At 44.1% G+C, this 235,056-nt stretch overlaps 9 protein-coding genes across 28 annotated transcripts; 4 read left to right on the top strand and 5 right to left on the bottom strand.

Annotated features, from left to right (window-relative positions):
• Positions 1 to 7,059: 7,059 nt before the first annotated feature.
• Positions 7,060 to 9,669, bottom strand: fbp1b (fructose-1,6-bisphosphatase 1b). Its single transcript, XM_076758297.1, has 7 exons — positions 9,500 to 9,669; positions 8,906 to 9,068; positions 8,731 to 8,823; positions 7,931 to 8,071; positions 7,650 to 7,787; positions 7,376 to 7,495; positions 7,060 to 7,248 (listed from the first exon to the last, which is right to left on the bottom strand). Exons 1-7 carry the CDS (start codon positions 9,667 to 9,669, stop codon positions 7,060 to 7,062), a joined length of 1,014 nt encoding a protein of 337 aa, XP_076614412.1.
• Positions 9,670 to 14,817: 5,148 nt separating this feature from the next.
• On the top strand, positions 14,818 to 25,458 carry LOC143338120 (KN motif and ankyrin repeat domains 1-like). The gene is made up of 11 exons (XM_076758291.1): positions 14,818 to 14,854; positions 15,725 to 18,307; positions 18,842 to 18,994; positions 19,432 to 19,570; positions 19,669 to 19,848; positions 19,975 to 20,062; positions 20,922 to 21,141; positions 22,322 to 22,464; positions 23,757 to 23,957; positions 24,118 to 24,216; positions 24,304 to 25,458. The coding sequence occupies exons 1-11, from the start codon at positions 14,818 to 14,820 to the stop codon at positions 24,364 to 24,366; spliced, it is 3,906 nt and encodes a 1,301-aa protein (XP_076614406.1). The 3' UTR covers positions 24,367 to 25,458.
• A 4,296-nt stretch (positions 25,459 to 29,754) lies between these two features.
• Positions 29,755 to 36,663, top strand: LOC143337600 (SWI/SNF-related matrix-associated actin-dependent regulator of chromatin subfamily A member 2). Its single transcript, XM_076757230.1, has 6 exons — positions 29,755 to 30,226; positions 32,083 to 32,312; positions 33,691 to 33,796; positions 35,126 to 35,227; positions 35,411 to 35,555; positions 35,715 to 36,663. Exons 1-6 carry the CDS (start codon positions 30,131 to 30,133, stop codon positions 35,846 to 35,848), a joined length of 813 nt encoding a protein of 270 aa, XP_076613345.1. The 5' UTR covers positions 29,755 to 30,130; the 3' UTR covers positions 35,849 to 36,663.
• An 11,026-nt stretch (positions 36,664 to 47,689) lies between these two features.
• LOC143338140 (neuropeptide FF receptor 2-like) lies at positions 47,690 to 49,247 on the bottom strand. Its single transcript, XM_076758322.1, has 3 exons — positions 48,920 to 49,247; positions 48,681 to 48,780; positions 47,690 to 48,572 (listed from the first exon to the last, which is right to left on the bottom strand). Exons 1-3 carry the CDS (start codon positions 49,245 to 49,247, stop codon positions 47,690 to 47,692), a joined length of 1,311 nt encoding a protein of 436 aa, XP_076614437.1.
• Positions 49,248 to 56,148: 6,901 nt separating this feature from the next.
• On the bottom strand, positions 56,149 to 84,482 carry LOC143337854 (electrogenic sodium bicarbonate cotransporter 1-like). 4 transcript variants are annotated; one of them, XM_076757783.1, is made up of 27 exons: positions 84,183 to 84,482; positions 80,165 to 80,238; positions 79,062 to 79,238; positions 73,745 to 73,877; positions 71,719 to 71,879; positions 71,457 to 71,636; positions 71,144 to 71,239; positions 70,622 to 70,698; positions 69,580 to 69,737; positions 69,369 to 69,456; positions 67,812 to 67,966; positions 67,053 to 67,169; positions 66,527 to 66,701; positions 65,032 to 65,165; positions 63,806 to 64,068; positions 63,297 to 63,349; positions 62,975 to 63,160; positions 62,623 to 62,736; positions 61,852 to 62,013; positions 61,318 to 61,496; positions 60,744 to 60,816; positions 59,953 to 60,021; positions 59,575 to 59,748; positions 59,324 to 59,488; positions 59,083 to 59,176; positions 58,726 to 58,799; positions 58,504 to 58,614 (listed from the first exon to the last, which is right to left on the bottom strand). In XM_076757783.1, exons 1-26 carry the CDS (start codon positions 84,197 to 84,199, stop codon positions 58,756 to 58,758), a joined length of 3,318 nt encoding a protein of 1,105 aa, XP_076613898.1. In that variant the 5' UTR covers positions 84,200 to 84,482; the 3' UTR covers positions 58,504 to 58,614; positions 58,726 to 58,755. The 4 variants fall into 4 exon arrangements, with proteins under 4 accessions (XP_076613901.1, XP_076613898.1, XP_076613897.1 ...); XM_076757782.1 differs by having other exon boundaries at positions 58,517 to 58,614; positions 58,722 to 58,799; XM_076757786.1 differs by lacking the exon at positions 59,083 to 59,176 and having other exon boundaries at positions 56,149 to 58,614.
• A 691-nt stretch (positions 84,483 to 85,173) lies between these two features.
• On the bottom strand, positions 85,174 to 90,144 carry dck (deoxycytidine kinase). Its single transcript, XM_076758103.1, has 7 exons — positions 89,864 to 90,144; positions 89,409 to 89,524; positions 87,182 to 87,375; positions 86,910 to 87,057; positions 86,654 to 86,769; positions 86,249 to 86,348; positions 85,174 to 85,412 (listed from the first exon to the last, which is right to left on the bottom strand). The coding sequence occupies exons 1-7, from the start codon at positions 89,952 to 89,954 to the stop codon at positions 85,386 to 85,388; spliced, it is 792 nt and encodes a 263-aa protein (XP_076614218.1). The 5' UTR covers positions 89,955 to 90,144; the 3' UTR covers positions 85,174 to 85,385.
• Positions 90,145 to 90,835: 691 nt separating this feature from the next.
• Positions 90,836 to 99,092, bottom strand: LOC143338108 (MOB kinase activator 1B). The gene is made up of 6 exons (XM_076758276.1): positions 98,817 to 99,092; positions 97,463 to 97,629; positions 95,414 to 95,507; positions 94,875 to 95,008; positions 93,066 to 93,229; positions 90,836 to 92,962 (listed from the first exon to the last, which is right to left on the bottom strand). The coding sequence occupies exons 1-6, from the start codon at positions 98,828 to 98,830 to the stop codon at positions 92,885 to 92,887; spliced, it is 651 nt and encodes a 216-aa protein (XP_076614391.1). The 5' UTR covers positions 98,831 to 99,092; the 3' UTR covers positions 90,836 to 92,884.
• A 1,724-nt stretch (positions 99,093 to 100,816) lies between these two features.
• On the top strand, positions 100,817 to 121,179 carry tnpo1 (transportin 1). Of its 2 annotated transcripts, XM_076757787.1 has the most exons (25): positions 100,817 to 100,956; positions 101,078 to 101,191; positions 103,352 to 103,427; positions 104,020 to 104,169; positions 104,692 to 104,798; positions 109,658 to 109,791; positions 110,240 to 110,321; positions 110,827 to 110,949; positions 111,035 to 111,153; positions 111,487 to 111,547; positions 111,785 to 111,956; positions 112,182 to 112,334; positions 112,427 to 112,652; positions 112,851 to 113,022; positions 113,311 to 113,397; positions 113,505 to 113,612; positions 113,904 to 114,062; positions 114,152 to 114,239; positions 114,324 to 114,422; positions 114,540 to 114,635; positions 116,480 to 116,555; positions 117,442 to 117,541; positions 117,634 to 117,708; positions 117,963 to 118,102; positions 118,211 to 121,179. In XM_076757787.1, exons 2-24 carry the CDS (start codon positions 101,087 to 101,089, stop codon positions 118,068 to 118,070), a joined length of 2,676 nt encoding a protein of 891 aa, XP_076613902.1. In that variant the 5' UTR covers positions 100,817 to 100,956; positions 101,078 to 101,086; the 3' UTR covers positions 118,071 to 118,102; positions 118,211 to 121,179. The 2 variants fall into 2 exon arrangements, 1 of the variants encoding a protein (XP_076613902.1); XR_013079208.1 differs by lacking the exon at positions 116,480 to 116,555 and having other exon boundaries at positions 100,835 to 100,956.
• Positions 121,180 to 122,162: 983 nt separating this feature from the next.
• Positions 122,163 to 159,902, top strand: fcho2 (FCH and mu domain containing endocytic adaptor 2). 16 transcript variants are annotated; one of them, XM_076757766.1, is made up of 31 exons: positions 122,268 to 122,407; positions 129,774 to 129,865; positions 132,715 to 132,789; positions 132,879 to 133,020; positions 134,174 to 134,326; positions 134,555 to 134,659; positions 135,803 to 135,901; positions 140,435 to 140,531; positions 143,827 to 143,871; positions 143,976 to 144,045; positions 144,137 to 144,161; positions 144,393 to 144,449; positions 145,334 to 145,393; positions 145,534 to 145,707; positions 147,997 to 148,021; positions 148,476 to 148,520; positions 149,222 to 149,261; positions 149,396 to 149,475; positions 151,202 to 151,285; positions 151,849 to 152,352; positions 152,753 to 152,868; positions 152,968 to 153,097; positions 153,267 to 153,350; positions 153,586 to 153,645; positions 154,161 to 154,272; positions 155,151 to 155,306; positions 156,054 to 156,186; positions 158,220 to 158,419; positions 158,506 to 158,570; positions 158,660 to 158,824; positions 158,923 to 159,902. In XM_076757766.1, exons 1-31 carry the CDS (start codon positions 122,375 to 122,377, stop codon positions 158,943 to 158,945), a joined length of 3,249 nt encoding a protein of 1,082 aa, XP_076613881.1. In that variant the 5' UTR covers positions 122,268 to 122,374; the 3' UTR covers positions 158,946 to 159,902. The 16 variants fall into 16 exon arrangements, 15 of the variants coding, with proteins under 15 accessions (XP_076613890.1, XP_076613892.1, XP_076613891.1 ...); XM_076757767.1 differs by lacking the exon at positions 148,476 to 148,520; XM_076757769.1 differs by lacking the exon at positions 151,202 to 151,285.
• Positions 159,903 to 235,056: the final 75,154 nt, after the last annotated feature.

Raw genomic sequence — 235,056 nt, 5'->3', positions numbered from 1 at the left:
TCAGCATTTTGTTGGCCCGTGCACAGTCATGACATGAATATGCAGCCTAAGGGCCACCTTGAATCAAATCTACAACACTGCAGCAGAACAGGATAGAAGCAACTGGATCAAAGCAGTTTTAGCGACACTTTCAGTATAATATCATTGAAGTACTGGATGGATCGGCATGAAATTTTGCACAGACATTCACGATCCTCAGAGGATCGTTCTTACTTATTTTGAAAATCCGGTGATGTTTGTTCTAGTGCCACCGACGGGTCAAAGTTTTCACCAGTCCAGCGAAATATCTAAAATCTAATTTTTATGCATGAATTCAATCATTTTCCATCTATTCTATGCATTGCCATGAAATTTATCCCCACAGGATAAATTATAATAACTTTATCAGTCCCTTTGTTTTTCATCTACCACCTAACACTTTCATTTCCGTCCAAATGCCAGATTTTAGCATTAGCATTTAGCTCACCACCATCCTTTTCTCTCTCTACGCTGTCTTTCCAGACTCAAGCACGCCTGTATTTTTATCACAACAGAGATGTTTTAAGATGGCACCACATGTTCTGAGACCGAGTGCATCCCTCTGGGGAAGCCACGCACCATGACAGGAAAAGGATCTGACTTTGAACTTGCAGAAGAGAACAGAACCACAAGTTCAAACGAGGGTCAATCTGGCTGTAAAGCAGCCCAAAGTACTCAGAATGAAACAACTGCCAAAGCCAAAAGTTTGGGAAGAAGATGTGAGGATGAGCAGATAGACAAATGTTTTGTTGCATTGGTTTCCCATCAGCATTTCCAGATTGCTTCATGGAGCGGCAGATTAACACCATGACAGGGAGCCGGAGAACGTTACAAAAGGATTCATGTTGTTATTGTTTCACTTAAGGATTTAGCAGGAAAGCAGATGGGGCTGTTAAATAGATTGGAACACAGAGTTAAACTCCAGACAGAGAGGTAGATGCTGGTTTTGCTATCACAAAGGAGGGTAATTGATAATGAGTGCTGTTCTGGATTAATAACATCTGCAGTAAAATCTGTTATACGTAACAATGGAAACCCTCCAGGGTTGCTTAGGATTGCAATGTGGAGATAGTCAGCAGCACTGGTCTGGTAATGATAAGATAACAGAGCCATTTCTGTTCAGTACGAGGAGGGGAAGATAATGAAGCCACACAAAGTTACTCAGAGTAACACCAGTGATGGTATCTGTGTCTAAAAAGGGAAGCATGTAGCTGTAACAGAAGAAAAGGAGACTCTAAGGCGACGGGGGTTTTAGTTCGGTTTGAAACGTGACCTCCACTCTCTTCTCCAAACTCTGATCACGTTTCTCTTCAACAGGAAATAGCTCCTCAGAGACAGATATGCCACCGCAACCTCAACACAGAGACGTCATTGTTCACTAGATCAAGACCTCGACAAGGAAGGAAGAAAATGACTACCCAGCGTCCACTTTGAAGCGCACCTTAAGTGCTGAGTGGCTGACTGTTGGTTACTGAGAGAGAAATCTGCTGATTTAAAGCCTAAACACTGGATAACCTTTAAACCGAGCTACGTAATGTTGATGAGCATCAATAAAGGCACAATAATTATTTCTGTGGCCCGATCAATCTTCATGTGATGGTGTAATGACTACTTACACCAACCACAATGTCTGGTGTTAGGGATTGCTGGGGTTGCTGCCAAGGGAAGTGGATTTGGTTGTCATTAGCGCACAGTCCTCTCAGTATTTTAGCCATTTAGTAGACACCAGAATTTGAATGTAATGTTTTCAAGCAAAAGTTTGACACTTTGGGAAATCATCCGCTTTCTAGCCGAGAGTTAGCTCGATGAGAAGATCATATAAGTTAAATATACGGCAGCTAGCGGCCAGTTAGCAGACTGGAAACAGCTGTCTTATTTGTTTAGCATGTATCAGAACCAAAGTGTAAAAGTGACAATCAGCCATTGTAGCTACAGGTTATCTGCTGCTTTTTTTTATTGGTCAGGAAACCAACAGAGACCAATGGACCCAGCTCACACGAAAAGGCTGGAAGGGATCATTGTGGGATCATTTCTCGGCATGCACATGCACACATAGTACAGAGTTGGAGACGCAGAATACAAGATTGCCAGTTTTTCATTTCCATGGTACATTCTGTAACTCAGTCCGTCTGGCGTCCTGCCAGCGTGGGGCACATTTTGAGCTCGATCTTTAAGGCGTAGCTGCCGTTTTGGGAGACAGAAAATGAGACGTGACCCAGGGCTTCCCTGACATTTGCCTGAGTAATCACAATGTTTGAGCAGCATTGAAGAGACTGTTTGAATAGCCTGGGCCATTGTTCCTAGATGATCTTTCTGGCAGCCTCAGGAGTATTCTTAGAACTTCAGGCTAGACAAGGGAAATGAGTTGTCTGATTTATGACATTTGAATGAGTGTCACCAGTTTATAATGCATAACCCCAGTTGACAAAGATGTGTCTCATAGCGGCCCAAGATAAACACTCACGGTAGAACTGTTTTGCATGGGAAGAAATGACACATCCCTCATGCAAGAATATCCAAAGATAGACAAATGCAAACATATCCCAGAGCATCCTTTCATATACTGTATTTTTGTTCGTGTGGACGGAGAGGGCTGTAGTTTGGCGGTTTTCTTCCATCCACATTACAGTTATTGTTCCTAAACTTTAATAGAATCACATCCTACAAGCCGAAGAAACACTGAAGAGTCTGGCAGTCAGAGCTCAGATGAGGCTGTCTTCAGTGACAGTAACCACACGCATGCTTTTAATCCAAACACACCAGCCTTTGTGAGGCGCAGCAGCAGCGGTGGTCTGGTCCAACTGTCCCCGTCCATGACACCGGAGAATAAATCAAGATGATCTGAGTGGACTTTTACCCGCTTCCATAGACAAACACACTTAGAATGCTATTGTTACTACCGGAGGCTATTTCAAAAATCACACATGAACCAAGAAAGAACAACTTTGGTGCAGAATGCAGGACACAAATGCTGTAACAGTGCCATCATTTTGTCCTGATGCACAGAGATTTATTTTGTACTTGCCAGCTTTTTTGCTGAGATAGACACTTCCCGTAAAGCAGTTGTTACGGTCATAGGTCTCATACGCAGGAGCAGACGGACTTTTAATAAAATCTGCTATCAAAGGTAAACTGGGGAGACGTTTCTGGACCAGCTCAATGCACTGCAAGCATTAATGTTGCCTAGTAACATAACTTTGGACAAAACATTTCACTCCTTTGCCCTCTAAACTGCAGTAATGGAGTCTCCCATCCAACTTGGCTTCAACGGACTTCAGTTTTAGGTGAAGTTTTAGACAAGTTAAGGGGAGGTTTCATACTTAACTCCAGTCACTCAGCCCTCAATTTGAATTTGAAATTTTGGATGTGGAACTATGAAATGTGGTCTTGTGAACCTACCAAGGAAACTTTTAGATGTTTTGACTGGTACCTCCAAAATAAGAGTATTTCATGAGGCAGGGGTTGGATGGGATTGGGGATGCATGAGGTATCAGGTACAAATATTCTCCTTTCTGGACGAATGCTGAGGCACTATTTGGATTAGCCGTTAGCTCCAGTCAGGGTGGTCTGGGATAGAGTTTATGTGTAATTTAAACATAGACTCTTTGAGCCTGCGTACTGTCACTGTGCTGAGAAAAGCCATGCTGATCAGTTAAACAAGAGGTGAGATCGTAGGTCTAATGTGAAGCCTGATGACTGAACTTATAAAACCTTTTTATTGTTCGCAATCCAGTGAGAATCCAGAATCCGGTCTGAAGTGGAAGTTACTGTAGAGTAGATAAATAGATGTAGTTTTCATCAGAACAAAGTACAAAGTACAGCTGGGACCGATCAGGATAATATTAGTGTTTGCAGGATTTTGGTCATATGAGATGATTCCAAAAAAGTTTGGATACTGTGTAGAAAACAAAACAGAACGTGATAATTTGCTAATCCTTTCTGACATATGCTCAACTGAAAACAGCACAAGGACAATATACTTAACGTTTGCCCTCATCAGCTTCGTTGATTTTTTTGTAAATATCTGCTTATTCTGAATTAGATGCAGCAAACAAGTTGGGCCAGGAGCAATTAAAGACTGGGAAAGTTGTGGAATGCTCCAAAAACACCTGTTTGGAACATTCCACAGGTAGACAGGTTCATTGGTAACAGGTGAGAGTATCATGACTGACTTCACTGAAAATGCCAACTTCACGGTGGCATTTAAGGAAAAGTCAGCGGATCGTCAAAGTCAGTAATGATCCAGTGGAGACCAGGAATCCATCCAGTATTTGTTGGGATATTTAAGTCTGGACGAAAGCATGAGGCCGACTGACCGACACAGCCATGCAGCTAGCATAGCTACCGCACAAACCTGCAGGATCTGCTGCCTTCCTCTCCGTCCAGCGCCGGGCTGAGTGAGCTGGGCTGCAGAGACGGGGGGAGGACTGAGTAAGCTGTCAGATGCGCAATCACATCACCACAACACTCTTCATCAGAGTGTAAAGTAAGCAGAGCCTGTCTGGACATGGGCTGGATATCAGTCACACACTGAAGGGCCACAAGAGAGAACAACAGGTACTGACCTGCCAGGAAGACAGGAAGAAAAGAACAACACAGTGACGCATGAGCAAAGACATATTGTTTTATGTTTTGACTGAATACTATGGGTTTAAACAGGGTTTTTAATCTGTGTCGTTTCAAGCCTCTGTTATATAATTTCAGACTGATATCGCTCTGTTTGTTTGTCAGACACTGATGCTGCGAGATGTAACATGTCGCTCCTTTGGGGGGGAAAGGAAATGCCTCTGCTGAAAAGCGTGACAGACGACAGTGCAGCCAAACACGTCCGACAGCAATCCTCAAAGTTTGCCTCTTATTCTGAATACTTATTTCAGTGCTGCTATTCAAACCAAGATATGTCATCTCATCTCGTCCTTTATACGTGTGCGCACACACGTACATGCAGCACACACACACACACACACACACACACACACACACACGCACGCACGCACGCACACCACACAGTAGCAAGGGAAACATAAACAGCCTGGGTTGTGCTTTTCCTGCAAAATCTAAATATTGACTCAGTAACCTATAATCATACAGAGTCTGAACAAAATCGAAATAAACAAGTGTGCCTGTAACGTGTGAGTGTTTGTGTGTCTCATGGGCACTGAGGCTCTCCAATGCTGACACTGACAAACACACATAAAACACAGGAAGTGGTTCAGTTTTGAGCGAATACCAGACAATATGGATTCCATCCAGCGCGCTGGAGCTACATAAATTATTTTGTACTCGCTCTGTATACAAAGAGGTCCTTTCCAAAGCGCTGCGCCTTCCGCTCCGATCAAACATCTGCCATCAATTCACATAATTTAACTTTCAGATGACTCACATACAATATTCTCGCATTAAGAGGTTTTAAATTGCCAAGTAAAAAAGGCAATAAAAATTCCAGCGTGCTCTCAGCGGAGCTTTTGCACCTCGATGCCAAGTTTCCAAGTGACATCAGCCGCCAGTCATCCACACAACTGTGTTATTATTGTGTTGTAATGTTATTAGAAGCTCATTAAGTTTCATATCAAACTTTGAATCTGTTTTTTTTTTCTGTTGCTTGAAGCTGCAGTGCGCACATAGTACCGGGAAAGATACAGACCGAGTGTGCTGACTTGTGTTTGTCTACGGACCATAATGACTGCTTTCCTAAATAAACGCTGATTGATTGAATGAGGCTTTTGTGTGAGCGTACTGTTGGAACTTTTTTGTTTTTCCCAGCGAGTCTTTATGGCTCATTAGTGAAGTGGCAAAGCCGAAACATTTCTGGCCCTACCAAGGCCTGTCAGGGTGCGCTGCTGATGCCAGACATCATCAGACAAGGAGTCGGGTCGCATTTCTGGTTTTAATGATGTTCTACTGTTCTCTGACTCGAACTCTCAGGTTAGCAGAACAGTTCAGCGCTTATTCGCTTTCGTGCTGAGATAACAAGTTCCTTACCACTGTCATATCTGTCAGATGAATAGGAAGCTGACCCAGCAGGTGGTTATCTTAGCTTAGCATAAAGACTGGGAGCAGGGGGAAACAGTATAAAAAACACATTTTGTGCTTTTTTGTGGGTTATGTGCTGGAACTATTTCTTGGCCAGACACAGAGACTTGGGTTCGGATGATTTGGGTTTTGTATGGATTAAAGAAATGAGATATAACGTGTTAATTAGTGAGCTTGTAGGCGGATTTTGCTTCCATCAGACGGAGCCAGGATAGCTGTTACCCCCTTTACGCTAAGATAAGCTAACTAGCTGCTGGCTTCATATTGGCAAGATAGCAAATAAGCCGATTTGCAATTCCTTTAAGGTTAAGGCATTTGAATAATGGCATGAGATGCAAGATTTCACGTCATTAACCGCATGAAAGGGATGACAAAATGTCCAGAAAGCCTCTGAAAATGAAAGAGAAAACAGGGAAAGCTGTTTATATATGTTTTATGGTTAATCAGAACAATGATGTCCTTTCACTTGGTCTGAGATATCCGGGCTTGGATCCCAAAGAGCCATTATGTCCAAACAAAAAGGAGTCGGTCACTGCTTTCTTAGCAGGAATATGAAAGGAAAGCATTGTTAATACGTCTTAGACACGGGAGACTCAGGCTGGTTGGGTTCCCAGACTGGCAGGTCAAGGCTGGTTAAGGAAGGTGAAAGACTGTACTTCACAGCTTCCAGGTGTGAGTGTGTGTAAACTCTTTTGCAACTCACTGAGGAACACAAGCATCTTTTTGTTTGTCTTTATTTAAAAAAGAGTAAGTCTCTACACCAGCACGACGGACTGAGCAGTGTGTGAGGCAGACGTAGACCCAGTGAGGCTCCTGGTTCCTTCATCAGCGCAGCTGCAGGAGAGAGCTGAAAGCACTTAACGGTGAATGTCCTGATTGAGCCTCTTGATTGTGCGGTTAGCCCTCCTTTAGGTTGAAAAGAAAAACACAATCACATATTATCCCACACACAGTGCTAATTGGTGCCAATTTCACGCAGTCCGGTGCACGGTCGATAGAGTTAATACCTCATTTGTTGTGCTTTTTCCAGATGGAAAGATACTCCTGCACGTCATCAGGGGATCCCAGGACCACGGGAACTCGCTGGTGGATGGTGGTGGGCTGGATGTCCAGGACGTTCATGGCTCCTGTGGTGGCCATGCCTCCTGCCTGCTCCATGATGAAGGCCATGGGGTTGCATTCATACAACAGCCTCAGCTGGAAAGCAAGAAGCAGACGTAGGTGTGACTTCATGAGAGAATACGTGTGGATTTGGCTGAATTTGACTGAAATTAATCCATCTTCAAACAGTTTTCGGACCATTTGTATAAACCCTTGTGCTCACCTTCCCCTTCGGACTCTTGACGTTAGCAGGATATAAAAAGATCCCTCCATACACCAAAGTACGATGAACATCAGCTACCATTGAACCAACATATCGACTGCCATATGGAGCAGAGCCATCCTGGAAAAACAAATATGTAAAGATTTATTCTATGAATTTATGAGTCGGTATGTCACTTCAATTATCAGACTCCGTTAATATACACAACATAATTCCACATTAGACCTTTACAATGTAATAATGTTCAAAAACAGTGACTGTACTCTCATTTTACCTCTGGGTACTTCTTCTTTTGTAGGTATTCGGTCACATCTGGATAAAAATGCTGTGCATATCCTTCATTCAAACTGTAGATTTTTCCCTTTTTCTTAATCTTCACATCTTTATCAACCAAGATGAACTCACCGATCGCCTGGAAAAGAAAAGCGAGGAACAGATGAGAAACATATCAGAAAACTGTCTGATAACACATTAAAAAAACTGAAATAATGAGCAAAGAGGACGCTGTACTGTTGGATATATACTGCATGAGTATAGCGTAAGCCTCGGCCTTACGGGGTCAAGCATGAAGCAGTTGACTCCTTGACCGGTGGAGAGGACCATCATGGTGGCACTGCCATACAGAGCATAACCGGCTGCCACGATGTTTCTTCCTGGCTGCAGAGCGTCCTTCTCAGCTGGCCCAGTATCTGTAGTCTACGCAGCATCACATCACAAAAACAGACAGAGACACTGTGAATCCAGTGCGACTGTTCACACTGACGTTAGTCCTTTCTGATGAAGAATCAGTACAGGGGGATATTGTAAATATATGACTTGTTTTTATGGATTCAGGGCCTGAATGTGAATATTGAAAAAGCCAATATCTCATCTTAAATGAAGACATTAACTGATGTCACGTCATTGTGCTGCTTTTCTTTATCTCTCCAGGAGCCCTTTAAAATTTACAAGAATTAAAGTCCCTGTATGGATTGGCAGGATTCAGATCTTTTCCTTGAGTAAAAGTTCCACAATGTTAAATATTATCAGCAAAATATCCAAAGTAAAGGTGGCCCCTGTGAGGGTTATATCATTAGACATTATCATGATGATTACTGTCATCAGCAACTAATAAATAGATAAATGCAAAGTAAAAAGTACAATATCTACTGTACTTCAACATCATACTTCAGTACAGGACCTGAGTAAATGCACTTAGTTACACAGTTCTGGATGCTGATTTATAAAACTCTGGAGAGTTTTTTTTGAAAAAATACAAACTCAGGGAATCGTCTTTATAAAATATAACTGAAAAAACACTTGGATGAGACTAACTTCAGTGTTTCAAATCAGCTTGCTGAATCATCCTTACTAACCTTTTTGTAGATGGCGAAAATTGTTCCAATGGAGACGAGACAGTCGATGTTCGAGGAGCCATCCAGTGGGTCGAAGCACACGATGTATTTTCCCTGTGAGAACAAATCATTTTATCGCTGTCACAATAACACAAGACATAATACATGCATGCACACACTGTGCAGCTGTGCGCACCTGTTTGTCTGCTTCCACGATGATGGCCTTCTCGTCTTCCTCTGACACCAGCACGCAGGAGGAGAAGGAGGACTTGATCATGTTGATGACCAGGTCATTGGACAGGACGTCCAGCTTCTTCACCTGGTCCCCCGTCACGTTGGTGCTGCCAGCAATGCCGTATCTTCCAGGAGAGGAAAGAGGAGCAGACTGAGGAGATCAAGCCTCAATAAAAGCCACATATTCTAATGCAAGTAAAGTGCAATGAGTGCCTCTTTCATTCTTTTCACAATATGTTTGTTATCATTGTTGTTAAACCAGGGAGAACTTTCTGAAAAGCCCATTATCTTCTTGACCTTTGCCCTACAGAGATTGCACAGAGCATGTGCAGAGTTTACCTTTGGCCGGGGACCAAAGTAAGAGCTGCTTACCGATCCTGAAGTCAAGTTGCATGTAGGTAAAACGGACACTAAACCCACAAATCGACTCATATTCCAAACACATTTAAATGAGAGAGATTAAACCCAATGCAGCTGAGAAGACTAGAAATCGAAACTTGCTGCATGCATGTTTCCTCCTTTCACTCCCACCATTTAAAAAAGAAACAGCACTCACAGGTTAGCGATCCCAGCCTTCCTGACAGCGGTCGAGATGGCTTTCACAGCCGTGCAGATGGAGTTGAGCAGGTTTGTCAGCTCACCTGTTCCATGGGCCCTCCTGCCCTCCTCCAGAACAAACCTGGTGAGGGTCAGCACGTTGGTATCGAAGGCGCCTTTGTCAGACATTTTGCTGTCAGGTGTGGGACTGGGACCTAATGCCTTAAGTGAAACAGGTGAGCCGAGCCCCAAAGTTAAAAAGTGAACTCCAGAGCTGAGAAAGGGGAAGGGACGGGGGTGTGCAACTCCTCTAACCAATGGACAGCGTCCTTTCTGGCAGCGAGGGGTTGGTTCGATTGCTTCTGTCACTGAGGGTTTAAAGTGCAGAGATAGTGAACATTTGTTTTGTTTTAAAGTAACAATGCCTGATTCGATCCTGTGTTTTTATCAGCCTGCACTGTAAAGCTGTGAGCAAAGTTTGGATCGGACCAAATCGCTTTAGTAAGTCAAAATTGTGTGATGCAACAGGTGAAACAGCACTATGAGTCGTCATAATTGTTTAATTGTGTTTATGTTGCATCATTATTCCAAAACCACTTAGCCTAATTCCTGTTTCCTGACAGTGCATCAGCAGATGCTCCAAGCTTCCCAGATATTTGGTGGATTATTTCATTTACTCAGTGCTATGAGTGCCAAGAAGTCAATGAGTTTTACCTTTCCTAGTTTTTAACATACCTTCACTTCACATACATTTTCCCTTCAATCACTTCTTCCACTCAGAAAAATGATGCACAGCTTGTTCTCAGTATGCCTGCAAACACTACTGAAACATTCGTTCCCTGCATGATCCTGAAGAAGAGTAAAGTTCAAATCACGGGGCTCACTGTCCTTGCCTACCCGACCTGACTTCACATGACACCTTTGATTTTACATGTGCTGATAAAACAGTATTTGAGGCAGAGGGAGCAGCATGCTGTCTCTGTGTCAGTGTGTCTCTGCATGCATGTAATTACTTTACGGCTGTCTCTGTCTGTGGCACAAACACAGGAAGGTGAAAGGACATCAGTTCAGAGCTGCTCCACTTACAACACAAGCTTATACTAAAAGTTTCACAACAGAAAGCTCAAGTTGAACTTTGAACTTAACAAGATACCAGGCATGATAATAGCCGCCAGCACAAGGCTGGACTACTGCAGGACGGTTAATCACACACCATCCAAAGCTGGTTCAGGTTAATGATACAAATGTAGCTGCAAAGGTCAGTTTTGCAGACCACCAGGTGAGAGCTACACACAGCAGATTCTGGTTTAACGGGTCCCTTTTCACAGACACATACACATTCAAATACTTAAATAAAAACATGTATGGTTTCATATTATCTGTAAAGAAAACGAGTTCTTAAATAAGTTATGAAATGTGCTCTTTTTGCAGTCAAACTGCATAAACAGATTCGTCTTTGCTGGACTTGTGTGCAGTGCAAAATGTATTTCTGCACTGCGTCCACATGATGTCGCTGTGTAGCTTACAAGCCGCTGAATACAAATGAAGCCTGGCCAAAGACTCAACTCTGAGGAGCATGCAATTTCCTGCTGGTGCTGCTCTGATTTACCCAAAATCAACTCGAGTTTTGCGGGTCTGTGCAAACAAAAGCATTCACTTACTTTTTAAACCTTCAGCGCCATTAAAACAGCTCTGCTCGGGCTCTGGATCTTCCTGCAGGATTAAAGTGACCAACTTCTTCATGTCATTAGTCTCTGTAAATAAAACAGTGGACTTGTATAGTTCAACCCATTAACAACATTTAAACAATTAATGCAGTGTAGTTTGGCTTTAGAAAACTCACAGAATCTGTGAAGAAAAGGTGGATTTAGGTCAAATTATTGAAAACATCACACCATTTTTACTGATCTTTGATTAACTTTTAACAGTAGACATTCAGCAGGAGTTCTTTTAAGACATAAAACGTGTTTTAAAGAAATACATAATCGTTGATAATAAGCTATAATTGATCAAAACCTTTCTTTTTTTTTGGAGAGAATCCTGCAGAAAGCTGTGAGGAAGATGCTTCAGAGATAATAGAGTCAAAGAAAATGCAGTCTTCACGCTGTGGAATCGATTCAATAGAAGAAAAGGCATCATCAATATTTTATTAAGGACTATTCAGCACCTGACGGAGCACGGTGACAGCTGTCTGCGCATGCGCATTGACTGTCCTGCTCCTGCGGAGAGAGAACTTATTCCTTCAGATGAGCGACTGAAAGGTGGAGCAGAGGACGAAAAGATAAATTTGGGATGCGTTTCATGTGTAAAAAAAATGCCCTTTCCCTGCTGATGTAGCTGCTGTGTGACATTATTTTCAACTTGCACATCACCGGAACTTGTAGGCGCTCACCTTCTGCTCCCTGCACAGGTGAGTAGCTAGCTGACGGAGGCTAATGCGCAGAGTTTGGTGTGAAACTTTAAAACCGACTCTTTTTTTGTCGTTTTTAGGTTTGCACCTGCACCATATTACAGTTTGTCTCGTATTCTGACCACAAGGTGTCAGACAGACGCAGCATCCAGCCCCGCTGACGTTTCGTCCCTTTTATGAGAGACACTTTGCAATAAGGTGTCATCCTTAGAATGTCTCATCCTTCAGCAACGCTTACCTGTTTCAGCAGCTTCTGTATGTCAGAACTTGAGGGATTCAAGCGAAATGATCAGTAGGACTTCCTAAAACCCCTGCAAAATGGAGAAAAGCATTGGATGGTTATTCTCCCCAGAACATAAACATCCTAGACTCAACCACCGCGGCCTTTCACCCCTTAAAACCAAGCAATGTGTGCTTGACCCCTGGTCAGCAATCCCATATGTTCACAAGTTATGGTCAGAGTTATTGATCAATTCAAAAGAGAAAAAAAAAAAACATATTTTGGTGCAGCTGATGTTTTTTTTTTTTTCTGCTTTCTTTACTGTTAATTATTTTAACCCCTTAGACTTGTCCTGAATCCACCAAGTCAGGAGCTGCAGCCCGACACTGAAAAGAGATTATCTTCATGATGTAACAGTTTGCAGCAGTTCAATTGGAAATTTGGCTGCCTGATAGTATTTCCACATTGTTTATGGCCCAGTCCACTAAAACCCGGCCAGGATGGCATACTGATGGCCATTGGTTGGCAAATAACGGCCAACAAGATGAAGTGTCCTTTTCAGAGTTTGCACTTAAGCCTTAGCTTGACTTCTATAAATCTACTGGAGATAACAATATAAATATAAATCTTAATAAATACAACCTCATGACATCTATGTGCCTCGTTCTGCACAAGGTTATTTAAACAGGTCCTGAAATTGAATTTAATAAACTTGGCAGATGATTACACACATTAATAAAATTCACTCCATTTAGATGAAACCATTCACGGTTTAATTCAGCAGCTGTTTGACCACAGCAGATACCTGTCGTGCAAACAGAAATGGGTGGACATATGGCCAAAATGTCATGCTGGTGATTGGTTGGTTGATTGATTTTTTATTTATTTATATAAATGCAAAGCACTCTACAGCAGCTATTTATCATGTGTTGACAAAAGATGAATTGCATCTTTAGTCAGAAAGAGCAACACCAAGCATATATTTGCATGCATGAGTCATTTTTTTGCAAAATGAATATTAGCATAAGCTCTGCTAACTCTGTTAGCTCTCACTTACTAGTAAAAGAAGAAAGAATAAAGTGACGCCTGCCCTCAGACACAACCAGAACTTTATTCTAAATAAAGATTGAAAACATATGGGAGTTTCCACTGTGGCTGTACAATAAACGATACTGAAAAATGACCCATTGTTGAACCTAATTGCTGATGCCTCTTGTAGACTACTCAACTTTAAGTTACTGCGTACTGATGGCAGTAACTCATGTGTCTGAAACCCTCTCCCTGGGTTGAACTTAAAAAACCGCAGTCACCTTGAATGTCACGAATGGTGACGTCACTGAAGCAAGTCATTTTGGTAAAATTATAAGATACAGACAAATAAGGAAATCGTATTTGGTTATGTGCTAAACTAACATGGGCAAACACACACACACACACACACACACACACACACACACACACACACAGAGCACATCCCAGCAGCCTCTGGGCGTCACTGTGTGTGTATAAGTTACTGAATCAGGATGTGTGAGTTTCTTTGTGAATACGTAAGATGCTCCGTGTTGAAAATATTTAAATAATGTTTTTTTCATATAAGCAGTAAAGTGTTTTTGATGCAGATCGAACTCAAAAAGCGTACATACATTTAAATCTCATGTTTAAATTTCACTCCTGCGTGTCTTTCCTTGTCTCTAACTCGTTCATCTGCTGCTTCCACTTCTTGTTTTTCAATGCAAACTTGACTCATATGCTAAAATGTTCCGTATATCAGTGATCCATGTTTAATTAAATGCACTGATGGAGACTGGCTGTGACAGCTGGAAGTTACTCTTTCACATCCTCCTATCCATACTGATGTTGACGGTGGTAAATGCTCTGTTACCATATTTTCCTCTATATTCCTTGTGTGCATAGATTGAATGTTTTCTGTGTTGAGTCATTCTTTCTGGAACAATCTAACTTCTCCTTACCCAACTCATGCACTCTTATTTTATACATAAATCACTATTCAGCTCATCACTAAACTTGCAAACTGAATGGAGAAAAATACTGTAAAAAGTACGGTGAAAGTGGTCCCTCAGCATCTGATTCTAATCAATATGTTCCTATTGAACAGATGATCAAAGGTTTGCGTCCCCCTTCACAAACAGACAGAAAATTCCTTCCAGTCAGGCTGGAACGGGCCAGTGTCTTCCGATTGACATGGTCGTTTTTATTCTGACTGGGCTATTATTATCATTATTAGTGAAATGTTAGGGCCCGTGTAGATGCAGCTTCTGAGAGAACTCTGTGCATCCCAAGCAAAAAAAAAACCTCCTTAAAACCTGCACATGCTGCGAACAGAAGGTGCTTACTGATGAGAAAGTGATATGGCGTTGCAGTGCGGTGAGTCACTGCTGCGCACTGAGGCTGGGACGTCTTGCTCACTGTACATTTGCAGAATTAACTATAATATGTCACGGCCTGGTGTTGCATTTCCTTTATGTAAGCATTGTAAGGTTAGCTGCTATTGACTGTTGGGCCTGGGCTGGGAGAGAGCGAGAGAAGCTGAACGAGTGATGCAGTGGGTCAACATGTGCAGTAAAAGCTAATTATCAAGATATGAAGAATGGTTCACTTGCTTGCTTTTTTTTTTTTTACAGACTTTTCAGACTTCTGGTTGGATTTAAAGGGACCGCTCCATCATTGATACTTGTGAATCGTATTCATGGCTCAAGGCAGTTACATCTTAAGAAATGTGTCAGGTAATTAGTGCTATTACTTTCCAGATAGCTTAAATGCTGTTTTTTGCTTGTTGTGGATTTGCTTGCTGTGGATTTCTTAACATTTCTCCATGTATAATGCACAAAAAAACAGCCTTTTGTTTGAAGGTGTTATAATGGATTTAAAGACTGCAAAGAAGTGAATATCTACATAAAATAAAACACATTTCTCGCAATTAGAGTGTTCAACATTTGGAATTTAAATGCTGTTATATCTCTTTCATAAATTACATTTTTTACTGTGTCAAGTAAATGAGTAAGATTTTTTTGTGAGCTCACTGGCAGAAATACTTGGAAGATGTCTGTGGCTGAGAAAACCTGCCAAGAGTATGGTTAGGCATTTAGAGGGAAAGTTGCAGAGTAATTATAGAGTAGCTTCAGTCTGTGAAGAGAGACATGCCATTTGCAGAGAAGTGTCTACTGAAAACAGAGTGTCTACACGATTGGTAAATTCTCCTCTGTCCCTCCTCTTCTTGTGAGACTCTGGGGCTCAGAGACTTTATAGTCAAAAACACTTCGAGGTGATAGAAGGAAGGCTCTAGACTCGAATAGGAACCGTCGCTGATGATATTGAGGTAAGGACAGAAAAAAGAAACTGTACGGGCAGACAGTATTTAGCATAAGGCAGTATGAGATTGTATATTTTTTTTGTTATGAAGATCTTTGATTTCAGTTTTCAATATCACTGGGTTGTTGTTGTAAATCTAATGTCTAGTTTTAGAGTTAATTTTAAACTATGTGCATTTTTCATATTTGGAGACTTGTGCGTTTGATTTCCCACTTTCCAGCCCGGCGATTGGACTCTTTTTTTATGCTGCAAGAGTAATAAACTATGGCTATTTGGTCTAACAGGTCAAAGCACAGAAGAGTGCATTCCTAACTACTTGGGGATAAAGAGTTATCAGCCAGACGGGGACAACCTCAAGTGTCTGGATAGTTTTCATCACGGCACCACCATTAAGCGGCTAAGCCTTAAGAGGAGGCCCAGAGTGGCCATAAATAATGTGGAAAAAACACAGAGTGGTATTTCATCCAGCCATTCTGCAGAATCCTTGTCATCGTCTAGCAGTGATGACACAAGACTACTGGGCATGTCTTCTACAACCAGAGGTCGACCTCCTCTTCCTCCACCACACGGTTCCTCATTGGACAGCAAGCCCTCCAGAAATGAGATGCAGGCAACATCTCACATACTTAATGAGTCAAAGCCGCAGCCTGCTGCAAGAACTCTTGCTTTACAAAGACAAAGTCCTGTGGTGGAAAAGACCATTGGGGACACCCACAAACATTTGGATCAAGAGGGGATGAACCAGCCTCCACCTCAGCCCCAACCCCGTCGACGACTGGCCAGCTTTGGAGGTGTAAGCTCCCCTGGGTCACTGTCCCCCTTCACTGGCCTGGGTGCATATAATCAGAACAACAATGGGAACAAGCCTACTGGCACCGGGGGGGATATGCATGCCCACCTTAGCTCATCCCTGGGCAGTAGAGGTAGCACAGGATGCCTTAGGCTTAGCCCACAGACCTCTGGTAGAACCACCCCAGTTACAAGTGTTGGCCCCATGCACCTGCAGCATGTCCGTGACCAGATGGTAGTAGCTCTTCAGAGGCTGAAGGAGCTGGAGGAGCAGGTGAAAATCATCCCTATCCTCCAGGTGAAAATCTCAGTCCTTCAGGAGGAGAAGAGGCAACTGGTCTCTCAGGTCAAGAACCAGAATGACAATGAGGACACAAATGATGTGATCTTGAAGAGATCATGTAGCATTGAAAGGTCTGACATTGGGAACAAGGTGAATACTGAGGAAGGACTTGAGGACATAGTGAGAAGTGACTGCACTGACCTTAGGGAGTTCAAGAAACTGACTGAAGAGATGCAGGCATTGGAAAGAACCATCAAGGGTGGACGTCTGCAAGCACTGCATGGAAAAAGCCATAGCTCTCTGCATGGCAAGGCTGTCAAGTCAGTTGCAGTTGGAACGGATAAAGATATAGATATCACCTTGTTTAAACCCTTGAAAGAAAACAAATATGTATACACTGATCAAGTAGAGATGAGGTCTGTGGCAACAGAAGTGACTGAAGTTAATCTTGGACTTTACACAGAACGAGAAGCAGAGCTTGATGCCCAACAACTAACAATTGGTGCCTTAAAGGAGAGAATTTGTCACTTAGAAGCAGAGTTGAAAGAATCAGCTCTCCAGACAGAGATGAGTCGCCTGAAACTGGAACTTCAGGCTGCAGGTGCTAGGAACCGAGCAGATAAAACCTCCTTAGCTAGGCCATCCACTGTGAGCACAGGCACTGAGGCGAGGCCTCACACCACAACCCAGGGTGTGGGTAATCACACAGAGCTCCGGGATGCCAGCACAGGGGAGGCAACACAGATGAAGACTGTGGGAGTATCCTGTTGTAGGCCTGAGCTGAAGGATGTTTGCACAGGACCAGATGTACCCATGAGCCACTGGGAGGTCAGGGAGCGAGTGGAGACCATGGAAAAGGGTGTGGGGATCCATGTTTTTACTAACACACAAGGAGTTGGAATGGAGGTAAAGTTATGTGATGCAGAAACTAACACAGAGGTGCCAGTTGAGAATCTGGGCTCCAAAAAAAGAAAGATTAAGTATAATTCTGTGGCTTGTGGGGACTGCTCTGTTGATGTGATCATCTATGAGGCAAAGGACGTAGTCTCTCAAGGTATCGCCACAGATCAAGTCAGAGGGGTCGATCTGGGAATCATGGCATCACCCAAGACAGCTTCTCAGCGTACCAACACTGTATCCAGTTCTGTGTCTCGCTTTACCAACACCAGCAATGCCTTCAACACCGATTCCAGCACTAACACTGTCCTAAGTACCAAAGACAAACACACCAACACCACTCAGACTGTCACTAGGACAGTGTCAGTAGGCAACAGGGTCAAAGATATGAAGTGCTCCCCAGAGACCAGAACAATTGGTGTAGGAACTGCATATCTGCCACGAAGTGCCTTAAAACAAACACCAGGGACAGTCGCAAAGGTAACCAGAGACACTGGTGTTGGATTCACAAACATTAATGACAATTTCCTGGTTGGACTGAAAACCCGAAATATGGCCTCTGGACCGTCCCATATACCCGACCCCAGCAAGACAAGAAGCATCGGCGTAGGGGAGGGAAGGATACGGGATCTGTCCGTTTCGTCCAGTAAGCCGGTCCAGATGCCCCAGCAGTCTTCACAGTCCCAGTGGGACCCCGAGCTGAATCATTATATAGAAAAGATGCATAGGCTCTTCAAGGAGAATGGGGACCTCCTCACAGACGACTACACTCACCACAGAGACGGGTTTGTCCAGCAGCACGGTAGCCGAGGTAGTGCCATCTCCAAACTGCCCTCCAATAACAAAGCTGCAGCACAAGACGGAACAGAAGCCCGACCTGTGGATTCTCAGCCACCAGGTAACACTGAAGGGTGTTGTGTAAATGGAAAAGTCAGTTCTTGTCGAGCGCAGTTGAGAGATGCCACTCAAATACCAGAAAACAGAACATTGAGATTGTCAATAGATCTTCAGTGTTTGCAGACAAGAGGCAGTCGCTGCTCAGTTCTTCTCATACTTTTAGATAACACACAAAACTTTTTCTTGGCTCGACACACATTGTGTTCTTCTCTACATCACAACATCTCAAACACCAGACAACTGCACCCATTCCTTAAACTCCTGCGCACATACAGTACATCCTGTTGTTGTGCAGATATACACATTCTCAGACCACACGTACACAGGAAGAGGTTTCAGCCCTCTTCCAGGCTAAACTGACCAGGTTTGGATACATAAGACACATAAGCATTTCTCCATTGTGCCACTAGTGGTCAGAAATGCTTTACACTTTAATGTTGGATTATCATTATTATGTAATGTACAGTATGAATATCTGTAATGTCATGCTAGCACTATTCAAAAATATCACTAACATCCTCTTTCTTTGTCACAGTCAGCAGAGAGTTTCAGCGCCCATCTCAACTTTCAGTTGATTCTTCTAAGTGTGACAAAGCAAACCCAGGAATCTGCCAACAGGGTGGCAGCGATTCAGAGGTCAAAAGAATGATACAGATGTTAGAACAACAGGCATCCTCAGCTCTGCAAGGTAAACATGCATGTGGTGTGAGTGTGTGTGTGTCTTTATCTTAGAAAGTTCATCTTCCTGTGAAGTGTAGTAAACATTAGCTGGGTGAGGATGCTGTCTGTGCAGAGGTAGTCTAGTTTATAAATATTTTATTTCCAGACCACTCCCGAGGCCCAGTTTAAACTTGTGTTAGGTTTAGAGGAAGTGGCTGCCTTTGGCCTGGCCGGTTTTACTTTCTGAGGGATACACTTGCAATGTTTGGAATGATATCTGGTTTTGGAGCCGTCTCGTACCACATACCAGTTTGTGGCTGAGGGTCTAAAATTGAATGGCTTCGTAGGAGGAGCTTGTGTCCAAGAGAGCTTTCTCTTTTCAAATGAAAATGCAAAGCCTCATGACTCTTTCCTCACTGAGTCCTGTACAGATAGTGGGTTTGTATCTGTTTTGTTACACTGCAGATGACACAAATGCTTCATTGTTGTTTCTAGAGAGGTCAACTAATGCCAGTGTGCTGCGGTCTGTAATGAAGAAGCAGAATGGTGACCAAGGCTGTAGCAGCAACAGGAAGAGCATGAAGTTCATGAGGGTGACCGCAGGGTAATCATCTAATTTCTAAACTAATACTTTACAACAAGCCTCTAGGATTTGTTATCATTAATTTTTTTTCAGTATTAACTCTTGTGTTTTGTCCTTAGATTGGACCCCGTGTCATCGTACGAGCTCTCTGCCTTTGAGAAGATGAACTCTGAGGAAGGGGAAAGGAGGGGAAACAAAAAACTAAAGGAAGCTTCTCAGGATGGAACACAAGCAAGAAAGGGCAAAGGTGGCTGCAGCAAGGCAGCGAAAGGTTCTGCAAAATCACACGCGCAGCAGAGGTAACGAGCTGGAGTCCAGACGGTTTTAAAGCCATAGAATCTCAGCTGAAGATTACTGCTATTATACTGTGTGACTCTTACTTTTGAGGTCCGAACCCGTAACCTGTAGCATTTCATTCCTTTCAGGTGTAAGTTAAGCGAAAAGATGTTTTCTGCTTGTCAAGCCTTAAAGATGCAGCTGAGTGATGACACGGCTTTATCCAGCAGGGACTTGGTATGTTTTGTTCTCTGCTGTATATTCAGTGAGCGAGCCGTTGAAGGTCGCTGTGTGTGTGGCTGTGCGTGTGTGTGTGTTTGTGTGCACATTTAATGGTATGTCACTGCATGGGTGTGGAGAGATGCTGGGCCAGGCTGTGTTCGAGTATGTCATTTAAAACGAAACGACTCTGGCATTGGATACAAAAAGCTCAGGAATGTGTCAGCTCTGTAATTTTCTGTCATTGTATTCTTCCTGAACTTGAAAACAGGGATATTTGTGAGTGAAGGGGAGTCTTTACTTTCACAATAATTTGATAAACAGAACTAGAAATATATTGAAAAACAAACTTGAAATACCAAGAAAACTCTCAACAAACTTTCTTGTGGATTAAAGGAAGAGAGAGTCCAAAGCTGAGTTCTTGCTTTGTTGTGCTCTTTGTATTCTTTCATTCACGTCCTTGTAATCAGTGTCGTGCATTAACATGCTTGTCAGTTAAACACATCCATTTGCAACGAATATGACCATCGTTAACTCCCGCTAATGCACTGTGTCCAACGGCATCCAGAGTGCCGGGTGGCCAAGGCATCACCTGCCCCGCCCTCATCCCAACCAATGCCGCTCCTCATGCCTAAAACTGACCAACCCAACCAATGAAGGCAATGAGTACTAGCCAGTCAGAGGGCAGTAGAGCTAGTGTGAACTTGCACAACACTGCCTGTGATTAAAGATACTCCTGACTATTCTGAAGTAGTATTTGACATTGCTCTGCACACTCAGAGGCACTTCCTGTCTGAAGATGACTTTAAAACCATTGTTTTTCTATATATATTCATACACATACCTGTTTTTGTTTGTATTCTTTTGTGCCTTGCAGCATGACTGTCTACAAACGCTCCAGACAGAGTGGTTCTCTGTGTCCAGCCACAAGTCCGCTGCCCCTGACACGGTGGACGACTGCTTGTCTGCTTTTCGGGCGATCTCACCCTCAGTCTTGCAGCATATAGCCAACATGGCCGACGGCAACGGAAACACAGCTCTGCACTACAGCGTGTCTCACTCCAACTTTGGCATTGTGAAGAAACTGCTTGACGCAGGTACAGTAAGACTCACAGGGCAACGAGAGGCCATCACGTGTTCTGCCAGCGTTCTGACGTTGTCGACTCCTCGATGTGAAGAAACACGTCGGTGACTGATTTACGATCAGCCAAAAGAGATGTTTTTTACAGTCAGAGCTGTTCTGATAAGATAATAATTACAGCACACTTAAAAAGTGCGTGTACTCGCTTGTGAAGTGGTCGTTAAAATCAAACTCTATCGATCCTCAGATGTTATGTACTGCTACAGCAGTGCCTATATCTAAAGTGCAGAAGGTATAATTTGTCCAAACAGTCTTTCTTAAGATTACAAATGAAGATGCACTTTAGAAATCCACTTCAAAAATCATAATGAACTGTTCCAACGTTTTTTCCAGCTGTGAGCAGGTTGAGAAGGGATCAAAAATTCAGAAATATGATTCAGAGCCAAGCCATTCAGAGGCTTTAGTGAATATAAATTCAACAGGCAGGAGTGGAGGAGATGAAATACTCTTTCTTGTTTTTATCTAAAGGCCTTGAGCCTTCCAGAAGAAGTTGGACCCACCTCTGTCTGGTCTAAGGCCAGGTGGAATAGAAGCATATTATCAGGGAAAAAGTCAACAATCCCCTGTGTCACATTTATCAGCATCATGTTTCCTGTGTTCCTGGTGGAAAAAGCTTTTTGTAATGTCACTCGAAACGAAGTCAAATATCACCTTGCCCTAAAAGGCGAGATGAACTACGTCTACGACATCCTTGTACGTAGAAAAGAAAAAGAAACCTTTTGAAAAAGAGAGTCAAGGCAGTGTGATGCTTCACGGGATGCACTGAGTGTTTCGGCTGCTCATTCTTACTGTTGAATTTTAGCTGTCACAAAACACACTTGAGCACGTTTGATTGCACAGCGACAATGAAGCCACAGTCATCTGAGGACACTTTGAGGAACACTCAAGTGTGATTGTATCATAGCTGCTGTGCAACAAAAGCATGGCTTTTTTTCCACCTTTCCAAATGTACAAATGAATGAACTTTGGTATTTTGTTTGACATTTTTACTCAGAAAAAGCCTGTTTTGTGCAGGTATTTCTTAAAGATATGAAACCTGCTGCAGTCAGTGCACGAGGAAGAGGTTTGCTCTTTCCTCCTTACACCTTTGTGCTTCCCTCTCCTTTGTTGTTTCTGCTTGAGCACCGTCACCACAGAGGTGTGCAACGTGAATCAGCAGAACAAAGCCGGCTACACGCCCATCATGCTGGCTGCCCTCGCGGCTGTGGACAGTCCAGAGGACATGAGGGTTGTGGAGCAGCTCTTCACAAAAGGAGACGTCAATGCAAAGGCTAGCCAGGTGAGCGTGTTCTCAGGTGGTGGTGGTGGATGCCATGTTCTGCTGTTTCTCTGTATTATCTCCATATGTTGCTGTGGTTACTTTTAAAAACAGCTTGCTGTTAATTCTTGAATAAATAGACTTTTTTTTTTTCTTTTGGGTTATTAGTTCAAAATCTGATGTTTGCCAGACAGGGTTTTGTTTCTCTGTGCATATATGTGATTAAACTGGAGGAAGCAAAAGATTACAAACAAAAGGGGAATATAGATAACAGGCCGCGGGCCTATCGCATCAACTTATTGGGAGCCTGCTAATCAGCAGTAAGTTTAGCATGGTGAAAGATAAGCCGTGCACAAATTGAGTTTTTTGCTCATTTGTGCATTTTTATCACTCCAGCGATAATATCTTTTTTTGCATGCAGGTGTTATCTTTAAGCAAGTTTCCAAATGTGGGTATTACTGCACAGAAATAATTTCACACAGACGTGAAGTTGGATTCTACATGAACCTAAAATCCCAGCAATAAATCTTCAGCTCTTATGGAACTACAGGAAACGGTATATTTACATACTGTATGGGTGTTTTTTTTTTTGGTATAACACTCAATTTTATAGGTCTGTAATTTCCTAATAATGTCCTCTGAAGTTCTCCTGGAAAGAACGGTGTATTTTCCTTCTACTTATAGGAAAAAAGATTTACAGAGGAATTTTTCTTGAATGACCTCCTCTGTTTAAACTTAATATTCACTTTTTATCGTTTATTACTGGAAACTTTGTAGCAGGCAGGAGTAAAAGAAAAAGTTCGGGAAAGCCTGTTCCAACTGTGACAGGGAGGGAAGGTGAAGAGATAAATCAGACACGCCTGCGAGCCAGAGGGCAGGGAATGACTAAGAAAAGCAGCTGGAGGAGAACAGGTAGAGGAGTGAGAGTGACTAAAGGATAACTAATGTAACTAGTCTTCATACATGTGGTTAGTTTGCTTGCTTGTAGAAAAGTACAGTTTTTGTTTGGATGACCTGTGCACGCAATTAATTGGAACTGCCTGCATAAATATCAATAAAATGTATCTATATTTGGCCTATAACTGGTACCAAATTTCCCAGCTTTTCCAGGAGAATTATTGGCTAATTATCAGGAACTTACAGAACCCAAACTGAGACGTCAGTGGGTGGATGTGCTGTGTGTGCACAGATCTTCAGAGTGTGAAGAACGAAGATCCGTCTGATTCCACTGACGAGCTGGAATCCTGTATGTGTGGACATGTGGACTCAGCATCATTAACCCTGTTTCCTGCGTTTGACCCCTCGCCGTCCAGGCCGGTCAGACCGCTCTGATGCTGGCTGTGAGCCACGGCCGGATGGACATGGTGCAGGCGCTGCTGGCGCAGGGGGCGGAAGTCAACCTCCAGGACGACGAGGGCTCCACGGCGCTGATGTGCGCGAGCGAGCACGGCCACGCCGACATCGTGAGGCTCCTGCTGGCACAACCAGAGTGTGATGCCAGCCTGACTGACAGCGTACGTGAGTCACTGCTTCTGCAAGCACCGTGGCTTCAACTTTGTCTCACATGTGGCGTTCCCAAAAGACGAAGAATTTCCATTAAGTCCGTCAGGGAAACAAAGGAGGTAGTAAAACCATAATGTGTGTGTGTGTGTGTGTGTGTGTGTGTGTTTGCAGGATGAAAGCACAGCCCTGTCCATCGCACTGGAGGCGGGACATAATGACATTGCAGTGCTCCTTTACGCACATGCCAACTTCTCCAAAGGACAGACGGGGGTATGTGAGCCACACTTCACACTAACACTCAAAATAAGTATATGTGTGGCTCGTCTGTTTACTGTGTGTGTTTATGTGTCTTAACAGGCGGCTGCTCGTCACGTTGGCAAGTCTCTCTCCTCCTCTGGTGGCAGAAATATCTTGGAATGAGGTGAAGCCTGAATGGATGCTTCTCAAATATTATTTACGAGGTGTTTCAGAATCAAAGCGGCTAAAACAAAGGGCTAAGATTTACACCGAGTCACGCCGGGATCAGACTACATGACTTTTCCTCTCTTTCGTTGCCCCACCTGACAGCAGCATCCTTCCTCCTCCTCCTCCTCCTCCTCCTCCTCGCTCATTTAGCACGTCACACTGCACGAGTACAGACGCCCAGCTGTCGTTCACGACTGGCCGCGACGCTGGTAATTGGTCAACCACGATATGATATATGCATGGCAGAGTATTTTACTATTGTTTGTATCCTGCAGTCATCTGTTATAGACTGTGCTATTATTTTAAACTTTCTTAGATCTTCTATCTTTAATTCTCTTTGTTTGTAAATGATATTTATAGTAGCAATATTTTATAATTACAAAAGAAAAACAAGATATAAAAAAGGAAATGTGTGAATTAATGAACAATAGATGACAATAGCTCAAGGCTTGATTTTGTTAATTATTCTGAGAATAATACTTAAAATCTTAGAACTAGGTGAACTTTGTACAACTATATTTTTATTGTAATGTAATAAAAAAGGATTTATTTGTATTTATAAGTTGACATTTTTGACATCTGTTCTGCTTTACTCGAATCATGAAGCATGACGGATATGTTAAACATTTAAACATAAAAGCTACATGCAATTCCATGCAACTGCAGCACTTCTGTGTCTGAGATGATGTTGTCGGCGACGTGCTGTAAAGGAATATTTCAACATTTTGGGGAAATCCACATCTTTGCTTTCTTTCTTGAGTTGAACCTCACACTGTTCATCAAACATGGAACATCAAACCAATGAGATGTAACGTGTTAATTAGCTTCAGAGGTGGTGGTCAGCGGGTTTCTTTTCACCTTTGGTCAGAGCCCGGCTAACTGTTTCCCACTGTTTCCAGTCTTTATGCTAAGCTAAGCTAATCGGCTGCTGGCTGTAGATCCAATCAAACTCAAAGCAAGAAAGCAAAAAAGCATATTTTGGTTCACAAAATGTCAGACTGCTCCTTTAAGTGGTGTTTTCTGTGAATAAAGAGACGTCTCATCATCACTGCTGTCCTGTCATCATAGGCGTTAACCCTTCGACAGTCACTTTAACAGTTTCAGTTGGATTTGAAACGATCTTTAATATTCAGTCAGACATTTACAGTATTTACAGTTTTTAGTGGATCTAATAAATGTGTTCTGCTCTGCTGTTTGCTACTAATCAAATTAAACAAAAGTGCTTAAACCAGTTGAAGAGTCAGTCAGCTGTGGCCTCACTGGGTCACCAGCATTTCTTTCTCTCATTATCGGTTCAGCTGACACCAGATTGATTCTTTCATTGATGCCCAGCTCTCTGTCCTCACCTCCGTCCACCTCAGCAGGTGTCGTCCTCTGTGTCCATGCTGTCCACACGTTTTACTATCATGTTTTCACTGAGCTTCCACTGACTATTTCAAGGACGGGGCAGCAAGATGCTTTGAATTTTAAGCGTCTTTTCAGCAGACAGACACAAACGACGGGCTGGTTGTTAGCTTGGCTTTTTGACCTGACAATGCAAATCACGGCCTGGATGACTGATCAGAGGGTCCCATCCATGCTTTCGCTGCCGCAAATTAAAACTGTATTTCAGCTTTGTATAAGCTATAATTAATTTATCAGACATTCAAAAATAACCTGCACCCTGGTGCTGCTCAGGCTGTTTTAATGGAGGACGGAGCTGGAGAACAGAGAGACTGTGGGGTGATGTTGGCATTAAATGTGGGATAATAATTCAATTCTGCATCAGCCTGGCAACTGAGGCTATCGTTTAATTTTGCAGAAGAGCACTGATAGACAATGAATATGTGATCGGTTATAAATTAGAAGTCATAAAATAAGACATAGCCCCATTTCTAAAGTGTGGATTGTTAATTTTCTCTGTTTTTTTGCCAAGAAAATGTCAATCATAAAGATATTTTTGACATTAGTGAAACATCTGCAGGGACACAGCGGGGTGTCTCTCTGTCCCTGTGCTCTTGTCCTCTGCATCTAACCAGATGATTCACATTTTGTCTCTTTGCAAAGGTTGTAGAAGACAGGGCAGATGTATAAAACGATGCTGTCATTCCTTACAGCGTGCCACCGTGTCCCATTACTGAGAGCCGTGCGACTGAGAGCGCTCTGAGTCATTTCCCAGCAACAGCAATAAAATACAATGATATACAAGGTCCGCCATCACAATCTGCAGTTGCCATGGCAACAGTCAGCGGTTTTCAGCGAGCGGTTCTTGGGATCATAATACAGAAATGATATCTTTATTTCACCGCAGCGAGTGAGCGAACCCAGTCACTTCCCACTGGCATCCAGTGTGAGCAGGAACTTCGCCGCTCTTTATTACGAATGAGAATAGATTTTCATTTAAGGCGTCTTCAAAATCAAAACAACAACAGCTCCATCCTCTTTCCATTCTTCACAACAATAATAAATGTCATGTGAAACTGGCGTGCAGGGAAAATCAGCAGTGTCATGCAGATTAATCCCCCTGTTCACTGAGGCAAGATATACAACAACTAGTGCAGCTTCAGTGTGCACACGGCTTCTGTTTCAGCGTGTAGCATGTTCTCCACATCTGCTGGCTAATGATTAATTAGCCGGCTAATGATTTATTATTTCAAGGCTGCGAATGATGCAGCCCGTCTTTGTGTGTATGTTCAGGGTTCCTGCAGTAATACAGTTTGTTGAAGTCCTCTGCTCCGAAGCGTGTGCCTCTTTAAAGCTAAATACAAGACACGATGCATCATCCTATCATATCCCATCACACTTTACAGTGCATCTTGCATCTTGAAGTGCACTGATGGCACAATTTTGCAGACTATGGCTAATTAGCCTGTCAGCTGCAGCACCTTAAACAGCACAGAAACTGGCTACAACTGCTAACAACATACTGTCTGCTCGTGGGCTGCAGTGTAAGTTTGTCTACTTTATCTCTGCTGGAGCTCAGCCTGCCAGCTGCTGCTAATCAAGGGAAAAGGAGGATTTCTGATATCTCCCCAGACCCCTTTTTCCTTTTGATAATAAAAACAGTTATTGTATAAACAAACAAAACATTTAAAAGTTTTTCTCGGATGACTAAATGTGATTTCAGTTGGACTTAAAATCACAGGAGACAATAAAATACAGGACTATCTAGTAATAAAATCTGCATCATGGTGACTGTTTTTTTCATAGTATGCCACATCACAGAGCTGAAACTACAATAGACATCACATGTATTTTCTCTTCCAATAAATTCCAGTGTACGGTCACCGTGCTGTCAAACGTGTAGAGTAAGCTACATGTTGATATAGGAATTCATTACAGCACGCGTCTTGTCGTCAAACAAGATGTGGATGAAATCCTGTTGACGTTAAAACTTGATGATTTGCTTGATCTTTGCTCAGTGTTTCGGCTTTTTGAAAGGACACGCCGGCATGACGTGAGAGGGTTATCAGAGAGAGTTTTGGCTAAATGTGGAAGCGTTCAGAGTGAACTCATTCAACTGCAGCCAGTTGTCAAGATAAGATGGATTACCGTCACTTAAAGGCCCCAAAAACACTTTTTTTCATGCAGCTTGTAACTATGAGAGATGGACACGCTGTTCACTGCCAAGGCGTGAACAGCTTTGGCTATTTCCTGAGAGATTTCTGTCTTTATGTTTTTGTCAACGCTGCTCTTACTTGTTTGATGTTGGGGGGGGGGGGGTTCAGTTGGAAAACAGGCAAGTCCCATATTTCCGTGCACCAATCAGGATTTAGCAACAGCTGACTGAAGGCTTGCTCGTGTTGTAAAAGTCTTGATGAATAAGATTGTTCCTCCAAACTTTTACTTTGATTGTTGCTCATTCAGGCCTGAATATTAACAGGCTTAAAATACAAAGTTCAGAGAGTTTAATACAGCCAGGCCCACATTTGAAGTGTTTGCTAAAAGCATTTTATAATAATGAGCATTTTTAAAGCTTTTAGTCTTGCTGCAGTCAGGCAGTGAGAGAAATACAGTGAAGTATGACAAATGGCCTTGGCCAACAGAAGATCGACTCAGCCGCGTGGCATGACAGCACCGCTGTAGGTCAACTCGTGCACAGTGATTCCTCTCTGGTTCCACTGAATTACAGTCCCAGCCGCACAAGTCGGCACCGTACAAAAGGGCAGTGTTCTGTTATTTTGAGTGTGACCTTAGTCGAAGAACATGCAACAGGATCTTCTCCTTCTGCCCTGCTTTCTTGTGAATCCCTCATTTCCTGCGCTGTGAGTTCTGACATGCTGTTTTCCAGCAGTCCTTTGCACATGTTGGGGGGGGGGAACGAATTGATTCACAGAAACCAGATGTGTTTGAGTATCAGCCCCAACTAGAAAAAGTCCACTGTTGTTACTGAAATTGTTGCAGCACAAATTTTTTTTCCCTTTGCTGTCTTGGCACAGAAATGAAGTGTAATCTGATATTAAGGCATTAATCAGCCTGCTGGAATTCTGGGGCTGCACACACAAACGCAAGGGCAAAATCTTGACCGAGTCGGGGTATAAGCTAACAGATATGGGCCTAACAGGTTATTTACAGCTGCTTTACGTTGCAGCAGGAAACATCTATCACCAAGTTAAAATAGCACAAATGGCCAATGTTGCTGATTTGGGAAATGAAGCTGCGCCTGTAGATATGAGCTGTTCTACCAAACCAGAATCAGCAGGATGACAATCTGAGGCAATCTAGAAGTAGACAATTACCTCGCGGGTCAGCCAGGCTCCTCTCTGCATCCAAGCGCACCTGGCACAGTGTGCGCTGGTTTTGAGAAAGCGTCAGTCATCATTGCGTTTCCGTCTAACCGTCAGCTACATGTAGGTAATTAGGACCATGCCTCTGCACGCCTGGCGCACACACGTGTCAGAGAGGCCACCGCTGCGTGCGTTTACGCCAAAAGCTACGACGACAACCTGGTGTGAACACGGTTGGCTGGTTTATATCTGACATGTGTATCAGAGACGGTGCATTCAAGTGTGACTGTGTTTCTGTTGCGTTGACGTGCCGGTGATCAGATTGTGCGTCAGAGACTCGCGCATGGCGCAGGAACCAAAAACTTTGGCAGCTTCCTGAGCCGCACACAGCTGTTGTGTTCACTGCTGCTGGTTGACATGTACACCAACATGAAGCAGGAAGAGTCCAGCAAGCACCGCGAGCAGTGCGTTTACCACTGAACACTGAGGAGAACTAAAAGCTTTCTTTAAGCTTTTGGAGGTTCTGCTGGCGTGTCTGGTCATTACTGGGGAGGGGATGAGGACAGATTTCCATATTTCATATATTTGAGGGGACGTGACCCCCCCGTGGCGAGTACGCGCCTACACGAATGTGCTCACACTTTATAAAGCATGCATGTCGCTGCAGGCTGGACTCATGTTTCTAAGCTCACTGCATTGGTTGACGCAAAATGGCACGCTCCCTCTGAAATGCAATGCCACATTTAAAAAAAAATAATAAAAACAAAAATGGACCCGATAACTTTAACAGCAGGGTAGGAAGAGGGAAAAAAACGTCTGGCAGCAGTCGATATTAAAAACATGCAGAGGGAGACAAGCTCGGGGCCTTCCAGAGTCAGGAAAAAGACTTCGGAGAGCTGCAGACAGGAGATGGGTATGGCATTTCTATTTTCCCCCAGCCCATTGATTTGTATATGAAAACATAGCGCTTTTATTCTCCCCCCTTCTGGGCTCTGCTTCTGAGTGATCAGCTGATGAAGAGACTAGCAGCTCGCCGCTATGCTGGCTTGCTAATTCTCTCCCCCACAGCTGCAGCCGATCCTGATAGCCAGCCTGCAGATTGCAGTCAGGTAAATATCCTCCTCCATGTCTTTTCTTCTCAGGCTCAGGATTCAGCCAGGCTACATCGCATGGGAAGAGAGGAAGAGATGGATAAAATGTGTGTGTGTGCGCGTGTTTGTGTGTGTGTGTGTGTGCGTGCGTGTGTGTGTGTGCGCGCCAGGGAAAGAGAGCGAGTGTCTGTGAGTTTACTCGTGTCTGTCTGTGCAAGTGTGTGCGCGCGCGCGCGAGTGTGTGTGTGTGTGTGTGTGTATGTGTGTGTGAGCGAGAGCAAGGGGAGAGAGGGAGTGTGTAGGTGTGTGTTGTAACAGATGAGAGGGAATCTTTGCCAGATTAGTCAGGGAAGAGGCAGGCTTGTTAGGAGATAGCACAGGCATGGAGCATCACATGCACACGCTGACACCCTTCCGCTCACACATGCACAGTCAATCAGGCGGCTCTCAGCTGCGTTGTACATCTTTGAGGATTACCCTCCATCCCTCCAGTATTCCGCTGGAGCGATTGCAGCCCCTTAGAGAGAGTAGCGGGGCTCTGAGAGCCTACATTTGAGCCGAGCGATGATGAGCAGGAATTCTATTGTCATCTTTCTAGTGTTGTTGTCTCCTCCAGCTCAATGATCTGCCGTGTCTTTTGTGCAGGCATGCGTTTTGGTTTTGTTTAGTTTTTTTCTGTCACTGTATCACCACCAGTCTTTTTTTTTATTTTTTTGGCTTGGAAATTATTTTTCAGTCATAATTGTGCATGGATCCGTTCCTGCTCCTCTCACCACTGTGTGCAAAATGCATGTTTTCAGCATGCCTTCATCTCTGTCCTTGAGAAATACATCTTCACAAGCGCATGCTCTATTATATGATTTGAATGCTTGTGTGTGTACTGCATGAGCCTGTATGATTGATGCATCAATATTCTGTTAGGATTGGACAGCATGCCTTCCCTATTTCCTCTCTCTTCTCTCCAGCCGGGGCTGCTCCTGCTGCTGCTGGAGCTGTTTGCTGCATGCATACTCATGTTTCTGGCCTCTAATTGCCTTTGTGGAAAATACAGTGGTTGCAGCAGATATTCGTGAGGGACCGATGGTTGAAAATAACTCAGGATGATTCATGCGTCCTCGTCGAACGGCATACACCTAAAATCATGTGTCTGCCTCAGTTTTGTGCATGATCCAGGGAAATGTGGGTTAATATTCATTGAATTAATAACACGGCTTCTTCAAATGTATTCCCATTCATTGTGCATTAAAAAAATTCTGCCTCCCCTCGACAATCATCTGACATCAAAGCCTGCAGATAGAATAATCTGCCCTAAATTTGCAGAGACAGCACAGCAGTTGGGTCGCTCCAGTCCATGCAAATTCAGATGCTTTTGTAATAAATAAATAAACCCTCTTTCATTTGAATACAAAACCATACTCTGTAATTCTGAATGCTTAAACTCCAGCCAGTACTGCTAATTAGCTGGAGACTGTGAGTGCCTTAATTTTGGGGTTTTAGACTTAGAGCTTGGTGCCTGAAGTGCTCCAGGTTTCTATCTTTCTGGCAAATGAGTGCTTGTGAACATATGTTGTGTGTAGCAGTTTCTGAGCATCCCAAAATGTCACATGAAAGTCAGAGGAAGAGTTCAAATGAATGGAAAAGATTTTAATTGAAAATCTGTTACAGTTCTGCATCTTTCCTCCCAGTCCCCAGTTTATATTGTCCTTGTGATGCTGAGGCATGAACTGAATGACTAAAGAAGGACATGACAGGCTTTTTGTGGACACTATAAAGTACATGTTGTCTACTACAATGTTCCATTCAGCTTACTCTACCCCCTGTAAGTTTCTTTGAGTTTGTCAGATGTCCCCCACTCAGTGCTCCTCTTCCTGCAGCCTGAGACAGGAGAGAACGGGTCCCTGGAGGAGATGGAGGAGGACATCAGTCTGAAGAAACGTAAGAGCGATCACCATGGGGAGAAAGAACTGCAGGCCGGCCAGGAAACTGGCGAAAAGGTCAAAAGGAAGCGAGGACGCCCACCGGCTGAGAAACTGCCTCCAAATCCACCTGAACTCACCAGAACGCTGAGCACGCTGGTAGACATGGTTATCAACTACAAGGACGGGTGAGGACGCTCAGTTATTCGTGTCATGACACTGTGATGCAACGATATTAACTGTTAGTCACGAACTAGCTGAGGAAAAACATGCCACAGCGAGCCTGGGGTCAAGTTATTAACACGAAATCACAACAACAATCACAGTATCAAACCACTCCGTATGAAGATTAATTCATTTTTACATTATCTCAAAATACTGAAGAAAATCACTGTATTTAATCCCAATTAAACATGTCAATTATACAGTTATCTCAATATGTGCAACATTTATAAACACTTTTTTCCCCAAATACTCTGTGTGGCGAATTATTGCAGCCTAATAAGACTCTGGCTGTGTACTTTACTACTTTAAGCATACATTTTACTTTTAGCACATACTGCAGCTGCAGCAGATCCGTACTGTTGCATGCAGTACGCACACAATTAGGGGTTACTAGTTTGTAATAAGATTGCATCTTAAACTTTGATCCTCTTGCTCATCCATCCATCCCTCCAAGTATGTGATTCGAAGTTGGTGCTAAGACTTGTGGGTCAGAATAGCCGTGCTGGCTAGCATTCTGCAAAATATTACCAGATGCAGTAGGACGTCCTGGTATTTTTGTCATACTGCATTTGACGTACTATGTTTTGGGACATATTAGTTTTCTGGCATACTGAATAGCACAGTAGTAAAGGTATTGAAACACTGTCTGAGAGTCTACATGCTAGCAGCAGCTGTACTCAGGCGCAGTGGTGTTTTGAGCTAAATGCTAACATTAGCATGATAACGTGCTAATGTTAATAAATAACTTTCACCGTCTTAGATTAGCATGTTAGCTAACATTAAATGAACAAAGCATAGCTGATGGTAATTCCAGTAGTTCTGCAGGGTTTTTTTTTTTTTAAATTTTTGTCGTTGTCCCGTCTTTCAAGTTTTGCAGTTGCTGAGTGAAATAAACAGCACACATCAACAGCAACTCTTCCGTCTTTGCTGTTGTTCAAGCATCATTTCACTTACCGCTGGATCGATCGTAAAGTTCAAGCATAACGATTGAATAGTTTTACAAGTATTTTCTTGTGGACTTGTGAGTGTTGTTGGTGTCAATTCTGCCAGGATACGAAACATCAAAGTACCTCCGGTTGGGGTTGTAGCAAGAAGATATTTTAACTGATTTATGTTTAACGATGATTGAATCATTTACTTTGAATAACAGCCTTAAAAGCAAAAAGCTCCTCTGAACTGGATTTAGCTCTCATCTGATAGTGACATAAGTCTTGATCTCAGTGTAAAAGACATTATTACCTTACTTTGACCATTCTGGGCTTCAATAAATGTCACTCATACACTGATCAAACAGTTCCTTGATCAAATGAGATTACGTGACCTATCCCACTGTGCTTCCAGGTTGGGTCGACAGATCAGTAAAGGCTTTGTGCAGCTTCCCTCCAAGAAAGAGGTACCTGAGTACTACGAGCTGATCCGAAAGCCTGTGGACTTCAGAAGGATCAGGGTACGTGTCACTGAATACCCCCAGGACTCAGATGTCATTGCGAAGAACAAACCCTCAGACCCTCTCTTGCACTACTGCTTATTAAAAATCATAGAAATGGACACGAATACCAAGCTATCAAGAGAGCAATGGAATAGTCCCACTTGCTAGCATCTTAACTCTGTAGCTCCTTACCACAGATACACAGGTAAGGCTTCACTTAACAAGCTCGTTAGCTGCAGAAGATGTGAGCTGTGAGGTTGGGATTCAGCTGCACATCAAAGGGCTTAAAAGACAGAGTAGATCAAAAATTGATCAAATCACCTACTCACTCTCATGTTACCCGAAACCAGTAAAATATGCATGTCCATATAACACTGAGCCAGAGTCCTCTTTAAAATGGTGTTCATGAAAATAGTTTTCTTTAAAGCTGCAAACATTAGAGGCAATCTAAACTGTTCTTGCAGCAGACGACAAGTGGCCTTAAATCACATACCAGAGCAGCAGGCCTGTATCCTCGTATGGTTCACATGAATGATGAATGGTGTTCTTCTGTATTCTTAATATTGTCAATGAAGACGAAAACCAACAACGTCTTCGTCCGTCTCTCAGATGCAACGATTTACTGATGGCGAATAGCCAGTCTTCATTAATCATTCCACCGAGCAATGTAGTTCATGTAGTTCATACAGATGCAGCAGCACACACGCATGCAGTGGAAAGCATGTTTAAAGATTCAGGTGATTATTAACGTTTGTGTGGAAATCGGCATTAATTGTGCACTTGTGGAAGTAGTGGACAGTAATGTCAGGACCTGACTGTGCTCCCCCAGGTGTGTTTGACCCTGGACAGGTGTGTTTTAATTGCACCTGTGACGTTCTTTGCAGTTGCATACATCTGACGGACAGCGTGTTTTAGCTCCATTTTGGTCAGACGTTTCTCGACACACCAGGATTAAAAACAGTGAATGTTGACTTTTCCAGTTCTCCAATTTTATCTTCTTTTTTTTTTTTATCATCCTCCTCTATCGTATCTTCCACTTCTTTCCACCACTCATGCACACTTAGTCCGCCCAGCTTGACCCAGTTTTTATGCTAAGCTAACCTAACATGCTGCTTAATATGTAGCACACAGACATGGGAGCACCAAAGCGAATAAGCATATTTCTCTAAAACTTTAAGTATTTCTTAAAAATGGAAGGCTCAGTTTGGGTTTGTATTTCAGTGTTTTGGGAATGCATTTTGTGTTTTTCCTTACAATAAGACCCTCTCTTACACTACTGCTTATTAAATTATTAACGGCTGATTATTTATTGTGTTGAGGTTTTGATACTGATCCTCTGCTTCACAGGAGCGTGTGCGTAATCACAAGTACAGAAGTGTGGGGGATTTGGAAAAGGATATTTTCCTCCTGTGTCACAACGCTCAGACTTATAACCTGGAGGGATCTCAGGTGAACCCCGAGGATTTCTTTCATTTGAAAGCAGCAAAATTGTTTTCCCACACTTTCCATGCTATTACTGTAGTTGTAATTGGGCTTGGATCTTGATGTGATGAAGAACAACCTCTGTTTGTGTGTGTGTGTGTGTGTGTGTGTGTGTGTGTGTGTCGCTGGTGTCTCTGTTCACAACTGCAGATCTACGAGGATTCTATTGTCATTAAGTCTGTTTTCGAGAGCGCCAGACAGAGAATTGTCACAGACGAGGAACAGAAAGAGACGGTTCGCGCCAGTCACAGCGATAATGGCGGCAGAGCTGAAGACCAGTTTGTTCCATCAGCAGGTGAGAGTTAAAACATCAGGAGGCCTGGTGAGCAAAATGACTCCAAACGCGGTTAAAAGTGCTCACGTCCTTACACTGAATTCAGCTTTTGTGTGACTGGAGCTTGTGAAATCCTTTGTTTTTGCATTCGGCTCATCCTGTTTTCTCTTTTGTAACCAGTGAAACCATTACCAGTGCAGCTAAAGAAAGGGAATAAGGAGGAGAGAAGCAGAAACACCATGGCCAAGAGGCTCCACAGTGATTTAGACAGTGATGAGGATCTAGAGGATAACACCACAAAAGATGAAGGTTGAACTGAAGGGCCTGCCATTTTTTTTTTTTTTTTTTTTTTTGTATCCTGGTTCATTCTCTTCCCTTTTCATCGGTTTCTTCATTTTCTAAGCAAAAGAAAGGTGTTTGAAAATTAAAAGGAAAAGACCACTCAAGAGACGTGCTTACGGATCAATGCTTTTTCTTTCAGATGCCACTCAAACAGGTCTTGCTGCACATAGTGCTGTTCTTTTAATTTAGCTAGTCTTTTACAGTAATTTCCGTTTTACCTGCCTTAGTCCCTGTGATTGCTTCTGAAAATACCCTGTAAAACACCAGTTTCACTGACTGTTTTTAGTCCATATATTTGATTGTATGAAATGCCTTCATATGTCTTGGAGCATGATATGTATATCTCTCCTGAAGCTGGCTCCTCCTGAGCAGCACCTGCTGATGACAATGTTGATGTGTTCAGGGCTCGAGTTTTGAAGCACACGGGGAAGGTCATTTTTTAAAGACAACGAGGACAAACGGACACTGTAAGTTTAGAATCTCTGAATGTGATTTTAGAGATGCATCTTTGATAAAAATAAAAAAAACAGCGAACGTATGAAGTCAAAGAGACTGTACTTGATGGAACAGGTTTTGGTCTGATCAAGGGTACTCTAGTTGGACGTTTGTATCCTTGTGCTACAGTACATACACATATTGTACAGTTTGTGTGAAAAGTAAGTAAAAAGTCGAATTTCTTTTCATTTACTCTCCTGGGTGGGGGGGTGGAAGACATCATTGTTAAGACAATCCCTGGAAACATGTATCACTTAAACACTTGCAAAATAAATTTTACCAAAAAGCTCCACTGGTTGGTCATTATTATCAGTGTTAACAGTATTAGGATATAAGATGTGTTTGTGGAGGCGTAGATTTAAGTACAGTAATTATTCAGTCACATACACTAACTTAACCTCAACATTAAGGCAGCTTTATTCCATTTAGAGTATAAATACTGTGGAATATGTGTTTTTGTCAATGTGCCAATAGGTGGTGCAAGAGAACTATATCATTGTGTCTCTGTTAGTGTTTTTTAGCACACACTTATGTAACAGCGTCACCTCTCATTTATGTCGTTTCTCCACTTTATTTTCTCTATTAAATGCAGTAATTGTGTTAAAGGGCACAGACACAGAGAGGAGAGAGGTTTAATGGAAGGGTAAATGGGATGGGAATATGAGCCGGGCAGGCCCGGAGTGGAACCTGGAGAGCTGCTGGACTCAGCTGAGATGCAAGGACGAAGCGAGGGGAGACAGAGGTGGGACAGCAGACAGAAGTGTAAGGAGAGGTGGAATTTAGTCCCTGAGAGCAGACGGTAACTGGATGCAGAATAGCAAAAGTGGTAAATAACTGGCTCGCAGTGTGACAACACTAACTGGTGGCAGAGGCTACGATCTGCCAAGGTGGAAGTGGCAGAGCTGAGTCTTTGTAGGAGGCTTGATTACAGGATGGGATGCAGCTGGTGATGCTCGCGCGGCTCTGCCTTCAGCACACCTGTCTCCACTCAGACAATCACATGGACACAGAGAGGAAGAGAGAGAGACACACAGGGAAGGGGAAAGACCGAACAGCCGAGACACGGCCATCGCACTGACAAACTGATAAGCATGTGTTTTAGACAGCACTTGCAGATGAAAGTTCACAGCAAACACTGGGTCGTAACACAAACTGACAAACAAAAAGCAAAAAAAAAAAAAAAAATACCTGCCAAGAAATACAGTAATTTGTCATTTTTATCACCACTACCACTATGTGGCCATAGCCAGAATGTGTCCTGCTCACACTATCTATGAAGAGCCTCCAGCTAGTTAATAACACTTATTTCAAATGCAGACATAAATTCTTTTCCAGCACATACAGAGGTGGACACGTGAGTAAAAGATGATGATTTCCAGCGTCCACAATATCGCACAAGCCGCCAGCACCCAGATGTTAATTCATGTTTATGATCGTCCCTCTCATGTGCTTCACTCCTATCCTCCATCATTATTACTTCATACGTCATGTGTCACAGGGTCCCATCTGTCGCGATGTCACAGCCAATCTGTGCTCGACTGACCCTTGAAGAATTTCAATTGACCTCATTTAAAGAGGCGAAACCACCAATCAAATCACGTGATGACTGTAGGCCTAAGTGGTATACGGTTAGCATGGACGCCTTCTCCAACCCAACATGCTGCGACGTGCAAGTAACTCAAGTAACTGTGGCAAGTAACTCGTTAAGTAAGCGACATTATTATTACCAGCACCTCAAGAACTCACTGATGAACATGAGGCACCTTCGTAAATGTTGATCTATCCTTTTAAAGCTGCATAAAGTAATTTTTACCGCTAGGGGGCAGAAATGTGAAAAATCAACTGTTCTTTAGCTTTTACCTTTACCTGTCAGCAATAACGCATCCAGGAGACACATGAATGTGTCTCTGGGGTCTCTTGATGACCACCTATTGAATAATTACAACATTTTAGGCCTGGTTTGGTCAGAAAGCTCTTAAGAAAAACATCTGTTTGCTGTGGCTCTTCACTGCTTCACAGAAAACAACGGTCGTTTGCATGTCGGAGAGCAGCTTCACGGATTTATATTAGGGAGAGAGCCTGTGGGATTTTTCCATATTGGCTTAAAAAAAAGGCTGACAGCAACAACAAGCTGCAGCCTGAGCGGATCCTCTGTGGGATTCTTAGGTCATGCACAACTTTCACATGTCTTGGAGTTGTTTGTGTCAGTGTTAATATCAAAACTGTCACTTAAAGGGGCTGCAGACAGCTGTTGTTTCAGTGCAGCCGGGTGGGTAGTTGGAGTAGATGGTGTGGTTGGATTAAGATTCAATGCCATGCCTCCAGTGCATGAGTTCATGTCATTGAAAGGATATGAATGAATGTATTAAACGAAGGCATGGCTGCACACTCAAGCAGGCAGTGACACACACTGCGGTCAGCGTGAGTTTAGTTTTTGTGGATAAAAATACATGCAAAAGTTTGATAAGATAGTAGTTAATTTAGCGTAATGTTAACAAGGTGTGTGGCACAGGTGTTTCACATGCCAGCAGGGATGTAGTAGAAGGGGAAAAGTGGGCCTGACTGTCTGGGAAGGGCCCTCGAAATTCCTGGAATAAAAAGTTTGTTTTTCTTTGCAATTTTTTTATGTCCAAGTACTTAGCATCATAACTGCATTCAAACTGGCTGAAGAAACTGGTTGAGAGACTGAGCTTTGCATCCAAAAGAAATATTTCTGAGGCCCCTCTCACCCCTTAAAAAGTCCCAAAATGGTTTAGTCCACCCCTGCACTGGGATTCCTCATTAAACAGCCAATCAAGCTGAATGACTTGCATCTGAATGTGCATTGTGAGTCATGTCTTTCCCCCAAAAAAACACGGCACTAAAAAAGAAAAGAAATAAAAGGGAAAAGGAAAAGAGAGAAAAAAGGAAAGAGACAGAAAGCAAACTGAAGAAAAGGCATGTGACCACAGTTCAAGAATGATTTAAGATAATATCAGTGTTTCTATTGAAGGCAGTCATCCAGGAGCTTGGAGCATATTTGCATCAGTAGCATAAATTAATCCGGATCACAGCTATAGCATCATGTGACACAGAGAGCGGAGCAGCAGCAGGTCCCTCGTCTTTTACCGACGACTTGTGACAAGTGGAGCTCACGAAGTGGCTGCTGGTGCTCGCAGTAAAGACTTTGGAGGAATGTTTAAGCCTTTTACCAGTGAGAGAGCATGGCAGCTTTGGTATCAACGGATTCATTGCAGCCTCAAGATTCATATGATACCACGTCCTCATTTAGAAAGTGATCCCGTAGCAGCCTTGAAAAGACACGGTGACGATCCACCGTCATTTTCAGGGGCTAAAAAGAAAGCCCAGTACGAAAGAATAACTCCAGTTTTAAGATCATGGTGACAAAGGAGGCAGAGTTTATTCTATTTTTCACTTTCAGATGGTTAAATCATGCAGGGCTCCCAGTGGGCTGCAGTTTGAGTCACTGCACTGTGGGCTTGGATATGAGACAGATCAAATGTTCTGAAATTACACTTAGACACTACAGAGCTGATTCTTTTTGTCATATTGTTTCTGTTAATAAAACATGAGTTGTCTTTTATTGCAGTATGAAGACCATTTCCTCCAAGCACATATCACAGATGATTGTTATCATTAGACGTTTGAATGCTTCATTTTTTAGCACTCTAATAACCTACAGATTCATGTCGTCACAGCTGTTGGCTCAGTTGTTTGTACATTTTCAAAAGCTGCATGAAAGAGGTGGATCAAGAGGAGACGGGGGCCCACAGAGACAGACCCACGGCGGATGTAGAAGGCCCAGAGTTTTGTGCTGCACCCGTGAGTGCCAGCTCCTCCTCACACACCCTCCTCCTCTTCACACAGCCAAGCCTTTGAGCCACGAGCTTTATGATGGGAAAAACATACATTTTTAATGCACTCTCTCTGGCAGCATTTATTAAGTGAGACTGCTGACGGCTGAAGCCACAAACACAGTTTTTACCTGAAATCTCAAAGACAGGCGATAGAAGAGAGAAATGGCAGAAGAAAACTAACGTGATTACAGGTTTGTTTAATTGTATGTGGCAGTAAATTATTCTGCTGTGGCAAAGGCGGGCCATGCCTGCACCACCGTGGGATTCATCATTTAGCTGTCAGTCGTCTGGTTGAAGGTAACCTACCTGTAGTTGTGTTTTTCAGGCGTGTGACTGGCCAATGTGGCTTCAGGGTTGTGGTTATTTCGCTCTTCGTAGCGCTTCCATTGTCATAGCGGTGGAGGTTTTTTTTAAAACAGTACAGACACATACGCTCGTCACCACTCACACAGTCATTGCATACTCACTGACCTCCACAGAGACACGCCCTGTTTATTGTCCTCTTCATTTAAACATTTAGCTTTGTTTGCACACTATGTGTAGACTCCCTCTTTTGTCACTTACTTTCGAGCTCCTATGTGACGCAAAGCAGCTCATTATTGCAGAGCTGCCCTGACAGCCGACTCACAAGTCTGGAGGTCAGAACATCATTAGAGTTGCCACTAGCAACTACATGAGTAGATTTCTGTTGCACAGTCAAGTCAGTGGAATCCAGCAGTGGCCTGAGAGACAGGACCTAACAGACGCTTGGCCATGTTCTGGAGGATGTTTTTGCAGAAGAAAAATGGGAATGAAGTCATAAACAACAGGCTAACACTCACGAGGTGTAAAGCATGTCTTGTTAAACTGCCATTTTTACCAAAACATAACCAAAACAACCATACTGAACTCAAAAATATTTCAGATTATCTTGGTAAGCACGAATACATAGAGAGCCACATCTCACTGGAATAATCTCTCATACATAATATATATAGAATCCAATAAAGGGAGAGTTTATGAAGCAGCTGAAGAGGTTATTCCTGAAGGTGGGCAGACAATAACAAGTAAGAATAGAAAAAATTTCTCTCTAACTTTCTTTCTTCGCAGTGCAGATGTTCCCGTATGAATTGAGATTTACTCTCAGCCACTCTGGGGGCCAAGTCAGTATCATAACGATGGTGATGTGTTGACGTTCCCAGAGGATGAAGTCTACTGACCGGCATGAGGATGACCTTTATCTGAGTGACAAATCTTGATTAGCTATTAGATGAATAACCATGAAATGTGGTCCAGTCTTTCATGTCCCCTCAGGTCAGAATTCCAGTTTGTCCATTGCTTTGATTTATGTGTGAATACCTGCATCAGCTGGGATTCATTTTTAGCGCTGATTAGGAAATGTTAGGTAAACATGGCAAACATCAGCTTGTTACAAATGATGTGTTCAAATGCACGGAAATAAGTAAATGTAGATGATATTTGCAAACATCTTAGCATGCTGACATTAGCATTCAGAGTGTAGCGCAGAGCCCCTGCATGGCACTCTGACACTGTGTCTACACGGGAGGATTAGCGTTAGCAGCACCTAAGCAGAGCAGCAGCTCCGGTGCTCCATCCGTGTCTGCAGAGGATGCTTTCTGGCACAGCGCTCAGAAGCGAATGCACATTCTCTCTAGTTAACGTTATTTAAAGCAAAAATAAGCTTTGGTTCGCGTTTACATGCATAAAGCACAAGTAAAACGAAGCCTGTTGTTGCGTTCCAGGTCCAATTTAAAGTGTCTATCATCTTGTTCAGTCAAATTCCATTTACTGCAGTGTTCCCCAGGTGGAAGGAGATAATGAAAACTAAATAAATCAATTTACAGTAGTGAGATATGCTTCTTAACGTTTAATGAAGTGCAGTGTGGCAGAAGTAAAAAGCTCCTCCCAGATGTTTAGAGATTAACATCGTCCTCAGTGAGGAGCCGCTAAAAGGCGAGGGCTCTTACAGTATATAGCTCTGGGAAACAAAGTGGCACGTACAGTGTGTCTTCTTGATGAAAATCTCACATAAAATGACACATAAACCTAATGGAGGAGCAGGGGTGGAGATACACCTGAAGGTAGACGCACTAATGGCTTTTGGAGATTAGTGGGCCCAGAAGGTGACTTTAATCTGTTGAGAAGACAATCCATTTTCTCTGCCCCCATAGGACACAGATTTAATAGATAGTTAGTCTGGTCCAGATTTCACTAATCAGCTGTAATATCAGTCGATCACATTTGGTCTTTCATTGTCGGTCTTGGAAGGGAAAATGTCAGCACCTACATTTATCTTTGATTTCACGCTTCATTTGCCAGAGTTAAGACATTTTGACTCCCCCATCATTTGTATGACATTTGACATTTATTTTAACTTCCTGCAGATGACTGACAGCTATTTTTAAAAGCCTGCAGAGTTGGTCACTTCTTTGCTCTGACATAGGGAAGCCCAACTATTGAACACCAGGTTTCCGAGTCACAAACTCAGAGAGCGCTGAAAGGTTGGTTTACACAGAACGGGAAAACACATCAGCTGCCTGTGTGATAGAACTGCTCCATCAAGAAAAGAGAGCAACAGTGTCGGATACAGCAGCTTGAGGAATAATAACCTGAATGTAAAAGTCAATAATTCAATGATTGCATTTTCTAGGTCTGTGTTGCTGCTTTCTGCTTCACTGAGAACATACAGCCCACCTAAAAACTTTATGATCTCGGTAACAACTTGACCTCGCATTTTGGCCGTGCTTTGGCATTATACCGCATTTGAATTGACATTTGAGCCATTTTATGTGTGTCATAGTGGAGATAGTCTGAAATATGAGGTGGGAAGTTTCTGATTTAACTATGTTAATAGAGGCAAATGTTTGAGGTGCGCTGCAGGAGCATCGACGTCCAGTGAGCCAACCAACTTCCCTGGTGTTTTCAGTGACACTGATGGCCGGAAAGTCATGATAGAGTTCTTATTTTGAGTTCAACTTTCATAAATATATGTATTTCATGACTGAATGAGATGCCATGAGGTGAGATGATGATGATGATGATGATGGCAGGAGCAAATCTCATCAAATGGCATGAGATAAGAAATCATATAAGATAGGATTGTAACAGGTATTATCCTGTAGCAGTGCCACCTGAAACTGGGAGTACGTGAGTCTCAGATTCAGGGAGGGAAAAGCAAAAAGACGTAGTCAGAGTCACAAAGCTGAGGGGGCGGGGGAACAGGTGAGGTCAAAGGCAGAGAGTCTTACATGAAGACGAAGAACAATCTGGCAATGAGTGAGTGACTGAGAGCTGCTTAAGTATTGTACTGATTAGTGATGAGTTCCAGGTGTGTGTCAGGTGATTGAGCAGATGGGCGTGGCTGACTGGAGCAGGTGAGAGGGAGTGGCAGCAGGTAAGGAGTCGACAGATGTGACAAAGATGCATAGATTTGAATTACAGGTGTGTTCACCATCCTCGGTCTGACTTCAGTTCTGCTCGTCTGAAGCTCCTCATGAGTCGCAGGATGGCAGAGCTGCTGCTGCCGGAGAGTTCTTCACCTCAGAGGAAGCTTCACACGCTCCTTCATTAGACTTCTTCCTGCAGACGAGCCCTCTCTGATCCCTTGTTCCTCCTCTGCCATTCAACTTCAATCAGCCCAGCCACAGGGAGCGTATATCTTTGTACTGTCAGGATCAGATTTGGATGCACTGTGGCTGCAAAATCCTTATAAAGGCCTGTTAAACTAGTCTAGTTTGTAAGTTATTCTTTGTTTTTCTTTCAGTCAGTTACTGTGATCGTCCACAATGTCTTGAAATTCACCAGAAAAGGAGTCAACGTCCTCCTCTACTTGGAAATATAACTGTGTGGCAACACAGGCAGGAAGGAGAAATGAGCCGCTCACTTTTTTCATTCCTAAACCAATAAAATATGCACAGGGGACTATAGATCTTCATTTACCTTTTGCATTTATGGCTTAAGTGACACTGTAGATTGCTGAGCTGTTTCTCCTTTTGAGATTTAATATATTAGTATGGGCGCGTTTGAAAGCGTTGAGGAGAAAAAAGAAGGCAGTGAGTGGTATATTACTCAGTGAGTGAGTAATATACCAGAGGGAGTCAAAGATGTGGTTTCCCAACCCTGTCAGGGGAGGTGTTTCAGCAGCAGGTTTCCAGGAGTGTTAGAAAATGTATCTACCTCGCCGTGCTTCAATAAAAGTTTAATAAAAACCTATAAAACTCACGTCTGGGATAAGTAAACGAGCAGACAAAGAGAAAGTCTCAGATTAAGAGAGACTTTTAGAACTGGATGTCAAAGTCTTTTGATGTGTAAAAGACGATTTGAAGATTACTTTGTCTGTAATTGTGCCTTTATCCCTTTGACCCCTTTGATCCAATCCAAGTGTTTTGTCCACCCAACTGTTTCTGTTCTTTATCTCCGTGAATGATTCTGGGTGAAAAACCTCACATGGCTTCGTGTGTTGACTCTGCCTTCGTTCTACAAAGTCGCTATTGTCTACAATTTGGATCAGAACGCAGCAGTCAGACGTGTGGTAAATCTCCATCAGCTACAAGTTTATTTTATTTGTAGTTTTGGGAGATTGATGGGAGATTTCTGGCACAATAACATCAACTGTAGCAGCTATGATATTGGCATGAATGGGAAAAAGTGCTTAATTTTCTGCATACAGTTATGGTTGAATACACATTTAAAATTGTCAGTAATCATTGTTATGCATCTATTCCATGAACGTGGCACCAGTGTGGTCTGAGAAATAATTAAAGTCCGCATATGAGGCTGTGGGAATGCATACAAATACATAATTTATATATCCTTGTGTAAATCGGGTTATTGGTTTCTAGGCAGCGTCACTTGATAGTGTTAGATGTTCTTTAAAATGAATTTCTCATAATCAGCCTCATTTCCTGCAGAAGCAGGGCTGAGCCTAAAATAACAAGCTGTATACAGTAAGTCCTTCTGTGGGGGTTGTGTGATAGATCTCCCAAGGTTATCATGAACTGAAGTTGCAGCTAAGGCCACATTTATCTTACATTTATTATCATTGAAGGCCAATCAGCCAGCACAGTCCGGGGTGAACGTGTTGCATCCTGTGACGCATAATTCACAGCATGAACATAGATGACTGTTCTTTCTGAACGTCTGAACCTGCGTTTCTCAGATACTGCTGTTACGCTGTAAGTTATGTTCATTGTCTGTGCAGCATTATTGTGTAGATGGTGGAGACAAAGTGCTGCAGGGGAAGCATTTGTGGTGATTTTCTTCTTCCTCCATAAATCAGTTTGAAGCATTTCTTTATAGGCCACAACATCATTACGCAGCCATTATAAGGAGTTAGCTAAAAGATGACAGATACTTGATGACAGATTTGTGAATCACAGCCACATTCAGCTGCTGGTAATGTTTCAGTAATGGGTTAAAAACTGAGAAACTACCAATAACCAACCTGTTTTTAAATTACAGCGGTACAGTGCATCACTGCGCCTGGTTCACTACGTTCTCTTATTTAAAGGATAAGTGTGGCGATATGCTGTACTTTCCCTTTTTGTCAACAAATCCCTTGAAAAGACCAAAACCAAAAATGCATCATTCCTACGAATAATGTTTGTCTGTGTACTTCTGTGCCACAAACGTCCATTGTTGATAACAAACCACTAAAACACATCAAAATGTAAGAATGCAATGACAGTAGATGAACTGAAGAACCTTCACCTGCTGTCGGCAGCCTTACCGCTGCAGTGTAATAATAATCTTTACAGACATGTAGTCACAGCGGTCTGTCGTGGAACTGCTCGTTTTTATTTTTCATCAACAAACCATCAGAAAATTGCTTTTTCCATTTTGCAAACAAACGGCAAATAACATGGGTAGTACAATGTGAAGGTGTTTGAAGTATATATTACATATAACAAATCATATTTATGTGTATGAATAAAGACAGGTTCACACATAAAAAGCTGCCACGAGATTGAATTTTCCATTTTTCCTCACACATTCTTCCCGTGGTGATTGGTAAACAAGCCTGTTCAGTGCAATCTATGTGAAGATTTGTTGAGAAACCATCAAATTAATCAAAAATCAGATTCAATCGAGCACTGAAAACACTGCGTACGCCTCGTGGCTCTGTCAGTGAGGCATTCATCTTTTCCGCCTGTCTTTGAGGCTGATCTGCTCGCTTTCACGTCCATCACACATGTAAAACTTGACATGGTGAATTATCCTCGCATGCACAAATACTCCTGAAGCAGAAACCGTAAGTAACATGATTTGCATGTTCATTAATATAACACACTTTATAACATACAGGTAGTATTCAGCAGCAGGTCTGCTTGTCGAGTGCAGAACCTTCTTCATAAAACCTGCAAAACCGATTTTTTAAATAATCAGGAATTTTTTACATCCATATCTGCTAGCTTGCTCAGCAGCACCGCCACCAACTATCGATCAACAGAACCGTGCGACAACAATGGCGGGAGTGTGTATCACGTCTTGTGCATGCATGTCCTCGTGCATGAAACAAAGAAAAGAGGGACCCACTCTTAAAAACGTTGCTCCACAGCGCTACAAGTGGTCAAAAACTCTACAGAGTACCTTTAAGATTTTGGCACAAACACATCACGTTCTGTAGCTTCCCAAATACTGACCAGAAAAAAAATTAAAGGACAGTTATTTTAGTAATGAAGCACGAATGAACCATGATACAAAATAAGAAATACTGATGCACACAAAATCCTATAACGAGTCCAATTAAATTCACAATGAATATCAAATAAATGGGCTCTTCACTGAGCGTTTACGTTATTCTGCTCCAGCATCAACATCTGCATGGTTCACATGTTGAGGTAGCTGGGGTTCGCAACGTATTCTAGAAACTTTCTTTACATCTCGACAATCACTAAGTCGAATGCTCTGACCAAAAAAAGGAGAAAAAACTGCTGTTGCAGGCCTGTAATTGGTCCAAATGAAATGATTGGTTGGCCTACCAGCCTGTCTACCTACGTACCTCCTACCTGCACACACTCCGCCCATGCAGTCATCGTATTGACCGGAGTCAGATATATTGCTAAAGCTATCATGCTAACATGCTAACTTGACAGCTATGAAACAGAAGATACTTTCAAACATAGCTCACTCCCACCGGTTCCTCCAGCATTACCAGAATTAAGGATTACAGCTTTAATTATTAAACATAAGAGTGTTTCTCCCCAAACTTTGATTCTTGCTTATTTCGTCATGAAATTTACTTAAGATATTAAACCAAGACTTCAGGGCCTTTAAACTCTCCATGTTTGTATGATTCATTTGTATCTACACCATAATAAACATGCACAAGTGATATTCAAAATGATGACAAATGTTGCAGAGCTCGCACCTACATTCATTTGAATCTGTTTTTCATCGTCCTTGAAATCCAGTATTGATTCTTCAGATCCTTTGAAAGTGTCTGTGTCAGTCTCAGTCTGTCTAAATCTGGGAGACCTTTTCCAGGTCCTCCATGATCAGGTCCTGTTCTTTGATATCACCTCTACCAGCCAAGCACCCTCCTTCCTGACACGAGCACTTCCCATTCTCCACTAACCCTGAGCCTGATCTGTTGAGGGCAGCAGGCTGGACTGGGCGCACAGCGTGGCCCCGGATCCGATGGGAGTGGCTCCTATGGCGCTCAATGTCAGCGGTGCACAGCTGGAATTTGAAAGCAGCCTGAAAGCCTCTACGAAAGTTCTCGTTGAAGAACCCGTAGATGATGGGGTTGACGCTGCTGTTGAAGAAGGCCAACCAGTGAGCCAAGGGGTACACGTAGATGTTAATGACACGATACTGGTGCTCCGTCAGGCTGGCGTAGTCGCTCAGCATCATCAGCGTCCACAGAGGAAGCCAGGATAAGATGAATAGCAGGGCCACAACCAGCAGCATCATTATCACCCGAGTCTTCTTCTTTGAATTCGTGTGACGGCCCTCCACGCTCGGTTTATTGTTGCCGACGCCTTCCTCAGACGCACTTCCGCTTCCCCTCATCGGGGGAATGGTGGTCTTTGAGAGGGTGAGGCAGATGCGTGCGTACATGATGACGATAAGGCTGAGTGGAGCGAGGTAGATGTTAGCAAAGAGGACGGTGGTATAGATTTTCCGCATCTCCTGGTTGGGCCAATTTTCCCGGCACCAGTAGAAGGGTCGGGTGTCATTGTTGCGGCCAAGGACTATTCGCACCCTCTGCTCCTTCGTGACCTGGAGCATGACCCCAGAGGGACACATGATGGAAACAGCCAAGACCCATATGATGACGATAATTAGCTTTGAGGTGGTGATGGTCAGTTTCTGCTTGAAAGGGTAGACAATGCAGCGGAACCTGACACAAAGAGGATTGGAGGAAATGCAAAATGAAAAGAAGCCTCTTAGGATAAAACACAATCCCACACAAGCCGATAAGAACCAGTGCTATTATTTCCACCCTCACCTGTCAACAGCTATTGCCACCAGAGTGAACACAGATGCTGACACAGATATGCCTTGAACCATACCGCTTAGCTTACACACCACGCTGCCGAATGGCCAACCTGCAAAGAAGAGGAAAATGTTAAAATCGGGCTAAAAAAATGAAGAAAAGCAGACTGCAAGTCACTCCTAATGGACAGAAAGCATTAGAACAGAAGAGAGAACAAGCTGAGCTCCAAAAAAAACCCTGTATATTCTGACCTGTTATGATGTTGTCCACCAGCGTGGTTGGCATGCAAAAGATGCCAACCAGCAGGTCACTGATGGCGAGGTTGAGAATGAACAGGTTGGTGACCGTGCGCATGTTCTTGCTGCGCAGCACGATGAAACACACCACGCCGTTTCCCACCATGCACACCAGGAAGATGAGCAGGTAGGACACGGTGAAGACCGCAGCCACAGACGGTTTGTGGAGGTAGAAATCAACGTAGGTGATGTTCTGGTGGGTCAGAGGATTTTCCTGTAATTTTGAAGAACTGGAAGTGTTCAAGCCCTCCAAGGTGGTGTTGAGAACTAGATGGTGGGCCATGGTGATAATCTGGATGTGAGAGGAACAGAGAGCAGAGGTATAAAACATGGATAACCTGTCATGTGCTCGGCATGTTAGTGCATGTGTTCTGAGTTAAATATCCAATATCCTCTGTTAACAAAATCAACCAGTTACGAAGCAGAACATTATTACACGCATCGTCCCAGTGGGAATGCAATCCTACCGACTGGAAGACGGAATCAATTGGTAATTACATCAGACAATAGAACCTATCCAGAAATCAATAGTCCAATTCTTGTGTCTCCTGATGATTGTGTTTGGGTTGATTCAGTCAAGTGTATGCTCTCACACACTCTCTAATAACACTCTGACTAAAAAGACCAATATGTTCTGAGAGCACCGGGGCCGATAGCTTGCCGATTGGTTACATCAATCATCTGAATCCAGCTTTCTGGCAAGAAAATAGGTCACAATTGACTCCTAACTGTTTTTGATACTTTTGCGTTTGGTGAATTTTACACATCTTGATGGGTTTTGGATTTTATTACTGAATGTGCTGCAAGGTGAAGCTCATGCCTTCTGCAGAACGATGAAGTTTATTTGCAGCTCAACACCTGTCAAATCAAATTGCAGCCTGTCTTGTGTGAAAATTGCTTTCACTACCAAAGTAGGCCAGGTTTACATAGTGGTGAATGTTTAATTGAAGACACATGATGAATCAATTATTAGTATTTTAATAAGTAATTGCATATGAAATCATGTGGTCTTAATTTCATTTACCCACTTTATTGTCTAGTTTATAAATAAAAAAAAAAATGTAATAACTTCTGATACACTGTAATGGAATTTGACTGAAAAGGAGCTCATTGTTCTCTGAACCTCTTGAATTAATTTTCTAGATAATAACGCTGCTGTGTTTGTGCAACCCTTGTGTTTCTCAGTCAGTGGAAACATAATCCCTGTAAAGAATATTTTTCTCGTGATGCTGTCCCAAACACCAAAGCACTGAATCACATCATCTCATCTCGTAAAAACCTGGAACTCAAACCCTCCGTGGACGAGAGGAGATCAGTTTGTGCTGGTCTTCAGACGAGCTTTGGAAGACATGATGGATTTGTTCTGATGTTCTTGTAACAATTACACGGATGACTGAGAAGAGGCTGGAGTCAATTCCAAAACGCTTAAAAGCATGTGGGACCAAAAATTGATTCTTGGAGACACTTTAACTGAGTTTTAAATATTCCTGTGAGATGCAGAGAAATCATCTTAACACTGAAAGTTATTACTATGCTTTCAAAAGTCCAGCCTGGTGGGTATTTTGTTCATATCTTTACCTTAGTGGAGGACAGACACTTCCATTTAAAAGATAAAGTCTTACGTTTTTCCGACAGTCTTTCTTTTTAATTACTCATCAATAATCGTACAGTTTTGATATTTCTGCTGCTTTACAGACAAAAGTAGATCTTACACCACATGTGTAATTAATTAACCCAGGTGATGGCATGGAAAGGGACAATTTCTTCCAGAGGTAAATTATCCAAGTTAAAAAATTCCCAAATAACTTGAGACACTTGTTTTCTTACCACACAGGAAACAGGTGAGGCTGAGGTGTATTCCTTCCCTCTGTCCTTAGAGATGGTGTATATCCGTTTGACAGAAAATTCCACTCATTCAGGGGAAAAAGCAGCTCTCTCTCATCCCTGTGTGAGACTCTGTGCATCTGCTCAGCCCGCCTGCCAGGCACAGTATGCCTTAGTGCTTATAGATGACAGAGAGGGGATGAGAGTCACTCGGGGGAGAGATGTGCTGGGCGGTGCAGGTGCTGGGAATAATGCATGTCCGGAGGCGTCGTGTGAATTGAATGCCATGTATACGACAGCTCTCACACTGTGCGCTCCCTGCCAGTGACGGGCAACATGTTGGGCGTCTGAAGAGACACCCGTCTTCTTTGGCCTCAGTCGGTCAGATCGGGGCTGTCATGCATCAGAGCTCACCTCTGCACCGATCAGGTCTTGCAAAAAGTCAGGTGTCGCCTTTTGCTTCTCACACCTGCACAATGTAAAGTGTGAGAGGTGCACAGAAGCCTCTGCGGCTGAATCCGGCTTCATTACAGTGCAGCATTTTAATTTTCATTTATACTGCATGTTGGCTAAAGTATTTTAATTACAGCAGGCTGCAGCACATCAGAAAAAAACTATAGGAAAGGAAAACCCAGTATTGCATACAGGATTCTTGATTAATGGCATGTGTGAGAGAAAATTGCCTTGCATGTGAGACGGAGGAAACACGCCGTCAGCGAGTGATTGCATGAATTTTGATAAGTGGGGCACTTTAAAAATAGAGCTTATGATTAGACACATTCCTGCACAAACACACACTCATACACACAGTATAACAAAAAAAAAAGTGATTGATTTCACCTTGATGGAGTAGCATGCTAACATTTTTGCTAATTTGTTAAAAGCACACAAGAACAACAACAAAGTAGGCCTACAGCTGAGGATCATGGGAATGTAATTAGTTTTTTGGTCATAAACTTAATTATTGAACACGTTTTAATTAATTTGACCTGATGATGGCGCTAAATGAAAAGTCAGGGGATCACCAAGGTTATTGCAAAGTTACTCCCGTTCCTGCTGTCCTTCCCCGAGGCTGCTGGCCGATCACGATTTCTAACAGAGCTGTTTTTTTCCTCTCCATGGCTGCCTGCACTCGTCCCTCCAGGCTACACTTGTGTTTCATTTCCTGTAATACCTGTCCCCTCGGTTAAAAAAAAAAAAAAAATGCTGATGTCCCACATGCAACTCATCATCACATTTCACCTGACTGACCTCTGCAGGAGTCCGATCAATGCTGGGCCCCTCTGTTTTTATCAGCTGTGTGACCATCAGAACACTTTTCACGCGTCTTGTGGTTTTTATATAAGCATTTAAAAAGTACAGTTTGATCATGTGATGCAGCGTGAAAAAACAGTTCATTTATTCAGTTTGTCTGTCCTCACATGTAAATCCACAAGAAAGGAGAGGACACGGGGTAAAGAGACTAAATAATGTGTAAAACTGGCAGGAGGATGTGTGGGGATTTTAAAAGACGAGTAATTAACATTCTCTTCTTCTGGTAAACCTTTGGCAGCAGCGTTTGAAAAAGTTTTAGCTGAGCTAATGTCACCCTGCTGCTAATGAAAAAAACATGCATTAGCCTTTCAGTGTCATCCGGAGACAGAAACGAGCAACTTTCTTCTGTACTTCTGAGGGGAAAGATGGCAGTTTTGTTCCACTAATAATGAGCTTTTGAGAATTAACGTCAGAGTCGAAGCCTTAGATACCAACAGTCATTGCCTGCTCGTTTGCAAGAGGACAGAGTCGACTGCAGCCACTTTAATCTGTATTGGAAAATGCTTGGCCTTGTGTCAGCTTTAAAAGCTGTATGGGTGTGCCAGCTAGAACAAAACAGAAAATACAAACAGTATCTGTGATTCAGTGAACAGCAAAAAATACATGCTGTGAATGGATGCATTTGGACATCAGATCTAACTGACAAAGCTGCCTCACGTAGCTCTTTCCAGACATCGCATACATAACACAGCTTAAGCTGTTAAAGACAAAGTAAAGTAAGTAAAAAAATCTTTAATGGAAATGTTCTTTTGACAGAACGTATATTTTGCTGCATCAATAATTAATTTTAAAAGCGTATTTTGCAGCAGAAGCCTTCATTAATGACCACCGTGAGCATGAGTTTCACCCGTATTCACTTTTTTAATGGAGGCCCACTTTGGCCCCACATTAATTTATGCATGATTAGAATAAAAATTAAGTTCCACTGTTCTTCAAAGTCACCCTGCACTAAGCTCCACAAGCTCATTCTCGTCTTCCAATGGCAACCTGACGTGCTCACCTTTAGCCAATCACCTGTAAGCCGTCACACTTTACACACGTTCCCTTTCTCTGCATGTCAGGGCCGTGACATTTTGTGACCCACCTCCAATCGTCCACCACCTCAGCTGTGGATGTCCATTCAAACCCTCCCATCAGAAGTTTCCCCGGTCTCCAGCTTCATTTCCCATCACCACGGCCAGTGTTTAGGCTCCAGTGGAGCACGGCTGGTGATCTACTTCCTGCTGGGGTCAAAGCACCAAAGTTTAATCATTAGGTTCATAATGAATTTAATTTTACTTTAAATTTCTTTAAAAGAGTCTCCTCATTGAACTTCTCATGAAGTTAAAAGTGTGAGATAATAAATCAAAAATATTGACTTATAATGTGAAATTTGTAAATCAAAAGACTTTTGAGGACGTTTTTCACCGTGTCCAGCTGTCTTCCCCTTCCTGGCGGATAGCGTGTGGTTGTGGCTTCTATATAAAAGTGACTCAGATTCTTATTCACATAAAACTGCCATCGCGTTCACGTCAACATCTGAATGTCTCAAAGGGCCGAATGTGTTGACCAGATGATTTACTGGAGACTTGTCCAGATGTTAGTCCACCTCCCCTGCAATGCATGCTGGGATTGGCTCCAGGGTGTAGATAATACTTGGGTACTGTAGCTCCTTCAGATGTGGGGAGTGGGTTCCCTCTGAGGAGGGTCTATCTGCAGTCTCACAGATTACACAACACACATCCTGAGGTCCTTCCTAAACTCAACCAATGGGTTTTGGTACCTAAATCTAACTGTTTCATGTGCCTGTCATGCAGTCGGTGTCTCCTGTAGCTGCTGTGTGTCTGCCATGTTGCACCGCCATGTTTCTACAGTAGCCCAGAAAGGACAAACCAGACACTGGCTTTAAAGAGGTTTCCATGTTTTTAGCAGCCACTGTGTTGGAGAGTGAGGTGTGTTCAGTTGGTTGCAATCTGCACACTCACCACTAGATGTCACCAATTCTACACACTGGGCCTTTAAAGTAACTACAGCTGCAAATGTAGTGGAGTAAAACATACAATATTTACAGCAGAGAAAAGGGTTTTTTGCTCCATTTACCTTTAAATTAAATGGCCTACAAAAGTCCTCATCTTATTAGCTCCCCGTGAGAACTAATTGTGACACGTTCTCACTGTATTGTTTGCTTTATTTGGATTGCACATACGTACGTTTGGCATTGCTTTTGTTTTCTCTCACACACCGTAATGATACTGTACTTACAAACTGTTCTTGCCGTCATCAGACAGCTCAGACCACCGAACCTGAGCTGCACTCCTACGACATGTTCTGCTAATGTTATGTCCCTTGTGTGAAGGTTCGAACTGAGAATTATTAATTAACTTAATTAACACAACATAAAGTACAGCATAAGCAGCAGACAGCAACGAAATTAAATATAAATGCTTCATGATTGACTTGGCAAAGTGAAGGACATTTCATTTAGAAGAAAACCTGACTATGTGCACTTGCTGAACTGCTTATAAAACCCACAGGGAAAACATACTAATGGCTCCTCTGGACTGAGAAATGACACAAAGGCCAGATTCTGGATAGACGATGAACCTTGGAGACCATGTCATGGGAGGATGTGTGAGTGTTAAAGCTACGACTGAGCAGAACATCAGTTTCTAGCTCTGACATAGAAGTTATTAATAATATCCTTTATTTTACAGGTATATGTATATACACCGTGCAGGATTTATGTACATTTTGCAGTAATGGATGAAATGTGTATGTTAAAAACAGTCTGTTTTAAACTACATGTAAATATATAATGTATAATTTGCAGGTGTCCTCACACTGTATGGCTGATGTGACTGTTGACAGAGTGATGGCCTGTGTTGGTGCACTGACCTCAGTGACGCCTTCCAGAGGGGAGCCGCTGGAACAGGTTGCGTGCAGGGTGTGACGGGTCTGCAGTGACGATTCCTGACTTTGGACGTGTGTGAGTTCTGAATGGAGGGCAGGTTGGCACCGCCTGTTCCTGTCCTGTTTAAAGGCCGACCCAGACCAGACAGTGATGGATGTGTGGGGGACAAACTGGATTATTGCGGTGTAGAACTGGATCAGCAGCTCTTGAGGTTGAACTTCTTGAGCTGGTGCAGGAATCCTCTGCTGGGCCTTTTTGATGAGGGATTTGTTGGACCCCCTGTTTAGGTCCTGGGAGACTGTGGATCCCAAAAACCTGAAGGCTCCCACAGCAGACACAGTGCTGCTGAGCACAGTGATGGAGGTTTATGCTGTTTGAGCTTGATATTTAAGTTATTTATCCATTTCTGTTGACAACATTTGGGTTGAATCCTTAACTGGACCAAGATCCTTTCACATGTGACATTCCAAATACATTGGACCTATTATATTTGTTAAACTGTGCAGAGGTTCAGGATGTTTTTAAGGTAATCTCCTCCTGACTGTCACACCGTCACTCACTCACAGCACCTGCAATATCCACATTAACAACTTTAACCCGAGCAAAAAAAAAAACAAAAAAAAAAACCATCAATGTTCTCTCTCACACCAGGAGTTAATTATAACACATTTTTTTCCTCTTGGCAATGACAAGAACACAGTGACTCACAGTAATGAGCCAATTAGTTTCATTACAGCCGATTCAAGTCCTGTGATCATGGAAACTATGCAGCCTTCCTTTCTTATCTTTGCTGTGAGACTGAGCACTTCAGCGGTGTGACGACGCTGCCTGCGGCTTAGCTCTTCAACCCAAGTCATCCCCTTAAAATACACACGTGCACTCCACGTGTCTGCCAAACCAGGTATTTGCTGCAATAGCCCTACTGAAGTGGCACCGGCAGAAGTCTAAAAACACTCCTAACTGACCCATGTGCTTGCATGAAATGTATATTCAGAAGTAAAGCCGGTGTGTGTGCCGCTGATCGTATCATCTGTACATGTCTGACTTCACACAACACGGTTTCAAGCTCTTACAGTCAGTTGAAAACACATCCTCTGGGAGCTGCATGGCTGAAACTCCTATGACAACAACAAAAACCACACACATAACTACGCTCTTAAGAATCATTTGGACTGTTTTATTGCTCTCATTCGAAACACTGCTCCATTAAAAAACAAGCAGACACAAAAAAAAAACCAGCTACGTCTGCCTCCTTCTGAGTAACCTGCGGTCATCGAGTACATGAGATGCTTGTATAAAATCGGTTTCAGAGTTAAAACATGAAAAGTGTGACATTAATTGTGGAATCAGAACCTCCAAGTCAAAAAGTTATACATACAGATCACAGAACAAAGTGGAAGACAATGTGGTTTTTCTGGATTTTTGGTTCAAAATCACTTTAACAGTCTTGTGCTTCACATGTCGACGGCGTGTTGACGTGATTGTGGAAGCGTTGATTAAAGCCCTTCTTTGCACTACAAATCAAACAGCGTTGATTGTCAAAGTCCTTGTTCCTCAAAGAATAGATGTACATTTCAGCTGATTGAGATGAATTACACACAGATATGCGCCGATAGCCTAATTGGACTGAATCAGTTTAAATTACAGCGTATACCTCAATCAGAAATAGAAGCATGATCACGTCATTTGAATAATACAGAGAATTCAAGACAGTACTCATCAAACTGCTTCAGAATGGAGTTTAGACACTGACGCACTGAAGACAGTCGAAGCAAAATGTGAATTTTAAAATGAAGCTGTTGCACAGATGCTTGTTACCCTGTATGCTACAAAGCAGTCGTTCCTCCAGGACTGGAAGACACAACATTGCATCGCCTCACAGTGATTGTTTGTTGATTTGCATTAAAAAAAAAACAAACAACATATTTCATAATTTAAAAAAAACAAAACAAATTTACTCAAAGATCGAACATTTATCACATTAACAAGCTTTTAAATATGATCACATTTTAAAGGAATAATCAACTCAATTAGGCTTTTAGGGTTGAATTCACAGTCGAGTGTGTGAGAACGTTAAACTGCATTCGTATCGACGGGTTCAGACGGGACAGGCCATCACTGCGCCGTGAACTTCAGTACGAGAAACTTTGAGAAAATGATGTTTTATTAATGCTTTTTCATCAGTAAGAATTTTGGTTTGGGGACAAAAAAAAAAGGTGGAATTACCCTTTAAAAACACTGCAAAAAAAAAAAATCATACATAATTATCTCATATTGACAAACAAGAAAAATAAAAATATCTTAAAACATCTTAAGTGTTACAGAGCAAAAAGGAACTCAAAGTGAAGACTCAGAGATCTTATGCAGTGCCAGTTGGAAAAAAAAAATAACAAATCAGTGTTTGATCACAAATAATTGCACAACAGATGATCGTAGTATATAATGCCTGGCACCTACAGAAACATAAGAGGTAGAGCTACATACAGGTTTAACACATCTACGTCTCCCTGAAACAGGGAAAGAGACAGAGTGGGTACGGACCACCGGGAGAATACCTTCGAATTTGCACGAATCGGGACGTCAGATGGTAAAGCCATAGTTAAGATCCACACAGCAAATTATTCTGCCGCCAGTTTAAATAGAATAAATATAGAAAAAAGGAGCAAAAACGAAGATTAGGACCCAAAAAGAGAATTTCCAGTCTGTTTGGCGTTCAACGATTTCCTTCTTGCCAGACTGACACAAACATGAGATTCTTACCTTCTGACGTGTTTTACGATCACGCAGCCCAAGATGGCCGCTTGATATATAAAGAATATGCCCGTAAATACAAAAATGAATGTCCGCTCGTGGCTGTGCACAGATGACCTTTTGGAGCCCTTTTGTTCACTAAAAGCACAGGAGGATTTTTTTTGAGCGTGCTCACCTCCGATAAGTACCTCCACTGCGTTTTAATCTTCAGATTCCAGTAGTTCTGTCTACAAGTAATATTAAAAGAAAAACTACGATATAAAAACAGTTCTATGAGAACAGAGTGTGGTTATGCTTTGTGTTATTTGGAAATAATCTATAATAAAAAACTGTTGGGAACTCCTACTGATATGCACAGAGTGACTTAAAAACAGCTGTGGATGCTGTGAAGCCACCTGTAGTTCACACACCTGTCGATCCTGGACAGCTTTTATGATAAAACGTCTCTAGGTGGACACTTATTATACATGATTAGCGCACACATTCATAAGATATTAATGTCCCATAAAAACTGCATACAGATGATTTGAGTAGCCCTTTGTTTTGTGCACCGACTCGTGCAGATGAAGGCTCGAACGCAGCCCTCGATAAGATTCAGTACCACCAAACTGTTTCAATTTGAAGACAAATACTTCCAGCCCTTGTGATTTAAGTCCGCACATGAGGAATATTAAAAACACCGTGACGAAGCGGTATTATAGTACAAAAGAGGATGGTTATGTTTATTGGGTTGTGCTGGTTCTGCTGTATCTTTGGATAATTGGTTCACAGATCTGTTTCAGAGCCCTTCCTCCAGAAGAAACCGTTCTCCTCAGAGTCCCTGTCTATTCGAATCTGAGGCAAACCTTTTGTGTAAGAACCTCTGTCAAGACTGAAAGAGGAAGAGATACAGAGCAACGTAAATACGGAGTTGTACGAAATCAGAGCGATATCGTGTGAATAACTTTGTATGTGATGCGAAGTCCAGCTGGTACTCACTTACTCGGCCACCGTGGGAGACTCAAAGTAGCGCTCAGCACGGTGAATGCGTGTTAAGGAAAGTCTGGGATTGATCTCCTGAGGGAAAAGAAAAGACAAACTCTTAAAAACACAATTCAAACATCTGGCGTGAGCCAGCAGAAAGAGAAAAGGTGAGCGCCGCAAAGCTGCTTTCAGGTGCAAACCGGCAGGTTGGAGCAGCGTTAAAGAGCAGTCAGAAGAGCATATTGATCTTTTTACATTTGTTAGTGCATGCAAGAAGGCTTGTTTGACAGCAGAAAATGTGAGTGTTAAGCCTTTAGAAGCAAAGTTTGAGCAGCTCTTGAAAGCTATGGCAAAGCAAACCCTGGCCAGTACTCACTATCCAAAGATTTATCCCCCAACATGGGCTCCTGCTCCATCATATCCATAGAGATTTTTATACTGGGGATATTTTCATGGTAGGGGTAGTCAGACTGTGGGGGGATGGAGGGAGAACATTAACACTCATGGACTTTCAGGATCTACAGGAGGCTGTAGACAATCACATGACAACAGTGCATTTGGTCAACCTCATCTACACACACAGGACATTTAAATACTCAGGTCTGAAGAATACTTACAAAGTCGATTTCGCTGTCGATGCTTCCCTTCTTCTTGTTTTTCTTTTTCTTCTCATCCTCTTTCTTCTTCTTGTCTTTCTCTGGGATGACATCATCCAGGTAGCTGAGGTCATGCTGGGAGAACACGTAGTCCATCGCCTTACGAACGGCAACCAACGCCAAGATCTGCACGCGAAGAGATGGTTTGATTAGCCTTCACGAACTCTGCGTGTTTGTGTGCAGCTGCATCAGCGACGGCAGCCATTTCTCACCATGACGGGGAAGATGATGGCAGCCACAGTAGACTTGAGGATCCAGAGGAGGGCCAAGCACAGGCCCTGGATGAAGGTGAAGAGGTGGATGCGTCTCTGGGGTACGTGCCGCAGATAGATCAGGTCCGGCTGGTGCTTGGCTGGCATCAGGAGCAGCTGCAGGCGGTCCATGAACTGACACAAGCAAACACACAGAGAGGTCAAGACAATGGATGGCCAGTGCAAGATGCCGCAGACATCTCTCTCATAGGAGCTCTTTATCTCTTTAGTTTATCGTTGGCGCTCGGCTTTGTTGATGTTCATCTCTGAGCCTTGCATCACATGTCTCAAGTAACTTGCCGAGCACTGGTTAGCAGGTACTGCGCAGGTCAAACTCACCTGGACACCGTTGAGTGACGCCACCCCCATGTAGAGGAACACACCATAGAGCACAGGCATGGGAATGAACTGAGGGACACAGAGCGCAGTGAGAAGAGTTATTACCGCGATATTTGGATGGTTGTATTAATGTCAGTTCACGTTAAAACTGCAAGGGACATTTGAGCTTTTATTTTTAGCATCATTGCTCGGTTTAAAAATAGTCCACAAGCAGCTTTTCTAAGAACGTTTTAGCAGGCACATCAGTGTCACTTGGCCGCCGTCGGCGCAGGTTTGGCAGCTGCTCGCTCAGTATTAGCCTTGGAACTTTAAAGCAGAGGAAGGAAATCCACTACAATCTGGCAAGCTAGTGCAAAAATGTGCAATCTAAATAAGTCGGTTATATTTAAGCTAGAAGGATGCAAAAGCATTTAAAAGAGCAATAAGTCACAATTTACACCTTTCCCAAAGTCACTGCAGAATACTGGAGGACAGGCCAGAGGCACAGTATTCAAAGTGTCCACACGGGGGCGTACCAGCTCCAACAATCTCCTCTCAGTGACTTCACATTTTTGGTTTGGCAGCTTAATGTGGGAATGGAAACTGGAGAAGGCACTCAGCTGCAATAGGAGCTTAAGCCCTGATGAACGTGCTTATTTCACATCGCATTACTTCAACTACGGGGCTTCCTAATCGGATGAATAAAAGATTTGAAATTATTTTAAATTTCAGAGGGGTGACAGGAGTTTGTCCTAAAAGGGGCGGACAGTAATCCATAGTTCCACGGAAGAATTAGGAGGGTTGAGCAGTACCTTGAGGATAGGGGCCATGAAGACAGAGAGTCCCGTGAGGAGGAACACACAGATGCCGGTGACTCTTTGCTCCCTGGATCAGAGGAAGAGGAGGAAGAACACTGATCACAAACATGAAGGCCAGTAGATTTGTTGCATTTTTAACAGCTGTGTGTAAACAAATGGAGCTTTAAAAAGGTGTTTTCATGCTTCGCCCACCAGCTCCCCAACAAACTTGTTTCCTTCTGATGTTTTTCAGTGAAGCCTTTCTCTGTAAAGTACAATCAGTGTGCAGGTATACGTACACATATCTGCATATTTAGAGCCTCATTTCTCTCTTTTCCGTGTTCTCCTGTTTCTCTCCTTCCCGATTGCTTGAATCCTGATTAAGCTGAATTTATCTTTATTCTGTCTTTGTGTCTTTACACCCGGGAATCCTAAATAAATGTAATTAACTAGCTGGTACTGTCAAAAGCCAACAGTACTCTGGGAAAACAGAGAAATGAGGAGAAACTTTTGCTGTGGACCATCATGACAGAAACAGTTTCATTCTTAAACGACGTCAGCGCCGTGCTCAGCAGCTGCTGTTACTCACCTCACACCCAGGAATTTGGGCTGCTCCCCGGGGGCTGACGTCTGGGTCTCCATTTTCAGAGAGTCAATGTGGGCGATGGAGATGACGGTGGCAGCCACGTACCACGGCAGGCCCATGAAAGAGCAGATCATCATCAGGATGGCCACCCAGAACAGGTCCAAGTGATAGCCTGCCCCTTTCTGAGAGGAGACAGGAGGCACACAGTGAACCACAGTTACAGATGAAGAACGCAGCAAGAGGATTTCTCCAGACATCAAAATGAACTTGTGGTCGTACACGATTGTGAACTCGCTGCAAGCAGGGCCACGGTTTGAATGACCTTAATCAGCAGCCATTTACATTCTGCACTATCAACAAATATAATACGGCATTTTGCATTTGTTCACCATTTAAAAGATAACTTAGACAATTGTGCAGGGAGACACAGTTCGCAGATAGATTTGAACATTTACTGCAGCTCTTTATTTCCAGTAGTTTTGTCCTTTACTCACACACTGCAATTAGAATTAAAAAGCCTTAAAGGGCTGCACCGACCTTGAGCTTGTGCTCCTTCCTGTTGACAATCACAGCAGTGATCTGCTGGTCCATAAATATCAGAATGGTGACCAGCAGAGCGGGGAGTGCGGCTGCCAGGTACACCCACCAGGGGTTCCCTCCAAACGGAGGAACAAACCAGCCCCTATTTGGACTCGTGGGCTAGACATAAAACAAGAAGAACGAGGCTGTTAAAGTGCATCGTGTTATTTCTGCGTGGACATGGATAACATGTCAAACCGAACAGGAAAAATTCAGAGTGGTTCCTCCTCACTTTCAGAAAGTCTTAACACTGAACAGAAGGTGAAATTACTGGTGCATCGTTGCACGACAGAAATCTGTGATTTAAGACTCAGTGGTCAAACAAAGCTCACTCTGTACTTGCAACTACAAGATCCTCTGTGTTCTCACATCACCTATAATCAAGTTGTTATTCGATGCAGTTACCCGTTCCTCTACCCCATCATTCCCTTCCTCTATGTCAAGAGGGGGGGGGGGGGGGGGGGGGGTCTTAACGCCAGATGAGGAACATTTGAGCTTTGCAATCTCCAAGACCGACTGCTCCTCAGTTTCAGGTGCTGCTTACTTCACGAACGCACAAAGGAAGCATTATACTGGGATTTTAAAGAATTTCGGCTTTCTGGCAGAAACATGGATCATTATCAGTGTAATCAGAGGAAAGTGCACCTGGCTGCTCATCGCCATTCAGCTGAAAAACAGTGAAATGGAGACTAACTGCGTTACTCCGCGCTCCATCCCTGAGGCACGTACCTTGAATTCACTTGGCACTATGAGCTTGGGAGTGTTCACACCGATGAAGGCGTCCACGCCGCAGAAGAGGAGGATGGTCAAGATGATCGCAAAGTCACTGATGAGCTTCCTCACCTGGGAGGAGGAAACATTCAGCAGGTTTGAGTGTTTTTTCCTGTTCAGTCTGTGTAACGGCTCCAGTGACATTTCTCTACGCGTGTCTGACAAAGAATTACATCCTGTTAAGCTGCACGTTTGGAGATAAGCAAACACTGGCAGATATTACCTCGCCGAGTGCGTGCAACCATAACAGCATATTACACAGCATTTAGAAAAAACTGGTACATGTCCGCCGACGTGCGCCGTCACTCACTGTGGTGGGGAAGAAGCGGCTCGTCTTGAACTGCTTCAGAGCCATGGAGCAGGTGTAGGTCCCAAAGAACAAGATGAAGGACATCAGGGTGATGTCAGGCACGTAGCTACAGCTCTCTCCGACCAGCTGACCTCCGTACTTCACGCACTGCTTCTTGGTCAGGGACGCCCAGGTGGCATTGACTGACTGCAGAGACAAGGACAAAGAGGCCCCCTTTAATCCACCAGCAACACTCGGAGAAAAACAACAAAATGAATTAAACTGCAGCTTTTACATTCTGAAACTGTGCTACTAAAGGCCACAAAAGAAGGACACGACATACCAGATCAGAACTGTTTGTCCAGGCAGAGACATTGAAGACTTCTGATGAGTTGCCTGGTGAAGAGAAACAATGATATCTAATCACCAAAATGAGAATTACTAGCAGTATCACACATGCCTTTCTGGATGTGTGTCAACATCTCTGAACAATCCTGCCAAGTCACAGAAACCGATAGGGCTGTTGAGAAAGTAAACAGTGGTATCTCCAGGCCGACACATGCTACTATCGTTTGTTATCTAAAGTGTAAACACGGCAAAAATATGTTGAATGCTTTGGAACCAATACGACCATTCAGCTTTCACTGTCTGGTATCACTGGTGATACAGAGAATCTGATGGCGCTGAAATGATCAACAGTGAGGAGTTTTTAGGCAAAGGATGGTTCAATGTTTCTGAGTGGTGGTATCAGGTTACGTCTATGTTCCTGAAAGCACATCTATAGTCTCTCTTCTTGCAGCCATTCTGGCAATTTGTCTCAATCTGCTGCAGCCAGAAGCAATGACTACGTACCCGGCGTGCAGCGGCAGTCGTACTGAGTGACGAGGTCGGGGTCGTAATCAGAGTTGATCGGGTTGTGGTGGCTCAGCTTTATCATCTTTTTGAAAGCGTCATAGATGAAGATGAAGCTGATGAGCGCGGAGAAGCCTTCCTCGGTGAAGCGCGTGAAGTACTGCACCAGGAAGCTGGCGTCTGTGGCGACCAGCACCAGACAGAACAGGCCCGACCACAGGCCGATCCACAGCCGGAACTCGAGGTAGTCGAAGCCGTTGTCTCTGCGGAGAAGACGCGGAGGGAGCGTTCATTTAGTGCGAGCATGCATCCATTTTTCATTTCCACACAATTATAATCCCTCCAAGCTTTCAGTCTTGCGCAATTCTGGCAAGTTCAAGCTTCCTTAAAACTGTTTTTAAAGGTTTCTATTATTAGTCAAGCTCTGCAGCCCTTCACAGTAAAGCAACATTGACTTTGAAGCTGTGAAAGCAGAGTTGTCAGCAGGCTTTTCTCTATATGGAAAACATACATATCTAACAGCTGTAGACAGGCTAGCAGCTGCCACTGACTCAGCAACCGCTGACTTTAGGGCATGGAAACATTTGGAGGACACAGACACCACATTCTTCGCTCACAGTGTAAAATTAAATGAGAGTGAATTATTAATAATGGAACATAATCAGCGTGCTGTTTGGTAATGCTAGAAGACTCTCTCTGGGAGAGAAGAGAGTACAGTGGAAGGAGGCGGCATTTAACAACCTTTAATACCTGTCAGGTATTAAAGGTTGTTAAATAAAGGTTGAAATTTCAACCAGAGGCCAAACAGACGGACACATAGAGCTATTACAGGAGGTTTTTCGCTGAATGCACTTGGTTCTACACCAGGATGTGTTGGTTTGTCCCTGAGTCTATCAGGACAGGAAGTTCACAACAAAAATAAATGAACATGCAGCTGGAAACTGTACCTGCCAGGATTTATAATAAGCACAGAAAGTTCCAGAGAGATTCTGTTAAAATAAACTCATTTTAAAGCAAAGCTGCCAGCCTACTGTAAACTATCTCTTCTCATTCCTTTTGTTTTCATTTTATTTATAGGGGACACGAGGATAGCATCTCTGTAAACACACAAATATCCGTCCTTTGGGGATACACAACTATCCACAAATATCTCCCAGGCTTCTGCTTTCGAACTCTACTTCACCCTCACGAACGCCACTGAAGCAGTTTGATCAGTAAGCGCTCACCTGCTGAAGATGAAGAGGAGCCTTTCGAAGACGAGCACCGGGCCCGTGCTGCTGAGGATGGTCAGCGGCTGACCCGCCAGCAGGCAGAACACGACTCCCGTCAGCGCCGTCCCCACGAAGCTTTCCAGCACTCCCTGCAAACACACACAGACTTTACACACAGCCCAGGAGCACGTTCAGCCTGGACAATACAGACGAGAAGAGGCCGCACAGTCATACGCTGAGCGTGGCTACGTGTTAGCATTCGCATTCTTTTGTCATTTTAGAGCATATTTGTTTTCAAGTTTTTCTGCAGTTATTCTGCTTACTCAGCTGGAAGCTTTGTTTTCCCTAAACTCATCACATAGCTGCGAGGCCGGCCCTTCAGGACAGGCCTGTTTAATTTCCAGTCATGTCAGTTGTCCCGTCTGCTCCATAGATAAAGTACACAGATGAGTAATTGACAACTAGGTCATTTCTGAGACCTGTGCTGAGAAAGGGCAGGTGAGGGCAGGGATTCCCTCTGCTGCGCTCAGAGTGGAGGGATTGAGGAGGAGCGCTGGGGGGGGGGGGGGGGTCATTGGAAATGCAGCCATGACGAGGCTACAGTGGCTGAGTAATCTGGATCTGTGGTTATTTACAGCCCGGGCAAATCCCCGAGGCTGGTGCTCTGCAGGTCTGCTGGATGCAGCTCTTTGCCAGGAGGGAGGCAAAAGCAAAGTCCTGGAGTGACGAGACAACCTCATAGGCTCAGCTGTCAGGGGCGCCAGGACGGATGCAGCAGTGTATGCTATTATACCACAAACTGTGCACCCCTTCCATATGCAGTCTGCTCAACAGCAGGTACAGCAGATGGATGCAGTATGAGCCTTTGAGCTCCAAATTAGCATGGCTTATCAGCTGCCTGGACTCTTTTTGCTGTTCATTAGTCGGTGACTTAACACAGAGCTATGATGGATCTTAAAACAGATTCAAGCCATTGCCATCAAACATTACAGCTACGCCGGGACATGTGCGTTAGGGGCAGTTTTCCAACAAGTATCAGCTATTTAATCCAGTTACTGTCGCACAATCACGCCCCTGTAATAAAACACAGGCTTGTTTAGCATTAGAATCGATGTGGAAGTGATGAAACAACACCCTGCAAGCCGCTTCACACTTTGTGCTGTGTTTCACTGTGCATTTATGACTCGAAAAGCAGCACTTTTACTCATGAAGTTCAGTTTACTCGTCATGAGGAACACCTCCTCAGTGAAAACAGTTGGAGAATGTCTTGTGTGGCTCTGGATGGAGATTTGTAAAGTCTGAAAAAGTAGCTGCGATGATTTCATCAGGGTTATCTTGTGTAACGATCTGGGGGTGAGGGGTTTGAAAGAAGTGGGCATTTAGGGGTCAGGAAGGGGTTAATGAAAGACGCTGTCCAGCTGTTTTATCTCCTGCATTCTTTGACAATTTGAGTCAAACAAAAAGCTGTTCTCGAGACATATCCAGTGACAACACCTGGGGGGTTTGTTACCTGCATGCTGTCCGTAGCATCACCAAGTAAGCCTCCAAAGGTGATCGCATTTGTGACTGTGCCCAGATAGATGAACAAGATGGTCGACAGAGACTGGATATGAAGGGCGTCATAGAAGTCACTGGCAAAAAACGGCAGCTTGCGCTTGATGTCCAGGATGAGACCTCCACAAAACCTTCAAGACAGAAGCATTCAAGTTAGCAGCGGCCACATGGTTTCATGGGAATATGACTGGACGCATGATGAGCAGAAGGTCAATATCTGTGTCGTGTTTTCATTCTTCAGTCATGGACGACTTAAGAGGCTAACGCTAAGACATTTTTCCTGTTATGATTTTAGCTTTTCGATGCATATCTTCACTGACAGCCATCACATGGCAGCATGATTACAATCAGAATGGTAATGTCCCCATGAGGGCCACGGTGCCACCTCATGGCATGAAGATCATGGCAATGTGACAACTAAAACTGTTTATTTAGACTCACTTTTAATTTGCAATCACTGAAGAAAATGAAATCTTACTTACTTTCTGGTGCGCTGGAGCTCCTCTCCAACCTGGTGTCCTCCTCCCCCGCCATGTCCCGCATCATGGGGAGTGTTGCCATTCATCTGAGGCGCCTCTAATCCGGCATACAGGTTCTTCCTTTAAAACAGAAGACAAGCACAGTCCAATTGCACAAGCTGTCAATAAATTCAAGCATTCGGACTTTCAGCTCACCCTTAAAAAAACTGAGTTCAAATCATTTTTGCAAATACGTCTTTTTATAAAACCTTTAACAACAAACACTTCACATAGAGGCCATTAAGCCTATATGTGGATGAAAACCATCTGTCTACTCAGGAACTCATTTCCAATTATTGTAGGAAGGCATAACGGATCAATTTTAATGCAATGTGGAGAGTATCGCTGTGCCGTATTTTGTATTATCAGTCGCAGTAGACGTTAGAGAGATTAAAGACAGATTATATAATTTGGGGAGAAGAAATAAAACAATTTTCTTCTTAAATTCATAAGAAATAAAATGCACCTTTGCTCGGTTCAGTACACTCAGGGGTTTTGCTGCTACAGCATTACTTGGTCTAGTATGACCAGTAGCTTATGGTGGCTAATGTTAGCTATTGTTAGCAATTTTATCTAAATAAAGACAAGACAATGAGGCGACGTAGGGATTTTTTTCTTCATGGTGTCAAATATACATTCATGCTACACAGTAGATGGATTTGTAGTAGATTTGCGGACAGTGACTTCATTCATTTGGATTAGATGGTGTGGATTAGCGCAGACCTCTTATCTGAGGAGGGCAGAGACTTGGGTGGCTCTATCCTGATGTCAGGGTCCCACTCTCCGGGGGGCAGGACAATGACCTCATCCAGGAACTCCTCGATACCAGCCAGCAGGTCCTGCCTGTCCTTCGCTTTGTAGGCAATATCATGGAATACCTGCCGTCAAACGCACATGACCAACACATTAGTAATCAGCCAATCAATTATGCAACATGTCCATAAACCATTTTTTCAAGGCTTGAGAGAAAAACCACAAAATGTGCAACTACCACGGCTCACTGAAGAGCGCAGCCTACTCACTTCTGCTTGCCGGGACAGAGAGAGCAGCATATCATTGAAATGCAAATCATGACAATCGACCTCATCGCTATAATACTGACAACCAAGAATGTCCAAAACTCTCTGTACACAAATAATGAGTCATTGCGTGCAGCTCAGGAGAAGAGGGATGAGCAGGTAGAGTACGAAGTATGACTCAGCGTACGCAAACATCTGACGAACCTGGGACACGGCCGTCACTGCAGAGCCGAGAGGTCAAAGTTTAACCTGAGGAAATCCTGGAAAAACACTTCCTATCCTGCCGTGTTGACATACAAGATATATCGGGAAGCTGAGGCCTGTGGGAATTTTCTCTCTGGGTTAAGAACGTCTGCTAGCATTCAGGAGAAGTGAAGAAACACGCCGGAGACATAAAGCAGACTCTTTGCCTTACTGCGTTTATTCTGCTGACCCCAAAACAAATTTGTCTTCGACACACAGCTTAGCAATTAAGCTATAAGTTGGCCACTGCCAACAGGACTGGCCAGGCAAACTGCTGTGATGATTAATACTGCAATATCCAGAGAGCTGAGGGATTTGGCAGGAGGACAAGTGCTGCAGGAGGTGCAGTTAATCAGTGCAACTGGACCTTATAAATGAATGAGGAAAAACGATCAGCATTGATTATCTTGTCATCTTTTAGCAATGCTGGCGGCTGAAGGGTCAGAGTGAAATATTTCAGCAATTATTGGATGGATTGATGTGACGCTCTGCACAGACATTCATGGTCCCCAGAGGACGAATCCTAATGATCCTCCACGTTCCACCTAGCGCCACCATGAGGCTGATGGTTTTAAGTGAAATGTCTTTCAATGTATTTACATTTAGAACAGACATTTATGTCCCCTCAGGCTGATCTGTAACACTTCTGGTGATCCCATAACCCTTCGTCTCAGAGGGAGAGGATAACAATGGTGTCCTTTACCTCTAGTCGAGCAACTACCTTAACAGGGTACGTCACTGTCCGGAGATCTCCCAATGCTGCTATCTCAGGTTCACAACCCATCAGGGATTAATTAGTCCAATTAGAGCTTAAAGAGGATGAGATCTATTGTGCTGGAGCAGTGAGGATTCATTTAGTGTTCTGCATTAGTAATTTAATTTACAGTTCAAAATAAAACTAATTTAACTAAGCTTATTAATCGCTGTGAAACCCGGAGCACAAAATATAAATTTTAGAAACACAGCACAAACAGTGGAAAGAAACTACAAATATCAAATTAGCAGACTAATTAAGTACCTCGTCTGACATCAGGGTGGCAATGGCTCTTCCAATTTCATGATAGGACTTTGCTTTCCCTTTGGGTCCCAGCAGGACAAAGAGAAACCTAAGAAACAACAAGGAAAATGAGAGGTCAAAGGTCAAAGTCAGAACCTGTTTCAATCAAATCTGCCACTTCAGCCTAAGAGCTGGTCACTTTCAGCTAACGGTGCATCCGCTGTGACTCTACCTTGTGGGCACTGGGACCTCGGTTAGAGCCCCCAGCATGACAGCCTGCTGCAGACGGACAAACGCCACAAAGGGAGTTTCCAGGAAGTCAACCTCTCCGACCAGCACGTTTGACGCCTCTGCATCGCGGGGCAATTTTTTCATGAACTTATTCTTCAGCTGTTAGGACAGAGACAGAAGCCAATGAAAACACCAGCCAGCACTGCAACACCCCAGGCATAAGAAGAGGAGTGTGCACAGACAAACTCTTCTCTCCGTCACGTGCAGCGCAATCTGTGAGAGATGTGGCATTTTAAATAAATGTGGTGATTCAATGTGTGAAAATATGGCTGACGTGGCATTTTTACAGCCTCTATAAGGGCGTAAGAGCAAGAAGAAACCACCCTTTCCTCTAATTATGTGGTGAACAGCAGCTTGACTTTATGCCACCTAATAAACACACTTTACTGCCACATATGAAATTGCATCTACAGCTTTGCACTAAGCTAACATGCACATTACACCAAGTTTATTTTGGATTTAGCAAAAGAACACACACACACACTCACAGGCTGTAGATGAGAGAAAAAACTCGCTCACTTGCAGGGAGATGATTAACTAAAAGGTACCGGTGTTATGTCAAAGGCCAGAACATTTTGACAAATCTACATTTTCATTAACTGTTGCTGCAGTGTAATTCCACTTGTTACAGTTTAACCGCCTCTGTGATCTGTTATCTAAGTGCCGAGTATCTGTACACCACACGGCCAAATTACAGCTCGTGAGTCTTGACAGGGAGAGAAACTGCATGTGTAGATGATAGAAACTCAACAAAGACGGCAAACAGTGAGCTTTTGTTGCACAGAGCAGAGAGAGAGAGAGAGAGAGAGAGAGAGCCAGGGGTCTTATCCATCAGTATGTGAGGCTCACAGGCTCATGCATACACACAGCCCAACACATGACCCTGCATAGTGCTGCTTTGTGACTGGAGACTTTAAACGTCCTCTATTAGGTTGCATAATTGCATATCATCATTCTGTACAGAGAGACAAAAACCGCATTACCTGATCCTTCTCCGGTTTGTCCGAGAAGTCGCTCAGGCTGTTGGAGGTGAGGTTTCGATGGGCAGTGGTCGGGCTGCCTGCAGGGAGGTAAGACAGTTAGGATCATAAAGGGCGGCATAAAGACGGCTCATATGAGGCATTTTTGGCCGGGGTGGAAGACGAGTCCCAGAAAGGAAAGGCACCGGGAAAGCACATGAAGAGAGCAGAAAACTCAGGAGCTAGCTAAATGTGGCAGAAGCTTAAGCTTCAGGACTGATGCCAGATGGTCATTCATTCAGACGCTCCAGAGGGAGGAGAGCTGGGATATGCGTTAGGTCTGCTGCTGACAGGCGTCAACAGAAACACACTCAGGCAACTATTGGCAGTTGGGAGTCTGACATATTAGCTTCTACTTTTTTTCTAGCTTTTTACCGCCATGCACTGAAGGCATGCGCAGCTGTATTTCATTATTGTGACTCAGTGCTGCTAGTTTGTCATGGGACTACGCTCCATGCTGCTTTCAGTAGCTGCGACCTCACTTACAGAGGTATCCCATGCTGGAGCTCCTCATGACCTCACATGGTTCCTCTGAGTCTTGTGGGGTTAAACAAGGCACGGGGTGCTCGAGGGTGTTGCGTGCTATAAACATCCCAGATGCCGGATGTCAGAGATGGTAAAGACCCAAAGAGAAGGGAAAAAGAGAAAAAGGTTGGGCAGGAGAAGGAGAGAAAAGACAAGAAGGAAAAGAAGTGAGAGGTTGTGTTAGTAAAAGAGTAAATCGAGAGGTTAGCGTAAGGATTTCACATCAGAAATAAGAAATCAGAAGAACAAGAGGGGAACTGAAAGGAACAATTACCATTCTCTTGGTTGGAGAACAGCCTGCTTGCGCTGGAAACACTCTTTCCAATGTCAGCCAGGGAGCGCAAGTTGGACTTCTTGGTCTGATGGCGATGTTTCCTCAGCAGCGTGTACATGACCTTCTCCTTCAGGTCCGCCTTCAGCTGACCGGCCTCAATCTGGCTGTCGGTGATCATCTCTGTCAGAGGGGGAGAATCGAGTGAATGACCTGCAGGCTCGTCAAAGGCTGCGAGAGTGTGCCGATATTCTGGTCCACTTACCGACAACCTGTGGCAGCGTGGAGGCCTCCAGGTCCAGCATGATGGTGCCCTTCTCGATGCACGTTTTCAGCTCCATCAAGCTGTGTAAGGACAGCGTGGCCACATGAGGCTTGCTCCAGCGCTCGCCACCCTTCTCCACCTTCTCCTCAAACTTGATCCACCTGGACAAAAGACAGGAGGAGGGAGGGCGTTGAGATGCATCCACAGCACTGGACTGCTGTGTCCGACCTTGCCAATAGGCTTTGTGTTCCTGAAAAGGCCCAGAAGCCCGAATGTCTGTGATCTTTTTTTTTTTTCCCCTCTCTGTCAAACAGGTTCCTGAAAGTAAAGGTCACTGCAAAATATGAATAAAAATACACAACAGTGGCTTTATACGTTTACGAACAAATACAGGCTACAAACAAAAGGAGACAAGATGGGTTCTCCTTTCTTTACAAAACAGCCCCACAGTGTTTTGAATTGGCCACAGTTCACAAGACAAGAATAGGGGATGCGGGACAGCGTGGAAATGAAAAATAAATCACTAAATGCTGGGATGGTCTTTAGTGGCTCTGAGAACACACGTGGCCTAACATGAGAGATGTGACTTGTGCTGCTTCCGCGGATGAGTTTAGCCCTGAAGGTAAAACTCGGGACAAGGATTCTTTTTAATAATAATGCCTCACATGTCACCACTACAAAGAGGCATTCTCCTGAGCCTGAGGATGGGGTTTCCTCCGGGGATAGAGTAACCCCCTGGCTGTGGTCCACACGCCTGTGACCGGCCGTCTTACTGGGACAGCAGCCTGACTGGAGACGCTGTGGACCTCAAGGAGCCGGTTTATCTTCCCTTTCATGTAACCCCTGCTTCCCCTTCTCAAGACGGGACAAAGAATTAAAAGTACTGGTGATAAAAACAGCAATGCTCATCACGAGGCTGTAAACTGCTTGTTATGTGTGACTATGTTATTCCAAGAAGGGAAACAAGAGACAACTTTACAAAATACTATGCAGCAGAACAGAGACATCATCTATTTCACTCCAAATATTCTTATTCCTTCGCAAAACCTGGTGCCAACATTACCCACAATGCAACCAGACGGCCGACAGTTCAGCCGGAGACTAAGGTGTGTCATGCTAGTAGCAGCTAATGTAGCCTCGAGCCGCTGAGATGAGGGGCGGGCTGCAGGGCTGGTAGCTTCTTTCTGACAGTTTTATAGTCTTCAGCTGCAACAGACGCTGACTCGAGTGACATCACTTGAGGCAAGTTATCTTCATGCAGCTCCCCTCTGGAGAGACTTTCTACAGCTTTCATTCACACATGCAGCAGAACTGCCCGTACAGACTTTGATGTGCACAACTTCCCCTTGAAGAGATCAAGTTTGTTGATCCCATGCAGGGAAATCAAAAAATAAATCAAGCTGCATTCATCTGTCAGAGAGCAAAAGCTGATATGATGCTTTCATATTGAATTTCTCTCGCCAACATATTGCATGAGTGTGCCTTTGCCCTACTTGCTAACCTATCTGTGGGGATCACTGTGGCATAACTGCATGCCTCAGACCCAGATGAGCCTTTCACTGACAGAACTTTTGACTGCTTCAACTGCAATACTAAAACTCTGATTAGTCGAGATTAAGGCGAACAGTTGACACGTGGACTCCACAGAACAACAGTATGGAAAAAGCCGCATTGGACATTAACAAAGGGAACCATTAAACAATGATATCCACATTTCATGCGCTCCAGAGCAAACTGTCTGGAACACTAAGTCTTGTTCTGACCATGTGGGAGTTTCTGCCTTTTCCTGGTCCCACAGCGCAGGTACTACAGATCTCAATCAGATAAGCGGTAGACTGGGAGTTCACTGGAGAACGGCCTATTTCCCTACACATACAAAACACTCTTATTCATCAGGGACTGTGTTCCGCTGACTGCACCGGGATTGTGAGGCAGGAAGTTTTTTACTACACTGCCCATGGCTCTTTCTGTTAAAAAAAAAAAAAGGAGCGTGACAGATTGAAAGACGTCCGGCTCTGCGGCTCACCTGGCCGTCTCCTTCCACTCCATCTCCTGCCCGTCCACAGACAGTAACTCGTCCAACTCGGTGAAGAGCTGAGGCGGAGGTGGGCCATCGTCTTCCTCGCCCAGGATAAACCTGATCCTCTCAGCTGGAGAAACTGCAGGGAGGAAGATGCATGTTAAGAACCAACAAATCAATCCTGTCTGACTTTGTCTGACACAAGGAAGTTAAAAACAGCCTCTCCGTGCAGCATGACAGACACCTTGACCTGCTTGAACCCATGAAAGAAAACAAAAAAAAAACAACTGGTATTTAAGCTAGAAGGAAAAACTTTGACAGCACACCTGCATGGTGGAGAACTTTCCTTGACATTTCACTTTTACTTCCTTCTGAGAAAAGTGTGACAAGATCTTCATCCGCCTCTTTAGAATTTACAACCTCAAAGAAGTAGCTATGAACTCAGGATTCTCCACGTCTGGCAAGAAGTCCCAGTTATACAACAATTAGGAGAATCCCAGTGTTTTCTATGCTGTGTTTTAATGGGATGTGCATTGGAAGAACGGTTCTAGGAAAGTTGTGCAACTGCAGCGATGAGACAAAGCGAAGGTTAAGTGCTAAGTCACAGGAGGCTATTTATGCAGCTTTCTCTTGATATACTGCATCCATCAGGATTCCACAGGCCGACATCCCGACGACGTAACAGTGCCACTAACCTTTTAATCCTGACACAGCGCTGCCAGGCTTAATTTAGCATGGTTGTTTTTAAAATAGGACTCTTCTGCTGTGGCGAGAAAAGCTAATGTTAAGCTACATGAAGGTCAGCATCAGTGCCTTGGAAACAGCTTCCAGATACGGAACGCTTGGTGTTTCCTCATCTTGTACATCAGCGTGCAGTGCACACACACACAAACCAACGTCATCCACCAACGGCCCACAACAGAAACAAGAGGTCTTTCAGGCGTCCCCATGACCACGGGGGCCTTCCTGTTGTCTTTTTGCTGGTTGGCTAACAGAATCTGACTTTTCACGTATTCACACCGCACGGTGTACACAACACCGCTCACCTCATGAGTCTCACAACTGCTGTTATCAATGAAAACCAGGCCTTTGTTGTGGTTACACACAACATTTAAGTGGACAGCTCCACAGCGTTTGCCAGAATCAACAGGATTACGAGGATTTAGGTGGAGGGCAAAACAGCGGAAAATTCAACAAGTGGAGGGCTCTGTGTGCACGGTCGAGCGGCGAGTGTTTTCAATTGGGGCTTTGGTCGTCTGGCGCATGTCAGCCTGAACGTTACCCACACGTCACGTTTATGTGCCGCTATAGCCCTCGGCATTTTCACGCATGCTGCTTTTAGGGAACTTCAGGATGCACACGTGCCAGTCCTGGTATCATCATGCACTTCACAGAGAGCTAGTGGTGCGAGCAGAAGGGAGGACAGCAGAAGGGTAAAGGCAAGTTAGCGAGAGGCAACGTGCCCTCTTAACAAATAAAGGGCAAGAATCTAATATGAAAATCTTTGCAGGGGGTCGCTGAAGCGGTTTAGTGCTCGACTGGAGAAAAATGTTTATCCTAACAGTGGCTGCAACCTCATCATACAGCTGCTTCCGCCCTCTCGTTCAACCATGCAAGACTGTTTGGAGTTCAGATCTTCTGCAGAGATACAGAGGGATGAGAAAGAAGTGTGTGTGTGTGTGTGTGTGTGTGTGTGTGTGTGTGTGTGTGTGTATGTCTCAAAAGGGGGCATTTAAAGTGAACCAAAGTTCACTTTAAAAACCTGCTTCTGTGTTTACGCTGGTTCCACGTCTGCCCCCTCACGCCTGCTGATTTACAGTCTGATTCTATGGATGAACAACCGGCAGCACTGTTTGCATCTTCACAAATGTTGCCATGTTTGGACCATACACACGTTACATGCTACAGGGGTGAATTAAGGGCATTCATTTAAGACCACAAACACTTGGAAAAGGTCTGTAACATTGAGCACCGCTGGCATTGAGGTCACAATTTATGACGAAACTCACAATTTCCGCCGCTACTGTTCTGAGTTTTACGATGCTGATTATGCTTAATTGAGCAGTGAATGGTTGTAAAGCTGTTATCACATCAACAAATAGTTCACCTAATCACCTTTTATAGACATATCTGCTGCTGCATTGCCTAATGTAACAGAAAAGGCTGTTATTGGTTAAAAACATTACAATATAGCTTCGCTTTTTTGTTTACCTGAAACCAAACTTTGACTCACTAAGCAATCAGGCAGAGCCTTCGACATCTAGAGAGAGATTAACGTGAGCAAAACTCTTATCATACTGTGGCACCTTCAGATGACTAAGCACACAGACTGGTTTACACCTGAGCGTGAGGTGTAACAAAGGAGGATTACAGCGTCAGAGGAGCGAGCAGCGTGAGAGGATTAATCAAGTGTTTGTCTGCTGCGAGGAGTCTGGGAACCAGAGGCCTGACGCGGTGCCGGCATGATGACGGTGGGATGACAAAGGGGGCGTTTTCGGCTTGTTTGGCCTCAGAGTGCTTCAGTTTCTAGATTACTGTTACCTTTACTCTCTGATTCATTCACTATTTCCCATGCTTGACTTTACAGAGCTGCTAAACCAATGACGCTGAGGCATGTGTGTAACTGAGGTCCTGAATAAACGCTGAGTGAACACCAGGCTGCAACAGCTGCTGCATATATATAAAAAAAGACTGTCAGATGAAGAAACAGATGTAAATTCCTCCTGATGCCTGATACTCCCACCCTGATCCTTACCACACAGCGTCAGAGTCCTGCTGTGTCTCATCTGTGATAGCAAAACTCCCAATTTCAATTTAGAAGCATCTAGTTCTCCTCAAGGTTTGATTTGTGCACCTTTTCTCACACAATTACTGCAGCCAAGCAATTACACAAGCAGTTAAGCGGCACAGTGCATCGGCCTGTAGTCTGAAACACTACGGGAGCAGAAAAGAGGGAACCTAGCCATTAGTCGCTGTCAGCAGCAAATCACAGGCCAGTCCAGCAACGGATCTTTTCTTCCAAACTGAGAGCTTCTTCCTCTGTGGCTCCTCGGATGATCCTTGTCCCTGCTTTACGTTCAAACCTATCTGAGCATGTCTTACTGTTTCCTGATGTACCTGCTACTCTACCAGACCACCTTATCTCAGGATCTATGGGTGTTGCTCGAAACTCTGCTCTACTGTATGTCCACAGAAAGTGTTTTGTGCATTCTTGGCTGCACAAACTAACAGAGAAGTTAAACTTTCCTTGGTGTGTGCAATTTTACCTCTTTTTGCAAGCGAACTCCTGCACAAGGAAAACTCCTGCACACTGTCCAGCTTGCAAAAATACACTTATTTGTGAGATTTCGGTGCAAGTGCATGACAGCAAGTTAGACAGTGTGTGGGAGTTTGTTTTGCAACCTCTGATCCTCCCATCCCTCTCCTGTGCACCTGTGTCATGAAATATTCTTGTTCCTTTTCCCATATTTCCCCACAGACTTCACTCCATATGAGATTCAAGCGTCGTCTGAGCTTGAACATGATTTCAAACATCACCGTTTCGCGCTACCGTCACTGTCCCCACATGCCCCGATGAGTTGGAAGGCAAATCCCTGCATTTTCTTCTGTCTTTTCCCATCTCCATCCCATTTTGAGACCTTAATGGTTACCTCCAGCGGCAGTAAAGCAGAGTGTAAACACTCCTCCATTGTGGCAGTTTACAGGATGTGCTATTTTAAAGGTGAATTACAGTATTGTGATAATTGTACGTCTTGCAAATAGCTTTTAACCAGATTGTAATGTTTAGGTGCTTTTTCCCAAAAAAACAAAAACCCACCCAAGAGGTTTGTGTGGTGGTACAGAGCCTGGAGACACAACATGGGAATCCACGTACAATTATCAGGCTAATTTACTGTATACTTGCGCTAAGTCACGATGTTGACTCTGAGGGCTCTTTGTTTGATGCTTTCTCACCTGTGTTAACATGTTAGCACTAAAAAAAAAAGAGGCTCTTATTGTACAACCTTGATTCCAAAAAAGTTGGGACAGTAAAACGGAAATAAAAACAATCATTTGCAAACTATCTGTGTTTACCAACAGTTTTACAAAGTGTTCCTGAGCCCATGCAGTAACGTCCTTTATCCAATCATGTGTTCACAAAGTGCTGAACCTCGCTTCATCCTCGCTCGTGAACGACTTTCATACCCAATCATGACACTATCACCTGTTACCAATGAGCCTGTTTACCTGTGGAATGTTCCAAACAGGTGTTTTTGGAGCGTTCCACATCTTTACAGTCTTTTGTTGCTCCTGTCCAAACTCCTTTGAAACATGTTGCTGCATCAAATTCAGCATATGTTTACAAAGATCAATGAAGCTGATGAGGCAGAACATTACATATTTTGCCTTTGTGCTGTTTGAATTGAGTATATGTCCAGAAGGATTAGCAAATGTTCACATCCTGTTTTATTTACGTTCTCCACTGCGTCCCGGCCTTTGTGGAATCAGGGTCGTACATTCAGGAGACATATGGATTAAAACTGATTTATCCAAAGACTCAAGTTATTGTTCGTCCTGTTCTAGAAAACGATCTTGGGATTAATGGTTGTACTATGCCACTTTCTTAAGCTTCTGCATATAGGAAAGACATCTGGTGTGCTTTCCTCCGGCAGGAAGAAGACTCAGACAGACAATCTCAATGTGCATTTTGCATCTCATTTAGTGCTCTTGGTAGGTCCCGCTCCAGCGCTTCACTTTACCACTGTCTGATGGATTGTTCCACACATCTGACGCTGACTTGTTCTCTCACTGCTCCTCTCAGCACTGGAGTTGGGTCAGGCCCACTTGCTGCAACAATATCCTCCTCTAGCTTGTGAAACATGTTGATATTTTGCGGTTTGTGCTGCCTCCAATGCTTTGTTACTCATTTCTTTGCATCCACCTGGCTTTTAGCTTCTGAGAATCCTTCCCCACAAATCCCACAAAGTCCTGTGTTAATCATCATGACAGATAATACCCCTCTTGTATTTACTTTACACACTTTAAGCCAATCCAGTGTCATTTTCAGATTAGTATTCAACATGTTCCCATCCTCTTGGTCTATTAATTCTGTTTGGTGTAGCTTGTCTTCTTGGCTGCCACCCCACCCAGCCCCCCCTCCTCTACTTGAATAACTACCTCCTTAACTGCAGAAGCACTCGTATCCTGCAGGCTCTGATTTGTTGCTGTACTTCAAACAACAGACTTAACCAACATCTCAAGAGTGCTACAACCATTACTAATGTGACTGCCATGAACTGCGTGCTGCACACTGGATGCTTTCACTGAATTTAACAGAACTCACTGAGAGGTTTGAGGATGTTTGCAGTGGATTCATCAGCGGTCTCCCCGTCTGACTTGTATCCCTCCACGCTGTGCTCGGCTCGTTCCCGCTTCTCCTTGTGGCTCGACTTGCGTCGGTGGCGTCTCCTCCGGTGGTAGCTCTTGGGAACGTGCACACCGATGTACACAGTGTGGTGACCTGCCACAGCGCAACACAATAGAGGGAATGCAGGTCAGATTACACTCACAAAAGGAAATCACATTAATCCTGAATGCTGGTAATCCGTATCACCACTGAAGGGACAAAAGCAACAGGGACTGGTTGATCTAGTGTTTGCTCATCACAAGGCTGCCTTGACACAATGTTCTGTGTTTTTCTTGTGTGGATGTTGAAACTATTGTTGGTCTTTGGCTTGTTACCCAACCAGGAAGAATAGACCCTGTTGTCAATCAGTCAAACTGCAGTATTAAATGAATGCCAACTACTTCCTGCAGAGCAGCTCATACAGGAAATGATGACTTAACGTCTCCAGGAAGTAATTAGAGAGACAGAGGGGGCAGAGAGAAGAATTTTGCAAAGACTGGGCTGAGCAGACCAAGTTGATGCAACCGTGTGTTTTCCCCCATTCGACCATGCATGCCATAAACACGCCTTATAGGTTGTAATGATATCTTTCACACTTCAGTGGTCAGTCGTGCTTCCTTGTAGGAACCAAAGAACACCTGAGGTGCACACCAACGAAGCACTTCCACCACATTCCCACGCAGGGAAGGCAACAGATCTTGCAGCTACTACTGCGTTCCCATAAACAGCTCGACACAAAGCCAGAACCTCTGACGTGCTTCTCTTTGTGTGCACCCTTAAATGTTGGTTTGGGAAACATGTGAACATCTCAGTAAACGCGTTTGGGCGTCTCCATATAAATTCTTTTGTGGCTTTAGCTGACAGCCAGTGCCGGACAGGATAAGAACATCTCCCTGTGCAGAAATGTCAAGCTAAAGTGGAATCGATTCATTCAATGCTGCGCTGCTGTTACAGGGGAAAACACAGTTTTCAGCAGGGCAGATAGAGGGTTAAGTTAAAGCTTATCGCGTGTCAATCAGAAAGATAATGAGCCGTCTTACCTTCCACTTCCTCTTCATCGCAGACATGCTTGACAAAGGATGCTCCTCTGTCCAAGACTGCTTCATCCTCCACTCTGTGAGGCAAAAGAGGACAACGGTTAAATGTGGATCACCACATAGGGCAGCAGAATGTGTTTAAAAACATGATGAATACCGGCACAGCAAGGCTTCAAAATCTGCTAACCTGGAAAGCTTTAATGTGCATGAGCATTTCTGATGCAATCACCCACATATGACCAAAATGTCACCTTCCCATCCACCCACAATGCTGCACACAATAACATTCTGTGTAAAAACTGCTCCTTCTCCTCAGTGGGTGGATGCATGAATCACACTGCACTTTTATCACAGTAAGACGGACTGGCAACATTAGCCGTGTTTGATTGACAGCCATGCCAGCCGCTCTAGCGCACAAAGAAAGCCTTATATTTACTTCCTGGTCCCAGTGACGTCAGAGACATCTTCACGGGCTGCACGACCTGGAGTTTCCCTTTGATCATCGAGCCTCGACCTTGTTGGAAAACTGAAAGGAATGTGGCTCCTCCAGTGCAGCTAAGTGTGGACTAATCCAGGCCATGAAAGGTGGTTTAGGCCACAACATACTCCAAACCTCCATCTCACAATGCACTTTTGGCAAAGAAGAGGAAGCGTGTAAGCATCACATTAAGAATTCATCTGCTGTAGCCAATCTGACCAACTGCTTTATGACAGAAGTTTTGGTTAAATAAAAAGACCAAAAATAAACATTTTTCATATCAAGAATGTCAATAAACACGTCAACGGTTTGCATTCGCCACTGAACCATCCCCGAATGAGGATGACACAATTTGAAAAATGAGGGGATGGGAGCAGTGTACACAAATCGCTAAGTAAACAAAGTCAGGAAGGATACAACTTGTTCCTCCAACTGCACTGCAAGCTCATCTGAATTCCCCCAGAGGATATGGTATCTGGTCCTCGAGAGAGATCGAGGTATAATGCTCATAAACAGACGTGAATGTTGAGGGACCAGCTCCTAGATCAAACAAGTGATGGAGGAGTGGCCGGGCTTGATGCCAAGTTCACAGGCAATGCTAATAGAGTGATTAGCCTCTGTACCCTCCTTTTGTTGCACATTGTTGGTTCCAAAAAAAAAAAAAAGAAAAGGGGAGGGGGTCAAGTTCCCACACCACACCGGGCGGAGAGGGTGGACGCGATCATTTAGCTCCAGAATTCTTTGTGTGTTCAGCTCTGCTCGCACTCCTCCAGAACAGAGCGTACAGAAAATAGCACCAGCTTCAGGGAGTTACTCTCGTGAAGAACATGTACTTAACCAGTTATTCTATTACAGCCTTAAGTGTCCCGGAGCATTCAAACACGCACATTGGAAAACTAAAAAAAGAACAAATGGGTGGCGTCATTTCAATTCAAACATCGCACACACGGGGAAACAACACTTCAGGATCTCTCCAGGAACTCAGCTCAGTCTTGTAGCTTTTACTCCTGCAACAGAAACTAAAGGGTCGTGGATGGTGTGTGTGTGTGTGTGTGTGTGTGTGTGTGTGTGTGTGTGTGTGTGTGTGTGTGCATGGAGGCAGGTCATGTAACACAGTGCAAGGGCCTTCAGGAAGCCGCACAGGAGAGCAAAGGAAGCTCATGTTGCAGCAGGTTTACTGCTGCCTATGGCCAGTCAACGGAGCCATGTTAATCACTCCATGGCGAGGCCTCAGACAGGGGGACCCTCATGATGAGGAACACGCCACAGGTGGCACACAGACATACAGGATGCAAGGGAAGAGAGTTCAGCATTCCTGTTTGAGCAGAGTGCTAAATCAAAAATTCAGACTGGTGCGTAAAATGGGATGAAGGAGGAGGAAGAATGAGGCCACCTGAGTGAGTAATCTACTCAGCATTAACTCTTCATATCAAGTCAAAGTCAGGTAGCATGAGGCACAAAGGAGGCTCAATGCATATCGTGCGTATGAAAACATAAAGCAGATCAGATCCTGCGTCTTCTCATTCATTGCAAAAGCAGGAAATCTTCTTGATCTTCCTTTTTCATTTCCTGCTATGACTTCTTTTGCCTGATTAATAAAAAAAAAAAAAAAAAAAAGCTGGGTGAGGGTCGGAGCAAGCAGCTGCATCCACTGGCGAACTTCTCACTTTGCGTCTGTTCTCGGTGACCTCGTGAGGCTGGATAAACCTGCCGGTGCGTGAGGAGCCGGGATCAGCTGCTCGGGATCAGGGATCATCCCCATCTCTTTACAGAATGACGCACCCAATCCCACCGGCCAGGTTCACCACGGGGGCGGGTGCCCCCAGCGCAGGCAGTGCAGCAAGCCTGCATGGTTATGATTCAGAAGCCTTAACATGATGCTCCAACTAAAAGTGATCATTTTAAATGGCCAAAAAGTCAAAACCCAGGGGCTTGAAAGGGGGCTGTGGACAGCTTTGAGCTCCCCTCTGACAGGGTGAACAGGGGCAGCGATCAGCATGAATTCAGGCAGTTAAAATTCATTTGGATGCCGAGAAGTTTAAGTATTAAAATGCCCAGAGAAGCTACTCAAACCGCTCTTATTACGCAATCCACTTTTGAGAACAGGAAACTTTTTATAGCCACACTTTAAGTCTGGCAGAGGTGAGTGACACTGGAAGGAGAGATCAGAGTGGTTATTTTATGTCTGCAGCTAACAATGATTTCCATTATTATACATGGACTGGTCTATAAAATAAAATAAAAGAAGTTACAGCTCCCCAGGGTCCAAAGTCACATCTTCAGGTGTCTTGTTTTGTCTGACCGACAATGCAAAACAAAAACATGTTTAACTTGCAATGATTTAAAGGAGCAAAACAAGGACGGAGTATGTTTGGAGTCTGTTGTTTTTAAAAAAGAGGAGAATATAAAAAGTTGTGTCAGTAGTTTAAAGGTTTACTCATCAAAGCGTCTGATTTAAAGAACTGTCTAGCTCAGAGAGGTGACAAAGGACACAGGCCATGTGATTCTGCAGCTCTTATGCAATCACTGAATTGTACTCTCTGCTCCTCAGGTCCGCCTTGACTTTTGGAATTTCCTCCGACAACACTTGAATGGATGAGGAAATGGATGGATATCTGTTTGCACAGAACATCACTCAGCGGAGCACAAAAAGATCATTCAAGATGCCAGCTGGCTGCCATGCCATGGATGGCACGAAGAAGAGAGACGTTTCCCCATCCACTGTCCGTACCAAAGACAGAAGAATGAGGAATCAGATGAGGTTTTCACAGTTTCTGCAGCCATTGTAAAAGAGGGGCAGGGCACCTTCTCACATCAGGTCACAGTGGGTTACTGTTGGTTTCACTCACTGCTGCTCTGAGTGGGTGTTTAACAGTGTCCAACCTTTTAAAAACCAGGCTGATACTGTAAACCCTGATATCTATAACACACTCACACTGGCTGCACCAAACAGCTGATGAGCTCCAGGTGCATGTCACAAAAGTGAACGCGTTTCCGTGTTTCACAGCAACCAAAGTCTGACTTTTTGCGGCTTTGGCGCCCGCGTCATTGCGCAACGTGGACGCACTCGCTGAAAGTGGATTTTTTTGGGGGGTTGTCAGCTCATGCACCACATGGTCTGTGAGCCATACGCGCAGCTTTCATCGTGTTGCGCTGGGGACAACTCTCCGTTCGGCCTGCGCTCTCTGCATCTCTCTAATCGAAAGTGACAGGTTCTTGGAAAATAGATTACCGTTCACAGCCGCAGCGGTGCGGCAACGGTGGCTTATCCAACCAAGGGTGAAACTCTAATCAATGAAAAGGTGTATAAACTTAATTAGCGGCCCGATCAATACTCCAGTGAAGTTTTACTGAAAGTTTGGCGCCAGCTGGAAAGTAAATCCAGATTTACGCACAGAAAACCCTCCAATGACACGCTGAATGTGTCTCAATAGGTGCACGATGTTCACCTGATGCCCACACTTTTACACCTGGTCAGCACGGGAAGCCACAGGTGAAGTTCCCAACATTATCAGAGAAGAAGAGAGACGATCGTGAACTTACTTCTTGTCGGAACTCATGGTGACAAACTTTCCGGATGATCAGCTGTCCTCCGGCTCAGCACGAGTCTTTCTTGCAGTCGGTGTTTGAAAATCTTCCCCTTGAGGAGCTTTCGCGCTTTTTCAAGTGTTAAAAAAAGTAGGAAAGAAGTCGAGGAGCCGCGGCTATCTCGCTGGAGTGACTTCTCCGACTCTACAACTCAAGTTTAACATGTAACGCACAATCCTCATATCGCGCTGTGCTGGCTCAGGTCGCGCCTCGGCGTCATGGTGAGGAAAAGGCTGGTTTGGCGTCTCGCTGGCAGCGTGCGGAGCCTCTGTGAGCGCAGCGTGTCTCTTTCCATATTTAAAGTGCCATCCCTCCTCCTGCGTGACGCCACCGGGGGGTGGAGGTCAGAAAGTTACTCTCGGGTGGCGCACCAAGTCCTTCAACTTGACTAATGGTTTCTCTATTGTTCACTTTGCAACTGAAAGAAGCAGATTATCATTTCAACTGGTGCATTAAATAAGTGTACTAATACTAATACTGCTTCCACTACTACTACTACTACAGTAATCAAATCACATTCAAGCCTGACGCGCTTTGTTGTGTTTGGATGCAGTTCAACATCAACGTTCATTCCTTTTATCATTTTCACAGATATCACACCATTAAGTCATTGCTTGTTATGAATAATTGCACAACATGTGATTTTCATTTCGGACTTTTATCACACAGAAACCTTCAGTAGTAAATAAACACCAGTCAGTGCTGATTTGACCGTGCATGAGCACACAAGCCGATCTGTCATTATGAAAGCATTATATGAGAACATTTAAGCACCTATTTCAGGTAACTCTCATCAAATCCTCTTGGAGCTACCAGGTAAAGGCGAGCTCAGCGGTCAAAAATAGCTGAGTGGACTGCTGCAGTGGAGACTGGCGACATCTTCTGGTGAAGCTGGCATTAAGTCCACTTCAGTACTTTGACAATAATACTCAATACACTCAAAATTACTCATGTTTTTCAAGTTTATTAACAGTTTTGAATGGACCGGTGGCCATATATTTATATAAATACACAACAGATGTATAAAAGTTTTAAAAAATGGAACAGACAAGATCATTTTTAATGATTGTACAGAAAAAGGAAAGTCATTATTGATGCATTTCATTGTTTGAAAAGGAAAGACGCATCCACTCCATGTTTTCCACCAGCACGTGGTCTTCATAGCGTGATCAGGAACTCTTTCACCTGAAAAAGAAGCAGAACAGTGGAGCCGTCAGCATCAGCGAAGACAGACGTCGGTGAGAATCACACAGTTCACTGTCTTTGTTTCGCTCCAACACCTGAGCCAGCTGACGAGAAGTGGAAAAACAAGTTGGCTTATGTCATTTGTGCAAAGCATTGTGTGGAAGTGACTCCATTTTCTTGATGACTTTGGAATGGGGGGGGGGGAGTCTCGGCGAAAAAAAGAGCCTGTGTTTTACCATCAACATGAAACTGCTACACCAGCAGCTCCGCAGGCCTCGTTTCCATAGGTGAAACCTGAGTGTGTGAATGTGTGTGTCAGTATCAGACATCACACTCAGCTCAGCGCGAATCACTTCGTCTATTCTGGAGTCCTAAAAGTCTCGTTTTCAAGCAAAATTTGAACATTTCCAACTCAAATCACCTGGTTTTTCTTCAGTTAATCCACAAATAAAAGGTCATTTTCTTGATTCTAGTGCAGCTTCATGTCTTATTGCGTCTTCTTTCAAAATACTGACACACATGTAGTTCTGCAATTCTAGTTTTTTCTGCTTGTTTTAAGAAAACAAGACTTTTAAGGCCCAATAATACACAAAAATTACATCCATTTAACATAGGAGACTACTGCATGGGCTCAGGAAGACTTCGGTAAACACATGATCGCATTCTGCTTTCAGCTTTACACACTGTCCCATCTTTATTAGAATCAGGAGTGCACTCATAAACTATCCCCTCCTTGTGTTTATAGTGGGTAGAAAAGGCCAACAGGATGTTCGACTCCTGTAAAGTTCACCTCAAAGTCCTGTTGGAAGTGTCCGGAAGGCTTAACTCTCACTCACCTTCTCGATCATGTCCGCTCTCTTGATTTCATTCCCCTTAAAGTCTTCATTCACATCAATGGTCAGGACTGGCACATCACTGAGATACTTAAAGTCGGTGCTGTGGGCCAGAGGGGACGCGCGGTTAGTGATGCTTAACTGTTCACATGAAGCGGCAAAGCTTTCATGTTTGTGGGGAAATCTTGTGCACATAATGAACCGGACAAACAAGCCATTTCCAGCCTCGTCCACTCCTTAAACTCAGGCTGTGGCGGATGCAGATCACATGCATCCAAAACGGCTTCAAACCCTTGGTCGCCCTCAGGTTATGGCATCAATGGGGACTTCAGATCAGCCAGATAATTACCACTCTGACGCAAAATGTGCCACAAACGTCTGTGTGTGCGTGCGTGTGCGTGGACTCACGTCAGGGTCTTGTGCTGCAGCCAGCTCTCGTGCTTAAAGTGGAGCTTCTCTAGATACTCTAGAGGGATGTCTTGCTCTTCTTCTCTGCCTCTCAAGCGCAACCGCTCTAAACATCTCTGCACACCAAAAGGAAATGATTGACGTCTTTGTGTGTGCGTTCAAATTCTAGTGCTTGTGGTCAAAAGTCCACAGCAAAATCATTGTATTGAGATGTAAAAGAATAACACAAAGAAGCTGAGGAGACTGGGCAGAGTACCTCCGGTGAAGCTCTGAGGTAGATGATACCGTCCAGCTCGATGCTCTTGCCAAACTGGCTGTGCAGCCAGCCATGCCAGTCCTGGTAGACCGACCATTCTGTGTCATTCAGGCACTCACTCTCATAGAGGTTGGCTGCAAAGATGTACCTGGAACATGAGGGGAATTCACGGACAAGGAGTTTCAACAAAACAGAAGTATATCACTGCTTTTGCATTTGATATAGATATGTGGCACTTTTAATTAAAACGTGTTGAATTTCTCTGTTGATACCTGTCACTGTAGATGGACCTCTCGAAGAACTGCACGGGGTTCTCGGCCTCTCGGAGCTTCCCGTTGGCCGACCGGATCTGAGCTCGCACCCGGCTGATGCAGGCGTAGCTCTGGAAGGTGTAGGCCCACCTCTCCGGTTTCTCATACATCATCTGCAATACGTTCCCTCCGCTCCTCTGAGACGTGGTCAGCTCCTAGGACATAAAACCTGAATACTGAATATCTTCCCACTGGGATCAATAAATCCACTTAACGTGCAGTCCAAGTATTTGTAGAAGTATCACATTGGTAAAATCTGGTCATTTTTAATTTGCAGTGGCTGCTAGGACAGTATATCAGACTCTTAGCTGACACTTTTTATAGTCGTAATTACTCTAAAGCTGCAACTAAAGATTATTTTCACTATAAACTAATCTGCTGCTTATTTCCTCAATTAATCCTTAAATCTAAAAAATGTCAGAAAATAGTGAAAACTTTCTGATGTAATTCCCCACAGTGTTATTTTCTTGAGGCGATTAATTAAGATTACTGCATGTAACGCTGAAAAGCATCAAATCCTCACACTGGAGAAAGCTGCAACTGGATAATATTTTGGCATTTTTGTTGGGAGAAATGACCAATTGATCAGTTCCTTAAAGTGCTGCCAATCAACCAACAGTTGCAGTTCTTAATTCCTTGAATTATATCGATGCTCGTGTTGTTTAATACTCTGTGCGTACACGTCTCCTTCCCACCTACTGTGACAACACGACATCAAAGACCCGTGATCGAGGCAGGCCTTTCTTAAACTCCCTCAGTCCATTTAAAGGGCACACCTCTGATGACGAAAGTGAAAATTAACCCATGAACCATCCCACTTTTCCACATTCACCTCAGTTCTCTGTGATAAGACACACGAGTGAAGCTGTCCAACTGTCCTCACAGCTGTGCAGGACTCAAGTCTGTCTCACGACCAGCAGAGGGCACACGATCAAACCACTGGAGCTGTTCAGACTTGTTCGAAATCCTTGGCAGTTGTATGTACTGATAATCCCCTCATAACATCATGTTACACTGTACTGCACCGTGTGTCCTGCAGTGTTCAGCACTACTTCACACAGTTTACAGTTTGGCTTTGGCTTTACACTGTTATTGTTTAGGCATTTAAGAATGATACCTTTCATGTAGACAACAGCAAAACCAGTTCCTTAAACTGGTCTAATTGGAGTTCTGGAATAAGTTTTATTGTATTAAATCTGTCATGCTAACAGATTTAGTAATATCATAAAAGTACAGTTGACAGCAACAACTGTATGAATCATTTAAAGTCATTCATGAAGCAAAGATGCCAAAAATGATCTGATTCCAGCTTCTCAGATATAGTTATTAGTATTTGCTGCTTTTCTTTTTCCCTGTGACAGTAAACTGAACATCTCTGGGCTTTGGACTGTTGGTCAGACAAAAGAAATAATGTGCATGCTTCTATTTCTGCTCTGAATAACTGTGATTGGCATTTTTCCACTTTCTTCTAATGTTTCACAGACCAGGCAATTAAATCAGGGAGACAACTGTATGAAATAAATCATTAGTTCCAGCCTGCTGCAAAAGCAATTACTCATCCTGAACAATTTGTCCATGCGTGTGCGACATAATCAAATCTGCTCTCACCTCATGATATATACACACATCTCCAAACGACATTCATCCAGTGAACATTCGTAGTCGCAATGAGACAAACTACACTGTCATATGGTGTGATATGCTTCAAAGTACCGGCTCAAATAAATCAAGCAGGCACCTGAATATGCTGCTTGCTCCTTTATATGTGGGTGCGCTGGACCGCTAAAAATGATCTCAAGGGTGAGGCTGGGCCTGCAGCTGTGTGGGACGTTAGAGATGTTTGGCTCGATGATGGCACGTCATCTGCCCAGAGGGAGACCATCTGTTGCTCTGGGTGTGCAGTGATGGTAACCAGTGACCAGCGCAGATATACAGACAGATGGCAGCTGCACTCTAAATACAGATGAAGACTCTCCCAGTTATCTTAATGTGTGCAGTGCATGCTAAATAAGTGTTCAGAGGATTGGAGGATCGTGTTCCTCTGAAGGACCAAAGTGCATAACAAAATGGCGAAGATGCAGTTTATAAACACACCGTTTTGCCTCTTTAAGAAAGCGATTTCTAAGCAGGAGTCAGCGGATAACACCGAATTCGGACCATTATTTCAAAATGCAGTAAACGTCAATACCTCAAATTCACTGCCTTTTGTTTGGACGTTGCACCATCTGGCGATAGGCTCTGGTACCACCTCCCAGTCCCCGCTCTCCAGCTCCAAAAGGCGCACAAAGGTAGATTTGCCCGCCGCTGAACACAAAAGATGCAGAGATTCAAGTAGTCATATGGAATAAATCATGTAGCAACTCATGCTACATAAGCTAACGTGCAGGTATGTTAGCTAACGAGTGCATTAGCTGATAGTTTAGCGAGGTCAGTAACAGTACTCTGGAATATGGCGGCAAGATTTTAATGTCAAGAACATCAGTCAATAAAGGGATATCTATCACTGTCTGCAATCACAGCCAAACGTTTGTTTACGTCGTCCGAGGTACCACCTGCTAACTAAGCTAGCTTGAAGTTCAGATTTTAAGCTAGTTAGCTTGTTATGTGGAACTTCGCTTTCGCCACAACAAGCTCCGCACTCACCGATATTTCCCTCGATCGATATCCGCTTTATCCTTTTCTCCATCGAGTCGTTCATCGGATCCGGGCAGCGTCTCTTTGGAATAATAGACATTTTCAGCAAATAAGTAAGTTTTCAGATCGAGTCGAAGCGGCCGCTGCAGCTGCTGTTGTGCTCCTTGTTCCTTTAAGTTTGGCGGGTACAAACGTCAGGAAGCGGCGGCTCGCGCAGATGTGTTTCCGCACAGGAAGCGGCAGCTGCTCTCCCTCACGTGACCGCTCCCGCTCCGCCGGCTCGTGTTGACGCAACCAGCGCAGGAAGTATTCACATCATTAAAAAGCAGTTATACCAAACGATAAAAATACTGCATTACAAGTACATTTACTCAAGTACAAGTGTATTAGTACAAGCAGCGACGTGTACTTAAAGGCGCCTACCAAAAGTTATTTCATATACTGTTGGGTACTTAAATGCATCATACTTTAGATTCTGATCATGTATTTTGTTTGCAAACTAGTAACTACAGCTGTTTTTTTTTTAAATGCACTGGGGTAAAAAGTACAGTATTTTACTCTGAAATGTAGTTAAGTATAAATATTGTACTCAAGTACCTCAGAATTGTACTTAAGTGCAATGGTTGAAGAACAGGCTACTTATGTAAAAGCACAAAAGTACTGGCAAAACTCAAAAATAAAAGTATTCATTATGCAGAATGCTCCCCATCAACGATATCACTGGATCATTATTACTGATGCATAAACATTTAAGCAGTACTTCAGTATTGTAGTTGGCTGAGGAGGGTCTAATTTCAGCTGCTTTATATATACAACAATGCATTGTATCTTATAAATAAATGAAATAACATGTTTTGTATGTAAAAACCTTAATACAAAAGGAACTACAGCTGTGAAGTAAAAAGTACAATATTTCGAGGACTTCGAACCAGTGCTTTCACAGTGCACTGAGCTCACGCCATGCAGTAAACACACACCTCATTCAAAGAGTCAAGACCACCTTTATTTGCCTTGTAAACAGCATAAATCAATTCAGTAGCATTGAAAACCCCAAGCCATTATTTACAAACATTTCATCAATTATTACAGTCAAGGAGGAAAAACTGTAGGCAATAGGCTATGTTATGTTTTCAGGATTTGACTGGTTTTCTATTACATTTTCAGATATCTGGTGAGCAGTAACATTCATAATAGCTAGCTAGGGAAGTGGAAAAAGATACTCAACGATTAAAACAAACATTATTTTAATATCCAAATAAGGGCGGGGAAGCAGCCTCTAAAAAGACTCGACGCATTCTTTAAACCAAAAGCTACCACTCCATGCTCGCTGAAAAGTACTTTCAAGACAGGTCTAACCCTCAGTATTTACACGTGTGCATTGAAGCATTACACCTCTCTGACAAATTTCAGATAAGAAGAAATATAAAATGTCACTGTTTTTGAAACCAAACCTGAAAGAGAAGCAACTCTATATCTATCATCCACCAGAACTGAAGCACTATAAAGGAAAACCAATAATAGATAAAGTATGAATGAGCCAACTGGTAACCCTTTTAGTGTTTAGTGTCAATTATTGCATAGTATACTACACTTTGAGATCGGGGGGGGGGGGGGGGGGGGCATGCATCTGCTGTCTGAAGCACGGCGACAAACAACTCAGACCATACAAAAGCAGAAGAAATCTCACTTGTGCCTTAAAGCCAATTTCAGCCGAGGTTAAGCGATTCAACATTCATTTGGGGAAACATGAGGGGGGACGCTACGATCGGTCACATGACAGGGCTTCTCACAAAGAGCAGTCTATGCAGAATAAACATTCAGGCGAGAGAGGTCAGGAAACTTGTTCAAAGTGCTTTATGGCTCGTGAGATAACAAGGGACGCGGAGGGATCCGATTCTAAATGCTCGTGTTCTTAAACAGCGGCGGTCGTGGCTTCAGACACTGGTCTCTAGTTCTATTCGGAGCGTTTATGTACAGTTGGAGGTTTTAGATCCCTTGAATGCTTTTCCTAAATATTAGTTTCTACTTCAAGTTTTCTGAGGGAAGAAAATCTAGTACACAGGAACATGTCACAAGAAAAAACGCTAAGAGTTAAGTTCATTTTCAGTCCCTGCTACCACATGACAATATTCTAGCCTCACTTCTACGTCCTTCAACACATTCATGGATCATCGCCTGCACAGAACACTCGCAAAAGAGACTTTCTAACTAAACCAAGGTTGGTGATCACTATGGTTTTACAGAGAAAATACTTTTTGAACCAAGGTACAGTACAAATAGAAAAAGGGGCGCGAGAGGAACTTAAGAACCGGAAACTAAAAGCGAGGTGGGGGAAAATGTAGTTTTTCTCCATCACATTAGTGGTGTATGGCCTTTATCTTCGTACAGTTCTCACTGTTGATATAGGGCAAATATGAGCCATGCTAGGCACTTAGGGTTCTTCTGTACCGACAGATGTGGGCTATTACAGATGTGAACAGCAACCCAGATCCTTCTATGTAGATAAATTAAGAAAATAACTAGCTACTGAAGGTAAATTGGCTTAAAGGCTGTCTTAAATTCTCGCCACAACACTAAAAAAGCCCTCCTATTATCATATAGCAACTTTGCTTATACACTATTCTTCCCTGCGGGTGAGCTGGAAATGGGAATCTAAGAGCATGGAAATGCCTCCTGTGGCCATAAATCCAAGTGAAACAAAAAAAAAAATCTGTGCAGTGTCATAGAAAACTAATGAGCATATGTCTCTATCATCCTAAAGTCAGCCCTGACTGAATACTGGGGATCTTTACATACAGCTAAAAGCATCTTCTCAAATATGTTAATCTGTGGTTTGTTCAATTACGAGTGTAATCCCTGATTGCATTAGTCCTGGTGCCTTAAACCTATCAAGACCCTTCCTTCTTCCTGGCCTTATTAAAAACATTTCCCCAAATGGAAATATAGTATATACTGCATACATACAGCCAGGGTGGGGTGGGTATCTGTGCAAAAACTAGAAGACCAATAAAATAAGGATTACATTGCTGTTTATCTATCCTTGGTTGTCAGTTTTTCGATCAGCTCCTGAAGTGGGACCAGCTCTTTCCTGTCAATGAGGTTGAACTCCTGCAGAGACAAAGGGAGCAAACATCAGCGTGTGCGGCACTCTGCATTGCTAAGACGCAGCGTGACTCGAGTGACAAACACATGACAGGCAGCGATTCTTCACCTGAACGAAAAAGATGAAGTGTTTGAACGACGTGTTGAGGTGGGCCTCCTCCTGCAGCTGCATGACAGAGTCAAAGTGCTGGTGGTAGATGTGGGCGTAGACTCTGAACAGGCGCTTCAGGATGGTCTTCGCCACTGACATGAAGTTTCGCTTAAAGGGGACGCCTTGGGAACGAGACGGAGAAGCGATCAGACGTATCAGATTCCTTCAACGCACAGGTTACTTTACTGTCTCCCACAGCCAGACCAGACCATCCAATAAAAACACATTCATAAGAACACACGCAAACAACCAAGCACACTGGACGCTTCATACAGAGATTACATGCAGAAACACATCTCACTTTACGAGCTAACAAGCACACAAACAGATAACACACTCAGTGGTAAAGGGGACTTTTTAAGGCTTTTAGAGTTTCAAAATACCAAAATATTGTTGATATTTTATAAACTTGGGTTCTTCAGGTGTAGCTTAAATACAAAGAATGCACTGGAGGGCTTGACAGACATATAAAAAGTTCACCCAGTCTTCTTCTTCCTCCCTTTTTACCCCTCAATGTTCCTCTAAATAAGGCACAAAGGCTCAGAGCAATGGGGGCAGACGCAGCCACGGTATGTTCTCTGGATTGCAAAAGCCTTTCGCAGACAGGCCGCAGCACGATTTACGGGAAGTGCAAACAATCATGACTGCAGCTCAGAACCAACTCACGGCGAAGGGTTCATGTGTAGGTGGGAAATTCTGACGCTGTTACAACAGAGCTGCTCTCTGCAGCTCAGATGTGGTGAACAGCTGGAGAGCACAGAGGCCTGGTGGAGAGCTTCTTCCTACAGGGTTACAGTACCTACAGTACAGCTCCACATCAATTATTCAAAGACGAGTGACAGACAGGACAAGACTCGTCTAAATTTTGTTCCTTTGGACATGAAACTTGACTCTTGATTATTCCTTACGAGGTCAGAAACATTAAAAGGCACCACGAGGAACTTTCACCCTGTTTTATCTGAGGTGGGGAAAGGCTCTGCGGTTCCCCGGTACAAAAGGATACCAAATGAAACAAATTCCATCACTCCAGATGAGCACCTTTAATCACTGGCTCCTTCCACTGACAAGTACTGAGGAATAAATGAGACCTTTATTTGTGCTGGCTGCCATCCAACTCTATTAATGCTCCACCCGAGACAGCACAAGCCTCTTCTGGTTGGGAGGCTGAGAGCTGCGTTGGTATGTATGTATTCTGACTGTGCTCATTGTTAACCAGAGAAAATTCTGCGTGTGTCATCTGGAGGACTTGTGAAATATCAGTGGATTTGAAAGGAAGCAAACAGCTGATATTTACATGTGACAACCCAGATGATCTGCCCTCAGGACTTTACCAATAATCCGTCTGCTTATGTAATACATCTTCCCTTCACGGGTTTTCCTTGTCCACATCACGCAGCTTTATCTTTAATTCACCTACTGTTCACTTAGCATTTCAGGCTAAACTACATGCCCGAAATGCGTCCTCTAACTTTCAACAGCTTATCTAATTTAGTTTTAACATCCATTAATTTTGCAATCCAGCTGAATTTCACAGAAAAGACACCGGCCGTTTTGCCTCTTTGTGATAACCCTTTTGTGGGTGGCAGAGCCTTTTTATTCTAACATTAGACAGACGTTGGGTAAAACTGTCAGCACACATCTAATCACTGGACATTCAGCAGGCGTATCAGAGTTGCTCTTCTTCAGAGCCGAGCACTAATGGAAACCAGGGAGGAAAACATCAAACCCACACAAAGAAAAGACGGCTTTGAGGTACACAAAGCATACCGATCTTTGAAGGGAACAGCGTCTCATCATCGAGCTGGTCTTGCACCCAGGTCATGAGGTAATCAATATACTTGGGAGCAGAGCATTTAATGGGCTTCTTGATGTTGGTTCCATCAGCCCAATGGTACTCATACCTACAGGAAACATAAATGACAAACATTACATTTTAAAATATTCGTGGTTTCCTTCCAGCTTAAAGTTAGATAAGACGTCAGTCAGTCGCTTCCAGCAAATCCAGTCTAACAGAAACCTTGTGAGCTCAGACGCTAGCCGGTAAAACATCCACTGAGAATCTGCTGAGCCCGGCAGCAGAAGGCCAGACTACTGACGAAGGCAGGCAGGTGTTTACGTGATCACTACAAGTGTGCTGTATTCTGAATTGAATCGAGTGTTGTCACGTTTCATGCTAATTGATCACAGTTATTTTGTCCCATCCCTAGCCCCACACCCTGCTGAGCCTCGACACGCCAAGATGAAGCACAGCTTGAGGGTTGGTTTTATGAGACTACACACTTAGAGACAGACAATGATCAACTTACTTAGGACCTGCAGACATGACTGGACAACTTTCCTCTGTGCAAAAGTCTGTAATGGTGCCATACAGCATGTTGATCTGGTTGAAGAAATCCACAGCTGAAAAAAAGCAGAAAGAACATATTCAAATCAAGCGTGCGTGAGACCGAGTGCTGCGTGTGCCAGCACAAACAGCTGGCATCGAGTTTCCCCACAGGCCTTCGCCAGCCCCACTTCACTACCCGGTCTAAACTGTGGACCAGGGCACCCTCCAGTTATCTCCTACAAACTGTTATCAGTCATTCCCAAGGGCACACAGCCAACTCTGGCTTTCCATCAGCTGGAGAGATCCATTTTAAGTGTTGGCAGCATTAGTGTTGGTGTTCCACTTGCTAATCTCCCAGAGAAAAATACATATTGAACAGCTGATGTGACATATGTGTTGGGTGAGGTCCTGTTTAATAAGACACCGAGTCCCCGCTTTGCTTGATGGGTTTACTCAGCCTCCAGTAAAGTTGTCTTTGTCCAGAAAGTTTGCATTCATAGCCGGGTCAAGGCTCAATAGAGACTTTAAAAATGACATAAATGCACATTAGACACTTGATTTTAGTGCTTCTGGTCAAAAGCTGACCACCTTCAGTAAAGCTGTTAAATTAGAGCTGATGCTTGCTCGCGACCTTTGAGGAGAGCAGCGTTTGAGGTACTTTCACTAACTCGGACGGATGCATTTCAAGGCGATACACAGCTACTCTTTATGAAGCTTTTTATCGTCCTTCAATGTCATCAAGTAAAATTTCAGATGCTTCCTAAAACGGCATGCAACCGCTGGCTGAGAGAATGGGAAAAACCAATAAATCAGGTGCCCCTCTGCCACGCTGTCAACTGGTCAACACATTGCCGTCACAGGCGCCAAAGTCACGGTCACCATGACGAATTTTCAGAGCGCCTAGACTGACACCGAGGTGTCTGCAAAGAGACAGCAAGCACAGCATCAGAGACGCTCGGGTCATACAGAAAGAATTGCTGTTCAGTCAAAATAAAGTGGAAAACAGTGGCGGCCTGCTGGTGAAGATGCATACCACATAACCTTTCCAGTTTGATTCTGGTCGGGTCTTTGCTGCGTGTCATAACCCTCTCTCCCTCTGCTGCCACTATCCATTACGAGCAAAACGCCAAACAAAGAATCTTAAAAGAAAAAAAAGAAGTGAGCAGAGATCATGAGGAAAGTCGAGTTATTCTAACTTCCCTTTATTGTGCAAGTTAAAACAGCTCACGCAGCACTGACTAACATCCATCCATTTCCACTAAACCGGAGAGCACAAGCACTGCAACGATGACAAAGCCAAGCCGACACGGCGGCGCACAGAAAGCTCGTAGGTGCCTGTACTTGTTGAGTAAATGTCACAGATAATAGTGGATAAATACAGTCACTCTAGTTTTCATGCTCTCCTGCGCTCCAAAGGGATTCCAAAAAGCATGAAAACGTTTGAAGAACTGCGCAGTGCATACCAAACAAATCAGCTGCAATTAACTTAAAGAGAATCAAACGACAGCACGACAGCCAAATCAAAGAAAAACTAATTCAATGATGCATCCGCGACTCTTCTTTGTGATCTGCATTACACCGTCTCCGATCTAAATTCATATCCTAATCACTTCATGTTCTACTGCAGTTAAAGGACTTTAAATATGAACTTAATTCAATTGCTGACATGCTGAGACACTGAACATCCCAAACTCTAACTGCACACTGACGCAAGAGGAAATGAAGCTTCTGCTGGCCAGTCATTTGTCTCAATTTAGAGCAAAGTAAACAAGGCTCTCCGTGAACAGACAATAAAGTCTATTTAACATTCACAGCGGTTTTTCCCAACATGAATGCACGTGGTCTTTAGAGGGAATGCCAAGACCCTGATACTTCACCCTCAACTGATTCTTGATGGAGACTAATTGAGATTTCTGGGGCAGAACGGCTGAGAAGCATGCAAATATAAAGACTAGGAGGGGAATGACAGATAAAAATAGAAGGTGTGTGAAGGTAAAGTGGGTGAACAAAAGGTAAAACTGGTGCTTACTGTTGACTGCGACCCACTCGTTTAAGTCCTCGCCCTCCGGCAGCATGACGGCCATGCGCAGGTTTCCACTTCCCAGCGTAGCCTCTGCATGTTTCAACAGCTCGTACTGATGAGAACCCTCCGGGATGTTCTTCTTGGGCTTGAACGTCTTGGATGCACGGTTTCCACTGTGAGTCACATTTCAAAGAGGAAGACAAGTGATGTGATGAATGAGGTGGCAGTCAGACATGATGACAAACCAGGTGAGGGACTTTTGCTCAGGAGGAGTCAGGATCTTCATAAAAAGCTGGCAAAAAGAGCTGAGCTTGTTGGCTTTGGCAGAATCGGTGTGGGGGACAGAACAGTATGTCTCTCTGTGTGTTTAATGAGGCCATTTGGAGAGGTGCTGCATTCAATCCCTCTCGCTGCCCCATTAAACAAGAATCTTTGAGTCATCACAACATGGTAGATCACACTCTAAAACAGCTTTTCATTTAATCAGAGCATTTACACCCATCTCCACACAAATCCTACTTCATTTTATATTATTCTAGCAAGAGCATGGACCGTTTGTGACAGAGCAGTGGTTGAACCAGATACCCAGAAATCAAATAAGGCCCATCATCTCTCCTTCAGCTGAACTGTGCTTATGATAGCATTAAGTAGTCAGGATCAGATGTAGCTCATCGAATGTGTCTCTGGACCTTCGTGTCACTTTCAAATGCTCAAAACGAAGTGCTTCATGAGCTAAATGGCCCAATTTATAGGTAAAAAGTGACAACCTATTACAACTAGTAAAGGCTTTCTAGGGATTGAGTGTTGGCTTTTTAACTCGACTCCTCTTCTTCCATTTACCTAAACAGACACATCCTCACCACAGGGCGCATTTAATGTCTACCCTCTGATCTAATCCCAAACAGGTTTTTTCGTGTAAATAGTAAAAGCACAAGGTGTCATTTTGATCAAATATTTGGTCAGAGATTGAATGCTGCGTTCTGTCACATCGAGCTGGATTAGCCCGTGGCAACAAACTGTGCGTACCAGCAAATATCCAGGCCAGACTATAAACCCCCCTCACTTGATTTTGCTCTGGGGTCGGTCCTGTGTAGGTTTAACTTTTGAAGTAGAACATAGCAATAGACACTCTTACAATTACAAATTATCTACTATTGATGCCAACATTAACTCTTACAAAAATCCACAGAAAGCGATGCGAATCACACGACACATTCGGAGGTGATTCCGGGAAGTAGTCTGATCCCGTACTGTGCTATGGCTAGCAGGCTAGCTGTGTGGCGTTACCACCGCTGATATTTTTACGAATACAACGCGATACTGGCGAGGCAAAATAACCATTCATGATAAAATCACTCACAAAAAAAAGCTCATGTTTCCTCGGACCGCAGAAAATAACTCTCCTGGCAAACAGCTAGCAAGCAGAGTGGAGGCAGAGCAAACGGTTTGTTAAAAGTCTCCCGCGTCCTCCGGTTCTTCTCGGGCTTCCTTCGGGTCCTTGTGAAAAATCAAAAATCAATATAGATGTAGTAGAAATAACCACCCGTTAGTGCGATAGAAACATTAATTTCATAGACAGACTGGTCCACTGGATGCTGCTCTGTACGCTGAGAGGCAGCAGCGTACTGAATGTTGTGCTAACTTCTTCATCTGACGTTCAGGGCAGATCAGACGCAATTCTGTCGTGTGCTGCCACCCAGCGGACACAAGTGGTCAGCGCTACTGCCCCGCATGTTGAGCTGGAGGGGAGATCAATACAATTAGAGAGAGAAAAAAAAAAAAATCACTTCTGTGTGGCCATGCAGCTGAGAAATCTGCTAAAATCTGTAAACACAATACTTTCTAATTCTCACTTAATTTAACTTAAAAAAAAAAAAAATCAATAATCAAACTGAACTGCCATTTTTGCTCTATGAGTTGAATTTTCCCCGTAATTCATTTCCTCCAGAGGATACATGGACATCATTTCTGTAACCATAATTTAGAGATACGTCTCAAGGCAGAGAATATTTATAGATAAAAGATATTCTAAATATCTTACAATATCAAAAAATTAGGACTTAAATAGTGGATTTCACCCCCTGCAGCATTTTTGATGATAGGCAACCAACACATTATAATTACCTCATTGAATCTATGTAATAAAATGGAGGTGTGAAAACACAAAAATTACAATGGTGTTACATACAATTTATAATATATATATATATCGAGAGAGAATATAGAATATATTTCTGTAATGATTTTGTAAGACTGTAATGTAAAATGTTGCTGTAGTAATATCTATATAATGTATCCATTGTTATTTTTAGATTATTTAGACTTTTATTGCTTACACGAATGAGCTAATGTCGTGTTATTATAAGGAAAAAAAATAGAAAGTAGTGTTGTAAGTCATGAACTTAAACAGGTCATCGCTACGATAAACACTTGAATTAGTCTTATGGAATCACTAACCCTGTGACACTAAAATATCCACTTACCTCCAAGTTATAAATCATATATTTACACTTTAAACATACACACTGTGCATATTTAAATATCACCCACCATCATCAAAGTTGTAGACATCTATACATATACTGTACATATCCACCCACTTCAGTCACTCAGTATTATCCATTCAATATTTATTCCCTTCCACATTTAGACATTGCATTTTCCTGTTTTTACATCTACTTCTATGCACAAAATAGTTCTACGTTTATTTTATTTCTTGTCTTTGTTCAGCTTGTTTGTCCTTGTTTTTAGCTGTCTGTGTTTCTTTCTTTCTTTCTTTCTTTCTTTCTTCTTTTGTATGTATTTCTATCTTCCTGTAAACAGTTCTTGAAACTATTGAGAGCAAATTCCTTGCATGTGTAAACAAACTTGGCCAAATGAAGCCAATTCTTATTTTTCTGATTGCAGTTATGTTCAGAGAATTGGGTTTATTGGATACCTGGTGATGCTTGGATCCGCGTGAGGTTCGGGTAAATCCTGTTTAGTTGCATGTTGAATAAAAATAACACAATCATCCGCTAGATGTCACTGTTTTACGTTTACTCCATTTCTAAAGCAACGGCGACGGCAGTGACCAGGCCTGTGGGCGAGCGGTGCTACCTTCACGTGCCGTCGGAAATATGCCATATTTTTTGGGCTGCGTTCCAATCCACTCCTATCCTTTCATCCTTTCTCCTCTCTCTCACTGCCGCTCTTTCTCTGGCGGTTCCAGCGCATATCAGAACCCATTTGGAGGTGTTGGTGTTTAATAATGAAAACAGTACGCAGGCTTGCGAACATGTCTGGCTAAATCGGTCTAGCACTAGGACCGCTCAGCCGCGTGTCAGCTGATGAGGCAGCCAGATAAATGCGACGCGAGTCTGTATGGCCCGCAGCTTCTTCGGCTTGTTGCGAAAACGGATGTGCCCGCTGTAACAGGCCCATGTCTGAAAACCCAGACAGACGGTCACATTTCAACAGAAAGTCAGCGACACTCGAGCACGTCGGCCAAGTCAAAACAGGTAAAAGCCCTCTTGGTGTGTAAAGTTAGCTTACGCGTCCAGCTAATGTAACGTTTACGTGCTGTAGGGCTGCGCCTCAGTGAGTCCTCTGTGTTAGCCAATGTTATTTCTTTATCCGCAGCAGAGCAAGATGGAGTGTGAGTGGAAGCCAGACGAGCAAGGACTCCAACAAATTTTACAACTGCTGAAAGAGTCTCAGTCGCCAGATACGTCCACGCAGAGATCCGTCCAGCAAGTATCCTTTGCCAAAGCAGACGTGTGTGCTAGCAGACGTTTTCGTGACTTGTTAGCGCTTAATGTCAGACTCAACAGGCTAGCGATAGCTAACACTAGCCGAGGTTACCGTTAGAAGCAGGTACGCAGGTGCTGACCGGCTGGAGCTTTTTGTCTCTTAACAAGCTCAGCATGCTGCTAGCAAAGCAGGCCGTGCCGTGCTAACTCGCTCCTGTGTGACCCTTTATACTGTAAGAAACTGGTGTGTTATAAGCTAGGTTAATGTTACAGTTACATGTAAACTTGATCAGCTAGTTAATCGCCTCCATATGCACTCACCGGCCACTTTATTAAGGGCACCTGTCTAACTGCGCGTTAAAGCAGATATCTCTTCAGCCAATCACGTGGCAGCACCTGCATTAAGGCACGATTACATGAAGTTTAAGCATCAGGGTGCGGAAGAAAGGTGATATAAGTGAGTTTGAACGTGTGATGGTTGGCGGTGGGGGTCATGTCTTTGAAGGCAGAGGTCAAAGGAGACTGGTCAGGCTGGTTTTAGCTGATATGAAGGCAACAGTAACTCAGATAACCACTCTGCACAAGAGCATCTCTGAACGCACAACACATTCAACCTTGAAGTGGGTGGGCTATGCAGAAGACCCCCCAGGAGCCACCAAAGATGTCGTATACGTTACCCAGTGTGAGCTGTGCCAATGGAACTAAATGATATACGCTCTCTGTCTCCTGGATAGATGAGTCTTGATTTCTTCTGCGACGTTCAGATGGTAGGATCAGAATTTGGTGTAACCAGCATGAAAGCAGACGTCCATCCTGCTTTGGATCAGCACTTTTTGTTTTACAGGATGGCGAAGGCGTGACCCGGCCTCTGATTTGGTGCTGATTGTTGCTGTCTTTGGTTGGGTTGGTTAGCTGTAGGCCTGAAGATTGAGCTTGATCAGGGTGAGAATGTCAGAGTCAGAGCCAATCAGAGGCAGAGAAGGGGCGGGGTTATGCCTTCGCCATCCTGGAAAAAAAAAATAAAACCCACAGTTCAGGTGGTGTTGGAGTCTTGGCACACTTTGAGCTCCATACCTCCAGCTGAGCACCCTTTTTAACACCTTGTCCTTCCTAAATATTGCTGCTGACCGTGCCCACGCCTTTATGACATGTGTCCCCATCCTCTCATGGCTACTTCCAGCGGGATAACGCGCCTTGTCACACAGCTCCCATCATCTCTCTCTCTAGTTCTATGGGCTCAAATGGCCGCCACAGTCACCACACCGCAGCCCAGTAGAGCACCTTTGGAACGTGGTTGAACGGCAGATTCATATCACAGATGTGCAGCCAAAAAATCTGCAGCGACCGTGTGATGCTATCACGTCAACATGGATGAGGATCTCTGACAAATGTTCCCAGCACCTTGTTGAATCTATGCCACAAAGAATTAAGGCAGTTCTGAAGGCAAAACGCGGTCCAACCTGGTATTAGCAAGGTGTACTAATGAGTGTTCCCCCTCACGTTGCATCATGCTCCTGCAAAATTAATTAACAGCTGCTTCGTGCAACACTGTCTTGTTGAGTTTGCAATGAGCTTGTAACTAAACATTAAAGATCTGGCTTTACATGTCAAATCTCAGAGGTGACATTTTTTCCAAAGCAAACAAGCTGCAATTGTGGACATGTGGCGTTTAAAGGTACAATGGGGGACAACTCCCATGATCCCACGCTACTTCACGACATCATCAAACTAGGAGGGATCCCAGGCGATCAGCGTCACACGCGCAAACGTGCTACAGTATTTTGTACATACTTTTGCATTAGAGAACAATTATCTGCTGCATCCTGATCCCAAATGGTTCACTTATGTAACACTTAATGTGCACTGCATCGTTAACTCATAGACAAGCTGCTGCCGTAGCCCTAAATACGCCATCTGGCTGGGTATGTACAGTATTTAGTCACATCGTATGACGTATTTACGACCCCCTAAAAACACGCTCTGTTACGCTCTTACACTGAAGCACCACTTGATAACATGAACTTCTGCTATTTCTACATTTCTTCAGATGAAAATCTGATTTTCTCGTTATTAGCATGTAACAGACTGCAGTGCTGATGTGCTCACGACCTTTTAACACGCTTGGTACAGTTAGCACCTTGTCTTCCTCAACCCTCTTTCCCAGAGACTTGAGCAGCTGAACCAGTATCCAGACTTCAACAACTACTTGATATTTGTCTTGACGAAGTTAAAGTCAGAAGGTAAGCTCTCCGTCTGCTTCGCTGCGTTGTTTACTCGTGTCTGTGCCGTGTTCCTGGATCGTCCGATGGGACTGGACGGTGTGTCAGACATGTCGCTTTAATGTAAGCGCTCGCTGACAGGTCTGTTCGGCCATGACTCGGGTGACCCGGTGGCATCTTTGTCACAGATGATGTGGCTCTCAGAATATGGGTCACTCTAATTTTAAACCTAATTCCTGGCACCGCTCAACTCTTGGCTTGGCTGTCTGCACAGTAGATGGCCGAAATGTTAAGTGGTGTTAAGACATTTTAGGATGGTGTCGCTGGATGTGCTTTTACTCTCAGCTGAGATGCAACAAGCCACAGATGTTTAGAATTGAATAGAATAATAAATCCAGATCTTGGGTGAATCATTTGTATTTCATATGAACAGGTCTTGTTGTCCTTTGGACTGTGCTGGATCGAATGAAAACAAATATGACAGCAGTCATGTCCTGAGTTATTACAGAGCAAATCAGCAGCCCTCACAACACAGCAGCCTTTGTCTGGACTCCACTCAGCTAAAATGTTATTTACACTTCAATAATCAGTTTTTCTTTCTCCGCCCGACAAGACGAGCCGACCCGGTCCCTGAGCGGGCTGATCCTGAAGAACAACGTCAAAGCCCACTATCAGAACTTCCCTAATGGCGTGTCTGATTTCATCAAGAGCGAGTGCCTCCAGAACATCGGAGACTCGTCTCCCCTCATCCGGGCCACTGTGGGTGAGTTACGCCACATGAACTGTTCACTCACCACAGCTCCACTCTAGGACTGTTAAGAGCAGCTCTTTGGGACGCGCCGTGCATTATTTGTCCCCTGTAACTCTCTGGTGGTGCAGATTTGCTCATTTGAACATCAGTTTTTTGGGAAATGTCTAAATTTGTCAGTATTTGCAGTAGAGCTAGACAAAACCGGTGTGATTCAGCCCAGCTTGACATCTCAGCTCTGATTCAAATACCACACATTTACAGATAAATGATGGCTGCTGTCTGATACTCTTTAACACGATGACTGCATTCAGTTTTACATGTGATTAACACCAGCAGCCATTCAGCCCAACAATAAGCTTCATGAAATGTGTTTGTTTTCGTGACAGTGCCAGCTGAAGGCACATCCCTACAGATTATCAGTCAATGTAACGTGGCGTTCGACGGTGTGCGTTTGATGGATTTGTTTCGATTGCTCGGAAAGCACCGCCTGTGCCTTCTTGGTATCTAACTAACAGTAAATCTTTCCCACGGCAGGCATCCTCATCACCACCATTGCCTCCAAGGGAGAGCTGCAGAACTGGCCGGAGCTTTTGCCCAAACTCTGCCTGCTGCTGGACTCCGAGGACTACAACACATGCGAGGTGAGGACGAACGCAGAGGGATGTGGGATCAGATTGTCTGCTCATTGGTCGGGGACCTGCTGTGTGTGGTAGTATCCTTTTTTTATGCTTGTCTGTACCACAGAGGACTTTTAAAATCTGTTTGATAAACGCTGCAGCAGCTCAAACTCTACAGTCATAACAGCCTGATGAACATGAGGGAAAACATTCACATGTCTAATCTTGCACAAATGACAGATATTTGGAATAAAATTAACAAGGATATACAATTTAAGAACTGAATGCTGCTGCACATCCCCCCCCCCGATCCAGCTTAATCAGCAAGCATTAGATCCAAACATGAAACTGGGACTGGCAAAACCAGTGTCTGTGTGGCAGTATCTTTAAGGGATTACACTTGGCTTTATTTGGATATGATGATCAAGTCACTTTTGTCATAGCTCTGTGTGTGTGTGTGTGTGTGTGTGTGTGTGTGAGTGAGTGAGGTGTACAGAGAGATTAATCGTATGCACATTGGTGATCATATGTTACAGCACACTTGCGCCATAAGTAAGCGTGTCTCAGCGCTCGGCGCAGCACGTCTGCTCGTTTGTTTATTTATTTATCGTGGAAAGGGAAGAGAGCTGGGTCAGCATTAAAGCAGCATCTGGACAGCATCCTGCTGGCCAGATGAGCTAAAGGCAGCCTCACAGCTGGAGCGGCAGCCACAACTACAGATTATTCAACGTGGAATCAGTTATTCTCTTTCTGCCCTTCTTTTTTTTTTTTACCAGAAAATCATTATGACCCCGTTTCCTGACTTATATCAGGAAAAACAACCCAGTTTTCTGTCTTATAGTTAAGTATTTTTCCTCTGTAGTTCATCATTATACAGTATAGTATTTCTGAATTCTTGATTGCATCAGGTGGACGTGCTTGATGTCATCATTTCTCGCTGATGTCAGCACTTCTACAGTTACAACAGTGAAGCAGTGGACAGACGCTCCACTGCAGTGACCACTGAAATTACAGCACAGCAGCTTGTAGTGGATGTCCGATCTGTGTAATGGTGCCGCACCCATACTTAAGCTCACTTAAACTCCCTGGACGTTAATATGCAGTCTGCTGCCTGTCAGCCACCGTCGGGAAGGTGGACGCGTTACATTAGAGAACATGCAGGAGTTAAGTAGCTTCGTGCTACGTTCAGCTGCGTTGAAGGGCATTTCAGACGTATCCTGGCGGGATTACTCATCGCCCCTCGGAGCAGGGATGTGAATTTCACTGCGCTGTACCGTCTGAAATTTAAGGAAGAGGTGTGACAAGAAAAAAAAAAAGACTCCCCCCTGTAGCACCGCAGCCCGCCTCTCTTATAAAGCTCGTTCAGATGCTGAGATTTAGGTCAGCTATTTACTGCGGAGGATCTTGAAGTGTGTGTGTGCGAGGTTTAATGCCGAACAGCGAGCAAATGTAGCAGCTCCTCATAAGACTCGCTATGATTTTCAAAAGCAGCTTGGAGGCTGGAAAGCTTCTTAGCGTCCGATGTTGAAGATGGTGAAGTTGGTGCCGCGTGAAAAAGTGTCTTCTAATCTTGTGGTAAAAGGTGCAAAATATATTCTTAAAAGCTTTTGCCCTGGTAGATCTTTTCATGCTGTTTCCATTGAGTGTCTCTTATACTTTTATGCCCTTGTCTTGTTTAAATGAATGTGGGGAGCAATGTTAATGGCAATAGAGGACAAGAAGAGGTCAGCAGTTTGTTTTAAAGGTGCGATGGATATGTCACGCTGTTCTTTACCTCTGATCTACTGCAGCTTATCTGCAGGAGTTCACAGTGTCGTCGGTGATTAGATTTCTAAAAAGGTGAATGTAGTTGTTTCCCAGAAACATCCAGACCCAGAGAGAGGAATTCATTAAATGTGTCCTGTGACACCTGAGACCCCAGAGAGGGGAGCACAGCTTGCTTTATGATGCAGAACATGGAGGAAATGTTGGCTATAATCATATCACGTCGGGTCATTTTTTTCATGAGGAAAGCTCCTTTGAAAATTTAGATTGTGTTTCTCAGCTTGTCTGCCGAGTGCTGTCCTCTCTGCAGCAGACCTTACGAGTGTACTAGAGACCGCAAACATCCATGTCGTGCAGAGCTCGTTTTTCAAGGTGTTGACTGTTGCCATAGACGCACCTAAATCACCCACACCATCACTGCCACCTGCACTTTGATATCTGTTTTGGAAATGTATTTGATGGCTGCCAGCGGACAGTTTGGGGCCTTTGTAATCTAAGCAGGGAAAAACGTGAATACACGTTGGCTTCAGGCCATTTGATCAGTCTACAGTAAGCACATCAATGCAAGACGATCCTCATCGCTCTGTTACTGAATTATCCTCAGTATGAGCGCACACCAGTCCAACCAGGAGCTGATGCTGGGCAGAAGGACAGTTAGCTTTTTTTCAACAGTTGTCGATATGTACCACACAGCACATGCATTTCTGTAGTATAGATAATAACATTGACACCAGGAGCTGCAGCTTTAACATCTTGTCTTACTTGTGGTTTAAGAGCAGTAGTTGTAGGAAGATTCCCCTGTGCAGCCGCACCGTACCCGTCTCTGCAAGCTCTATAAAAAGACATGAGCAGGTGTGTCGGATGCCAAGTCTAATGTTGGTGGATGGCTTAATATAGGATTTGCCTGTGAGCAGTTTTACTGTTTTGATAAATGGCAGTTGGAAAGGGGTTGCGATGGCGCTGCGAGGGTCAAGTTGAGGGCAAACGACCACGTATGAAAACGCTTTGTCACCTCAGTGCTCGTTCGAGACGTTCACATTTCCCGAGCGGGAGTCTCAAAGAGCTGTTTAGTTGACTAAATGCATGCCTCTCTTTTCCCTGGCTCGCCGTCATGTGCGTGACGAACGTTCTCGCGTTTAACGACCTCCCGTAGCACCGCTCGAAGGCCGGATTACATTTGAGATGCCTGAGCGTCACTGGAATGCTTGAAGGCCACTCCCATCTCTTTGCCCTTCCCTGTTGACTTACGGGAGGCGCCGCGGTGGGAGCGCTCTCGTGTCCTGCTCAGTACGTCTTTGTCACTTTATGTTACACACAAAACAAAAATTAGATTAATGGATGAATAAATAATAAGTCATAAAAATGAACTCTTGCCTCCGCAGCCTGAGGAAAGAAGCTGCTGTGCAGTCTGGTGTCAATGTTTGGACCTGATTCTGCCAAGAGCTCATACGAGAAAACGACTTTAGTGTCTCTGCTATATATTCCCTGTGGGCTGCGCGACAGCCATCCAGCTGCCTCGTAAGATCATGTGATTTGTGCAGCAGGACTGTTAATCACGATCTCGTGTAACCTGAGGGCGACAGTTGGTGGCGCCTCTGTGTGCATCATTCTGGTTTTGTTGACGTTGAGCAGTAGATTGTTCTCAGTGCACCATCCTGTAAGATTGTTGATCTCCTCCAGAAATGGATCCACATCGTGTTGTGAAACCCTGCTGATGAAGGAGGTGTCGTCTGCACACTTCACAGCAGACTTCTCTCCATGTCGGGGGCTGCAGTCCTGGGTGTACAGCATGAACTGCAGGGGGCTGAGCACAGCCCGGGGGGGGGGGGGTTCCCAGTGTTGAGCACTAAAGCAGAGGAGATGTGGATGTGAACTGTCCAGTATCCAGCGTGGTCAGAGTGTGGGGCTCGAGCGGTTTCAGGGGGAAATTGTGTTGAATGCTGAGCTGAAATCAACAACGTGATGTAGGAGAAGACCGAATGGAGGGCAGTGGAGGTGACACCCTCTGTGGATCTGTTGGTCCTGAATGCAGACGGCTGAATCTGCCATCGTGCGTGTTCATGTGCACGTTAAGTCTTCAGGTCTAAATCTGGTGCTTTGCTCGAAGTCTCAGACGCATTCGATCACTTCAAACGTCTGTCTCAGTGCGTCACGCATAACATTTTTGCGACACCGCTTTTTTTTATCCCAGAGCTCGATAATGAAATCTCCTGCTCTGGCTCTGAAAGTGTGATTTTTCCTCTGCCCTGCGAGGTGAAAGTGAATCACCTGTATACTAATGAGGGAGGCGACTGTCTTCAGCTCGGCTGCACATTGTCTCCTCTGTTTGTGACCTTGGCACGGCCTCACCCTCCTCATCGTTCTGCATCCCTTCGGCTCCTCCATATTTTTATTTTTTTTTGAGACCCCTCTGTATCCGTCATCTCAAAGGAACGCCGACATGGGAGCTGTTTCCATGGAAACGCGTTTCAGACGGCGTCCGTGTCCGTGCTGTGCCGTTCTGTCTGCCTCTCAGGCTGCGTTTGTGCGAGAGACGCTGAAGTCTGCAGCATATTGTGAACATGCATACTAACCATCAGCTGAGCAGCCTGCATTAAGAAAAAGAGGAGTGTGTGTGCGTGCGTGCGTGCGTGCGTGCGTGCGTGCGTGCGTGCGTGCGTGCGTGCGTGCGTGCGTGCGTGCGTGCGTGCGTGTGCGTGCGTGTGTGACTGCTTGCCAACTGTTTGAAGGTTATTAGAGCAGAAGTGGACGAATCCTATTGAAGATGAACACATGTTTTTGAGCACTCGCACTGTGCAAAACCAGGGATGAGATCCTCTGTGTGACCTGTCTGTGCTTTGTAAACCTGTGATTCTACATTTGTTCCCTGCAGAGCCAATAAGATATGAGCATATTTTAATAATATGTTGTGAGTGTATTGTAAAAATGTCATGCCAAAAGAAGCTAAACCTTAATCCATTCCACCTCCACAAGCCCTCGTCTGCAGCTGCAGTCTGACCTGCCTGGAGGATGGGATGGGTGGGGGTTGTGCGTGAAGAGAAATTCCTCTCAGGAATCTGTACCAGCTTGGATTTTCCTCACTCTCTCTGTTGTTTTTTTTCTGGTTTTCTGTCCCTCAGGGAGCGTTTGGAGCCCTGCAGAAGATCTGTGAGGACTCTGCTGAGATCCTGGACAGTGACATGCTGGATCGTCCTCTGAACATCATGATCCCCAAGTTCTTGCAGTTTTTCAAGCACAGCAGTCCTAAGATTAGGTATCAAGTCATCTTCCAGTCGTGCCAACTGGGTTAATTCATTTCCAATGAGTAATCTATGAGTGATTCATCACTGGTTTTGGAAAATGTATGGCATTTGTTGTGCTTTTTGCATACAGATAAGACCTATTAAATCTTCAGTGGGAAAAGTAGGCCATTTATTTTAGCCCCACTTTGCTCTGATAGAGAACAGATGTCTGTTTCACACAACGTAACTCATCTTAACACAGAGTGTGTTTCCAAGGCAGACTAAAGGTCTGTATGATTACACGGCTGAAGCCTCAGCCTGTCCTAATACAACGGGCCTGTTGACAGAGAGTTCCCCATTTGTAGGTTAAATCAGTGGATACAGAGCAAAGAAGAAGAAGACAGGGGCTGCATTCATAGCATGCGACATGTGAGGAAAACATGCCTGTGTGGCTCTTAACTGGTGGTGTTTGTGTTGCAGGTCTCATGCCATCGCCTGCGTCAATCAGTTCATCATCAGCAGGACTCAGGCTCTCATGCTGCACATCGACCCCTTCATTGAGGCAAGCCTGGCTGCTCTTTGTCGCCTTTTTGTGTCTGTGTGTACACACATAAAGACGCCTAACTATGTGCTGTCTGGAAGACAAATTGCCCAATGAGAATGAGCTCCCTGCCTGAGGTCATTGTCTCTCACTTCAGTAAATACTAGCTGCTGCGCTGACAGCTCGGCTCTGGTTTACCTCTCAGCTCGTCTCTGAAATCCCTTCTTAAAATCACATGTTGTTTAAAAGGTTCAAGCTGTGATTGTGTTTTACTTCTGACCTTATGTTGTCCTTTTTAAACTAGTTTTAGGTACCAGTGTATTTATTTTAACCAGAAACCATACTTTGATATCTTACTGTACTGACTTTGTCCCTCCCCATTCAGATTTCTTCTGGAACATTCTTTGTATTTTACTCACTATTCAATTATCATCATTGCTGTGAGTCGTTCAGAGGAGACGTTTGACTCCTGTCTGTCTGTCTGTCTGTCTGTCTGTCTGTCTGTCTGTCTGTCTGTCTTCTGCAGAACCTGTTTGCACTGGCAACAGACGAGGAGCCAGAGGTGAGGAAGAATGTGTGCAGAGCTCTGGTCATGCTGCTGGAAGTCCGCCTGGACCGTCTGCTGCCACACATGCATAACATCATCGAGGTGAGGGAGCTTGTATATACGTGTATGTATTTATCTGTGTTTCTGTACATTTTTACACATTAAATTTCTCTTAATTTCATCTCAGTACATGCTGCAGAGGACTCAGGACCAAGATGAAAATGTAGCCTTGGAGGCCTGTGAGTTCTGGCTCACTCTGGCGGAGCAGCCGGTGTGTAAGGAGGTGCTGTGTGGACACCTCTCCCAGTAAGAATACACACACACACACACAAACGTGCATACAGTACACAGACTGACACTCCAGCCCTAATATTGATGTTGATTCATAGCAACCTTGGGAGTAAGTAAGTGAGGACCTTGCACCGGGATGATATTCTTCATCTTCACCTCGGGACGGCTGATTAAGACGCGTGGCCGTTGACCTCAGCTGTAACATCTGTCACCACGCTGTCACATTAAACTCGACATACAAGCGTTAAACTGAGCCCTCAGCAGGAATCGGATGTGAGTGACTGCCTGTGTGCTTCGACCTATCCTTGCCCTTTGTTCTCATCATTTTTCCTCTGGCTTCGTCTCCAGGCTCACTCCGGTGCTTGTCAACGGGATGAAGTATTCCGAGATTGACATTATCCTGCTCAAGGTCAGTTTATATAGCCCAATATTTGTACCTGTAGGTAAGACAATGAATTGCCCCATGACTCAGGGCGACAGGCGGTTCAGTTAAGCGACACAGCGTCACAGCGCCACTTTTACACATTTTAACACAAACTTTTGTAGATGTTTGTATAACTTTCATAGTGATTTTACTTACTTTTACTGCTGAGTTTGAAATATACAAAATGGATGAGTTTCTTAAATCCTGCGCATTCATCGTCAGGGGGACATCGAGGAAGACGAGGCCATCCCGGACAACGAGCAAGACATCAGGCCGCGCTTCCACCGCTCCCGCACAGTCGCTCAGCAGCACGAGGGCGATGGAATCGAGGAAGAGGAAGATGAGGACGATGAACTGGATGATGATGATGATACTATCTCTGATTGGAACCTGCGTGAGTTCAGTGCCTGTGTGAATGGAGCGGTGTAGATCTCCTTATCATGAGCTGTCCCCTCATCATCTCCCACCGTCTTTACTCAGAGCAGGAACCGTGCGCTGTATTGATTACCTGTCTTGTGTTTGTGTGTGTGTGTGTACTGTACCTGTGATGTCTGTATGATGTTTGTCCGCACACTTCTATGTTTGTATGCACGTCTCTCCACCTCTCACCAAACATTAGGCAAGTGTTCAGCCGCAGCGCTGGACGTGTTGGCCAACGTGTTCAGGGACGATCTGCTGCTGCACATTCTGCCCCTGCTCAAAGAGCTGCTCTTCCATCCCGAGTGGGTCGTCAAAGAGTCTGGCATCCTGGTGCTGGGGGCTATAGCAGAAGGTAAGCAGGGAAGGTAAAAAGAAACGGGGACAGAGGGAGTTTCCAGAGTGTGGACCTGGAGGAAATGACCCTGTTTTCATCCCTGTCTCCAGGCTGCATGCAGGGCATGATCCCATACCTGCCTGAGCTCATCCCCCATCTGGTGCAGTGTTTGTCCGACAAGAAGGCCCTGGTGCGCTCCATCACCTGCTGGACGCTGAGCCGCTATGCCCACTGGGTCGTCAGCCAGCCCCCCGATAATTACCTGAAGCCTCTAATGACGGAGCTGCTCAAACGCATCCTGGACAGCAACAAACGTGTGCAGGAGGCCGCGTGCAGGTGAGCGGGAGGTCATGATAAAGCCACGTCATTTTACAGCACACGAGGAACTGCACTGCATCTGGATCAGTGCGAGCTGCACATTTTTCCTGCAGGTGTTGAGATGCATCCAGATATCTTCATGCTTCAGAGATGATAGCCTCACGTGGCTCACTGTATGTTTTCTCCCCCCTCCTCTTTTTAATCCCTCCCAACCAGTGCCTTTGCCACTCTGGAGGAGGAGGCCTGCACAGAGCTGGTGCCCTACCTGGCATTCATCCTAGACACACTGGTGTTCGCTTTCAGCAAGTACCAGCACAAGAATCTGCTCATCCTTTACGACGCCATAGGAACCCTGGCAGACTCTGTGGGGCACCATCTCAATAAACCGGTATGAGAGCAGACACACAGACTGAGTTTCATTTCCTTGTGAATGTGAGATTAGCACATACTTTTTAAGCGGTCTTCCTCATTTCACTTCTGTAGTAGTAAGTGTATTTTTTGACGTTATCGTTACATTCTCATACCCAGAGAGTGAACAAGCATCAACAAACCCTCCATGCTTCCCAGATTTGTTTGAGTGTATGGGTGGCTGCATTGTTGTCTGCAATTATCACACCCCTTCATTAGCTGCATCATGTTTCTGAGTCAAGACTTAATTTAATCTGTTATTTGTCAGGAATACATCCAGATGTTGATGCCTCCACTGATCCAGAAGTGGAACCAGCTGAAAGATGAGGACAAAGACCTCTTTCCTCTATTAGAGGTGAGTCTGCAGTTTCTGTTCAGTTGACAGTGAGTCAGTCCAAGTTCTGTGATGGTAACATCGTGTGGACAGGCCGCTGACTGTACCCCCCCGCCTGTCCTCCTCAGTGTCTGTCGTCCGTAGCCACTGCCCTGCAGAGCGGCTTCCTGCCCTACTGTGAGCCCGTGTACCAGCGCTGTGTCAACCTGGTCCAGAAGACCCTCGCTCAGGCCATGGTGAGTGTGTCAGACCCTCAGATGTGGACATCTACACACTCTGTGGAGTGTGGTGCTTACAGCTGGTTGCACTGCCCCCAGGTGGCCAAAAACATAAATGCATGCAGGTTTAATGTGCTGGTACCTGCAGTCACTAACAGACTGGAGGGGAAATGCCGTTTCAGGATAGAGAGCTGAACTTTGCATCTTAACTCAGGTTTTATAAGTAATTATAATGTGATTATCTAATAGTGACTCATGTAAATTTCATTCAGCTCTTGTCCTCTTTTCCACCATTCGTCACTCCTCTAGCTCCATCAGTCCCAGCCGGACCAGTATGAGGCCCCTGACAAAGACTTCATGATCGTGGCTTTGGATCTTCTTAGCGGACTGGCTGAGGGTTTGGGAGGCACCATTGAGCAGCTGGTTGCTCGAAGCAACATCCTCACCCTGATGTACCAGTGCATGCAGGTGAAGAGCTGTCAAACACGCTGCTTATCTGATGAACTGCTCACGTCCCTTCGTCGCTCAGCTTTGTTCTTTTCTCTCCAACTGTTCAGGACAAAATGCCAGAGGTGCGTCAGAGTTCTTTTGCTCTGCTGGGGGATCTGACAAAGGCTTGTTTCCAACACGTCAAACCATGCATTGGTATGTAGCATGCAGCTAACTCTGAAACAGTTTGGCCATAAGTTGTTAGTCAGTTGCTAAGTTGACTTGCTCTCCTTCTTCCAGCTGATTTTATGCCCATACTGGGTACTAATTTAAACCCAGAATTAATATCAGTGTGCAACAATGCAACATGGGCAATTGGAGAGATATCTATACAAATGGGTGAGTGCTTCTCTTTCCACAAATACTCACAGTATCTCACCATTTCCACTGTATACTTTATCAGTAAACAGTCAGCAGATTTCTTTGCATTGGTTCTCACTGTTCCTACACCCCCAGGGCCTGAAATGCAGCCGTACATTGCCATGGTGCTGCACCAGCTGGTGGAGATCATTAACAGGCCCAATACCCCAAAGACTCTTCTGGAGAACACAGGTACCACTCGGTGGCAGTGCTGAGCCAGCCAGCCAGCTCGCCACACACAGGGAGGTGCTCACACACTCAGGTCCATGCAGCCAGGATTCACCACACTCATTAGGGTGCCCGTCCCGCCCTTTAATCTCTAGCCAAAAACCCCTCCCAAGCAGTGAGCCTCACGGGTTTCGCTTGTTTCAGCAAAGCATGCGAAACATTCCAGCTATTGATTTGCAACCTGGCGGCGCGGCCTGTAAGTGGAGATGAAAGAAAACGAAACCCTGGGCGCACGCCATTGTTCGAAATTCTCGACACTCTTGAATCAAGCGAGCCGTGCAAGTGCCCAGTCTTGGAATTAACTCACGTGGACTGGCTGAGCACCATCAGGTGAAGCAGAATACTGAAGCAGAAGAAAATGCAGAGCACAGGCAGTGTGTGAGATAGACAGGCGAGCTCACCGCCTCACGTAGTCTGCTCTTAGACTTTTCTCAACACTTACACAAGAACCACTCACAGATGATTGACAGAACACCTAAACTGATTCAATGTAGGGCACCCAGCGTAGAGCATTAAAAGAAAGGTTACACTGTGCTCTTATTTTTTCAACACTGATTGGAAACGAGGATTAGACGAGTCTCGTCAGAAAGATGCATGCGAGGGTGAAGTGTAAGCTGCCCAGACTGAAGAAGACGTAGGGACTCTGTAGATGTGTTCCTGTTTGTTTGCTGTCAGTTTATTTGTTGCTTTTATTTACTGTTCTTTAAATGTGGATGCATATCTGCCAATAGATGTTAAATGTTGTTAAGAATGGCCAATGTTTGATGCAGGATACACGATAATCATAACTGTGTCGTGCCAGCCGACTTTCATGAGAATCTGTCAATGTTTGCGCCTAACCAGTGAAGCTTTTCACCGTTTCGTTGCGTGTTTTCAATGCGTTAATTGAAAACACGGCAGTGAACCAAAGGCTACAAAATTGATTAACAAAGCCAGGTGTTTCGGCCGTGCGTACCCGTCATAGAGATGAACAGAACCAGTTTATCTCTGGGGCTAAATTTAAACGGACAGCCATGTAATTCCACAGTGGTTGAAGGTGGATGTGGCGGTAAATTGGTGGAGAGCGCATGGCAGCACTTCTCAGTTTGCCTCTGATCAGCTTATCCTGCACTGAACTTTATTCTAATGAGCATACCATCTGCTTTCTGCATGTGTCATTGGACTGTTCATAAATGCCTGTTTGTTAATGAGAATGTTGCATAGTTTTGTGTCTCTTAAACTTAGGTCCTCCCTCCTCTCTGCCTCATAAGAACCTGCTGTGCTGGATACTAGTCTCCCTCCATGTAGTTGGCTTGGAGTAATCTGTCATTTCTTTTCAAAAGAACACAAAAACAACACGTTTCTGTTATGTGAAGATTAACATTTGTGAGTTTAAGGGAGAAATCTCTTGTTTAGGCCAGTCGCAGACACACACAAACACACACACTGCACATGCTGCAGCTCAGCTAAAAATCAAGCTAACGAAGCGATCAGCTCCGTAATTGATCTGCGCAGCTGTACGATCAGAGGGTTTCTGAAAGCAGATGCCATTGTTTGCCTTTTTCTATGAATGTCCTGTCAAAGTTGTCGATGTGTTCTCCCTTAAACGTGTTGTATGTTTTTTTTAAGAGTGTCACACTTTACATTCCTCCCCTGACTGCAGGGGCAGCGATAACCAACGCTAGTGAAATCTATTTATTATCATACACGGATTCTGTTGATTTCTGTCTCTGAGTTGTTTGTTTTTTCTTTATTTTTCTCCCCCCCTCCTCATTGCTCATGTCTTGGTTGGCGTTTGGTGGTGTGTAACCGTGATTGCGTTACCTTAGCAATAACAATTGGTCGTCTTGGTTACGTTTGTCCTCAAGAGGTGGCACCCATGCTACAGCAGTTTATAAGACCCTGGTGTGTATTATTCAATCTTTTATTTAATTCATCTCCTCTCTGCTTTCCTCTGATCTTCTCGTCTGTCGCTCCCTCTTCTGCCCTGCTGCTCTCCTCTCCTCGCTCCTCACTTTCCTTCTCAAAAGAAGTTTTTTCAGTTGTTTCCTTTGGTTTTTTATCAGTTCGTAATCATTGCCAACCATGTGACTAACCCTGTCCTCTTTTAGGTCCTACCTGTGGTTTTTGTTTTTTTTGTTTTTGCCTCAGTAGCACCTTCATGTATTATACATTAATTTGTTTAATTTCTAGTTTTTTGTCATTGTTAATTGTTGCTAACCTAAGAGATGCATGGGATCAGATTTTGTCACATGCCTGCTGGTTCAACCACAGAGAAAGGAAGCAATCCTAAATCCCTTTCTCACTGAGTAGTCACCCAGCTGCATGTGCCTGTCCCAAGATGACCCCAAACCTAAAAAGTAATGTTATTTTCAAGGTGCTATAGATGAGGTGTTTGCTGAACACACTGCTCATAGACCAAAGTGAAGTCCTAAGAGCTCCAAGTAGTTTTGTTAAAAGTAAAAAAAAAAGTTTGATTTGTTTTATTTGAATCTGTTTTGTGTGCATGCTTGACTTGTTGGTTATCTCTCAGGTCATGATAGACACACATGGATGTATTCATAGAGACTAATATGTATTTACTGATAAGGAAGACAAGTATTGATGATGATAAGAAAACACCTAAAATTACATTTGTATTAAGGATGAATTAGCCTGTATTTGTTATCTCTCAGAAACATACTGTTAGCGTATTGATTCATGTAGTCGTTCGTAGTGCCAGTTGTTAATGCAAGTTTCTGCTTCTTGTTCTGATGTGTGTGACGTTAAATTTGGTCATCCCTGTTGTCAGGTGCACCTCTCTACGAAATATAAGAGACAATGAGGAGAAAGACTCTGCGTTCAGAGGAATTTGCACTATGATCAGTGTAAATCCGGGAGGTGTAGTGCAGGTGAGGTCCGGCACTACGATGCCAGCGTGGTCATCCTGTTGTCAGTTGCTCTGCAAGTTGAAATGTTGCCTCACCTCTCTTCTCTGGGACAGGATTTTATATTCTTCTGTGACGCAGTGGCCTCCTGGGTAAATCCAAAGGATGACCTCAGAGACATGTTCTGCAAGGTAAAAGCTGAAAATTGCTCAAATGACTGGATTAAAGGGCTAAACTGATTTAGTTAACTTCATGAAATAGACTGATTGTTAAAACTTGCTCAAGATTTAAGATCACGTTCATTCGCTCACCCAGTCACTCTGCCCTCCCCCTAGTGACCAAACGCAGTGTCTACAGTTGGCAGATATAAAATAACCCAGTGATGCACAAGATCTATTTTGAAAGGCGGCACGCCGTCATGACTCCTCCTGGTGTTTCATTTCAGATCCTTCATGGGTTTAAGAACCAGGTGGGCGAGGACAACTGGAGGCGCTTCTCAGATCAGTTCCCCATGCCTCTGAAAGAACGGCTCGCAACCTTTTACGGGGTGTAACTGTTTCCGCGGCAGCGTGCCTCATCACTGGGGTCAGTTTCCTCCTCATATCGTTTGCTCTTGTAGAAAAACATGCATTTGAGTGTTTACTATGTGAGAAATGTTCCCGTTTCTAATGAGGCCTCTCTCTCTCTGCACAGGTCGTTCACTATGGGAGACAATATAGGGAACCTCTTTTACCCAGGGAACATGTTACCCTTTACTAGGGGGGAAGGGTCTGCCTGCTGAGGGGAGGGAAGGGGTGCGGACCCCTCCCCGACCTGATGGACGGGGTGGGAGGGAGGTGGTAGCTGCGGTGCTCACTGCCCCCACGCACAGCCGAGGGGGGAAAGGGGCCGGCAGAACAACCTTATCATGGGAGGAAAATTCATCGAATCACATCTCAATCAGAAATAACGAACGGATCACCTTTTTCTCTCCATTTATTCCCCAAGCATCTTGTTTTCTGAACTACTGAAAAGAAATGTACGATTTCGGTTAGGCGAGGAGGTCGCATGTGATGACAGGTTTGTGCAGGAAGCGTCTTCAGAGCATTTAGAGTCGTGTCAGCCGGGTGAATGACGTGGTAGCTCTCAACAAAACTGAATTCTCCCAGTAGAGTTAGAAGAAGTAAGAGGATTTTCTCCAAATACAAGGATCGCTTCAAACTAAGGAATAGCAGCTGATGCTCAGAATGCATCTCATTGGATCCAAGTGTGGGGAAACATCATGTCATAACCAAGAATAAGTTATCACCTATAGAGTTATCAGATTTTCTCCGTGTTCCTATTCTTTAGCAGGGCAAAGGCTGTTAAATATGTCACTGGAGAGCACAAGATTTACTTTTAAGAGCAGCTTTTCTGGGAATAGGTAGCATGCTTGTATCATTGTGAAAAGCTGTGGAACATTAGTGATGTGTGTTGCGTGTGACAGCTGTCATTGCCCTGTGGTAAGGTTCTTCTTTGACCTTGTAATTTATCTATTTACAGTACTTTACTTTCCTCTACCAGAGAATTACGGCAATCAGCCGTAACGTAGCATGACTGGGTTTACACGCCGAACTAGGGAAATGTGTAAAATGTTGGCTGTGATGTGCCGTCGGAGTGAAATCTCCCAGTCTGGTCTTGTAGTGTGAATGTTGCCGTGGACATTCATCAGCAAGCATAGCGAAGCTTTAGATGCTCACAGTCCTTTCTGTTGTCTGAGCCTCATGGAGGGAAAAATGAAGGAGACGCCGCGACGACACGAATCCCGTCTTAGTGATTTTTGTGACTTTGGCTGTCAACCACGCAGTCCATCGAATGAATGTTAAATGTTTATTTCTCAATGTGCTGAAAGGGTTTCTTTAGTTTCTCTTGGGTGTTTGGCTTCTTGTGCTAAAAGCATGATCTTGAGGGTGACTGTATAATGTTTTGGGTGGTTGTGTTTCGTGGGGTACTTGGATGCTTTCATCTCTTGCATGTTGGTGGCCCCTCACACCCCAACATATAGTGGGAGGGGGATTACGGGAGGGAGGGGAGCTTCAATTAAAGGTTTAAAAAGTACATTTTCACGTTTTCTTGCTGGAGTGTTCTCCCTAAACTTTTACCCCATAGCTGGATGTCTAGTTTTCAAATACTGTGAAACTACAACAATGTTATCGTCTCTGGTTGTTTTGCGCTGTTTTACTTTATAAAGTGTGTAAGTGTTTGAGTTACAGATGGCCTGAATGTATTCCATGATGGGTTGGAGAAATTGGAAGTTTTTTAGTTTTTTTTTTTTTTTATGCCCAGCTCGTTATTTTTCCTCTGCTGGCCAGAGCATTAACTGCAGTATTTTAACCCTTTTGTGATGCACATGACATGCACTTCAAATTTGAAATTAATATGTAGCCAAACCCTTCACTATATGACGTTAGATCATTGAGTATTGCTGCTAAAAAGAAAAAAAAATGTGTTTACCTGATGCAGTAAGTATCTGGATGCAACGGGGTTATAAGATTGCGAAAGTCGTCTGATGATAATGTTTCCCAGTAAGGAACAAGTAACTGGTTTTAGGTGATTGAAATGCATCATGGAATACAGAGGCAAAGACTTGTATGTGCCACGTCATTTTGTGTTTCAAAGTGATTTTTGTCTGTCACATTCCAGCTGTTTGGCATGCAAAAAAATGGAGTAATCACGGCTTGATGGGGTGCGTGCACGCGGTCCTGTGACTCTTTCGTGGAAAGAGTGTAGGTCTGTGACTACCCCCACCATTACTGTGCTGTGTTTCTGACTTGACTGCTGCTATACATCGTAGTTGTGTTTCACTACTTGAATATGTGTTTCCTATGTGTTAACCTCAGGTTGTCTGTGTTCAGTGTTATTTGTTATCATTTCCCCAACGTGTACGCCTTTATGCATCTCCTTCAACCACTTCAGATTCGCAGAACTCTCGCCCTTCACATTAGAAATGGCTAACCGTGGGTGTAATTAATGTTACATGTGCGTAACACTGCTAGCTGTCGAACGTGATTACGATTGCAAGGCAGGGGGGAGGATAAAATGGTAACTCGCACATACTTGATGTGCTTATTGTCAAGTGATTGTTGTCAGACTACGGTAAATATTTAGTGTAACGTGTACACGACGCCTTGAGAGCGAATACTTTGAGGTTTTGTTGGTGTTTTGCGGTAGATATACAGTATCCTGTATCTAAAGAAATAGGTAACACCTAATTTAAAAGCAAAGAAATAGGTTGACAATTTCTAAACATATTGTTACAAACATATAATGTTTGACTTTCTATGAAGCTTTATTGAAAATTTGTATTTTATAAAGCACCCACCAATATTAAGGAATGTCTAGTCAAAGAACTCCTGTATTCTCATTTAGCCTTCAAACTTGATTAGACTATCTGCCTTCATCTTTTTTGCTAGTAAAAGCAAAAACATCATTTTGATAGACATGTTTTTTTTTCTTCTTTTTTTTTTAATAAGCTGCTGAATTTAAAAAAAAGTAATACTTTTGGGGCCACCAAATATTTTGGATCATGCAAAGAATCTATATTGTACTGTAGTAATTTTGTAATATTTGTAAGATGATATAGTGGATGTGACTGGTTACCATTGCTTGAATCTGTACATTGTTCCAATAAATTGTTTACATTATTATGGCCATTTGTCTTGTATTTTCTCAAATTTTGAGCATTTTTCCTGCTGCAGCGGCTCAATGTTCACATGCTCAGATGTCGGGTAGGACGTCTGTCAAGTCTTCCTGGTAACTGCTGTCTCAGAGGCCTCTCCTATCTTTTATCAGCTCAGACAGTGGCTGAGGCTCAGGTCACTTGACCAAAGTCAGATTCCAGCCTCAGCGTTTACTGTTGCACAATGTGGATCCACTGTGATTATAATGAAACACTCAGAATGGGTCTTCAAACGCTTGTAGCAAGATGATGATGTGTCCAACCTCAAAAAACTGTACAAGCACAGTAAAATGACTCACTTTTATTAATGTTAAGACTTAGATCTGAGGCAGTAACATACTGTAACCACTGCAGGAAGAACTTGAGAGCACTCTAGTCCTCCACCACATAAAATACGTTTAAGAAAAGCAGGATAAAGGTAGTCTTATTATCTTAAGATGTATTTCTTTAGATAAATGGTAGCAATCAATTAGGCAAATGACTGATTCATATAGGTTTACTGTGTTGTCATTAAGCAGATCTACATGATATTACATACGAGAGGCCAACAGTCTCTGGGCATTCATTCATGTAATTAGACAAATTAAAATGATACGCACCTGCATTGATGAACCCCGTTTTTTGGGTTGACGAGTGAGGCGAGTTCTTCCAAGTTGTGACCACAACTGAGTTGAAATATAAAATGATTTCATTCAGCATTACGGGCGTTGTGAAGATTGCTCTTCTCTGGCGTGTGTGTGTGTTTGTTTTTTCTGTTCTCAATAAATTTAAATATTAATGTCTCGCCTTGTTTGCAGCTTAACCTCCTCAAGCTGCCGCGGCAACATTTTCAGTCTACATGAGTGCAGGCGTTTACGTGCAGCACGTGAAGGCATCATTTTACCCAGCGACTGCCCGCCGTTTGCTGTGCTCTTACCCGCCACCGGCGGCGCTGTTTCGCCCAGCAAAAGTCTCCATTTGTCGGCGAAGGAGCCAGAGGAGAGACTCCGCACAGCCGAGTGGAGGTGGAGTCTGTAGGTGGGGAGGGAGAAGAAAGGGGAGAGGAGGAAAACGGGGAAAGGCAGATACAACAGAAACGGGGGGAGGACGGTGGATGATTTACGCCTTAAAAGTTGCATTACAACAAACTTCAGAGTTGCGGCGAAGAGGAATAAAACAAGATGATAACGCCGTACTTCCTAGAGAATTTCTGGGTAGGTACTGCTTTTTATTCACGGTGTTTACACCGGTGCTATTCCTTATTATTCTCTTGCTGTGTTCCCTCCCTATCGTGTTCATGTCAGCCAGTACACCAAGTCGTATTCACGTTGCAGAGGTAGTCGTCTGGTTCCCCAGCTCGCTGTCGCTGAAGCGTCGGTGCCCGCGGCCGCCGGACCCACCGGTCAGCAGCCCGGCGGTCAGCGTTAATTTTCCTCGGCGATTATTATTTTGCCACCCCGGGGTTTGGGCCTCTGTGAAGCCATCTAACTTGAAACCTCAAAGAATCCACCCCTGCTCCTGCTAATTGGCCCTCTCAGGCTCGCTTGGAATGTTTATGGTCAGTTCCATGAATGCCATTGGACGCCTGGGCTGTCAGTCATAGCCCTTGGCCGGACGCGTCAATTTCTTCCGTCACGAAGTTTCAGTGAGAGGCCAGATGTTTAGTAAGTTGGAGAAGAGCTTTAAAAACACGAAATTAACCCCACAATATGTTGAATATTTAGCTAATACTTGTATCTGGACAGTACTGTAGTGCGTGTAGTACTGTTACACGGTGTACACCGCTGTCTATTTACTGCCCAAAGGTCATTTCTCTCCCTATTCGACGTGGCTATGTTACAGCAGGCTGAAAAGGAAAAGTCACAGCTGATATTAATGTCATCCTCAGTTCTGCCTTCTCCTACCTGTCACTGCTTTTTCTCTCTTTTATTGCTTTTTAAATTACACCAAAGCCTTAAATACAGTGTTATTAAAGCTAACTTCACCAGCTCTGAGCTAAAGCCACTGCAGCAAATATGGGTCATGTTTTGGATGTTGTGGCTCTGTGTTGACTCATGTTAGAAATGCTGTGGTCTCTTGGGCTGACCACCTTTTTTCCTCTCTGTTTTGGACAGCAGCCATTCATAAGTGGGATGCCTGAACATGGGAGATATACACTCATAACTGTGTTGGCGCTTTTCAGTGATCAGGTGTGCTTACAGATGTAAATGCGATGCTTTAGATTGCACTTCATGTTGCCAAAGCATGCGTCTTTCGCATGCCGTGTGGTGTCAGTGCTGATATGTCCACACATGTCTAGTTTTAGGCTGCTGCGGTGTTGTTGTGTATTCTTAAACCAGTTTCTCAGGTAGAATATTCCTGTTCTCCCTGAAGTGAGGAATACAGCTTTAGTTTTAGCTTCAGGTGACCTCAGGCGGCGAAGCCTGTTGGAAATCCTTGCAAAGCTGTTGTCTTAAACTCAGTTACTGAAAACTGCACCAAGGGTTTGACTTAATGAAGAAAGTACAGTGCTGTCAGGCCCGAAAGCCCTGCAGAGACTTCATCATTGACTAAGTGGAAAAGAGCAGAGCCGAGTCACTCCTGATTCTTCAATCTGCCCTTTGTGCCCCGCGGCGGGCTACAAGAGAATCCAGTGATGGCAAAGATCAGCTGTGTGTTTAACATGCAGGACACACACGCACACACACTTGGCATTAGGAGATGCATCCATTTCCCTTTGACTTGACTACAAATCATCACGGCGAGCGGAGGCACACATGCATTCGGCTGTCAGGTTTCTCATAGGCCAATGTCCACCCTGTGCTCGTGCACTCTGCAGTCTCTGCGAGGACATTTTTGTCCGTTCTTTTCCTTGTATGTAATCTTGGCTTGGATCTCCAATGCAGACAAAACCTCCCCTCAGCTGAATAAACAAGTTCTTTAGGAATTAGGAGCCAGACATGCCACCGCCGTGTTTCTCTGTCGCTGGCCGCAACATTTCCTCTCACTGGATGTGTTTGCTCATCTCCAAAGTCCATTTCCCTTTTTTTCCTGCATGTGCACGAAAGTCAGTTCACTGTGGCTCGTTTCTTGAAATATCTCAGGCACTGGATTACTGTGTCAGGTCAGCAAAGATTGGCCTAATGCTCCAGTTTTAGCCTTCCATCTATGATGAGCTTATGTGTAACGTGGAGTGTGTTAGCCTCCGGCATGTCAAGGGAAAATAAGATGGCAGCGCGATGAGCAAGCAGCGCTGATGCAGCCGGCAGCCCCGGCATGGCCTTCTTCCCCCGCTGTCTGCTTTATGTGTGTGTGTGTGTGTGTGTGTGTGTGTGTGTGTGGTCCAGTAGGTTCTGACACAACTCACTGTGTGCAACTTTCACAGTCACACGAGTTACTGTCAGACGTGTCGCAATAACACAGCAAAGACTGAAGTAACAAGAGGAGATGGACAGCGCTGACGCATTTCCTCTCAGCTGGTGTTTTCTCCAGCTGAGCGTCAAACGCAGGCCGCCGTGTCGCTCTCCATCTTTCGCTGCGGAGGAAGGTCTTGCTGAGTTTTTGCCTTTGAGGTGTGTGAGGTTACAGCAAAGAGAATCACTGAAAGGTGAAAAGGTTTCGGTAAACATTGACTTTTCCTGTCTCATTGTGCTTGCTGTCTTTTTCTCTTACTGCTTGTCGCCCAGGTGTCCTGAACGCCTACAGGGAACCTGGTCTGGAGCTGTTTGAACACATCACACTTGATAAACAAACCTGTTCTGTGCTTTAATCCGGCAGCCATGCACGTGACGTCCCGTCCCTACGCCTATAATGGTCACGCTCATCCACGTTTGTGTTTGCACCCCAAACAAGCCCGACCTGCCTCGTACTACACGGGCTGCATGTGTTGCTGCTGCTCTGCTGCGACAGCTCAGTGTACCGCTCCCAGACCTCTCTGGTCACATGACCGAGGGCAGACGCTCTGATGTCATCCTGCTGTCTGCTGGCTCTGGGGTCTGCAGGCCGCGGTTTACAGTCTGTCTGGAGAGAGCGAGGCTTGTTTAGCGAATCCTGAATTCCTCAGTTGAAGCGTGCGGTCACGCTTCTTTCCGCCGCTTCTACCTGAACAGACACTCGGCACCTGCAGAGGAGTCACGTCAGCCGGGACGCTCTTGATCCTACCTCTTTTTTCTCAGCTGCTAATGGAAATTGGATGACCAAGACTTCCTAAAGCACACTTTAGCTTCATTATGCGATGAATGGGCACAGAGTAAACACGGCGGCAGTGACTTTAACAGCCATCACAGAGCAGCTTTTGTCACTTCTGCTTGCAAGAAGAGAGAAATAGTTTTGTTTGCAGAGGAGCTCCACTTTGCAGCCTGCATACGAATGACACACCTCGTACTCTGTTCAGAAGCATGTGTTACATTATATTTGCCTGCATTTCCTTAACCCCATTTAGCTCAATTAGAGGTAAAATATATGATGCTCGGCAGTCAGTCTTGTTCACTGGAATACTCTGAAATTAATAATCAACTCGTCGATTGACAGAAAAACAATCTGCAACTATTTGCAACAAGTTTCCAAACAGAAATGGTCCACGTGGGAGGACTTGCTGCTTCTCTTTGTCTCATATGGTAATGAACTCCATAGTTTAAGGTTTTGGACTTTTGACCGGACAAAAAAAGCCATTTGAAGAAATTGCAACGGGCATTTTCAGTATGAATAATTGACGAATTGGCAGATTATTGGATAATAGAAATACATGAATTGCACCTCTAGATGCAGACTGCCTTGTGAATGAAACAATATATGAGCAATCTAAAATTAGTGGAAGTTTTGAGAGCTTAATTTATCTTTGTTATTTTTGTTTTTTGTAGAATAAGTAGGCAGTGTAGCGCAGAGAGATGACTGGGCTCTCCATGTCACGGCTGTGTTACTATGAACACTGGATTCTGTTCACACAGGATATTGAAGCTGGTGTTGCTCGTGAGCAGGAGACGGATTCCTGTCCTCCTCTGCCCGGCAGATGTTACATGATTGACCGCAGCACCGTGGTTTGGTTCATCTTTCAGGTGCTGTTTCAGACTGCAGCCATCTGACAGATTTTTAAAAACATTTAGAATAGCTGCAGCGGTGTCGTTGTGTGTGAAAATGCAGCACGGCGTGTATTTTGAAGCAGTCTGCGTTGTGCTCTTTGACCGTGGTTTCCGACTTGAGCGGAGCTATTTGATTAAACCACTTCCTGCATCTCATTCTGAGGTCATCAGAGTATCTTATTGACTGAGGAGTCTCTCTCCTGATAGGAGATCTGGGCAATATACCAATACAGCATATATCTTGATGTGACACAAGATAGAGCGTCCTTTGGAATTGGAGTTGAGAATTGGAAATGTCATTTCCTGCAGCCCACGCTGACGTCTTCAAATTGCCTTTCTTTGCGCTGCCTGAAATCCAAATATATGAGGTTTTTCTATCACATAAGACAAAGAAAAGCTGCAGATCTGTGCATTTGAGAAGCTAGAACAAGGGAATTTTTGCAAAATAGTTGCCGATCATCATCACTGCAGCACAAACTTCAAGTACTAGATGCTTTAGTGTTTGCTTTTTGTGGTTGCAGATGCTTATCTACAGTTAAGCAATATCATTTTCTCAACTTCAGTTTCCTGTAATTCAGCCCAAGTTTGGATCAGATTTTCTGTGAACTCTCAAACCACAATAACGTTGCCAAAACGGACTTATTCCAGATGAAAGGGTTAAATTGTCTTCAGGAAACAGGTGGAAGAATCAGGAGTCAAAGCTATTTCACTAATGTTAAGCTTTTGTTATAATAATAACACGGTAATTATAACTCCAGCTCCAGGACCTGAGCGGTGCAGTGACTCGTTTCTTTTCCCGGGAGCGGAACAGACTGGTTTCAGTCTAAATACCACTTTATAACCTGAAGTTAGACTTTACTGCTGCATATTAAATCGTGCATTTAATAGTAAGTGAGGTCGCTGCTTTTTCCATCGAATCTCTTACCAGCAAAAGCACATTCAGCCGTGACGCAAGCTGGACTGTTACCTACATTTTCTTTTTTCTGTCCGCCTAAAGCGCACAGAGACACTGGCTTCCCTTGTCGTCTGCGCGCTGCAGACAGTGCGGTCTGTTCTGTCGGTGGTCGCGTTGGCGCAGGCTGAATTCTGGACTCTTTTCTTGAACTCTGTCAGTCTGTTGGAAGCTGCAAACTGTGCCGCCGCTCCAGCAAACCATGATTGACGTGTGTGCTAACCTCTCAGCATGTCATCCTCCCTCTGGGGTGGGGCACGGTTAAAAGCCTCCCCGTCTAAATCCCGGCATAATGAGTACTTCTGGATTTCACAATGTGTGGCTGGAATATTAAACACCCAGCCCGACGGGTTTCATCAATGAGCGTCCAGATGAGGACGTTGAGAAACTCTGCGGTATCACTTCTCCCTGCCGCTGCTCCTGAACGCTCGTTTACAGAGCGAGCGTCTGAGCGTCAGATGTTCCAGGTTGGATCGAGGTTGCCTTCACACTCATGGCTGCTGCTTTGTTTATCGTGACCTGCCCGAAAAGTCAAAAACGCCCTGAGGTGTTTCCTGTGTTTGTCTCTCTATTTTTCTTCGGTATTCATTCGTATCACATTCCACATGAGCGCACGCTCGCTGCACAGAATGGACTCTCTTCCTGTTGCCGTTGCTCCGTGTGTTTTCGCTCACTTTCGTCACTTCCCTGTTTTGTGGCCCGATTGGCTCACGTCGCCTTTCTGCAGTCTCTCCTGCAGCGCTATGGAAGGCTCGTGTTATGTCTCACCTTCCAATCTTGACATCTAATGCGTGCAGCAGTTTGCATGTCACGCTGAGGGCGACTGTTAGACTTTTTCTTTTTCTAGTTATCTGGTCACAGCAGGTCTCAGTGGTCTCTCCAAATGTAGGCCAGTGAGCCGCAGCAGCCTAAAGAATGATGCTTCCTTTCTCGTGTCTATTTGCTCTGTAAATACAGTCCCATTGGCGCGAGCCCCGAGTTTCATTTTGACACAAACCCGTCGACCTTTCATCTTTGTCAGTGTGGAAAAACAAGGCCGAATGCATTCGTGAAGGCTGCGCTGATGTGGAGCAAACTGCTGACAGCACAAAGCCCCAGGAACCAGGAAATATCTGTGACAGTCTCGTGTTGAGGTGAAACAGAGTTGGCCTGCAGATTTGAGGAGGAATGAGGATGAAATGCAGCGAACAGGCGCGTTATCACATGAACTTCAGCCTGTGTTTCAGTGAAATTACTCCTTATTCTCATCTGCTGCCTTTGGGCAGAGCGAGTCTGTCTACAGCCCCTCTGTTGTCTGAGGTCATCTGTGTGTTTTTTTTTTAAAAAAGGTCACTTCCTTAGCTTTAAGGCGTGATTTGTACGTTTCCTCTCTCACTGAAGAAACAGCCTAATGTAGAGCGATGAGGAAGTAAAGTGATTCTTCTTCTTTTCTTCTCAGAGGTGACTAGAAGGCATAGAGTCGAGGGTGTGCTGAGAGCGATGTGTCATAAAAAGCGCAGAGTGTAATCCGTTTATTACTGTTAAACACGGTGACCGGCCAGCCAGACCTGTCTGCTGCACGTCCGGACAGACAGCTGTGGAGCATCAGAGTAGCTCTTATTGAACACAAAGCCATCGCAGTCGTTCTGGCAGAGGTCACCTGAGCCCTGTCCAACAGTGGAGCTCATAATGAAGCTTATCATCTGGTTCTGCAGGTGTCTGGACAGATTGACCGCTGCCTGCCGTCTGCACGGGCCGGTCTGTTATGACAGGATATTAGAGGATTTTGTTTTGCTTTTATTGACGTACGTTTTACAGTAAAAAAAATCACCCTGTCACTGCTTTCTGCTGAACAAACTGAAAGGGGGACAATGCCTCCAAATGACCTCAAACCAGCGCTGACTGACATGCAAGGAAACAGATATATTTTGACAGATACTGCGATTATGATGTGAGTCACTGTTATTGTGGGAACGGTAATTTTTGCATTTCATTGCTGCCGAAAAGAAACAAACATGCTCCCCAAATGTCTTGGGAATATGACTCGCAGGCCGGAGCATCTGTGTCTCTGAGGCAGCGTATTGGTGGAGGAAGAGCTCCTCAAAGCAAATATTTATGTATTGTGACATCGTCCTTTGACACAGCTCACAGTTCGATTCATGCTTTATTCACTGTCTTCTTATTTCTTGTTCTTATTTATTCCAAGCAGAAAACAGTAAACCCAATATTTCTCAGCCATATTAATTATTCAGAGGTATATTTGCATTTTTAAGCATCGGTGCAACTGAACACCGTTTCCCAGTGGCATGGTTACGGAAACACAGACGGACACTTCTCTGGCTGTCTCTTACGTTCCACGCTCAGGCTTTACACACGTCTTCTGCAGTTTTAATGATTTTTAACCCTGATTACTCTCAAACATGGCAAAGATGAGTATGGTTGACCAGAAAGTGTTGCGAACGCACCTGGAAGCCGTGCAGGCAGTGAGGAGGCTGCTCACAGAAAGAGCCCTCACGGTAACGTTCGATCGATAACTGCTTGTTTGACTTGGTGCTCGCTCCGGTGACTCATCTGTTTGTCTCTGAAACGCAGGGTGAAAAAAATAATGGCTTTGATGTGCTCTACCACAACATGAAGCATGGCCAGATTTCCTCCAAGGAGCTGACGGACTTCATCAGAGAAAGGTAAGACGCTGTGATCGCCGTTAATCGAGTGCACGTCGGTCATAAATCGTGTCTGGCTCTTCAGCACATGTCTTTCCAGTCTTGTGGTTTTCTTGGTATTTAAATCTGTTTCCAAGTCTGCTCCTGCAGTTCCACTTCCTTGCATTGTGCTTGTAACAACACCCGAATGCTCAGCTGAGGGTGCAGCCGCTTATGTAAATGTCAAAAATTGTATGAAAAATGCCCACGGCGACTTCTCAGAGTCCAAGGTGACACCTTGAAACGCCTTGTTTTGTCTGACCAAAAGTCCAAAACCCAAACATTTTCAGCTCACGCTGATATGTGACAGAAAAGCTGCAAATCCTCACATGTGAGAAGCTGAAAGAGCAGACTAAAGCATGACTGAAAGAACGAATTGATTCCCAAACTAGTTGCCAATTAATGAGTTAATGAAGACAAACGGTCACACCTCATGTGAAGGTACACATATTCAGCATTAACTAGCTGCTTGTTTGCATTAGCAAACTGCCTATTAGTCATTATAAAGCCATTAATAATGCCTGGATTATGGTTATTAAGAGTTAGGGTTAGGTTATCAGCTAACTCATGCGCAACAACCTCCTTACTTACTCCGACTGTGCAGTAATTAGGAGGTTATTGAGGGGAAACTCTTAGCTAATGGGCTCGTATTTGCAGAGTAAGGCATCAATAAGTGCTTTAAAATGACTATTAAAGAGCCAACATGCTGCTAACACGCATGCTAACTTAAAGCTGAATATGTGCGCCTCCATGCAAAGTGTGACCAGATGAATCTCCACATTTATCAGCAGAATGAAGGCGTGAAGTGCAGCGCGGTGACTGACGTTAGCTGCAGACGAGTGTGAATGTCATGCAAGCCCAGTGCCTTTGTGAAAGAAGCTTAAAGCTGAGCCCACCTGTAACCTGGCATTATGTTACACACCTTCAGCGTCTACAGCGTGATAATGCCATAATGACAGCTTCTTTTCAAACCCTTCCCACCTCCCATAAGGATTAGCTTCAGCGTGTCAGAGGTGTGTGTTTAGAGCCTGCCACATGATGGATGGGCGACCACTGGAATTCAGCGGTGGATTCCACGGTCGGCCCGACTTTGAGGAGCGCGCTCAGACGCTTTTATACAACACTCGGCGAAGGGCTTGATCGCTTGATCAGCTGTGTTTATTGAAAGATATTTGGAAGGGCTTATAAATAACGAATGATGACAAATCAAAGGTTTCTTTACTTTAAAATTACGATAAGCTTTCAAAGCTTAACGTCACTGTTTAAACTCATTTTGTTGCAATAAATCATCCTTTAGCTTCTCGCTTTGCTTAAATATTAACACCCTTCTCGCTCTGCAGGACTGTGGTTTAGATTGTGCAAATGAATCAATGCGAGGAGACAGAAGTTCAGGTGGAGACTCATTTACTGAGTTACTGCTGAGGAGGACGGTCAGTCAGATCACACAGAGCCAGCCTCCAGGTCGGCTTCAGCTCCTCAGTCCACAGACTTTGTTGTCATATTTCCTTTTGAAACGTGGTACTGAGGCTCCCTCTGGTGGTGAAATGAGCTCTGTGCACTGTGTCCGTACTTCCCCAGCATCTTCACTGCTGTGTTGTCGTCCAGGGCCCCTTCTCTCACACACACACACACACATCTGTAAAACCTCCTGTTGGTGCTTTGCCGCAGTTATCTGCATGGAGAGGTGGAGACATGCTGCATTCTGCATACATGTTACATATACATATAAAACATCACTTTTTATAAGTTCTTTGTATGTTTTGTATGCAAACATTTTAGTTTGTAAAGTAACCAGTAACTAATGTTGTCAGATAAAATGTAGTGGAGTAAAAAGTGTCAGTACTTTCCTCTGAACTGTGGAGTAGAAGAAGAAAGTGACCTGAAAAGAAAAGACTTTAGTAAAGTACAAGTACCTCAGATTTGTACTCAGCTGCAGTACTTGAGTAAATGACCCAAACAAAAACAAACTGACACGACTGTAAAAGTAAAGTTGAATATATAAAGACTAAACCTGAGCTAAAACCAGCGAACGCACCATGAAAACCAGCCGAAGGTCAAAGCTAAAGTAAAATAAGTCAAACTCGTCCTCCAATCGTCTGCTGCTGTGAGTCGCGGTTTGGCAGCTGGCAGACGTTCCTCCTGCGTCGTGTCAGTATTTAGAGCACGACAACTTAAAATAACCTCACACGGAGCTGTGATGCACCTCCACCTTCTCCCATCCTCCGTGTCGACGCTGTGCAGCGCGTCAGCTGCGTTTGTTTGTCTGCGCGTACCTGTGCGTGTGTGTTTGTGATGTGTGTGTGTGTGTGTGCACGTTTGTCCTGTTTCCCCCTGGCTGACCTCGTTCCCGTGAAGTAACTGCAGAGAGAGAGAGGCCGGCTAAATGAGACATGCATAATTCAGGCTTTCACTGTAACACTGCCGCACTTTCTGTGTGTGTGTGTGTGTGTGTGTGTGTGTGTTTTTACTCCTGTCACTTCGCTGCAGAATGAAGGAATAAAAGGGGAAATTGAGAGAAGCAGGGAATTCAAACACCAGCTTTCATACTCCGTCAGCTTCAACATGAGGTTTATGAACAAATCACAAGCCAAGCCACGCTCGCTCGCCCACACACGTCGCGTGTGGTCAAACATTTATGTTGCGAGTTTTAAGTGGGTGTTTCTGGCTGGGAGCTCCGGTTGTTTAGTGACATGCCCTATTTGAGCCATAACCCAGTTGCAAATACTTTGGAAAAACTTTGTCATACTACACATGAAAAGGTGGAATTGTTGTCTCCACCTTGTGTACTGTTTATAAGGATTTAACAAATAATCTGTGTGTTGTACTTCTAGGAGTACTATCGAGGAGGCCTATGCCAGGTCCATGACCAAACTGGCCAAGTCAGCTGGCAACTTTTCTCAGCTTGGGTGAGTGTCAGCGGCGTTCTGGCCAGCCTGGATTCGTTTAAGGAGGTCTTGCCGCGATCTAGCCTCTGATGTGTCATCTTTTATCCCAGGACTTTCGCGCCAGTGTGGGACGTGTTCAAGAGCTCCACAGAGAAGCTGGCCAGCTGTCACATGGAGCTCGTGAGGAAGCTGCAGGAGCTCATAAAGGAGGTTCACAAGTATGTGGAGGAGCAGGCCAAAGCACACAAAAAGGTAAGGAGACGCAGAGTTTGGGCTTTTATCGTGTGGATTTTTGTGAAGCTGCTGCTGATGTGATGCTGTGTAAAAAATGATGCCAGCATAAAATACAGTGTAAAACTGAATAAAATGAGTAAAGAGGAGAACAAATCTGACCAAAAATGATGCCAGGTACAGACACAAGCTCTAACCAAAGAGCACACATGTCCGTCGGGCCTTCATTCAAACTGTTTTTCTTCCAATTATCACCGCCGCTGCAGGTTTGTCTTCACCGAGGAAGATGCACTGTTTAACTACAGGCCTTTTCTCGCCTCTTTGTTTCCCGTTGTGAGTTGTTTTGCGCTCTGTGGAGCGATAAGAAGTTGCTTGGACTAGAGCTCAGCCCTCCACCGAAAAAAGGAGGTTGCAGCGGTTGACTCCATCCTGGGAAAACGTAGCGTGGCGTATATTTGTGTGAAGCGCCCTCATCAGCTCATGCATGAAGCCGCAGAGCACGAAGTAAAACAGGAGCTCGGAGTTAGCGGAGTTGTGTTTGTGCTTTCAGCATGACAAAAAGCCTGTCACAGCTTCTCTCCGTCACTCGCCCCGCGCTCCCTGTCTCCTCCCTGCTTCGTGTCTCTCGGCTAACTCGCAGACGCAGTCCAAGCTGCAGCCGAGCGGCGTGAACAAAGACGGACAAACGTCCGTCATTTGATTCAGGATGACGCCGGTTCTGCTCACTCCGCCGATGTTTATGTTAAAGCATAACGCCGTCAAAATGAGGAACAAAGAGGGTTCGGGGACGATGATCAACGACCAGGCTCACTGTGATTTAAGTCACTATCTTTTGATTGTGTTTCTCTTTGTATGTGACGTGAAGAGCTGTGCAGATGGGACTCATCCAGAGTCTTATACATTTTTTAATAGTCACCATATAGCTTTAACTGTTTCCTGCTGTCCTGTGCACAGAGAAACAGAAGAATAGTGTTTTACTAGAGCGATAAAGAGCCTCTGTCTACACTGAAGTTGGGTCTGTTTTGTCATAATAAACAAGACGATTGACTGCGTGTTATCTTAACATCAAACTGCACAAGAATCAAGTCCACAGTGGAGCAATGGGTGTCACTTGCACTCATTATTCAGCCTGTTGTTATTTGACTTACTCTGCAAGACATGTGTTTGCCGCTAGACAAAAGAGGAGGTGGCGTCCACCCTGGAGGCCGTGCAGAACATCCAGACCACCTCTCAGGCTCTGCAGAAGTCCAAGGAGATCTACAATGCCAAAACTGTCGAGCAGGAGCGCCTCCGCAAAGAGGGGGCCACCCAGAGAGATGTGGACAAGGTGGGAGGTCACATTCGCATGTACACACACACCCACATAATCGTGGTTATGTAATAAGGCATGATGAAGTGCCTTAACGCTCCAAACTGCGCAGAAGCTTTAACCCCGAAAGCGTCTCGCCTGCAGATGTCACCGGAGCTCGGCGTCGCTCGAGCCGGGAAAACAGAGGCCCATTGTGTGCAGCGCCTCGTACGATGTGATCGTCATGTATCTGTTTATGTTTTGCAGGCTGGAGTGAAAGCCAAAAAGGCCACAGAGACCTACAAGTCGTATGTGGAGAAATACGCCACAGCGAAGTCAGAGTTTGAACAGAAGATGGCAGAAACTGCACAGGTACTCTGTGTGTGTGTGTGTGTGTGTGTGTGTGTGTGTGTGTGTGCGTGTGCGCGTGTGCGCGTGTGCGTGTGCGTGCACCTTAATGAAATATGTGCTTACAGACTCTGTCTATTGTCTGTCTCTGTGGCATGCAGCACTTTCCTTGTGTAATCTGTCAGCCTCCTGTGTGTGTGTGTGTGTGTGTGTGTGTGTGTGTGTGTGTGTGTGTGTGTGCGCGTGCGTGCGTGCATGCGTGCGTGCGTTTCGTGCCCTGTATCATCTCCAGATTGTGTTTTTTCCTCTGTAACGGAATCGCTGTGGAAAGCCCTGATTGGATCCATCTGACGGACTGATTAGATAAACTCCAAATTAAAATCAGATCAACAGAATTTGGCCTCCATATCCTCCTGCACCGCAGCAGCTCTGCCACTGGTTCCAGTTAGCCTGGCGTTTCTTTTTTTTTTTTGGTTTCCCCCCCCAAGAGAAAGCGACGTTGCAGCCCCCGCTCGCCCACCATCGCAGTCTACGGCTCATCTCGACACGCAGCACATGTGGACATGAGCTCTAAACACTGAACACATGTGCTCTCTGACATCACCGGGGCTCCTGCATGTGTGTTCTCTTTGTCTGAGCGTGTCTGTGGGTGGGTGTGTCCGCTGGCCGCTATCCTGGCGAAATGACAAAAGCGCGCTCTTCATTTGCGTGCATGTCTCTGCGGTGTGGATGCAGGAGCGAGCGGATCTTCGTCTGTGTGTTTGCGGTTGGAGAGGCTCATCTTCCTCTCCAGCCACACTGTGATTTTCCAGTTTATGATTATTTATACTCATTCTCCTTGGTCAACCCCAGAAGCCCAGAGTCAGACTGAAAGAGGAAGCCTCCGTCAGTGTACGAACAGAATAATTGACATCTTATGGGAGGAGCTGTATGTGTGTGTGCGTGTGTTTGTGTGTGTGTTTGTGTGTGAGCGAGCGGCAGAGACCACCCAAACAGACACACAGGAAGTGGCAGGGACAGAATAAGGAAGGCTGCATTTTGTCCTGAGCGTATTTTTGTTTTGGTGCCCGTTTGACTGACACCACGCTGCAGATTTGTTCGTCTGGTTGAAGCGACGGGATGATTTGTGGCACCGCTGGCCGTAACCGTCCTCGCCCTGTCTTACAGAGATTCCAGGACATCGAAGAAAACCACATTCTCCACATGAAGGAGATCATTAAGTCGTACTCGCAGTCTGTCGACGAAACACACGTTCAAATAGGAGAGGTGAGTGCGCGCACACACACACACACACACACACTTGTTTACTGACAGCAGTTTTCTGAAGTGCCCCTGAGTCCATGCAGTAACATCCTTCATCCAATCATGTGTCCACAAAGTGGTGACCCTCGCTCCTTTCCAGGAAGCCCCTTTCATACCCAGTCATGACACTATCACCTGCTACCAGTGAGCCTGTTCACCTGTGGAATGATCCAAACAGGTGTTTTTGGAGCGTTCCACATCTTTCTCAGTCTTTAGCTGCTCCTGTCCCAACTAGTTTGAAACATGTCGCTGCATCAGACTCAGAATAAGCAGATATTTACACAAATCAATGAAGCCGATGAGGTGAAACATTAAACACGTTGTCTTTGTTCTGTGTTTAATTGAGGAAATGTCAGAAAGGATTAGCAAGTTATCACGTTCTGTTTTATTTGTTTTACGCGGCGTCTTAACTTTTTGGGGGAATCGGGGTTGTGCTCAAACATTCCTGTGGGTGGAGTAGGTGTCTTGTTGACCTGAGGCTGTGCTCACTGGGTTCACTGTGTGTCATATCAATTAGTGTCCTCTTTGATCTCGCTAATCGTTTAACTGAGAACCAGGAAATGGTCCATTCAGCCTTTTATGCCAAGCAATTAAAAACTGATCAAAACGCCCTCCCGGCCTATCTAAAACACCTCCAGAAGTCTAAACACTTGCCAAATACTGTGTCTGATAGTTAAAAGTGCTGCGCTGGCTTGTTTGCCTCTTGATGAGTGTGTTTAGGTTGGAGGAAACGGCATCAGGTTCGATCAGGTCCAGTTGTGAGGGCTTTCAAACATCATTCGCAGCTATATTAGTCAGTATTTAACGTTAACGAGATTTATTTATCCAGCAATCATACTTACCAGTGCCACACAGGATAACTCCAGACTAACTGCAGCCTGCTGCTCTGCTCCCATTAATCTGAGGCTGCTGCTGTAGTTCCCTTACTGTCCACAGAGGGCGACACAGCTCCACCAACAGTCCAGCCTGCAGCTCGTGCGGCAAGTTGGAAAGAATGCGGAGCGACAGGCTGCCGCAGGTTATTCAGCCCCACGGTTCCTGCTTCAGAGCAGGAGACGGGCGGTGCTGCTGCCTGTTGCTGAGCCAAATTAAAACACCGCCCGGAGACCAAGCGCCCGGCCCTTTCGGACCAGACAAGCACGAGCAGCGTGAGAAATTAGGATTTTGCCGATAAAATGCTCTTCAAACCAGGTTGTGAGGTACCTCGGGAATGTTGTTATCGCAGAGGGGTGAGGCGAGAGGGGGAGGGGGGGGGGGAGGGGGGTGAGAGCGGGGCGAAGGAGGCCGGGAGAAGTTTCAGCTCTGCAGCGTCGTGCTTAGTCACTGAGCCCACAGGGGTCTCACACTGACAGGCAAACACACACAAAATCATACATCTGCATGTGCCTGCATGCTTTAGTTAGAGATGCACACACACACACACAAACACACACGCACACACACGATGAAACACACTAAAGGCACACAGCCCTTATACTGACGTTGGGAGTCATTTTATTGATGTTTGTGCTACCTTTAATTTCAGCTTTTATTTTCTCTGACCAACAATATGAACCTCTGAAACTCAGTTGCTGCTTTGCTTTCTGTCCAACTGAAGCTTTTCTCCAATGATATTAATCTTTTAACGACAGATTTCGAGCAATAACAGAAAAGCCACATGCACCCTGCCCAGTTACTCGCAGTAGAGTACATTTACAAACTGTACTCAGGTCAGTCCTGCAAACAAGAGTAGAGTGAAGAATTAGATTTGCCAAGTAAACAAAATGTTCCCTGTACGGTGTTCAGTGGTTGAATATGACGTGTGTGTGCTGAGGGAGAGCAGATGAGCTGAAGGTAAACACTTTGACGCCTAAATTTCTTTTTAGCCGTGTATATATTGGATAAAGTTGTTTATGATTTATTTGAACAGTTTAAGCTCAATCCCATATGTTCCAACAAATTCACCAGAATGAATCCGCCATGTGTCGGAGATATTATTTATTCTTGCCAGTAATGACAAAAACTGGGGAACTCCACTGATTCTGCCTGATCGAGATGTGCAGAATCTGGCAAACTGCCTCGAGTGATGTCAGCAGAGGCATCAGCTGGGCGTTAAGACCAGAAGTTTAAAAATGAATGAGGGTGAAGCAGAAGTGATCTTCCCTGCTCCTCGGCTCTGCTGGAGGCTAGCAGCTCTAAGCTACGTTATGTTCGGTGCTGCCGCATCTAATTTGATGCTTTTAATTTGAGCCGTCTGTCACGAGGCTGTCAGTGTCGCAGGAGGACGATGCTAAAATGTCTTTGGATGCTCTTAAAGTTCATTCTACTGAATTCAGGACTGCTAAAAAAAATCAGCTATTTATAACAGCTCCTGTTCTTTGTAGCTTAGGCAGAAAATAATATTACATATTATCATATATGGATATTTTAGATATAACATCAAAGATATGTGAACTTCATCACAGAGCACATCTGGCAGTGTTCATAGGTGGGAAGTAAGCGAGGGGCAGTGTCCCTGCTGCTGCACAGGCAGCCTCTACTGGACGCTCAGAGCGCCTGCACATGTGAGGCGAGATATCCGTTTACACCCCCACCAGGTCGACAGAGGAGTGACTTTGACTGTACAAGGGAATTTTGGGAAGAGACGCAACAACGGCGATTGCGCTCGCCTTATATGTAGCTTTCAGCGCCGGAGCTGCTGTCAATCAGGGGACGTTAAACCAGCGGAGAGCAGGGTACCTGTAACCCAAGGTGTCACTGAAATCAAGAAGTAATCATGTCAACCTCGCAGGACAAGGCTCAGCCAGCATCAGCGCAGTGAGCATGAAGGATAAGAGGGTTAGAATGAAAGCATGAGGGGGGAGAGACGAGCAGCGTAAAGAAAGGAAAACGCCTTATATAGAAACACGCAGCTCAAACATGAGCGGAGAGAAGCGCCGAGCGTTGCTCCCCGTGCCGAGAGCCTCAGACTCACAGGAGTGCAGGTGTGCCTGTGAGCTCGCGTGCTGTGTTTGTTTTTGTAAGTGAGCATTTGTGTGTGTGTGTGTGTGAGGATCCCTTGAAGGCAGATGCATGTTTTGAGCATGTGGTCGAAAGTCTCCTCGGGATGAGGTTTCTGTGTGTGTGTGTGTGTGTGTTTGTGAGGCGAGGGGGGCACGCAGGTTGATGACCTCCGTCGTGGCAGCAGCACCTGACAGATCGCGTGTGCTGCACTGAGCATACTTCCTCACTGTGGTAACCTCCCTGCCCCCCCTTCACCCACATCACCCTCCCCCCCAGCATCCTCTCCTGCCAGGGCACAGAAGGCTAATGCACTCCACCTCGCCACAGGGGCCCGTGAGGGGGGGGCAGACACATATGTGTGTGTATGCGTGTGTTTGTTTGATAGCGGAGCCTCTCTGCGCTTACAGTATCACGCACATCTAAATGGTTTGGTGAGATGGCAGCGAGCCGCTTGCTCTTCATCCCCATGCCTGTACATCGCTCTCGCTTCCCCCTCAGTAAACACACAAGCACACATGCACATCCAAAACAAACAAGCAAACAAACACTATCCTTCCTCTGATACTGCCCAAAGGGCTTCAGCGGGCCACAGTGCCAACAACGATGATTCAACCTGACGCAACAGAATGACAGTAAAGTATCTCCACGGGCCTGCGACAGAGAGAAACGTGATAAAGACCAACTAAAGGCAAAGCGAGCTGCAGGGGGAACAAACGGCGGCGTTTGTCTCATGTCCTGTTCATCACGGGACAAATCGCACCAAACACCGGACGCTAATCCTTTGTTTTTATTCATTCTTTGAAACTCTTGTGTGCTGTGACATAACTGAAAACAGAGGAGTCAAAAGCATTCACCGAACAGTGAGTTTAACGTCGGCTGACTGAGCTTCTCTTACTGCATCTCCCCCAACGAGGGAGGAGCATTTTACACATTTCATCAGTAAAGCAAACCAAGCAAAGAGAAATATTGGTGTGTACAGTAAAGACCAATGCAAGTGGAAAAACACACTAAAGACAAAAAAAAGCTGCGTAACAGATCTCACCTAGTGCAGCCTCAAACTGTCCATAAACACAGTGTTTAACGTGTGAAGCTGATAGGATACAGTCTGTACATGTAATATTAGATCTATTGCAGTCACAGAACTCACAAACACGCAACAACAGCCTAAAAATGGTGTAGCTCGGCAGGGAGAAACACCACTTTTGAGGTAAACTGGATGAAAACTCTTTACTCACTGTTCAGTCGGGTCATGGCGAGCCGCAATACAATATTTACTGAGTGAGTTTGAATGTGGCTGCGCTGCCAGTACAAGGATATGTAGTTAATCGCACTTGGTTAAACACCTCTGTCAAGTTAGAGGATGATCACATCTTCTGTAAGAGAGCTGGAGATAAACCGAAGTTGAACAAAAAAAAGGTTAAAAAATCTGGATTTTTTTATTAGATTCTTTTGCAGTTGTGTGAAAGTTATCTCCAAATAAAGCAGTAAATACGACTTTTTTTTTTGCACTTTTAGGTCCACAACGAGTTTGTGAGGAACATTGAAAACACCTCAGTGGAGAGTTTGATACAGAAACTGGCCGAGAGCAAAGGAACAGGCAAGGAGAGACCAGGTGAGTCCTGCGTGTTTGCTTCGAGAAGTCCATGTTTGTCAGTGTCTGCGTTACGTGTAAATAAACGAGTGGGCGGGGGGGGGGGGGGGGGGGGGGGGGGCGTCTGCCTCTTCCTGCCTCGCGGGGAGGGTAGGGCTGTATGGAGAGGGGCAATTAGAAGTCGGAGAGGGCCATCAGAGTCAATCATAGTAATCTGCTGAAAAGGTAGGCAGGCTTGGCATTCCAGGAAGCATGTGACACACGGGGGGCTTTGCTGTGCTCGCACTAAGCAGGCAGAACCAACCTTTTCAGGGGGTCAGAGCTCAACAATGACTCTTGTGTAAACTTTGCCATGCCACAATAATCAAGGGAATACTCCTCAGACTCCTCCGGCTCTACCCCCTCACCTCCCTCTTTTTCACACACACTCATTCATTGACAGTCTTTTACTCTTGCGGTGACCGCAGCAGCTCCGAAGCCGGACGTTTTAAACCGTCGGCGATTTTCGCCGACGCGCGAAACCCGATGCATGCGAGCAAGTTTAAAGCCCCGCCGTAAATATCCAATTACTTCACTCGTCCCTGTACTTGTACTACATTACGTCAGGTCACGGCCACAAAGGGTTCACCTCTGCTGTGTTTGTGTGTACACAAACGGTGACCCCCGTGTCCAGACGCCGCATCCGCAGAGTGGTGGCCTTCATTTGTTTGGACAGCAGAATTAATTGAGGCTAAAAAAACGGTCAGAAAATTCCTCTTGTATCAAGCTGTTCATTAGGGATTGCGCAGCCGCCCCGGCCCTGTCAGAAAAATAACCTGCCTGTCCCCTGATTAAATAGCCGAGCGGATGGCCGGTCCAGTGCCTTTAGAGAGAGAGAGAGGTTGAATAAACTTTCTATTGCGGAAACAATCCCAAAGTGACACGCTGCGAGGCAGGGGGGTTCGGAGTGTTCAACGATATCCAGCTGAGCTGTCAACTGGCGGTGGGCCAGACACGCAAACCCCCCCTCCGCCCCTCTCCCACTCCCAGTGCCATGTGAAGCATATGCAATTTAAAAAACCATTCTCCGCTCATGCGTGACTGCATGCTTCCCTCACAGAGAGTAGAAAGAAAAGAAACATCTTCCCCTGTATAAACAAAGTCGTCTGTCTGTTTAGGAGATGTTTAAACAGTTCCTAATGTCGGCCCACATTTAGGTAATATTCACGTGTCTAGTGTTTGGACTTTTTTTGCAGTTGGTGTGCATAAATATTGTCAGATGCAATCGCAGGACGCTGGCGGCAAAGAGTTCCTGCTCTGCCCGGGCCTTTGGTAGAGCCGCAGCACTGGTTACACAACCCAGAGCTCGAAGAAGGAGCGCAATTTGTAATTTTCCAGTAATTTTCCCCTTTCTTTTCTCTTTTATTTCCTTCCTTTGACAACAGCGAGTGCGTTTGATGAGAGACGGTTTCAAACGAGATGATGGTCGCGAGCCTCCTCTCCAGGAAAAGAGACACCTCGAGTGTCAGATAGTTCGAATAGTCCCACCTGTTTTGTGACAGCACGGTGACCCGATGGCTCGCTTCCTCCCATGAGAGAAGGTTCTTGAATGAGCACGCCAATTTTGTTTTGATTGGCACGGAGCTCGCACACACAAGCAGTCGTTCGTGCTGCCGCTGTGCATCCGCCGGCGGTGAAGAGGCCTGATATTGCACAGTAGAGTAGATCGGTCATTGGTGTACTTTATCCACTTCACTTGGCGTGATGCATGCCTCTCGTGACTCGCCGCTTCCCTGCGCTTCACTCAGCGCTGCACACGCCAAACAATGCGTCAATTCTGCTCGCGACCGGCGTCCTCTGGGGAGGCAGCGTTGGACTGCTGCTACTGTATACATTTTGAGTCAAAATATCATTAGCTTTGTTGTTTTCAGGTCAAGGCATGTTAGCGGATCGGGAATCTTGCCAGAGGGCCCTGTCCCATCTCTCTCCTCCTCCTGCTCGTCTTGCAAGCTATTAAGCTTTCTAGTTATGTGCGGTGGATCTATCTGGTCTGAGAGGCTGCATGTCTTCCAGGTCACACGTTTTAGAAAAAATAATTCAAAATACTTATACGGCTTTTGAGCTTCGAGGTGTTGTTTTCTCTTAAGCAGCCACTTCTAGTCACATGACCGCTGCACACTGCAGCTTCCATTTTTACACTTAAACGTATGGATCACATGGGCTGATAGATAATAACATCGCACCAACAGCCCAGCCTCCCGCGTCTCTCTGATTGGCACGTGCGCTCATCGCATGTCTCGCCTCTGGTTTTCCCACAGCTTTTAGTGTGCGTTTGTGTGAGCACGTGCACGTCGAAGCGCCTTCGAAAAGCCTCCATAAATGTTTCTGGAGGCGCACTCGAAAGCGTGACAGTCCAGGGCCTCAGAGGTAAATGTGTATAATTGATGAGCATTAAATTAAGTGTGAACTTTGTTGTTTTTCGCCGTTTTCTCGACACTTGAGCGATGCGTCCGAATCACCAACAGCGATGTTTTTTTTTGTTCAGATAAATCCACAGCTGGTTCCGCTCCGAGTGGTATTATGGCTGTTGGCTGGAATAGATATGACGACGTGTTAGCGCGCCCTGCTAATCGAGGTCGTCGTGATTATTTTAGCGGCCCTGTGCCCTCGTGTGTGAGCTGGATTGTGTTTGTTTGTTACATACATGGTCTGTTTCTGTTTTTTTTTTTCTGCTCACTTTTTGCATGAGAAGCAGAGAAGGGCATCTCTTAAGCCTGAGAGCAGATTTGTCCATGTGGCTTTAAACACTTCGCTGCATGTAATCTTGGACTTGTTTGTCTTATTGTAATAGGGTTAGCGCGCCGTCGCGTGTCCCGTGCGGACGGTTTAGTTTCGGCTCAGTTTAGTCTTCATACCTGCTGTTTGCCGTCAATGCCGGGGCTCCTGCGTCGATTCAGAATCGGTTCATGATTGCGGAGATTCACGTGTCCCAGGTGGCGTTTTGTACGTGAGGAAGACTCCGTGCTGTAGAGCAGAGCTCGGCGTTCCCAGGAGGGAGTGTCACATCTCTGTGAGAGCCACCAGACACACAGTTGACTCCACTATTGACCCTGTCTGCCCTCTGGGACCAGCCCAGCCTTGTTTGTATACACACTCTCTATGGCACGCCAGACTGCATGTTGTGTATTTGCCAAAGTGTGTTTGTGGTGTGTGTGTGTGTGTGTGTGTGTGTGTGTGTGAGATTATTGCGTGATGTACATTCACAGCATTCACAGCAGTGGGTCATTGACCCTTTCTGTGCCAAATGAACCTAAATGAATTTTTTTTGTCTCATTAGGACCTATTGAGTTTGAGGAGTGCAACGCAGCTATTGCTACTGAAGGTGAGTCTGATTACAGAGTTTAAGATTTACACTGAAGTAAACACTGAATGTTTGAAGCGTGTCCAAACTCGTATGTCATGTTTTAATCTGTGCTTGTTTTAAAGGTACCAAACCCCGAAAGAGAAAACCGTTTGGCATCCCAGGTCGGAGGAAAGACAAAGACACAGACTCCACGTGAGTGACAGATGACTCCATCCGTGCAGCTTATTTTTGTAGAATAAAATAAAAGGCTTTCATGTCGTGATGTGGTGTTTTTGTCTCGCAGGGAGTCCACAGAAGTCGAAGCTGCTGTGAGTATGATTTTCACCGAATCCACCTGTATTTCTTGAACTGTGAGTCGACCCTCGAGTCGATATTTCAGCCTCGCGTGTTCCAACGCGAGGAGGTGCAGGAGGCTCCCGCTCATTTGAACCTGCTCTGGATTTTTCTCCTTGAACGTGTGACTCTCTCGCTCTCTCTCTGTTCCCTCCTGCTTGTTTTTCAGACGTGCTCATTCATTCATTCATTCATTTCTCTTGTAGAACACTGCCAATGGTGCTCCCCCTGGATACTACGGGGCCATAGACATCCAGAACGCTGTAAGCAAGCTAATACACACACAAATACACACACGCACAGTAAATATTCACATCCGAACCTGTTAGTTTTTGGGGGGTAAAAGGAGAAGCAAAGGAATTTCCTAAACTAGAAATTAAAATCAAACATTTCCACAGCCGCGTATCGTCTAAAGCAGCAGGGATGAATGTTTATTGTGTGATAGTTGTAGAAGTGTTAGCTAGCTCCACTTCGCTCTCTGCGCACATGCCGACACGTTTGTTCAGACCTGCTTCAGCCAAATATTACGTGTGGACGTTTCTTGGCGTGTTCTCCAGTGTGGGTGCAGGACGGGATCCTGGAGTGAAACGATCCTCGGCGGGTTTGGAGTCGTTACAGACGTTTCCACCGTGCGCTCGTTTCCATGTGTGATAGAACTGTAGACGCTGTGCATCCAGATGAGGAAGTGACTCTTTTTTCTTTGTCTGTGTAAAACAGAATGAAAGGGGAATTTTCCATCTATGGATCAGCTGCATTCAAGGCAATGAGACAAATTCAGATGGAAAAAGAATAAAACTTCCTCTAAATTTAAACTTTTGACTTTGTTAAAATTTAGTGTAAAGATGCAGATTAATTTGTAAAGAGAGAAAAAATTATTAAATCCTTTAAACATTCACTCATCAGTAAACTAATAAATTCATTATTAACAGTATTTTGAATTACATATTGCAAATATTACTGTTAGTTTTTAAGTAATTTCTCACCTAAATTTTGATTCAAAATGTCACTTTAAATGTTATTTGACCGTAAAATAAATCCTTTTAAGATAAGTCGGGTGTCATTTAGCTGCATTTATTTTACCTTTCTGTTAATTGAACAGTTCAATCGAAGTCAGATTTGAAGCTTTTTTTCTGCTTGTCTTTTGCAGAATCTTCCCCAAGTCGACGCAGAGGGCTTCTGCATCAGGCCAGAAGTCAATGAAAACGATATCCTTTCACTTGCCTCGATGCTGTCCACACTCAGCCCGAGTTTTTGTTTTTCTGTTCACACCCGTCTGCGGTCTGAGGACTGTGGGCGATCTGCGCCTGTTGCCGTTGTCCCCTTAACTTTTTTTTTATGTGCTCACATGCCAAAGAGAACTCCTTCTATTCGTCCAGCGACTCAGAGGACGAGGACGAGCCCAGGAAGTTCCACGTGGAAATCAAGCCCGTTCAGCCAAACAACGGCACGCATCAGAACCGAGCCACCATCGACGAGCTGAAGGCGTCCATCGGAAACATCATCCTGTCGCCCTCCACCTCGGTACGGCTTCGTCACGCGCACACTGAACACTGAAAGCCTCAGACGCAGACCTGTTGCTGTGCTGCTCTCCTGCTGCAGAAATCTGATCTGCCTCTGCAACACTAGAGGGCAACAGCAGAATATGTAACCTCCGTCAGGGTAGACGGGAACGCCATTTAGCCGTGCTATCCCTCTGCTAGACGCTCACCATTACTCACTCTTTCTTGAGGCTTATTTTATTTAGATTGGAAAGCCATATGTGTTATGTCTAATTTAGCTCGTACATCAGATGGGCTTCTTCAGTGAGGTGCCTGTTTGCACAGATTTCGTGTTTAGTTTTCGCTCTTTCATGTCAAACAATCATTTCTGAGCTAAGTGTCTGATGTTGTTGGCCTTTGCTGCAGACTCACACACACATGCACGCTGCCCTCCTTGTAGGCACTTAAGGGAAATCTTGGCAGCGCCGGCCGGCCTTCACGCACATACGGAGAGCCTGGTCTGCTCCGTGACCTCAGTCATGGAGCCCTTCATTCAGCTCCCCGTCCCTCGCCATCACTCAATCTCTGAATCACTCTCCGCCACTCTGCTGAAATAGCCGGCGCCATTAAAATTTCAAACCACTACTGCTTGTGTGCAAACATGAGCCGCGTGCGCGCCGAGCTGCTGTTGTTGTTAATGTTGTTGTGGAGCGGCTGAGAGGGCACGCTCAGTGTCGCGAAGGGGGTCTAGTGGGTTTCACCCGCCGCGCTCTCCCGGCTGCACATTAAACGAATGTCACGGCATCTCCTCCCGCCTCGGCTCCCTCCCCTCAGCCTCTCCCTTCCTCTGCTGCTCCTCGCCGTTTGCGCCGTACCTCTCTCCCTCCTCGTTTCTTTGTTTGCTTTCGCTCGTCGGCTTTTATTGCAGCCCACTTGTTCTAGACGGGACTGTGTTGTGGGTATTTATGAATACTTTACGGGGTTTGCTGCCTAGTTTTTACAAATGTTTTATTTTTTTTCCACCCTTGGGATTAATGGTAAAGATAAGTTACAAGTTTATAGAGGATGTTTGTTCTATTTAACATAACAAGATTCAGGAGGAGAGATGTTCTCTTTTAAACCTTCGACTTTGTTCATTGCACTTTGGTTTTGGTTGTTGTCGAGACTCAAACCCGCAATTACTTTCTCAACTTAAAAGTACAAAAAAAACCCCAAAAAGGCAGACTGCTGTTTGTGTGTGTTGACTCTGATTCGTCATTACGTTACATTCGCCTTCCTCTGTGCCTGCTCACGTTTCTGTTTCGCACCCTTTTCCTGTTTTATATCCACAGAAAACTTCTGAATTAAAGCTAAGGCGCACATCCGAGGTGGTGACGAACGTTGCATCATCTGGTGTGAATTATTGAGAGATTTTCTTCTTTTTTTTTTTTTTTTTTCCTCCTCGCTGCTCATTTTTCTGTCTTTTTCATTTCTCCTCCTGTTCGCTTCCCCCTCTGCGGTGTTCCCTTTATTGAAATAGCAATGGAAGTCGTGTGTGTGTGGCCAGCGAGAGCCGTAATTGAACCCATTTGCCGCTTAGCGCCTGTGGGACTAAACCCCGGCCTCACAGCTCTACGGTGGTTAAACGCTTTTGCTATGTTCCTTAAACCCGTTTTGTTTCTTTTTCTCTCCCCCCTCCACCTCCACCTCTCTTGACAACCCCCCCAAAGTTTCTCCCTGTGTGAATAAATTCTTTATTGAAATTGATGCTCTAACTTTCCATCGGGTTGGTGACCCACAGAGCGCGTCTTCCGTGTCTTGTGTGACGCGGCATGACGCTGCAGATTTATGGGCTGGGGGGGGGGGGGAGTTGGCGAAGTGTCGGGGGCTCGCTCTCTGCCGCCCCGGACCGATGGGCGCACGGGCTTCCACGCACGGTTTTGCGCTGCTGAATTCTTCACCCTAGGTTTAACGTCTGGTATGCGTGAGTCGAGAGCAGTCCTGTGATTTACTGTCTTTAACTCCGAAGTGGAAAATTCCCTCGACCACCGGGAATAATTAATAATCCAGTTTCGGGCCCTCCTGTTCTCGTCGTGGTTCATACGTCTGAAATCTCATATATTGATCCATTAACACTGTGAAAGGCTGAAGGTGTCGAGGCTCGTCACGAAGCCGAGAAAAACCCTTAAAATGTTTTCTTTTTTGAAAGACTCTGCTTTATGTGTCCTGTTTGGCAGTTTTGTCTCAGTTGTGATATTTTTTTTTTTCCCCTCCAACAAATTGAGCAAACTGCTGGCGAGTGAACATTCTCAGCGGGTCACTCTGATTAATTAACGTCTGCTTTTGTTTTCAGGGACAGATGCGGAGGAACCAGTCCAGTGAGTATTTTCTCCGTCTGACCTCTCTGTATCTGTGTTGCCGGATGGCTGCGAGAGCGACTGTACGACTTCTCAGCTACATTTTTCTTGGCGCGAGCCGTTTTTAAAGAGGTTGTCTTTAAAAGGGAAAATCCAGACAGCGAGCCAAAACCAACATATCCCAACAGCAAAAAAGTAAATAACTGCTCCTTTCTGTAAATGTGAGCTTGAGGGATATTTCCCTCCCGTGGTACAAATAAGATTAATTGCTTAACTAGCTGTTTATGTTTTGTCATGTCACAAATTATCTTTTCCATTCTGCAAACTGGCACAGGGTTTGATTTGAAGTGCTTGAGGAATACTTTAGGGGTAGTTACAGAAAGTTACTCCCGTTCTGCAGCTGGAACACTGATAGAGTTTAGACTGATTTCCTCAAGCTGTTGCATTGATAGATGTATACTCTACATGCGCTCAGGGATCACAGGAGTGTCTGCATTAAGCTCTAAGGCTCAGGGTCCTGGTGAGTATGTTTTCACTACAATAATTAGCCTACAACCCTGCCTCCCCCCCTCCCCTCGAAATGTCTGCCCCAGCCCTCACCTCCGTCCCCTCATCGGAGCCTTTCACACAGCCGGCTGACGCGAGCTAACACCACTGACGCTGCGTCCTCTCTGCAGACTTTCAGTTTCAGGAGTTTCCGTTTATTGGTTTTGTGTTCGGGTCTTCTTACTGGTGCTGCTTCAGGTTGCTTATATGGATTCTTGCAATGTATCGTAACACTTTAAAAAGGGGCACGAAATAACAAAACCATGGCTGATTTTATTTTTAGATGCAGAATCCCTGATTCTAAAGTGTTACCATCACATTAAAAACACGTCTGAAGTTAACCCTTTGCAGTATTTGGGTAAGATATGAAGGTTTTGCCGTGTAAAGGCAGAAATAAAAACATGTATCTCACCTGAATCTTACTGCAAATATATTTCTGTGAGCTTTCGTGGGAGTCGGTGGTTCTCACTTGCTGAGTCAAAACCTCAGTTTATATTTCTGGTTTAAGGTGGGACGGAGTTTAAACATGACTTCTGGCGAATGCCTTTGGGTACTCGTGGGTGGAAACCTCTTGTGTTGGGTTTTATTTTATTCCGTAGCGGTCCTGAAAGTGTATTTTCTGTCATCACGCTGTGCAGGTCTGCGGCTCCTAAGTTTGTTTTTTTCTGGCTGCAGGTGATGAGCTGGCGAAAACCAGGGTGCCAACATCATACGAGTACGTATAAAAGCTGCCACCGTCGTGTTTCCATCGTGTCCCTCTGCTTGTTTGTGTTTGTGCATGTTTCTGTGAAGCTAACGGCGCTGCTCTCTGTTTGAGTTGACTCTCTGTCTCACTCTGTCCTCCCGCAGTCTGGCCAACAACGACCTTCTTTCTCTGGACCCGTTCGGCCCGACAGCGGGTTCTTCTTTCTCTGTGTCATCAACAACAGGTAATCCCTGAAGCCTGATGTAATCTTGACTCCTGTGTGCATATATGTCCTCACGACTTAATGTGTACCTCCAGTAAGCGGTACCTGTAATTCCTTGTGAAGCTGTAATTCTTAAGATGTCGGTCCTGGTTGATTTGGCGTCCCTGATGGTGACTGGTGGTAACAGCGAATGTGGATTTACACTGCAGCAAACACTTGTTGAACAGGTGCAGAGAAGATCGACTGGTGCATCAGTTTTTGGTGCAGCCAAACAAACTGACTGTGTTTTTAATAATCAAGTCAGCCAGTAATAAATACAGCAGAGATCAGATTTCATGCTGCACCTGGCGGCTGTAGTTGAGGGTGTGCAGCCTGCAGCTCAGTTCACTGTGGATGCTGAAGATGATGACGGCATGGAGAGCTAATTACAGGTTGCTGTCTTCAAATGGGATCACATTGTTCATATGAAGGCCATCTTCTTGTGGTATTCACAAAGACGAAAAGTGACCTGTTTCCTGACGTTTCTGAAATGTCAGAGGCCACGGAAGTTCATTTTTTCAGTGGATGAGAAATTAATGTTTTAATTTCAGTGGAGTTTTTCTTTGCAATTTTAAGGTATGTTCGAGGAACATGTTGATATTCCAAACAGCCTTTTTTTTTCCTCTGTCACCATTTCCTGCATTACATCACCCGCTTGCTAGCTTGCTAAATTGTTAGCCTCAGTCACTTCAGCAGTAACATCCACGTCATGACTTCACCATTTGAAGGAAGCACGTAAATACACTGAATGGCAATGGCAGAAAATTACAGAACGTAGATTGTATTAAAAGAATGACTTTGATTTCAGGAAACTGTGAAGCGTTATCGCTTTAAGGAGCTACACGTGTTGTGGCTGAACCAGTGATCCAGTGCTTGTTGCACACCTTGATCTCAGCATCTCTCTAAGCTCTGTGAAGTCTACTCCCTCTCCTCTCTGTCCTCCTCTGAGCTCCTCAGTTGGAGGCCTTTTTTGTTTTTCTACCCCTGTTTGCCTGTTCAGTTATCATTCTGGCCTTTTCTCTGTGCTCAAACAGTGCCTCCGTGTTCCAGCTGTGAGCCGTACCTGCCTTACTTTGTGTTAAATCTTCTTGCAGTCTCTCCAGTCATTCTTCTCTCAGAGACGTTTGAGTGTTTGTTTTACCTTCAGGCTTTTTGAAACACACAGGCTTGGTGGTGTGATTCTCATGGCTGTACGTGCATGACACAAGTGTTTAAACAGAGTGACATTAGCGCTGACCCATTGCCTAGGTTAAGCGTAATCCACAGTTAATTGGCACCTAGTCGAGGTCAGAGGGTCGGCTATAAAGCCCACTGGCACGTATGTTGTCAAACAGTGCCTCGTTACTGTCAAAGGTCTCGGCTTAAAAGTCAAAAGAGCATCGCAGAGCGCCCTGATTAAGATGCGGTGATGGGAATTAAGTCGGCCTTTACAGCCTGTTAAATCTCTCTGTGTACAGTGTGGCAGTGTTAGCAGCTCTAAACGCACACATGACACATTAAACAAGTCTCTGAGGCATTAATACGATTAATTCTCACTGAAGGAGGCAGAAAGTGTAAAAATGTATGGATTTCATGTCATGTTTTCATGTGTTTTGTGTTCTTTTTCTCATTTTTGTTTCACACAATGTGTTTTTTTTACTTTGCTTTTGTGTCATTACAGTGTTTTGAATTGATTGTTTTCATTTATTTATTCAACTTCTCTTGTTAGACCTTGCCTCTATCTTCCTTTCAATCCCTCCATCTCCATCTTTTCTGACGAATGACTCAGGCGTCTTTCTGCCAGAGGCACCAGGTAAAACGTGTGTGCGCCGCGTATCAGCCAGCCATGTAAAGGAAAAACTGTTTTCATCAGCTGCTGCTTTGCATGGTGTTTATGTTCAACCTTTGTTTCTGTTTATGTAAACTCAACTAAAATCAGCAAATCAGCATGGTGTTTGTGTAAGGACGTGGTCACACATGTGACTGCAGGTCATTCACTCAGTGACACTTCAGCAGCTTTTAACACTCATTGGTCTCACGGCTAAACATGATCGACCCATCAGGCTTCAAACTGATTGCTCAACAGCTCAGAAAAAAAAACTGTATTAGAAAGCAGCGTAAGTTATGTAGGGACAACGCAGAGATGTGACGCCGCTGTGTGAAGGCTTATGCCAGCTTCGCTCTTACGCCTCAGGTGCGTTTTTATGTTTTGGACCACAGCTGTACTTAAATCCTAAAATGCAACACAATAAAGCTTTCATTGTGAGATAGAGGTAATAATAACACTAACTGTTGAGGCGTCGCTCACAGTTTTCTCACTAGAAGTCTGATCGGTTTGCCTTCTATGCCCTCTGTCCATAACGTCGCCCCCTTCAGCTGAGACGGCGCCACAGCGGGAGCGTTCCCCTCCGCTGGCAGAGAGCCAGCAGTCCAAAGATGTCTCCTCTTTCTCTTCATCCACATCCTCCCCCTGGGACTCACCAGAAGACCCTTTCCAAGCACTCAAGCCCGTACCAGCGAGGGCCCAGAGCGCCCCCATCACCCTGCCGACCGAGCCGGTCGACCCCATCAAAAGCCCGGCTGCCGCCAGCCCTCCAAAGAGCGTCGACGCCTTCGCCTCCCTGTCCTGGTCCCAGAGCCAGTGGATCGCCTTCAGTGAAAATTTCGCTCCACCTCGCCGACAGGGCTCGGGGTCGTCCGCCAAGGAGCTCCAGAGGCCCCAGTCCGGCTCCGGCAGGTCAAGCCGCTTCCTCTCTGACGACTCTGCTGACGCCTACTGCAAAGCGGCGGGCAGCCGGGAGGACAACCCCTGCTGCTCTGATGTCTCTGGGATCACAGATAGGGCGATGGCAGCAGCTCCATCGAGCAAAATATTCAATGGTAACATTATTACTGATGCTCGAGACTTGTCTCATGCCTGAGGTTTGGACTTTCAGTTTTAGATTTTGTCTTATTTGAACTGTATGTCAGTTTTTTTCTTTTTGAGGTTGCTAATTGCACATTTTTGAATGTTTTCTGTTTCCTTTTCATGGTTTAAATTTAAAGGTCCTTATCTAACCCGCAGCCTGGTTTGAGTTTCTTTATGTGAAATTCATTTCGGAATGTGTTTTTATTTTGATTTTCATGCCTGAACATGTTTTTGTACTTTGATGCATGATGGTTTTGCCTCTCCTTGAATGAAGCACAGTTGTGACGCGTGTCTACGTGTTTGTTTGTGCCAGATTTCCAAGCTGTTAAACGTCCACTAACCAGTCAAACTTGCATGCATTTCTCTGTGTAGTGCCAGTACCAAACCGACCTACAACCCCACTGACAGCTGGAGCCCTGGTGCCCCCACCGCGACCGTCCTCCAGGCCCAAACTCCCCACTGGGAAACTCACAGGAATCAATGAGATTGTGAGTAATTATCCCGCCCAGTGTGTGCAGCAGCACATCGACTGCACTTAAAGATCCATTCTGTAATACCGTCCCATCTGATGGACTCCCTTCACTCAGGTACGGCCGTTCAGCCCACCCAAGACATCTAACGCCAGCCCTCCTCCTGCTGCACCACTCGCCCGGGCGGAGAGCTCCTCCTCCTTGTCCTCGAATGCCTCGCTCAGCGCCGGCAACACCCCCACTGTTGGTAAGCTTCGTCAGCCTCCTCGGCGCACACAGTCTCCCTTTTCTTTGCCTATTGAGTCTCCTTTTCTTCAGCTCCTCACCAGCCTGCCACATACCTTTTGTCCCTGCAACACAATGTGCTTTCCTCACTCCTCTCTCCTTCCTTCCTTCCTTGACTCCTCTCCTCGCAGGAGCCGAGCACACCTTTGCTCCCCCCCTCTCCTCCCCAGACCCAGAGCTGCTCTTCCTCTCTCCTTTCTTTCCACTAAGCCAAAGTGAGTCTGCCTTTCTGAACTCTTGTTTCCCTCGGAGACACTCCTCTCTGTGGTGTTTCCAGTCGGTCACCTGCACTCTGTACATTTCATAAACATAAACCTGTTAGCTGTTGGTTCATCTCTGTGCAGTCACATCGCAGTCAGGGCTCACCTGCCACCATCTCTCCTCACATTGTGCTCTGTGGGTTTGTTTACCTCCTCTTTTCTTCTTCATGCCTTTTAATTTGGCCTAAAGAGGATGATGTGTTCATAGCGAAGCTGCCTACCTTTGAGAAGCGCTGTGAAACTCCAGCAGGTACAGTTGGAAGTTCGTTCAAGAGGACCGTCCTCTGTGTTTAACTGAAACTAACACCAGTCTGCTGGATGGGCTGGATGGACATCTGGACCTCTTGCTTTGCAGTGATTGCATCTGTCTGTCTTCCATGTTCATCATTTCTCACATTTGTCTGACCGTCTGCGGCATCGAGTCCTAACGTGATAAAGATTTGAGCGTTGAATTAATGTGTGATGTAATGAATGATCTGACATGAGCCTCTTTTGTTGACTTTAGCCATCTAATAGCACTTAATTTAAACTAAAGCAGCTGTAGCATGATCTACTCTGAACGTACCTTATTGCTGTTGGTGTGAAGAATAACAGAATGTACTGATTCACAGCGTATGCCTGACTGACAAACACTGTATATTATATAATGCATATCTGCATGATCAAACTTCCTGATTCTGATGTGAGCTTTGGACCCCGCTGCTATAGAAGTATGATCTTGCAGCTGAGTCAACAGACCTCAAACTCTGTTGTTCCCGTTCTCAGGGACGTCTCGAGGTCCCAGCCCTGTGACCCTGGCATCCCAAGATGCTTTGCCCATTGCCGTGGCCTTCACAGAGTCGGTTAATGCTTACTTCAAAGGAGCTGATCCCACTAAGTGAGTCTCACATGACCTTTTGCTGCTCAAAGGCCCCGACATGGACCTGCACGCATACACATTTTTGTCCATATTTGAACTTTAAGTGCAGCACATTCAACGTTAGGAGCTGCACGGTGCGTGCTGCTGTAACGGTCCCTCCTCAGCAGCCCTCTGGTTCTGCAGAGTGTATCTCCGTCTCGCTCTGCATGTGTGGAATGTTTTGCATTAGTCTGACACCATTCTTTCAGGGTGGATAACCTACATGGGGCAGATTATAGTCTGGGGCAGAGAAAACATACAGCCTTTTATTGGTTAACTGCCGCTAAATTGCTGCTGTGCAAAAGGCTTATTTTTGCAGGGATTAGCAAATGGAACATTTCATAAGCAATGCAGGTTGAGACCCGCTGTGGGCCGTCACCGCCGCAGCGTAGGCCGACCGCAAGTGAAGGAGGACTCTGCCTGCCCCAGAACGTGTTCGGAAACTGGATCTATATTGGGCTACAGAAGCATGCAGATGTATGTTAAGAAAAGTGCAGATGGAGGTGTTTTACACCTGTGACCTGAAGCCAGTATCTTCAGTATCTACTCTAAAAAGGGCCCCAGGTTGATCTCTGCATGACATCTGGGTTAGTGAGCTAAACTATGAACCATAACTAGACCAGATGTGTCCAATGTAGCTTTGTTCTGAGTGATAAAAGGATTAGTTGAGCAAAAGATTGTCATTTTTTAAGCAAAATTGCCACAATCTCAGACTCCAGCTCCATGTTTCTCTTTTTTAATCATCAGTTATTAAATAAAATAGTATATTTTTGGACTGCTGGTCAGACTACACGAGTGATCTGAAGACGTCGTCCTAAATTTGTGCTTTCTGACAACATTGTGGCCACGTTCCACAGGTGCATCGTGAAGATCACAGGAGAGATGACCTTGTCGTTCCCCATGGGCATCATCAAGGTGTTCACCACCAACCCCTCCCCGGCCGTGCTCACCTTCAAGCTGAAGAACACCAGCAGGCTGGAGCAGATCCTCCCCAACCAGCAGCTGCTGTACAGGTGAGGACACAAAGAGGCCGGTTTGCAGCCGACGAGCTGATAACTGATCAGCGTCTCAGAGAAAGAGGCTCGGTGATACGAGTCAGGACCGAGGAAATGTAGCCTGCGTCAGTGAGAGGAAATTCAATTAGTAATCTGACATAAACCTATCATTAAGCTGTCAGGGAAGTATTTTCCACCAGACTTTAACAGCCAGGTTCTCAGCAGCCCATGCCTCTTCTGAAACACTTCACGCCCTAAAACAGCAAAGAGCAGCACACTTCACATAACAGCTGCTTCATCCAACGCACATCGTTTTACCTCTCACCTCCTCGAGCCCCAGACAAAGCCGTTTAACGTATATGAACGTTATATTAATGAACGCTTTCCCTCGCGTGCAGCGCAAGTTCAAAATGCCGTGTTCTATTTTAAAACTGGGACTTTTGAAGACAAACTTGATGTGACCAGTTCATATCGTTTCTCAAAAAGTGAAGAAAAATAACATCTTTTTTTTTTTTTTTTTTATGTGTCTTGCTCTGCTTCCACTCAGTTATCCATGAAGACCACAGGCCTGTACTAATTGAATCAAGTGGAATTCATGATTTAGTAGCTGGTTGGATGTAACGGGCTCGTTTTTTCCAAGCTATTGGAGCTTTACACACAAAGCCAAGACGAGCAATGAATAATTGAGTCTCTGATTATTCCGTGTGTGTGTCTGTGTGTGTGTGTCTGTGTGTGTGTCGTCCTGACTGTTTGTCTTTCATCCAGCGATCCTTCCCAAAGTGACTCTAATTCCAAGGACTTCTGGTTCAACATGCAAGCACTGACGTCCTACCTCAGAAAAGCCTCCGATCAGAATCCCTCAGCTTCCTACTATAATGTGGACATCCTAAAATACCAGGTCAGTGAGCCAGCGTCAGGCCGGGAGCCTGATCCACATGAAATGACTGTAGTTAAAGAATGGAATCGTGTTTCCCGAAGCGCCTCACCCTGCGGACAAGTCAGAGAAAGAGGCAGAAGAGGGAGCGAACGGGGGGGGATATGAGCAGAACGTGTCTCATAATGTGAAATGTGCCACTTCTGACAGCCGTGTTCCAAAGTTAAAGAGAAATAATATCAGCGTGTTTTCATAATGCCGTCTGTCGGAGCCCGAAGCAGCAGAAATAATATTGTTAAAACGTTCCAGTAGTTTTAATCTCGTTGTCTGTGCCTTCCACACAGCCTCACAGTCAACGCCGGTTAGAAACTGGATTCATGAAATATGTAAAATCTAATTGAATTTACTTCTCTGAAACCATGTGACAGCCTCACAGGTGACCTGCCACCTCGAGATAACATCGTCTTTAAAGCAAACCAACAAAAGCTTCTTTTACAGCTTCAGGCTGGCTTATTTACATGATTGCCGTAGTTTATTATTGGATTTCCTCGTGCATTAAAATCTGTGTTGTGAAAGCTTGACCTCTAAAATCCAGGCTGTCAGCACCGCACACATGCAGGCTATTGGCTCTCACCCGGGAAAGACCTGCCAATCAGAGGACACCAGCAAACACTGATATGAGTGATGCTGAAGTATCGTGACTTTTTTCCATTTTTAGACTGTTTTCACTGGTTTTTCTGCCCTTTTAAAGATATATAAAATGCTCTTATCCAGAGTCTAGAGGGCCTTATTGTTAACCGATTTTCTATAATATTGATAAGTATTAAGTGTTGCAGACACCCTCTGATTTGCTGGGTTCTCCTGGTTGTGAGCCGTTAACCTTTATATGTATGTGGAGCCCTATGAAACCCATTTTTCTTTTTTTCTGTGTTTTCCATTTTCATTTCTCTGGATTCTTTGTTTTATGATTGAAGTACATTTTGTACTCAGAGACATGTGGTGGATGACTAAAAACTCAGTGTTTCACAGTAATATTCAGAGTTTAGTGAAGATCCTCGGCAGGGCAGCCTCACATTGAGGCAGCCCCCCTCCTTATTTACAGCCCTTTACCAGAAACGGACGTAGCTTTTTCATTTTTTCCAGCAGAATATCTCATCCTCGCTTCCAGCCGCGAAGTCTTCAGTGAGCGTCTCGCGTCCGCTGCTGTGGTTGCACTTCTGAGCGTCTGCTGAAGTGATGAGCTCTCGCTGGCGCGCTGCCTCTCTGGCTGTCAGAGGACGTCTTCTGCATGAGTCATGGTGTGTTTGACACCAAAACACGGCAGCAGACTTTCTTTGTTGGCTCCGGCGCTGTGAAAAAGAACTTTTAATGGTCGAGAAAACCCTGATTTCTACTTGCTGTCTTAGAGTTTTTGATCCGACACGCCTGAAAACTGGTCACTGAAGTCTGTTCATGGAGGATTTTTATTTGAAGTTTGGTCCATAATGTCTCATTTTATACACCAGAGTGGGTAAGGGTGAAACATTTCATCGAAGGATTCCTCAGCAGCTTCGGCCGCGCTGTCATCGAGCGTCAAGCTTCGGCCCCCCCGGTTTGCTCACAAGCTCACAAACCACCAAAGGCCGCCCTGCCACCCCATAATCAGGCCCCACTTTTTTGGAGTTCTCCTGACAAATAGAAGTTTTAGTTTACATGCGGTGGATCAAGACTCTTGGAATATAATGAAATATAAGCTCGCCGAGGTGTAAAACAAACAACCCGTGCATTGGCTGAGTCAGATCAACAAACTGCTTTTTGTTGATGGAAGAAGAATTAGTTTTTGTTTTGGCGCTGAGCTTTCCGTGAAGCGTTGGAGGAGCATTAGTTTTGTTTGTAACTTGCATTTGCGCTTTCAGCAAGCCGATTAAATGTGTTTGTGGCAAAACTGTATTGCAATCGACCGTCTGAGTTGAGAGTCAGACTTCTGTGTTATGCCTCAGACATCGCTCCGTCGCTCACACTCAGAGCAGCTTTATTCGTATTTAAACTGGACGATCACGCCCTTCTGCTGTGTTCAGGTGCTGTCTGACGGGATCCATTCCACTCCTCTCAACCTGACCGTATACTGGAAGTGTACACCGAGCACATCGGACCTGCGGATAGACTACCGATACAACCCGGAGTCCATGGCCTCCCCCGGTCCGCTCACCAACGTGCAGATCTTAGTGCCTGTTGACGGAGGAGTCACCGGCATGCAGTCTCTGCCCAGCTCCATCTGGTAAGATGTGGCGCACCAGCAGGAGAACAGAAAGTGCTGAGTTTAGTAGGAGCAGCTAAAGGTGGTTTTTCTTTCTCTTATTTTAGGAATTCAGAGCAGAATAAATGTCTGTGGAAGCTGAGCGACATCTCAGAAAAGTCTGAAAATGAAGGTAAGTGGTCTTTTTCACAGCTCGTGGAGAATGTGCACGGTGAGGAAGAGCGCCGGTGAGTGAGCGTATTTGTTTGCTTGAACCCCCAGGCGCCGGGTCCCTGAGGGCCAAGTTTGAGCTGTCAAACGGACCCTCGAACCCCTCGACTCTGGCGGTGCAGTTCATGAACGATGGGAGCACCCTGTCAGGGGTGGACATGGAGCTGCAGGGGGCTGGATACAGACTGTCTCTCAACAAGAAGAGGTTTGCCACAGGTGTGTCTGCAGCACGTCCGCACGTCCGCACGTACCTGATTCTGCTTTATTTAATGCACCAGCAGGTCTTGAGGCACATCTTCTGTTCTCTTCTGTAGGACGTTATATGGCCGATTGCTGAGGTGACCCACCACTCTGGTTCTCGACACAAAAAGAATCTCACTAGACGCAAAAGTCGCCGACTTCGCGAAGCTTCCTGAACCTCCGGATCCATCCGAGCGCGGCCGAGCTTCGCCCGGGAGGCGAGAATCTCACTACAATAAAACAGCACTGAGTATTGAACACTGTTTAAAAAAAAAAAAAAAAAAAAAAAAAAGAATAAAAGCAAAAGAAGACGAGCTTTCAGGAAATGTGTAGATATGAAGTTTAATAATGCTTTCTGATCAGTTCACTTTTGTATAGTCTGAAACAATTTATGGATTAGATATAAATCTATATTGTATTTGAAATCATAAAAAACAAGAAAAAAGTGCACTAACAATCTTTCAGATGCTCTTTTTCTTCTTATATTCATTTTCCAAGAGCCTATAAGGAATATAAAACAGAATCATTTCTGGGTGGGAGGAAAGGTTTCTCTCTGCCTCCGAACTGTAAATATTAACACTGAATCTTCTGCTCAAAATCAGTTTTCTTCGCTGGTTTTTTTCCCTTTTCCTCCTCTTCAACATTTGTTTTTGTTTTTGTTTTTTTGATCATGTGCAATGAAGCAATGAAGGTGGAATCTGAAACAGTACTCACACACTCGTGGCACAAGCTTGACCTTTAAAATAACAGAAGTGCTTTGAAACAAATGCAAAAAACAGAAAACAAAAACCCGACCTCAGTGCCTCGTCTCATACTGTGGATCAACAGGCGACAAGAGTGCGTCAGTGTTTCGCCCTCGTTTGGGTTTCAAGATTTGAGCTGCGTTTCTCTGTGGCAACATGCAGTGAGTTTTTTAAACAATCGCCCCTAATGGGGTCTTTTTCCAGCATTTGGTTTCCTTGTAAATTCCCTTTTCAGTCATGACTTGTATTTTTTACATTTTTAAACCCATAATTTTTATTCTGCATTAAAAAAAAAAAGTGTCAAATGCTTTAAAAAAAAAAGAAAAGAAATCAAGGGACACGACCCCAAATGACAGCCTTTTGTTGAAAGCGGCGCTGTTCACACTTTGTGCCCAGTTACTGGAGAAATGTGCCTGATTCTTGACTTCTCTCTCATCTTTTCCTGTAAACTACAGCACAGTTAATGAGAACAGCACCGACGATGTGCCAGTTGTGTTTTTTTACTCCTTTACTCGGATGTCGAAGGGAAAACGTTTTTACAACCCAGCTGTCTTCCAGCGTCACGCTCGTCTCCCGTGACTCTTTTGTATCTCGTCTTCTTCTGTCCGGCGCTCGTCGCTTGACCTTCACCTCTCGCGCGCTCGCCGTGCAGTCGGCGGTGCGAGTGAGCGCTAGCACAATGAGGCCAAATTAATGATGGAAATGCCTTATCAAGCAACTCCTCCACGCTGAGTAATCCAGCGTTGACTGCCGTTAGACATTGTGACGCAGTACTGCCATTGCCCTGTGATAGATTACTGACCTGCCCTGCCTCTCACCCAGTGCATGCTGGGATAAGCGTCAGCCTCTTGCAACTCTAAACAGCACAAGTGGGCACATGAATGGATGGATGGATGGAAAATTGCCACGTCTGACTCTTGGTGCTTCATTCTTATGTTTTACTAATGAAGGCTGCTGCTGCAGAAGCTGCTGTTCTTCTCGACGGTGTTTCTATGATGTGCGGGACTTCTTTCGTTGACCTCAGCCATGTAATGGTTCTTAAATTGGTTAATGTGTTGGTGTGTGACGTGTCTGCAGATGCGATTATTTGCCTGGAAGCTGTGATTGGACTAGATGAAACCTTTTTAGGGCAGGAGTTTTGAACACTGTGCATCACGTGGCCAAATGACCTCTCAGATAAGATTTTAGGAAACAAGAAGTCACATGAGTTTTACTGTCCGCTGTGATGTCAAACATGGCTCTTTGTGTTTTTTAACAGACCGCTTTGCAGGTGATTTACACTCATGTTTGTACTTGATTCATCGAAAGGAATCATGGATTTGATTTCATTCATCGTATCGGGCCAGGCTGATTCAATTTAATGACCAGTTTTTAATGATCTGTACCTGGTTTAAGACTTTTAATGGTGACTTAGAGGCAAACAGTCTTAACTGGATGATGGAAATGCCCATTTACGTCATGTCTGTTGCATTCAAATTTTGTATCTCAGTCTGGACTTTGATCCGCCAAATGAATGAGTTTACTTCAAATCCTAAAATTGTAGCACCAGATATTTGTACTGTGTCTTCATTAATAATTTCAGTTGTTTTTGGTCAGATTCACGCATGCATTAAAAAAAAAGAGTACACAGATTCTGTAATTGTTTTCTGTATTAGCAAGCTGGTTCTTGCTGTCCCTACAAAACTCAAAATAAACACACGAGGCTCCTTTTTCAGTCACTTTCACATCCTTCCTTTCTCTTCATGTTGTATTAAACAGAGTTTAAAGAGAGCAAAATTGTGTAAATGATTCTCATAAATTGTACATTTTTACCAATATCATCACTTTTTGTCTCTACTTTATGATTTCTGATTGTGCCTGTATTAAATGTGTAATATATGAATATATACAAATATATTAAAATGACTAAATGTGTTCTGTGTGATTATTATTTTTATTTTGAAGAACAACAGATCATGTAGAAGTTTTGAACTGATATTTATGGTCCCCACAGATGGAGTCTGCTGACTTTTCCTCGAGTGGCACCAGCAGTTAAATATCAAGTGAAACGTCTCAGTATCTAGTTGGATTAGCACAACATTTGCACAGATGTCAATGGTTCCAAATAGGTGTAGTGTCCTCAGTGACACCGGTCACCTGCTTTTTAACCTCATCAGGTCAAAATTTGGATGTCGAGCAGACTGCTTTGATTTCTGACAAATTACTGTAACCTGCAGAACTCGGTACACTCCCACCTGCCTCAGTTGAACCACATCTTTAGTGCTAATTGGCAATGTAGGCATGCTAACATGCTAAATTAAGATGGTGAATGTGGTAAACGTAATACCTGCTAAGCATAATCATGTTAGCAACAGAGCTGCTAGCCTGGCTGCAGACTCTGTATTTTAACATGAGAGTAGATCCAAAGTAGCAGAGATTGGCCTCAGAAATGCGAACCTGTGAGAGTAGGAGAGTAATTTTCCTCAAACATGCAGGTGGAGCGTCCTCACAGAGGCAGTAATGTCCACCTGAGTAGCTCCTCTGCATTGTCAGGTCTTAACGGGAAGCACAATAAGTCCAATCAATAAGTCATGAAGACATTTCGGTGGGTCACTTCTCTGAAAAGCGCGATCAGACTTATTGTATTTTTCTCTCACTTTGAAAGCTCCAGTATTTCTCCATTTAGACTGTGACTGTATGAGCCTGAGAGATAATTGTATACTGTATCACAAAGCAGCAAAAATTACATTTAAAAGGCTCAGCAAAAAAACGACCCGACGCTCCAATCGTGTGAACACTTTATTCCTTTTGGTGCGCGGACAGATGGCCCATGTGCTTTGGCAGAAAATCAGTGGAAAGGTTGAAGCATTCGAAAAATCACTGAAACGACCTGAGCTGGCAGATCCAGCAGTCAGGGACAGAGGAAAGAAATGAGCGTTTTGTGGTGAACTGGCCCTTTAAAGCCCCCTAAATCCCCTCAACATACACAGACTTCACTGATGAAATGCTGCAGACTGAGAAGTCAGAAGTTGCAGTGCTACAGGATAAAAGCAGTAAATCTATTGTCAGTCTTTTTATGACTGTAATCCATGTCAAAAGGTTTGTGTTAAGCCCTCTATCGACATGCTGGATGATACAGCGAGAAAACAAAGCTCGAAGACACCACCACACATGTGTTACTAATGTAATGTTTGCATTAGGGGAGCCTCATGCAGCGCTTCGCCCAGGAGGATGCATGCATGACCGTGCGTATACGCTCAGCACTACATCAACACCTTGTGCATATTTACGCGCTCAGTCGTGCCTTGTGTCCCTCCGCCTGGAGACCTCCTCCTCGTTTGAAACACAAAGTCTGAGCTGCCTTTTCGCAGCCACATGTGTGAGCCATCAGTGTTGACTCTACTTTTCCCTGTCCGCCTCACTCAGACGGAGAGGAAGAGATCTTAGGGCCTCTGGTGGATGATGTTATTCTCTGAAAGGCCAAAGTGAGATATGTGAGCCGGAGTCGTATCCAAAAGCCGCGCTGGTCCATATGTAGCCAGACATTTTATACAACTTGAGAGGGATCAGTGAATTTGAGTGTGTGGGCGGCGCAGGTAGCAGGCTCATAAAGCAAGATGTGATTGAGAAGCTTAAAGGAAGACGTGGACATTTTGGGAACTATGCGTACTTGTTTTCTTGCCAAGAGTTAAATGAGATTTATACCACTTTCATATGTGTATACTAAATATGAAGCTACAGCTGGTTAGCTTATAGCTCAAAGCTGGAAACAGGAAACTATCAGCGCCTAGAAAAAGCTCAATAATGAACATGTATCTTGTTTGATTAATACAGCTTTAGGAAGGGTTACTGCCTCATGGGGTATGCTTATTCGCTTTCTTGTCAAGAGATTTATATCAGTAATGCTTGTATGGTAAATATACAGTCAGCAGCTGGTTAGCTTAGCTTAGCATATGGACTGGAAACAGGGGGAAACAGCTAGCCGGCTCTTCCAAAAGTAACAAAATCCGCCAACCAGCACCATTAAAGCTGACAAATTTAAAAATGATATATTTTTGTGCAAAAACCAACAGTAAAAATGAGAAGTTGTGGTTTCACAGGAGGTTATGTGCAAGGTTGTTTCTTGGCGGAGCGCGGTGAATCTCCAGCCTCACAGTGATGACAAGACTCCAGGAAGTCACTGCTCCCAGCCAAGAAATAGTCCCACATGTAACTCCCTGTAAAAGTCAACTAAGCTCACATTTTCCTCTGTTTTACACTTTAGGAGTTAGAGGAGAAGATCGTTATGTAAGCTGCTGATTGAATTTACACGACCCAAAGTGCCCGGCTCGGACAAATGAGTCAGGGGGCGGGAAAACGGTTTAGGTATTTTAATGAATAAAAGGGTAATGAAAGTTCAAGCAAAGTCCTTATACAAAGCTGAAGGGTGACGGAGTCCCTTGGTGAGAGCAGACTGGCAGGACAAAAACAAAGCAGGTGTGAGCTATGCACCTGAGTGCAACAGGGAAGACACAGCCAATCAGAGTGCAGAGTGAGCAGTCTTGATTGGCGATTGCGTGCAGGTGAGTTCAGGAGGCTGGTCCCAATCTGCCGGCCATGCCCTGCAGGAACACAGACACAGACCAGGCAGACAGAGGAGAGACAAGCAGGAGACACTGGAGCACAGAGGGGGAAAAGGGAGACGACAGAGCTCCACACGTTAAGCTAAATGTGAAGCAACAGCTAGCTGGTTAGCTTAGCCTACCATAAAGACTGTGGAATCTGGGCACACTAGCTGTTTGCTCTTTTCCTAGTCCTTATGCTAAGATTAGCTAGCCAGCTGCTGTAGTATCATATTTAGCATCAGAGTGGGCTCAGTCTTCTCATCTAACTCTTGGCAAGAAAGTGAATAAATGTATTTTCCAAAACAGTCGAACTCTTCTGTGTATAGTCTGGTGTCGATTGAGATAACACCAGAATCACCTCCGTGAAACAGCTGGAGCAGAGGGAGCATTTAGTCTTTGTTGTCCGCCATCACAGTTATGTTTTGCCAAAGGCCCACTGGAGCCATAGAGTTGAGTTATTCTACAATCCAGAGAGCGAGCCCCACATCAGCAATATTTATGGACAATTTATAATTGATGTGCCCATTTGATCTCCCTCTTTACCACGAGGAAAACCATCTGAACAAACAAGGATGGTGTAAGTTTATTACATTAATATGGATTCTTCCCCTCCGCTCCTCCTGCTCACTCCAGCACCCAGAAGACCTCTTTAGAATAACTCAAAGCCTGAACATGTCAAACTCACATCCAAAGGCATTTGTCACATTTTCCACTCAGCAGGCAGAACTCTGTCAACTGTTTGCCCCTGGCAGTACGAATATGAACACAACTCACTGCTAACAAAGCTGACAGGGAAATTATCACTTTCATCTGTCTGACAGCAGCAGATCACCAGCTTTGTAATCAATCAGTCATATATTAAACATATATGTAGATTATTTGGGTATTTTGCATTTATTTTAGAATGATAAAAGAGACATACATTTCTAAAATCACATGCTCATGCATGTGCCATAGCAGGTTTTCCGTATTTTGACCACACAAACATAAAAATGTGAAAAAACGGTGATTTACCAGCTGATGTTACGAGCAACAACTCTGCTCATTCGCTCACTCAGTGACCCTCCTGTGGCCACATCAGTGTTTAAGTCGTTAGTTTCACAAACTGGGACATTTTGTGTAAAAGTGGAAGATTTGAGTATTTTGCAGATATGCTGGAGACATCATGGCTTCAGCCTGAGAACGTCCTGTTCAAACATCTGGTCACCTTATCTGAAATCCAGGCAAAGGAGCAGAAGGGCTAATGGCTGCCTCTTCATCGTTTCCTGTTTCAGTAAGTCATCAGAGGCCTTGAAGAGGACCGTTGGTGGTGAAATCCTTCGCACCCATCTCTGAAATATGTCCTGAAAATATCTCAAGGATGAGTGTGGTTAAATTTAACAACAAATCTGCATGTACGTATGTTGATAAACCAGAAAATTGAACATTGCAGTAATCTGTTTGTGAGGAAGGGGTGCATTCAATGACCCGTGGGGAGAAGAATTACTTGACCTTTGCCTTGAAAATTTCACACTCCAGCCCCCGTCTCCGTTGGGATGCTGTCATTTAAATCTTCCCGTCCTCTTTTCCTTCCCTAACACAACCATTAATTGCTGGTTGCCTGGTTTTCACAGCGAGCGGTTGTATATCCCTTCACCCTCTGCTTCTTTTGCACATTTAAAAAACAGAGTCAGGTGATACGCAGAGCCTCGGGTCATCCAAACACGATGAACTGCGATAATTGTATTGCTGTTACCTGGCAACTGCAGACAGAAACAGAAACGCTACCGTTGTGATTTCGCTGATTTTTCCTGATCGCTGCCAGAAATGTGAAATGATTCACTGGAGGTTAAATTCAGGTCCAGAGAGGAGACACTCAGAGTCCCGTCCACTGGCAGACTCCACTGCCTTATCAGCCCTGGGGAGAAGGAGTGGACCCTTTCGTGCCATGTTCACAGAGGCACGTCACAGGCTATTTGTCACGGTAAGCATGTGTGTGTGAGTGTGTGTTTGGGGGAGGGGATGACTGAGAAATGGTCACATCTTAATTCCTGCAGTGATCCACTGTCCCTTCTTTATTGGCCTGGCAAAATCTGCCAATGCAACTGTATTGTTTCTCTGCGAATATGACAAAACAAGTTATGATTTCAGGATAACACACTATACAGTGTGGGGAAAAAAATACTTTCATCTTGTTTTCTAGTCAAGTCATATCAATCTTGTTTGTATAGCCTAATATCACAGATCAGACATTTTCTTGAAAGGGCTGAACAATCTGGATGGCATATGACATCTCCTGTCGAAACAAAAAATACATTAAATGGGACAAAAAGGAAGAAACCTTGGAGGAACAGAAGAGACATCCCCTCTGTGAAATGGACAGAGCAATAGACAACAACAGTAAAATCACACTATGGAGAATCAGAATGGTTATATTAGGAAGATAGATACGAAGAATGTGGACTCCACAGGACACTGAGCAACTTCCAGGTGCTGCCAAAACATGTCGGATCGGATTCACATGACCTCCTCTCCACCACGAAGACACCACAGACAGACAAAACCCCAGGACACCATTCACACAGTGGGAGAGAGGGAGGAGAGGCAAGGATACCGTTCACACACAGGGAGAGGACACAAGGACACAGTTCACACACAGGGAGAGGACACAAGGACACAGTTCACACACAGGGAGAAGAGACAAGGACACCATTCACATAGAGGGACAAGAGATAAGGACACAGTTCACACACATGGAGAGGACACAAGGACACAGTTCACACACAGGAAGAAGACACAAGGACACAGTTCACACACATGGAGAGGACACAAGGACACAGTTCACACACAGGGAGAGGACACAAGGACACAGTTCACACACAGGAAGAAGACACAAGGACACAGTTCACACACATGGAGAGGACACAAGGACACAGTTCACACACAGGAAGAAGACACAAGGACACAGTTCACACACAGGGAAAGGACACAAGGACACAGTTCACACACAGGGAGAAGACACAAGGACACCATTCACATAGAGGGACAAGAGATAAGGACACAGTTCACACACATGGAGAGGACACAAGGACACAGTTCACACACAGGAAGAAGAGACAAGGACAGAGTTCACACACATGGAGAGGACACAAGGACACAGTTCATACAGTGGGAAAGAGGAAGAAGAGATGAGGCTACCGTTCATACACAGGGAGAAGACACAAGGACACCATTCACATAGAGGGACAAGAGATAAGGACACAGTTCACACAGGGAGAGGAGACAAGGCCACAGTTCAAACAGAGGGTGAAGAGACAAGGACACCATTCACACAAAAAGAGCAACAAGGAGACCATTCACACAGAGGGAAAAGAGGTAAGGACACCGTTCATGCAGAAGGAGAGAGACAAGAACACCTTTCACACAGAGGACGAGGGAGACAAGAGGTGAGGCCAGGTCAGCTCTCTACACAGCAAAGCCTCAGACTGAAAATGGGGTGAATCTGGGGGCACGATGTGCATCCTTGATGCTTCGGTGCATGAAGGAAATGGAGGGATGTGGGTGGAGTTGGGGTCTGTTAGCATCTTATCCTTTCCAGGACGTCACCTGTGAAGTGGCCTCATAGTTTAATGGTGAACAGTGGTCCCCCAACCTCTTGTCCTGAGTAGTTGACATGTATCTACTTCCTGACTATTTTTGATTAGAAAAAAAAAAAAAGACAGTATCCTGATGTTGGACAGATGTGCTTTTTACAGGATGGTGGCAGAGCTCAAGTGAAATGAAGCATAAGCCCAGGGGATCAATACACCCCAGTGTGAGTCAATAGGACACACACACAGCGCTCCTTCCTTCCAGAGAGGAAATGTTCAGTTCATAAATATTTGGAGTTTGCTAATTGAAAGAATGTGTGCAGCTTCACTTCTGCGGGGTTCTTTAAACACTGCACTCATATGGATTCTTTGTATGGTTATCTGTCCCTTTGTTCATTAGTGCCAAGTGAAATGAGCTGAGGCTATGGTAAACATAAAGACAGACACACACACATTCAAGGACACACACACACTCACAGGTTAGGTTTGATCAGCCACTGGCATTGTGCGTTTCACAGTCGGTTGTTTCCCTCTGAAACCTTTTGTTTTGCTTTGCCGTGAGCGGCGTATGATCCTGCTTTCCGATTGGCAGCCTTGCTACACGCAATGCGGTGCGGATGTGCTTTTATGTAGGCAAATGCAAGCTGTCCGCTGGGAGACGAGCAGACTGCTATGAAATTCAACTGAAAAACATGTTTGCATGTCACTGTGTTTGCATTCAGAATTAAAGATTCATGAACATAGGTGTTTTTTTACTGTAGCACACACACACACACACACACACACATGTCTAGCTGTGCAGACAGCTCTGCTGCAGCCTATGGAGGAGACATGCTCACTACTACCAAGACTGGAGTGCATGATTATATCTTAAAGTCTTATAGAAATTCTGATTTGTCACACAAACAGTAACGGAGACGTAAAGTAATGGAGGTTAAAGCCGGGCAGACCCTGAGAGAACAGCCAGCTTTGGCAGGCTGACTGTTGGTGAAGTGTTGAGGCTCTCTGAGTGGACCGCCTGTGTGCTATGTGAGGGCTTCACTTAGTGTGCAGCTCATTTAGCCTCTGACTCTAACACGTATAGCGTGATGTGTTTTTAAGCCCTTCCACTTAACATGCTAGACCGATTGTTCAACTATTGCAGCATGAGCCGTCCCTAATAAGTTATGCATAACGGCGCAGATGGGAAACGTGTCGGTGTGAAATGACATGTGACAAGGTGGAATTCAGATTGCGTTCTATGCGTGCAGGAGTCTCCCTTTCTTCTCAGTTTTCCGCCTCTCTGACACACCTTAAACACACCAGATCTTCTCTCGTGGTCTTAATACATCACTTTACGCTCTCTGGGGATCGGTGACATGTCCTGACTGAAACATTAACCATCCTGGGCTTATCCTGAATATAGCTGATGGATGATTTATTACATTAAAACTGTTTCATAATCTGTCCAAATTAACCAACCCAGCTCGACATGATGCACACAGCCATTATTCAGCGGTAATATTATTGTCCACATGAGTTCAGTCACTCATGCTGAAAGAGAGAATCTGCCATTTGGACATGGCGGCTGACTGTGGTACACCATATTCTCCTGGCCAACAGAATTCAAGTGCAGGTTAACCTGTAACTCCTCTTGCCTGCTGAGTGTCTTCACAGTTACGGAGTGTTCATTCATTCTGGCTTTTCACCTGTGAGAGGCAGCGTGGCTCAGGTTGAGTGTCTTCACATGTGACACGCAGAGGACTCATGGACCCAGCAGGACCTCACATTTCCTGGACTAACACGGTGGTGCAAAGGGGTGCAATGGAGAGCAGCGGTGGCAGAAATCCACCTGGTGAGCCGGCTCAGAGAGCTCCACCTGCTCTACCCCACCGCCAGTCCGACAGCTCACTGGATGGTGAGAAGACTGCAGCCACCCTGCTGTTCTCTGGAGTCTTTCTGGCCCTTGTGGGTGTCATTTTCACCACTATGGGCTGGCAGCACTACTTAGCCAACCCCATCTTCGAGTGGACCCAACTGCTGGGCCCCATCCTGATCTCGGTTGGAGGCACTTTCATACTTACCAGCATCTGCAAGTTTCGTATCATGTCCTGCTGGCTTTGCAGACGGATGGATGAAGAAGTGTTCGCAATATTTGCGATGGAGCAAACCTCTGCGGGACATTCTCTTACGTTACGTGACGTAAATCAGCCAATTGTGTCACGGAATGCCACAAAAATGCAACGTATTCCACCTGTGTACACCTTTAGCCCGCAGGAAGTTTTCCAGACCATTGACTTCCAGCCTGGCAGGTCTGTGAATGGCATCCATGCAGCCATTCCTCCACCTGTGTACTCGGTGGATAGCGCAGCTTTCATGGCAGAAGAAGGTCACGGCGCAGAAGCAAACCACAGAAGAAGCAGGTAGGGAGCAGCAGTGATGCAAAGTAATTAAGTACTTTCACTCAAGTGCTGTGTTCACAGTTTTGAAGTACTTGTACTTGAATGAATATTTCCATTTTATGCTGCTTCATACTTCTACTCCACTACAATTCAGCGGGAAAGTACATTTTACTGATACGTTTACTTACTTTAGAAATTCAGATCTGTATATTCAGTATAATCAACATGATTTCTTATTATGGATGAACGTAAGATGCAGTAACCCTGCAGTATATATACTGTATATTAAAACATCTCCACCATCACCAGCCGCAGCATTAAAGTATAATGATTTATTATAAGTATATTTATTCTGAGTATTTCTACACTGTTTACTTTTGCTTCAGTAAAAACTCTTCCTTCCTCCACCTCTGGGGAGCAGCTCACATGACAGGCATCGCTCAAACTTTTCAGGAAGCATAAAGCTCCAAGAAACACTGTTTTATTCCTGCTGGGGTCCTCCATTACTTAAACATGCTGTTACCACAAGTCATCCACAGGCGGTGGATCCCAGCGAGGCCGAGGCTCACTTTTTACCCAGCATGCAACATGCTGACACTGCCGCAAATGACACAGAGGTGGAGAGTTAATCTTAAATCAGATTTGAGTGTTAAGTTAAAACCTCACGGCTTCTCACAGCGCTCGTTAAAACAGACACAGTGTGCCAGGGTTCATTTCTTATTAACCACAGGATCACTTTCCACTTGGCCCGGACTGTTTTTGGCTGTCAATACTCTCTCAGCCAATTATGGCGCAATTAATCTCTCTATGATAGTCAACACGCTGGTATTGAGTCACGTAAATTACTGTACTTTGAGTAATGTGTCACATAATTTCTGGTTATTGTCGCTCTGAAAAAGCAACAAAATAAAAGTGGATTTTTTGGTTGAGAGGGGAAAATGTTGAAAAGAGATAATCAGTTTAACATTTTCATGTAATAAAATAAGCCTCGTGTCACAGAAATGGGGACAATTAAGACCGAAACAGCTGCCCGTCTTCTCATTTAATCCCCCTCGCTGCAGTCTTTCTGGCTCAGCCATGTCATCAAAACGTGGCCTGCATGCTGCGGAGTCAACGTCATATTTCCATATTAGAGACATTTCAGTGTGTATGTGCTTTGTAAAGGAAAAACAAATTGTGGCACATCACATCATCATATTTTCACACCTGTCTCCCAAACCAAGTGCTGAGGGAAACACAACATTATGCATTAAAAAAAAAAAAGGTTTCTTTCCACTAATTGCATGATCCCATTTATTTGAAATCCAATCAAATATCCTTGGACAGAAACACGAAGCTGCATTCCATCAGTGGAAAGTTACAAGTTTTCACTTTCTTTTATTGTTTTTAGGCGATTACTCCCAGCAGGTTTCCAGGAAAGTAATTCACTTTAATAAAAACAGACAGCAGGAATAATACAGTTAACCTAGGACAACTATAAACCGCTGCCCCGATCACATGAACACATGCTCCGCTCACCAGCTCTCACTTATGTTGTCACAACTTCTGACCTGCTGCAGTGTTTCCAGTGGTTAATGCCAAATAGAGGAACGATCAAGGGAGAAATTGCTCAACCTCAGTGTTTTCTTTTAAAGGGCAGTTGGCTTACTAACGTTTGCTTTAAGCATAACCAATTGGGCCTGTAAACATTTGGATACGAGCCAGCTCTTGTCTTAAATCCCGCCTGCTGTTTGATTGCTTTGCAGGACTGAGAGGACGGACGATGAGGGAGGACACGATGACGACAGCAGCTCTACCTGCTCACGTCCACCTGCGTACGAGGACATCTTCCCGTCCTTCAACAGACACAATCCGACATCAGCGCCTCCTGAAACCTGTTCGGAGTGTCATCCCTCTCCAGCTGATCGGCCCTCAGTCGACGCATCACAGTGACCTGATAAGAAGTCCTGCAGAGCAGAGCTTGAAATGCCCCTGACGCTTCACTCCACAGCAGCTCATGAGCAACTTAGGTTTCACTTTCCTCTCACAGCTGTTATCATGTAGTTACCACAATAATTATGTATGAAGTCATAAAATCCACTAAGATGAGGCTCCCTGGAAGAAAACCCCATTAAAATGGAGATTTATGGACAAACTGAGCTCTATCTGAGGGCTCTAAGGTTTTGGAAACTCAAAGACACTAAATTTATATTCAGCATAAAAAAGCACACATTTATCCAGTGCTTGTTGTCTCTCAATGGCTGCACAAACCACTGTACATGCCCATTAAATGCTGGCAGAGGAAATGGAGACAGCCACTATTGCCTGAAACAAACATGGGGATAATTTAGCAGAGATACTTTGAAAAAGGATTTTTTTTTTTTTTAATGCTGGGAGAAAATTAACATCAAAAGAGGAAAAAAGTCATAATGGCCTTTTAAGATTTCGTTGTAATTGTTCACATGCTGGCAGCGTTTCTCATATTTGTGTGTGGTGCTTAACGAGGCCATGAAAGTCAAAGGATGATCACCTCAGCATGAGCAAACCTCTGTCAACATTAGTCTCAGACGGCAACGAGCATGCTGTACCACTACTACAGGTACTGTGTGAGTACAACTTTGCAGTACTTTACTCGAGTATTTCCATTTTCTGCAACTTCATACTTCTACTCCACTGCAATTTAGAAGCAGATGTTACGCTTTTTACTCAACTACATTTATTTCATCACACAAAATCTAATCAACAAAATAAAGGTGACATAATCAGAAGTTAAGACTTTATTCATTTACACATAAATGCATCAATTACTACACTCCAGAAATCTAAACTCTGCCTCATAAGTACTTTGACTTTTGCATGTTTACTTCAGTAAAACTTAGATTGCAGGACTTTTGCTGGTAACAGAGTATTTCTGCTCTGTGGTTCTGCGTTTTCCTGCAGGATCATTCAGTTAAATGGACTTTACTTGGTCGGTCTGTTTGCAGGATAAACACAGTGTCACTGCACCACACGGGGGCAGAAACACTGAGGAAATCAATACACCTTCACCCACTGGGTCAGGTCAGGTGCTTTCACCGGCAGCAGGGAACGTACAGTGTGATGATGATAAAAAGAATAATAATAATAAGGAAAATAATAGCAACACCAATAATAATATTAATAATAATTTGTCATTGTGAATAAAACAATCTCTATTCTTGCTTACAACTTCTCCTCATGCCGTTCATTGCATTAAATGCGGGACCGTTCATTCATGTCTTAATTTAATTCTCCTGTTTTATTTTTAACTTTTGCTTATTTTTATCTCGTATTTTTGGTTACTTTTGTTAAATCTTATTTATGTGTCTTTTGTCTTTTTCATGTCCCTCAGCACTTTAAATTGCCTTAAAGTTGAAAGTTCATAACCAAATAAACTCGCTTTAACTGAACCTTTGTGAATGATTAATTAACTGCTGCCTTCGTTTCGTGCTTGTCTCCTGAACTTGGATGATCCTCTGAGACGCACCAATGAAATAAAGTCTATAATACATTTGAGTAAATAAATAAATACATATTTTTATGGGATGAAACGCTGCATCATAAATTAACTTGAGCCAGTGTTAAAACCCCAATCAAATCCAGCAGTCAACACATTGATAAAGAAAAAATAATCTGTCTTTGTTTATTGATTTATTCATAAATTATTGTATTAAATCCAATGATTTATTCATTAAATTGTGACTGGCTTCATTTAATATTTATTTGTTTGGTCCAAAGTTTTTCTAGTGATGCCAGCTCCTCTTAAAACTGTCAAAATAACAGAAATGTAGATTCAAAATGAAATATTTCCAATAGAAACAAATACATCTTTAACATTTGGGGCTATTTTGTGCGTAATGAGCTCGCTGATGTGTTCTGTGTTATTATTGTGTGATTACGGGTCGCAAACTGAACCTCAGCAGCAGGAAAAACCGTTTAATCTCAACTCAGTCTGATTTTCATTTGGACGAGAGGTGACATGTCGCTGCTCTCAGATCAGCAAACATTGACCCGAGCCCTAAAAATATCTCCTTTTCCCCAGCGCGCGCGCTCAAACGCGCCTGAATGAAGTGTCGGCCGGGCTCCAGCGAACGCGCGCGCTCCAAACAACTTTCCAAAAAAACGTGGAAGATTGAAAATTCATAGCAATTTCGAAAACATCCCAGGACCTCCTTCAAACTTGTGCCGTTTGCCTGAGCAGATCTGAAACCGCAGCGCAATATGACTTTCATTATTTTTACAGCACAGTAAAATGCGGGTGGCCGACAAGGCCCATTATTTCACCATTTTGGCGCATTGGAGACGATTTATGAAAGCATTACGGAACACGCTGAACGATAACAACAGGAATAAAAGAGAGGAGGGGAAAAAAAGTGGAAATCGTCGCCCACAAAATCCCACAGTCCTGATATGAGTTTTAAGGTTATGAATAGATTATTATCAGTAATTTTGCGGTTAATAATAAGGGAAACCACTTTATTATTTCCAGCTGGAGATCCTTTAAAGAAAAACTGCAAAAACACTCAATTATTTACAATTATGGCCCGAAAAAACTGCGCTCGCTGAAATGATCTGGCGGCTCGGAGTATGTCCTAATACACGATGATTTCCGTAACGAGGTGGATACATTAAAAATGGACAGAGTTCACGAGTTTAGTCTATAACAAAAGCTCGATGAAGCTCCCTCTGAAGGCAACAGGTGTTTTTCTTTAGCTCTTCATCGCTGCACCGAACTCTTACTCACAGCCTGTAGTTTTTTGTCACGTGTTTTCCAGGATGAGCGTGCATTGTGCGGCCGCTAAAGTGGTTTGATTGTGCAGGAGGCCCGAGCTGGAGGCCTTCTCACCAAACCACATGTGCTCCCAGCTAAACATTTGTGGACGGATTTGGAAGCTACATCAGAGATGGCATTTTTCCTTTTGAAATAAAAAAACCCCCAAAGGGTCAGATAATCCCTGAAATCATGATTAGACTGCAGTAATTAGCACTGACCTTGCTCTGCACGCTGGCAGTGAGTGGACCAGCCATTGTGTTTGCATTGTCACACCAACATACTCCCATATGGTGCGTGCTAATAAGAGCAGGACTCACAAACAGCTGAAGCTGGTGTTTGGGTTGTAACCTGAGCTCATTGTGTTGAGGATATTCGGTTATAACACCACACCGAGCTCTGTTTTGACTGACAAAAAGCTGCAACTCATGTCTGACGTGTAGGAAAAAAAAAAGTTTGGAGTGATTTGTGCTCCAGCCTTTCTCCAAGCTTTCAATTAACATACACAGAAGTATTCGTTTAACCTCTTAACATACCATTTCCCCCTTTCTGCCACCTCATCTTCTTCTTTCACAATGGCTGTTTCAGATGTTCTACGATCTGTATCGTCTTCTTCTAACTCTTCCCTGATGTGGACACTTAAATCTTCAAACCTCTGGGTGTCTCCAGCACATTTTTCATTCACACTTTCCCAAAATACAGCTCAAGTCTTTGGAAACTTTGTCAGAAAATACAAGTTTGAACAATGTACAGCGTTTGTTTCTGCTGGTCCGGAGCAGGCTCGTTAAAGGGGTTACTCTTTTCTTAATTTCTGAAGTATTAAATGAACTATCAGCGGTCAGAATAACCACATTTAAATATAAGTTTTTGAGGTTTTTAAGTCAGGCATCAGACACCAACCTTCCTTTTTCCCTTTAATACAAAGTAGTTGTGACCTCTTGCTGCAGGTTGCTCGTGAATGTCCTGAGCAGAGGGATTATCTCGTCTCAGATTCTCTAATTTGAAGAATGTTTAGAGGCTCCAAGACGTAAAGCTGTACAAGCAAATATTGGAGAAAAGTCTGAAAAATAAGCGCGGCTTTGTGCAGCTGACTTACTTATTTACTGAATTAAACCTTACATTTGTGACCCTTCATTGGGTCCCAGGTTGGAAACCGCTGCTTTGAGGAAATGGCCTCTTTGGAAACTGTTGACAAAGTATTTTGTGGATTAGAAACAGAGACATAAAATTAAATACTATTAAATTCCTTTAAATGTATGTTTTCATTAATATGAGTCAATATGACTTCCATGGAATCAGAGACAGGTATCTGAACGCCTGGACACATAAAACCCAAACTTTCTTCATGGCTTGAGGAGAAAAGGAGAACATGTGTTTTCCTCCATTTGAGCGGACCAGCCCTTTAAATGCCCTCTTCACGTGCGCGGGACTGGCCGTGTTTGAGGAAAACTTTTCACTACAGGGACATTAAAGGACACCAGCTTCTGTCAGGACATTTATTTTGACGGGGAGGAGACGCAGATCTGGACAGCCTCATTCACATTTTCGTCTGCAGTCCCTGGAGATTATTTTTAGCAGCTGAAAGTGGCTGTTTTCGAAATAAGTTCCTGACCGTATATCAAAAGATCCCAGTGCCACAGTGGTGGGCTCGCTGTGTGTGTGTGTGTGTGTGTGCGTGTGCGTGCGTGCGTGCGTGCGTGTGTGTGTGTGTCTGTGTGTCTGTGTCTGTGTGTGCTGCTACGTAAGAGCCTGTTGCAACTACAGGGCATGAAGACGGGGGACAAATGGATTCCATGCTTGCAGGAAAACACGCTGGAGGCACAGGAAAACTTTGTTGTTTATGAAGAACACGTGAAACCAATCAAATGTGAATTATCTTCCTGTTGTTCCAGCTTTTGTCGTTTGCAGTTTTCAGTTCGCTCGCCAGCAGTGTCACCACCCAGAGAGCAGGTCTGAGTCTGTGCGGGGAAGGTAGACGGACACACACATGCAGTGAACTCACGCGCACCCATAAGCACACAGACACAGACACACACACACACACACACACACACACACACACACACACGTTGAGACATGTGAAATGGATTCGACTGGTTTGTCGCTTTCAGATTAAAGTCCTCACACGTTTTATTGCGTTTCTTCTGGTGGTGAAGGTGGTGAAAAATGCAAATTATCAGCTTTTTTATTCTTAAAATGCAGGGAAAATAAACTCGTTTAATCTTGAGCTTTTATTTGTCTCTTCTAGTTTCCTCACACACACACACACACACACACACACACACACACACACACACACACACACAAGCAGACAAGTTCGGGAGAGGAGCGTCTAAACCTCAAGAGGATCTGATAAATACTCAGCCCACAGGAAATGATTTGCAGACCTCCTCAGCATAATAACCCATTTACATACTCATCCTCTTTTGGAGCTGGGCTACACACACACACACACACACACACACACACACACACACACACACACACACACACACACGGAAAAACACAATTCCACTTCTCCCTAACACACACCATATGCCCAGACAAGCTTACAGGTATGTGCAGCTACTTGGAAACATGCTTACGTATGCAAATACCTGCTAAGATGCCAGTAAAACACACACGCACGCACACACACGCACACACACACACACACACACACACACAGAATCATGTTTCTATCATTTTTGGGGTCATTACAAAGACTTCGATTCATTTCCTGGAGTCTTACTCTGACCATAATCTTAACTTAAACCTTACATTATGGGGACTTCTGTTGTGTCCCCATAAGGACGGTGAGTGTGTAAACAGATTTGTGTCCCCACAACACTACGATTGTGTTTCCATCACTTTTGGGACATTACATTCATTTAGATTCATTTCCTGGAGACTTATCCTAACTCCTTAACTTAAGTCTAACCTTAACTTAAACCTAACTGTACCTGAACCTTAACCCCCCTAAAATGTAATGATTCATGTTATGGGAGCTTTCAGTTTGTCCCCATAAGAAAGCCAAGTCCCCACAATGTGACCCGACAGATTTATGTCCCCTGACTTCCATTCGCTGTGGACAGCCTGCCCCAAACCCTAACCCTAACCTTGACCCAGCCTCACTTCACACCTTACCCATAACCTAAGCCAGGACCTCAGAACGCTGCTTCATTGGGACCAGGCTTCGGTCCCCCTGAGGACTCCGGGTCCCGACAATGTTCATACCGGAAACGATCCCCAGAAGGTAATAAAAACGTGCTCGCTCACCCACGTGCACACTTTTTGAGATAGAGACCTCATTTTCCAGAGTGTATGTGGCAAAACTATCAGCTACAATCAAGTCATTTCTCTTTTTATTGACTGGACGACTGCATGCAGCCATGATAAAGTAACCCCCCCCCCCGCTAATAACTTTCCCCTTTTTACAGCCAAACTTCCTCCCGGCTCACCTCACAGAGCAGGTGTTCAGCTCATTCAGCTTCCTCTGCTCCGATATTGAAAATAACCATATATGTGTTGCGGGGGCAACCGCATGTGGACTGAAGCGTACTCTGAGTGCCATTACATGTGTCCTCTGTCAGGGTCAGTGCTCTGTCACACCGCAGGAGGACGTGTCATGTGGAAAAAGAGGCCTGAGACGATTACATTTAATGTAAGAACAGTATTTCATTTTGCATATGATCGGTGGCTTTAGCTCTCGTGGGAATCGCATATGACTTTAACAAGTACGAGGCTTTCAAATGCGGGACGTCATATAGCAGATTTCATTGGCACATGCAGGCAAAGTTCACGTGTGTCAAAAATATGTGTGTATCACACGAACGAGTGAAGTTTCAGGGTCGTGTAGCCGAGCCCGAGAGCTAAAGTGCCATTCATCACATTTTAATTTGACAGTTTCTGTTCAGTCTTTTTGATGATAATAACAGTAAGTTCATTCTCGACCTTGGCTTAATGAGTAGGAGCGTTTTGACACTGTAATCTTAACTCCAGGTCCATTTATTAGCCTTTTCCGGAGCTCTCTGCTCTTTCGTAATGAAGCTCCAGAAAAAGCTGGTACGTGCACCTGGAGTTGAGATTGTTGCATCAAGAAAAAATCAAAAGAAAATCAAAAGAAAATGTAAATGTGGCTCCTAAACTTTGGAAGTCTCTCTCTTTGCACTTTTCATCCATTTATGTTGTTTTTATCCCTTCTGATGTGTGTTATGATGTCTGTTGCTTTGTGCTTTGTGACATTCTGCCCATGAGCTTAATCATTTTTCAGGTTACTCTGGAGGCATCAATAACATGAACCGTGTCGATTAAAATGAAGAGTAATGTGTTTATTGAAATTCTGCTTCTCTGTGAAATTCAGACTGGCAGGGAGGCCTTGGAGGGATATTTCAGGGACTCAGATAACCTCATATTATCATTACCACTGTGGGAGTGGTAGTATTAGAAGTAGTTTATCATTATGTTTCTTTATGTTGCATATTACTCAAATAACTATAAAATAATACAATATGACTGCTATTTGTGTTGTATTATGTGCTGTATTGTGGTATTCGCTTCCATTTCTATTATATCATTTCATAATATAAGTATTATACTTTTATTATCATATAGTATAATTGCAGCGCAGTGTGTGTATAATACTGTCCATGTATTACATACTTTAGTATATGATTATGTGTATTATGAGGGGAGCATGTTATGAATTCAGTTTCCACCTTTTCAACCAAAGTGGGAATAAATTTGGAAACCTTTAGAAAACCAACCTGCTGTATGAAATGCAGTATGACTTTAAATGTGAAAACCTGCTGACCTTTTACAAAAATAACAGGATTAATCCTCACAACCTGGCTCTTCGGTGGACCTTGTGCTCATGTTTTGGCCTCTTTCTCACTAATAACCAAGTGTGTAACTATTCTGAAGCGACACGTTTGGGCTCCACCGACAGCCTGAAACACTCCAGAGTGTGTTTTAATAACAATAATAGGTAATAATAATAATATGACACTGAATGTATTTTGGCGGAAATCATATCTCGTTGCTATTTGATGCAGCAGTTAAAGCAACTGCAACACAAAGTGAATAATGAGAAATTATTAATGGTCAGTTTATTTTCTGTCTGAAAGGTGATTAATCAGTGATTTACTCAAACTCCCCAGATGGTGAAAGCAGCTTTCCTGGTCATATAAAATGAAACTGAAAGGACAGAGACTCACTTATTTTGCCGAGCGATGCCCCATAAGGATTACTATCCCGGCTCCCAGGTTTCCATTCCTCCCCTGTCAGTGAATGCAACAGTAAGTATAACATTTCACACTAACAGAAATTAGGAGCAAGGAGAAAAGTAAACATGGGAGAATTTGGGAGCTGGGTATTTTGGAAAAGAAATCCTGTGTTTGTATTAATATTTCACCCCTGGGAAAACTTCTGTCACTGACAATTTAAAGGGCACGCCGCCAACATTATGTCAATTTGCTGTTACGGTGCTATTTATGACTTTATTGAATTAGGGCAGAAAGTCTGTGGTGGGTCGAGATGTTCGGGGCGGGGGGGAGAGAGGTGAAGACGGAGAGAAAAAAAGTGAAGGGTTTAGAGCGAGGATGGAAAATCAGGACGTATTTTTGTTTCGAACGTGTTTCCGTCCACATATGGTCCTTGTTTTGGCCTATATACCGAGAATCTCAGAGGTGACCCGTGACCCAGCCCCTCAGACTAACATGATTCTGGCTGTCTCACTTCGAGTTCAATTCGACCCCGCGTCCCCGAAGTTCAAGGGTCACCTCCAGGGAGCAGCAAATTAACCCAATGTGTCAAAGCTGGCATGACACCATGTTCAGCCGAGCTCTCTTGTTTAAATATTCTCCTCGTTTCCACTTGCATGCATTTGATGTTAAGCCGTCTCTGTTTTCTGTGGGTTGTTTTAAATTCTACCTCTCAGACTCATTTTCCCCGTTTTAACCTCCCTCGTCCTTTTCTGCTGTAATCCCACCCCTCTACATGACAATCGCTTCTCCCCAATTCTCCCCTGTCTCTTTTTCTTCTCTGACATCTTCTTCCTTTCTTTCGGGCAGGACCTCTCCTTCTGATCTTCCCTCTCTCTCTCTCTCTCGCCATTTCTCTCTCAGCCCAAATCCTTCTCTCTCTGTGTCTGTCCCTGCGGTTAAAGACGTTTCAGTTCAGCTGTCACAAATTATGTTCGCCTGCCCAGCTGTCAAAACAGGGGGGTGTCCCTTTCATTCCACCTCACATACTACGAAAGGAGATGGGAGGGAGGAGGGCTTTAACGCTCGTGTTTGGACACAAGCAATTATCTCTAATTATTGTTTTTCTTTTCAGTTTCCCTGTCCCGATGGAGGTCTGACGAGACGAACATGCAATAATCCGCTCCAGTCGTCCAGAATCAGCGGGCCTTCGGAGTCCAGGCTCGGCCCTGGGACTCTGTGGCTTTCATCTCAATGTGAGTCAGGAGTTGATTCAAACATGGAGTGATGGGAGAATTAACCCCTGGGACCCAGCTTTCAATGGGCTCAGCTAAGAGATTATATGTGTTGATGGCAGGCTTTTATATGCACTGGGCTTTCAGAACTTCAGCTGTTAAATCAAGGCACCAGATCTTCACCTTTAGGTCTTCAGCATATACCCCTCGTCTCCCTCCCGGCACCTCATGTTTCATCTTTGTGTCCTGAAACTGTGCGTGAGAGAGAGTAACATTTCCTCTGAAGTGCCAGCGACACGGCCCGCAACTTCACAAATTATACCGTACATGTTCAGAGCCGAAGGACTCTCATCAGACTGCCACTGGGAGTTTACGTTCAATGTGCAGCTTCAGATTCCCATGACCGTCAACTGAGCCTTTGGGATTCAAGCTCTTTTTAGTGCATGAGAAGATATGTGAAATAGCGCTTGAACGTAAAAGCACACAAACACGAAGAGAGGAACAGAAATATGCAGTCGATGTCAGACGAACTGGATCATCTTCTAGATTGTAATTAATTTGAGCTCGGAGCTGACATCTTTGGTGGTCCTCGCAGGCTTCTAAAGCACGGCGAGGGGGGGAAAAAAAAGAGAAAAATCCCGTCCGTCTTCGCAGGCTTGTACAACATGTTGCATGCATCCTTTGGTTTCGGCGTGCATGCCAAACCCAAAGGATGTTTTGGCAAAACAAAAAGCCACACGTCTCAAATATAACTGACACAAAGGATGTCAAGGGCGGGAACACAACAAAAGAGGGGACAACAAATGAGTTAAAGTAACTCATCACTGTAGATAACACGGCAGGATGTGAATGCAAAATACGCAGACGTAGGTTTGGATTTCTCTTTGCTCTGATTCATAAGAATATGGCGTCTGGCTTAACCTCCTTTAGCCTGACCTTTGTCACATGTTGGCCCTCACCATCCTGGACATGCTGCCTGCTCAGGCTCCTACAGGCCCGATCACACCGGCATTTAAAACAAAGCATTTATGCAGTGAAATCACTTCATGTCAATGGAATCGACCACAAGGACAAAGTAAATTAACTCTGTGCTGTAAAAGCCGTGTTGAACTTTCAGAGAACAGCTAGAGAGCCAAAAACGGAGGATGCTAGCTTGTTAGCTAAATAAGCTAATAACCAAAAGACGTGGTTTTTAGATGAGGATCGATTCTACAATTGCATCTCTTGCATATCTTGCGTGAGCTTATCATCCTGTTTACGTCTGAGCTAACTGACAGTTAGCATGTTCGCTAGCTCAGAGAGCGTTTATCCCTATGTGGTTGAAATTATCGTGATGCTAATACAGACATTTTCTGATATCAATATATATCTATCTCAATATGGCACATCTATGCTAAATCGCATATGAAATCAATGAGCCTTGTTCCACTGTTGTGCATGACATGAGACCACACTCTCTGTAATGTACATGTAAAGCAAATCTTCACTAACACATTTTATTAGTATTAAATTACAGCTTTTCGATCTCAGATATAAAGTACGTACAAGAAAGACACCATAGAAGTTAGCTCATATGCAATTTAACGGGTCAATCTAAAGCAGATATTCATGACAAACCAAACCTCATACTGCATTCAGTCATATTATAAGTCTCTAAATGTAATGTACATTACACGGACCACCGAGGTAAGTATATATAGTGCCTCATGCTTCTTTTTGTGTGGAATAATTCTGCCTCTGTAAAAGTCATCTATGTCACTGAAAACCACTAAGGCGAGCTGTGCCTCATTGAGTTATGAGCTTTCCATGTGCTTGATGGATTGAGACCTCAATCCTCCCCTCGGGTCTTCCTTACAGAGCCAGAATGACATTCATAGGGCAAGTGGTTGATAAACACTTAGACAGAAACAGATTAGTTCATGCAAATGTGAAAAAAATCTTCAATTCTGTACATCTTAAACCTCCATTAACAGATTTTTTGGCCTCCTGACACAAGACAATATGCTTGACATGTTAGCAAACAGTTGCATAAGTCCAATATTCACTCAGCTTTGTCTGTCCACTGTTTGGCGCTGGACAGGTCACGGACAACAGACATATTTGGCTTTGCAGGCTGAAAACAAAACAAAACAAAACAATGCATTAAAGACGGCATGTTGGCAGTAACTGTCTGCAGGTTTGTCACCAAGAGTGACCTTCTTCCAGTACAAGCACTCACGTGATCCACTGGTGTTACAAACATATTGACGATAGCGGCTTTAAAGCATGAAAGTAAACACAGCATTCTTATCTCATTTCAGCCAATCAAAATCCTGCACACACTCCCATTCTCTAAGGTCAGAGTCGACCAATGTGCTGCCGAGCTTTGTGCTCTTATGTGTCCCTGCCCCACCCCCCTTCCACCCCACCACCCCCTCCACATCTTCACATTGTCCCAAAGATGGTACCTCTTGGCCGATGTCACATCCACCCCCCCTCCGCCCTCCCCTCGTCTAATTCCTCTCCCCTACGGTCTGATCCACCCTTTTTTTGTGCTCCGAGTCTATAGTGGAGACATTACATGGCAAATCTCCATTGTCCAGCCTCGGGCTCTGGTGTAATCTCTCTTGTCAAAGGGAATATTCAGCGATTAGCCCCCTGCAAATTACAAGGGGTGATCAGTGTGTCTGTTCAGCCCTCATTAACTGCTAACAGGGCTTCATCAGAACCACCCACACTACTGGGACCTTCAACCTCTCACCCCTGACACCTGGAACTTTCTCACGTCGGCTCCCCGAGCGCAGATTTCTGTCTGAATCAGATGGACTCTTCTTTTTGTGCCGTCCTGGGGCATCTGGGCAAGAAGGAGTGATTACAGAGAAGCGGTGAAAAGATAAATGATCCTGTGAATGACTGGCATCAAAGTGGCATCATGCAGTAATGAGTAGGTGTTCACTGCCTGACGTGTACTCGCCACCCATCTTTAAGACTGCTGTGATGGTGAGGAAGAGAACACGAGGAAAGGTGTCACTGAGTGACACGATAGGCCGTATTATCGCAAGACCACCCATCTGTTACATATGTTGAACAAACAGAAGAGTTTCTAGGTGTAATATCTAGCAGATGGGGGTCGGCTGGCGGAGAGGGCACATCAAAAAGGGGTCTTCTATGATGCTGGTCAACTGGTCATTTCTCTTGGCCCATTAACCACCTGGGATCGGTATGTTTTGTCAGCTTTTCCCGAGTTTTAGGTTTCATTTGCTGTGCTTTGAAATCAAACACGCCCGTCACACACACCCAGAAACAAAGCTTTCTCTGACAAACGCACATAAACACACACGTGTGTGTGCACACTGACGTCTGCCCCAGCCACCTCACACACATGCACGCATGCACACACGTACACAGAAGTATTTATGCAAACATTCACACGATGCAGCAGACATTAGAGACATGAATGTGTGTATTTTTTGTCACTTTTTGGACATCCTTTGCACAGTGGCTTTAAGGATGAAACTGTTGCTCTTTCAGACAGTCGTCAAGCATTTCGGTCCAGTTTTTACTGCTGTAGATGTTTAAGGCTGAGCGCATTTGAACTACTTTTATGTACTGCTGGCTTGTTTAATCTACAGCAATGCATCATATTCTATAAGATCATCATATGTTTGTAGCATGAGAACCACAAGAGTCAACTTTTCATGAGCTCAGAAAAAACTTTTGTGATGATTCATTTTACAGCTGATCCGAGAGGCTTTTTTAAGAGTTAATTCATCTTCAGGAGAAGAATTTTTCAGAATTTCACTGAAATTCAACGTCAGAATCACCAAATTTGGAGAAACGTGGTTTTCTCTGGACAGGAAGGGGATCAAAATTTGTAATCTGAGAAGTAACCAGTAACCAAAGATGTCAGATAAATGTAGTGTTGTAGTGAAGTTAAATATTTCCCTCTGAGATGTAGTGGAGTGAATGTATAAAGTTACTTAAAATGGAAACACTCATTCTTAAGTGCAGTACGCGAGTAAATGTACTCAGTTACATTCCATCACTGCCAGCAGGCTTTTATTTATCTAGCATGGCTGCAGACTTTACATCGTCAAATGCAGTGCAATAATGCATCACATCTTGGTTTTTGTTTAGTTTTGAACAAGCGGGCACAGGATATGCAGCACATATGATATTATTACACAGTGTGACTCAAAATTTCACGAAACACGAGCGAAAATGTGGAAAATCAAGAGTTCACGGGGTTACTGTGATTGACTCTGATCATGTTATAAACCCACATACTCTGAACCCACATGTGAAGATCTTTTGTGCTTTTGCCAGCGAATTAAAGACTGTGGACGGATTTAAGTGATAAGTGCAGAAATCTTCCAGGATGAAAGAGCAGCTAGTTGCCACTTTCCGTTCCAAAAGCTGCATCAGCTGCAACATCTTAGGATTCACCTTTCAGCCTGTCACAGAAATCACTGCCGAGAGTTCAAGTATGATAAGACGTGAACAATACAAAGGAAACCGATACTCTTCAGAGTTCTCATGGTGTCCGGGCTGCACAGGAAAATGAAGAGTTATATTCCCAAATGCTGAATGCCAACTTTGAAAAAAAGCTGTTGATCATTATCAGATGTAGAAGAGACAGTCTGTTAAGTTTGAACACATTGTCAAGCAAACACTTCAGTCTCTCTCGGCCCTTTTAAAAGAAGTCATTTTGAACAGAAAGGTGTCATTTTGGAACCAGAAACGAGCAAATACATGCAAATGTTACGATGATAACGCGAGTCTGTATGTTATTACATTGTATTACACTTGCGTCATTGATGCGCTGACTGAAATGGAGGCAGTGAAATCCAAACCAAGCAGTATTGTTTGCGTGTAAATCTGCCACTAACAATGCCAACATTTCATCTTTCATGGCTGAGGATATTTATTAGGCTGTCAGCACGGGTGAGGCCTTCTCTCCCTGCTGCTTTATTATTTAATCATTTGAGAAGCCCCCTCAGCATGTCCCTTTAATTATGGTTTTCTTTGTAGCGACGCGTTCAAAGCTACAGTAGAGATGAAGCTGTAGGAGGAGGAAGAAATTACTGTTTACAAACGTGATAACCATTAATAAAACCCCTTGATTTATTTCAGACTGCCTGGGATTTAGACGTATTGTGATAAAAGTTGATTCTCTATGTGCATCTCTGCATGTGGGGTGTTATGTGTGAACACACATGACACGTATGTTTTTTTTTTTTCCCACATTTAAATTATACGAAACAATAATTACACCCTTCATGATGCTGGTTTCATTGAAGTAAAAGGTATATTCTCTTAAAAACAGGAACAGACTTTTGCAAAACGGCTAAAAACGTGTTATTTTCTCGTGTGAGCAGATTAAAAACATGAACCTCTCAGAACCAGACTGGACTGAACAGTTAAATTAAACACAGCACTTAACATTCATCCGATGACATTTGATTCGTTTCACGCTATTTTGTATGGCTGTGATTACCGCTGTTTGTACAATTAGCCTTCTCTCCACATGACGAGCAGAATTAATGTGTGTGCTGATTCAACACACGTGGTGATGCTTTCACTGTCCTCATGGGGAGACATGCAGCCCTGTCGTGTTGCCCGACAACACGTGTCTCTTGTTTCCGTTGGTTGACTGGATTCTGGATGGTCCAACTTGGATTTTTTTTTTGCACAATAGCAGCTGATGCTTTTGTAGGGAAGATATTTTTATGACTGGGCCTCAGATCTAAAAGTGCTGATTTGATGGGTCCCAGGCCCCGGATCCATTCTTGTTACATGCAGTATTGCTCTGAACGCCGACTGTCTCTTCTACTCTACATGGCCTTGATCATGATACTTGTGTCTTGCTGCAAACTCATTGCTTCATTCAGTTTCCATCTGATATGTTAGAGGAGGGGGCTCCTATCAGCCCTCTTCCCTGGAATCTTCGCAGCATTGATCATCAACAGTGTCATCTTTTGGCTCTGAAACATCTTCCTCCACATCAACTGTCGCGGTGCAGAATGAATGGTATCACTTTTCGCCTGGCGGATCCTCTGGAGCTCATTGTCGAGCTCTCAGAAACACGCTGTGCATAAAACATTTGAGAAACAGCTTCTGAAGTAGAAGAATTTATAACCGCCCATCCGCTTTGCACACACACACTCAATGGGAAAACGCTTGGCCATATTAGAGTTGCATCTGGATTTTCTCAATCTTTTCTGCATTTACAGAGCATCACCCCCTTCCCCATGGCTATAGATCATATTCTCCCATGAGAGCATGACAGTCTGGCTGTTTAGGCACCTACTTTGATGGGAATTGGACCTGGATTTAACCCACTACACGCTACACTCATCAATAACATGTCTATACCTGGTGTGTAACCCACCACCATGCGTTTAGAAGCAACAGAAGCAGCACTTCAGTGAGAGTGTAACATGATTGTAGGCTATATAAAATCAGCACTTACACTTTTACAACACGTCCAAACTGTAGGCCCTCATACAACTTCATAAAAACGTCATCAAACTTTGTGGAATAAAAAAAGAGGATATCTGTGTTTTACCACAACTCGAAGAGTGAAATTTGTCCAACTAACCTGCAAGAATACAGAGTTAAACAGCCGAAAGCAAAAGTTCACCTATGCACTGACTCACCGACGTCACAAGGCCCTTTTTCTGGGACAGAAAATGAAAAGAAATTTGCAATATTCATCTTCACGTGTGTGTGGTTGGGTTAAAAGATGATTGCAACATGTTGGCTTCTCTGCTCATGAGAACTTGCACAGTCTGTAGCGCACAGGAGACCACACTCGAAGCCCCGACCAAAATCTCTGCTCTGCTCCATATCGATTATTTCCATAAAATGTTATTATGAAGCTAATTGTGCTCCTGTACTTCAGATCAGACTGCCAGCGTATGAAAGTCAATAAAATGTGGTATTTGTGGGCTTGAGGATAAATCCACTTCAACATAAATGATCTAACAGCCTGCCTCACTTATTAGCTCGGCTGCGCGGCGATTGAAATTTCAGCGTGATTTGTGTGAACATTGCAAAACCTTCTGGCTGAGAAATGATCGATTTTACCCCCATAGCAAGGGCGTGTGAGAGTCTCTTTAAGCCAAATGTGCGCAGAGTAATGGTTATGGTGCAGCACAAGTAGTTAATGCTCACTTAACTGAACATGATAAAAGTAGATAAAAGTGTCGATTACTAGAAGCTTTATTGGAAAGGCAGCATGCAGGCGTAAGTGGATAAAAAGATAAAAGTTTTCATCACTAAGAACCATTATCTATCTGATTAATGGTGAAAGTCCTTCACACACTCATCGAAGAATTTTACAACGTCCTTCGCTGAGGAAAAGTTAGTGCTGGTGAATGAGGAGCCAGCTGTGCAGCTTGTCGCTCTGATGAAGATATTGCTCGGTAAACAGTTCCAGCCTCCTCCTGGAGCTGGAGATTGTTGCAGTAAAATGGCACCGAGAATGTGAGCCCAGCTGAGAGCCACTGCTATCAGATGTAGGGCGCAAACCGCAGAGTGTGGGACCATGTGGGGCGGACCACCCATGAGTGTGCCTCCCCCATTTTCCCCTTCTGCAGCTGGAGGAGACACAATGCCGGAGCATGGGAACCGAGCGCCAGCCATCGGCCGTGGAGCCGGTCCTCAAACAGGGGATATTTTTGGTTTAGCAAATGAGGATGGTCTCACTCCACTTTTAGTGCAGGCACAGGTTTCGCAGGCTTTCCTTCGCTCTAATGCCGCTCTGAGCCTTTATTTGTTTAAGAAACGTCCTCGGAGAGTTGTGTGCGGTTGAAAGTGATGCAGCCTGGGACTCAGATGGGATATATTTTTAGGGTTTTGTCAGTCTTGAGACGAAGACCAACGTCCAAGTTAAAAGAGAGAATTGGGTTTCAAGCAGAATTTTAAAAGATAAACCTTTGGCGTCAAATCTGCGAGAGTGAGCCGTCGAGTTCAAATAAAAGGAACAGTTCGAGAATCTTTTAAATGCCATCCACCAATCAAATTCCCTCTTTGCAATCACAACCGTTTGTCAGTGTGGCTCAGAAACTCATCGTCTTCACCCTCGGCCCCTTTCAGCAGTGTCAGGAAAAAAGACATTTGTTAAAAATGTTGAAACCCAAAGCCGAAGCGTTGGACTGTGATGTTTAGGTTAAGTAACCCCCTGGGTTAATAAACTAAACAAAGGTAAACCATGCAAAATGGCCGCAATGAAAGCCAGGCTAAGTAAACGAAGCAGAGTTTACAAGATACAAGGGGTTGGGGCTGCATGCGTGAAACTTTAATGTGAAACAGGTGATGAATGTGTTTTTGCTCTAATAAAGAGGCTTCGAGGGAGAATCCTGGTGAAGGAAAGATTATTGAAAATTACATTACAAACCAAACGTCGGGATGTTTAACGCAGCCGATCGGTGTGTCCCGTTGTGATTGATTTTACAGCAATAGCCTGTAGATGTTATCAGCTCCGTATCATTTGATCAAACATCATGGCTTTGGTGTAAGTCTGAGCTCAGTTTTGTGGATTACTTTATGTTGGGTCACTAAATTGTTCACTAAGTCTCAGCCGGGCTTTTAAAGCAGGAAGTTAAACTGTCTAAACACCAATTCTGGCGAGCGCCTTCAATAAAAGCCTGCAGCTCACGGTTTTCACCACGCTTGATTTATATCTTATCTGAGAGATTATCCACGGAGTCTTCTGAGAGTTTGTCTTCACTTTAGGTGAGTTATTGCGTTCAGGTTTTACCCTTTTCATTTTCAGTCGGGGGAACAAACACTGCGCGTGGAGCAACTCCAGAGAAAATATGAACCCCAAGAACAACAAAAGGGTTCGTTTTAACTTCTTCAAACCACATCTCCCAATAAAAGCTGAACAAACATACCCTGCCACTTGCGAGCGGCTGCTGTCCAGCGAGTTTCACAGAAAAAGGGCTCGCTTTCAAGAGGGGGTGGGGTGTGGGGGGCTTATGGGACTAATGAAAACTTCACCTTAACTGAAATAATAAAAAGCACACCACCCAAACATTGGAACTGTTCCTGTGCGCGGTGTTTTCTCTGGGCCTCGGCTCGTCGCTCTAGATGCGTCGAGCACGTTTAAAGCTCTTCGTTTTTAGCTTGTGTTTTGTGGCCTGTTGATTCTTTTAGGGGAATAATGCGACGCAGATTTAAAGGATGTCAAATGTGCATTGAGCTGCAGTAAACCGCATTGTTGTCGGAGGCCTGTGACAAGACCTGATGGCTGCGAGCGGATCAGACTGAAGGGCCGTGACCAAACCGGGGACATCTATCCCCCGAGCTCCTCCCGGGGAAGACAAAGCGGGTTTAACGGTGGTATAAAAAAGAGCGGCCTGTGAATGGTTACTGTTCAATTTGTATTTGGTTCCCCGCTGGTCGCAGAGCTGACTTCAGAGCCGAAAGTGAAAACACATGGTGAGGGTCAGCAGGATCAGAGGACCACCACACACACGGCAGAGAGAAGGAAAAAGGCAATGGGAACTTGTGTGAAGAAATGGATTGAATAAACAGAGTCTGCAATCGCCTGCACCCTATTATCCTATAATTTACACTGCATGGGAGCTTGGAAACGCAGGCTGTTAAAGGCGACCATTGGGTTGCGCTCGAAAGTGGCATTCCACGCCTCATGCCAATCAAAAGGCCAGGCATTATAGTCGGAGACAAGTTTTGAATTCTTTCAGGCCTAATGTGTTTATTTTAAATATCCCAGGGAAATTATTACATCAGCGGCAAGCAATGTCTTCAGAGCCAGGCGGCCCTTTGAAGACTCCAGCAGCAAAACATACATTTAATTACATAATAACTCTGAAAATTGTATTTGTACAATCAATAGTGGGGATTAAATGTGGAAGTATGAGATTGGGCTCACAAAAAAAAATGGCTGTACCGTGACAAAACAAACTTCAGAGGGAGGAAAGGCCAAGAAAACAACTAGAGATGAAGAATTAGATCGCCGGTTTGGCGCAGAGCTCAGCATCAGCTTTCCCCCCTCGGTCCTGATGAATGTCAGCCCGCTTCTTCCACCTCGCTTTAATTACCGCTCCGTCCCCTCCAATCGAGCGCGGAGCGAGCGCCAGTGAGCTCAACAGTAGTGAAAACATTTCTCGAATCTCTTGAAAGATGTCCTGTATGCTTCCAGAGGGATCCTGCTGCCAATTACTTCTGCACATCAAAGCCTTTTTCGCTGCGAATGTGAGCGAGGGCGCAGTCGCTCATCTGCTAACCGACAGCCGGCCGGGGCGAGCGTGTCATCAGGACGCTCCATAATGCAGCAAGCTGGATAGCATGGATGTGACACGAGTGTTTGTGAAGAAAACAGCTGATTAACTGTTGCAGTTTCATTTCATGGAGTGTTAGAAAGCTTGGCGTTACACGGCAAAACGCCGCCGTCGAGCATTGTGAGGATCCTGCAAGACCTGGATGGAGCGGGAAGGAATTTTAATGCTTTTAAAGGAGAAAAAACATTCTGTTATTTATCTTTTCAGTGCATTCACTCTGCGTTTCTCTTCAGATTCCCACCCACTTCCCCCTGTGGATCTGGGACTGAGGGCTAATTGGAGTCAGTGTTGTCCCATTTGAGGATGGAGCAGATTACTTCGGCCTCTCATCTGTTTGGTTTGATGGGCATTGGCGGAGGTTATCCAGCCTTTGAATCTCTCTGCTTATTTATCCAACAGCTGGGCAAATACCCGCAGCCCTTCTGCATTAGGGCTCATTTTTAAACATTTAGAAAAGACAGGGCCCAGTGTTTATGCCTCCATCTTCCTTCACATCTGCACTTAATATTATTGTGCAGACTTTGCGCAGAACAAGGGCTCGATCCTTTGTTATGACAGGAAGATATTTTGAACTTTTTGAGGATTAATACTGTTTGCTTTCCTGCTCACTCCCTTCAAAACAGCTCCAGGGATCCAATAGGTTAAAGCTGAAATCCGTAACTGAATTTGGCAAGGCCGGTGGATGGGATATTGTTTTCAATTCATCTGCCACTTACATTACTCAGCTGGGATACATTGTCTCTTTTATCAATCCCTCTTTTCCTCATTTTGTCTCCATTACAGCTTTGCTCTCCAGTTCATGTTCAGTGGAAATATGCATTGTTCCTGCTATGAACACATTCAGGCTCCATCCAAAGCTATAATGAAATCTGCTTAGTCTTTCTTTCATAATCTGATCAATTTGTTATTATAGTTTTCAGTACTTCATAATAAGACTCTTACATGTTTATCTTTTCTTACAAGCAACTCTAGTTTCCGAGCTCAATGAAAACGTATTTATTACATCGATGCCAAGCTTTGCATTTGAGTTATTTGCTCCAGTCTGCCAGAAAATACTTTTTGGACGAGTCATTAAACTGTAAATGAACGTAATCAGCGGTGCAGGATGACCAGTAAACAAAGGGGCTGCCTGTCTGACCCCCAGACCTGAAGGCTGGTGCACATCAGCTGTGCAGTATCTGCAGGTTAACGCCTCCGCTCGGTGCCATTGAGCAAGGCATGGGAGTGCATGCGTGATGGGTCACGACTGTTAGCATCAGTGCTACGTATATTTCATTCTGCTGTTGCTGGAATAACAGCGGAGCTTTTAATGACACATTCTTTTCCATGAGAAATGGAATTTTGTCCAAAACAAGTAAATGTAAATCTTCACAGCAACGAGTCATTAATCCCTCAGGTACTAAAATATGTGTGAATGAGTGCCAACTGAAATTCTTTCCAAAAACCAGTGTAAACTTAAAGCCGCTCCAATCAGGATCTTTATATTAACAGTGGATTGAATGACTGTGTGTAATGTGAAAGCGGATCACGCGAAGTGACGAACTCACGGAAAACGATCGCCTGACTCTGCAGTTCACCTCAGCTCTGCAGACTGTTTTAGCGTCTTTGAACTCTTTGTTTTGGTTTTAGGGCCTGCAACTTTTCTGTTTTGGCTCCTTCTGACCGCTAAATTCAACCGGGTGCGTAGCGTCCACGTTCCATATGTGACTGCCAGTCTAGTCAGTGTGCGCAGCTCCCCCGGGTGAGTAGTGTCTCTGTTTCAGGAGCGTCCCAGAAGTCCATGCAGAATACATGCTGAGTCTATTTTTGACGGATGACATTTCAATTCAAACAGGAAGTCAGACACAGAAACAGTGTAGAGAATCAGGTTAATTTTCAAAATAAAACACCCTGTGCAGACTCCAAATGGTACATCAACAATAAACACAACTAAAACAGACAAAAAAAGGAAGAGTTTGACTGTGAAGCGTACTTACCCAGAGGGAGAAGCCCAAAAACCAAGGGAAAATGAGCAAATAAACACGATCTGAGCAAGTCAACAAAGCTCGGCTCTGATCCTTTTACTGATCTCATAGGTGTGAGAGTGTCTTCAGTGAAGGGGCTCTAAAAAACCTTATGTGTATGAGGTACCACGGGACATGACAGCATGTCAGTATTTGACGATCCAGCTTTTGATTTGACCTGCAAAGATTAGCATTAATACATTCATGCACATAATACTGCATATCATTCACATATTTTGACACCCTGCCTCGTCAAAAAGCCACATTTCCTAAAGGGAAGTGGTGTCTTCATCCAGTTTCAGAGCCAGGTCATATAAACCAACCTTTTTCTCATTTGATCCTGTGGTTGGAGGTAAATTCCCCATCTCAAGCTCAGTTTGCTGACTTACAGTATGTTAAATATACTGCAGATTTTTGGACAATATTTGAGGTTTGCATCACATTTTAGTTTGTTACTGTAACCTCAGGCATCTGGTGCTCTGAGGTTGTTTTTTCTCGTATTATAAATGACTGGTCTACGGTCAGTGGGTATGCTGGTGCTTCTGCCTGTGAGGCACCGGGCAGAAACCCCAGCAGAGCTCAGAATGATTGGAAACAGACAAAACTGCCTCTGGTGGAAGATGTACAAGTCTTGATGTAACCTATTGTTGTTCCAGATTCAAAGACGCCTGGCTTCTCGGGGTCAGTTTCCTTGATGGGGTGTTTCAACACATGGCAACGTAAATTTACATCCCATTTTGGTCTGTGGCAGCGGTGTACTTTGACTCTTTCAACAGGAACCAATCAAATAGATTCTTGAGGACATATTCTGCCTGATATGATTGATTCAAAACATTGTTTAGCTGGAAAATTGAACCAAACAATTATCAGTTTTTACTGAACTTTTATTCTTTGGTTTAATGACCAGGGCTGGCTCCCATTTTGAGGTCACACACGCTTAACACAAAAATTCAGAATTATTCTGTGGGGGAGCGAGAACCTTTTTCTGGGAAGAACAGTGAAGCCAGTGAAAGCTCTTGGCTGGAGGAATCATGGAAGCTGCAGCTATAACTCTGCTCAATATATGTCTTTCTAAAGTTAAAATGAGCCTGATTTAAATTTGTGTTTTGGCAAATCCAGGGACCCGCAATGCAATACACACCAGTGTGTAAATGTCCTCGATTTGAACGGAAAGCAACACAAGTGGAACAAGCATAAAAAATACAAGAGATTACTTAATGTTTGAGCTACAGTAAAAAGATCTTTTAACATGCAAACTGGCTGAAAAGAGGGAGAAATAAGTGGAGCAGTGGAGGAGGACACACAGGATTCATCTCCTCTTTATTCCTGTACTCAAAAGTTCTGCTGACAAGGAAAGAAGTATTGGAGTATTCTTCTTATTTATTGTTGTATTTTTGGGGATATTTTATGTTTTCTTACTGTCAACAAATCACATGAAGGGATCAAACCCAGCGATGTATTCTGACTTTCCTACCTTGTCCATGTCACTCAGGCTCAAGCCCATTGGCTCCCACTGACATTTTTAAAGCCTTCTTTTTTTTTTTTTTTTTGTAAAGGGTTCAGTTATTTCCTGAAGCGGTTGGGCACTGTAGTATTTAACAAACGCTACTCAAACAGGAGGAAGTAAAGTACCTGCTGGGGACTATTTTCAGCTGCGACTTTTTGGAGGGGAGCCATCGCTCTCACTGTTTCAGGTCTGCCACTTCCCTCTGAGTTCCTGGATCACCCACACCTGAACCTCATCCGATCGTCAGTGGAGCTGTATAACAACCCCCAGAGGCCCCGTTCCTTTCCATTTGGCCTCTGAGCTGTCTGCTGGAGGGGGTTGTTGTTGAGTTTTTAGTGAAACTAAGCTCATTCTTTGCCTTGCTGACTAGAAATGTCTTATTCAAGAGTCTTGATAGCTTTGAGGAAGCCTTGTTGAGGTTCTCCCTATTTATTTTTCTGCTGCTTTGTGGGTAGTTGGGGAGTTTATTATTATATTTGTATTTCTGCAGAGAGTTTGAGTTTAGTTGGTTTGGGTTTTTGTCTTTGCTGTGCCCTGGGAGACCCTGATACGTTTTGTTTGTTGTTTTTCCTTTTTCAATCACCGTTTTTCTGTAAATAAATTCTTCCACTTGAAGTGTTTCAGCAGCCTTTTTGCTCCCCTTTATGAAACGTTTTTTGGGTGAGCCTGTTATGTTTCTCCCTGTGTTCCCATAGACATTAAGCAAAGGTTGTAACATGTGGATTTGGTGCGCTGAGTATTTACAGCAACAGATCGTTGTATGCGGGATTGACTCAAAATAAAGTACAGTCCCCGTGTTTATCATAATGAAGGGGCATGTCACCCAGTGTGACTGTGTGGCACAGAAGAATAAAACAGATCCGGCTGTGGCTACACGGAGAAGACTTGCTATGAATTCTTCGTTGGTTTTTGCTATTCATGGGACTTGTTGACGATAAGGAAGATTATCACCAAATGTATCTGTTAATGGAGGATCTGAGTATTTCTCACTCAGATAATTATCATCTTTGTGAATTTAAATGTGGTTTAAAATTTTTACAGCACATTGTTGGGTCATGGTGATAGAAACATGCTGCTCATTTCACACTGAGACACAGATGTCAGCTTTATATACGACATAAAGACAGTGCAAGTTGTGAGTGTGTGTGTGCATAATCACTTTTATGATTCTAATCACACAGATTGTTGTCCCCCGCCGTCTACAGTCAGTTTATCTCCTTGAATACGTGAATGATGGTGCCTCATGTTGGCCACTGCATGTGTGTGGTTTTATGTGTGTGTTTATGTGTGTGTTTGTGCAAGAGCAGACACAGGGAGAGCAGGACAGACATGCAGCAGCGAGGGAAGTGTACTGTAAACTTGCCACAAGTGATTTAGAAAGCCGTATTTTTCTTGCCATTGACCAGCAACATGTGGTGTTCATAGACAGCACATGAGGCAGGACATAATGGATGCTTTTAGGATAGCTTTGTCGCGAGTGGTTCTTTCTGTCCTTTTTAAAAGTTAAAAACACACACATGCACAAAACATTTCCTTAACCATAATTCAGACGGACCACCAGCTAAGTCGAAGGAGAGCGCGGGCTATGCTCGGTATTTAACGTGCACCAATCTTCCGCTCGCGTTATGAATTATAGCATCTGTCAAAAAGTGAAGGAGAGGAATAGAGAATGCTTCTCCACCCATCATAATGAGCATCATCCCCCACTTTTTCTAACCATAATTGGATGGGACTGTCAGACGAGCATGTGCAGGGAGAGAGATCGATCATAGTTAACATTCTGCTGGTAAACTGTGTGCAAAGGGCAAAAATGATGAATTCTCTTTTCTAACAACAAAATGCTCTTAGCATTTGATGTTGGCTTGTTGACATGTAGTAGGACTCTGTGAAGTTTTGATTCATATGCTGTTTGTTCCCACTCATCCGACTGACAGTGTCCTGTTTCGGGCTTTGAATGTGGCGTGCTGCGCTTCCATACACTGCTGCGAAGCTGCAATCGATTATTTCCCATCGCGTTTTATACCATCTACTTGTTGCACTTGATTATATTTGATGAATTTTGTATTTGTACCAACTCGCGAGGCAAACACCAGGCAGCTGATAAACATTACTGCTGGTTAAGTTTGCACTCCACAACATTCATTTCCTATTTGTTTTCATATTTCGAGTCATGACATTGAAAATGAAGCGTCATAAAATATAGATCTAAAAGCAACTCCAACTGTGTGTGTAGTAAGTGCATACAAGCCGATGTGTGTGTAGTATTTAACACTTTCTAGTGTTTATACTTGTGTTTGTGTGTATGAAGATGAGTGTAGATGGTCCCAGGTAGTCAGAGTGGCTCGACCCCATGCACGCCAAGATCTCTGGTTGCTTGGGCACAACAGTGCTTTGAGCTAAATGCTAACACCATCATGCTAACATGTTCATAATAACAATGGGTTGTTTGCAGTCACGTGTCTCAGATGGAGGGCAGGAAGTGAAAACCACAATGGATGAGATGAAGGAAAGCTCTTACTGCGCTAGTTTAGATGAAATTGCGAGAGAAAGGTACAAACAGAAAATCAGAACATATGTTAGATGTGACCCTTAGGTGATGAAGAGGAGCCATTCTGCCTGCTACTGAGGCAGGAGATATAACCAACTACATGGTCATTCAGACATTGTTCTACTCGAGAAACCAAATGGAAGCACACAAAAGTATGGAAGCATGCAACTTTTTTGTTTGCGGTTGGGTCAGCGACCTCGGGACCAAGGTGCTCCGGGATGACTGGCGTTTTGTTTTGGCTCGGGTGAGTAGCTTTGATTGTCCTGTAGATTAACCCAGCAACAAACATTCAGCGCTGCGGTGCTGAATGTTGACGTTTACGTTACGACTGTTTGCTTGGTTAGCCACTCGCAAAGGTCTGGTGAAACGTCACTAAAGATTTGGATCATCACGAAACAAGACAGAGAAGTCACTGCAGTCCGTTGCAGTTGCATGGCAGGGTAAGATATTTACGTCTCCCGACCGCAAACAAAGGTTCACAAGCCATTTTTTTCCAATGTTTTCTTGCATTTTTCACCCTTATGAACAACAGCTTTTGGTACTTGATAAAAGCTCCTTGTGGTTTCTTGGTTTGATCGATTTGAGCAACTTTGAAATGACGCAAAACGAAGGCATTTTGAGTGCGTGCTATATTGCTTCCTACGCAGAAAATCACTTCCTGCCCTCCATCTGCAGTTTGCACCACAACAAAAGAGTGATGCGAAGTCATATGCAAACAAGCTATTCTATCACGCTGATGCTAAGCATCTATAATATTTATTGTGTCCACCATCTTAGTTTGACATGTTAGCATTCGCTAATCATAAAGACAAAGTACAATCGAGGCTGATGGGGATATCATTGGTTTTGCAGGCATTATTAGACAAATAATTTTGACCTGGCATTATATGAAAAGTCAGAGAATTACCAAAGTTATTCCAGTTCTCCCTTAAGGGGACATGAATGTCTGTACAAATTTCCATAGCCATCTATTCAATTGTTGGTGAGATATTTCACTGAAAACCACAAATGTCAAACTGATGGTGGCTCTTGAGGGAAAGTCACCAAAGTTATTCCAGTTCTTCCTTATGGGAATGTGAATGTCTGTACAAGATTTCATGGCAATCCATCAAATAGATGCTGAGAAATTTCAGTCAGGACCAAAGCGGCGCATCAACTGACCAGTCATCGTTGCCATCCCCCGTTAGAATGGGTGAAAACCTGACTAAATGAGAGGAGAACCATCACACAGATGCAGATTTGTAAATATACCGTAGAGCCCACGGAGTCACTGATCTGATGAGTATGAAAACGATGTGATTCATATGCTGTGGCCTTTGCAATCAGCAGAGCTCATCAGATGAATGCCTATGGGAAATTTTGGAGCAACATGTAATGACTGATGCACACTGGAGCTTTTCCGAATCTTAAGTGATTTAAAAAATGTGGGAGACCACAGACAAAATGACAGATTTAACTGATATTTAGTATTTTAATCAGATACGTTGTGTTTATTGAGTGGTTATTTCAGGGACTGTAGGAAGGAGCAGACATGGAGGCGGACGGTTGTCTTCAGCTGGTTGCACTTGTGAGTGTTATGTTTTGCTGTGGATAAAGTCACAGATAGAGTCAACACGGCTTATACATTTTGCAGGGTGAGCTGGAGGTTTGTTTTAAATAAAGATTTATTGTCAGCATCCGCTTCCTCGTCTTGCTCGCTCTCATTGGCTATTGCAGGTTTCTGCTCAATACTCCATCGCAGTTCTTTCGACACTACATTTCAAGTCATAAATATCAAACATTTTGATATTTTGGATCATTGTTTCCCAGCTCAACATATCAACACATGGCTGAAACGTGTTTTCAGTCTTCCTCATACATATAGCACCTCTATTCTGTCAACTAATGGAGCCTGAGTTGTTCCATTCACCAACCATCCTTCCACATGAGCTGATAGAAAGCAGAAGAGCAGTCGATTAATCTCACATACTGTAGCTAAGCTGCTCATGATAAGTCAGCCAGGCTACAGGTTACATGTTGTACAAAGCATGGGAAAGCTACAGCGCTGTTGGTGGGGTCTCTGAGTTAGCCGCCTCCCTGCCAAATTTGCTGCCGTGCATACTATTAATATCATGCAGGTCTCATGCTGTTACATGCTCTTGCCGTGCACATGCTCGATGTAATGGGAAAAACCACAACTTAAGACCACTAACAGTGGGGTATAATTTTTCTAAATTGTTCTAAAAGCCACATAATGTTAAATGCTTGTATAAATCCAACCCGAACCAGACTCTGAGGGTATTTTAGCACAGTCCTGGGCCTAATTATTATCTATCATCCAGTGAGTGGGAAACCCCTGTGCCACCACCCGCATTGAATGCAGCAAGAGTCATTTGCACAGAAACAGGTTGTCTCGTCCTAATGAGAAGTGGGTGGATGGAGGGCGACAGACTTGCTTGGCCCATGTGTCCGCGGCCCACTGCACCCAAACTAAAGAGGGGACGGTGGTCTTTGCCATCAGCAGACGTTAGGCTCCGTTGGGAAGAATAAGCCGGCTGTGTCAGGTGTCAGCGACTGGGAGGTCAGTACACAGACAACCAGCGCTGGTTAGATCCCTACTTATCAGAGGACAAGGCCTCTATGGTCAGTGAATCAGCCCAAAGAGCTGCCCTAATCCAATTAGAGATGATTTTGTTTGTATTTGTGTGTCTATGTGTGCATCTGTCTCTTTATTTTTGCAAGCTGGAAATCCCTTGTAAACCAAAGGCTGTTCTTTGATTTTAAAATAATCAAAGGGGTATAAACTGTTGTCCTTGTTTCAGTTCGTGCTACAAGATGCAATGGAGGAATTTTTCACAGTTAAACAGGAAAATAACAAAGAAATACTTGTGTATACTGACCGGATTGAGCTCTGTGGGGTGCAAGACACATTTATTTCTCAAACTGTCTCTCTGTCAACATCGAGTCGGTCACACAGTAAGCAAAAAGGCCTGCCAGATTTCCTTGTGTGTTCCTCTCGTCAGATAACCACCTCAGTACCCTGAATGTTCCTGAGTGAAGGCCCAGATGTGCGCCATATGCAGATTTGTAGTCGCGGAGGGTGGGAAACATGTCGAAGTGAATGACTGGTGAGGGAAATTCACATACATGGAAACACATCTTTTCTGGCGTGGTGATTCTTGAAATGGCTAATTAGACTACAGCAGCTGGCAAACGAGAAAGCTGGCAGCGGGGGTGGCCGTGCATACCCGAGCAGTGCAGTCAGTTTTAGGGATCGCCTCGGTTTCGGTTTCTGTGGGCTCCTCAAGCCTGCCTGGAGAAAAATCACTTGTTGGTGTTTGAGGTGCAAGACATCAACATCTGAAGGATGCTAAAAGAAGAGTTTGCTCTTTTTCCTGGTAATAAATAGTCAAAAGTCAGTTTCAGTTCCGTTGGTTCATCTTTGTTGCCGAAATTTAACCAATCTAAAATATTTCACACACAAAAACAGCATTATGGTAACGCAGGGTTCTAGAGTACAGCCCTGCTACTTGTTTTAGGACACTTCACATGTTGATATCTTTAGCTCTGGATGGGTTTATCTCTTTAAGGCTCTGGGATTAGTTGAAACAGTCTGAGAAAGGAAAATGGCTCTTTTATTGAACTGTTCACAGGTTAGGGACACATGCAACCTGCAACCAGAGGTCGCAACCGAATAGATGTAGGTTTCTTTTAGGGTGTCACTTTCCGTCAAAATGGTTGGAAATCTGAGCCACACACTCATCAGACACCTCACACTGGGTCAAATGTTCACAGCATTTGCTCATTTCATGCTCTTCATTCCAAACACTGTGCAGCTCTTTTCCTTTTAAAAACAGACTTTCCATCGTATGTTTTCCCCATTTGAGAGTTACTTTTCTCGACTATTTTTATAACCATGTACCAAAATACCAAAGTAAATTCCTTCCTTTTCTGCATCTGATACAGTTTTAGTTTGATATGGTTTAGACATACAAACCACTTAGTTAAGATAAGAGAAAAATGGCGGTCACTGTTAATGGAAACCAGCGCTGACCGTCAATATGGAACAAGATGAAAACAGCAGTGTCCTGTGTCGAAGTCGCACGCTTTTTTGACCCATCCATCCTCTCTGTGGTGATAATATCAACATTACTCTGCTTTCAGCTTTGTTCCTGACAACATTCACAGCTCACACAGCCACTGGAGGACCTTAAACACACATCAGAAAGGGCAAATGCTCGATTTTCTTCTTAAGCTCAGATATTTTCAAGCTGGGCTGCAAGAAGATCTTCATTCGTTCTCCACACTTTGCAGAGTGACACAGTGCAATCAGGCCCAACTCCAGATTCAAGCCTGTCATTCAAGACATTTTTGTTTCCAGAAAAAAAAAAAAACCTCACCCCAGCCTTGCACCTCCTTATCTCGTTCAAGACAACAAAGCCACACAACAGAGCCAAGCCCATTTTCTGTAGAACTCCCTATTGTAATTTGAAACATACTTGAGAAACCCCTCCACAACCCCACGGCTTCTCTCCACACCCTTTGTCAAACGCAGCGAGACAATTAAGACCACATTAGATCTTTTCAAGTACTTGTAATTTCATAAGGGAAGGCTTTTTTTTTCCTCTTTTCTCCCTTTTTGAAAATGAAATGGGGGAAACCCGCAGTTCCTCAAGAGCCACTTGGGAAAGATGGGAAACAGATATTAACCCTGAAAGTGATGGTTCTCCAAGAGGCCTCCTCACTCAAAGCCCCCCAGCCCAATACCGCCAGCACCTCCACTGTGGGGACCACACACACTCAGACACCTGCACCCTCTGAAACACACACACACACACACACACACACACACACACACACACACACACGCTGAAAGCTCGAAGCCTATATTCAAGCAGAGTGACACACACTCCTCATTCAGTTGTCTATTTAAAGAAGAAACTGCAATAGAGTTTTACTGATTTCCTGTCTTATGTTACTCAAGATGTAAGCTACAACTATTTGCCAACCATTAATGAAAAATGGTCATGTTTTTGTTAGGATAATTGAACAGACTCTGTATATTTCATGGATTTGATTCATTTTCCTTGGCTCCTCATGAGCTCTAACTTACCCCATGTTGAGTAACCTGGGCCTCTCCATTTGGCCCCATTCCACCCTGTGAAATGTAGTAAATGATGTATTGTCCTAATTAGATGAAAAAATATGAGTAATCCTCCCAGCATGCACCACTTCTGAGGGGGTTTATTATTCTAGCCGAAGGTGCTACTCTGTTTTATTTACTTTGATCCTGCATATTTCTGGCTCTTTGGTAATCAGAGGTAGAAAGTCATTACGTTGTTATCACAACTGCAGCCGTGGCGGCCGAAGCTTGACACAAGACGTTAACCCGTCTGTAATGGAGAGGCCTTCGCTTGCTCAGCGGCTCGGCCCACACGGCCCGCTGCCTCGGAGGAACATACATCAGAGGGCGAGGACTTCATCGCGACCCGCCCCTGAAATGAGACCAGCATCGGCGGAGGTGTGGAGAGCGCGGCTGTGGGGGACCCGAGGGGAAAGGGGGAGCTGGCTGGCCGGCCTTTGAGGAGTGAGCCCTGAAAATCAAAAGAAGAATGAGTGATGGGTGCGATTTGGAGCCCGCTCCTCCTCCCTCAGCCTTCGCAGTAATCACCACTTTAAATCAATGTGTTTAAAAGAAATATGCTCAGGGATTTCATCAGGAGCCCCCCCCCCACCAAATGAACGGAAAGTCGCTGCGCTTTGTTTGTTTTTCTCTGCACGTTCTGTCACTCCGCTTTCCTTCCCCTCCTCCCCCCTTTAAGAGTGGCATTGCGTGAGTGGCAGCCATTTCACCTTGACCCGCCTGATTGACCGCGGCGATGGCAGTGAAAAAATCCCTCATCAGTGTGAAATGTTGCCATGGTTTCGGCTGAGCTGAGACCCCCGGTCGCGGGTAACGGGGGCTGTGGGGACTTTTTTGCACCCCTCCCCTCCCCTCTGCACCGCTCCTCTCCTCTGTGGCTCCATGCCACAGCCATGTGGGGCTGCATCATGTCTGCCGGCCTTCTCACACGATCCCAGAACTATTGCGTGCAGAGGCTGCACTGAGAGCACAGCGTTTTCACCCCGCTACCTTACGCATGAGTAGGCTTGGGAGGGGCTGAGCGATGGAGGGAGGGGAGAGGAGCAGAGGGGGGAGGAGGGATGATGATGTAGATTGATGGCGGAGGATGAGACACGGAACAAAGGTCATGTAACTGGGTGAATATTAGAAAAACAAGCCAATGATTGAGAGACTGGAGGTTATGATGAGCGGAGGAGACAGGGAGAAGAAGTGAGATAAGAGGGAGAGAGGAAGGGAATCTCCTGATGCATTATTCAGTCCGTACACAGACAGCCGGTAGAGTACTCTCCGAGGTATTACGATTACACGCACACGCACACACACACACACACACACACACACACACACACACACACACACACACTTCCGCACAGACCGAATGAGAGAATAGTCTGAGCACTCAAACCACAGACAAAACATTGAAAGCATACACACATGCTTCCTCTCTCCCTGTCCCACACAAAGGTACACACACTCCCCCACCCACACAAACACAAAGTGAAACACGCTTATTTACTTATTCCACTCGATGGCAAGCAGGAACTAACAGCAGATGCACACACTTGTCATGAATTTCCTGATTCTGTGTTTCCAGTTTTGCCTTCCCCTGCAAGCAGAACCTACTGTAACAGCAACAACTAATTACTCCAATATATTCTAATATATAAAGTATCTGTCTGCTGCAGAGATCTGTCTTTTGATGAGGAGCTACACAGCGTGTGATTTGATAGTATATAGCTGGACCCATCAGACATTACATCAGAGTCTTAATCCTTAGGAAAAGTGGGCTCACTTGATAAGAAGATGAGATCACATAGAAGAATTCTGGGACTGATCGATTATATTAATATGTCTTTGATTTAAATAGCAATCAGATTAAAGTGCATCATCAGTTCTATATTGTCCATCTGGTTCAAACATAAATCTATCAATAGACCTGCAGACTCTCTCTCGTGGCACATATGCAGGTTACAGTGATAACAGCAGCAGATTTACACTTCAAGTTCCTCTCCGGCCTTGATTAAACCCCTAAAGACTCATCACATTTAGAAGTATTTTCCATGATCAAAGTATCTTCTACATTGGCTTGGATGTAACTCTACACCTTTCATGTGACCTGCCTCCATCTCCACCCACCCCTCCGCCGCCCGCCTGCAGCTTCGACTCAGCTCATCAAACACACAAACCTCGTCATCTGCGGCTATCTGACAGACTGTTTTGAAGAACGTCCCGGAGTCCATATAAAATGTCCTGTCAGCATTTGGCATGAATCACCGTCTCACGTGGCAGGCCAACGTTTGTTTGTTTGGACACAGTCAACAGATAAAACACAAGAAAGACAAACTCACCGGTTGACGAACATGCTGGCTCGTACTCGCTGTGTCTCCAGGATAGATGGATGGAACAGCGCCGGGCTTCGGGTTCAATTTTGTGGAAAAAGGCTCCTGCAGGCGACAGTTTGGCTCTCGGATTTTCAGACCCTTTGGTAAAACATGGAGGCTCACCATTCCTCCTTTTGAAACTGGAAACAGAACGAGTCTCCACCGGCGCTTTGGAAACAGTGAAACTCGCAGAACAAAGACATGTAGCTACACCTGGTTTCTCCTCTGATACCCCTCGTTTCACCCCATGTGACAGGATGGGTTCTTTAGGTGTGTGACGTATGAAAGGCCTGAGTCATTGGTCCAAAGCAGATCCACGGTGGAAACGCTCAGGCTTAATTAGCTCCTGTCTTATAGCATAAAAAACACCAAATGGACATTTTAACAAGTTTAAAAACAAGATTTTCATTGGAAATTTTGAAGTAATTTTGGAAGCAATGGGTGTTTAATTTCACATAGATTTAGACTAAAATGTATCTTTTTTGCTTCTGAAACAACCATATTTAATCACAGTTAGCGAGCTAGCAAGCTAATTAATGCAAACTGCGTCAGTCGGTTGAAAATGCCGTCTCTGGCTGAATCATTTAACTTAAATATGCCATTGTCACATTATGCTAAAAGACTGAGGACAAATGTAGGATAAAAAGTCAGCATCCTGTCATGATCCATTGAAATAAGAAGCACATACCGTTTCTGTGTGAAATGGGACTTTTTTCCCTCCTGTTCTCACTGTGACCTCTCAAAACATCCAAATAGAGTCTAAATAGACTTTTCTCTCAAGCTCACTAATGTTAAGTACCAGCCTCTCAGAGAGCGGGTGTTACTGAAACCCTTACGTCGCTTTAATTGTCAGAGTAAATGAAACCCCATGATAGATGAGTAATTTGGCAGGAAGTTAGCGTGTGGTTTCTTACATGTCCTACCTTTTCTCCCCCCCCCCCCTCGTCTTAAGTGTTTTTTTCCACTATTTCTACCACTTTCACCCCTTTAGAATAACATTATTATCACAAGCATGAAGAGCGCCACAATTATTCACAGCCCGCTCGTTCTCAAGTTAGGAAATCGCCTTGAAAATTGGGCAGGCCTGCAGAGTGTTTGCCACTTAAGTCCCCAGTCCTGTGCTTTTGAGGTGTGTGTGCGTGGAAACTTCCACACCATGCACGCTGTCAGATCTAAAACCGTAACATAAACCAATTTTCAACAGTGTTTCGCCTTTAATTGTGTTAAGTAACACTAACAAAGACATATTTATGTAGAAAGTATTTAGGATTTCTGGTCCAAATGAGGTAAAAATCCAGCTGGCGTACATCTTTGGGACGATTGAATTATGAAAATGACTTTATACCACTTTGCAACACATTTAAAGATGGCTGACGCAGTCAAAGAATTGCTTAAATCCTATTTAGATGCTACTGCACGAGCAAGTTACTCAAATTGTTGGTTATAGCTTTGTGATTGATTTTAAGATGATCTCTCTTAAAGCTCAGTCAGACCTGGTTTCCAGCTCCAGCTCGGAACTTTTAACCCATCAAGAGCTGGACTGCATCAGGCTAACCACTTTTCAACACATTTAGAGCTGGATGAGGTATAGAAATACTATAGAAATCTGGATTTTATTGTATTTTAGTCTACTCTAAAATAGCTGACTAATAGCCTTTAGTCCTCTTAGATTCTCGCCCAGCAGCTCCCCTTTGTGGGGACGGGCCAGCAGGGAGATGATCTGCACAACTTTGTTTAAAATTTGAGCATTTCTAAAGAGGCTTAAAGGCAAGTGAGACTTAAACGGCAAACATATGGTGCTTTAAGGTACATTTAGTTTTTAAAGTGTTGTCTTCTTGCAGTTATTCATGGTATTTTGTGTGTTTCAGTATGTTCATGTGCTATGTTGAATGACGCTTTAGTGAAATCTTTTCTTTTGTTCTTACTCGGGGTGAATTTCTGCTGTTTCTTCCTGGTTTAATCTCCTCCATCAGCCAAATCCCCACATTCACAATTCCTACACATTATCCGGACAATGATCTCTCTCGCCGGGTCGATCACTCCTTTGATGCCGTCCTTTAAATATTATTCTGATCCCGTCCTTCAGACCTATCCATCAACACCATACAGGATTTCCAGGGAGATTAAACTTTCCATCACGCGCCCGCTGGCTTCGCTCCACCATCACCAGCGTCTAGACTCCAGGGGATCCTGTCCTATCTGCTGTGGTCATACTGGCCTGAATGAAGTTGCACATTAATCACATGGATGGAGCCTGATCGCCTCTTTCTGTTGCTTATCTCAATTAATATTGTTCCAAACTGTCCTGAGTGAAATGTTGTGTCCATCCTGTTGCACTATGAGCTCATGAGGGCCATAAAGTTAACTGGATCTCTGCGTTTCTCTACTCTACTGAACTCTAACATTCAATTACACTGCTGTCGTGCATCACTCTCCTGCCCTGCTCCGCTCTTTTCTTCTCTCCTCTAAAATAAATCAAACAAAACTGCGATGAGTTCAAGCTGGATTTGGAAGAACAGATCAATATAATCTCCTTCACGCTTACAAATTAAATATTTCTGCGCTGACTTCACTCGAGATTCGCAGACGAATCAAAAAAAGCCGTAAAGCAACTTTGCAGTAAAACTCAGCACATGACAATGGAGCAATTACTGTACGTGACTTTAATCTGAAATGTAGCTACAAGCATTTAACCATTGTACTGTGTTGTATAAGTGCTGACACTATGGAACTGGAGGAGTAATTATGGTGCACTTGACTGGAGCTGTAAGTGTTTTAGTCTAAAAACAATAAATCACAATAACTGGTGCTGTCTCTGCTGTCTTTGGCTAAATTTCATAACTTAATGCATTTCTACAAAACCACAGCACTCACACATGCAATAAACACGTTCAAGGTTTGGTCTCTTTGGTTTTTGACTTTCCATACACACAACAAAAAGAGCCTTTTTCCCACCTAACGCGGCCACAGGCTCGGCTAATAGCAGGTCGGCCTCTCGTTGTTTACAGGAGGGAGCAGATTGCGTCCCTTAACTTCTGGCACGGTATCATTTCTCCCTGGATTCAAAGCAGAAATTGCCTTACAATAGGGAAATGATGTCATGCGGCACGGAGAAGGGGGTCAGCTCAAAAGCAGGGGCCACTCTGAGCGAGTTATTTGTTGACAAACCATAAAACACAGGAAAAAACGCAGAAATGTGTTACCCCCCAAAAAACAATGAAGCACACAGTTAATGAGTCACAGCGCTGTGCGAGCACACAGAACCCAGATGACTCTGTTTCTCTTCCATGTCTGAGCTCTTTTGTTTACTTCTCGCTGGCGTCTGGTGCGCCAACCTTTAATCCAAAATGTCTATTAAGAGACACTTATACCAGTTTGATTCTGTTTGCGGTGAATTTCGTTTTTTGGCCTAATACAGTTTAAGGAATCGTTCAGTTACTCTAATTTTTAATTGCATTCCAAACACTCATAAAAGCGCAAATTAACAAAAGATGTGCGTCATCCAGACACATATTCAGGATTCTGTGTGACACCGTTGTGGAAGAAAAACGCTTTAAAACATTTATAGGAACACTGGAGTTGCTGCTACAGATTTATGGAGCTTATGTAAGAGGGTGACTGCAAGAAAAGCCAGCAGCCCTGCGAGGCTTTGAGCTAGATGCTAGCGTCACATGCTAACATGCTCACAGTGGCAATGCTAACATGTGGATGCTTCGCAGGTAATATCATCTTCAGCTTCTTTATTTAGCACGTTAGCATACAAATATTTAAGACACGATGCGTCTGAGGCTGCCGGGGGCGTCTTTAGTTTTTAAGATTTTCATGTTTCCCAGAGGGTGAATCATGCTAACATGGTGAGCTCCTGACTTGTCCTCCAGCACCACCATGATGTTCATATTTGAGGTCTTCAGCTATTGGATGGATTTCCATGAAATGTGGTTCAGACATTCATGTTGTCCTCAGGATGAACCACAAGCTCCAGTGATCATCTGACTTTCATCTCTCCATCATTCATTCATCCAGCAGTGGACAAAACATGCTGATGCTGGCGCCAGATGAAAAGTTCATCCTGAGAGGATTTAGGATAAGGACCGTTTAGATTCGTCCTCTGGGGACCATGAATGTCTTTCGAAAATGTTGTTGAGGTATTTCAGTGTTGGCCAAAGCCATGGCCTGACTGACGGTGGCTAAAAATTGATATTTGACATCCGACCTTGCAAAAAAAAAAAAAAGCCTGAAAATTGCAAACTGCCTCAGTTTTATGGAGCTTCTGTCAAAGACAGATAAAGAAGTGCTTATAAACAACGATAATTGTCTCACAAACTGCCTGGAAATGTCCCGGCATGCACATTTTCGTGACGTGACCGGCTCAGGTGTGTGTCTTTTGTAGTGAAAATGTGGTTTTGCTGTTGTCAGCAGTTGGTCTGATGCTTGTTTAAACACTGCAAAATGTTTGACACAAAAACCTGAAGGGACAGTTGTTTGAGTCTGATTAATGTCTCAACTCGTCAGCGAGTCAGCACTTTAAGGCACACTGCAAACATTTAGCCTCTCTCCAAAGCCCGGCGCTTTTTTTCACCCCTTTGTTATTAGCAGCGGTTCGGCGCGTTCTCGCTAAGTTTTCGTGCATCAAAGACATGAAACGGTTCACGTCTTTGAACCGCGACCAGAGACGAGAGCTGAAATGATTATGCGGAGCAATGAAATCATTAATGTGGCGAATGGACGTCCTCCTGCTGTGTCAATGATTTTAGTCACACACACACACACACACACACACACACACACACACACACACACACACAGACAAACACACACATTTAATTTTATAAAGGGAATTGAGGCTTTTTTATAAAAAAAAAAAAAGAGAAGAGCTTCAGACACTGACAGACACACAAATGTTTACACACACACACACACACACACACACACACACACACACACACACACACACACACTCCCTCGCTCTCACACACACTTAAACACACATTGTTCCTCTGGGATCTGAGCTTATTCATGAGTCTTATTATGCCATGGTTTTCAGGTTTTTCCTTTTGATGTGTCATTGTGTTTCTCGAGCCTTTTAGGTGGTTTTCCTCTTCTCTGAGTAACGTTTCATGCCCCCCCCCCCCCCACCCCCCCAAACAGACACACACACCACCACCCCCTCCTCCCCCAAACACCCACTTCACCTCCAGTATCCCTTTTGGCACTAATGATGCCATGTTGTGCATTTGTCTAATTTTGTGAAGCATTCCTCGGCCCCTGGGCTCGAGGGTCCGCTCCAGCAGGTTCTGTACGTCGTACCTCGGAGCTGACTGGTTCCAGATTTCTGGAGACGACTCACGATAGGTTGTGCGTGAGAAGAGCCAGCCGTTTGTTAATTTGTTTCGAGGTTTGTTTGTCTTACTCATCCATGTGCGCCTGTGTGTGAGGCAGCAGCAGAATCCGAACAGTATGTGCATATTGTAGAAATTCCCTTGTTAATATTGGGGGATAAACACATTTCTTTGATTTCCTTTTGTGTAATACATCAAGTTTCAACTATACATTGATCTTACATTCACTTCCTCCCTCGTGGGTCCTGTAAAGTTATTAATTTGAAAGACTGACTGAGCAAATGTGTTAGTCCAGTATTTTTCCTTCACATTTTGATTTATTTATGATTTACACACAATTCCAAGACACCATAGTCAGGGTTTAATGGGCATGTGTGTCTCTTTTCAGACTTATTGAACTCAATTACCCTCCTCCTACCACTGCCACCAGCATGAATCTATAACCCGTAACAGCCTAATTACTACACATGATCTCCAAATACTTTCAGTTCATTGATTCACATGTTGCAGCCACAAGACTCAATCTAAGCTTTGAATCCCACTTTGGCTTCCTCCTGATTCCCCATGCAAGATGCATATGCAGATTGCACATGAGCTCTTGTGAAAATAAAGGCACTTGTGGTGAAGGGTCTGAAAAGTCTCCTGAAGTGGTAGACTCTGCGGCCTAATTAACATGCCATAGGTGTTAATTGGCAGCTGGCAGCAGTCAAAGCAGTAGCAGGTGAGCACCAGCGCTCGTTGAACTGAGATGCACTGAATAGCACGAGGAGTCACCGGAGGTTTATACGGCAGCGATTTGCAAATCAATGCCCACGCCTGGAGGTTAATTTGGATGTAGAGAAGTCTGACATCATGTTTCCAACCTCATTCAGGAGGTTAAAGCACCATTTTCTCTCCCTTTTTTATTGTTTTGTACTCAGAGCATTTGATTACAACATTTGAATCTGATCATTTTACTGCAGTGCTGTGTGAGTTGTACAATACAATTGCATTTGATTAAATAATTTGGAAAAATCACTGTGTAATATACCTTCTTGGTGGAGTAATTCCACAGAAAAATTAAAAGTAATCAGTTTTTCTGAAACAAATCATCCATATAAACTTGATTTTCACCCACCTGCTTACATTTTAAAGTAACAGCACTTGAGTGAAAGGTGAGAAAAGCTCTTATATTCTTCCCAGCTTAATACTGACGGCACAGTGGAGGGAACGCAGAGGATTAGCAGACTTCCATTAATAATGGTAAGCAATAAGAAATGCATGTGGATTATTGCAAATGCGATTTAATGTTAGATAAGCACACATCCATCTGCTGTTAAATCCATTAAACACACATTACAGTAATGACACTAACAGAAAGCGCAGCGTCCACGCTTGAAACTTGCTGCTTATTTTGATTTCTAGGCACCAGGTGAATATTTATTTGCCTCATTCACCACTTAAAATCTTTGTTTTATTGAAGGATGTAACAGCATTTAAATTCTATTAGTGATCTCTCCTGAAGTGGAGCAAATTACATAAAAATAAATCTAAATTTGTCCTTTAAAAATACCCACAGAGTGACATCCTGCAGTAAAATGTGAATTCAAACGCGCCTGAGGGAAGTGAAGTTAGAGTAATGACTTTTTAAGTTGAGTCTGATGAGTTTCTAATCTTTCAGTCGGCCTCCCTGACGTGAACCTCCAGATGAGTCATTTTAGAAGTATTTCAACACGTGTCCTGTCTTCGTTTCATTGTTAAGGAGCTCTGAAGTTCCAGCTTCTGTCGTCAGGGAGCAGACGCCTCTCCGCCCGGCCTCCGGGCCTCCTCCCCTCCGCCCCTCTCGGGGGAGTTGTGGCCCACATTCGGGGCCTCCCCTGCGGACACTGAGCTATATGAACCTGACCAGTCAATTAGGGGTGAAAACAAAAAACCAGTGCAACCAAACACAAGCATCGCGTGCAGCCGCAGCTCTGAGCCAATAAACGCCTCCAAAGCATGTGACATATATGACGTACAGCCTGCACCCGGGATTACTTTGACTGGTTGATTACTCGTTACTTTATTACTGGCTTTTTCTCTCCATCTCACATCATTAGTTGCTATTTTAAAAAATGTAGTCTTAATTATGCTGCTACTCCCAGTACTACTGCAGCTATGATCACCAGCACTCCTCTGAGTTTACATGACTTTATTACATCCACACACACATCAGAAGGAGACTGATGAAAAACAAGTAAAAAACGATCTCATCAACCTAAACTGAGTAATATTTCTCTCATAACCTGCTGACTCAGGTACTTTGGATAACTTTTCAGCATGAACTCAACCCACAGTGTGTTTTAAAACACACAAAGTACTTCGAATGCTTTGAATCATGATTTATGTGAGTGGTGGAGGAAGTTCTCACACCTTTTACTTGAGTAAAAACAGCAGTAGCACAATGTAGAAATACTCTGTTGGAAGTATTCAAAATTTTCTAGAAGTAAGAGTACATACAAAATATACTTAAATACTCATTATGCAGTATGAGCCATTTCAGAGTCCTACATATAATATTATTTGATTCTGAACTTTGATACATTCATGTGTTCATAACTTAAATGCTGCAGATGAATGTGTCTAATTGTAATTACTTCACCCCCCCCCCCCCACCCCCGATAAATAAAATCTTAACTAATAAAAGACATTTTAATTAATTTGTTCATTATACTTTGTGTTATTAATCTGAATAACAAAGTAACTTGTAACTAAAAGTATTAAATTAACGCAGTAAAAAGAACAACTTGTCTCTGTGCTGTGGAGCAAAAGTTCAAAGGAGGAGAACATGGAAATACTCAAAGTACCTCAAATTAGTACTTAAGCTCAATACTCGACTAGATCTGATGGGTTTATCTACAAAAGAAAGTTCAGTTAAAAATTCTGTAACTACATTTTCTTCTTCTCCGCCGCCGAACGGATCCAGAGTCTCCGGATAAACAAATAGTTTTCATTTCAAAAGTTGAACTTCTGGACACAAGATGTCTCCTGTCTCCTTCACCGAAACGTCCGCGCTGTGTTTGAAGCTGCCACGTGTGATAAACCTGCGTCCGTCGCCAGGTGGATTAACGACGAGGAGAACACGTTATTGAGGGGATGGGAGCTGATAATGACACCCAGCACGCTCCGATGACCTCCTCGAGGTTTACATGTATTTATTTATTTCCTGAAAGGAAATCATTGAAGTGTATTTGTCGTCCCCCTTCACCTGTTGATCGGCTTGATCTTTTCATGGTGGATAGATAAAGAAATAAAGAAATAAACAAACTCACCGTCCCTTTGCTCCACACAGGTGAAAATATGAGTCCGTTTATTTGAGACATTTGTTCCCGTTTGAAGGATGTTTATTGAACAGCTGCGTGCTTATTACTGAGCAGTGAGAGCTGTAGGCTGCATCATGTGTCTCATATATGCATCAGGCAGCCTTTATAGGATTTACTGTCAATCTGTAGCTGCTTTAATCAAGTTTTAATTAAAAACTAAACATGTGACCAGCAGCTCCTCGAGGTGCTGTTAAGACAGTAATGTATGCAGCGCAGTGGAGGAGTGAAACAGATGATGTGTGACTAAATTTGATCTGTGCATTACTTTTCTTTACTCTCCCCCGATAATAAAATGAGCCTGAAACTTGTGTCATCGCTCCTTCTTGGGTCCTGCAGACCTGCCTCTCTCTGCTGGCTTCCCTCTCAAGCCTTTCGCTTTGATCTGATGCAAAAAATGTGAGTCGCACATCGTGTGTTCGGCGGTGGAGGGAAGTGGAACAGCTTCCTTTTAGCTTTGGGGCAAAACACACTCGTCTCTTTCATCAATTAGCCTACCTCCCACCACGATTCAGCCCCACATGGAGTTTCCTCCCCCCCAAAAAACATATTTAGTTCAGTTCATGGGAAAACAAAACATCCATTTTTAAAGAGATTTTTCATCAACGTGACTGTTCTGCATTAATATTTCACTTGTGATGGTAAAGCCAAGCAGCGCAGTTTAGACCACTGAGTCAGATGTGTTTGCTTGGGAGCGAATGAGCCTCAACAAATCTGTTCAGTCACTCTAGGTGGCGAGTTTCGGCAATTTATGAAATTGCGACATTTTGCCAATCCTCTTGCACGGAAAGCATTGTTTCTTTCTTTTTTTCCCGCAGGGCATTATGAATAATTAGAGGCCAAACGCACAATCCTGCTTAAGGGACACCAGGAAAGACCTGCTCCGCGCTGAGGCGCTTGTGCCTTAATGCCAAACCAGAAATCATAAGCAGCTGTGAGCGATCAATAATTCATATCGACCGGTGGCGCGCGGGCGACGTCCACTGGACTTCCTGGGATCGCCTTATTTTGAATATATGGGCATATAATGAACAGTGAAGGAGGAAATCCTCAGATCCTGCAGTGAAGCAACGTCACACTGGACAAATACTCAAGTACAAGCAAAGTAACGCATTCAAGCAAAGCAAAAGTATGAAAGTATTATCACCTAAATGCACTTAAAGTATTAAAAATACAGATGATGCACTTATGTATTATCAATTATTATTGCACCGTGCAGCATTTTACTGTTCTTACAATGTTTATTTGAAGCATTTTGCAGCAACTTAAACAAATAGAAATATTTAAGTAAGGTACAAGTACTTCAGCACAATGCTCGAGTACATGTACTCCGTTACACTCCCCCCCTCGTTATAAGACGTGATGTGATTGTATCTACAGGTCCTTATCATGCTGAGTGAAGTCTGATGAGCCTCTTTCTCTTGTTTTCGTCGAAGAGTTTTAGAGAAATTAAATTAAATCAAATGTGTGCGTTAAAAAAGGCATCAGCTTCTTTAAAGCGCAGAGGGTGACGTTAATGTCCACTGCGTTATGGCCCATTATGGGTTTCACAAACTCATTCTGGCCTTTTTATTCCTTTTTTTTTAACCTTCACTTGTGGCGCTTAAGACTTGCTTTAAGTGGCCTTTAAGATACAAATAAAGTACAAAGCATTGGGAACAAATAGGCTCCATCCTCCGTTCAGGAGCCGCTCCAGGGGAAAGGATTCACAGCTCGCTTTGGCTCCACTCACTAAGATCTGCTAAAGTCCTAATCAGGCCAGTTTGCAGAGTTTGAACTGGAAAGCCTCCAGTCAGCAGGTTTACCTCAGTTGAACTAAACGAGCTTGTGGGTCCAGTGCTGCGACCGCTCCGCCTCTGGAAATAATCCGAACAAAAAACTACACATGCAAACATGGTGAGGATCCTGAGAAATGACCGCAGATTAGAGCTGAAGACAGCCCAGCTCGTTTCTGCTGTTTGACACCGCTGGAAGTTTTAGAGGATTTTAGAAAATATGATTAAAAAGTGATCATTTAATGAACATTCAGGTTGATGATGCTCAACTCCAAATATTATTGGTTTAAGTAAAAAAAAAAACAAAAAAACAAAACAATAATAAAAAAAAAAAAAATGAAGTGGTTAAAATTTCAATAAAACTTTTTAATATTCAGCTCATTAAGGTTTTTAATTTAGAATAAAGTTGAATCTATTTTTAAGCGCGTGGTGGTTGATCTGAGTTGTAATTGTTTCATCCAGTGTCACCAGGTGTTTGCTGACAGAAGCCACTGATGTGTCTGTTTCTCAGCCATTTGTCACACACTTGTTTCCACTTTCTGAAACACATAAAATGACACCAAAAAACGATCAGCTTTTTTTTCCTTTAAAGAAAGTTTTTGGAGTTTGGTAAGAGCTTGAAATAACTTGTAAAATGAGCGTTTTTGCCGCAGGACTTTGGTGTGGAGGTTTTTTTTTTTTTTTCTCTTCTCTCTTTTGCACAGTTCTTCAGCTCCGTGCACGGTGATGTTGAAGGCTGTGACAAAGCATGAAGGAAATTCCCATTTTCCCCTGTGGGAGCCCACGGCGGCCCGCTCACAGAAGCGATCTGCTGTAGTTTGCAAGAAGAAACGTTCCCAAGATTTTTATCGCTGAAATGATCCAGTGGATCCAGTCCTGGCCAGCAGATGACTTCAGGCCATCTGATAGAGTTTCTGCAGCCAAATGGCATCGCTGCCGACTGAGAAGATAAGGTGCGTTTGGGAAATGTTTGTTTCTGTGTTTAGTCAGATTTAATGACAACATAAACTTATCTTGAAAACCATAATGAATGGCCATTAGAACTACAAAGCTCTCCAAATGGTGCGCGTTCAAGGGAATATTTTAGTGTCATATCAAAATTACAACTCGAGTAAACCAATTTTCTCCACACAGGAATAAACACAGACTCAAGTGAACCGCAGAGATCAAGCTCAAGGAATATCACAAAGTGTTTTCCAAACTGCAGCAGACTTCTTGTGCAATTAAGAGCGCTTGGCTTTGAATGCTGAAGGAAATAGCTTTGCTTGCTGTTAAATGTCACCAGAAACGCGCCTGGAGCATAAAGTGACCACTTTGTTTTTGTTTTGTGTGATTAAATCCCTCTCAGTTTCAACGATTTCACAGGACGCAAGTTTAGGTCAAACCAAAGCCTCTGCACAAAGTTCAATTTTCTGATTTTAATTAAACAAACTGAATTAATCAATAGTTGTTAACTTTGGGCGCAATCTGTTATCCACATCACATATTCTTTATTTATTTCCCTCCGACATTATTTTTGTCCTCTTAGTTTAATGACTTTATGGCATCAAAATGTCCTTTTTTTGTTTTCACAATAAAACCAAATAATTTCAACTTTGACCCAAAAGGCAAATGTTCTCTTTTATTTCCCTCTGAGCCCCAAATTCAGAAATTATTATGATTATAATAAACTTTGTGAGAATCATTATTTTTAAGACAATAATGCAACAAGATGAGAAGATTCATTAAGAAGATTTGATTTGTAGGCAAATTACTGGAAAAGAAAATAATAAGAAATGAGAAAATAATAAGAAATAAATGAATGCAGTGAATGGGGGTGACACAGAGCCACATGCATAAATATAAGTATTTTTAGATTTTAGTTCATCTCGCTGAAAGCTAACTTTCTTTTTCTTTTTCTTTTCTGATTTGTTGTATTCGCTTTAACCTGCAGGAGTCTCCGAGAAAGCAACCAGCTCCTCTTAGACTTTTCCTCACACCAGCATCACATTTCCGTGAACTCCTCAGTGTTTCTTGGCATGTCCTCACACCTCTTTTTACAGCGAGTTTTACGTTGCAACAGACTTGGGTCACGAGTACAAAGAGTGGTGTCTGCAGGAATTCCCTCAGGTCAGAGAGAAAGCTGTGTTTTGAGGACCTTCTTAGCAGCCTTTGCCTCACTGGCCTTTGACCCCAGCCGGCCCTCTTTAGTGAAGGAGCATAATCCACCTAACATGGATTTAAACAAACAGTGTAATCCATAACACTCAGCCGTTGCACACCATCTCATTCAGGTTATGAGCCCTGCTGCTGTTATGACTGCGTTGCTTGGAGTGGGTGATTTGTCTCACGGACTTTATTGTCCTTTGGCAGCAGGAGCGAGTACTCGCTGTAATTTCACGTGTGATTCCCCCGCGGTAACGTCGACTTTGAGTGGGATTGAGCTGCCTGTGTCTGTGAAGGTGTGCTCCCTTCGGTTCCCCTGCAGCTCGCACACCTGCATCCCGACTTCAACGTGAGAAACTGTGGCCGTAAAAAAACATGGTGGTTGAGTTTTCCCAGTGCACGGCCCGGCTGGCTCTCTGTGTGCTCCGGTACAGCTGTGTTTGTGGCCCTTGCACCTCTGCCCTCGCCTGCCTCCCCGCCGCTTCAAGCCTCACTGCTCCCCCCTCCTTCCTTAAAAAAGTTCATCAATATTTTGGTTGACCTTTGACTTGACCCGCACAATTAAACAATGGGATTTTGGGTACACTAAATGGCCTGGCTTTGCTACAGAGGGCAGACTAATGAGAGGATGTCGTCTTTAGTTTATAGTTGAGTCCAGAAAGCAGTGGAGCGGAAAAACAACCCGACGTTCCGTTAAGCTGCCTCACGCAAACTTTCAAAGCAGGGGCACTTGGAATCAGACTGGGCTTTCCGATGTCATTTACCTCACTCATATGGAAAACCCGGCCCATGCACCTTCATCGCCTCCTCTCGCTTTATCTTGAGCTTTCTTTTTTAAATTTAGGTGCCTCTTGGCTGCATTTCCCCGCCTGCTGTTGTGCGCAACAAGAGAAAAAAACATGTTGCAGGTTTACATGAACAGATGTAGAACAGTGCTGACAGTACTGTGTGTGTGTGTGTGTGTGTGTGTGTGTGTGTGTCTGAGGAAAAGGCTGTTTTTGTATGTTTAGCTGTGTTGTTGATGTACTTTTCCCTCGGCCTTGTCAGTGTTGCTTTTTCAGTCTCCCAGCTGGAGTAACAACTGACTGCTGAGCCACTTTTTTATTAAAAAGTCTGACGGTGGCTCCTCCTGACCAGCAGTCACACAGGTATAAAAACACCTTGTAACTACTTATAGTACTGTGCTTCAGTACATTTGGAGGTACTTTTGCATCAATTTTATGCCACGTTATACTTACACTGCACTAAATATCAGCAACAAATATCCTACTTTTTACTCTACTGCATTTATTTGATGGCTAGCATTACTCGTAAACTTTGCAGATGAAGATTATATATATATCTAAAGCCTATGATGAGCTTATAAAATACAATGCAGCGTTGCAGATTAAATCAGAGGGTCCTGACCTTTTCGGCTTGTGAATCCTTGAAATGAAGAATATAAAGTAGTTTAAATCAGCTCCAAATCCACATGAAAATACAGCTTGCAGTGATAATTATCCAATAATCAGATATATAATACTAAACACTGACAGGGGCCGTTCTGCTTCATGTCTACTTTATTTTGGGCACTTCAGTTGAAGGCTGGTAGCTCACCTGAACATGTCCCACACAGCAGGGCTGAGTCCTTACTGCAGCGGCCCGGGTTTGATCCCAGCCTGGGGGCTTTGCTGCATGACGTCCCCTCTTTCTCCTGCCTTTCCAGTCTCTTTCCAGCTGTCACTGTCTAAATTATCAGGCAGAAATGCCCCCAAAATAATGTAGAATAATAAAAAAAAATGTGGAATGTTATGGTCAACTAAAAGCAAAACAACAAAAACAAATGGAGAGACAAGGTAAATATTTCCAGGATGATCACACACACTAAACTTAAAGATGAATGTGGAAGCAGCTTTCTTAGTGTTTCTGCACGTACTTCAGCTCAAACATCCAAGCAAAGCAACAAAAAGAAAAACACAGGAGGACTTTAATTTAAGGTTAGCAAAAATAAATATAACTACAGGTGAACATGTCCTAAACAAAATCTTGTTTATTCATCATTGTGTGAAAATAACATTTCTAGAAATGCACTTGAAGAGTTAACTGAATAAATAAAGTATGAAAAATACTTTGCTTACGTGCACCTCTGGACTTAAAGAGCAAAACATTTTAAAATGCAGACCTCATAATAATGACATGGATGACATGTATTCGTTCAGTTTATGTGTGCAGGCCTATATTCATTGATTTAATGCTCGATGACATTTTTTTTTTGGTCAAAATCAGCTCTTGAGTATTAAAACGTTAAAGGCGAAGCGACCAAACTGCAATTCTGCACTCTGACGGCTTTCAGGAGTGAAGCTGAACAGGCGCTGCTCTGCACTTCAGTGATTTATTAGAGCATCAGCTGTGTGTTTATGTAGTATAATGGCACTGAATCTATCACTGCCATAATATTGTCACAATGGAAACCTGTGTGTTGTTACTGTTATATATCTGAATGCCAGTAATGCTATTACTTGGAGCCCCTCCCCCGCCTCTCTATACAAACACACACACACACACACTTCAACCCTATGGTGCACATACACATACTGGCTCCATCTCCATTCATTGGTTCAATCTTTCGAGGAACCTCCTCCCAGAGCGGCAGACTCGATATCTTTCGCTCTAATAATCTCTCACAAACGCTGCGTGTGGCTTCAGTGTCCCCGAGTGCTCTACGCACGAGATGGCTCGTATTGGACTCGCTGTGTGACCACGCAGGCAAACACACTGTCCACACTCATGAACAGCACCTCGGCTCTAATACCCCTCCTGCGCTGCACTCGTATCTGTTTTTACATCACCATCTTGGCAACTTAGCAGTAGCTCTGCTGTTTGTCTTTCGTGATATCCTGTAAAATAGGAGTTTGTTCATCTTGAGGACTCGCATGAAGGGACTTTCCTTTATTTTAATCACGATAGAAGCCCTGAAATATCACCTGATGTGCTGGATGAGGGGACGGCATGAGAAATAGCCGTGACAAAGGATTTGAGATGAATGGGTTTGGGAGAGGAGGACCTGCTGTGGCAAAGGCAGAGGGAGGAGGGCTGTGTCATGCACGAAATGTGTGTGCGTGTGTGTGTGTGTGGACATGTATTACTCATGCTGTGGGGACATAAATCTGTTTACACAGTCACATTGTGGGGACTTCCCTTCCTTATGGGGACAAAACGCAAGTCCCCATAACATGAATCATTCAATTTCAGAGTGAAGACTTGGGTGAAGGTTAGGTTTAGGCTAAGCTTAGGGTTAGAATTAGGCCAGTAGTGGTTATAGTTGGGTTAAGCCTCCAGGAAATTAATGTAAGTCTTTGTAATGTCCACAAAATTGATGGAAATATGAGTCTGTGTGTGTGTGTCTGAGACGGACATGCAGACACATTACAGGATTACGGATGTGATTTTGGACTCAGGGGAGGTTAGAGGACCTGGCTGTCTTGGAGTGACAGGGAGCGATGACTGGTGAGTCCTCAGTGCAGCCCTGGAGGAGTTTCACACCAGGTCAACAACAGCGCTCGGAGGGGAGCAACGCAGCCAGCAGATCCCTGCAGACATGAGCAACAGGAAGATGAAATATTTGAGAGAGAGGGTGTTTTGAGAGTAAGGAAATGTGTCGTTTTTGGCCCATCGTGACGACAGCTGAGGAGGTTCAGAGTGGATGATTTGCTGGTGGCTCTGCGCTCACTGGCGCTTTGCCCAAGCAGCGGGTTCATTACCACTGAGTCAGTTACAGCAGACTGACACCCAGACTGAAACGCGTACACCTCGCAGCTCTGATGAGACCGCCCTCCTCCTCCTCTGTGCCAAGATGGTTTGAGACCTCCTCTTTGTGATGCAGGCGGCTTACAGTCCTGTGACCTCTGGAGCAGGAAAAACACACGTAAAAGTGCTCTCAGGTTGTTTTTGCTTTATCCGCCCTGCAGAGCACATCTTCTCACAGAGAATCAGACAAATTCTCATTTATCTCTACATGCAGTTTACTGTACAAAAGCAGTATAATAATTTGTTTATGGACATCTATGCCATCAAAATATGTCATTAATTAATGAAATGCACCAGAAAATACAGTGGCTGGTATGACCAAACTTCATGCACAGAGCAAATAAAAAGGTCCAATTAGAGCACAGAGCCATGGCAAACAGCCACACTGTCTGAACGGATACGAGTGGATGGATCTGCATGTTCCTGTGAAAAAAAGTTGGAACTGAACCTTGAAAATTCGATCTGTCTGGAAAAAGAGGCTTCTCTGAAACAAATTACGAACTTGTTGCACATTACAGTGCACTTAATTACTGAGTAGAACCACTGTTTTATTGGATGCCAAGTTGGAAAAAGCTGTGGCTCTTAAACTAATAATTTAAACTAATATGTTGATGAAATGAGGTTATTCGCTTTCGATGAGAAGACTGATCCTCTCATGTTTGTATGAAGAAAAACCAAACTGCAAAAACAGCAATTTGTCATTTTACAGGAGGTTATGGAGCTGACTATTTCTTGGAGTCTCCACTGGTTGGCTGACAGAGCCAAGAAACTGTCCGGCACATAACCTCCAATAAAACAGTGAATTGGCATTTTTACACTTTGGTTTTTGTATGAAATAAACAAACGAGATATAACATGGTAATTAGTGAGTTTTGGAGGTGCTTTAAGGCAGGTTTTGTTATCCTTGGACAGATTGCTGTTTCCAGTCTTCATTCTAAGCTAAGCTACTGGTGGTAGAGGCATGAAGGGGTAGCTTCTTGTCTAACTCGACAATAAAGCAAATTACAGTTCACGTTTTTTTAAACTAATATTAAAACCCCCCCGTAAAGTTTTACACTTTGGTTTTTGTGTGGACAAATCAGATATGGTGTGTTCATTAGTGCGCTTTAGATGTTGGTAGGTATATTTTGATCCAGGTTAGCTGTTTCTTCATGTTTTCATTCACGTGCTAAGCTAATCATGTGCTAAACAAAGCCGGCTGATGTTGATAGCTTCATATTTACCGTACAGACATGCAGGTGGGTTCTCAGTAACTAAGCAACAAATGAGCATATTCCCCAAAAATGTAAACATATCATTTTAAGGTGTTTGTTGTGTGGATGCACAAAAAAAAAAAAGTGCAAAACTCACTTTACAGCAAGTGAACAGCTGCAGGATCTGCCTCCAAATAACGTCTCATAAATGAAAACACGTGCAGCCGGCCGTTTAGAGGCGAAAATGACCGAGAGCCGCAATTGAAAGAGGAAGTAAAGAAGGTCAAAAAGTGATCTTTATTTTCTTAAGCATCCCTACTTCTGCTATTAGCCAGTGGTAGTTTCTTAACCTTTCTGGTCTTGAATCAAGGGCCTGCTCAGTTGAGTTCCCCCCCAAATGGAATTAGACTAAAATTACAGCATGAGGTCATGGCTCCCTGGCAATGAACTGAGAGAAAAGGGGTTAGCAAAAAGATTTAAAACCTTTGAAGAGCATGGCTTGGTATAGAAATAATCATAAAAAATAAAGTAAATTATATTTACTGAAGTATGTCAGAGCACATTAAAGCCAGAAACCTCAAAGTGGGAGGACTATAGCAGGAGTTTTATGGAAGTGGCCAGTTTCGGCATTCTTGTGATATTCCCAAGGAACTAAAGATAGCAGGGCTGTAAAGCACACATAAATGCTCGTGTCCAACAAAGACATACATACAGAGCGAGTAAGTTAGTTAAAGTTTGTTCAGATAGCGACCTAAAATATCAGATGTGCTTCATTGTTTTTACAATCACGGCCGCTCGCCTTCTAATTACGCCATCCTGCAAAACGGTTGTGGTTCCGCGTAAAGTGAATATTGTGAGGACGGCAGCAAGTAGGAAACACCAAAGGGGAGGGAAAAAAATCATCACCGTCCTCAACTTGGTGTAAGAAGTTCAACAAAATACCAAATTGTGTGCGGGTTATGATAGCTGTGTGTGCTGTTTTCTCATCATGCTGAGTCTGGTCTTTAACATCCTTAAAGTACAGGTTCCTTTGCTTTGCTTGTGGTTCGGCTTTGTCCGACGGCTTCACTTATGGGGCTTTTAAAACAAACGTCCTGGGGCATCATTCAAACCGCAGTACCTTCATACGGAGCAGACTCTCTCTACGCACTGAGATCTTTAAAAGCCATGCTGGATGTTACAGGAGGAAAGAACTGTTCATGTTTGCTTTGCTCACTTTGGACGTCGCCTCATGTTTTATCTGCTCAGTTGTAGAAATGCGTGTTTTTCCTCAGCCGTGAGGAAGATTGTGACTCATCAGTTGTGTGACATGATGAGTCCCACAGAGCTGACCTACCGCTGGGTGGTGAGTTTGGAGGAAGGTTTTTAATGTGGCAGCAACAGCATGGCAACACGCCTGCAACAACAACAACAACAACAACAACAACAAACACTGCTACTGCTGAGAAACAACACGTCATAATCATGATAATAATCTTTGGCGGAAGAAGCATTCAAAACTTTACTGGAGTTAAAGTCCAATGAACAACATTTACTTAAAGTGTCAAAAGTAAAAGTACTCATAGTGCAGTAAAATCTGTCTGTCTGTAGATATGAAGAGCTCATTCCGATGTAACAACGACAGACGATTCTTATTTTCAGGTGATTACACATCAATGAAAACACAGTTATTCATTTTAGATTCCATGTGCGACAACAGAGTCTCACACACTGGTCCTTTAAATAATTTGCCTCGCAGTAATCGGGCATCAATAATGAAATAAAGTCAGAGAATACACATATGGCAATTAAAGCATCAGCAGGTAGGAAGCTAAATATATACATATCCGATATATAAATATATACAGAACTTAAATATGATAAGCTGTTTCAGAGTTCAGGAGCCACAACTGCCAAAGCTGAATTTAAGTTTAGCTGGTGAGACAGTTAGGAGGCCTTAGTCAGGTGACCACAGACAAAATGTACTGTGGGGCTTTGCTGAGTAATGGTAATTAAACTAATTTAAAAATTGATTTTAATGCAGAGCGGGAGCCAGTGTAATGAGACGGAGTAATGTGAGCAGGCTGTTTTGGTGTTTGTTAGATGTCGTCTGTTCGCTCTCCAGTGCACACACAGGACAAACAACCTCCAACAGAGATGAACCCAAAAAAACAATTCCAACATGTCCGTTCATCACAATAACACTCTGTAATGGACCTGTGTTCAGCCACTAACTGGCGTCAGCTGGAACATGACAAAGCGGCGGCTTGATCAGTTCAATTTGGAGTTTTTCAGCTGAAGCAGATACAGAACAAAGTCAGGAGTTTGGTCACACCCTCTTATTCAATGGTGTTTCTGTTTATTATTTTATTGTTTTCAACACTGGAGATCCATACAGAAGGCATCAGAACTATGAAATAATGCATGTGGAATAAAGTGGTTTTCAATGAACAGGTTCGCTTTGTCAAAGGTTCATTAGTCTTGCTTTCCTCATGTGTTTCAGACCGTCCGTTGTGTTGTGCAGAGGTAGTGTTGGGATGCAAGAACTCCTCGAATTAACACAGTGAATGAGAAGGTGCGTCCAAACTTTTGACTTGAATTGAACTTTTAACTCGTGGTGGAGTATTTTCACAGTGTGGTTTTACTACTTTTATCAAGGCAAAGGATCTGATGTAGTGATACTGTGGTAGAAAATCACTGAAATTACTTAAATGCATATGTCCATTGCTGAATCAGTGTTACAGTAAATGTCTGTTGAGTATCTCAAAGGGGGCATTATGACCTTCGACGTCAGGGGAGGTTCAGACTGTCTAATCCTAAAGATTAGAAGACTCTGGCGTGTCTCAGTTTATTGAGATATACTAGTATACCGAGCTTATTGGAAGTGTTTTTGTCAAGCAAGACGTCTGTAGCCTCTGTTGAGTAGACTTGGTGGATGTCTTAAGGTTAAATTATGCAACATATCAAAGCTAAATAAGGGGGGTCATACAGCAGAGAGGATGTAAACATGAAAAACAACTGGAAAACATGTCAAGTGACGGTACTGGTGGCGCTCCAGGATTGGCTAAACATTGAATCACCTGGCTGATGGCAGTGCGGGTGGTCCATCTATACGTCACACCTCAGTCAGGCTCACACACCCTGCACACCTCCACTAAACAAAGCACGATGCATGTATGTACGCAAGCAATCCCACGCATGCTGCAGATTACTCACATGGTTCTGCGGGGTGCGTGTTCATGTGTCATGAGTTTGCAAATTCTTTCCAATGGATGTGGGTCCGTCTCAAGACATCGCCAAGCTCGCTCTGCTCTTTGTCTAATCCTGCACGTACAACTTCAATGACCTCAGCTGTAAAAACAAAGCGTGTACGCGTCTCCTCCTCCTCCGCGCCCTGTCCTGCGGCAGGTCCCTGGAGGCCGGCGTTGGCGAGGGGGGAGATCGCAGGAGTCGGGTTCGGGGGGATCCAGATGCTTGGATCGAGGGAAGCTAAATAACTTCAAGGTTCACTTGGTTAAGCGCCCTAAGACATATTTCAACACTTCCTCCGCTCTCTGCCTCACACTCTCGGTGGGTGCGCCTCCACTGTATGTTTGTCTAAGGCAGTGTGAGAGAGTGAAAGTTTGTGTTATTCTTCAGCGCATATCAATCCTTCTACATTTATGCAGCCAGAAGGTGTCTCGTTGAAGCAAAGAATATCAGGAATCAAGTGCATTATAACGCCATTGTAGAGCAAGGAGAAGAAAAACAAACAAAGGGGTGAATAGAAATGTTACTGTGAGTAAGTGTGAGTGAAGTAGTTAAACGCTTCCATTGCTCTCCCTTTCTCTCTGCTTCTGCCCCTCAGGCTCCATAAAATGGCAGTGGATAGCGGGCCGTCCCTGCGGAGCATCACTTGCATAAACACGCGCTCATGAATGGCCCACATTGAGCCGAGGCTGGAAGGGGATGCAGGGGAATACAGGGGTCACCAGTGGACCCCTCCTACTGGGGAGAGGTCACCACACTGACCGCCCTCATGGCAGCCAAAGACAAGGAGGATAAATTCTTTGCTACACCCCGTCTGCGCTCCTCCACCGCCATCAGCCTCCATCCCTCCCTGTTACACCCCTAAAGAGTGAATTGATAGCCCCGTGAATCCCCCCGCTCTGCTACTGAGACACTGATTATTTGTTTAGACTGGGAAAGCCATTAACGAGAGCGAATGAATCTGTCAGGCTGTTTAACTGTCAGCTCGAGCTTCTCGGAACTGGAACTCAGGTAACAATGGTGGAAAGTACTTTCATAGGTGCATCCTGAGCTGAAGAAAGTGCACAACAGGAAGTGAACTGAGCGTATTTCCGAAGGCCAAAATGCAAAAGCAAACTGAAGTCCTGGTCAGCCGCCAACATGGCGGTAATGCAGCGGAAGATGAATGCATTCTGCAGCTAACGTTGCAGGCTTGTCTGTTTATATAAGACGATGCTTTCTTACTTCCTGGTTTAGCTTGGATGGAGCTGCAGGTCAGGTTTGTCTGCTACCTGATGCCCTCAGAAGAGTGATACTGACAGGAAGGAATAGTTTGACAGTTTGGGGAAATATGCATGTTGTGTTAATTAGTGATCCTTAGAGGTGCTGGTGGGAGGGTTTGTTTTTAGCTTGGACAGTGCTAAGCTAATCTTTATGTTGCTGAGCTAAACCCCAGTTTGTGCTCCGTTCAATTCAAGTCATAGAGCAGCAATCCGATAGCCTAAAAAAATAATTACCTGATGATCTTTCCAGAAACCTTAAAGACTCTTCGAACCTTCTCGATCCAAATGTCATTTCTAGCTGCCAGAGTTAAACAATGCAGTTAAAAATTGCCCTTTTTTTGTTTTAACTGATTTTAACAAGTGATTTTTTTCATCCATTTGAGCAGACGATTCTGGAGATACCTTTTCCATCCTTCGTTTTCCGAAGATACCCGGGTATTTATTTTTGGGGATATCAGATACTTATTACTGCGACTCAATCGTGGTAGTAAGCACAAACTGGGGTTAAGCTAAGCTAACTGGCTCCAGCTACATATTTACTGTCTTCTCAGGGCAAGAAAGCAAATCAGAGTATTTCCTAAAGTTAAAGAGCAGATGGATTTAAGTAGTTTGCACTGTAACTTTTCCTCCATGCGGGAACCAATAAAACCAATATTAAATATGTTGTAATGCACAACAAATTGAGCCGTAATCTGTTGCAGGGACACATGCTTTTCCAGATAGATCTAATTTTCAGGGTCCAGATCAGTCAGCTGCTTCAACCGATATTTTATACTTCTACATAATAATACAATAGTATTTTATTTTTGACACTATTTAACACCACTTAATTAATACAAAACATTATGAACTACTAAATTCAATGTATTACCAAAGATTGCTGTAAGATACCCAGCAATCAGTCTGAACTGGCCCCACCTTTACCAGCTGCAGCAATGAAGTGATGCTGACACGTAATGCATCACATATGATTCCAAAATGGGCCATTCTGCAGAATAAGTAAGACGTTTGTACTTAGATGACAGATTGAATGAATGATTTACTACTATTTTTTCGCTGCTCTGCTGCTACTTCTACTCAGGTGAAAGATCTGGGTAGTTCTTCTTCCACCTCTGGATACCCATAAACTAAGCTAATGTCAACTTTTATACGTATACCGTACTTCCATACTGCATGAGGAGACAGAAAAGGTACTGATGAATGTGTCTGACTTGGGGAAAAGAGGAAAAACTATATAAAATTCCCCCAGAAAATGCCCCAGCCTGTTCAACAGTTGCAAACGTAGGAGGCTGGTTAAAGAGCTATGAGGTACATGTGGGAGGAAAAGTCCCACAGCTAACAAATGACCAGCGTTAAGATGCAAAGATTTATGCGTTTGCTCGGTGACGTCCTAGCACCATCCAACCACTACTACATTTCACCCCTCTTCCCTCATCGGCACACGGTAACCCTATCCCCTCTGGTGACGGCCAGAGAAATGGAAACACGCTGATCTGTGTAGCATATGTGCTCACGCTGGACCGAGACCAACGTCCTGGACCCCCTCCCGCCTCGTTCCACCTGAGCGCAGAGTGACGGAGAGGATGGAGAGATCAAGAAGAGGAGACCGGTGTGGCCAGTGAATCAATTAAGCTCCTGTAAAAACAAGGAGCGGCGCAGGCAGGGCAGAGGAGTCCCAGCTGTCAGAGCTGCTGCTACTGTCTGCATCCTGTCACTTGGATTATGGGTTTGTTGTTATGTTGGTTTTGTGAGTTTCTCTCATTAGTGAACACGTGGTGGCTTCCTTCTGGTGCTTTCAGGAAATACACCAGGCTCTTTCCCTTTAAGCTGTCTCACTTATATGTTCATCTGGCACCTAACATCTTTGCTTTTAAAACAAGAAGTCACTCTGTAACCCAGTTTTGTTGAAGGTTTCCAAATGTATTATTCTATCATGTTTGAGTTGGCTGCATGGGTGCATGAATCAGTAAAGAATAAGCAGCCACTGAAGACCATCCAGGGCATCCTTTGAGAAACTTCCACAGCTAAAGAAACAAATACAGACTTTAAACAAATTAAGATATTGTTGTCTTAGGCTGCACATACAGCAGACCACAGTTCACGATGCCCTGCATATGTTCAGCATAAAAATATTGTTCAAGGAAGATGAAAACATGTCAAAATGTTTCAGATGCCGTGTATAGTTCAGGTTCAAGTTGTTGCCATTCATTTGGCTTTTTTTTCCTTTTCTTTGGTTAATTGAAAAGAAACAAGGAAAAATACAGTAGAGAGCTGAACGCACATGAGCCCACGAGGAACACCTGACCAAACACTGCACATGAAAGGCCGGAGCTGACCCCTGGACTTCTTCTCATTATCTTCCAGTTCACTTATACATACCAGGCGCTTATTCTCCTTAGAAAAAATGATACCAGAACAGACCAAGGACCATTCACGTCTATTTGGGGATTGCCCAAAACTACAAGAAGGGATTGATAAAATTATGGGAATTGCAGCTCCACTGGAACCAGTGATGTATCACGCCTACTCCTGCTGATCGCCATGAAAATAATCACTGGAAGAGGGAACACCCACTGACCACAAATCAGTGGTTGCAGAGACTGAAGCAGGTTTACATAATGATGATGGTAATCCTGCAACTAAGAACGGACACTTTTGTACAAACTCCTATTATATTGTTTCTGGATGTATAAATGATAACTTAATGTTGTGACTTATGCTTCTAAATGAGGGTCCAAAAAAAAACTTTTTTGTGAATAAGCAGGCCATCTTCTATCCTGTGCGATGAATGAAACGAGCTTTGAATTAGTTTCAGTGGTAAAGTGCATGCTCGGCTTACGTGCCGTTTCCTGTCTAACCACCTTAACGGCAAACAGAGCGAGAGATCAGACGTGGCCAAGCAGGCGAACATTAACAAATATTGTCCTTGTTAGTGACTAGTTACCATAGACTGTGTTATTATTTGCAGATGGAGCTGTTTGAAGCCTCAAGTTTGGCCGTCATCTTGGCTTTTGGTGCCAGAAGTGACATATTTTGGCTGGAGGCTGGAGCTGGGGAGGATTAGCATTGCTACGCTTCTATCCGGATTGACAGGTTCCTGTGGCAGCGACTTCTCAACTCCTCTAAAGCATAGCCTGCCGTATCGCTGATTTTACCCTAAACTGGACCATAATTTACAAAATGGACATCATGCTGTGTTGAAGAAGACTTAAAACTAGTGATTTTGACCATAAACTCATTAGGAAAATGTTTACTGAAGTAATAAATGAAGTGAGAAGTAGGTTTGTTTTCTCATAGGCTTCTATACAATCAGTTGTTTGTGCAACCAGTGGAGTCGCCCACTGTTGGCCATTAGAAAGTTTAGAATTTACAAATTTAAAGATATTTAGTCAAGAAATATCAGCATCATGCTCCTAAATCCCTCCTGGGGTTGTCAATACTGATTATTGGATTGTTTGATTAATTGATTATTATGTTGTAATATCAACAGTGTGAGTATGAAATGAAATTGGACAGCTGGTACAGTTGGCTGCTGCTTTAGTGGACACACCAGCAGTATCACAGAGTCACTGATTTCTGCTAAAACAGATATTTTGCTGTTTGGAGAACTCCGCTCACATAACGATCACACTGAATTACCGCTATTGGGTGGTGGTAATTAGTCTTGGTGTTCACATTTAAGAGTGTGTGTGCACTGAGGCTATGTGGGTGTGTAAAAGCCACTTTTCCAGCTTTGCCGTGTACGAGAGGGCAAAATGGAAGCATAAGTGAGCCACTCTAAGCATTGGAGATAAAACATGTGAAAAAGCGGCTAACCAGAGTGATTGCAGACTCAACTGGGATACATGAAGTGAGTTCACATGATGGAACTTCAGTAAACACACAAGATGGACCTCTTTACTACTTTGTGAACCGTTGCAGTTTGTGTGAGTTGAGCTGGAGTGCAGCTTTTTGCTCCTGATCAGGTATATTTAGCTTGCGTTAGTGGGAGAATGACATTAAAATTCAGCCGGTAAATGTAGCCTGTGCTAACACTGGAGTTAGGCTACATTTCAGCAGGTCTGCGGCTCCCTGCCGTGCTCTGAATATGTATCCTGTTACCTGCCGGTGGAGCCACTTCATATATCCAACAGAGATCCGCTCAGAAATGGCGGGCTTGACCACCCTGAAGCACAGGGGCCGCTGGACACCCCCTGTGTCGAAGTTAAACTTTGATAGAGGCCCCTGAAAATGTTGTGACTGGGAACAGGAAGTGCCTACTGCCTTGGGAGGAAGTATCAAATAGAACAGCATCTTTCTTCCACTTTGGTGAGATCTTGCCAGTTAGATGTTTTCTATGGTGAGTTTCACCACTGGCACTCCAGACAAAAGGAGGCTTTCAGCGGGACCTCGCTAGGATACACCGTGTTTTTACAGTTTCTCTCCTCCCTTTGAGAGAGTCAACATTGTTGTTGCACACTAGGTGTATGTTTTCTTTTGTTATTCTATCGAACCTGTGGAGGAAAAAGGGGAAAATGGAGAAGGGGTTGGTGAAAAAAATCTTCCGTCAATCTCCAGAAAATGTCTCTAAAAGCAGTCTGGCTGCAGGCCACATCGAGCTGCACATGCACACATACAGTAGATGTGGGGAAATGAACACTCAGATACAGATTCTGTATTTCCTGTCACTCTCTCCCCCCCAGTAATTGTTCTTTTTCCAGGCATTACCGAGTCATGACTCAGAGGGCAGTTGACAATTTAAGAACGTGTCTTTCTAAGGGATTTTCCTCACCTCGACAATGTCATACATAACCATGCAGTGTGTGATCGGGAAATCAAAGCTCAGATCCTTAATATGTTGCAGAGGGTCATGGTTTTGTCTTTTATGTGGCGCACATTTTGGCAAAGGCTGTATCCAAGCTGGGGCCGGAGGGGTGCTTGTGAGTGCATCCTAAAACCTCTGGATCTAATTGTAGGCTGCTGTGCGAGGAGAAGCACGTATGTCAAATATGGAGACAGATTCAGGCAAACGTCCAAAAGCTCAGAGAAGACACAGCGACAAGCAGAAAGAGGTGGGGTGCCTCGATCCGACCACTTAAATGCTCAGCTCCAGGGTCTCCCTGTTCCCTTCAGAGATCATCTGCCATAGACACTTTGTGGTCGAGTCAATGAGGCGGAGAGCTGGAGAAAGAGGAGGATGGAGGGAAAGAAATATACAAACAGAAGGGAATGTTCGGGGGAGGAGAGGGGAGGGATATTTAGGGAAGGAAAAGTGAGGAGTGAATGGGCCTACATGGGTGGCTTCCAGTGCTGATGGGTTTTTTCTGCTTTTGAGTGACAAGGCCATCATCATTGAGAAATCGATGACATAACGCAGAGGATGCAGACTGAAATTTCAAACTTGGAAGCTGCTTGAGGAAGCCAGAGTCTGAACTACCCTCCACCTCATCTCTCCACCCATCTACACACACACACACACACAGAAATGATCTACACACAAACAAGAGCTCCTCATCGATCTGGTTTACTGGGTTTAAATGTATCCTGTATTTACTGTGAGTGTGATGCTCTGTGTTTGCTGCAGAGGCTGCTGGCAGTCTGTGTTTAGAAGCGGGTCCTGCTCAGAGGAAATGTTTGGGTTCTGCCTTGTGTCAGCTGCAGCCGTTGGTGTGGATTACCTGTGGGTGTCACGATGATGAACGGGCTGCTGCGGCTCGATGAAGTGTTTATGACCGAAAGGCGTTGTTGCATGTAACTAATCAAGCCTGAAACTGGTAGTCACAAGCAGTGCTTCTTTGGCAGACCGCTCTGAACGGTAATGCGATGATGCTTAATGATGTGTAGGATGCAAACGGTCAGCGGATGTTGCGGTGACATCATGCAGCTGCTGGACTCAGAAGTCTTTGGAGTGACCAGGATTTGGGACTTTCCATCTGGCTGATACGCCGTGGCTGCGCGCAGCCAATTTTTTTGTTCTATTTATTGTTGTAACCTAAGTAGGAGATGTCTAGGTAACCTCTGTACTTTGTTTCATGTGGACAGAATAATAAATTCTGCTGTAACAAATGGTTTGTTTCAAGCCGCCTGTTATTTTATCATCACATTCTGCACAAGCGTGATGGATAAGCTACGGGCCCCAGTTGTTTGTATGAGCGGATAGCATGCCAAAGCAAACACGTGCAGGGCTAAAAAAGTGAAAAATGCAGCGAGAGGCAGCAACATAATTCTGCAGCAGATCCCGGATCTGCGGGTTCACACTGAGGTGAGACAGGCAAGATGTAGAACAAATAAAAACACCCCCGAAAGCCTTCAGCTAAATAAATTATGTGCAAGGATGCGTAAGCTTGCACTTCATGAAGTGGTGAAAGCTCGGTGTTTCTCTCTGGCCTGTCTGGAGCGAGGTGGCCCAGAGCCAGAGTCTTTAATTCCTCTGTCAAACAGCACTTGATGCATCTCTACAGCTGTTACTGTAACTGTAAGTCTCACCATGTGTACTCATCAGCGCTATAAGCTACAGGCACTGCACTTCCACCATCACTGCGTCCCTGCAGGGGTGGATCAAAAAGTGCTAAAAAACCAGGAAAGCTTTGTTCTCCTTTTTGTTAGCGAGCTCCGATTGGAGGACACAAAGAAAGAAAGAAAGAAAGAAAGAAAGAAAGAAAGAAAGAAAGATGTAATGGGTCAGAAAAAGAAAGAGCAAAACGATGGCATTACAAAAGGGGAAAAGCAGAATCTATCCCAAAGCCACTCTTGTGTAGCAGGTCCTTGCAATTCTGAGCAGCCTCTAATTAGGGTAGTATTCAGGGGTGGCATTAGTTCCCAAACTTTTTAATGGGGTGGAAAGCAGAGCTCCTTTTAGAGAGAGGGGATAAGTGTAGCGACTGTTCCATACACTGAATAGCAGATGTAGAGATTCTGCACCTCCCTGGGAGGTATTCACTCTTTTTACTCCTTTTTTTTTTATTCCATTCCTTCCTCACCCCTTTTCCAATTGCTCTCTTTTTCCTCATATTTCTCCTCTGTTTTCCACATTTCACGTCAACACTTTGTTAAAGGTTTAGGCACATTATTACTGGTTCCAGTTTAAATAAAATGATCTGAGGGAAAGCAGCTGACGCTCAGTCGCTGGTGATGGAGGTGCATTGTCCCTGTGAGAAATTCATTCATTAATTAACTAGCAGATGCACAAGAATGACTTACAGCTCGATGTTATTTTCATTATTTTTTTATATCATAAATTATAGGTAGCAGTACTGAATATATTTAAAAGTTGTGTCAATATGCACAGATAGAAACATTTATTTTAATGCATCTTTCCTTTAACTTATTGTTCGGCACTGATTGGAGTTTTTATTGATGTTCGACTTTAATGTTTGACATAAAAATGTTACACTAAATTACTTTGTATGATTTGTCCTATAAATGAAGCTCATTATGGTAATAATGGTGGCTGTTTTCATTTATTATTATAGAGAACAATAAAAATAAAAGGCGTATAAATAGCTGGGTTCATCTCGCGGAGGACTTCTGGTTACACTTCGTGCACCTGGGGCTGTAAATAATTGAACATTTTACAGAGGCATTATGAGGCCAGAAACATTTTTACTATTACACTGTTGCGTAAACTGTTTCAGCTCCAATGATCCTTCGGGTCAGCTTGTATTTATTATTTATTCATGAACGGTTTAAAAAGTGTAGTTTTTATATGTTTTCATATCACAGTATTTGTAATTTTAATGACCTTAAAAAATGTCTTATTGCAGGAAAAACTTTTTTTTTATAGCACGAGGTCATAAATAAGCTGAATTCCTGCTGTGTTGATGCTAAAAAAGCTCATTAAAACAACATTTATGCATATTAGGGTAAGTCATA

This window comes from Chaetodon auriga, chromosome 19 (genome assembly GCF_051107435.1).
Source record: "Chaetodon auriga isolate fChaAug3 chromosome 19, fChaAug3.hap1, whole genome shotgun sequence".
Lineage (NCBI taxonomy): Eukaryota > Metazoa > Chordata > Actinopteri > Chaetodontiformes > Chaetodontidae > Chaetodon > Chaetodon auriga.
The sequence above is the reverse complement of the archived record's forward strand: the minus strand, read 5'-3'. Positions and strand labels throughout refer to the sequence as shown.

What these genes read in the sequence shown, in the direction of transcription:
- fbp1b (XM_076758297.1), bottom strand. Translation starts at nt 9,669, where the DNA reads ATGTCTGACAAAGGCGCCTTCGATACCAACGTGCTGACCCTCACCAGG. An exon ending in AAGGCTGGGATCGCTAACCT is followed by an intron (nt 9,069 to 9,499) that starts GTGAGTGCTGTT and finishes CTCTCCTGGAAG; the next exon opens with ATACGGCATTGCTGGCAGCA. An exon ending in TCAAGAGTCCGAAGGGGAAG is followed by an intron (nt 7,249 to 7,375) that starts GTGAGCACAAGG and finishes CTTGCTTTCCAG; the next exon opens with CTGAGGCTGTTGTATGAATG.
- LOC143338120 (XM_076758291.1), top strand. Translation starts at nt 14,818, where the DNA reads ATGGCTCAAGGCAGTTACATCTTAAGAAATGTGTCAG. An exon ending in CATCTTAAGAAATGTGTCAG is followed by an intron (nt 14,855 to 15,724) that starts GTAATTAGTGCT and finishes TTGGTCTAACAG; the next exon opens with GTCAAAGCACAGAAGAGTGC. An exon ending in GAAGAAACTGCTTGACGCAG is followed by an intron (nt 21,142 to 22,321) that starts GTACAGTAAGAC and finishes CCGTCACCACAG; the next exon opens with AGGTGTGCAACGTGAATCAG.
- LOC143337600 (XM_076757230.1), top strand. Translation starts at nt 30,131, where the DNA reads ATGAAGAGACTAGCAGCTCGCCGCTATGCTGGCTTGCTAATTCTCTCC. An exon ending in GTTATCAACTACAAGGACGG is followed by an intron (nt 32,313 to 33,690) that starts GTGAGGACGCTC and finishes CTGTGCTTCCAG; the next exon opens with GTTGGGTCGACAGATCAGTA. An exon ending in CCAGTTTGTTCCATCAGCAG is followed by an intron (nt 35,556 to 35,714) that starts GTGAGAGTTAAA and finishes TTTTGTAACCAG; the next exon opens with TGAAACCATTACCAGTGCAG.
- LOC143338140 (XM_076758322.1), bottom strand. Translation starts at nt 49,247, where the DNA reads ATGGCCCACCATCTAGTTCTCAACACCACCTTGGAGGGCTTGAACACT. An exon ending in GGTGGACAACATCATAACAG is followed by an intron (nt 48,781 to 48,919) that starts GTCAGAATATAC and finishes TCTTCTTTGCAG; the next exon opens with GTTGGCCATTCGGCAGCGTG. An exon ending in GTGGCAATAGCTGTTGACAG is followed by an intron (nt 48,573 to 48,680) that starts GTGAGGGTGGAA and finishes TCTTTGTGTCAG; the next exon opens with GTTCCGCTGCATTGTCTACC.
- LOC143337854 (XM_076757786.1), bottom strand. An exon ending in AAACATCCTCAAACCTCTCA is followed by an intron (nt 73,878 to 79,061) that starts GTGAGTTCTGTT and finishes TCCTCCCTGCAG; the next exon opens with TTTCTCCAGCTGAGAGGATC. An exon ending in GGACAAACAGTTCTGATCTG is followed by an intron (nt 63,161 to 63,296) that starts GTATGTCGTGTC and finishes TTGTCTCTGCAG; the next exon opens with TCAGTCAATGCCACCTGGGC.
- dck (XM_076758103.1), bottom strand. Translation starts at nt 89,954, where the DNA reads ATGTCTATTATTCCAAAGAGACGCTGCCCGGATCCGATGAACGACTCG. An exon ending in ATCGATCGAGGGAAATATCG is followed by an intron (nt 89,525 to 89,863) that starts GTGAGTGCGGAG and finishes TTTTGTGTTCAG; the next exon opens with CGGCGGGCAAATCTACCTTT. An exon ending in CTGCAGCACAAGACCCTGAC is followed by an intron (nt 86,349 to 86,653) that starts GTGAGTCCACGC and finishes TCTGGCCCACAG; the next exon opens with CACCGACTTTAAGTATCTCA.
- LOC143338108 (XM_076758276.1), bottom strand. An exon ending in CGAGTGGGTCGCAGTCAACA is followed by an intron (nt 95,508 to 97,462) that starts GTAAGCACCAGT and finishes GCTTTTTTTCAG; the next exon opens with CTGTGGATTTCTTCAACCAG. An exon ending in GCTGTTCCCTTCAAAGATCG is followed by an intron (nt 93,230 to 94,874) that starts GTATGCTTTGTG and finishes CTCGTTCCCAAG; the next exon opens with GCGTCCCCTTTAAGCGAAAC.
- tnpo1 (XM_076757787.1), top strand. Translation starts at nt 101,087, where the DNA reads ATGGAGTGTGAGTGGAAGCCAGACGAGCAAGGACTCCAACAAATTTTA. An exon ending in AGGACTACAACACATGCGAG is followed by an intron (nt 104,799 to 109,657) that starts GTGAGGACGAAC and finishes TCTGTCCCTCAG; the next exon opens with GGAGCGTTTGGAGCCCTGCA. An exon ending in ATCCGGGAGGTGTAGTGCAG is followed by an intron (nt 117,542 to 117,633) that starts GTGAGGTCCGGC and finishes TCTCTGGGACAG; the next exon opens with GATTTTATATTCTTCTGTGA.
- fcho2 (XM_076757766.1), top strand. Translation starts at nt 122,375, where the DNA reads ATGATAACGCCGTACTTCCTAGAGAATTTCTGG. An exon ending in CCCAGAGAGATGTGGACAAG is followed by an intron (nt 134,327 to 134,554) that starts GTGGGAGGTCAC and finishes TATGTTTTGCAG; the next exon opens with GCTGGAGTGAAAGCCAAAAA. An exon ending in ATCGAGCAAAATATTCAATG is followed by an intron (nt 152,353 to 152,752) that starts GTAACATTATTA and finishes TTCTCTGTGTAG; the next exon opens with TGCCAGTACCAAACCGACCT.